This window comes from Anas acuta, chromosome 1 (assembly GCF_963932015.1).
Source record: "Anas acuta chromosome 1, bAnaAcu1.1, whole genome shotgun sequence".
NCBI lineage: Eukaryota > Metazoa > Chordata > Aves > Anseriformes > Anatidae > Anas > Anas acuta.
Window position 1 is genome coordinate 178,977,018 of NC_088979.1, and position 288,358 is coordinate 179,265,375.

At 38.1% G+C, this 288,358-nt stretch overlaps 3 protein-coding genes across 12 annotated transcripts; 1 reads left to right on the forward strand and 2 right to left on the reverse strand.

Moving 5' to 3' along the window:
• Positions 1-668: 668 nt before the first annotated feature.
• On the reverse strand, positions 669-38,663 carry ASZ1 (ankyrin repeat, SAM and basic leucine zipper domain containing 1). 3 transcript variants are annotated; one of them, XM_068669545.1, is made up of 13 exons: positions 38,307-38,661; positions 36,681-36,774; positions 31,717-31,839; positions 28,030-28,141; positions 18,854-18,965; positions 18,452-18,586; positions 15,891-16,003; positions 12,830-12,905; positions 12,423-12,479; positions 7,756-7,868; positions 4,150-4,255; positions 3,612-3,725; positions 669-1,767 (listed from the first exon to the last, which is right to left on the reverse strand). In XM_068669545.1, exons 1-13 carry the CDS (start codon positions 38,418-38,420, stop codon positions 1,621-1,623), a joined length of 1,416 nt encoding a protein of 471 aa, XP_068525646.1. In that variant the 5' UTR covers positions 38,421-38,661; the 3' UTR covers positions 669-1,620. The 3 variants fall into 3 exon arrangements, with proteins under 3 accessions (XP_068525646.1, XP_068525647.1, XP_068525648.1); XM_068669546.1 differs by lacking the exon at positions 31,717-31,839 and having other exon boundaries at positions 38,307-38,662; XM_068669547.1 differs by lacking the exons at positions 4,150-4,255; positions 7,756-7,868 and having other exon boundaries at positions 38,307-38,663.
• Positions 38,664-60,486: 21,823 nt separating this feature from the next.
• Positions 60,487-144,701, forward strand: CFTR (CF transmembrane conductance regulator). 5 transcript variants are annotated; one of them, XM_068669549.1, is made up of 27 exons: positions 60,487-60,689; positions 71,018-71,128; positions 72,433-72,544; positions 78,544-78,759; positions 79,644-79,733; positions 81,338-81,501; positions 82,001-82,126; positions 85,499-85,745; positions 88,069-88,161; positions 88,705-88,887; positions 90,874-91,065; positions 101,183-101,277; positions 103,951-104,037; positions 104,870-105,602; positions 107,206-107,334; positions 108,745-108,782; positions 109,978-110,231; positions 111,043-111,122; positions 117,251-117,401; positions 118,501-118,728; positions 120,173-120,273; positions 127,819-128,061; positions 130,128-130,283; positions 137,558-137,647; positions 140,684-140,856; positions 141,921-142,026; positions 143,501-144,701. In XM_068669549.1, the coding sequence occupies exons 1-27, from the start codon at positions 60,637-60,639 to the stop codon at positions 143,705-143,707; spliced, it is 4,458 nt and encodes a 1,485-aa protein (XP_068525650.1). In that variant the 5' UTR covers positions 60,487-60,636; the 3' UTR covers positions 143,708-144,701. The 5 variants fall into 5 exon arrangements, with proteins under 5 accessions (XP_068525650.1, XP_068525652.1, XP_068525653.1 ...); XM_068669551.1 differs by lacking the exon at positions 60,487-60,689 and adding an exon at positions 69,557-69,788; XM_068669552.1 differs by lacking the exon at positions 60,487-60,689 and adding an exon at positions 69,557-69,770.
• A 4,692-nt stretch (positions 144,702-149,393) lies between these two features.
• Positions 149,394-237,441, reverse strand: CTTNBP2 (cortactin binding protein 2). 4 transcript variants are annotated; one of them, XM_068669554.1, is made up of 23 exons: positions 237,334-237,441; positions 225,562-225,669; positions 203,443-203,667; positions 196,521-198,183; positions 190,339-190,542; positions 184,888-184,987; positions 181,207-181,357; positions 179,812-180,066; positions 176,889-177,006; positions 174,203-174,478; positions 173,119-173,214; positions 172,627-172,706; positions 171,370-171,456; positions 171,191-171,290; positions 165,974-166,126; positions 165,512-165,699; positions 162,458-162,636; positions 158,586-158,791; positions 158,230-158,415; positions 156,101-156,161; positions 155,034-155,166; positions 152,874-152,975; positions 149,394-150,976 (listed from the first exon to the last, which is right to left on the reverse strand). In XM_068669554.1, exons 1-23 carry the CDS (start codon positions 237,424-237,426, stop codon positions 150,731-150,733), a joined length of 5,010 nt encoding a protein of 1,669 aa, XP_068525655.1. In that variant the 5' UTR covers positions 237,427-237,441; the 3' UTR covers positions 149,394-150,730. The 4 variants fall into 4 exon arrangements, 3 of the variants coding, with proteins under 3 accessions (XP_068525655.1, XP_068525656.1, XP_068525657.1); XM_068669555.1 differs by lacking the exon at positions 237,334-237,441 and adding an exon at positions 236,830-237,210; XM_068669556.1 differs by lacking the exon at positions 237,334-237,441 and adding an exon at positions 229,423-234,400.
• Positions 237,442-288,358: the final 50,917 nt, after the last annotated feature.

Genomic DNA, 288,358 nt, shown 5'->3' on the forward strand with positions numbered 1-288,358 from the left:
TCCGAGTATTTCTGAACTGCATTTAGATGTAATCAGAGGAGTGCTATTCGTACAGCATTTTGTGTGACAGTTAAAACTGCACTTCATGGATTTTTGTATTTTCCATTTTCATGGATTTTTCCTTTTGTGATGTGTTTTGTTAGTTCTGAACTAATTACACGTTAATACAAAGAAACAGAACTATTTTTAAAGTATTTCCTTTTCTTTGCTGCTTCAAGTCAGGATGCTGATATGATTATGCACTTCTACACTTCCGCTGATAGATGGTGGTGGTGGGGATTATGACTTACCCTCTCTGATCCAAAGTTGGGAACAGAATGGAAAAAAAAAGTTACATTTGCTTCTAGCTTCATCACTCTGTAGGATGTTCCTTGCATTGAATGAGAAAGCTGGGAGGAAAGGAGGTAAGACAACTGCAATAACAAGCAAACATACTAACACTCAAGGTAATTTTCTAAAACAAAAAGCAGAAAACAACTGACAGCAACAGTAACAGCCCAGAGTAGCAATCAGTCTTTTTTTTATCTTCTCATTTCTAGTCTCTGGAGGGAGCATCCAAGATTAAGACTGCACACACCTCCAAAACGAGTGCTGAAGTATGACGCCCCATTGAGACTACTGGTTCTTCGGCTGATTTAGCAAAAGAATGTCCCTTTACAAACCTTCAGCACTTTTACATGTCTTTATTGAAGTCCACAAAGATGTAACTGTGATTTGGATGACTTACACCAATTCCTTTTTTTGCAACATAGATAGCGTGGTAATCAGACAAAAAACAGATACTAATATTTTGCTGCAGAACTACAAACAACTCTTTAAATGGAGAAAACCTTAAGAGAGAATCACTCAACACAAAGCTGCTGTAGTGAAAGCTCATCAGATCAAGAAGAAACATGCTGATACTCCTTCTAAGTTGCCTGCATTCTCGTAGCTAAGGATTCCTATAATCCTTTTAGCATCCTTATAATCCTTTTTGGGATGAAACTGTTAATAGAAGTAATTATGCCTGAGGAAACAGATCTCAGGCATAAATTGAATAGCACAGTTCAGCTGGAAAATACTTCCAAGACAATAAGTAAAAAGATATTTGCTGTCCTGTGGCTGTTACAAAACAAAACAACAAAACAGGTACACCTTATCAGAAAGTTTTTCATATGAATCTGTACTGCAGAAGATCTTTCTCAACATAGAAATCATGACACTTAATATTAAAAAGACAAAACACACCATCGTGATCATTTTAAATACAAGCGTGCAACATAAACAATACAGTATTATTTGCTTATGTTTACCTTTGTGAACAACAGGAAGCAGCTATGACAGCAACTGAACAGCAAGTGAAAACAAAACTAGTAATCAGTAAGTAATAGTTACAACCTTGTGGCAAAAAAGCAACTTTGAGGAGATTCTGTACAAACTGTCTATACTAGAAACAAAACCTTAATATGCTTTTAAATAAGGAGATTTTATTTTTGATTCTAGACTGAAGTATGTACTGGATGCAATTATGGATATGATGAGAAACCAGTAATTTTCATATGAATTCAGCTCAGTTACATATGCTGAATAGAAGCATAATGCGACCAAATTTTCCAAAAGTATCCAAAGCACTAAAAAAAGTCACTCTTTCTTTGCCATTAACTTAGTTATAAAGAAGAAAAAAACAGACCCAAACACTGTTAATGCTCCCATTTTTACTAATCTTTTTTCCAAGGTGGGTGCTTTTTCTGGGAATACCACTTGACTGGGGTCATTCTTCTGTTCATGCTGAAGCAGATGTTCAGTTCATGTTGAAAGTACAACAAAGAAAAAAAGTTAGTGTGAAAAAGGTACAACAAAGAAAAAGAGTTAATGTGAAAGCTTCTGAAGTCTGTGATAAAGCATAATCCTAGATTCTCAGGTTCTCAGGACTGAGATATTATTTGTGTGTCCGTGCCCTACTTCAACAGAAATCACTGTGTGCAAGCCTTTATCTTATCTCACGTGCAATGATTCTGTAAGCAATACACACTAGAAAACAAACTGTTTACAAACTGAATTCTTCTGGAGTAAAACATACTAGTAGACACTACAAAAATCAACACCAAAACATTTAAACTCCAATCATCAAATGTTTTAACCAGGACTTCTGCTATTTAATAACTAGAAAAACTGTTTATTAAAACAACAATTAAACACGTATCTGATTAATTTCAAGGAGTCTTTGAAAGCTCAAAGGGAGAGTGGAAAGTACCATACAAGTGCCTGCTCTAATGCCCACTGAAGTTGAGTGCAGCCTTGTCATGAAGTGAAACACTGGTTAATTCCTGCTGCCCTCCCTTTGTATGTAACACTTGGCAGGCTACCTCATTTACTACTATACTTTCAAAAATTGAATGCCATATACTTCATGCATACTGAAAGCCAACATCTTGTGATGACGAAGCTGAGGAAATACTACTGCAGATTTTAAGGGAATTTGTACTAACTTAGTATCTAAAGGGTTTCTCTGGTTCATTTACATTGACGCTTTTCATAATAAAATGTTTCAGTGCTCTAGAAAGCTGAAAATTTAATATTAGAATGCTTCCTATTAGTCTTCCTCAGTCACGTTCATAACACACTACGCTATTTTAGTAGAACAGGAGTTACTACATTTTTCAAAATAACCGGACGGCTAACGTTTAATGCCTGTTTAACAGTGGGTGTAGAGACACCCTGCTGCATCTTCACAGCTATAAAACCTCAAATTCAGATGACAGCAAGTGCAAGTAGCACCTAACTCAGGTCCTCCCAACCCCTCGCAACTGGCCTGCACATTCAGGAGGCAGATATATACACGCAGTTTGACTTCTGCATATGCAAACAAAGGAACATAAAGAGCTAAAAAGTTCTTTGTTAGGACCTCTTAAATGTATTTGGTGCTAAGTGATTTATTAGGAGAAAGCTGTTATATTACATTAAATTTACTTGAACTCCAGGAAATTGCATTAGTAGCATTATACTTAAGGTCCGAGTTCCACATGGCTTCATTCAGTAACAGATTCCTTTCTGACACTGATGCTCCATTTACTCTACCAGAGCAGCCATTCATTTTACTGGCCTATTACTTAACGTGACCCCACTTGACAAGAGCGTATCATTGTGTTGGTCTGAGAATGACTGATGTGGTGCTAACATCTAGCCTTGACCTCTCCCACCCTCTTCTTTTGTCACTCTGCAAAGTTATCTGGGATGCCTCCTATTCAATCCATAAAACTGCACTATCTTCCTTGGGAGTCAATAATTCCAAACAAAAGATTCCTTAATTAAGAAGTATTCAGAGTGGTTTATGCCACAGTGGCTGTCCACATACACAGGAGTACTTCCCACTCAATTCCTTACTGTGGCAGAAAGAATAGGACTGACCACTCCTTCATTTGGAGACTCCGCACACTGTTCTGTAACATCCTAGATTATTTCACGTTCTGTTATGGAGAGGTGGAAAGAAGTGTACGAGTGGTGGATGCAGTGATCAAACTACAGCTGAAGAAGCTGAGATAGACCAAGGTACAAAACATTTCACTGATGGCTGTCACGTTCAAGATACTGCAGCCAGGTTTCTGTGTGCAACGTAACGGCCTCACGCTCACCTTCTCCATGAGGTCCTTCAGTCTGGCAACTTCTTCTCCCAACCTTTCAACGTTGGAAACCATGTCTCTGCAGACTTCAATGTATCTTTCAGTTGGTGCCCACTGCAGTGCTATCTGTTGAGAGTCAGTTATTTGCCAGAATTACTGCAAATTATAACTTAATGCTAATTAGTTGATGTAGTATAAAAGGCAGCATCAGAACAAAAATGTAACTTCTTTAATGTTAGGTTTTCATTGTATGATTTATGCATGACATTGATCTACTACTCTTTCAGCCTTTGTGGGAAGCTGCTGTCACCTGAATTCCCCTATCAGGGGAAACACTGAGTAACAGCTTTACGTTCTTTAATAGGGCAGCTTAACTCTTCGAAATAAGATTTTAAAAATAATTTTACTTTAGAGAAAAAACATTGGACAGCTTTAGAAAACTAACAATGATCAAGACATTTGATTAGTATTCAAATTTTTCATTTTACGGCATAGAATAATGCTATTCCCCAAACTCTAAATCAATTATTTTTTCCCTTTAGTTGAATACCTTGTGAGAATTTTTGAGGAAATGATTATTTATGGTCTGCAGAGGAACAGTCAGCTTGCTACACTCTTTATTCAACTTCTGAAGGAACTTGAGGCATTCGTTTCCACTACCAAAACAAAACCATATTCTATTACTTGTAGAAGGGTATGTCTTTTTGCAAGCTAAAATCATCTGTGCATTTCCAGCATTGGCTAGTAAATGAATCAGACATGCAGTTTCATTATATTAAAAAAAAATAAATCTATCCTGTTTAACACGTAATACTACATTTAACATCTTGGCAAGTTTGGCAAGTTACACACTTTGATTGTCTGTTCCCCCGACCCGAAAGGGCAGCAAATCCTGAAGTTACCTGGAATATTCAGCTGCATACAAAACTGAAAAAGCATCATCCGAAAGTTTTTGTGAAACAATTCTGTTGACCTCCTATTTTCTCACTCTCACCAATCCTGTTTTTAATCAACTTAAGAAATTTTGTACCGGATTATGCCTAATAACCCCAGAACACTGCCTTCCTGTTCATGTGGGCATACAGATCAGTCTTCCAACACCAGGAGCAGAGAGTTTAGTCAACTTTATGCTGAATTATCAATATTCATTACCCAGAGATGACATTTTTGAAAAGGATTGGGGGTGTGTGTGTGGGGGAATAGTAGTATTCTCATGGAGTCATTTAGTCTCCAGCACAGTGAAAAAATGAAGAATCTGTTACTGACTTGGGACCTGGATCTGACAATACTTTCCTTCAAGACTAAAATACCTTACGTTATCTGCTTCGAAGAAAAAAGTATACTCAGTGCTCAAAAGACACGAAGATCACTGAAAATCAGTTTGATCAGTCTCCAAAGAGTGAAAGAAAGGATATAGAAATTTAACAGGCTAATTTCAATGCCAAGATTTTAGATCTCCCATGTGAGAGTGATTCAATTCTTTTTACTTTATGTGCCAGAAGGAACCCAAAGTGTCAGTTCCAAGTCATGGTGCAAGCCAGAAAGTTGCTGCCATTGACTGGGCAAAAGAAGAGGATGGGGGGGGGGATAGGTAAGATCATCCAAACTTCTCAAACTTCTCAGAAGTGCCTTTGTCACCAGTAGAACAGTTTCAGCTACCTGTAAGCTATTTAGGTGAGTAACATCAGTCCCAAAACAAAAGACAATATTAAGCTGGCATTTCCCTGTCACAGGACTTCATTACATCTGGGAGAGTGTCTGAGAAGAGGCTGCATTTAGCCCACAGATTGTTTGCATTCAGCTCTCAAGTTTTCCCTACAACACCCCTCCCAAACAAGCACTATTAAGCTGCCTACTGGCAGAACACTGCTTCCTAAGAACAGCTGGGAGCCTGGGGCCTGATCTACTGCTGCATCTACACGGGAGGACAGGCGAGTCTACAGACTCAACTCTTTGGGAACCATTCTGCACCTAGGACTTGTTCCACCAAGATGATCTGTCAGGAAGGGAGAAGGAAAAGTGTGACAATAAAAGCAGAACACAGCTCTCACTCGGTGTTACCCACAACCAGGATTATACTGCTTTATACCTGTTCTGGAATTATTTCCTCTAGTTTTCATTTCATATTTGCTTCTTTCCACCTAGAAAGGTATCTTTTAACTAGCTAGGATCAGTTGCAGCACCTTCTGTCACAAAGTAAGTTATTTTTCTTGAGAATCCCTCCAGAATTCCTACATTAAGTATTTCATGGACATGAAAAAGAGGGAAAAATACTTGCAAAACTTCTTTATTATACCAATATGGATCTTAAAAAACACTTTCATGGAATTCCTATCTGTCGCAGTGACATGTTATTTCCATTTCCAAATACTTCTAAATGGAAGTAACGTTTTCAAAATATAATTGCTTTTAAAAAGAATTAATGGCTGTCAAAACACCAGTGGCTAAACAGTGCTAGACACTCTGTGAGTTTATAATCAATCAGTTCAACATTTTCTACTATGTTAGTTTTTCTATGACTTAATGACTGATCTTCCTTCTCACAGAATGACTTTGAACAAATGGCAAGTAAAATCTTTATGTAACAGCAGGTAAACATAGCCTATGATTTTAGTCTCAAGGTCAGATGCCTAAAATACGTGTCAAGACATTTTCTATAAAACCACGCAGTGCTTGCCTTAACTCAAGTGCTGCCATATTTTGTTTTGTCTTTAATCAAACAATTATTTTCTGGTTTTGAGAATAATGTATGTTCTAAATGCATACTGTACAAATAAGTCTTTTTGATGACCATGTTACTGGTGTATGAGACTGTACCTCATGTTATAGGTATAATTCCCCCCCATAGATGGCTTTGCATGCAATTATTGGTAACTTTTTTTTTTTTTATTTCTCCACTTATTATGCTTTTTTTTTATTTTAAGCTGTACTGCTTGACTGCATATACCACACACTGCTCACTACAGGCCAATTTGAAAAAGCATTAAAAAATGCATGAAGCTTGAACTGGACAAAGTCCTTTCACACTGCAGCTAATGCTCCCTTTACGAAGAATCAAAATCCTTTTATGAAAGTGCTGAACTTGGACACTGAAACATCCAGATGCCTGGTCTACTTCCTCAGCTCAGCAGCAAAGCCTTTATTTTAATTGGAAAGGCTCCCGTGTTGTGGAGAAGAAAGAAGCAGCTAACAGAGGAGCAGTGCAGCTACTAGGCAAGAATTACCCTCTTAACTAGTAGTACACTAGCTGACAAGAAGGTATCTCCAGAAGGGTGAACCTAAATTCGAGTCTAGGTCTCCTTTAGCAAAACTATTACACAGCAAAATAGAGGATAAGAGGTTTAAGAAACGTTGACACCTTTACACTTCCTACAGCCTTCAATCTTCTTTTAGTGGCAGATATGGGAACTGTTCTACCAGCGCTTAGGGGACTGATGAAGTTTAATAAGGCTGCAGGAGGATGCTTCTCCCAGCACAGGCCTGGCTTTAATGGGACTGCACAAGACTATACCCGAATGAAGTACAACAGGTACTGTAGAGTTGGTACTAAAGCCCTATAAAGAAGTTTTCTTTCTATCTCTGTACCTCTTTTTATTGCATTTTAAACTCAAATTTAAGTACTGAAGAGTCTGTCTTGTTTACAGATACAACGGGGAATTACAGAGACCACATCAATTAGAGTCTGCAAGGGTCAAAAATGCACTTGAAGCATGGGTAAGGGAAGAAGGCAAGACTCCACTTCCTTGAAGACATATGAAAATCTGCTCACTGAAGCTGATCAGAAAAAATAAAGAATGAGTTAATGCTGGAGTCAGAGAAGCCACGTGTGATATAAACACACTTAGTGAAACCCCAGCACAGCAAGGCCACGTTACCCTACCTGGGGTACAGAGAAAGAATTTATCACTCAGAGATGACCAAAGCAATGGCGTAAGATGGCAATATAACCCATAAACAGAGTCCTAACAACAGTAATCTAGGCTTTTAACTTTCCTTGTACAAAATGCAGACTACCATCTCTCAAAATGCACTAACTCTCATGAATGCTTATACATGGGGTAAGGTGAGAAAATCTTAGCTCTGTGCTGAAGAAAACACTGCAGTTACTTGAATAGTTTGTATTTCACTTTACTTTCCTTAGATACACGTTTATTACCTGAATTCCATCTTCTCTACTTCAGGGAGATCTCCAATTCTTATTTCTTTCACTTGTAGCTCTTTAATAGCATCTAGGAGTTTCTGTTGATCTACAGCATTTGTAATGCCCATCTAAATTTAAAGAATTATTTTGTATTTATAATTTAGTTTTAATATATATTACACATAAAACAGCTCAGTACTATTTGAGTCAAAATAAGTTACCTTTAAGTTAATGCAGTCAACTACAACATTTGTAACTTCGAAAGTTTGTAACTTTGAAAGGACAACAACACAAAATTTAAACTATTTAATGATGGAAAACAAAACAGCAAGAACCCAGTGGGAGTCAAAACTGACATTGCACTTTGAAAAATCTGTTCATTACAAAAAAAGAAACTACTGTTAGCTGTTAAGTACTCCTACATTGTTAGGATGCTATGCTTAGGTATTTCAGAATCATCTAAGACATGATCCTGTTAAGGACTCGGCTACCATGTAATACTCTACAAAAGCAGACTTTTTATGTATCTGAGAGACAGCATACTTATAAAATCAGAATATGTTTCTCAGCTCAAATTGAGACCAGGTATTATAAGCCTAAGTGCTGCTCAACATAGGCTTATACAGTCCCTATGACTTCATTTCTCATTCTCCAGCTGAGTACCGAGGATCAGCAGGAACGGGCCACTCCGCAGTTTCAGACTGCAGGGTTGCCACCGGCTCCAAAGCTGGGACCTAGGGGGTTCTCGCTCATGTTCTTGCGGTCCGAAACTCATGTCGCACATGAACCATGAGCTGTCCCTAGCCTAGAGTTTCTGATGGTCAGTGTTCATCATGACTCCATAAAAGCAGTCCTTTAAGTTCTTTGCCAGGTGTTCAGAAGTGACAGATAACACGCAGAACTATGAGATCACAAGTTTTCTTTAGACATTTCAAAAGGATGTTATAGATCAATAGACAGTAACTAAAGTTTTCAGCAATTTCCATTAGGTTTTCACACGTTCCTGAACAAATTGCACTCAAGTCTCTTTGGTAAACATCACTAGCAGCCTTAAGATAGAAAAAAATGGATTTCCTAGAAATAAACTTTTTATGCTGAGCTGTAAATTTATTAGCTCTCAACTTTTTCTTGTGGAGCCCTATCTAGTACGAACTAATGTTTTCTTAATGTTTACAAAGCAAAGTGACATCTATCAGCAGTAACCTGATTTATGGGCAGCGAATTTACTTTTAGTTATGATTAACACATCAAATAAACTCCTCCAAGGACAGAGTGGCTATTATTCTTGAGTATTAAAAATATCTGGATTGAAGCAGGAAGTATTAAGATAATTGGAATTGATTTTGACGCAACCTTCTCATTCCTGGAACAAACAAGTCAGGACACTGCTTTCTGATCAGTGTATCAAGACTATGATATAATTTGTATCCCTGAAAATGAAACAGCTTTGCTCTGTGAGGGTATCAGTTGACTGAGCACCACCACACCTTGAAGATATGGCTTATTACGTAAGGAGTGTCATAAAAGTCGTTATTGATAAAGTCCTCCGTCACCACAGTCCTTTCTGAATCTACAAGTTCTAGGTGCAGAATTTAAGAAAGCGGATATACCAGTGCAATCTACTTCCCCACAGCAGGCATGTTTTCCCTTTCCAGCCCATCTAGGCTGAACACGAGGGTTTACCAAGAATCTGACCATTTGTGTGATGATGAAAGGCACAGAATGCCAAGTATACAAAGCCTCTCTTCTTCTTTATGGATAAACAAGCTTTTAAGCTGGTGTCAGTTCAATTGTACTCTGCAGTCCACCTAATGCCAAATATTATTTTGAAGTAACCATACATGTAAGAACGTAAAAGCGTTGCACCAGGACTCGCTTGTGTCTGTTGAACAGACTATGCAATCTTAGGCACATCAGCTAACAACACTTCACTCAAGTAAAAGCAAACCAGAAAACCCATGAAAACCCACGTGCCAGCATCAACACGACTTTTCTGTCAATCTTTAGGCAGAAATAAAAGAAGAGGTGAATAACATTACCTCAAGAAAAAGATGGCTTACTTCTCAGATAACACCCGTGAGGTTTTATGCTAAGTCTTGCATCTTTGCCATATTGCCCAAATGGTCACTTTTTTTTTTTTTTAAAACAACTTCAAAATATTCTGCCTTATAGAATATGCTTTTTTTGTGGGGGAAGGTGTAAGGAGAGTCCTGGTACTATGATATGGAAGTATGCAGATCAGATAACTCTCTAATGATGACGTTAAATCCTTGGCTTATATATCTTGATGTGTCAAATTTTTATTATGCTTTCTCAAATCCAGAAGAACATGCCAGTTTCTCTTATTCTAAACTAACAGACATGTGAGAACGGAGCCTTCTCAGTCCAAAATGCATCAAGAAATAAAATTATTCGTGCCACTGTCCTCTGAGATGAATACTTAAAGAAGATGCCCGCCTGCCCCCCCTCCCCAAATATCTAAGTGTCATGAGAAGCATAGAACCAAACAGCCATGTCCCAGTATGTTGAACAGACTTGTCTCAGTAGGGAACAGTTTATAACTTGGAGGAATGCAAGGATTTCAGCTTGAAAGAGTCATTGTTTAGGCTCTGTTGTAGAATACAGATAAAGATATTTACAGAGAAAATATCTTTCTGATATTGTTTGATGGAGAAAAGTGTCTCATGTTAGTGACAGGATTTTTTCTCCGCTTCTTTGGATAAAAAGCAGCATGGTTCAGAGGCATCCATCAGAGGTCATCATTAATCTTTGCAGTAATAAGATCCAGGCTCTTTAAAAGAGCTGGCTGTTAGTGGAAGATCTGCCATCACACTAAAACCTTTCAACTCTAGAGTTATGAGGAAACAGATTAGATTTTTTTCTATCAGTGGAGTGGGGGGAAACTGTTACTAGAGCTTGAAAACTAGAATCAAGAATTTAGGGTAACTTATGAAGTGGTGAGAAGCCAGGAGCATTACATGTATGTCATTTAAAAAAAAAAATCTTGAGTTGAAGACTAATTAATTTATGTCCATGCACAAAGCATGACGTGTTTTCCAGGTACTGCGTCCTGCTGTTGCTGAGGCAAGAGGCAATGAAGTTCTGCTCCTACAGATATGGTTTTCCTGTGCGAGAACAGCTGATCCAGGTATTTATTTTGGTGTGTTCCCAAAAGTTCTTTGTTATAGGAAGCCCCCAACACATTACAACACTGAAACAGACGTCATCAGTTTATATGAAAAACATTACATCTCTTCAGTAATGATAAGGCTCAGCTATTCACTGAAGTCCATAACCCTCTCCCCCTCCTTCAAAGTCCCCATGACAAAAACAAATAACAATGATCACAACGTCAAAACAGGCGATCGATTTGAACACATATTCAGGTTTGCAGTTTAATGTAATCACAAGATTGCAAACCAGCTCACAAGTCACGAGAAGAAAAACCACAAAAATGTCTTAAGAGTGGAATTCCTGTAAAGGGGGGGGCTTTACAGATTCAGATGAAGCCCACGCTGCAATGCTGCCCAGCAGACAATCCCAAAGCTTCAAGAAAAGCACAGATGCTGACATGCCTTGTAATATTTATGTCTACATGAACTCTCAGAGAAACCTCTTGATCGACAGAACTCCCCACAGGTACCCCCTCTGAGAATACAGGTATTTCTGAGCTCTGTCAAAACACTGACAACACCAAGTCTACTCAGTTACAAGATAAACCTTCATGCAAAACATCCTTATGACACCAGCACTGAAAGAACAGCAACATCTGCAGGTAACTCTCGATTCCGCCTGCTGGAACACATGCGTCCACTGGATCACGTGCGTTTTGGTACCGTCCCAGGGTAAAACAACAAACCAGAGTAGGGAAAAAAAGTTTACACTGAGGATGTATGTGGCTAATACGTGAAGCAGGCCTCAGGCGGCTTGGTTAAGAAGGCCTCTTCAGTATCCTGGCTTAGGCACAGAGTGCAGCCTGAACTAGTTACAGTATTTTAAGGAGACTGCTAAGATTGGATTTCATTATGGCATCCTCCTTTAGGTGGAGGAAGTTTTTCCCAGAGCAGTAATTCCAATAAGCCTAAGGAAAATGCAATCACCTTATTTCTACTACAAACTGAAACCTTACAATTGCTTATCAGTTTCTCCTACACAACAGCGAAATACTCAACTTCCCAAATGTAGGAAACTGTAAGAAATCCAATCTTTTTTTTTTTGGTTAAGGATTTACAAGTCTGTGGGATATGAGATGCCACAATACAAAAGATCCTACCATCTCACTAAGTGGACCACATTTAAAGCGGTTATTTAGGATTATCTGCTGATAATACTAGCACTGATTTCCATTCAGGGAAAACATGCTTACATACTAACAATGCTAACAACTAAAATTCCAAACTGAACTATTTCCTGCTCACCCCAACTCCTACATCATTACAGCAAGAATACTGGGGGCCTCCAATTCATACTCAGGCAAAGAATATCCAAGAATTCAACTCACAGTATTTGAGGCTGGTCTGTGGGATTACATACTTTAGAAAACATCTCTCTATATATAGAAATTCAAGTTGCTGTACAAGATTTTGAAAACAGACCTTTAAAGAATTCTTAGGAAGTTAGACATTTGTAAGGAAAAGATACTAAAGCCATTTAAGAAAGAGGAGGAAATTTTCAGAACTGACCTGTATTAACTCTTCTTTTTGCATGATCAGAAGTTGCCTTAAATATACATCTCTTTCCTGTATAAGGCAAAAGGTTTTCTGTCATCAAAAATAATTTTAAAAGAAAATACTGACTTGACTTAATCTTTTTCCCCACTTACGTTTTACTTCAGTTTTCAGATACAAGAACAACTGTACAACACCATTACCAACGAAACACAGGAGTCCTCCAGTTTAGAAACATCATGTGTTATGACTGACTAATAACCAAAACTAATCCACTGCAGCGTACCTTTATACTCCAAACGTAACTTGAAATTAATACACTTATTTGAATTAATATTCTAGAAACAGAACTTCTGCTGATGCTTAAGGTGCACCTGTTTTCAAGAATTCCTTTACAGATAGCAGATAAATCACAATCTTACCTTCAATAATCCTATTAGGTGTTCTAGACCAAGACCATGTAAAAATACTTCCATGTCATCCAAAGCTGAATAGAAACTGTAAATATAATAAGATTCAAGGTGAAAACAATGGAAAATTAAAGCAAAAAGATATCCTCAACAATACATTGCAGAAAAAATCCCAGACAAAGCACTGTCAGACCTAAACCTGCACCTATTTACTGATAACAGTAGTCTCTCAAAAGCATCATGGAGTACAGCTTAACCTATCAAAATTTCATAATTTTGTTTCTGGTCTATTAGGTAGAAAGTAGAGTTGAGCCTGAAGAAAACTACTTTCATAAATGAATGTCACTGTTTAGTAGCAAAACGTTCCGAATGAATTTTAAAGTTGCTCACAAAAGCCTGAAAAATTTCTAAGTGCGGTTTAAGATAAACTGTGTGTTCCTATCAGCTCATCTTCATGCAAACTGGATTCAGCCCACAGCTGTTACCCCTTTAAACCAGCTCCATTTAAACAAAAAAACATTATCAAGAAAACAGGAATGCCTGTATTAAAGATAGCAGAAATCAGTCCGGTAACAAATTTGTTGTCAGAAGGCTACTGTTCAGAAGTTAGACTGATGAAGCAGAGTCACTCATAGTAAGTTCACAGTTTAACATTTATAAACAAAGATAAATCATGAATTCCCCACATTAGTAAAAGATTTTAAACCTTTAAAAAATTTTAAAGGTTTAAACAGCTTTCAACAATCAGATGAACAGTTGTAATGAACAGAATTAAACTAAAAAGCAAATGATACAAAAATCAAAAAGGACTGCTGCAATTGCGATAGCAATCCTTCACCAACATCTTGAATTTAGAGATAGTTTGCTCTGTCTTCTTCTTGGCCCTGAAATTAAGGTTAGCCTTTGATGTGAAAAGGAGGCAAAGTCATTAAGTTCCTACCATTAAAATTCGTTAATTTTTTTTTTTCTGAATACATAAGAAAACATTTCAAGTTTGCACACTGAGAATTCTCGGTAATTCTGTGGGCATACAGAGTCAATTTCAGCAGACAAAATATAGGAAGCATTTAAAATAGTTTTAGCAGAGTTTAAAGATACTGCCCCTACCACGAAGTTGGGCAGAATTGTGTCATTATCCCTCCCCCCACTGATGCCTCCAAACTGGGGCGAGGAGGTAAACAACCTGCAGTGATCAACTTTGCTTTTTATTTAGGCACTCAAAGCATCTAGTTGGCACAGGTCTGGGGAGTCCTTTGGTAACTCAAGGCTTGTAGGACAAGGAAAGGACATTTATTCAGCATCTGTATGTTCACTTGAAAGCCTCTCAACAAGATGATGACTCTTTAGAGAAGAGTAATCTGAAGTTTGAGAGAGCAAATTCTTGACAGGTGTTTGCCTCCTTGAACAGTACAGGCACCTGGAGCCAGGACAATTCTCGTTCAGGACAGCAGAAGGCAACGACGGAAGCTACCCTCACTACCTAATGATCAGAAACGAATGACAGCAGCATCGATGCCAGGTTATGCTCACTGACCACGCACTGTGGGACACAACTGATACCCAGCACAAGATGATGCGTAAGGAGCAGATCGGAGAGGAAATGAAAATTTAGAAGCCAACTGGCAACGCCTGTGATGAAAATTATGCAGACAAATGGCAGGAAGGAGGTACTCAGCTTGAGGAAATATGATGGAGTAAACAAAAGTAGAGCATACTTCTTGACCATCATCAGATGAAAAAAAACCTCACTCTTTGTGCGTATGTGTGTAAATTAATAAACACCCATTCCCTCATACGCAGCTTAACAGCCAGACATCCATTAGACTCAGAGGGACTGCTTTCTGGAACCAGGAGTCACACTAATCACCAGAAACGATACAGACAAAACTGGTAGAGTTTAGAAGCCTACTAATGCAGTGAAATCCTACAAGTGCAAAACTGCATAATACAGAGCTAGATCTGCATGGTCGGACATCTGGCTACCAAAAACTATTTAAGTGGGCTACAGGATTTCAGTGTCTTATTTTAAAAGCTTATCAAGATTACCAAGACATTGGTACAATGCCCTCTAGCCACCATCAGGTTTCAACAGCACAGAATTTGGATAAAGGCTGCATGGTGCTAACTCACTTCCTTATTTTATTGGTAACACGCAAGAGCAAAGAGGACAGTGCAGATAACTGACTCTACAATGCCAAACCTTCACCCTGCAGCTCTATGAAGTACCTCTGAGATGACCACAGCTGAAGCCCCAGAAGATAAAAACCTTATTGAGGTAAACATTTCTCTAATGACCAAACCTGATGATGCTCTGTCTGAAACGAGGTGCCCTGACACTACCTCCAAACTGCTAGCTTGTGACCTACAGCCAGCCCCATGGTACGGAACTGTGGCATTTCAAATTCAGCATGACCTGGCTGAGCAGGAACACTGAAAACCAACCCGACCAACCAGAACAGACTGCAGAGAGACTATGGGCTCTGGAAATTGTCTTCTGAAAACTATGTCGCTCAAGGAGGAAAAGTGAATGGTTTCTTGCGGACTTCTTAGCTTTACATTCTGGAACAGAACAGTGTCAGACCATCTTCAAGGTTTCTGAAGCAGGTGCTGAGTTCACCCAAAGAACACCTGCATGCTTCAGAGTCACATGTACTTCACTTGGACTTTCTCAAGGCCACCCAAGTGTCTGAATACACGTGGAAGAAAGAATGGGGCACAGCTCGTCCTGGTGGACTAACACTGAAAACAAGCATTCAGTGAAAGCATTTGAAATTTACTATCAAATGAAGTCTATCAAATGTTCAGTACTATCAAACTGAAAAAAAGTGAAGTGGCACTGGACTCTACATCAAGTCAGAGGCAGGAAAGATCTAGAGCATGCTCACTGTTCATAATGCAAAGGAACTATGCGGTCTTGAAAAATTTAAAGTATATTAATATACTTACTGTGGCCTCTTGGTAGTGCTCCAAAATATACGCAACATGTATCAGTAAAACTTAATCACATTGATATGAACAAATACAATCTCTCAGGAATGTTTATAAACTGAAGTTATGCTATGACTTTATTTACCCAACTCTGTGGTCAGGGACAGCTGTCAGAAATTTGTAGATAGCCTCTTGCTTAATCGTTTCATGGTATTTCCCTTGTGAGTGATTTACAGCCAAAGAGAGTAAACTATAAATCTGAAAGAGCCAAAATGAATTAATTATTATTTAACTTAAAACGTGTAAAAAAAAATACACAGAAGTAAGACTACAAAGAGATCTATCAGAAGTTACTACACACAGAGAACATCAAACATCTGCCATCTCTTCTCTCTAAAAGAACTACAGTGAGGAGTTAAGACTAAGCCCAAAGAGCTTATCAAGAGCATTTCTGAATTAATCAAAATCAAAGCTCAACACTGAACTGATGTAAAGCAAAAGAATGTATGTAATGCAGTCCTAGAAGAGCTAGCATCCTGCATTTCAGAAGCAAAAGTACACCAACGTAATTATTAGTGGTTTGCAGACCAGAGCTCTACACACTCAAGGGAGTAAGTTCTCTGAAGAGCTTAAAGCATAAAGCTGTTTTAACATCTCCATTTCCAGTGCATACACGGACCCAACTTTTAGCAGTTTATAACTGATGATCTAAGTTAACTGTACCTGATGGACAAGGACTCTTTCAACTGACTAAGAAGCAAGCCTTCCGTCAAATATCATTATGCATCAGTGACTGATTCCAGAAACTGAATTGCCCCTGCGTGAGTTAAGTTACTAGAGAATCTAGCAGAACTAGTGGAACACCCAGAAGTCCAAAGGAATGGTGAGACCAAGCTTCTGAAATTCAGGTGACCAGCCAGTTTTTTTTGCACACACACACACACACATATATACATGGTAGACTGACTCTGTCTTGCAAACAAGCCTCCATGTGGCTGCTTGCTCACTCCCCATGATGTGATGAGGTAGAATTGGAAGACCAAAAGCAAGAAAAAAATTGTGGGTCAAGATAAAGTTTATTAGTGAAATAAAATAAGGAAAAAAAAAGGCAAGTGATGCAAAGGTAATCACTCACCACCTCCCAGTAGTAGGCTGACACCCAGCCAGTCTCTAAGAACCCTGCAACCCCCCCCACACACATTTTTTTTTCTGGCTGAGCATGATGTCACATGGTGTGTAACAACTCTGTGGTCAGCTCAGCTCACCCAGCTGTGTTCCCACCAGCCTACTCACTGGCAGGGGAAGAGTGACAAACAGCCAAGGTGCACGTGTGTGAAGTGACGCTGCGTAAGCACTGCTCAGCAACAGCCAAACCACTGCTGCGACACCACCACCATTCGGGTCACAAATCTGGACGGCACTGTATGAGCTGCTAGAAAGAAAAACTCCATCCCAACCAAAGCCTGTACAATATGCAAGGGAAAAAAATAAGTGTCCTCCCAGAGCTAGTTTCTGCAGCCACAGCCTATGTGACAACCCATGGGGATGCCAACAGGATAAAGAGCAGACTCCTGATCTGGAGCTCAGGACCATTAAATATCTTGTAACATCTGCAAGACTTTGCAGTAACTGTACGAAAGCTAGCACTTCACAGGTCAGGAGGCAAGACCCACCTCTGAAACGGGAGGAGCCTGTTTTCCCTTCTGTCAAAGTCACGTTATAAGATTATACGGCCACAGCCTGCTGAACAAGTCATTTATCAAAGGCAGAAAGCATTTGTAGCCTCTTTCAGTAACCTGAGTTGACAGATCACTGAGCCTCATAAGCTGATCTTGCTAGCCTACGCTGACAACTTTGTGCATAGTTAACACTTCTGCTCCTGCCTAGCCCTATAGTCTTACAAGAAATAACAATAAAAAAGAAAAAAAAAATCTAATTACAGTGAATCCCAATTCACTAAAGTGAGTAACGTTCTTAAAGAGACACTGCAAAAACCCATGTCATTGGCAAAAACAGCTCAAAGCAAAATACACAAGCCTGGTTTGTCAGATCCACCATGCATCATCCAGCAACAGCGGTAAGCAGATTTATTTTAGGGAAATATATGCTGTTTTCAGCAGCTCTCTTTACGCTGATAATGAGTTGCTGCTCTTCCAATGATCTGATGACCAACTTATATTGTTTTAGACTGTTTTCTCTCCTGGGAACAGATCTGGAAGGCAGCCAGTACATACCGCTGACTCCCCTTTTCCCCCTTTTAGCTTTAGCCTTTTACCTTCCAAATTCAACCACAAACTACACACTGCAAAATAGTTTAATATCTGCATTCTCTCACACACTTGGGCATACAGAAGGAAACGTGTTCTTTTACTACTTCTCATATCAACAGTACCAACATTAATAATCCCTTGTCAAATCTGTATTTCGAAGTCAAGGATTCTACAGAAAAAAGGGAATTATCCCCAAACTTAAAAAAAAAACAACACACAAGAACAAACCCTTAAAAGCATTCAAAGCACTGTCCTAAGTTGGGATATAACAGAAAATAGCACAGATGGAACAGGAAATGTATGCAACTAGCTGCTACAGTTTAGTTACTAAAGTAACACTTCTACAGAAAATTTCTGAGGCAATCTCAAACAAGTAAACAAATAACAAAATAAACCCAAACCCACAGAATCTGCATCTCAAAAAGAAATGAAGTACCTCTGAATGCTTATTGAGTTTTGCTAGCTCTGCTGCTGTCTTCTCATCCTTAGTCTGTAGATTTTTGTCAGCTCCAAGCTCCAGCAACTTAAAAATGACATTTTTGTGTCCATGGTGTGCTGCCCATATTAATGCCTGCATAAGAACAGTTTTGTTTTTATCAAGTTTACATATGAAGAAAAAAAACAAAAAGAATAGGAGGTTCAATCAATAATACAACCTGCGTAACTTCTTACATGGCAGAATCCGGAGACAAAGATGGTGCAGAACAATCTCAAGGTGGTGGTAAAGGAGTGTAACTGAGCATTTTTGAGGAAGGTACACTAGAAACAAACTTATGGGCTCCTGTTTGTACATTGTTTTTTAAACTTTAGTTAAAATACATGGAAGTAAATCACTTACTGAATATCCATTTTCATCTTGGGCATTTATGTGTGATCCATGAGCAACAAGAAGACCAACAACACGAGAATAGCCTTTTCTAGCTGCATACATCAATGGAGTCATTTGTCTCCTGAAAGGAATGGGGACAAGAACATCAAGATGTTAAAAGCGCACTGCATTATCAAGGAGGGCACCTCAATTCAGTGAAGACTTGAGTATGTGTAGAGCAAATCATAGGAAGAAAGCTCATGACATCACATTCACACTTTACCACAAGGTTCAATTTAGCAGAACAGAGATTCAACAACTTAGATCACTTCGCATTTTTTAAAGCGTTTTAAGAGTTGGCATTTATTCTCTAAATGAAAGGAAGTCAAGTCAAATGGTGCATTGAAACAAAAATATCCTTAACTCTTCCCAGATATGAAACACAGGAACTTGGGTGACTAAACCATTTCTGATTTGGTTCTTAACTATGTGAAACTTTTTTTTTTTCTCTTTAAAGACCATCTCTCTTGATTCTACCAGAGACCCAGTGATGGGCCTCTCATTTAGCACATGGAGCAGCTTAATCAGGGAATAAGGACAGGTGTAGATCAGTGTTTCCACCTTATTAAAAGCAGAGAATATTATCAATTTGCCCATTCCTTTCATCTACATGTACTTGGGGAGGGGGGGAAGTAGCACCGCACCTTCACTTTTTACTTCAAAAACTTTTTTTTTTTTAGAGAAACACAAAAAAAGTGATTAATTCTATACATGGTTTAATTTAAACTGAAAGTTCCAAAAAGATTTACTGCAGTTTTGTGGAAGGCAAACTGTAAATCATAATACTCTTCTCGTTAACTATTCCGTTAAAAATAACAACTATGTATGTATTTGCAAAATTATCTCTGGTGAAAACAATGTAAGCCAAGAATCACAGGTCACACAACTCCTGTGAGTGTGCACAGCTGCAGTGTGAGTACAGGGTGCACAAGCACAATTCACATTCAAAATGTTACTTGGATATACTCAGGTGAAGTCTTCAGAAAATTACAGAGAAACACCACACTAAGTTTGCTTTTTTTTTTTTTTTAAATGATATTTTTTAAAATAAGTTTTTAAATGGTAAAAACAAATGTATATCAAAAGATTTTTGTCCTTTGCCTCATTTTTGTTCTCTGTTCCCTGAAGTTTTGACACTTTCTCTCCCTATACATCCACAGGTGTATTATGTAAATATATATACATATATGTATATATACACATAAAGTTATTTCTTGCAATTGACTAAGTAGTAAGGACTTACAGACACTATCTTTCCCATTATTTCTTTTTATATCCCAAAACTGTGTTGACAACAGTCTACTGATCTTATGCTTCTACTCAGATGCTTTTTTATGGTTGTAAAATGAAACCACAGTGAGTTGGTTTGCATATTCTGAAAGAAAAAAATATTCTTCAAATGTTTCCATTTAGAAAAGTATTTTTTGAGAGTCCTGACACTTACCCTTTGACGGAATAAGACCAAAGAACTTAAAAGGGTTGGATTTTCTCATTGCTATGAATTAAGAAGTTATAAGCTGAAATATTTTACTAATGATGTCTGATTACAATTAACTGTATCTTAAAATGCATTTTTTTTTTCCTTAAAGTGTTATATATTTTAAATGTACAGCTCTACGACAAAAATTTGCTGTTAAAAGTTTATGTTGCGAGGATACAATTTGAGGGACTTTCCTAAACTTTACCAGTTTCTTAAGTACAATGTTGACCACTAGAGGGACCCCAAAAAGCATATGTATATCAAAGCAGATGCCTTAAAACACTGACTTTCTGCTTACTTCAAGGATATTGATAGAACTACGGCTTTGCTCATCTTTTTTTTTTTTTTTTTCTTATTCACAAAAGGTTCTGTTAGTATTTTGTCTTACACAAGCACAGTTAAAAGACTACTGAAAAAACAGGCATATAAATGTGAAGAAGCCATCTATTACTTGGAAATATGGAAAATGGAATGTAACTACACCTTCTCAAGATACACATTTAATAGGAGAAAAATCTGGTAATGAAATGAAGAAGAGATTTGCACTGGTCTCCAATTTATTTTAGCCCATCAACCTTTTCAAAAGTAGAAGTTCTGACTGAATGTACAGAAATACTTTTCTTATAATAAATAGGGTGCATTGGTGGATTCTGATAATAGGGTCAGCTGGTGGAACTAGTTGCTCAAAAAAGTTTCCTGGTCTCTTTCTTCAGCAGTTTTAGAGGCCAAACAGTAACCTAGCCTGATGTCATAGCTGATGTAGCTTAAAGAAAATGCTGGACTAAAGAACTCCTGATGTCCCTTCTGACCTTAATTACTCTATGATCCTATCAAGATCACTGCAAAAAATAGAGAAAAACACTCTATAGTCAGTCCCTCTAACCTAACTAAATAATGCTATATATACACACAATGTCTATATAGAGACAGAGACCTATAAACATCATCACCATTTTAAAGAATAAATAGAAGTTAATACAACCTAATAATTTGTAGCAACAGAATCAAAAGGTACTTGCCCAATGCAGACATTGCTTCCCACACTTATTTGCATTTGGTGATAGGCAGCCTGTGACAGACTTTCCATTCTACCATCTTTGAAGTATTTCTGTCTACAAGAACAGTACATTCCCATCCATTTTCATTTATTCTGCTTCTAGTATTTTTTTTTAAACTTGCACACCACTACTACGTTGCAATTATCTTCTGCTTTTTCAAAGAAAAAATACTGAACAAAAGTCCAGAGGCAACAGAACACTCTTTTCTCCAAAGTACAACATGTAGAGGCTACAACTGCACAGTACTGCAGGGATAACATCTGAAATGAAGGCAACAACTTGATGACGTGAAAGGCACTGAGAAAGTACTTCTCCCTTTCTAAGTAAAACCCAATAAATGTGATGTTTAAAAGGTCCACCAACACGAATAGGCAATTCTGACTTCACGCATTCCAGTTTCATTTACGTTTTAAATTGAAAAGCTACAGCCTGTTTCAGGGTAGAAACATTTACAGCACTGCTTAAATATGCAACTGCATTTATGCAGCAGAATCTATGAGGGGATACAATGCTATGTCTTTGACAAAACCACTTCTTTGGAAAGCAAGGGCCATTTACATGTATGTCTGAAAGTGGGAGACGAGCTTCAGAGAATAAAGCAAATAAACAACTTCGCTATCCCAACCCTGTAAAAAAACAAAAACAAAAAAAAACCTGCAAATAGAACTGCAAGGTTTAAGATCCAAAACATCCATCATTTCTTGTTGAAGACACGGTACATCTTACTACAACCTAAAAAAGCCATACACATAAAGCATAGTGATAACAATCCAAGTAAATGATCTGAAGAATCCTCTCTTCGTTCTGAGGAACCTTGCAGACACTCTAGTTTCAGCAACCTGGCTCACAGAAGTACCTGTGTACCTGTTTTGCAAGAACCTGCAAAGTCCTTTGGCGTTGCACAATTTGCCACATGGCATCTGCCCATGTTGGACACGATACTCAAGTGTTAGTCAATATAAAATAGATACAAATCTTAAAATGCACATGAGCAACTTATTAATCAAACATGATGTAAGTTGAACCTGTCGTGCAGAATTCACCACGTCTGACAAATACACATTCTTCTGGTTGGAATCACTCTCAAGCGAAACAAAGTCCACCTTTCTAGAAGATTCTCAATGAGGGAGGAAAGGAAGAGATGTCTTCCACTCACACGCAGGTTTCTTTCCATCAAAGAGATATTTGTACAAAATTTAGTAATGCAGCTTGGTAATCTTGAGAAGGATAAATTTTATTTAAAGTCGCACAACTGCAGAAAGGTTTATTTCCTAAAACGATATATCACTAACATCAAGGAAAAAAAACATAGCAGGTAGTAAACAACCTTATCAATTTAGTCTCTAATACTTTCTTCTTGAGACCCCAACGAAAGGAGAAGCTACAAGACAGCAGTATTTTAATTAGTTGATCTGCAAACTGAATATTGGTTCAGGAAACCAAGAAGCATCTTCAGAAGCTTTTGGAGCCAGTTTCTTAACTCCAATGATTTACATTATGCTTATAACTGAGAAATGAAACAGTAGCAGTGTGCCCATAGCAACAGAAGTAAAGCTGTTTGTCCCTTTTCAAGCTTACTAGGATTTTAAGGAGCAAGGTGGAAAACTCTGTACAACAAACAGGATTGGAAGATCATACTTTAGCAGGTTGTGAGCTGCAATATACTTCTTTAAAATTTTTAAAAAAGCACTGTTTTCTTAAAAGCAAGGTGGTAGAAGAACATTCTACCATCTTGAAGGAGAACTTGTTAGGAAAATTAAGCATATAGTTCTAGTCAGAAGGCTGGGGTAGAATATATGTCAGGCTTAGTTTCAGACTTCATTTTAGACCACCGTTCTTCTATGTTTCTGTTTCTCAATATTTGCATAATTCTGGTAAAACAGATAGAAGATAGCTACGTAAGTTCTACATAACACAGGAGATGAAAAAGTAGACAAAGTAATTTTCACACAGCTAGAAGTCTACAAAGGAGGTGATTATAAAAGTGATTAGCATAAAAGGTAACAGTGGGGACTGCAAATGCTATGACATGTTCAATCATCCTGCCCTGTCCTTCTACCTCCTCACACTGTCCCATTTTTACAAGCAAAGTGGTTTAGCTGGAGACGCAGCATATTCTGATGTAAAAGAGAAAAACAAGTAAGTAATCCACATTATCATGTGGAAAAACAAAAACAAAACACCACCACCAATTCTATGCAAATAACCATAAACAATGAACACTACTACCAAAAGAAGAAGCCGAACACACTTGAGACAAAACCTTGCTGGTATAATGCTAATGGATCGCAGTGCAGGTTTTGTTTTACAGAAAGGCTGCTCAGGGGACATCCCAAGACATGAGGGTATATTGTTCTTCTCAGAAAGCCTGTTGGAAACAGTGTCTAACATTGGTACTGTCCCAGAGTATCTTATATCTCTGCCTCTGATTAACAGTACCAAGCCTGGAGGTACCACTGTGCATTCAATACTAGCTGAAAATAGTAGAGTCATCCAAATCGTCCATTTCTGTGTCTAGACTTCGTTCCACTACCAAAAAGGGTGATGAACATGCTTCAACACTTAAGGTTAGAAGAATGGCTTTTAACTCACACATTTACTGCACTTTTGACTCTTTCCTAACTTCAATAAAAGGAGGGAATACACACATGGCTATAGCCCAGATGAACACAGTACTTTTGTTAAGAGTAATTTTCCGTCTGATTTTTTTTTTTAATATTTAGTCCCTTTGTACTGATGTTTGACCAACATAATAAGATGTCTTTGTGAGTTCACAGTGCTAGAATAAGACACCCTCTCGAACTAACAAGGTCTAATATGCAATATCACAAGATCCTTTTCTTCCAGAAGAAGATCAAAGATCTTTACTCAATCAGTATTAAATGCTGTGATTTTCAACCAGTATTAAATGCCCTGGCCATAAACCACATTGTAGTGCATTAGTTTTTCCCAAGCTATTTCCTTTGCTGAGATGTACTATTAGCCATTTGGCGTAGTTAACTATCACACCGCGATAACGTCAAGGTCTTTAAAATTATTATGCAGCCATGCAGACTCACTATCTTATCAGTAGCAATAAATATCTTGCTAAAACTGAGGTGTTACACAATTGCTTTATTCTGTCTACGCAACCTGAAGAGGGACTTACCTTGTGAACTGGGCAATACTGAGGTGAAGATTTTACCCTCCCACTATCATCTGTATTTACAGTTGGAGTTCATGATTTTAGAGGTCTTTTCCAAACTAAATGGTTCTATGATTTTCTCAAGAGAGCAAAGTAGTCTAAAACTTCCATTGTGAAACAGTTACTGATACTCCTTAAAACAACTCACTTCTGCTTACATTTGGAGTAAATGTAGGCAATTTAAAACCAGACCTGAATGGTGACTGTATTTTAACGTGCATGCATTGCTGTACTTTAACAGTATGCTTCCATCTCAGTTTTTAATCTTCACAACAACACAAATATAACAAGACAGAAGAAAATTCTGGTGTTATAGTACTTGCAAACAGAAAACCTTTTTTGAAGATTTTCTCCACTCACAAAATTCATAACCATTTTAAAACAAACACAGTCTTGGTCATTGACTAGGACTCAACTATACTAGAAATTTTAAGATTGAGACAAAAAACGCCACACACATCCCACAGAGAACATGCAACAAAGAGCTTATTTCAAAATAAAGGAAGTTGCAGTCATTCACCTATTTGATGTCCTTCAACAAAAATCTATTGGCATGAAACATCAACTCAAAACACTGTCCTTACCTGCAAAGTCATTAGATTTCTTTTATTGTACTTAAATAAACAAGAATTTGGAGGGTATCATCAATAAAATCCAGGTCTACTAAACAACCTATGAAATACAATCCTAGGAATTGTTCTGTAATTTAGTTGTCAGTTGGTGATACCCTTTTACTTCTGTCTAAAATGAAGTCACAGGTTAATATTAATAAAACCAGTGTACCTTTTAGAAAGCACTGCAGGTAAAAAGAAGTTTTTAAAAAACAAAACCAAACAAATAACAAAGAGTCTGCTTAAATATTTCCAGGCCTTACAAAAGGCTTAAGTATATCATTTACATTTGAGAGCAAGGGGGAGGTAAATCGTACAAGATAAAAACATTTAATTTCTTAAGCTAGCATTCACTTAGATGAAGCACTCAGAGTACAGTAGCTCTGCAAAGACTACGTAAGAGCAGGTCTTACAATGCTTTCTCATTTCACCTATCCAATACCTTGTTTGTCTTTCAAAACTCTGCAGTTGGCACTTCTACTTTCATACACTACCTTCTCAATGAAACTGGTTTTATAGCCACCAGTATTTACTTCCTGATTTTAATTCAGCAAAAATAACAGGAGTTACTCTGCTTAATACTTTCTCCTTAGTATTCTATTCTATTGCAAAGAAACCATTTACCTATCCACTCTTAAATTTGTCTTCTTTCTTAGACTGCATTTCAAATAACAGGTTATTTTTTAGTACTCTTCTGCCTCATCATGCACACTTCATGAATTAGTCAAAAAACATTCAAATTCCTGTTTATCACCTCCAAATGATGTGAAATCGAAGAACAATCCATATGGCTTCACTGCCAGATCAACAAAGAACAAGTATCAAACTCTGTCTTACACCACAGTTAGATTTTCAGCTGTGAATTCACATACATTTCAGTTGCTGGTGGATGTAAGGGAAGATTCCTAAAATCACTGTTTTTTAAGTACTGAGATAACCAAATAATGCAAAGTTTAGTTCTTAACGTGCAGTGAACTGATCACATAGTGAAGACTCATGATAATCTCAACTCACTGACAGTTCAGATGTCTTCTTACGGAACACTCTGATCTAAAAGAACAGGCGAAGCAGGACTTGAGTGCCATGCAGAGGATTTGTTTAGTTTCATGATCTTCCCAGAATCCTGATGGGTTTCATCCCAGTGTTTCTGAACACACTGGAAGAAGCCCCCACAAAGCAGCAGCTAAACTGCCTAAGCAATTCTAATAATGGAGCAGTATGCATGGAAGTCAAATACTGGGAAGGGAAAAAAAGGCAGCAGGGAGATTTTTGAAAAAAAAAAAAAAAAAAAAAAATCCAGCTCTTGTCATCTAACTTCTACTTTTGTTTGGTTGAAATGCTACATTTTGGATTGTCGGTTACCTTTTCATTTGAGAAAGCAAGAACTACCACAACTGGACACTGGATCTGGTACTACTCAAGAATTAACTTGCATGTTAGCACAAGGTCTTAGGGAACAAAGAGAGACAGTAAATAAATAAGATCAACTATGCAAAACACACACTGAGTTTATAAATAAGGTTTTGCCCTTAAAATTCCCAACTCTTGTGTCAGAAGCCAATCTTTTTTTCTTCAAAGTTCAGCCAAAGGCCTTTTTAAGTGTAAACTTTCAGCTTTAGCTTGTTTTCAAACACCCAGGGCAAAGCTGTATAATGGAAAGATTTCCCCCATTTTTTCAGGCAAGACATTTATTTTAATACCCAGCTATCCGAGGGCAACAAGTTGTAATTATTTACAGTTTTCTTTCATGAGCAATTTTTAGCCTATAAAGAATGAATGGGGCATTTAATTTTGGTGCTGTATATCAGTGCCACTTCAGCATAACTTTGTAAATAAATTATTATTATTATTGTTCCCCATCTATCAGTACTATGATTATAGTGAGGGTCAGGGCCCAGCAAATTAATTGAATTATTTTAATAAGAACCCACAGGCCTCCAATTCTGTTCTTTTTGTATCACTACACAGTCCACGTATTTTAGGTAATGTGGTAAAGAGGTGAAAAAGCTGTGGTGTAAAAAAGTAAGTTCAGTCAAGTGAAAAACAAGCAGTTTCAGTTTGAACTAAACAAAAAGCTTTTTTCTTCCAGCAGAGGGAGGATACTTCATCATGGATCAGCCCAGAATTTCCTTCTTCATGATTTAAAACACATCACTGCAGCAGACTATGGAAGTACAGACAGCTTGCAACGCGTTGCTTCAGACTGCTGAGACAGGACATGGTAATTTGAGAAACAAACTGTCATCTGTTTTTTTTTTTTTTTTTTTAAAGGAGATTAAAGCATGCTTGCATTAGAATAACTTATTTACAGAGAAGTTTATTTTTTCCACAGGAATCTCTGTAAGGAATATAGCTAGATAATAGCAAAAAGCTCAAAAGCAAAGCCTGAATTTAAATAAAGAATTAACCGATTAACTGATGGGTTAACCCACATCCTTATACAGAATAAGAAATTTGCCTTTCCCAAATCATAGGGTATATTTCCTGTGCTTACACTATTGTCAACCAAAGGGATTAAAATAATTATCTTTAAAAAAAAAAAAACACAACAAAATTAAGAACAGACAAAAACACCAAAAAACACAACACACACACACATTTAAATTTGATAAATTTGATCACACGCTTACTCAGGTGAATGACTATACTAGAAGAAAAAAACACCTGCACACTAATCTTTCTGTACATACAGAGAGCAGCAAAGTTACAAAAAGCTAATGAAGTAGACATCATCTTAAGTGGTAACAACTAAGCCTAAAAATGTCTCTACAGTAATATTACATACTACAGTGTTCACAGACTTTTTTTTGTACCTGCAAGTAAGGTTAGGGTCGACATTCCTTGTCAGCAGTAGTTCCACAGTCTTCAAGATGTTTTCCTCTGAAGCATGAGCAGCACATGCTGCCATCAGCACCGTGTACTTATCTGTTTGGAAACTTGCAGTTAGAAAATTGCATACACCAATACTATACTAACCCAAAAGTTCCTTTAAAAGCCTTTACGTTTGCTAGATTTGTTTATCAGGTGTTGATAAACTAAGATTTAAAACAAAATGTAAGAAACTTGTTTTTCTTCCCCTAAAAGTCACTAGAATTATCAGGTAAGATAAAGGCATCTAAAAAGAGGAGACAAAGACAGGAGTGAATGAGACTAGCAGAGCATCTACCACTACTGAAGGTGAGGATGTTTGCTTACGTAGTGAAAAAAAAAACCTGCAGGAGCTTAAATTTAGGTATCTGTTTCTAAAATCTTGGTCCACACCAGGAGATTCAATCCCTGTTCCTCCCTACCTCTCCCCAAAACACAGCCAAATGAAGAAACATCTTACTGAAGTTAACTGCAACAGATAAAAAAAAAAAGTGCATGCAACAATTTTTTAAAAAGCACATAGCAACATCAATTGTAGGGAGAACAGGGGTCCATACAAAGGACAGTTCAAGTAACAAGGCTTTATTAAAAGCATGAAGAAAAAGGAAGCCAGTTTACAAACCTAGACTACTATTGTGCAGTACTGGCAAGAAGAAGATGACAAAAGGAGATATGTTCCTTAAATCCACATCCACAATACGTAAAAAAGATCATCATGAGGAACCAGTGTATTTCTTTGCTCCAGCTCCAGAGGCAGCTGGATGTTACGTGCCACCTTTATTCATGGATCACAACTGCACACCACTGCTGTTTGCCCACGGAACAGGGGAGATCTTTCCTATTTTTCTCCTACAGGTATGTGGAAAACATCACACCTCAAGGACCTTAGCAAGCTCTTTTAGAAGACTAGCATTTGAACAACTGCCCACTTCGCTTATTGCACAAACTTACATGCAAGCTCAAACATGCCTTCAGCAATTTAACAAGTATAATTTTAACTGTACATACTTCAGACCAATCCTTGAAGTGTTACAACATATTTTCTACCTTTCTTATAGAAATCTTAGGACTGTGTATGCACTAGTACCTTTATTTTTCAAAAGAGATCAGATATTTTTTGCATTTAAACTTGAGAAGTTTATATACTTCACCCCAATCTGCTCCACTTTCTTTGCTTCTCCCAACTTCTTGTCTTTGACTTCTCCAACTTAAGACCTTAGGTTTGTGTTTAAATTCACCTAGGTTTTTATAGACCAACCTGCAACTTTCAACCTTCTCATACAGAAGTTGTAAAACACATAGATCAGTGTATTAAATGAAAAAGTAAGTTTCATGGAGTCACTTAAACTCCTTAACGGTAAGTGATTAGCTTTCCAGTAAATAATTTCATTCACTAACAGATTCTTGCTCTAAACATTTAAACTGGTCATCAATAATAACATGAACTGAAAGCTGGCTGGACTTTGAGCAAAAGATAGCAATAAACATCATTAATCTGGGAATTACATTTAAGAAGAAACTGTAGTTATATTTATATTCCATAGTTAAAATAGTGATAAAGGGTGGGAAGTTGATTTCTGCTGGCCTACCTACAGGTCATACATAAGCAAGAGAAGAAGAAACACCTTAGAACACTCAGGTTTCTCTTCTGCACAGAAAAAAAATAGTAAGAGAGTAGTCTGTGGTCAGGCTAGCTGAAAAAAAAACACACACAGAAGAAACAGTGAATTTATTCCTTCAAGATGCTACATTCTGATGCCACCACACAGCAAATGCTACCATTAGTTCCTCATTCTTCATGACAATTGAAGTTCATTCCACTATTAGGGTAAAATTAAGCAAGTAGCTTACAAAGGATAACTGAAACATGACAAACAGTGATTAACAGTAGAGCTGTTGTTAGGATTATAAGGTTATAACATTACTAGTATGGGATCACTCGAGTGACTGCCAGCTCATACAGAACAACCAGGACTGATGACATTTAGTGCCACTTAGGGATGGCATAGCTGTACTGAACACATTTGGCTTGACCTGAATCAATCGCTTGCAAGATTGCTCCTGGCTGGACAATGCTCAGCTGTGCCCTAGCTACTATTTTGCTATACAAACCAACAAGGAAACAAGCTGAGAAACCTGATCCCAGCAAGGTGCCACTTTGGTCAAACACAACTGGTCACAGGGTGAAAAAATGCCATGCATGTTGGTTAACTGGATGGCTGAAAATGCTGCCCACAGAAGTTTCTGTCCAATTTTACAGCTCTCTACAACCATAAACATGGAACAAGCATGAACTGTAGCAGCCACATGAAAGTCCTCTGACACTGGCTAAGGACAGTAATTTGAAGGCTTAACTGTCCTTGGTGCAGGCAATCTACTCTTATCTCAGACTGATCAGCTCCTAACAAGTTCAAGAAAATTTTAGAATCCTGATTTGTACCACCTGCACTGCAGTCTACTACTTCGATTACAAATACTGGCAGTCTACTGGAAAATAAGAGCACTGTTTTTATGTACTTCATAGTAACGTGTTTCATCCGTTTCTTCTGTATTGCAATGTCTTTTCTAGAGCTTGGCTAAGTTTTCCAACATAACAAAGCAGAAGAAAACACTACAGTTGAAGCAGGAAAGAGTTATTAATGAGCTATAAAAACTGAGAGAGGAACTAGTAGTATTGATAAGTTCCATTAAATTCTTGCCAAAAACCCAGATTTGGCAACACACTGAAGAGTAATTTTCACTTAACATAAAACTTTTGCTCTAGTTTTAGAGAAGTCTACAGTAGTTTCCCATTAACTGGACAGCTACTCCTGCAAGCACATTATTTCTTCAGTTAATGCCAGAGGAAGGAAATTACTCTTTGTCACCATCTTGCAGACCTGACATGTGACCTACTCCTCTGATTGTTAGGGTGTAGCCATTTAAAATATAAAAATCAAAACCCATCATTAACCTAAAACCTAGTGCTTATTTATTACTTTGGTCTAAAATGAGATACAGAGTGATCACATGAGCAGGTAAGCTGGCACATCTGAAGGCTAACAATGAGTGACTGGAGAGCAGAAAGCAAACAACTGCAGTAGGAGAAGCATCATCTATGGCCTTAAAGATGAATCTATTGCATATAACCAGCTGGAAAGCTGAACAAAGTAGTAACGTTTTATAGGAAAAAAGCACTTCTGTTAGATTTAGAAGGGATGAAACAACATCGTCATCATGAATTTAAAAGCAGTGTGTACCACCCAAAATTCAGGATTCTAGCTGTTTTCTGCATTCATAACAGGATCAAACAAAGGAAGTTTTAACTCTACAACTTCACCCTAGGATTCTTAAACAGGTATTTTCAAACACCACTTTAAAAAATGTACCTGGGGATCAGGAGGTGGTATGGAAGACAGAATGAGAGGGAAAGAGAGAGACAGAATAAGGATATCCATCAGCTGAATCCAGATGAGATCCAAGAATACATATATATATTACTTCAGAAATATTACTTTTGCTTTACAAATCTAGACTATATCCCAGTTCCATTGTGATCATTTGATTTTTTTCTCTCTACATAGAAAGAGAATAAAGGTAGGACAATGTCTGGCACGGAGAGGTACTGGCCACTATTTTTATTCACATCTTACCTATTTCAAAGCATGCATTGGCACCTCTGTCCAGAAGGAGACGCACCACTGCAACATCAGCCACACTGGCAGCACACATCAGGGGAGTCCATCCAAACTGAAAGCTAGATTCTATGCTTACACCTGTCAAAATTTAAGATACTAAAATCTTTAAATTACATCAATAAATCTTTTATAAAAAAGATTTTATAAATCTTATTCAAATATGTATTAGCATTAAGGTTACACAGTTTCCCCTTAGTCCTAGGGAAAGGAAAGCCTCTTATACCACTGTTGTTTTTTAAATACATCCTTCTCTGGAATACCAGAAAACAACTTTTAGAACTGACCCCAAGGAAGCCCAGTACTCAATCCAAGTAGGTAAGCACAACAGAAAAGCATTTAAATAATAATAATAATAATAAAAAATAACTGCAAATTAATTTCAGAGAAGTGAACATAATCTGTTTTCTCCACTTCAGTGCTACAGCTTTTCTCAAACTAAAACCCCAAATTTTTATTCTTACCGAGCCAAATGGGCTGCTGTGGAAGCACCCTGTCTGTCATATATTAAGACCATACTGACTAGGGTTTTCTGGCTTCATGGCTCCTTTTATTAGCTGCCTTCCAATGCAGCTAAGCTGCAGATACTAGTTTTGTGTTCAGTACTATGAAAATATTATCTCCAAAGAAATATAATTTACAGTCTCTTCCAACCCAAACCATTCTATAATTCTAAGATAAGATAATGCAAGATTCAGTCACCACCACCAGCTTTGTTAGCCTGTATAATAGTCACAGCCTCTTCTGTGGCTAATAATAAACTGGCCAGATGGCACTTCCAAATTCACCAAACATGGAGTACCAGACACAGCAACTCACGTGACAACTTTCAAATAAAAATCTTTATAGATTTTTGCAGTAAGAGAAAACATCCCTTTACTCATCCGTCGCGTATTATTTCCTCTATCTATAGCAGTTGGTTGCCATCAGCTGATTCCATGTTAGTCCAACAGTGATATGGATTACTAAATATATTTCTTTACAAGAGGAAGTTGTGGAAAACACTGTCCTAAGAAATTTGTGACAGTCAAGCTACACACAAACCTTTTCATGCAGAACGCGTATTTACCTTCCCTGCCTAGACAGTTTGTCAAAGATCTGCTCATTGTAGCAACATGAAGCCATTAAAGCTGAGAGTAGAAAGTCACCGCTCTGCAATTGATTCTTCAACTGTTCAGGATCAGGAGTTGTAATCAATAAAGAGGAAGCATTCAACGAATGCCAGGTTTTGAAGTATTCTAACACCTGCAAGCCACAGAAGCTATGATCAAATCCTTTCAGTGATGCATACATACTAGCTGCAATCCTTAATGCCACAGCATTCCTGTTTGCCGTTTACAAAATCGCTTCGCTGAGGCCCACAGCCAAGTTCCACAAGGTGAGCCAGTAACTGTGGGTGAGGACTGCCAGTCCCTCAGCAGTATCTGAACTTCCTTGTAGACAAGTCACTTCAAGTATCTAGAAAGTTTGATATCCCACAGCCCACTGAACTAACACCGCTAGGAGTGGAGTATGAGAAAGCCAGCACTCTCAGTGTTAAAAAGTCACTGTCTCTCTTTAGAAGAAAAGCAGTCCAAGTGACTAGAGCTCCCATCCAGAGCTTTTTAATACATATTTGAATAATAATAGCAAAAGACCTACTAGGCAGGCATTCAGATTTACTGGAACACTTGATAAAGTGCTTTCCTTGCTGCTTTCTTTACATATATAGTGTACAGTATCAGCCAGAATGCTGGTGCTTTTCCTAAGTTTTAAAGGTAGAATGGTCTTTTTTTGCAAGGCAACTTTGAAATGTCGAAGTTGCATTGCAGCCTGTCACACATGGCCTGTTGCTGTCTTTCTAGTGAGTGCCTTGAAGCATTTATGCACTGTGGAAGTCACAACGCAAACTGTTATCCTCAGGGGAAGATTGAGAAAGGACAATTAAAATAGTATCAACACTTACCTGGCTGTTTGGCTGCATGGTTATAGCAGCTGTTAACCAAGCATCTCCAACTAGTTACTGCTCAAACTCATTGCATGAGCTGTTTTCAAGTGCTCATTTGGTATTTAAAACACCCTTACGAAGTCTGATAAGGTAACAAAGAAGCCCAGGGAAAAAAAAAAAAAAAAACATTTAGGGAAAAATGAGGCCAGATCAGCCAGCCTGCTGCAGCTCCATGATCCCAGGTCCAACCAGTACCAAGGCTGTGTGTGTATTCCCAGCAGGCACGCACAGACCACACAGACACCACCAGCCCCACAGACACACTCAGACAGACACACAGAGCGCTCACATGAACACAGCATCGATGGCCTCACCCTGCTCCCCTCTCTGTCCGAACAGAGGGCTCCACAGCCCACACATGCATCGCCCTGCTTCCCACTTCACTCACTGGCTAGTCTGGCTTGATCTTTGCTAGTGATCACATACCCACTCGCACACCTTAGTGCAGCTTCTCTGGTACCTCGTTCAGGTGTTTTGTTGACTGTGGCTAGTAACAGCAGTGGTAGGAAGGCTATTTTTAGAGAGAAAAATGCAACCTCAAATTCAGAAAGTTTAACAAGGAAGAACTATGATCACATTCTGCATGTACCTTTTCACGATAAGTAATTCCAGGGATGATACAAAAAAATGTAAGGTGCTGAAAGACTCTTAGTTTAAGAACCGCTTCTACTTTTAGAATCCATTCACATTCAGTCTCAGTTTATTTGAGGGACAACTTCTAAAATGATTGATACTGGAAGACTTCTTTTCTAATAGAAGTATTGATTTAAGTCTGTCAACAGTTACTGCTGTGGTTCCACAACACCTTAAAGCGAAGTTAAATAGCACTGCTGCTGTCTCCAATGCTGGCCCACCTATGGTTCTCAGTTCGAAGTCCTAAATGGCTGAAAAATTACTCATTCCCCACCCTCACGTACATAGTTTACTGTTACTTTAGTTGTCTGAACCACCTGCACAAGACCAGATGAGCTCCGACAAACACACAAAGACAGGTGTGGAACAGACTGCTGAGAACAAGGAAGGAGTGCCTGTATTTGTATCTCTGATCAGCCTGAACTGTCAGAAGGCCTTAACTTTTAGTCCCATTTGAGGAAAACATACAGATTATACAGTAGTAAGTATTTTGCTTCCAGAGCAGACAAAAATGCCAGTTAGAGTCACCGCCGCACCTTCTACTTGCTTGCAATACTTTGTGACACACACTTCAGGAAACTGTTCTTAGTATGTTAGTATTTAATAGGAGAGATTAGAGAAGACTTGTCCATTTCCTAAAGGAGCTCTGTGAAACTGCCTCAGCACCACGGATTCTTGGAGCAATTGCTATGCAAGCCAGAAGACAGCATGTTCTTGTTCTACCTGAGGGAATGTCCATAACTGTTGCTAGGAAATCCACTTCCAACACAAACCTGGAGCTTGGTGGAGAGCTGATAGCACACCTTCTGCAAGCTCTACTGAACAGAAACTAAAGGCCACTTTGGAGGCAAAGATTTCATCTGACTAAGCACTAATCCTCTGAAGGACAATGTTACCTTTCGTCAGAGGCATTATGTTCCACTGCTCTGCAGAGGCTATACTCGATGTGTTAAAAATTAATCATAATCTTAGGAAATTTATAGACGCTTTCATGACACTCACTGCCTTGTGCATTTTAGAGAAGACGCCAGACTACAGGAATTTTCACCTTCCAAATGGCTAGAACAGCTCATTACGTAGCAAGCATCAACACAAAAAGGTTTGATCTGAGCTATTACTGTTTTGCTGAATAAGCAGTTTAGAGTGGCTAACTGTAACAGAACAACTAAGCAATCTAATGCACAAGTATCACTAAAAACTCTAAATGAGAACAGATTCATTCAATGCAAGACAGAAGACACATTTCGCACAGTATTCACACACTGTGTTTCAACTTGTGCATTGTTTTTGAGTTAATACTGATTTAAAATAAAATTATTCCCTGTTGGGGTGAGAAAGTCTCCTCCTTGAAGGGCAAGTAATGTCACCAATTTAAAACTCAGAAAAACCCATTGCTAGCTGAAAAAAATACTTTCTTCCAGCCACAAGACACATTTTCTCAGAGAACAAGCTCACGACTACTTATTCTGCTTGTTTGTTGAAGCAAAACTTCCTGATAATCATCACTAGGCAGGTCACATCAACTATGCAGCTTCTGATTGCTCTGGATGCTTCAGTAAGTCCAATCCTCCTAACGCTGAATAGCAGAAACACATTACAGAGAAATACTGAGTAACAGATCATGGATAAAAGCTTTTAGTGTCAGGACAAACTACTTTTTAGTGACAAATGCCACATAAACCCTATTAGACCTTTTGGAATCACAAAATCTTTCTCCAGCTGATGTTGCCATGACACTTGGCACGTACCAGATACTGAAGTATTAAACATGGCACTTGTGAAAATTAAGGTATTACAAATGGCACATGCCACAAATTTAACAGTGCTGTGGTCAAGAAAAACATGGAATTTTCAAACACACACACACAAAAAGCCGATGTCCTTCCTTCTCCCCAGCCTCCAAAGTAGAACAACAAAATAAAGAATCCCCACGCAACTCTCACTCTCAATTTAAACAACCTCAAATTCAGTATTTTTGGTAGATATTTTCAGGTTAGAGATACATCTGAAAACAAACACCTTATGTAATTGCTCCCACATGACAGCTTTCTCAGTTTCCTTGAGTTTTGAATGACAAAATAAAATAAGTATCAATTAGAAGGAGCTTGCAGAAATACATCATGCTGAGACACTGAAAAAAAGCAATTTCATCTTTATACCAAGAGTTTTTATTCCATATTGGACATATTCACGTATTCTTACATTGACCCAAGATGTTACTTTGAAACAAGAAACTTCAGAGATTTAGAATTCTTTCCAAGTTCAAGCAAATGTATTCAACTTCATAAATAACTTTAATTACCTGAGTTTAAGAGTTCTTCTATCAAGGACACATCACCATGAACCAGAGCTTTCTTGAATGCATCCTTCTTGTCTAACTCCAACATTTGATCCAACTGATAGACAGACAAAGAAAACTTAAGTTAAACACATGGTAACTATTTCAAGCTATCAACTACAGCTTGATTTCAGTATAAAAGCACTAATGATCTCTGTAAGGACAACACAGAGAAGTGAAGGAAGAGAAAGGCATTGTTAAGACTTTACTTCTTCCACCTTCCACCTCCGAGGACCTGCTTGGGCTCAACTGTAAAAAAAAAGTTTTAAGATGACCTTCTCAGAAAGGTTTCATTCTCTGAAAATGCAACTATCTTCCTTCTCAATGGATGTGCTATCCTCCTACAGTGTTTGCAGATTTTCTTAGTGGTGTGTTCTTTCAATTAAGACTCCTTTTCATATTCTGCTGCTAAAACAATATTGCAACACATTTCTTTACCTTTTTTGCACATTTCACATGCTGTGAAGTGTTAAAAAAATAAAACTAATATAATTAGAAACAAAAATTGCAACGTGGGGCAGCATAACCCAGTGACTAGCTGTGTGGCATAGCCCTGCATTTCATGGCTGGAAGGGTTAACGTTGTTATTCCCTCCTACTCCTGTGATGGCAAAAGACTTATAATTGCTGTGTCATAAATGAGTTGGCTAAAAACTGATTTGACCAAAGGACTAGTTCACGATTCAAGCCGTTGCCTGTCTCACGTTCCTTTCACAGAAACATCACAGATTTGTTCTATATTAAAGCTGCAGATGCAGATTGCTGCTGGCATCATCCCAACTAGAAGTGATTACATACACCAATGAATCAAGGAATATTCACTAGCTTCTTTGCTGACAGAAGAGGGTATAGTCAGAAGTCGTATTCTGTGGTGAATTTTGGAGTTGTATCACAAAGACTCAGAATTATACCATTTCCCCCAGGGTACTGTAGTCTTTCCCACATTTTTTGCAGAGTTCTTAGTAACTAATTAATGTATAGACAATCAATGATAAGAAACAGCCAATAAATTAATTTGGATTTATTTATACTCTACTTAACCATCAACTTCCAAATGACGCATATCTTTGGGTAGGAACCTTGATTTAAAGATCAAGGCCAGTGAAAAATTGACTGTAACCTTTAGCAGAGTACTGCTAATTTTAACCTTACTTCCATTTTCTAGCTCCAGCCACGAGAAAAAGCCATGCAGGGCCTCCCTTTGCACTATCCCCGCACTATCAAATGCCTCATGATTATCAGATGCCATAAATCTCTTACGTCTTCATATTAGGACAAAACATTCTGAGATTTAAAACATAAAGCAGCTTTCTAGGCCTCAGGTCTCTTTCAGATTCATTCTCTCAGGGGAAGAGTAACAGGTTTGCCATCAATAAGCAGAGAAATCATTTAAGAGAAACGCAAAGATTTCACATAAGAAGTCAATCCTTCAAAATCCAGGTTTTATATGCCTAGACCAAGGGTATTCCACCACAGCTTCTAAGAAGAGACCCACAACAGAGACGGGGGGTGGGTCTCAAGCCCTCTCCCCTCAGCCACCACCCAGCCCCGGCTGGACGAGGGCTCCGACAGCGGCAAGGCCTCGCCCCACCTGCGCCTCATCCCGCGGGACGCCGATATCCCAGCAGTCGTCATCGCTGTCGCAGTCCTCGTCGCAGCCCGCCGCCACGCGAGCGCCCCACGACGCGGCGGAGCCCCGCGACATGGCGGCGCCCCCTCACCACACACACACACACACACACACACGCGCGAAATGGCGGCCGCAGCACGCGCCCGGCCGGCGTCGCCTGGGGAAGGCGGGAGAGAGGGAGGGGGCCGGCGGGTCACGTGGTCCCGCCGCCTTCCCGCGCGAGGCGAGGCGGGGCGGAGGGGCCGGTGGCGGAGGGAGGGAGGGGAGGGCGCACAGGGGCCCTCGTGTGGCCCCTGAGGGGAAGGGGGGAGCTGCGGCAGCGGGAGGGGAGGGGAGGGGAGGGGAAGGGAGGGGGCTGCCCTCGCGGTTATAAGGGTGGGGGAGCGTAGCGTGTTTCTCCGTGTTTCAGCGGCTTTGTAGGGTTGTTGGGTGATGCGGTAGGGCAAGCTATGATGTCCTTCCTGGTTACGAAGTGTTTTTAGACCTGAAGGAAATAAAAAAATAATGAAAGCTTTCTCTTGTTTCTGTCATCATTTATACGCTTCTAAAAAGCCAGCTCGTGTGATGTAGCAGCAGTCAGTCCCACTGCCCGTGTGTGTGCAGGCGCTGTCACCATGCCAAAGCCGATGGCTTGGCAGTTCTGAGGGGAAGGCAGAGCGGTGGCAACATGCACCGTGATGAGCATGCACCCTGCTCCCTCCTGCCCTCGTGTACAATAATTCCCGTTTCAGATCTGCAGCTATGTTTCTTTATCATCGGTGATAATAATGTCTCCTCCATTACAAGGTTCACATGAAGCTGCTTGAAAAACAGATGAGGAACAATGTTTCGTATTTCATCCATAAGCAAAACTGCGCTTCGAGCTCAGTGCGGACCTTGCCCGAGTCTGAAATGAATTTGGTCTTTCACCTAATGAAAGAGGATAGAAAAGAAAAAGACTAGTCTTGGTAAGGAGGCAGATGCTCACGTGGAGTATTTAATACAGTCTTTGAACCTATGACAGTGTACAAGTGTAATTTTGGGGAAATTCCTTTTAACCAAAATGTCGCTCGTATTGTAGGTATTTCTTCGCTTTTACATTCTCGTAAACTGCAGTGCAATATGTAAGGTGGCTTTCACTGTATTGGGAGTTTGCAGGTTAGTTAAGGTCATGCTTAAAACACACACGGTGCCATAAAATCACAGGTATTCAAAGAGAATCATGGTGTGATTGGTAACGTTTACTGGAATAAATATTTTTGTAGCCAGTAAAATTTATGGCCTAGTCATCTAACTTCTTTGGATCTATATGGGTCCACCAGTCTTCCCAAATAGTCTCCAGACCAGGAATGAAGCTTCCATAATATTCTTCCTTTCTTTGGCTCAGCTGTGATAAAGAACATGGGCTTGCTCGTAGAATTCTTGTCCCTGCTAGCAGAATTTGGAGCTTCTGAACACTAAAGACAACTGAGGGTGCCTTTTACAGTTGTCCTGATGAGGGTTGGTTTTAACTGGTTATGTTATCTATGGATTCTTTACTTTTAATGTACTGCTGGTTATTTATTGTGTGGGTATTTCATGTGGTTTATTTGTCCTTGTTCAGGCTTCAAAGCTTGAAATCTATTGTTTTTCCCCCTTTTCTTTGTACCATCTCATGCACAATTGAAAACATCACAATTGACACTTTGAATGCAGCCTACATACTGCTTCCTTGTTCAAAGGCCACCTCTTTTAAAAGGTCTCCCTCAGTAACAGCCCTGGTAGTCTTTAGGACTGCAAAAAATAACCCCTTTCAAAATGTCACCATGCAGAAGAGCTGTGCAGCCAGTGCACCTGACAGCTGTTTCAAATGTACACAGTCTGATAATGCAGAAATTTATAGCAGGTAATCTGTCATTGTGTGTCTGCTTGGGACTGTAAAACAAACTGATGTGGATGCTCCCTCTTCTTCACACTATTCTTAATCCAATTCATTTGTGACTTTGAAGTCTGACTTAATTTTTCAGCTAAACAGACTTTTCATTTTGGTTGATCGTATGGTAAGTTCTGGCTGTCATCCGTATTTACCAAATATCAGTATGTTTTTACTTACTGCGGTGGGAACAATTCCCAGCATCTTTTCCTCATTGCTATGCTGTACTCATTTTACACACAGGAGGCAATTATAGAATGGTTCAAGCTGGGAAAATGGCTCGGAATAATTTTCTGTATCACAAGGGGCATGAGAACAGGCTCTAAAAGCTAACTGTAAAATAAATATCTAATCTAGGTGTAGTCTACCTCCATGTACTTGTATGTCAGCCTATAACTAAGTACACCTGTTAGAATTACAGTGGGTAGTTAGAATAGCAATCACTGGACTCAGTAAATACCAGCATTGTAAGAACATATTTTTCTCTGAAAAAAAAAGAAAAAAAGAAAAAGAATTTAATACACTCTATCATCCTTCACATGAACCCACCCTCTTTCCTGGCTGTACTTCAGCTTGTTTTCATTGATCAGCTGAATTTTTATCTTCTTTCGTGACTTCTACTATTAAATAGATTTCATTTGTTGACAGATTTTTTTTCTATCTTTTTGTCTATACCTCATGTTTTGTCTCACATGGGCCCTATGTATGTATATCTATTTTTTCAAATATGGTCACCAAAATATTTAAACTGGTTAAATCCCCTCTTTCAGACCAAAAGGTCTGAAATCAGCAAACATCTAAGGACTTTGATGTTGGGAAAGTAGTGTTCTTGGGAGGAGAATCAGAACTGGTAAATGTTTAAAGAGTGACTCTGTGAACCTTAACTAGTGCAATAATGTTCTACTAGCAATGCAGCAGCCAATAATTTAGAGATTTAACAGCAGTAGCATTTTACACATGTGGCATTCTATGTAATATTCTCAATCCCAGCTACTAGTTTGTCTAACAGTCTATGCCCTTGCAGTATTATTATTCTTGTAAAATTTCCATCTGCAGTAACATTAAGATACAGAATCACCGAATTTTTACAGTAAGATTAGCTAGATATAACTTTGACAAAACCTAACTGTACAGTGGGACAACTGATAAAAGGTCCATTCCTTTTGTGCTCTAATTGACTCATGCAGAGGAGGAGAGAAGTCCTTGTGCACTCCAAAAATTACAAGACTTTGTAACTAACTGTATTATTCTCATTCCCAAAGAGGATTATTAACTCTGGATCTAGTGGATTGACTAATTTTCCAGTAACTGCATGGGGTTTGTGAAGTACCAGCTATGAGAGACACCTATCCTAGTTCCACGATTCAAGGCAGGAATTTACATAATTTGCAAAAAGTTCCAAAAGTTCCATGAGGTAACACAATTGATTGTATCTTCACAGGCCACATTCACCAAATAGATGGAAAGCAAAGTACTTCATAATAGTTTAGGTTGTTCCTGCCCTTTTCAGCAGACTTGTAAATACCTGCAATATCTATTCTTTTTAAGGTATTTCAAATATAAAAAAAGGCTAATATTACAAACTTTCTCTTTTATTCCCTAAACTGGAAGGCATTTGTTCTGTAAAAAGCACTCAAGTGTCCCTCCTGTGATCTGTGAAATCACTCTTTGCATTACAAGTTGTTTTTTTTTTTTTTTTATTCTGAAATTTTGTTATGAGCTGCTGCAGTACAGCAGTTATTCATATTTTTTTTAAGTCATTGCTCTAATGGATTTATAATAGATGGAAATAGATGGAAAGCATTTAATTTCAGCTGCTTTTCTGCAGATAATTTATTTTCTTACATCTGTGTTCATCGTGTCCACTTTGCCAAATCTCTCTGGATGGTATGTGAGGTAAAATTTTCAATCTGCTGCCAAAAGCTTGATTATAAATGGCATACCAACTGTTTTCCTGTTCGTAAAACCTGTTTGTTTTCAGGTAGATGCCTTAAACCATTGTTAAAACGAGACTACATAAAGGAGTAAGCAGTGGGGAATTCATAGGTATAGTGTAAGCCTGAGTACTTTTCAGGACTGTCTTGATGCCAGTGTCATTAAAGTACCTCTTATTACCTTAGTAGTGCTCAAAAAAACTAGAACAGGGATTAGGATCTTGAAGACATATATATTTTTAATATCAGTTGGACACGTTTAGCTTCTTTCTGTGTAACATAGAAACTTTGGTCTGAATAGCAAGTCTGTGTCAGAATGATTCCTGTTGCTACTGCATGCAACCTCTCTGTTAAAAAATTCCTCATTCCTCCACTATCTCTACTCTTTTCTACACTATTTCTTCCCCTTAATCTTAACTGGCTGTACTCCCACTTCATTATCATGTTGCTGAATGGTGAGTAGCTTCTCTGTTTTTGCCTGTTCACTCTCTGCTGATCCTCAGGCAACCATTTGTAATAGTAATTTCTGTCTCTTAGAAACTCAGATGTTTGTGCATAGTAATGGCTGCTTATAGGAACAAGTGGTGTTTTAAACTTTCTACCCCCCTACTTACCTTTTCTTCTGATGTATCACTTTATCTTACCTCTTTTATTAAGATTGAAGTTTATCCAGATATTGCAGCATATTTACATATATACGATTTTTGTTAGTCACCACAATCTTACTTCACTTTGACTAATGTAGGAGTATGGCTTCTTGGAAAAGGAACTGAAAAAAAAAACTTTTTTTTTTTTTTTCTTCCCTTTTCATAGCAAAACAAGCAATCTAATAGTGATTTTTGCATATTAGACTGCCTATCATCAGTTTACCAAAACATATGAAGCCCTTATTTTCTCTGATTTTTATAAGTGCTGGGCTGCTTATCAGTAGTCTCTGAGCATAGCGACAACTCACACACATATACCACCCTTTTGGACTTGGTTTGCTTGAGCTCGTTTAGTCAGGATGGTGTTTTACATAAAGGCCTGTGATGCTGATCTCAAAAGTGATACCAGTATTTCACAGCCTTCCAGCCTCACAGCTTCTCTGCTGTGAGGAACTGTTCTGAATTTCGAGGATGTGCTAACTGGGCTTTGCTACTGATTCTTTTTTAATCTCATCACTTCCAGGAAAATTAGCATCTCTTCTACATGCACTCTTCTGTTCAAGAGTAATTATCACTATCCCCATGCCTAATGATATGAATTAAAATTATTATACACTCCAATGTTTGGAAATGAGAATGCCCAAATGCCCTGTGGGAAAATTGTCCAAAGACATTGCAATGGTTTCCAAGTGTCTTATATTTGCATTCTTATGAAGTACATAACTTTTGAAGAGGGTTTTCTGATCATTTCCATGTGCTGTCACAGCTGGCCCAGTAAGAGGAAGCCATAAGGTGGGAGCAATTATTCACTGGGGATGCCCTGGCTGTTTGGCTTTCTGAAGTAACGAGTACTGAGATTGCAGAGTGAGGTTCTTTCCCTCTAGTGAGTCCCTGATACTGACATCGCCAAAGTCAAGCTGTTTTTGTGTGCCCTTATTGAATCATGTTGTTACATGAGATCCTTTATGTACCTTTGCAGCTTTTTTCCCCAAGTCTCTAACCATTGATATTGCTCTCTCATTCAAAGTTGCTGTTGCCATAGATATAATGGCTCTTGTGTTATAAAAACCTTTTATTAGTCCCATTAGTTTCAGTACGTGAAGTCTCTGGGTTATCAACATGCACCAGTATATTAAAAAACATCTCCTTTCTAATTTGAGCATTAAAATTCTCAGCAGTTCCTATCCACTTTGGTATTGTAAAAATACTGCGAGTCCTGTCCTGTCCTATATATCGGAATTATTCAGGTTATCAAATACATGGTTTCTTCTCTCTTAATGCAGGTGTATAAGCTATCCAAACAGTTACTTTCTCCAGATTCACTTTCATAACTTTTCTACAGAACTTATCTTAAACTAAACTAAATTGGGATCCCAGTTATCTGACAAGGCTCTGCAATGAACAGCTTTACTTCTGTCACATGTAGTTCTTTCCTATGTACCTCCTTGAAATACCCATTCCTTCAAACATATCATCCAAATTATCATCGAATGTATATGAAAACCAAATGTATATGGGGAAAAATGGGGCCAAGTGGCTTGCAGTAATATCCAGGATCATAGATTTCCCTATCCTCATCAGCCACTTGTAATAACACGAGGACTAACCCTTTGTCTAACTTACTGTAAAATCTTCAGTACCCTTGGGCAGTGAGCTCGATCTTGTCATTTCAAGTAAAAAAAAATTTTTTTTTTTTTGTTAATAGGGAAAATTCGTATCAATTGTTCTTTTGTGAAATGGGCTGCTTTCAGGTAGATAGCCTAGTAGACAAGAGCACTGTCCATCCACCAAGCTGTTTCATTGTTTGTCAGTATCTCTACTCAAAAGCATATGCTAAGAAGCTTTATTTTGGTTACCACTTGGCATTGCTTCAAAATAAACATTTATATTGTACTTGCATTTTATATTGTACACTATTCCCATGAAGTTAATCAACAGATAGTACCTGTCACAAGAGGACAAGTGATCTGTCACAGGTTGGAGAAGAGGGCATTTCCTGTGGTGAGGTCCCGTTTCTCTCATGTTGTTGCTGTGCCATTTGGTCCTGTCAGCAGGATATTATTCTGCAATAACTTCACACTCATTATTTTTAACAGAAGAACAATCCTTTGCTCAGTTGGAATGGCTCTCTGTAGTAGTGTTTTTCCGGTTTTGTAATCTACTATTTTCCTAATTTTTGCAATTGCATTTGTAAGCTAAATGCTTCACTGTCCTCTCCCACAGAATGAAAAAAACAACCAAACAGACAAACCAAAACCAACAACAACAACAACAACAAAAACTTTAATAATGTTTTTGATCAACTACTTGTTCCTTCAGACAAGTTTTATATTTTGATATAATTAAATGAATTTCATGTTGGAGAGGGGAACAAAATTCCCTTCCAGTTGGAGCTATTTACTGAACACCTCATTAATATCACAACATTCAAAATCCTTCCTATTTCCCATGGCATGGCAATTCATTGGCATTTGTATTTATAATGCCAATAGACTCCTGTGCAGCCCAGTTGTAGTGGCTGTTTGGAAGAGGATTTGAGATTTTTTTCCTTGAGCCCTCTGTTGCATCAGTAACCACCAATTTTGAAGAAAGATAAATTAAATGTAAACAACTTCAAATATATTTCATTTCCTTGTTTATTTTTATTCATTTTTTTTCAGTCTCATTTCTTTTCTTATGATGAGGCTGCTGTAGAAGATAGTTTGATAGAGATTTTGGGAACAAACAGAGAGTCATGTTTACAGAATTTTTTCCCTGCATGATAACTTAAAAGACAGACATTGCTTTGGTTAAAATAAGGCCAAATCAGTACATTAAGAATGGAATTTTTATGATTTACTATGGTGTTTTTTTGTTTGTTTGTTTGTTTGTTTGTTTTACTGAATTGGGAAGGCCTTTATACACTGAGTATTTTAAGAGAACTAGGGAAAAAAAAGCACAGTATTGAAAGTATATACAAATAGTATTGCAATCTAGAATAGAAGAGAATAGGAATTGAGATCATCATATTTGACAATTATTTTGTATTTTAAATACTTTTAGTCCTGTAATTATTGGCAGAAAACCAGTTGCATTGCAGGTAAACCTTATGAAAAATGATGTTTCCATCACTCCACAATAGATTTTTCTAGAAAATATGTATATTTCGGGATGAAATTGTAGCATTGTGTATTTAGTACTGTTGTGGTTAAAGGGCACAAAGCAAAGTGAGATACGGGAGGAGAAAATGCCATGAGTTCTTTGGTACGGATTATTTGCTGAACAGCTCTGCTTAAACCTGCTTCTCTAAAGACACCTCCGAAGTTGGGCCTGCCCTGTACCTCTACGATAGCACTTTCAGATTGCCCAGCCAGCACTGAACTCCAGGAACATCAGTGTTCTGGTCTGGGATAGCTCAAAAGCAATGAGGAGGGCTTATTGTTGCATAAGGAGGTTACTGTGCTGTAAGAAACCACTGGTCAGTGGTTACTGATTTTTTTCCATTGGGATTTCTGTACCCACCTAGAAATAATGTTTGGAGTCTTTGAACGTAACCATTTTAAGCTAGGGTTTGTCATATTCTGTGTGTTTTATGCCAAGAGTACATGCTAGAAAAACACATTTTCAAAAAGGTGTTTTAGTATGGCATTCAAATCTCATACTTACATTACCTAAAGAGTAAGCAGACAGCACTTTTTGCCAAATTAGTTTTGTAAAGAATCAGCATGATCTTTTAAGCATTTTTTAGGCTTAAGGAGAATTAAATTAGAAAAACAAAACAAAACAAAACAAAACAGTTTGACTTCTCTGTTATATCTGCAAACAGGTAGTGTTAAAGATGTTCATACTTTCAAATAATTTAGAATTAATTTATCATGTTTACCTTCACACATTGCTTCTTTTTGTGGTATGTAAATACCACTTCTATTCAACATCTACTTGTTTTTCAGACCTTTTCATGCACTAACAAAATAAGATTTTGTTTTACTTGCCCCTGAGATCCACTGATCATTTGGTAACACATTCTGTATTATAGCTTTGAGGTTACAATGCCACAACTCACTGGTGTGGAAAAAAACATATCAGAGTTAACAGCAAAGAGACATTTTATGTCACGTGTCTTGCCATGGCTATTAGATATCAGTTTTACAATGGTAAAGCATTGAATAACACAGGGAACTTAATGCATAAGAGTCAGTATTGAGTATACATATATATTCATAGTATATTCCATTAAAACTCCCGCTTTTGCATGCTTGTCTGCCTAGACCTGTCAGAATCCCTTATCTTTCCTGGATTGCTACCAAGATATTTCGCTTCTAACAGTTCTCCAGACCTGTGAGACAAATGGCAGCAACATGAATACAGTGTCAGGATGAGAACGAAGAATTTCTCTTTCACAGCGCATGGTACTTCAGGGCAGCACCCCTGGGAAACTAGTTGCTAGATGGTTTCTAGTGGGAGTGCTTGCCTCTAGTATCTATACTTTCTAATTTCAGACTCTTAATTTTTATGTGAGAAGAGGCAATAAACAATTCTATTGTATCAAAGAGTTTTCTCATTTCTAGCTTTTGCAGACATAATTTAGTTTATTTAAATGTTGCCACCTAATGAGTCTTTTGCCTTGTCTTGCTCAAGAGTGAGTGAACTATTTTATGCGGAGGCACCTTGTGCCTATGTAAATTCTTTTTTCTAGATGTCTCTGAAACGTAAAGCTATTGATGAAAAAGTTTGTGACCTGAGGACTTAAAGAGAAGCTTTAGTGTATCTGAGTAGATGGTGGATAACCACCCATTCACTCATACACAGGTACCCATTTTCTTTTACCTTCTGCATCTAGGCCAGGGAGGGAACAAAAGCTTCTTGAGCTATGCAACATGTCCATATTATGCTCCATGCAGAGCATATACTAAATATGGACACAGTTCAAGTGATATGTATCTGAAAATCCCATCATCTTGTAGAATCATGTTCTGGCATTTTTGAGAAAACTCCTATTATTATGTCATTCAAACGATAAATGGGCTATATGAAAGCAGTAAATTGAGATGTGGTGTGCAAAATCTGTTTCTGTTTTCTTGGTTATGCACCAAACTTGCACATTTTAGATTTGTGCTAAGGATAAGAATGGGACCATGTATTTTCATTTACATTTCTTAACGTTTGTAACAAAACTATGTGCGAGGATGAGCTTGGGCTCATACACTTGAAACCATGTCGTAACTGAATTGGGAAAAGTTCTCAGAAGGCTGTGCTACCTTGTCCTAATAGACCTCAAGAAGTCAAGTAGCCCAACCCTTGCACTGAAACAAAATACAATATGCCTATAATTTTCTTGACAAATATTTTGTGTAACTTGTCTTGAAAAGGAGACTTACAATATTTCCCTACCTTAAGAAGGGGAAGACTTTCCCAGTGTTCTTTGTTGCAAGTTATTGTAGTTACTTTTCCTTGGTAGGTATGGGGATCAACTGTCATTTTTATACATATTTGAAGATTTAGGTCTTATAGGCTAAAAAAATTAAACACACCCACTCTTTAGGTCATTTCGCAGGACTTTTTTTTGTTGTTGTTTTGTTTTTGTTACACAGTTCTGTTTGTTGTGTGTAATTTCACACACTTTCTCCCGTTTGTCAACATCTTGACAGCATCTTTTGCTTGTATTACAATTCTGTTGGTTCTGAAATATTAGGCATAAGACTGAACATTATCACTGTATTTGTTAGTAGTAGTGAACAAATAAGCAGATATTTAATTTTCTTTTTTGTTGTCTATTTCCTTTTTAAGCCACAGTTTATTTTAATTTGTATTTTCCCACCTAGTCACAGGAAGATCTTAACTGGAAAGAATGAGAAAAAATAACACTAAGTCTTTATGATCTTGAAAATTTGAATTTGTCTCTACCAATTTAAATGGCAACTGGCGATGTAAGATCAAATGTGAGGTATTCTGTGTAACATTTTGGGGTTGTAATTGTTAGATATATAAGATTTGCTGCAATACTGGCTGTTTTGTAAATGTGGAGGATGCATATAATTCAACACCATATAAACTATTACACCTTAGTTTGTTCCTTAATAAAAGATGCAATTCCTCAATTTATTACACTGATTTTACATGCATATAGCTATACAAGTGCAAAAAAGCTATTTTGATTACAACACTACAGTAAGCTTTGAAATGCCTAACTTCCTATAAATATAAAACGCTTAGAAAAAGTTTGTTAGACATTTTAAACCTTCTACAAAATGGCAGAATGAACATCTTTAGACATGAGTGTCTGAAACATAAATGTTAATCACCTAAAGAGTTTAACATCTAATAAATTACCAACAGGTTCAAATGAAGAACTCTATTACATTGGAGTACAAGGCATTGAATACAAATCTTGATTTGGGGAGTTTTTCTATGAAACATTAGGGTTTGTCCTGTTATTCTGATGTTGGAGAGGACCTCTGTGAAGAAACTGGTTTTCATTACAGACTGGTTGTCGTGCTATGACTGAACAACATAAACATCTGATTGTTCTGCTGAATTGTTAGTCCAGAACTTTTGGGGGACTGTATTAAAACAGCAACTATCTCTTGAAATAGCATTAAAAGTTTTCAGCAGGTGGTTGTATAATTTTTTTTTTTTTTTCCCCAGAAAACCTGAGGAATAAGGAGGCATATTATACCAAGGCTCCTAGAAGCAATAAGTAATTATTAAGCCACTTCCAGTGATACAGTTAGTGATCAAAATGGCAATGAAAAAGTACAATGAGAACAGAGGATTAAGTATAAAAAATGCAGTATTTTCCATTTGGTAATGTTGTGTCAAGTTAACTGTGCTAAATTGCTGTTTCTAAATAAATTTAGTCAAAGGCATGGTGTATGACAGTAATAAATCTAATTGTTCCAAGCATCTTTAAAACTAAAAACAATTTTCTATTGAAAGCTGGGTTTAGCATTGTGCCCTTAGCTGTTACTGAATTTCAGTGGAAACTTAAGAAACATCCCATTTGTTTTGGTTACATAGACTATTGTTTACCTTTCTCTGCCTTCGTGCTTTCAGTACTTAAAAAAAAAAAAGAAAAAAGAAAAAAAGAAAAATGCAGGAAGTAAGATCTGAGTGCCCTTAATAGATAAATGATATCTGAAGCCTTCTGAGTTTTGCAAGCCTCTGACGGGTGTGGATCCTGGCTTCAGTTACATGTAGGCTGAATGATTCAGAAAAAAGTGTCAACCTCCTAGAAGAACATAAAGGATATTTTTTAATAGAAAGTCTGCCTGAGAATCACAGGTCAGACAGTGAAATGTCACTCAGTTGCTCTTCTTTTGGCACTAAGCACTTTTAAGCACTAAGACTTACCTGTTAGGTAGTTTAATTTCCTAGTGGATATCCTAAGTGGGAATATGGCTACAAAGAAAATTTCATTATTCCCTTCTCATGAGCTCTGTTATATGGTGGATATTCCTTCTTCAGTGTTTTTTAGATCAGCTTCTCTCCTAGAGTTAACGAGGCTCTTGCTGAGGATCGAGTATGGAGAATGGTAAGTTACACTTCCTGTGTTTGGTTTTAAAAGCCTGCCTCCTTTTTGCAATGGAATCTGTTTGCCGTTCTTGCCTACTGAAGCAGAGTATTTACAACAGACCACCATCTCAAGTTCATTTGGTATAGAGAACATGTTATGCTGGACTTAGGCACTTGATGTTCTAACCTCTGTTTTGGGAATTAGCTTTTCCCCAGGCGTTTGTGTGTAGAATACAGACAGTCGTAGTTAAACAAGAAGGTTCTTGAAAGGTAAGGAGATGCCTCTTTTCTTAGGAAAGCCTCCTCATACATTCAATGCTCAGAATTCCTATGACATTTGTACAGAAAGATGTATTGGTTTCAGGTTTGTAGTTGGCAGGTTGTCATGGTTGTGGTGGTGGTTGTGGTGGTTGTTTTATTGCTGGTTGCGGTTGTGGTGTTTGTTAGTTGTTCGTTGTTGTTTATAGTATTTTTCCCCTCGATACATACATGAAGTCAAGTATCTTAGCCATACAAATGGAGTTTTAGCTGTATCTTTCAGCATGGTATCTATTTAAAAATTCTTTTCATTGCCTTTGCTGACATAATCTTTGAAAATCAAAACATGAACTAAGTTAATCATTTTTGTTACTCCCTTTCTTCTAGTCTTCAGTGTTTCTACTGTCCCCTCATGATCTACATGTATGTAGGATTTAGCGAACACAACCTTCTGCTTCATTTTTCTAGTTTGTATCTTTTTACTGATTTTTCTTAATTATCTCATCTCTTCCAGTAAGAAAGAGATAAGAAATTTTGTTTTGAAATTCTGTTTAACTTCTTCTTTCTAAAAATCACAAATCCCTACTTCTCCTTCTGGTTTCTCTCTTCTTATGCATCCTCAGTATCCCCCCACCCTCCTCGTTGTGTCCTAACTGGGTGGACCTGCTCTGTCAAAAGCATGCTTGGCCTGCTTTAGTCAGGGGAGCAGAATACATCAACTGGCTGAGGCTGGCAAAAGGATGAAATGGAAAAGTGTCTTCCGATACAAATGCTACTGCCTTCTGTTACAGGTTTTCTCAGAGTCTGAAAGCTCGTCTCACTTATTTTGTCATACCTTGCCTTCAGACTGGAAGAAGTATGAAAAATGATGATGTCTTTTCCTATACGCTTGGATAGTTCAGTAGAATCCAGATTTATTTGCCTTTAGATTGTACTGCAAAATAACGAAAACTACCTACAAGGTGACAGAGAAAATAACCTGAAAAATATCTCTTATTTCTGATTTTAAAAATGAAATGATTGTATGGCCAGTGGATGCATAAGTATGCCTGTTCTTTATTTAGTTTTCTTTCTGGTACTCATATGCTGTTCTTTATTTTTAGCCTAAAGGATGGTCCTGATGTGGTTCTATGTTTCTATCAGAATAAGATTGTCTTAACAGTGTTAATACAAACTTGTTTGGTTTCATGTAGCCCAGTGCATATGACAGACCAATCCACTGTGGTTGCCAATGCTAGCCAGGATAATGTAAAGGTTACTACAGAGGAACAAGTAAAACTACCATAATATAATGTTCTGAAATAGACTGCATATACAAGATGTTGCCTCCCAAATCCATATAGATTTATTTTATTTTTTTTTAAATAAAGGTGTTTTCGGATTTTGCTGGTGTACATATATTAAATATTTCACTTTCTGAGTAAATATCTGTGTGCTGAGTCTTCTGGAACTCAGCAAAGTCTTGGGCCACAGACTTTCACAGTTTAGTTATGTGTTGAATAAAAAAAGCATTTCCTCTTACTTATGTTTACACTTTTGCACAATATATGTGTTTGATACTCGTTGCCTTTCCTATACAGTATTTCAAATACATCTTTCTTTTATTGTTATCTCACTTGTACTCTATTGATGCATTGTTTCTGAGAAAATATGGCTGAGATTGAAACAAGTTTGTTGAGAAATTGTTGCATTTCTCCATATTATTAAATATTTTAATTTTTAGTTTCTGTCTTGTAACATAGACTTGCACCTAGTATGTTATCCACTTCAGTTTCATTTTGCTGTCTACAATTCAAGCCACAGCTGGTTCCTTCCCCTCAATGGTTTTACTAATTTATAACCCATTAGAGTACATGAATAGATCATATTGTTCCTTTCATACTGGCATAGAGAAGTGTAAATTAAGTTTTTGTATGTCAGCAAGGGAAAAAGTCTATCCAAGGGAGAAGTCTATCCGAGGGTAGAACAGTAATTTTCTATTTTTAATTTCTGCAATAAATGCAGTTAGAGATAAAATTGTTATTTTTGCAAATATTTTCAATTTCTTGAATAATAAAATCAATGTGCGAGTTGTAATTATTTTCATGTGTACCTGTTTTTTGTTTTTTTCAAACTCTACATAAAAAAATGGAGGGGGGAAGTGTTGCCCTTTTTGTAATTATGAACATATTTGGGTAACATTTGGCCATTTAAACCAATATTAAGCAACAAAATAGTCCTTATTGTAGCTAGCTAATTATAGAAAAGCTTGGGAAGGAAAACAAAAATGACTCAGAAAGTCTTTGCAGATTTTAGAGTGTAATCTGAAAATGCTTTTTCCCATAAAATCTTTAGAACTACATGACTCAGTTGTTTCAGTGTTCAGGGCTGTTAAATTTATTTATTTTTATTTTATATTTTTTCCTGTTTTCTATCAAGACCCATTCTCACCAGCTCTCCTCAGTCCCATACCAAAGAAAACAGTAAGGTTACTCATTCTCCCACTCTAATGTGAAAAGAAACAGATGTCTGACAAGTTTTTTTTATTTTATTTTATTTTTTTTTTTAAATTTTCCTCTTCCCACCAAGAGAGCCTTCCCTTTTAGAAGAAAAGCATCATTTTCAATTTGAAATGTACAGCTCACATAAATGATTGGAATTTGGGTTCCACTAACTCATATTTGTGGGTGCTTGGCTGTCTTCACTGAGTGGAACAGCTTTAGGAGACCAAACTCTGGAGACTCACCCCAGAATGACCACACAGGTAGGTCTCTCCCAGGGTGGGACATCTTGATCCAGGTTCATGTTCAGAACTTAGCAGAGCATGAGTTTCATCGTTATTTTTTTAACTTCTTTGTGAAACTCCTTAATCTGTGGTTGACCGCCTTATTATTCCGTTACACATCAGCCGTGATATCCTTGGTTTCTTTAACAACTAAGTGAAAAGCCAGAGTCCTGAGTTGCTTTATATACCCTTAATATCCCTTACTCCCTTATTTTTGCAGCGTAATTGTGGTAGCCAGTATTTTACAATAAACCTTAATTTTCCTAGATCTCTGGGAGGTATTTTTTGGCATGCAGGATCTGGAGGTGTGCAGTACAGAATTGCTCTGCAGTGGTGGGAGTCTGGGCTTGGTAATCAAGTCTTAAGTACTGGTGGTTTAGGAATTTTTATTTAAAAGTACAATAAGGACTCTTAAATTTCAGGGATTCTCAAGTAGAGGAATGTTTACTTCAGCAAGTTCTGTGGACAGTTTGAAGGCTGATACTCTATTGCCATTTATATCACTGTATCTAATACAATTCTTACCTTCCTGTAATGGAAGCTTTTTGTTTGTTTGTTTGTTTGTGTGTGTTTTTGTTTTGTTTTTGTTTTCTTGTAAGGAAGTCACAAACTATTTGATAAAGAAAATGAAATGTCTGTTCCATAGGTAGGTAATGGCGGCTTTCTCTTAATGTCACTTTATTTCTAGAAGAATCCCAGCTTTACATAAGTTCATTGACACAAGTTCAAAGGTCTAGCCTTTAGCCTCAGAAACCTTAACTGTCTATTTAAAATACAGCTGCACCTGTTTGGCTTAGCACAAATGGCTGCAAGATCCCATGATGAGAAACAGTTTTCACCTCATATAAATTTTCCATTGTGTCCAATGTGAAAGGCTTTTAATTAAACTCAGTAATTCACAATATTCTGCTGTCAGCTGCCATGTTTAAAAAAAAAAAAGCCATCACTTCTCATGCTGGCGAGGAGAAAATCCTTTGTGAAAATGTCAGTCAGCAAGCCCAATCCTTGTTCTTTTGTACTTGAAAACAGAAGTTTTCTGAAGCCTGGCTAAACATGGGGCTTCAGCCTACTAACCTGAATGTCATCTATGGAGATGGGAGAGAGTCAGACCCCAAAAATCAGACCATGTGTCTAAGAGCATTGTCCAAATGCTCCTTAAACTCCAGCAGGTTCAGTGCCATGACCACTGCCCTGGGGAGCCTGTCCTGGTTCCTGACCACCCTGTGCAAGGACTGAGAATGCTGAGAGAGATGTGTGGAAAAAGGGCAATGGTGGATTGCTCAGACCTTCAGTGCTAATTTGCAGAAGCAAATTTTTTTTTCAAGACCAGAGAAAAAGATCAAGTCCTACAGTTCTGCTTGAGTAATGGCATTGTTTATGTCAAACTTCTTCCATTAAGGTCAGAAAAAGTTGGGACCCATAAGGAATTAGTTTAGGCAAAAATATCATACACCAAACTCAACTCACTTTCAAAAAGCAATGGATTAAATATACATTTCACATGTGGATTCACATGGCAGAGTCTATACTGCATCATTTTTATTGTAAGATTCTGGTATAGAAGATGCCAGTCTTAGAGCTCAGTCAGGAACTCAAGCTCTTGCTCTTTTAAACACTTGTAAATAATTAAGCACTTTTTGTTATGCGCTAGTTCAATAATCTTTGTTGCTCAACTGTTTAAGACAGCAGGCATGTGCCTTTTACTGAGTCATAGGAAGGTATCAGTCTTGGATTTTTGCCCTTTTAACCTCAATAATATCATTGTTCTAGGATTATTACATGACAGTATGAAGAGGAAGAAGATCTTTGGAAACATAAACCTTGCAAGCTTGTCAGGCTTGGATTCTCAGGCTCTTAATTCCTCTCACATTTATTCTAGACTGAAAGCAAACAAACCCTGAAGTCTTGAGAAAACCTCCAGTTCGTTTTCTACCGCAGCTTCCAAAGAACCAAATATATTTTATGAAGTGTGAAGTGCAAAAGTGTGCCCCCAACATCTGGTAACTTTTTTTGTATCATTGCACCAGCTTAATTCAAAGTTGTCCTTTTCATTAGCTTCACTTTTTTTTCAACAATTGCCACTTCTCTTTTGATTGATTGATTGATTGATTGATTGATTTTTCTTAAATGCAGGTGCTCTGTCTGCTGGGACAATTCTCATTACTGATTAAGCTCTGTCCAAACTGGCATATATTAGGAAGAACTTATTTACTGAAAGAGTTGTTAGACATTGAAATGGGCTGCCCAGGGAAGTGGTCCAGTCGCCATCCCTGGAGGTCTTTAAAAGATGTTTATATGTTGAACTTAGCGATATGGTTTAGTGGAGGACTTGTTAGTGTTAGGTCAGAGGTTGGACTCGGTAATCTTGGAGGTCTCTTCCAACCTAGATGATTCTGTGATAACTCTCCACAGATCTTAGTATTACTGAGGGTTACTGTCAGCAGGACTTCCATCATTTTAAGAAATCTTTTAGAATTCATGCTTAAAAATCAATATTGTGACTTTCTTGTGTAATCAAGTCAACAGTCTAAACTTTCTCTTCTCAGATTTTAGTTCCTTCAGGACTTCATTCAGCATAAGTTTAGTCAGCAAAACCTCAGCGAGTACTTTGGTACTGCCTTGTGGCAAGGCAGATCAAGATGACACTTCAGCAGATCTAAGCTTTTACTAGTTTTGATGTACTGGGGTTCATCCATCAGTACAAACTGAAATGAATTGTCTCAGAATCGTGTGCTAGTGAATGAAATAATCCATTTTTACTTCCCCTATTCTGCATTAACAGATTCAAAATGCTTAAAGAAACCCTCCAAATGTATTTTTTTTTTTTTTTTAAAATGATGTTCTCATGGTTGTTAATAACTTCATAGACCAAATGGCAACTTCTGAACATGTATAATTTTTGTCTGCTCGTTCTCTCTAGTGCAGTAATTTTGGTTGAGAATTGCATGCAACTTGAAATCCTTTGAAGAAAGAATCTGAAGCATCTATAGTATCAGCACCTGTAAATTCAGTACCACTGGCACTAAACTTTGGTCAGTATGCCAATTCATCTTATGAAGAAGTGTGTGTACTACACAAGAAAAATTAACTTGTATTTTTTTCTCAAAAGTTGTAAGAAGAAATTGTATTTATTCCCAGAGTTATCATTCCCTGAAGAACTTATTATGTTATCATTATTAGTAACTTGATACCCTCTAAAGAAGCCTTTGCTGCTTCAGATTTCTTGAAGATGAGAACTATTGATTCTTTTATTTATTTATTTATTTTTTCATGCAGAAATAATTGTTAACTGTACTTAGAGAACATGGGGTAAATTTTCCTTTTTCATGTGATAATGTAAACTCTTCCCCTTTAACAAATAGACTACAAAGGTACAGCATCCTAACAGACCTGCAAAAAACAAGAGGAACACCAACAGTAATTCTTCTGTTCTTATGTCGGTCGGGTCTGTGATGTGCTCATCAGGGTTTTTCCTTTCATAATTTCCTTGTAAGCTTATCAAAAATGTGACCTCCTGCCCATTTTGCCTTTCCAGAATAAGATGCCTGGTATTTGCACAGTACCTCACCTCCCAGCTCTGTACCTTGTATCAGAGACATATATGCATGGTAGAAGACCTGTTTAGTTTACCACGAATATTAAACTGTTTTCAAGGCTTAGAGAGACAATGCATTGAACTGACGTAGTCAGATACTGAGGATGCAGTGTGGGAAAGCATACATGACTCAGTTTGCCAAGAGTATCCAGTGCACTTGGATTAAGTATATTAATCTGCAAGTACAGAAAGTATTGGTTGAAGTAATTCTAGCAGCATTAAGTTTATACATTGGGATACAGGCTTTGATGATGCAAATGGAACCAGACACTGTCAGTCTGGCACCTTCTATATCTAAATATAAAATGTTCTGTCCATTTGTATTCTAAATGTATTACTAACAGCTATTTTCTTTACCTGGTAAATTCCTGTTAATATATATATATTTTTTTTTAAAAGGAATGCTGCTGTAGCTTTTATCTTGGTTATGAGTCAGTTTTCTTTATAATTTCTGGGAATGAAGGTCTCTGGAAATCATAGTAGTATAAGCTAAAACTGATAAGCAATATGAAAAGCATTATCTTGCTAATTTATCCACAAATAAACTACTCTGGGGAGTTGAGCAACTAAAAATAGAACCTTGTGAGCCATTAAGTAAAAGGCTTTTACTGAACATTACATATATACTTACAATTCTAGTTGACAAAGTTCTTTCATTGTTACTGCTTCACTGTTTTGTGCCCTTATAAAGTTATCTCTATCTCAACACATGAGCAGCTCAGAGACAGTGTAGTTATTTATTTATTTATTCTTTTTTGTAACCAAAACCTATTGGGTAAAGTAAAACCATACCTTGCAACAAGTCAGCCAGACCACAGGTCCCCAAGAGCAGGTGGATGTCAGGTGAGGCCGAGCCATCTCATGAGAGGTATTGAGAAGCTATCCCTGAGCCATGGCTTATACTATTCATCTAAGGGGTTTCGAGCCAAGGCTTCCAGCCATTATTTTAGTCACATGGAATGAGGAAGTGAATCCGGGCATGCTGGAGTCCAGCTGGGCACAGGAAAGCCTGAGGGAAAGACCATTGTCAGGTTTGTGGATCTAGTCCTCTGCTTCAACAAAAACAAATCTGGTGAACACACTCGACTGCTTTGAGTTGAATGAAATATCACAGCCAAAATATTTCCTCATTAATCAAAAGATAATGAAAAACTTGATGTTTGAGTTAGCAGGAACACATGAGGTCTGGTGGCCCGGGGTGGGAATGAGAATGTGTATCCCAGGGCAGGGGAGAGGCCGGGGCTACAGCTTGAAGTTTCTTTCAACGTGAAAGGACTGAGCAGCTGGTCTGCTTCCAACATGCGTGACTTCAGAACCACAAGGTAAAATCAGATAGATGGTGGCTGTGGATGCAATGGAAGGATGAAGTAGCTGTTGTCATAGCGGGTTGTGTTTCTGTAGAAGTGAAAGAGGATAAAGTAAATGAAATTCATAGATAATACTAAATGTGGAGGTATGTCAGTCCCTGGAGAGAACAGAAATATTACAGTTTATTCCTACTCACACTATTGCTAATGTCAAGTTTCACATTCACATCAGAGGAGTATCTTCAACATCCTTGAGAGGGTTATGAATAATCATTTTTACAAAAACACAAAATGTTAAAAATAAGGGGGGAGGGGGTGGCAGGGGGGGACAAGGAAACATACTGGTAGAAATTTTGAAGAAGCGTTCAAGAGAAAAATGTCAAGAAACAATCCTGTAAAATGCAACCTCTTAAGGTCTTGTGAGTTTGGGGGTAAAAGTAGCCAAGTTATTTGCCAGATCACAGAGCAGGGAAGCAGTCACTCCTGGGGATCTTGATGGTGCAGAATTGGTCTCTAGTTGGTACTTTAGGAAACATTCAAGGTTTCAAGAAGAAATAGCCAAATTTAGGGACCTGGAAAGTTCGTCATATGAAAGATGGTGTAATTCTTCATGTAAAAAAATGGCATCATCAGCAATGACTGAAGGTGTGTTTCTGTTAGTCCCACATTTACTACAAATGCTCAAGTCGTCTCTGGTGGTAATAGCAACAGGGGAGATACTTCTATGGAAAATACTACATTAGCCACTGACATTTTTAGCAGTTTGGACTTCATCCACAAAAGGTTTTAAATGATTAACATGCCTCACTTTCTGATGCAAATTACAAAAAAGCCTAACCCCCTGCCTTATTCACGTGCACCAGAAATCTGAAGGCTAGAAAGGGAAGAGTCCGTGGCAGGTTGTATATTGCTCAGATCACCTGTGGTCCAGGATGCCTTTAAATTCTGATTCCTCCATTTTTTATCCGAGTGAGAGGACTTCACAATCTGTTAGGGTCCGACTGAAGAGTTACTTTCCGAGGCGATAGGAGCAGGGGGCTCCCAGCCTCGCCCCGTGCCTTACAAAGGATGGATGCGTGTCCTCGCCTCCCTTCCTAGCTCAGCACCCCAGGAGGAGCTGGAAGGATGACCGGCTGTCCCCACATCACCAGGGGCCCGGGGGCCGGCTCCGCTAGGTGGCAGGATGCCGAAGGGATCCCGTCCCGAAACCCGGGTGGATTTATTCCTCCTGCCTCCGCGCCCTGCCCGAAGACACGGCGAAGTGCGGGCAGCCTCCTGGAGCCCTGCCTGCTCCGTGCCGCTGCCTGCCGGCTTTGTCACCGGGAAATCCCAGCCGGGAAGGGGCCGTGGGGGCGAAAAGAAGCCCGGGTGCTGTGCCAGGGGCTGGGGACACCTCCTGGCTGCCCGCAGCCCCCGAGGAAGGATTGCCAAGACAAAGGAATCCCCTGTGAAACCGCGGCGGGGTGCGGTGAAATGGAAACTCCTGCAAAGTTTGCCAAGAGTTTGGTTTAATTGTGGTGCAAGCTGTAGGACCACGGGGTAGCATGTTTGCCTGTTAAAGAACCAGCTTGGAGGGAAAGAGCTGCGTGCCTAGGAAAGGGTGACCTTCTTCCAGCGATATTTTTTAAGTCACAGAAGTGAAAGAAAAAAAAAAACACGAGTGTGTAAATAGCACTTTAAAGCATTAAATAAAATCAACCGGCCTGCAGCATTAAATCACGAGCTCTTGTTCCTGCTTCTTGACATCTTTGTTCTCCTTTAAGCGTGCTTTCCATCATGCTGTCCCTGAGAGCCGGGCTGTTGTTTGCACAGCGCGCACACAGCGCTGCAAAACCCCGGCTGCACCCGGGTCTTCAGGCTGAGCCCCGGCGGGATGCGCTTTTCCCATCCCCTGAGCTTCGAGTAGCTGTGCCTGCAGGAAAACCTGAAAAAAAACCATCGCAGCACGTGTGTCCCGCAGCGGGCGGCAGCGCTCCCTGCTCCCCACCTGCCCCCGGCCCGCTGCCGGCGCCCACCTTGGGATTTCGGGGGGTGGCTTTGGGGCCGGGGCTGGCTGCAGGACGCCGGGCAGGGGGTGCCGGGTGTCTGCAGGGGGGTTCCGAGGTGCCTGCGGGAAGGAGGGAGACCCCGCTCGGGTGGGGGCCGGGCGCGGCGGGGAAGAAAGAGGAGGAGGAGGAGGAGGAGGAAGGAGGAGGCAGAGAGCGGGCCGGCTCCCCAGCCCTCCCGCTTTTGAACCTGGGCACAGCAGAGGCGGGGAGAGGGGCAGGGGAAGGAGGCAGGCAATGACATCAGAGCGGCCCGAGCGGATAAGGTGGGAGAGCCCCGGGAGCGGAGCGGAGAGGGCGAGCCAGGCGTGAGCAATTGGCGGCCGCCGGTCCCGGCACGGCGCAGCCCAGCGGGCACCATGCAGAGGTCCCCCCTGGAGAAGGCGAACATCTTCTCCAAACTTTTCTTCAGGTGGGAGCCCCGGCGCCGCGGTCCCCTGGCCTCTCCTGGCCTCCCCTGACCTCTCCTCCCTCCCCTGGCCTCCCTCCCCCTGGCCTCCCCTCCCCTGCCCGACGAGGGGTCCGAGCCCGGGGGGACCCCCGGCGGTGTCGGGTCGGGGTTTTCCCCTCCTTTCCCCTCCTCTTTTTGGTGGTGTCCTCGCCGGGGTCTGGCACCGGCTTCGTCTGTCAGGTGTCATAAAGCCTCCCCGGTCCCCGAGAAATTAATTTATGACCCAATCTGAGCAACCTTTGGTAAATTGCTCAACTGGCTGATCTGTTAGCTCATTGCGCAGAGTGAGAACGCGGGGAGGGTGAGGGGATTGCTCCCCGAGCTGGGGTTCCTCCTCTGTGCCTCGTCGGGTTTTTAGTGTTGGCTCAGCAAGGCAACATTTAGTGGCAATAGTTCCTTGTAAGCCTCCAAAGCGTTCTCTTGCAAGTCAAGTCCCTTTTCTTTTCCATAAATTCAAATTAAAAAAGAGAAGGAGCCAACGCCAGCACCCGTGTGCAACACGCTTTAGAAGACAATATAGACCCAAACACCTTCTGCATCACCTTGCTAGGAGCAACACTGCCAGCTGGAAAGGGCAAGCTGGCTGGCTCCAGCCCACATGCCATCACTTTTGCCCTTTCCCCTGGGAGCTGCTTTCCCCCTGTTGTTACTCAAGGGTCTTTCAGGCAGCACGGAGGGGAGGGAGGAAATCTTGGGCAAAACATGTACATAGTGACTGAAACGGGAGCACGTGATATAAAACCATAACATTGGCACGAGGGCTTTGGCCAAGTAACTGAAGGCTTTTAACTCCCTTTCTAAACCTTTTGGGATGGCTTTCCTCTTCAGCAGCTTGGTCTGGGTCATTTTTTTCTGTTTTTTTTTTTTTTTTTTTTTTTTTTTTTTTCTTTCAAAGGATTTCTGAAGGGAAGTTGTCTTTATGAATTGCTCGTTTTGCCTGCCTCCCCCACATCTAGTCCTTTTGCTCATTTTTAGCCAGATGTGATAGTGGGGAAGGATCCCAAACTTAACTGGTTTCTGGGGTTTTGCAAACATCCAGGTAAGAGAAAGCATCCTAGGGTTGTCCTTTACAGATACTGCAGTGTGAAAGAAGCTGTACCTGCTCTCAGATGTTGTTAGATCCAAAGCCTGTGGATGATGGGAGTAAACTTGTGTAAACTCTCCATAGAAGTTTCAGTTAGCTCTCCTGTCAAGTATTAAGATACAAATCTGTAGGAAATAAGGCTGCATACTGACTTCATTGGTCATGGAGCCACTTGTTATATTTCATTTTATTTCTCTGTAAAGCTTCTGTCAACACTCTCCTAGAAGCTGGGAAGGGGTAGAGAAAAAATCCCAGTTGGTTAAAGTAAACATTTCTGATTCCTGCCTTAGTTAAAGTTCCCATGGCTGAAACTAGATGCAGTTCATGCACAGTGAGTGCATGATTAACCATCCTTTGGTCTGATCTGGAATCTTTCAAAATCCAAGCCTTAAAGTCAATTAAATGGCATTTGAATCATACACCTCACGCATGATGTGTGATATTGTACCAACTATCTTACTGTAAACGATATGGTAATAACTAATACATGAAGTAAATGAGATAATCATGGTCAATACTGACTAGACCAGATAAATCTATTTACAAAACTTTGTAGTAGCACTGTTTCAAAGAAAAATCAATCTATTAAAGTACACGGTCTGTTCATTGAGTAAGAACAGCCAAAATTGTATGGAAACTTCTATAAAGACTAATGTAATTCTAATACATTCTGAATGATATGCTTTTGTTAATTACAGTGTCTGCTTACTTGTACTTTAAAAAATACACTGTAAATACCTTTGTTTCTTGCAAACTTTACATGAAATACTTGAAAAATATCAAAGTGAAAGCCAAAGGTAAGAAAATATATTAGAGCCAAGCTGGCAGAAAGAACAGCTTTCTTTTACACATAAACATATAAACCAATATACATTTTTAAAACATGCATTATTTGTAGCTATGAGACATATTAGCTTGTTTTTAAATGCTTCAGTCCTCAAGGACTCCATCAGTTTCTGTCTCATCAGATATAGATCAGGATCAATGCTAAAGATCATTAAAAGGTAAGCTATCCCAGAGCAAAAATTCATCAAGGTGTAAGAATTGTATAGTGCTTTGAAGTATGCTTTCTGTAATGAGCTTCACAAAGACAGACGTATTTGTTACATATCAGCAAGGAGACCTGTCCACTCAACTGGAAACACCCACAAGGTAGTGATTAATGAGTTAGATTGGAACAAGGTTTTCTAAGATGTCAGAATATTTTACCAGTGTTTTAGCTGAATGTACACACATCAGTGGTTTGTGAAACTGGTGCTGTTTAGTAAAGAACTTCAGGACATGCCTACATTGTATACACTTTGGTTCCATGAAAACATGAGACAGAGCTCAAAGGCATTTTATCTGAAGTAAGGTGTGTATACGGAAAAAAGTTGCTTTTTCCACTGATAGAATAGTTGCTCTCAAGTCAAACACTGATGAAGGCTTTAGTGAAGTAACTTCTCTAGTCAGTTCCTGTGGTATCATTTGTGAATTATCAATCTGAATAAACTGCAATAAGTTGAAGGCCACTTTAGTAAAAGTGACACTAATGTATTAGTTATCATTTCAGGAAATCTTGTGGATAAATGTAATGTAATTTAATATTTATTTAATATTTTATGTGTGTTGTCAGCTTCTTGATGTTGATGTCTATAAACCTGTTGACAAGGTTTTATTGTTTGACTACATGTCCTGTTTGGGCTAGAGGGATAGGTCTGAATGTATCAAAATCAGAATGGAGGTACTTGCTCATAAGTGTATAATTTAAACATGTTTCAGTGTTGTTTGTAGTTTGTTTTTTTTTTGTGAGTGTTTGTTTGCTTTATTTTTTATTTCATTATGCTGAAAGGTGAGACACTGTCAAGCGTATACAAGGAGTAGTATCTTAAGCAAGTTTTGCCATTTTGTTTGATTTTCAAGATCACCTAGACTGATGGGGCAAAAAGGAGAATTGTTTGGAGGTGGTGGTGGTAGTACTTAGGGACTAAAACCAAATTTCATCCTAAAATTTGAACAGTTTTGGCTTCAGAAACTGAGCTTTGATGGTTCAGAAATGAGATTTGAAGACAAGAGATTTGAGATCTTCCATTAGTATGACACTTACAACCCCCTAGCTATAGTGTTTGGGGTTTCAGGGTTTCTCTGTCTTTTTTTTTTTTTTAATTTTATTTTCCTTATTACATTCAAAGAGTTAATCCCTTTCATTCCAATACACATGCAAGAGGTTTATCCGTGCACTGGCAACTTTTTGTCTTGTTTGAAGAAAATAAACTTTTATGTAGAAGCAGTCAGATAGTTATGTGCTTAGCTTCATGTTTGTTGGGAAGCTTCATTCTTTTCTATGTAACAAGATTGCATATGGTCATAGGGTTTTGCAGGGTCAAGGCCATAACGTTTGTTGCAAACAACTCAGAGTACTTTGAAGTGACTTGGTTTTATTGTAGATTAGCCGAGGTCAGGAAGTATCATCATGGTTTAATTAATGCAGATATAATTCATTTATGGCTGGGTACTAGAAACACTTATCACTGGAGTATCAGAAGTGGCTGCAACTTTGGGACAATTCTTTTATTTATTATTATTTCTTTTTTTTTTTTTGACATCCAATATTATCGGATTATAATCGGATTATCCGAATTTAAATACAAGTTCACAAAAGGCAATCTTTATGCTCCTGTCCAACTCTCTAAGCATATACTTTTGCTTTGGTATATACCAATATGACAACTGTCTCAGCAGGGCTGAGTAGTTCAATGCATGTTTATTATTAAATCCAGATGAGCAATCTGAACCAAGCCATCTTCATGCTCTGCCTTCTCATGGGCTCAGTCCAGCAGGCCTCCTCTAGTCGCTTTTTATTTCCAAACTAGACAGAAAGTAACTCAACATCTTTTTCACATGGCTACCCCTTTGTTCCAAGAACAATGTAGTGTGATGGGGATATGTGTTGGATTCCTTCTTCTGCTGTGTGTGGCCTAAGAGGGATAGGAAAGCAAATTCAATTCACTGTGTCTTTCCCTCTAATGTCTTCTGGGAGGTAGGACTAGTTACCAGTGTATGGATAGTGTCTGTCCCTCCCAAATCCTTGAATTACTGTTTTTAATACTTTAGGCATTGACACAGAAAGTAGATTTATTGCTTCTATTACAGAGGTTTCTAGAAACCCTAACAGAAATTTGAAGTCTATTGTATTAGACACCGCAGAACATTTAATAATGAAGCTTGTTTTGAAGATCTTAAAGTCAAAGTAGATAGCACAAAGAGTGAGTTAAAAAGAAGTTTGCTTATTAGTTCTGTAGAAAATAAAGAGGGGTGCAAGATTGACTTGTTCTGGGAGCATGTGATGGAGTTGGTAAGTGGAGACTGCTTGAGATCTCCTGTCCAGAACTTCAGTTGCCCAAGGGTATGGCAATGTTATCTCAGGATATTTCTATAGCAAGCAATCCTCACATTTTTCATGCAAAAGAGTCTCAGTCTCTGATTATCTACATTTTTTGAATGTACTGACTTTCAAACTGGTGAGACTAGAGCTGTTTATTGCAGGAGAGCTCTACAGGTTGGCATTATTATTATTATTAATTAAAAATATATATATATTTTCTAGCAACATATGCATGTTGCTGGAAACAGGACTTCTGGGGGCAGGTTGGTGCAAAACCTTACTCTGGATAATAATGTGTCCCAGTACATCTTCTAAAATAAGTAAGTAAATCAAAAGTCCAATTGAACTGCGGTAGCGAAGAAGACTTTGGCATTACATATTTTACAATGTAAGCTTGTAGATGTATTTCAACTGCCTTCCATGGGAGAAAGGGTAAGCCTAGCTACATGACCAAGAGCTCACATGCTGTTTATGTATTACGAAGTCTCATATAAGCAAAAGGAACTCCATGAGCATTTTAGGAGTCAGCAAGTAGCTAAACCGAGGCAATGTGTCATGAAGCTCCAAAATCAGGAGAGAATACGTAGGTGCTTAAGACATATTTTGAAAATAATTGTTTTTCATTTGAAACCAGAACCCTCCTGCCTGTCAGATACAGGTAAGCATCCTTCCTTTGGGAGAGGGTGGGCAGGAGAAGGGACTGCTCCTGGAAGGCAGTGCTTGAGTGGCCTGCTGCAGAACTGTTGCCTTGACTCCATGGGCAAGGTTGTGCCTTAGGAGAAAATCCCAAGTGACAGCTGGGAAGGGTACTTGGTTCCAGGTATATTCTCATGCTGTGTTTTAATATTGGTACTTTTATTTTTATAAACTTTTTTCAACTTTTAAAGAATGAACCTTTATTGTATTGGAGTCAAACCGACCTTTCATTTTAACTTCTTTCAGTTTAACTCAGTTTAAGGTTAGTCTTTGAAATCTAGGATGCTTTTATTTCTCTGGAGGTAACAAATACTAAAAAACAAACAAAGAAACAAAAAAAAAAAAACACGCACCAAAACCAAGAAAATAAACAAACAAAAAAATACCACCAGTATTGCTTTGCTCAGAGTCCAAGATCATTTTGAAAATTGGGAGATGTGAGATATTTTCTCATTAATTTGCAAGAGTCAGACTGAAGACTGGCAGCATCATATGATGCAGGATGCAGAGAAGATGGCAAAAAGCAAGTCATAAGAGAGGCAGCCTACAACTCTGCATTAATTGCATATCATTGTAGTGGCAATTTACTTGTTGATACTTAGTATTTATATTAAATAAGTAATTTCCTTCCCTTTTCCTTCCCTTTTCCTGTTCAAATTGCCACAAATCTATTCAATTTGAGAAGATGTTTACCTTTGATCCCATGCCAATTGCTGATGCTGGAACAAATTACAGATTTGGAAGGGGCTATTGCATGCAAGGTGCAACTGCCTGCTAATTTATTATGAAATGTATCTATAAATGCATAGCTAAGACAATGGAGTGCTAAACTGAATCAAGATAGATGGTGTTATAATTAGTGACACATCTGGGAGCTTTTCAAATTCAGCTCAGTCATGAATAGCACAGCTCGGCAATGATTTTGTTGATACAAACTGTCTTCAATGTTCTTTACCTGTTTTAAGTGTCTTTAAAAGAGTAGGAAAAAGAATGAAAATGAAGAAACATCCTAGACAGTGTCACTGGAGGTATATATTGAAACTGTTGCAAACCTCGTTTGTAGCACATCATCGCCTCTATGGTATGTGATAGCTTTATTAAAGAAATATTTGAGACATATATTACACTTGATTTTGGTATCCAAACAGTTGACAGGCTTTAATAAGCTGATTGTATGTTACGCTGCTTAAATACCTTCATACTTCTTGTGTTCTTTTTTTTTTTTTCTCTCAAAAATTTTTCAGTTCTGCAAACTGAAAGATTTTGACTGTCTTATTAACTGTAAAGAAAAATAATGCATTTCTGCTAAAATTCTGAATGTCAAAGAAACATTTAGATATTAGATAGATAGTAATCTGAATAAATACCACTTGCAATAAAAAAAAAAAAAGACAAAAAATGCAAGACTTTCTCAAGAGTTGCTGTGGAGTAATACTAATTAAGATTAGCTATTGAAATCCTGGGGTTTGAGCAGAACATCAATTATTCTTAAAACGGTGCTGTTCACAGCTAGTGGCAGAGTCAATGATATTGCAGCTAACCATTTTTCATGTCAAATAACTCCTTGTGGAAAAGAAGTGTTTATTAGTGAAGAAATTTAAACCTTAATCTTGATGGTCTGTTTAAAAAGAAAAAAAAAAAAAAACTACAAAGAAAGCAGAAATAAATAGGATCTGCTTTTACCTTCTGTTGCTGGAGCCCTACAATAAGTATGTGTTAATATTAATCTCAGAACATCACATCTGTTTCTTCCTAAAGGGGAAAATGCTGAAGGTTTACTATAGCAGGCTACATACCCTGAAAATTATTTCAGCAGGTTACCATGTGAAGCAAAATAAGATAACTAATGCCTGCTCTGCCAAGGGCAACAAACCCCAGGATTTAGGCCAGGGTGCCTGGCAGATGTGTGCTGTGAGTGTGCTGGGTTGTCCCACCTGGTAGCAAGGGCCATGCAGAGCTGGGCCCACCCTATGTGGCTGTGTTGAGGGATGCTCCGAGGAGGGGTTGGGTGCTGTAAACACATTTCAAGTGTGGTGGAGCTGCCACCTCCTGTATAACGTAAAGTACAGTTTGCAATTTGTGCTGCCGCTGGAGCGATGAACGTCCCTTGGGGCAGGACAGAAGTGAGAGCCTCTCGTAGCATCTGGTCTGGTGTGACCCTTTGGGAATGGCTGAGATCTATGCAGTTTATCAATCTTTTTCTACAGTCAGTAGGAACTAGTGGCTTTACAAACACCATCGGTTACACAGCATCATAACCTTGGCTTGATTTTTTCCCCCCCATAACTGTTCAAAGAAGGGATAAGATGAAGTCAGAGGCACTTTCCTTGCTTCATCTCCATCAGAGTTTAGACCCACTCCCTTAGAAACTGCAGGTACCATCCCCATCTGTGCTACCCACAGGTAATGATGCCTCATGGGGGGAAAGGAGCACAGCTGTGGTCAGCTTTGAGCCGCTCAGTAGACATCCCTGAGTTGTACTTCTGACATCTGCCGGGACAGCATCAGGTTGAGCAGATGCCCCTCAGGAGAGCTGCTTCCCTGTGCAGGTCTCAGCTGTGGTACCCAGCTGTCCCGGAGCAGCATAGCACCACTGCTCTGCTACTGTGCCAAGCTCTTCATGTCTGAAAGAAGGTCCCAGGTCCCTGGGGAATTCCTGTGCACTGGAGGAAGAACCATGTGGTCGACTTAGCAACACACAGGCTCCTTCTGTCTTTGGTGGCACGCAAAGCAGCCTAAAGGGAGAGTCAAATCCTATTGACAAGTCAACACTGTGTGTTAATGCTCTCTGGGAAGCCAAAGACATCTGTCCTATCCCTACAATTTGCCTGTGTGGGGTGAGACTGCTAGGGAAAGAAATAGCTATAATAGCAAATCTATTATATATTGCTAAAGTAAATGATAAAGAGATGGTCATTAGAAATCTAACCAAAGAGAACTTCAAAGAGATGTTATGTATATGATGTTTATATATCAAACTTATAAGGTATTTTCTGCTATCAGGCAATTAATATAGAGGTGGAACTTGTTTTCCATCTTTTCTTCCTTCCTACCATACACCCTTGAAACTCGTCCCCTGCTGGGTTTCATGTGTGTGTACCCATAATAACATTCCTAGTTAGTGGCAAAACTCTGACAGCACTACAGGCTTCTCTGTGAAAGAGTTCATTAAATGCCAGCCAGTAATCCGGTGGCATTTGCTAACATAATGCTGTAAAGCCAATCTGTTTCCCTTCCTTCTTGCTTTCTTCCTTTCAAAAGAAATTTGTAGTTCTCTGTAGACATGAAAAGAAAAAAAGCTTGGAACTAATGCTAGCAAATCACTTCTATTAAGCTTAAAAATAGCAGAGGCATGTTGGTTAACAAACTCTGATTCAGATGTTTTAGCTGTTAAAAAAACAAATACATTAAAATACATTAAAAATGTATACAAAGAAATACAGATGATATTGCCAGTTAAAATAAATGTATAGCTATTTTGCATTTCAAAACTTTGCAAGAAATCAAAAGCAAAATGGTAATCTGGATGGTATATGAACCTGGCAAAATCTTGTTTGTGAGAGATATTCATATATTCTCTCTCTGGTACATTCTTTTTCATTATATACAGTCTCGTGTGGTTATTGACAGCTGCTGTTGAAAGACAGTCTTGAGACAAATACCATGCAATGGGCCAACTCCTCCCACTATGACCATTGCTAGCACCTGAGGCCACTTTGCACAGTTCATGGCTGGCCACATCTAGCTAGGGTGGGACCTGCAAGGCCAGGACAGCTGGGAGGTGAACATTGATGTGTGTGCCCTGCCGTAGACTGTGGTAGAAACCTGGCTGCAGACCGGGAGGTACCTGGAAGGTGTCAGTACTACTCCTGTAGCTGGCTGGAAAAATTAATCTTCTGTAGGTGCAGTTGCTCTGGTGAGCAGATATATGAGGACAAGGAATGCACGAAGTGACTTGTTGACTTGGGAGAGGGGTGTGATTTAGGGGCACATAATTTAGGCTGCATTGATGAGTACAGTTAAATATATACAAGGTTGAAAACTGTAAAGAATTTCTCTTTTGTCAAGACAATTTGGTAATTGCTTATTGTGGTCTCAAAGCATTATTAAGGAGATCAGCAAGGAGATTAACTACGATATTGAGAATTAAAGAGGTTGCTTAGGAAGTACTATTGCTCACTTGTATTAGCTGCAGTACTGGTTTAGTGTCCCATAACTTATTTTATCATTGCCAAAATATATCTCCGTATACAGAACTTCTGATGAAGACAGTCAAGGAGAGCTGCTGTTCCTGAAGGACATGGATTAGTCATTTCTACATGTGGTGTGCACAAAGTCAATACCAACTGGTCCTTTTTGCCATCTTGTACCTGGTTTATCATGTGCAATGGCTGACAATGACTTTCACATAGGAGTATTATTTTAAATTTAGAAGTTTTCTGCTAATCCATTTTATTATATCCCTGAAAACTCTAGTCCCTATTTCCAGTACTGGTGAAGTTGATGGATGTTTTACCAATAATTCTCCAAAGTGGATTCTCATAGCTGGCTTTGCTATGAGAAAAAGCCATAGCTGGCTTTCCTATAGCATAATGTGAATTGTGTGTTATTTCTCAGCTAAAGTGGTGTCAAAGACTAAGCTAAGCCCATATGGTTTGACTGAAACTATAGTATGATTGCAGAAAGGAAGGATAATTTTCCAATTTCTTAAAGCATACTCTCTTACAGCGGGTGTGATATAATTGTTCACTTGGGAAATATCTTTGTATTCTGCTGAATTATGGGGATTATAGACTTGTGTCTCACACAACCTATAACTTTGAAATGGACATTAAAATGGACGTGGTATGTTTTTGCAAATACATTGAAAAGAACTCAGTGCCCTGCTCATTACCTCGTACTGATTAAATAGGCATTTTGGGGCACAACTGAAATCCAAAACTGATTAAATGAAATGATTTTACATTTATTCTTTTAACATTAAGTTTGTATATGTAGTTTAGTAAATATGATACAGAGCTGTACTGTATTATGCCATCACGCATAGGTGCTGTGGACAAAATGTTCAGGCAAGACAATGCAGCTTCAGAATTAACCCCAGAAACAGTCATCTTTTTTTTTCTTTTTCTTCCTTTTTCTGCTTAGATGGACAAAGCCAATTCTGAAAAAAGGTTACAGACAACGACTGGAACTGTCGGATATTTATCAAATTCCTTCTGCGGACTCTGCTGATAATCTTTCTGAAAAATTAGAAAGGTATGAAATGTTCATGGATTTACTTTGTTTCAAGAATCACATTGGAAATTTCATCAAGAAGTTTTTGGATAAATTGTCTAAATAACATTGGGCGCAAGGTGGTGTCTATTAACTGGCTTAGAAGCGTCCTCATTCAGCAAACAAAGGCATTCAGTTGTCCTTTGGAGCTGACGGGGATCCCTGATGCGGATGTATCACCTCAATGCTCTGAACTATAATGTACAGGTACCTGTGACATCTATCTGTTGACTAGTGGGGCTAGAAACACAGTTTCAATGTTAACTTCGTGTTCGGCTATTCTTTCTTCCAAAATACCTTTGTCAAATCCTTTTTTTTTTTTTTTTAACCTTAATTAATTAATTATTTTTTAATGCCGTTTCTAAAAGGCTTTATATAATTGCTTCTACAGAAGTCATGCCCTGACTTTCCTCACGTAGGCTTCCTCCCTACCCTTTCCCAGTGGGTTGTAATTCAGAAACTGCTGCACCTAGAAATAATTCATACAAATACCTGGGCTTCAGTTCAGTCCCTCTCCTGCATCCTCTGGCACAGCTTTTCCTGATGTTCTGGGTCAGTTCACATCTCCATGATTGTGCCAATCCAATTAAACTTAAGTGCAGTGTGACATACATATTCAAAACTGGTGAAAAGTATTGAGAGTATTGGTATGCTTAATGCATTTTGACACAGAGAAGAATGTATAAATGGAATATTCTTGTTATTTAATATTCTGTTGTAAAATGAAGAAAAGTGTTGACTGATTTAATTCTTAGGAGTGCTTTAATGTGTGAGCTGAATTTTGACTAAACATATGCCTATTATATATAGCATTGCTTCTGATTAGTTAGCAATTATTGAATGCATAGTTATTGCCCTAGCAGCATAGATTAAAATAAGGCTATGCAGTAGGAAAGTCACATTTTTGATGCTTTGTTGGTGTTTTCTTTCTGCAGACTGGAAGAGCTCCAAAGCATTTATTTGCCTATTATTTGTGTGTTGGTCTTAAGTACAGCAGGTTTCTTTAAAACATACAATGTGACCTTTTCATGAATTAATTCCCTGCAGGGTGATGTATGGCTGAGTATTTAAAACTGCCAAATATGTGGCTGAACTACTTTTGAACTTTTATTGATCTATCAAGTCAATGAGGACCAGGTCTTCAGGGTCTCTGCAAAGCTTTGTTTCATTATTCACCTTAGCTAAATCTCCTTGGATATACTTGAGTGAATTGAAGTATGTCGGAGCCATAGACCCATGTATTTGCTCACACAACTTAATGGTCTTGTTTTTCGGTTTCTTTTCAGAGAGTGGGACAGAGAGCTGGCAACTTCAAAGAAAAAGCCCAAGCTTATTAATGCTCTTCGACGATGCTTTTTCTGGAAATTTATGTTCTATGGAATATTATTATATTTAGGGGTAAGATTTGTTCTTGTTTCTTGTAAACTTTCAGTGTTCCAGAAGTGGATGCAAGTCTTAGGGATTCCTAAATTGATACAGAATTACGTGAATAACTACAGGTTTTGCTCTGTATATTGTTCAGAAAGACGGTGAGTACAGAGAGATACTCAGGGGCCTTCTTAAATGAAGTATTTTCTTATCACGTGTTCATATCTTTAAAACGTATTAGTCACTTTGAAATGTACATGTACATATTGCTAGGTGCTAGCATATGTTCTTGCAAGCATGTGTTTTTTTTTTACATCACTGCTGAATTTAAGTAATTATTTTCTCATGTGACATTTTAAAAGAAGTTTAAAAAAATTCATGAATTTGCAAGAGAAAATTTCGTGTACATTAGAAAAAAAGACTGAAATATCACATGATTTGGTCAATCTTGCTGAAGTGACTATCACAGCTCTATAGCTAAATGGTTTATTCAGGCTTACATATGCAAAAAAGTTTTTTTCAGTAGTGGTAACAATTCTGCATAAGTAACTGTGTAAAACATATATGATATATACATATTATATATACATATACATATACATATACATATATATATAGATAGATAGATATAGATATAGATATATATACATGTATAAAAGATATAATGACCCAAAGTGGTCAGATGTACTCATATAGTTAGTGTTTTTTTTTGTTTGTTTGGATATGAGACAGATCTCTAGGTCAGATTTTTATTTTGGTTGGCTTGATACAGAAAAGAATTAATTCTATCACCATTAGAGTTGAATGTGCCAGAGTTTAGCTGTCCTTTCAAGTAAGATTGTGAACTGCGCAGAAGGGAAATTTGTGTGAAACAACTCATAAATTTCTCAGAAGTTCATGCTGCTTCCGATGAAACAGAACTTAATTTTCCAGTTTTCTACTGGGTATCCCAAGGAACTATTATAAGAGAATAACAAAGTTATATAAATACAAACTTTCATTTCCATTAGAATGATCTTTCTCCCAAGCAGGAAGGGAAGAGTAGTATGGAGAGTTGTCATCATTCCTATGAACTTGCTTATCATTCCTCTTATGATACAAGTGGATACACTGTTAATTTGATTTGGATAATTAATAACTGACTACAATTGCACTTCAGATGGACTTTTCCCCTAAGAATTATGGAAAAACTATCTGCTTTTTTTTTCTCTTGTAATACTGTGCCAATGGGTAAATGTAGCATTTTAAGTTTCTATAGTACTGAAGTTTCAGTGTCGAGTATCAGTAACAGAATCAGAACGTCACAGAATAAAATAGCCTAAAGAAAGGGAAGAAATCCTCTGAAGGAAAAAGAAATTGTTTCCCTTAAGATGCAGCATTCACATTCTTTCTTGACTGTAGAAAACATATGATATACCTCAGTATGTCATGCTTCTTCATAGATTAAAAAAATATGTAGGCCTTATTTATTTATTTATTTATTTATTTATTTTTTGCAATCACATTATGACTATCCCTCAGAAGTAGCTCATCAATACTGAAATTTCTCATCATCAAGGCTGAATTTCAAAAATAAAACCTAGCATGAAAAAGTTCTCTACATTTTAACTTTATGCTTCTTTCTTTTGGGTGGATACACTCACACTTTTATATACACAATTTCTGATTAAAAGTAGGGTAATCAAGATGGTTGCTTAGTTGAGAAGAGTTATCAAAGAAATTAGCTCCAGGCCAACTTCGTTTAAAGCTTAAATAAAGCTTTAAACAGCTTAAAGCTCTCTAACTTATTGGGCTCTTGTCACTGATGAAGAGCTGTAGGTCTCCTCTGACTGACATTCACCTCTCTGAATGTGCTGCTGCTGAAGATCTGGTTCAACGAGATGTGCTGTGTTTACCTTCTCCATCTACAGTGATTACACAAAGAGAAAGGAGAGGAGAGGTGGCTATGGTGCATTCTGTGCTCACTCTGTAGGATTTCGGTGACAAATTTTGGGCTATCCTCTGGCTGTTCAACTATCATATGGGCCTGGTGGGAGGCGACGTGGCTAGAACTGAATTTGACAAGTCAGTTAATCATTTTTCTTATCTGTCTTTTCCAGGTATGGCAGTTAATTATCTAGGGCAGAGCCTCTCAGTGTGTGCAGAGCTGTCATAACACTTATCTCTGTAATCTTTTACCTTGTTTGTCAACAGTTCTCTGGGACAAGACCATTTCTTTGTAGACTCCAACACAATTCTGTCTAATTTGCTCCTGTTGTCTCATTCCTCTTGCTAATTTTTTAACATATTTCCTCTTGTGTGTAATAGATGCCAAGCCAGTGAGTCCTGATTCATGTCAGGATTGTGTTTGAAAACAACAGCAGTTCTACAGATATAGCCTGCCATGTAAAGCAGAGTCCATCAGCCTAAACTACTGCAGTAATGTATTCTTGGTAGAAGTTAAGCAGTGTCTGAAGGCTCATGCAGACAGTTTTGAGTATAACAGCCTTTCCCAGAACATGCGCAAATAAAGTACCTGGGGGCATGCATGTGATGTGCAGAGTTGATTTCTCTGTGTGGACTTTTTCTAACCAAGTACAATTTTAGACCAGTTGCAGACAGAACAACGGGACTACAAAATTTTTGAGTCATGTTTGTTGTCTTTTTCCATTTCTTTAAGAAATTGCAGATGTGAAATTCAGCACATAGAAATCAAAATCTGTACCTTTCACAATAAGCATGGCAAGATCAAATCTTAGTTTAAATTCTTGATTTCATTATGAGCTGATAAAGCTCTTCATTTTATTGGAAGCTGTAAGAGGAAAACTGTCTGCTAAAGCTGCTGATGTTCTTTTCAGGCCCTGCTCACGGAAATTAACGGGAGCCTTGCCATTAATTTAAATGGGGACAGGATGTTGTGCCGTATTGGCATAAGTGCAATCAAGTTGTGCATTCTTTTGAACTTCACTTTCCTTTCAACTCTTCCCTTGTCTAATCCCTGAGCCATTTCCATAGCACCTTCCTCAAAGTGTGTTTTAAACTCTGCTTACATCCCTGCTGTTTGTGCAGTTGTTGTTGCAACTAGAATCACAGCTTTGCTCTCATCAGGTCTAGTGGTTTTTCTGGCTCTCTTTTTTCCCCTCATGCACTGTAGGTAATGATGTTATTAAAGGGTGGACACTTGCACTCTGGCCCCCTAGAGTACTATGTTTCTCCCTCATAAGTGGTGTTGTGTTAGTTCACTTAATGTATCTGCTCCCCTGCTGGCCTAAACAGCTTCCACATTTCACCTCATCAGCAGATGTGTTTTGCAATGTAAAGAAAAGATAGTGCGGTGGTGAAACAAAAATCTTTCTTTTTAACAAGATGCTGGCTAGCAAATTGGGTACTTTACTGTGAGGATCAGTTTGATTCTACTTACATTTTTGTCTTATAGTTATCCCCATGAAATTTATATTTTCACTCAGGAGAAGTTGCTGCTAGCATTAACTTTGAAATGGTTTTAGTATCATGTCCCAAAGGATTCTAATGAGGATTTCCTGAAGTTCTCACATATAGGTCATGTGTATGAGTGAATGGGGGAAGGAGGGATATGAAAGTCCCAAGGCATTTCTTGGGCCAAAAGCAGAGATGTGCATTATTGTCTTCAAATTCAGAGTGATCAAGCATATGGGGTGCATATTTAATTATTTAATTTAAAGTTCTCATTGCAAAAGAGTAGTCATGCCAGACCAGGATACCATCTAGCATGGTATGTTGTGTCATACTCTCATATCTCATCAGAATTTTGGTCTTTTAATTATGATTTCTGTGAGGGGAATTTTTATGAATTTTTCAATGGTCTATGATGAATGCAGAGGGAAGAGCAAGAAAAGGAGAAGCAAAAACAACTCCTGAAAAGTGGATTTTCTGTTTGATGCACAATTCCTTTTTTAGATGGGTTATTCAGATTACACACCCATACTTATATCCATAGGTAATTTTGTGGTTGCAAGAGGGAAAATAAAAAGCATCTAGTTCTGCTTTCACTTGTATGTTGACTGGATAATAGTACCTTCAGAAAACAAGCTGATAAAATTCCACAGTAAAAGAGTGGATTTTTTTTTTTTTTTTTTCTGCAGAAGATAGAAAAAAAATTGGCTTATTGCCAGCCATTTTTCTAACCTTAGTCTGTAAATCACCTTTTCTTTGGAGCAAGCTAGGTATGTATGCAATGCCATTATAGTCACAACAAACACAGTAGCAGAGCATGGCATTTTCACTGGAATAAATGTAAATACAAAAAAAAAAAACAAAAACCAACAACCAACAAACCTTGCTATTTTAAGCATATATATATAAGCTTATCTTGGAATCTCTGAGAGTACAAAAGCACTGCATTGTCCTTGAAAGGTGACTGTTTTGTGTTTTCTGACTTTTGTGGAGTTTTGGTTTGCCACTTCTGGATGCATATGGTCTAAGCACAGCTGCCTTGGGTCATGTGTGTTTCAATAAACACCCCTCCCTTTGCCTACTGATAACACTGAAGTCTTTGTCAAAGCAGGCTCCAGGTTTACAACATTTGTTGAGGCAGAATTGCAGTTAATCAAGTAAAAGTAGTGCATAGCACAGGTATTTTGTTTAAGATGTAAAATTTCATCTTTTCTGTTGAAAAAGTGAGTGTTGAATATCTACTTCATCAACAGTGATATTCAGAAGAGATTACAGTACAGGTTGCATGAGTACCTGAGACTGATCTTGTGTGAGAGACCAAAAGGAGAAGGGAAAAACAAAGGGGATTTTCCCTATCTATTTATCTTTGTAAAAAGTAATTATAGCTCAATTGTGCCAGATCACTCCTGTCTGTGTCTCTGTGCAGTGGGCTGTGTGTTTTTGAGCTCAAAGACATAATAATTTTTTATAGAATTTAACACACCTGTACAAAAGAGAATTTGATGGTTTCTTGCTATTTTTGAAGTACCACTCTGCTGAGAGTGAACTGACACAACAGAAAGATGAGGAGGCACATGTAAAAATTCTTAAGAATATATTTTTACATTACATGTGCTCTTTTGTTTCATTTTTAAATTCATACTTCATACGCTTCAGAAGCTCATGCAGAAGAAGTAAGTTGTTAGAACATATAGCACACTGATGACTTTTGCAGTTTTTGTGGAAGAACTGGGGAAGGAAAGAGAGGAAAGAGGAAGGTATAAGAACGATCACGGCATGAAGAAAGGGAAATGTAACATGAGTGTAGATAAAACTAGTGGGGTTTAATTAGAATAGCAGAGGAATCTGAGGACATATGTAACAGCAGGCTATGGTGGCAGATCATTTGGATGCCTTGTAGTTTAGCAGTGTGATTACCCCTCATTTTTCTCTCCTGCTCTGATACTCTGCCATGTTACTCATCCTGGGATGGGAAGTGTTGGAGCAGGAGGTACTGATTTCTTCTGGGGCTTTTATCAAACTTACCTCTCTTACCTTTTACATCTCTCATCTTGCTTTTATTACAGCCATGGATATAATGGTCTAGAACTGTTGGGTAGAATGATCCCAATTGTTTACCATTCTATTCTGGTATTATTCCTATTTACCTTAAGTTTTATCTGTGTTACCTCAGTATTCATTTCAGAACTTGTGAGTCTTCTTGTGTCCTATAAGCTCAGTAAAGTGTAGTGAGATTTGTTCCCTGGTGGCTAAAATGGAGATCCAACCTGCAAAACTGGATTCTGTCATATTATGCAAATTCATTACACCTTTGTAAAGTAAATCTGGAAGCTAATATCTCAGTTGTCATTTTTGCAGAAAACAACCAGCAAAATTTAAAAGCTAGATTTGCTTTGGTGGAGTTGCAGGAGCATCACAGACAGAGTTATCGCTTCCTGTGTGATTGCTAGATATTTCTGTGGTTTGCATAGAGAACAGAGCCTCGTTCCTCATTTAAGTGTAAATCTCAGTTGGTAGGTCTTGAAATTACAATGCGTCACTTTGGGGGAAAAAATAAAAATAATAATAATAAAAAAAAATCACTGACCAAAATTATTTTCTCTTGTTTCCATCTTCAGGAAGTCACCAAATCTGTGCAGCCCCTTCTGCTGGGAAGAATAATAGCTTCCTATGATCCGGACAACTCCTCTGAGAGATCCATAGCCTATTACCTGGGCATTGGCTTGTGCCTTCTCTTCCTTGTGAGAACGCTGCTCACACACCCTTCTATATTTGGTCTTCATCATATAGGGATGCAAATAAGGATAGCATTGTTTAGCTTGATTTATAAGAAGGTAATTTTTTTTCATTTGCACTTAAAGCCAAGCTTCTGTCTATACCCTGCATAGCTTTTAGGGCAGCTTTTTAAAATGTTTGTAGTTTTGTTACAAAAAGCACACAAAAGAGTAATACAGTTAACATCCGTTTCTGACAGCTGTCCATTTCCTATGTCCAAATAATTAAATACATGTCTACAGCTGCTTTGACTGAAGTCAGACTCTGTGTGAGCTCAGACTCACTAGATATGTAGTGAAATGCTTTAATTGTTGTACCACTGCGCTCCTGTTATGCACATGTATAGCAAAGGAAAAATAACATGCTAGTGGCTAAGGAGTGTTTTCAGAAGTATAACACAGAAAGGACTGAGTTGGAATGATACCATGTGAGTTCTCTATAGCGTGAAGAATCAACAGAAGTTGAGGCATTTCATGTTCATAAATCCAAAGGTTTTAAAAGGTGTTTGCTTTTACCAATAACAAATCCAGCTAATTTAAACAAACCTGTTAGTTACTCTATTTTAAAGCTCACTGTGAAAACATATTTCAAAAAACATTTGTCTAGATAGGCACAGTAGGAGATTTTTGAGGAAGCACAGCAACACACAGCATGCATGCTTAATTAAAGCTTGTATTTCCATACATATCTATATACATAAAATATGCAACAGAAAACAGGGGCTAAGTCAATAAATCAATAGTTGTAAAGCAATTTAATGACTATGTTAAATTCAAGTGACATAAATAACAAGTTTAATGAGACTTTCCTTATAGCATGAAGCTGATAAGTGAGTTGTAATTTATGCTACCGTACAACTGCCTATTATTTTAATTTGTATTTATTCTGTTTTAAAGGAGTGAGTTACATGGCCATTTTCCTATTGTTTTGTTTTCTTTTACAGACCTTAAAACTGTCAAGCAAAGTCCTAGATAAAATAAGTACTGGACAATTGGTCAGTCTTCTTTCCAATAATCTGAACAAATTTGACGAGGTACGTTATCGGTTGATTAATGAACTTAAAGATCCATCAAATACCAAAGCAAAACCTCAAACAACTCATGGCAATCATTAAGGGGGGAAGGAGAATAAATGTCAGACTGCACTCACTGTTCATTGTAGACATAAAATGAAGCCCATCCTAAGAGTATGTTTTGACATCTGGTCACAGAAATGCTCATTCTAATAAGTACATCTTCCTTTTTCTCCTATGCTGATAAGTAAAGCAAACTTACACACTAGATATACCATAAAATCATTATTGTTTTACAGTGCAGTGAGAATCCACCAGGAAACCTCCAGTTTACGGAGTTGGTTTCACAGCAGTCAGAACCTGCTCATCCAATCCTTGTTTTTTTTTTTTTTTTTTTTTTTCCTGACCACTATATCTCTTTCTAATAAGGTGAACCAGTATGGTGCTCCTGCTATTGAACAAGCGATGATGTTCAGCATCCTGTTGTTACTATTACCCACGCTCCTTAAAAACCTAATTACGTGTTGATGTAAGACTGTTAGAAATCATTTCCAACACATCCATTTTAGACAATACAGAATCACATAGTAGTTGAGGTTTGAAGAGACCTCTGGAAGTCACCTGGTCCAACCTCCCTGCTCAGTCAGAGCCATCAAAGCAGGTGGCGCATGACCACATCCGGGTGGCTTTTGAACATCTCCAAGGAGGGAGACTGCAACCTCTCTGGACAACCTGTGACAGTGCTCAGCCAATACATTCAAAGTCTCCCGTAAAACTTTTCATTAAAGATATGGAGGTAGTTTTGTAGTAATGGCTTGGAGGCTGGAAAGTCTGTGAGCTTTTGTTCTGCGTGTATAACTGCCCTGTTGATGGTATGAGGTTTGCTTCCTACGGGAGAAACAAGAAACCTGACATTAGAGAGACCCTACAGTTCCAGCTTTGTGTCTTTTGTCTATGTACTTTTTGCACTTTATTATATGTAGAACAACTTGAGCTAGCACTGACAAGCTAGGCCAAGTGCCCTAGTAGTGCAGTAGTGTAGCTGCAGCAACACAGAGCTCTGTGCAAGCTCTGTTTCTCAGCCTGACTACAGGATTCTGTCCAAAATCTATCTAACGATAGACAAATGTGGAGAAGAAAGCAGCAGTCTTCTTTGAATTTGCTGCATTTTTACAAGAGACGTCTCTTCACCAGAGTAATGTTGGCCTCCTATATCAGATGAAATTACTCTCAGAAGAATTGTTTCCATATTTTTCCCATCTTGCAGTGATTGAAAACACCAGTGTTGATAGCAAATCCTGTTTACTTTTCCAAAGCTGGATTTTTTCCTCGTGTGCACACATAGTGAAGAGACAATTGTGTACTGAACTTTGCCTTACAAAAATCGAAGTTCAGGTGTGGAATGCATATGTACTGCTGCGCTGTCATCATTATTAACACCCAGAATGCTATGTGCTCAGAATCACAAATTCTCCTTTATAAACTTGTTTTACTACTGGAAGTATTTGTACCATCCTTCATTACATTTTTCAAAGTGTCACTTTAATGACTTCTTCCTTTTCTTGTAGTTTCAGAGAAGTCTGTAACTTTCATTATTATTGTTATTCTGCTGTGGGCTTCTGCAGGGTCTTGCTCTGGCTCATTTTGTGTGGATTGCACCTTTACAAGTGGCACTGCTGATGGGACTCCTCTGGGATATGTTACAAGCTTCTGCATTTTCTGGACTTGCTTTTCTAATAGTCATGGTCTTTTTCCAAGCCTGGCTGGGACAAAGGATGATGAAATACAGGTGATGAGACTATTTTAAAATATTTTTTAGTATATTTTCCTGAAACATGTTGTTTTATGAAGTTTATACTACTTAATTAAGGGTATCTCATTATTGCATTGTTACAAAAGAGATGTCCAAAGAATGCTGGATGAGTCAGAAATGTAGGGACAAGCCTTTACTTATTTAGCAGCACCTGTCTAAACTTAAAAAAAAAAAAGGTCTAACATGTTTGGTGATGCATTGATAGTGATAATGCTTTGTAGTATTAAATCTCCTTGTTAGTGAAGTGATTAATGCTTTTAGAGCTTCTGTTTTCTCCTTAGTAAAGCAATTATTCCATTTCTAATAATTCCTATCACATTCTTCATAATAATTTTGCCAAAATAAGTATATTAAGAATAGGCATGTAGGGAAAGAATTTTCTTAAGACACAATGATACAAAGATATAATGTGATACAAAATAACTATGCACGGTGAAATAGATGAGGATTAACCTACTGTCTTTTTACTTTATAGGGATAAGAGGGCAGGAAAGATCAATGAGAGACTTGTCATCACCTCAGAAATAATTGAAAATATACAGTCAGTTAAAGCCTATTGTTGGGAAGATGCAATGGAAAAAATGATTGAAAGCCTCCGTGAGTAAGTGTTTTCATTTGTTGGTCAAATTTCTTACGTGTTCAGAAAAAAAAATATTAAGTGACTATGAACACTTTCTGTGGTCATGTTAGTTAAGAAGTAAAGCACACAAATATTAATCCTCCATAAACTAACCATGCATTCCCACACTGAAGTTATTTTTTTTTCCCAATTTGTCAAGTAGAGATTTTTTTTTTTATTTGCTTCCTCATTTGTTATAATGGTATTTCAGTGGTTAGCTTGTGCAGGTAAAACAATTGTGGCATCTGTGTTTGTTTCTGGCCAACCCTGTCCTCATCTTACAATAAAAAGCCCTTTTGTGATAGTTACTTAAGGCTTTACAGGCTTTCCTATTCTGCAGTGGAGGAAACAGTGTGAGTCCTCTTCAGCCATTTTCTGAGAAATGCAATAAAGCTGGTTTTAAATGTTGCACACGATCTGTGTAAGGATCACAGCTTCATGTATTCATTCTGTACAATTACATTTACATTTATTGTCTGTGGAAGGTCTTTTATAAAGTTTATATTCTCAATTAACATTGAGACTGCACTGGAACTACCAGACACGATGCATAAAGCAGGTAAAAGAGCTAAGCTGGTTAGCTGAGTCCTGGGGGAAGGGAGGAGAAGTGGCACATTGATTGATAGGTGAAGCTGCACAAAGCACTGTGTTTGTTTAGTCCTTTAGAGAGAATTGGAATTCGGTGCCAGGTGTGTGATTGGTAAAATAGAAGAAAATAGAAGAAATATAAGTGCCATATTATCATGTAAATAAAAGAGATGAAGTGATATTATTACACAAACACCTTCTTGTTCAGCTGTTTTCTGAAAGACAATGAAGGAAAAGTCAAGTGCTCTTTACCTTCAGAATAAGAAAGTTCTTAAAATCTGTAATGTAAACCATCTGAGAAAGCTCAGTTTTAGTCTAGGTATGGAGGTCCAGTTGTAAGATGGAACCTGGCACCACTAGTCATATGCATTGCTTTTAGGAAATTTTAGAGTATGCCTTGTAAGTAAATTGTGTAGAAATGAAGTCACAGAAAACAGAAAAAGAACAGTAATTTTACATTTTATATTTTCTACAATAGGTAATTTGGTAATGCTGAAGTTCAATTGTTATCATATTAAGCATGGATTTTTTGAAAAACAATAACATGGAAGAATGACAGAAATGTTATAAGATCATGGTATCTCTCTTCTGCTCCTTTTGCTCCAAAATACCACATTTTTTAAGTGATCCAAAAGGTCACTTGGTGAATACATCACCAGAACAGATCAATCTGGGAATGTAAGAGTTTCATGTGAATTTTGCTTGCTGAGACCTCCTATAAGTTGGCTCGTTAGGGTGGTGGGAGAAAAGACACGGTCATTTAACTCGTGCCCGTGTTTTAGCAGCCCTACGTTATTACTCATTTGTTACCAAACTCTGTATCCTGTCAGTTTCTGATGCAACCTGGTTTAATCTGCTCTAATTTAATGAGCTAGATATAACTGCACCCTTACTGGTAGACTTGAGGTGCCAGGGTTGCCCATCCTGCTGCAGGCAAACTCCCCCTTTATAGCTGTGACACTTCAGAGGGAGCAATATGGGCTGTCACCTGCATACCCTCTGAAATCTGTGCTAATTACTGTTCATAATAGGTGTCTGAATAATTTCTATCAGTATACAATGCATTTAGGAAGTAAAAAACACAATGCCGACCCGTGTCCCTGAACTGCAGCACAGCACTGCAGAAGATTAAGTCCAAGGCTGGAAGTGCCTTTATTTTGTCAGCAGAAGATCCATCTTTCTATAAAGCAGAGAAGCTCAGGCTCATTTGTTTGTACTGATTGTGGTAGCATCACTTCAAAACCAGACATGCATAGTGTAGACCAACATATATAAGATGCACATAGTGTCCTTTATGTTCTCAATGCAAGTGCCTATGTTACCTCAGTGAGACATGTTCCAAATGAGTGGTTAATTTACAGAACTGTTGAGCCTGGATCACAGACAGATCCACCCCTGGAAAGCCACTCACTTGTGGCTGGTACTTGGGAGTATACTGAAAATGGTTAGTGCATTTTTCTGTCCCTTGTTGGAGCAATGTCTGTGTGCTTCAGCACTAGGGGTGGTTTAGGTAGTTTCCACCCAGATGTCTGCATGGGACTGGCTAAGCATCGCATCCCCTAGTCGTTATCCCTATTTAGTCCCTATGTGCTGCCACTCACAGCCTCATACAAATTCTGGAGGGACTTTGGTGGCACTTTTTCAAGGTCCATGATTCCAGCTGTGGTGGTTACCTGCATGCCTGGCTACTCTCTTCAGGCCTCTTTTTGTGAAATGCAGACATAAGAAGAGGTGCTAGGCATCCTGCTTCAAAACTGGCTGGGCTCAGGCTTTCTCTGAGGGACTTTCAGCAACACTTTTTCCAATGACAGTGGTAGGATGCTGATATACATGCAACTCTCGTGCACATGCAGGGTGGGGCTGAAAAGTGTTCCCACTCAGCCCCCAAATACTGGACTTAGTTTGCATGCAGACTGTGGATCAATACCAGAAGACATGTAAAGGTTATGATGCTCAGCCTTGAAATGCCATGAATTGCCATCACTGACGTGACTGTGAACTTCAGTGCAACAGCCTAGTGGTGAGTGTACTCACCCAGCTAATGGGCAGGTTGGGATCTAGCTCCATCTCTACCCCTAGTTAATTTGAAAATCTGGTCCCTTCCATTGAAGCAGAGGTGCCTGTGTTCAGACAAAGCTGAGCTGCTGTGTTCCTAGGATTATGGAGTGAAGGGGTTCAAAAGGAGAGCAGTGAATAGAAAGCTTAACCAGTGAGTTATGGTATTGGCTTAGAAAATAACTTCTACTGCCTGGATTATTTCTCTTTTTATTTAATATTTTGATGTAAGATGCATAAACATTGTGGAGGCAGATAGGAGCAATCACCAGTTGTGTTCCTGACTGCACAATAGTCAGTAGGCTGCTCCATGAACTTAAGAATATCTCATTTCCAGAGGGGTTGTGTATCTAGGTGACCATATGAGAAGGGGATGGCACTTGTGTGAGCAGTAGATGCTTCAGGATGCTTGAGCCAGGAATTGTAGAGGCTTGTGGATTATGAGATATCTAAATCATGACATAGATCATTTTGATTTTGACAAACATCTCTGAAGATTGGTGTCCATATTTGGCTGCAATTTTTTTTTTTTTTTTTAGATTCAAAATTGTTGAATTGTTGAATCTTGTTTTTTAACTGCTCTCCTAAAAATAACGAAGATGGATGAGTGTCTAAGTTAATTGTTTTACTGACAGTTCCATCCAAAATTTTATGAAATGAAAACCGTGGAACCATATACTAATCATCTGTATTTGTTTTTGTTTTTAACAGAACCGAACTGAAGCTAACCCGAAAAGCTGCTTATGTGAGATATTTCAACAGCTCAGCCTTCTTCTTTTCAGGCTTTTTTGTGGTGTTTTTAGCCGTGGTTCCATATGCTGTGACTAAAGGAATTATTCTCCGAAAAATATTTACCACCATTTCATTTTGCATTGTTCTTCGAATGACAGTGACCAGGCAGTTTCCTGGGTCTGTACAGACCTGGTACGATTCTATTGGAGCAATAAACAAAATACAGGTAGGGTACATACACTTCAATCTTCCCAAATACGTAAGCTAATTCTTTATAGCATGTTATCTTGTCAGTTGATCAACAAAAGCGCACAGCATTTGTGCAGACTTTCCGAATATACTATATATTGCTTTGATTATACACCATGAAATGTCATTATAAATCTTGATATTGTTATATGGTTCCCCAGGCAGCATAACCATGGGAGTCTTATGCTACCTGCAGGCTACTTACTTTGAAACAGAAGAGTTTTTTTTTTGTTTTTTTTTTTTTCATTGCAGAATAGCAAACTTAATAAAAATATACCAACATTTGTGGTGCTTAAGAGATGTATTTCCTTCAGAAAAGGAAGTACAAAATTAGTATGTGTTTTATATAGCACAGCTTCCAGTAGCTGCAATCACAAACCTTACTTTTTGTAGCTATTAGTGGCAAGAACAGCAGGAGATTGTACATCTTATGCAAATGTGCATCTCATTCATTATGAGTGCTAAACATAATTAAGGTACCGGTCTTCTAATTATTACCTACCTTACCTACCAAGATCAATTGCTCATAAACCAGCATGAGAGGCAGAGTCATCTCAGAGCAAATACTCATGAACTCTGTCTTTTTTACCTGCTGTTTTCAAATCAATCCTAAGAGGAAGAATTCTTGTTCTATTTTCCCTTAAAATATTAGGGTTTTAAAAAATATGTGTAGATGTTTTTCAGTAAAATATAATTTTATTATTTTTAGCACGATAAAGAATACCAAATACATTACTTAAAGACCTTAATCAGAAATCTGAACCTTAACATAGAATAAGGAGTATATATTAGATTCTTCTGGTATTTCTGATTTTTAACTGAGCAGAAATTTCAAAAGTTTAACCATAAGCCTGTCTATCTGACATTCAGAAGGAAGCCTTGCTGGATCCCAATTTACACAGCCCTTGTCTTGATAGATTCCCTAGGTGTTTGTGGAGGCATCCTGTCTCTCTTATTTCCTGGAAGAGTATATCCTATGCCCTTTCAGAGAATTGGCAAGCCCAGTTATCATACCACTTTGCTGGCCACTTGCCTCTGGGGATACTAGCTATGAGGCTGCTCTAGAATTTGTAAATAATAATCTCTTTGTGATAGGTTGAATATAGACCCAATATACTTCACAGAATCCCAAAACACAGATGTTCTTCACTTGTCACAGGAAATATGCAGATATAAACAGAAATAATAAACCACACATACATTTCTCTGAATTAATTTCCTCATCAGGTTAGAGAGGTTGGACCAGTCCCCAGGGTTATTGTATTTGCCATGTGGCTGCATCATATATTTTAGACCTTGAAGTCCTTATGGATCAACATGTTTTCTCACACTATCACTGCTCCAGCAACTCCACTGGATGACCCCACAGCCTTTGTTATAAAAACCTATCTAACCATTTCTTTCTTTTGCACTGTGTGTGTTTTGCCTTTCTTTTTATTTATTTATTTATTTATTTATTTTTTGGTACCTGTCCTTTCAATCATTTGCTTTTTCACTTCTGCTTGTGCTCATTGGGAAACTTTCAGGTTTATTGTAGAGAACTGTTTTTTCCCCCTTACCATTTTCCCTTAGTTTGCCCACTGTTGCCCCAGTAGACCTTCTTGGTCTCAGCTAACTTTAAAAGGCAATTTAGAGGAGATGGTACTTACAGACTGCATAACCTTAAGAAAATCATGGAATAGAAAAGTTAGTTTTCCTTCATTATCATGGATTTACACTTCCTTCTTCTTATATAATCCCAGAATATAAACAAGTATAGTGTTGCCGACTTCTGTCCTTTGAAATGACACTACTTCAGTGCTGCCCTAGCCAGGATTACTATCTGCCTTTTGTGCTGATTGAGACATAATTCTAATTCATTTAAACTCTTTCTGTTTTGGAATAGTGAGTTAGCAGCATGTAGCTGCTTTGTTTCGCTGCCTACCAGAGTGTAACCTTCCATGTCCTACTCCAGAAACAAAGAAGTTATTTGAAAAAGATTAAGGTTGGAGGGCTAAGGCTGCCCAATGCAAGTCCTGAAATCAAATGAAATGCCAAGTTTTTATATTCTTTCCAAACCAGAACCAAATACATTCATCGTTGTATTTTCACTAACAATGTAAGAAATGGAAGCTTCAGAAACCATTTTCTTCTGCATCTGAAAGACACTGTATGAGATGCATTTATGCCTCACTTGAAAACACTAGAATGCAATAACTCTTTCAGAAATATTAACTAGCACAGGCAAGTCTGTGCTGCTTTGCGTGATACACCTGTCATCCCTTTCCATTTCCTGTAATCTGCTTTTGTTGTCTTTCTAGGATTTCTTGCTAAAAGAAGAATATAAAGCCCTCGAGTATAATCTAACAACGACTGGGGTTGAAGTAGACAAAGTAACAGCTTTTTGGGATGAGGTCAGTACTTTCACCTAAAATAAATTCACATGTAGAGTACAGTTTAATTTTTGTTTTGTTTTGTTTTTACTGATATTTGCCTTAGCATTCTCTAAAAACAGCAGACTGCACACCTTCAGTTTAACTGCCTTCAGCTAACAGCAGGCAAGGAATATGTGGCAAGTAATGAATGCATAATATCAAATTATCCACATCTGAGAGACTTTGAAAGAGGCTTTTTAGTAAATGTTAAGGCGTGTAAGTTATTTTAGATTTAAACCAGCCTGGAAACAAAATCAAGCTCCAACAAGTTATAAACATTAGAAAGCAGTTCAATTATAGGAGTATTTTGTTTATGTCTACAAATTTAGGAGCAAATACAATACATACATTAAAATAGATATTATTTTAAGAATTTAATAGATGGGTTATGGATAGGAAAAGTAATGTCAACAAAGTAAGTTCGCAAGTCTTTGTAAGTCTATAGTAGGATATAAATTTCTGCATATGCATGTCCTATTCATTTTTTATGTACATACAAACACACAAATATATATGTTGCAGGGAATTGGAGAGCTCTTTGTAAAAGCAAAACAGGAAAACAACAACAGCAAAGGTCCTAGCAATGACAACAATCTCTTCTTCAGCAATTTTCCCCTTCATGCATCTCCTGTTCTTCAGGATATAAATTTCAAGATTGAGAAGGGAGAGCTATTAGCTGTTTCTGGATCTACTGGAGCAGGCAAGGTATTTCTATTTCTGTTTTTTCAACAAAAGTCATATCAATTTTAAGGAATAATATAATGGTATTGGTAGCTGCAAGAAAAAGTATGAATAAAACATGTTTCAATAAAATGTCCCATACTCATTTAAATTTATCTCTATGGCCAACACGAGAAAGAGTTTGCTGGATTTTTTTTTTTTTTTTTAACGTACAAGGATACAGACTTAGTAAGGAAATAACAATTTAACTTACAAAACTAAAAAAATGTATAAAGCTTAACACTGATTAGTCTGGTAACTACAATGCATACCCCAGATATGGGGCACACCTGGTCATATGGGCTCCACTTCCTACAATGTATAGCTTGGATACACCCTCTCAGACCTACATGAAAGCCTGTGGTATAAGTCTGTGGAGGTGCTGTTCAGTGTTGGTCTTCTGAGAAAAGTTGTGGTTTAGATAATCATCATTTTAGAACTGGAAAATGTTATCAGTGCATTTAGTTTGCAGATAACACATCCAATTAACCTTTTTACTATGAAATTGGTTGAATTTTGATATTCATATTCACTTTGAACTGCAAGGAATTAGACAGGTATTTCAGTTTCAGTGAGTCTTCTGAGAAGAAGTGAAAGTCAAAACAAACATTCATTATGCATTTGGCAACTTTTCATTTCCTACTTAACAAATTATCAGTGAACGTATTCTGATTCCCTTTACTTTCATTGATTTGGACTCTTTTGGGTGTGGAATCTCAAACCATGGAGATCCTGGGTAACCTGTTCTAGGCATCCCTACTTGAGCAGGGGGATTTGGACAAGATGACCTCGAGAGATCCTTTCTGACCTTAATCATTGTGTGATTCTGTAATTCCACATGTAATCTTTGGTCTGTTGAACTCAATGGCAAAGGACCCATCAAATTAAATATGGTCAATGCTTTAATATTTGTCAGAAAGGACACCAATACAAAAGAACAACAGACTGAGAACGAGAGGCTGTCCATTTTAAACATCCAGTGTGCAAAACATACTAAGCAATTAGCCTTTGCAAGACCAAAATTTCTTACTCAGCTTTTTGGAAAATTTAGATTCTGGTATGACGGAAAGACATCTTGTGAGACACCCCTGCATATTGTACAACCTGTCAGGTTAAAGGATCTCTGGGGTTGAGAAGATAAAGTTGTGACTTGGATAGATTTTTAGATCTTTGGCTGTTACGTCCCGGCTTTGTTGACTGTTTACTAGTGATAAGAACACCATTGGAATGCCTTTGTAACATATTTTTTCCTTGTATTTCTCAACTCTGTTCTTTGATCTAGTAGCTAGTGATGTGTGACAAGGTTACTAGAAGCTACTGATTAACTTTGAAATTATAACATGTCAGTACTGAAATTGCAATCAATTCTTTTATGAAGGGAAATAGTAAATATGCTTAGGTCATGTATTCACGTAAATGAGTTAACAGTCACAGAGGAAACTTCAGATCACACTGAGCAGTTTGTGAGCAATTAAATCCACAGACAGAGAAATTGCACTTTTCAGGGCAATTCAGATAAAAGGCTTATAAACACCAGAAAGATTGTAAACATGAATAGTGTTGTACAAAGAACAAGCGAATACCTACTGATGTTAAAAATTTTCACCAGAATACTTGTAATACCTGATGTCTGTATGTCTCTTACAGATACTCACATTTTTACCTTGCAAAAATGATACAATTTTAATTAAAAATACATGCTTTTGTGGCAGCATGCCTTGTTTACAGGGCATCAGTTTTTCTTGTTCAGTGAATGAAGTTTCTCTCACTTCAGGGACCTTTCAGACATACATGTCATAAAAATCTCCACTAATTGCTGCTTATACTAAATTAATGGTTGTAGGGACACTCTTTACAGAACAAAAGTACCATCCTATTATTTTAGTTTAGTAGAGTGACTCCCCTTTTGTTTAGCATTTATTATGGTTGTACAGATCTCTGCTGTATTAACCATTAATATATTTTTTTCAGACTTCTCTTCTGATGTTGATAATGGGAGAATTGGAGCCTTCTCAGGGTAAAATTAAACACAGTGGAAGGATATCCTTTTCACCTCAAGTCTCCTGGATCATGCCTGGAACAATAAAAGACAACATAATTTTTGGTGTATCCTATGATGAATACCGATACAAGAGTGTCATCAGAGCCTGCCAACTGGAAGAGGTCAGTCATCTAGGAATCTTAAGACTAAAGTGAAAAAATAAATAAATCAGGGAGTGCAATTTTAAGTAAGCAAGACATTTCTAAGGTTTAAGGAACTCATCCTAGCATTCAGAGGTTGTAGAACTCCAAGTCAGCCCATTGCCAGCTCCTTCAGAGATACACTGACAGTGTTAATTCTGGGAGTTAAATAAACTGGCTCAGCAATTATAAGGTGACTGCATTCTTAGTCTTCCTTGGCTAAAAACCTAAGTAAACCTGATAATATTGAATAAATGAGCTAAAAAGTATTGTTTCTACATTTTTCTCATATATTTATATATGTGTGTGTGTGTGTACATTACTTCCCATAGGTAATGCTAATTTCTTTACAAGTTTGAGAAATTAACCTGTATTCCTCTTTTCTTTCATGTCTTAAAAATGTTCTGACGGTATTTAGAATGCTGTGCCACAAACCTGAATTATTTAGAGGAAAATTTTAACTGAACTAGTAGCTTTTTTTGTGTGTGCATGCTGAACATTTTCACTCTGGAAATTATTGCAGGACCAATTTTTACATACCATGCAGTCCATAATGCAATGACGTTGGAATGTCCTTGTGTTTGTCTGATGTTGCCATAGAGTAGTGTAGGAAAGGACACCTTTTCACATTGAAAGATATAAAAGGATCCAGCATTTTATACCTTTCCACACTTGGTGCTGTGTCATAAGATCAGACATTCTGTCAGTAACATGTAGATGAAAACAATAAATATTTAACTGTGCTGAATAGGATCTTTCTTTAGACCACACAGTGAAACATTTTCCTTAGTGCCAGTCAAGCAAGAAAACAATAGCCAGCCTGTTTAAAAGTAAGATGAAGTTACTGCATTTTATCTCAGAGCAGGTTTATAGTTAAGTGATAAAGCAATCTGTTCTTATATGCTTGTGGCCATTTCAGCCTGTGTTTGGATTGTGGTTTGCTGGAAATCTTCTTTGAAAGCTTCTGAAGACAGGAGAATTAGCAACTTCTGTTTCAGGCTTTCTAGAGTGAGAAGTCCTTAACTCCAGTGTTAAGAGCTGTAGTTAATGCCAAAGCTCCAAGAACCAACTGCAGCAATTAGAAACTGTCCTTGCTCAAGGAGGTTTTCCAACCCAGGCCCTTGCTAGAGCAGAATGTGGTTGCTTTGGTGTTGGTGGGATGGCTTGGTGTCTCGGTGTTGGTGGGACAGCTCAGTGTGTTGGTCTTGGTAAGCTGGAGCTCCTTTGTTCTCCAAACAGGCTCGATCAAGCCAGCTTTGATCTGTGTTGGTGCAGCTCTGTGCTGAGTAATATGCTTCACCTCCTAGCAGGGCTCATTATTTGAGACCAAGTTTGATATTTATGAGGATACTTTCTTCTGTACTGAACCTGAATAAATTGGGTTGGACTGAAGAGAAGGCAGAATGGTTTGGAATCAATCCAAATGCATTACCTTGTTGCTATTATTGTGCTTGTTAGTCTCACTAAATTTCACATTCAAGTTACCAAATAGGACTGAGTATAGCAGATTTAAGGATGGATTTCAAATATTAATTCATTGTTTCTCCTGAGGGTGCATTTTTTTGGGTTTTATTATTACATGAAGGATTAATTCTTTGTTGGTTTGGGGCTGTATGTATTTTCTTCATGATGGAGAGATACCTGACGATTTTTGCCTAAAGGAGTACACTTCTCCTTCTTCTCTGCAACTTTACTAGATAGTTTATACCATTCACCTGAATGCAAGACTGTTGCTGAGTCTAGCTTTTACACGGGCTTTTAAAGGTGGACCAGGGTTTAGTGATAAAAGAGAGTTTATTTCCTTATTGGACATATGTTGAAAGTCAGTTAAAATAAAGCTCTTAACAGTGACTGACTGAGATTTTCTTTCAAGCTCCATGCTCACAAAAACTATTTTTTTTGGGGAAGACAAAGACATCTCCTTTGACCCTGTAAGTGAATGGACATGTATCATGTAGTAACACACCTATGAAACGTCCCTTTTGTTTTTCAATCTCCACCTTCACCCTATAGAGGAAGTGTGCTGAAGAATTGACCCAGAGAAAGCAGTAAGCACTATTCCTAAATTCAGTGTGTTTTTCCCTTTGTCTTCACTTGTGCCAATAAAATACCAGAGGTATTACCATTAATTCCACACTTTACCACCACTCTATGGTGGTCATGCCATAGCATGTACATAGGTTTCAGACTTCCTGGCACACAGTGTTCTTACCCATCAGCAGAATGGGACACTTAAGCTTCATCCGAGGTGCTCTGCACTTTGTTTTAGGTCTATGCAGATATGCAAATAATATTAAGTAAGTGTAATTTAAGTAGTTTGGGGATGCATGAGAATTTTCAGAATGGTTAGTGCTAGATTTTTTTTTTTTTTTTTTTTTTTTTGGATTGGTACATAGCTGACTTGCTAAGGAGTTATCATTTGCAAAACCAGGCTCCCCAGGGGTGTAGTCACGGCACCAAGCCTGTCGGAGTTTAAGAAGCATTTGGACTGTGCACTTAGTCATATGGTCTGGAGCAGCTTGCTCCTCCTCCACTGCTAGCCTTTTGTGAAGACTTTCAACTTCTAGATCAAACTAGTCCAGCACAGATCACTAGTCCCCATTATTTATTCTTTACTCATTAGCTTTTTTAAATAACCTGTTTGAATGGGTTGAATTCTGAGTGTACAGATATTATTACAAATGTATTACCTTTAACATCACAGGTTGACATGCTATAACAGAGAAGCCAGAATCTGAATTCACTCTTTTTCAAAAGACAGTCCCCATAGACAAGCTTAAAGGTACTTGAAAAGTAAGATAAGATGAACTGGTGATGTCTTAGCTTATGCTACCTTTCTCTTTTTGACAAGGTGTTTTACCCTTTTTATCAAGTACTTTTCATCACACATGATAAAAATCAATTAGAAAGAGAAAATGAACTAGCACTAGCACTTCAAATTAAGGTCCAATTAAGTATGAACAAATTTAATACTGAGAACATCATGCATAATTCACTGCTTTTTATTCACTTTGCTGAATGGCAAAAAACACATGGGAGATGTGAACTGGATGAGTTTATATGTCTATGGAAACTTGCTACTAAATTTGTAGTAATTCCACAAGTGCAACTTCTATTGAGGCTCAAGGGTCATATTAATGTCATGGCAGGGATAGCATGAATATAAACTAGAATTTTGTAATAGCAGTTAATGTGTTTGCAAAATCTTCATTACGGATGGAAGGATAAATGTGGAAGGAACATGGCTTGATTTTCAGATTTTTAGCATGAAAAATCATTATTGATTGCTTACTATACAAAGGGTGTGGATTTTTCTTTTGTTTTTGTAATTTGTTGAGTTAAGAAGGTAAAGCCTTTGAATGGTTATTACAGGAATTTTCAAGGATGCATGCTGCTAGCATGGAACAAAATAATCTCAAGAGAATGTGTTCTTCTAGTCAAGACTGCAGAAGTAGGCCCATTATAATCATCATAGTTAAAAATAAACAAGCACTGTATCACATTTGAAGAGATGCAATAATTCATTTGTTTTAAAATTATACTTTTATGACTTCTGGTTTTGCCTTTTTTGAAAGGTAAGAGATGTTTTTCCACCTAGTTAGTTCATTCGATCCCTCAATGGTTACTGAAGAGGCCATAAACACATAATGGCAAACTGCCTCTAAGAGGCTACCACTCTTAAAGTAAACACATGTTCTGATTTGACAGGCACCAGCTGCTGGTGGATGTAATGTTTAACATGGCATGCAAACAGAGGAAGTGTTTCTATGCACAATCAAATCATATAACAGTACAGAAGACGTCTGCGGTCTTTTTTGAGTTGTTTTTACAGGGAGTGTGGTGAATACTTTTTCAGTGAAGATCATAAGAGAATAGGTAAAGAAAGAGACTGTTAATATGCCAAGCCCTGGTTTCTATTCCTGTATGTTTGGCACAAAGGATGGCATCCATCCCCGTGTGACCAGTTCTCTGCAATGACAAGGATGCTCTGAAATGGAAGCACATATCCTTACTTGCATCTCACTGTACTTCTTCAGACTCTTTTATCCATGCTGATGGCTTGTTTTTTTGGCAGGTGTCCTACTAGTCTGCACAGAATATCAAATCTGGAGCTGAATGCATGTGCACAATTGAACTAATCCGCAGGGGTTGTGAGGCAGTTTGACAGCTTTAGTCAGACAGTGAGTGAAGTGCTTGGTGCTCTGTTTTTGTGCCCATTGTTCACAAGGGCTATTGACACATTAGAAAGCGGAAGAGAGGAACAATAAGGACTCAAATCTGGAACTGAGTGCTTCATAGTAAGCAACTCTCTACAAGCGGATATTAAGAGGTAGCTTGGTTACCTAATCATGTAGATGCCTGCAGTGTGGACAGCCATGAAGAAGCAGGTTACCAGGACTGTCTTCAGAGTTGGTGACAGACACGGGCATGCCAAAGTGAAGTTCATCTCATCCTAATGTAATCAACTAAAACAGCATAAATTAATTTCCTGCATCTTTTCACTGATTTTTTAGAGAGAACATGTAGCTTAGGTGTCTTCAATACAGGTAGTAGATGAGCTGAGTCCATACACGAAAAAGATGTCTGAAAGCTGCCAACCTCTTGGCTCACAGGAAAAGACAGTAATTGTCAGATAGTTAAATAAAACAAAACAAAAACAAAAGGAAAAAAAAAAGGCAGAAAAATGCTAGAGTAAAAAGAAGACATTTGTTTATAAAAATTATAAAAGCTCATTGGAAGTGGGTAAACTTCCAGAAATGTGGTCAGTTACTTGGAAGAAAATGCCAAGAATTTTCTTTAATTTAAAGACAGTTGATATCTTTAAATTAAGATTGTGCTGTAAAATATCAGTTCTTGGTGAAACAGAAGTTGTGGACTTGATATAAAGTGTAATTTAGGAGTTTTTTTCATATATTCTAAATCTAAAAAAAAAAAAGCTGTTCATCCAACATTTGCTTCACTGTTAGGTGAGTTTATTTTAGCTGCTTTAAGGTGCACTAGAAATTATTCCTTGTTCATTTTGCAGCAAGTGTAACTTTCTGTTTGTCCTGATTTTCAAAATAGCTATGATCTTGCAAGTAAGACAGGTCTCAACAAAACTTTAGATTTTGAGGTTATAGAGCTTTGATGTCAAGTTCTGTGTTTCAGACTCACTAGGGAACATTAAGTCTAAAAAGATAAGAATTTTCAGTATATTTGCCTATCTTGGCTCTTGGGTAACCAGCTTGAACATACCAGAGACCTCATTTTCCTGGGCCAGAAGCCAGAAAAACAGATCTCTTTAAAGGATTTCAAATTAGAAATTATTTTTAAAATTTGTGTTTTATTTAGGTATGTCACTTTTCTTTAACCACCTATGTTCTCTGAAGCTCAGGCTTTTGTTAGATTTCAGCTGAACCATTTATGAGGGGTCCAAGATCCAATATCATAAGTTTTGTTTTCACAAAAGTTTGTGACCTTCAGCAGAATGTCAGACTCACTCAAAACTCATACAAATGCTGGCAAAACTTGCTTTCTGTATGGTGAAATATTCCTGAGAAGCAGAATTTTGAAACATGTGGGTAGGTTAAGCACAGGGTAAGTGAATTAAATATGATTCCAGAAGTTACACAGAAGATAGGACAGCATCCAAGATAATCTTCTCTGTGCCTAATACAGGGAAAGGGGCAGGGAGAGCTCTCTTGACTGAAACAGGTTTTTAACCAAATGATATCAACTTAGAACTTAACACAGTAGCTCCATTAAACATATTTTTATGATTACTGATAAACTGCTTGAACTTGGTCCATTTACTTCTTCAAGTCAGTATTGATTTGTCCTAAGTGAGATGCTCCCTTGCTGAAAGGAAACTGTGCCAGCCTATCTACTTCGAGCCCCCAGGGAACCAGCTGCACTAGCAGCTGACCTGCCCATGCTTTTGGGCCACAGACAAGAATTTCAGTTAGAGGAGTCTGCCAGTGCCAGCGGACCATATCAGTGCAAGATGAAAAAAGTATAAAGGTAGCCAGCTTTTGGGTTGTCCTGTCTGAGGTGCAATAGTTGTACTGGGAGATTTGACATAGCTTGTGGACTTTCTGCCTGAAAGAGACATTGTCATTTCAAGTTTACTTTCTGAAAAATTTCACTGAACTCAGATCTAGAAGTTTGTTCCAATTCCATTTTTGTTTCTATGGAATATTCAAGTTGAATACAATTGTTTAGAAGCATAGAAATAATTGTGAGTGAGAAAATGTTATATTTTCATCTTATAAGAAAAGAGAAAAAAATCGGGTGGAGCAGCACTGCAGCTCCTGTGTGAAGCCCTTGGCACTGCTTCTGCTTAACTTGTAGTTGGCTTTATTTGTCCTTATATGCAATAAAACCTTTGGTAGTTCTCTACTAATTTATTGCAAATGGTCTGTAGTACAGAAAGGGAATTGCAAGGTGTGTTCAGATGCAACTTCTCCCCAACAAAGGGAGGAAGAAGAAGGAGAAAAATTGAATATTTTGATAGGGGAGAATGAGGTAGCAGAATGACCAGGGAAACTGCAAAAATAAGCTTGGGAAATATTAATGGCAATGAAGAAAAGGACAGGGTTAGAGATGTTAAAGACATTGGCATTGTTGAAAAAAATGGTAAAATAGAAGGAATGGTTAGTGAGGATCAAATGGAGACAGTCAAAAACACTGCTCTGTTCCATCAGTTTCACAAATGCTCTTTTTCTTTTTTGGGGGAGCAGAAGACAGAAGATGTTAAGAGACATCTTTAAGAAACAAGGGCTCCATAAGTAGCATACATATATTCTATCGTTACACCATTACAACTCCTGACATAGCCTTGAATATATACAAATCATATAAATATAAAGCCCGTAAGTCAATAGTCACTGATTATTGAAAGGTCTGCTTCTCAGAAACTATTTTCTGGCACGCTCTATTATGATAATAGTTGCTAAAATGTGTTATTATCATGAAGATGTAAATTTATCAAATGCTTTTGATAACAGAGAATTTCTAAGCACAAGAAGTCCATTTTTTTTTTTTTTAACAAGACCATATTCATTGTTTACTGTGAAAAGATATATTACTTTTAACTATCTACACTATATTCTTCTCTACTAAGTCCACAGGTGTTATTGCCATTTGCTGCTGACGTAGGTGAATATGACATTTACACCATTAAAAATGCAAACACATTAAAAAGAGTACCTTCTCCTTGAGTGTGAGATTTGTTAGCTGATATTAGAAGCCCTCACAAAAGAAATTAATATCTATGGGATCTGTGTGAGTGTTCTTCTCTAAATGTTTAACTACAATTTTCTCAATTTCAGCATTTAGAAATTGATATGATGAAATAATCTAGTAGATGCTTCATTAGTATGCTGGATTTTGTGCTGTTCAGCATCATTACATTAGGTTTGTCCCTGGCTTAATTTCACTTCCTGCATGAAATGACAGCAAGGATGTATTTGGACAAGCCCTATGTACTTTTTTACAATAGGTAACGCACGTTCCAACAAATAGCATTGTGCGTCTATTGGAATTCTTCACTCTGTTTACTGCATTGAAAGAAATTGCTAAACATTTTTTAATTATTGCAATTACAGCCTGAAAAGTTCTTTGTCTGTTCCATGCCATATATTATCCGGAGGTGAAGGGTAGAAGAAAACAGAAGGGGAACTCATTAAAAGTTTGATTAAAATTCCATGCTGACACACCTGCAAAGAAATATATCTGACAAAATTTAACCACCATATTAAACAGTTCTGGAGTTCTGAAATTAATTTCAGTAGGACTAGGATTTTACCTTGTTTGCAGGGGGATATATACTGGGTTTAGTACTTCCCTTTTATATTTTTATTTTTAAATTTTGTATTTTTGATTTTATTTTTTGAAGAAATAGTAGAATCAGGAACCAGCAACAGCACCAGCACGTTTACAGGCTGTAGTATTAGTAGAAATGGGAAACTGTTGAAATCAGCTTAGATATCTCAACACATAACCAGAGAAATCCTAATGTCCAGGTGAAGACATTGGGTAAATGTCAAATGTACAGATGCATAATGATTTCTGTGTGCATAGTGAAATCAGAAGGGATCTGAGCAGGTTGTCTCAAATAAATGCCTTAAAACCTTTATGCCAGAATTTCATATGTTCTCTCTAAATGCTTCATGATGATGATTTTTTCATGTTCAGACAATCTTGCTTCCAAAATGTTGCCGTGATTCTTTGCATCCTTCTGTCTGCAAATACCTTAACTGTCATGTTAATAACAAAGATGTTTTGTGGCTCTCCTTTTACAAGAGGGAAGTAACTAGTTAACATTAGAATAATTTGAAAATCACCTGCAATAGCTTTTCCATACATAAGAGCTTCTTGATTTTAAGGTCAGACTCCTCTGAGCCAGGAAGTAAATGCTATTATCAAATAAGAGAACTGGGAGAATCTCCCATTTCCTGGCAGATCAGGCAGTCAATTTCTAGTCTTTGAGCTGCTGGACTTTAATCTGTCACTGATCCAGGGCTGAGCAGCATTGTTCACTCTGTTCCTGAGGTCAGGGCAATTTACAGGGGAGGAAGAAGGAAACATTTATCTGGCAAGATTTTTATTTATTTATTTGCTCTGGAAAACCACAGGGGCCTGCAATGCCCGACAGAGAATGGTAAGCAGTCCAAATCTGAGTAGAGGTGATCAGAATTGTATTATATCTGAGTTCATATGAAATGTTAACTTCTAGAGAGCTGCTCAGCTTAGATCACATTGCCCTGGATGTCTGGTGAGCCTGGCATTCGAGCCCTGGTGAGTCTTGGTGTCCCAGCATTTCTCTGTACACACTGTGAATGATGCAAATTGCATATGTAGAGCTGGAACTGATTTTCTTATGCAGATACCACTGCCGAAAATGGGAGTCCTGGGTTAGCTCGCTGCAGACATGATGACAGATTTTCTGACTTTGCCATGGGGAAACTTTATCTCTTTCCTCTACTTTTTTCTATTTTATTCCACATCCTCTTCACCACTGTTTTAATAGCAAAAGTCAATTTAGTTCTCTGACTGGGCAAAGATTTTGATAACCTCCAGAGCAACCTAAGCTTGTTTCTCCCACCAAGTGGTAGGCAACGGCTTTCTGATTTCATACATAGTAATGCCTACCAAAAAAAAGCTTCATGCAAGTCTTCCAACATTTTACTCAAGGAAAGGTAGCAAACCCTCCTTTGCCTGAGTCACAGTTATAACTTCACACTGGAGAAGAACTTTTCTAGTTGGGCAAGGCACAACTTCCTCCAGCAGCAGTGGGAGGCCATCTCTGCTATGCCCGTGCCCTTCGTACGTGCCATCCCCTCTGGTATCCTGGGTCAGCTTCCCTGGCTTTGGGGCAATTCTATGAGTTACTGTGGTTTGCATGGATCTGTGCTAACTACTTCTACTCAAAAAACCTCCTGGCCACCTCTGCCAGTGAGGCACAGGGAACTCTGCTGGCTTCCCTTTCTGTCTCACCTAAGAGCGAAATGGTATTCTCTGTTTTCATCACTGGCAAAAGATTCACTCCTAGCATAATCATAAATCGTAAGTAACTTATAGCCTAAAAGGTAGAACTTGGCTCCTAAACTGTTTGCAAACCTTGAGCATTCCTGGCATACTCTTCTGGGAATTTTGTGCAAGTTTTTTTAATGAAACTGTCTGAACTATAAATTTATTTGAGGTTAGATGAATTCACATCTAGACTTTGCTTCTTGCTTTCTCTAGTTTTAACAGCAAGTGCATTTATCATTGTTGTTTGAGAGGAAACTCTAATGGTTACCATTGATATTGTATGAAGGTACATTCTTTACTTTTAGAGATTTAGCAATTATGACAAAAGTTTGTTTTTGAGATCTTGTGCCTTGAGATTGCTCTTTGAGGTAGAATGATATGCTTTGTTTAATCACCATTTCTGATTACATAAACAGGTGAAAGAAATAAAGAAACAATCCTGTGTATTTATTTTTCTTATAAAACTTCTTTCTAAGCTGTCTGTTCAGTACCGTATACTATGCCTCCATTGAGTTTGTAGTTTAAGATTCTTGAATATGGAAAATACGTCTGATTGTTAAAAAAAATAAATAAAAATTGTTAACAGGATATTTCGAAGTTCCCAGACAAAGATAATACAGTGCTGGGGGAAGGTGGAATCACTCTGAGTGGAGGCCAGCGAGCACGAATCACACTAGCAAGGTGAGTATTTTGTTATCTATTTGAATATTTCATATGTTCAATGTTGCATATATGGGGGAAATGATAGGACTAAGCACTTAAAAACGTGTGGATTAAGTCCTACTATATAAATATGCCCCAAGTGTATCAGGAACTTTATTTTACTATCAGAAATCTGAGTTGTACTCTGCAATTTCATTTATTATACATCTGTATTTTTATTCATTGAATTTTAAAAGTTTGCTGTTAGACACGTGCTATGGCTTAGCTGAAGATGAATCTTTCCTTCCTGATGCAAGACACTGTTGGGAGATTCAGAACTTCAAGTGTAGCTTTCTAAGTACCAAAGAAAAACTTGCCATGCAGATGTACAAAATCAAGTAGTATTCCAGGAACTTTTCCTGCTAAGTCACTTATGCAATGCAGTCTTTATATCAATTAATTACATATTTTCTGTCTGTAATTAACAAAAATGTAAACAATGCCACGTTTCAAAATGTGTTTCTACTAGTTGGGGACTTTTTTTCCATATAAAGGAGTGGAAGACAATCATTAGTTGGTACCTCTGAGTAATTGTTTAGCCTTGTCCTTGTCTGTTGGGCTTTTCAAAGTTAGTAAATAATTTTGAAGGCATACAGAAGAATAGCATAGGTGTTTTTCTTATAAATTAGCTGTGTTTCTACTGATTCACATAGCTGTTGTCAAAAATCCACTAATGATAGCTCTAATTTGTAAACGGTCCCATTTATTTCTGTGCCAAATGCAAGTTGGGCTGGTTCCCATGCTCAGAAATGCTTGGTAGAGGTAAAATCAATTATGGTTATCCATGCTGGCATCCCATGAAAGATGTGCATGCCTGTGTAAGGCTAAAAATGAATTCATTAAAATAAGGAGGCTCTCAGTGTGCATCTTAATAGTGGATTTGTGAGAGAGGAAAAGGGATATGCCTGTTTCTGTTTTATGTGGTAAGACAAGAGAGAAAGGGGAGGAGCAGGCAAAGATTTCAGAGAACACCAAAACAACAATAACAACCACAAAAAAACAATCAAAATCCATTCAGATTTTCATCCAAAATTTACACGAAATAAATCCCAGATTCTATGAGTAATCCTGTCTGTTTCTTTTCAGATGATCACAGCTCATTTACTGGAGTGTTATACAATTGATACTATGTATACATTGTCAGCTATTAAATAATTATGAACAATTGAATGTATCAGAGGCAGTAGTTGTATCTGCTTTGAATTTTGTTTGTGCTCTAGTCTAAACTCACCATACATCAAGGTGTGCAGGTCAGTGAGCTGCAGATGAAGGCCTATGAAAGCTAGAGGAGAAAATTTAGGATTACAACCCTGGGTTGTACCCATCTGCACTGGAAATAAGCTGGACAATATTTGCTTGAAGAGCCTGCATCTGTATGTCTGGTGTATTCTATACAAAGTCATATTAAATCAGAATGTCTTCTAGAAGTGCCATCAACCATCTTTCATGAGAAGCAGATGCAGCTTGCCTGAGGGCAGCCTTCTAGTGAAGCACTGTCGGTGCATGCAGCTGCAACAGGGAGAAAGAAAGGCCCATGAAAAAACATACTGTGTGTGCCCTAGGTTTGAGTTATCTCACTGGCCCAGGACCCTAAAGTCAGTCATATGTGGCTAATAAGTCCTCCATACAAATTATAGCTGTAATCGGGGTGCTACTATTATTCCAGGAAACAAACTGCAAACTTTTTACTGGTGAAAAAGTGCCAAGAACAGTACGAACTTTTTGTTGTTGTGCAGCCACTTCATCATAATGTATGGTTACTGAAATCAACCGCAACAGAGGCTTTTTTGATAAAGTTGCTTGGTTTATTAATATAATTACTGTTATTGAGGGCTGTTTATCCTGGTGGTTACATATTTTCACATTGTTTAACATAATGTTTTTAAAACTCATTTATAAGGTACTTTAAAAAGTACCGAAATGCAGTTGTCCAAATTTTCTTTACTAATTACGCCCTGATTCATATCACAACACAATTTTCATGCAGATGGAGGAAGACAAGGGGCCTTTTTTGAATTGCTGTTGGAATTGATCTATAAAAAACCCTCTTATCCACAGGTTTAGATCTCCCTGAGCCATGTCCAGGCACATGCAACTTAAGGGACTAAGGCTACAAATAATTTTTCATGTTCTGAACTCGAAATATTGTACAGTCCCATTTAAGATAACACTTGCAAGGTTGTGGCTTGCTAATACACTTGTCTTGGCTCACCAGTTTTTTCAAAGTACTTTTAAAACTAAGTCCCAGCACCTAAATCCTTTCAAGCATTTATTTACATATGTGTAGTATCACTCAGGCCTCAGAAGACATTAGAGTACATATTAAATTCATAATACATTCATTGTATGCCTAGACAGACTGTCAGATTCAGGTGTTAAACAGATCTTTAGAGTAGCCTGTGTAGAAATAGCTATATTGCTTCTTTTGCACAGAAATTAACTAAAAATTTAGTTTGTAACATAGTCTGCAACAAAGAAATGTTTTATTGAAAACTGTCTTATAAGCACATGAAATGTTGAACTCTGAATCCATATTGATATTATAGAACAATCTTTTTGAGACAAAGTTATAAAGGTACTCATTTTAAATTATATTGATGTAAATTTATAAGATTTGTGAAATTTAATTTCATTTCCATTTCTTTTTTTCAGAGCAGTGTACAAAGATGCTGATTTATATCTCATGGATTCTCCTTTTGGATATTTAGACATTTTTACAGAAAAAGAAATATTTGAAAGGTACTGTATGTTTTGAAAACTGTACTTCAGAATTTCATCAAGTGGCACAATGTAAAACCAAGAACAAAAATCTGCATCTAATTGGTACAGAATTTAATAACTATACAAAAATCCTGCAGTGATCAAAATGATAGCTTTTGGGATTTTTTTTTTTTTTTTTCAAGAATTCTTGTGGGTGACTATTTAGTGTACAAAAACATTAAGACAGTGTACTGCACATAACAGGCCCGGGCCAGGTGCAAACACTATTGCTCAGTCACTATGGATTGAACCTGCTATAATTTATTAATTCCAGAGCATGCGGTTTTATGTCTGCTATGCCTGTGTACCAGAAAATCTCTCTTTTAAAAATACTTATCTCAGTATACATTTTTACAAAAAATCTGTATTTTGTCTATTTTTTTTTTCTATTGCTGAAAGCCTGGTCACCTGAAAGTGCCCACTGAAAGTGGATGACAGCAGGTTATCCTTCTGGCTTGTCCTGTTGGTGTAGTTAAAAACAGTAAGGACATGTACCCTGCCATCCATAAAGTTTTCTGCCACCAAAAATTTGAAGTTTTGAAATTGAGCTAACAGATCTAAGTTACCCTAAGATGAAAAAAAAAAAAAATAATTTTCATATTGAACTGTGCTTTTTCCCCCTTTTTTTGGATTCTGCATTAAAGTGCTCACCTTTCGCACATCTCACACTTACCACCTCCTCTGTAATTTGAGGAAGCACCAAAGACCATTCATACTGGGAGGGAGGAATGGATTGAAAATGGAAGGGATAAAAGCAATGTCTAATCATGAAGAGAAAAATATAATTTTTAACACTTTCCCTTTTTTATAGCTGTGTGTGCAAATTGATGGCAAATAAAACTAGGATCTTGGTTACTTCAAAACTGGAACATTTGAAGACTGCTGACAAAATATTGATCTTACATGAGGGAAGCTGCTATTTCTATGGAACATTTTCTGAACTTCAGGGTCAACGGCCAGACTTTAGCTCAGAGCTGATGGGATTTGATTCTTTTGATCAATTCAGTGCAGAGAGAAGAAATTCAATTATAACTGAGACTCTCCGACGATTTTCCATTGAAGGAGAAGGCATGGGACCACGAAATGAAGTAAAAAAGCAATCTTTTAAACAAACATCAGATTTTAATGACAAAAGGAAGAACTCCATAATTATTAACCCACTTAATGCAGGCAGGAAGTTCTCGATAATGCAGAAGAATGGGACACAGGTCAATGGAATGGAAGATGGCTACAACGACCCACTAGAAAGGAGGATCTCACTGGTCCCCGATTTGGAACAGGGAGACCTGTGTCTGCCTCGGAGTAACATGTTAAACACTGACCATATGCTGCAAGCTCGGAGGAGGCAATCTGTGTTAAACCTGATGACAGCTACCTCTGTGAACCAGGGGCCACGCTTTTCCAAAAAGGGGAGTACAGCATTTCGGAAAATGTCCATGGTGCCTCAGACAAACCTGTCTTCTGACATGGACATGTACACCAGACGCTTGTCTCGAGACAGCATCTTGGACATAACTGATGAAATTAATGAAGAGGATTTGAAGGTGAGTGTTGATTCACATGTATCCTTTTTTTTTTTTTTTTTTGATATAGTGATAATTTTGTGCAATATATTCCTCATATCTTTTTCTGCCTGACTGTATTATCATTCCTAATGCAGTATTTCTCTGTGGAATACCTTTTTGCAGTATCTGTGATTTTTTTTTTTTTTTTTTAAATCTCAAATACCATATTGTAATCCTTGAAATGCTTTTTTTTTTTTTTTTTTTTTTTTTTTTTTTTAGTAATTCTTGAATACTGTCTGTAGAGGCTTTAAGTAAAGAATATTTGATTCTCATAGACTTAAAACTCAGCTTAGGGTCATTTACACTACAATTTGAAACTGCAACATGGCAGAATGTTATTTTAAAAACATTTATGTACAATTGACATTTTAAATGTCAAAAGCCATGAAAAAAAAAAATGTTTGAAGTAGTAGCCCAGTTTTTAAAACTAGAATTTGATCCAATTTGACAAGTTTGTCACACTGCTTAGCTCGTGTTCTGATACGAATAATGAATAGAGGAGTAAACTGTTTTTTACTCTGTTCTTATGAATGTTCTATGCAATTAAGTTTGCATTTTATGACAGTAACTGGATGAATATTCCTGTTTCTTATAGTTATCAATTTTACATGATGAGCTACTTTCCTTTCTAAAATTACACCCACTGCCCCCCAGTTTATTTAGAATAAACAACAGTTGATTTTCACAGGATAGGAAATTTTTCTGAAGTAGTTTCCTGTATGGAAAAGAGTCTAGAAAAATCCTATAAATTCATCATTTGCTGAAGCACTGCCCATCTTTTCTTTTGCTTTATTGGTCTTCACAGGATGAAGTACCTGAAATTATTTATGAATGTATTCTAACAGCACATTAACAATCTATGTTTCAAAATACATTGAAAGAAAATAGCTATTGATTAACTATTACTTGACTTCTAGAAATGCTGGACAAATCTTGGTTGTTTCTTTCAGTGCTGTCTGAAAATTTCAAATTATCTGCAAACTGTGTTGTTATAGCAAAGATGATTCAACCAGTCAGTACCTTCCTCTCTAGTCATTATCATCCAATTTGAATCATAAAATCACAAAATGGTTTAGGTTGGAAGGGACCTTAAAGACCACCCAGTTCCAACCCCCTGCCATGGGCAGGGACACCTCCCACTAGACCAGGTTGCCCAAAGGCCCATCCAGCCTGGCCTTGAACACCTCCAGGGCAAGGGCATCCACAGCTTCTCTAAGCAGGTGTTTCAGTGCCTCGGCACCTTCATAGTAAAAAAGTTCTTCCTTATATCTAACCTAAACCTACGCCGTTCTACTGTCACTGCACTCACTGAGAAAGAATCCTTCCCCATCTTTCCTGTAGGGCTCCCTCTAGGTACTGGAAGGATAAGATATCCCCAGAGCCTCCTCTTCTCTAGGCTAAGTAATCTCAACTCTCTCTACCTGTAGCCTGAATGCTACAACTCAATTATTTGGAGTCAGTCAGCATAGGGAATGACAGCAGTCGTGAGTTAGCAGAACGAATGATGGCATTCATGTGTCAGTATTTCTCATATGTGAATACTATTATCATTCTAACTGCAATCTTATCAATTCTTTGACAGGAATGCTTTAGTGATGATGCTGAAAGTATGGGTACTGTTACCACATGGAATACTTATTTCAGATACATTACCACCCACAAAAGCTTCATTTTTGTACTAATTTTGTGTGTGGCTATCTTCTTACTTGAGGTAAGAAAATCTTCTCCAGCTGTCATTTTACTATGTTTGTTCAAATTATGTTGTTTGTGATAGAAATATAAAGGGATAAACCATCAAGACATTAGCTCATGTATGCATTACTTTGTGGCAACTTCTGTTAAAATGATATTTTTTTATATAATTTTTCTGCTGTTTAGTTGAGCATTGCTCACCAGAGATAGCGATTAGTACATGGTAACAGCAGACCCACCAACTCAAATAACTTGCTGATTGGTACCATAAATAAGACTTGTCCTGAGCAGGTCTCTTGTCCACATGTGAGTAATCTAATCTTCCATTTTCCATTAAAATATATCTTTGCAGAGCCCTGGGAGGTTAACAACAATAAGCACTAGAAAACTGTTAAAGAACGCATACATAAATCCTGGAGAATTGCTTTCCAAAATGAATTACTAGGTTGAGTTTAGTTTGAGATCCCAGATGTTTAAACCATCTCCAAAAACAAGGTTGAACATTTTAAGGTGTAGCTGTTCTTATCACATCAGCTTTATTTTAATAGTAGTGGAAAATGGCAGTATAAAGCTACAACAGCAAAGCTAAATGTGAGTTGCAGGGGTAAAGGAAGTTTTAACTTTAAGATACATCAGGTTTGCGTCTCTATATTTGGTGCAAATTTCCAGTATCAATTACAGATTTTTGCTTTGAAACTAGACCAAAACCTTTTAAAATTATCATAACATATTCCTGTACCAGCACCATAAAATATATGGTAAGGGGATCCTAGAAATTACATTTAGACTCTTAGAAAAGAAATCATAGGGAGGAAAAGATCCAGACTGAAATGTGGTGGCCTAAATTAAGATCTCCACTGGCTTGGTAGACAAGCCAACATTAAAAGAGTTTATGCGTAGAATTATGTAAAACTAGCAATCAAACAAGATCAGACAAACAGATTTATCAAACTTAGGTATCAGCTGGCAAGAACAGCAATGCAAGAGTAGAAATGCTAAAGGTTTGACATTCATATTTGAATAGCTGCCTTTGAAGATATTGGGAAAGAGACATGCTCTTTTGGGGCTATCAGGAAACATCAGTCTTTAAAACTTAAGATATGTTAAAGCTTACGCTGAATGTTCCTTGTCATTAGGAATGCATTAGCAAGCCTTTGTTAATAGTATGGTAAAAAACAATAGGGGAATATTTAGGCACTTGAGAGCCAGATTGTAATAAAAGCCTAACGTAACTTTGCTGGTGGGATGCACTAAGTGGTTTCTGTGGAGGGAGGAGCAGATCTGACAAGGTTTTTGCTTCAGGGAAGTTTGATTTCCATCCATTTCTAATCCTCTCTCTACAAACAATTGTAATGTTAGTGAAAAAAGGTAAGTGAGGAGAGCATAATGTGACAAGACAAAAAATTGAACCTGTTTTCTCTTGTTACAGGTGGTTGCTTCTCTTGTTATGTTATATTATTTTAAAACGTGAGTAGTTATGATCATTTAATGAGGGGATGGGGACTCCTTTATGTTGCTTTTTACTGTAAATAATTAATAAATTCTGCCAGAGGTCTATGTGTATAGGCACTAGCTTATATTTAATAAAGTGGTTCATAAATGGGTGATCAAAATACCTTATGTAGATGGTATCTTTGTTAAATTTGTTAACTGCTAACAATTAAATGGTTTGTGCCTTCTTACTGGATGCATGACAATGCACACAAAACAATTGCTGAGTCAGCTCACTCTAGAGATTTCTGGACTTGACATTCCTGAGTATGTTGTGGTTCATCACTGTCTTTCAGCGGTGCAGTATGAGATATTTGCTTAGGAATATTTGAAGTGAACGGTTTCTACAAGACCCTCTTCATATAATTTCATCAATTATGAAAATTGCCAGAATCTGCAGGGTCAAGCAGATGAAGGTTAAAACATGTTGAGCAACAGCATGGATTTTCCTGGGTTAATGATTTTAATCCATATTTTAGTCTGCATCACTAAGTCTGTATGTTTGAGCATAGGAAGCATATGGTGATTGAGGTCTGATTTTGAGCGTGAATTTTTACCCCTTAGAGTAAGTCACTAAGACATCTGATTTTACAGAACACCTGAAACTTTATAATTTCATAGCAATTCACCTGTTTCAGCACCTAAGCTTTTTTTTTTTTCTTTCTTTTTTTTTTTTTTTCTTTCTTTTTTTTTTTTTCTTTCTTTTTTTTTTTTTCTGGTTAACAGAAGTTCTGTGAATGATTAAATACATTTAGAGTCAGTATATTTTCACAGTGGTTTGGAGAAAACTCTTGGAGGATTCATAGTTACAGACATATGGCTTAATGTTTATCATTGTAAAAACACTTGATTGCATAACAACAACCAATTTTAGAAATTACTACAAATCCATCAGCATCACCAAGGATGTCTGAGGAGAAGAATATGGCATATATTACCTTGGCACCTGAACACACACACAGTAACTTTGCCTTATTGGCACATGAGGTAGATCAGGATTTATATTTTATACAGGAAATTATTAAAAATTATGGGAAAAGCATAAAGCTAATCATTAAAATAATTTAAAAACTTTTTAAACAAATGTTTAAAAACATTGCTGTTTATTAGAGAAAATAAAAGAAACTTGCAATTTCTGGTAATACATTTATTTCTTATTTCCATCGCACAGCACAGCTCCAAAAGTAAATACAACACAACTAGAAAACACTACCAGTGACAATGTTGCTGTGATCATCACTAATACTAGCAGCTACTACATGATTTATATTTACGCGGGAGTTGCAGACAGCTTTCTGGCCATGGGAGTCATCAGAGGCTTGCCCCTTGTGCATACGCTTATAACAGTGTCTAAAACTCTTCATCAGAAGATGGTGCATGCAGTTCTCCATGCACCTATGTCAGCATTCAACTCTTTGAAAGCAGGTAACTAGGATGGGAACTGATTGACTCATATATGGGTTTTATTTTAATTAAACAGTTTTTATGCTGTTAAAGGATACTGTTGCTTTCCATTTATATTGCCAGTCAAGCTGAATGGTAAATGTTTGCTACATAAAGTAATTTCTGAATCTTCTAATGAGCCTTGGTTGCACTTTATGTATGGCATATTCCAGTTGTCAGTCCTCATTCTGAAATATCACCACCTAAGTTGGCATATAAGGAGAAAATGCACTGTTAAAACTCTTATACAATAAAACCAGAAGAGGTTCTAATGAATAGCCTTTGTCTAAAACTGTGATAGAACAGATATAGTCAGCTATGTGACAAGGAGTCAGATGTGGATGATAAATAGTGCTGTATTTCGTGAGTAGTCCTACTAAAATGGCATGAAACATCAGTTAGTGTGAATAATGGTATTCATATTCAAATTTGGCTCTGGAGTTGATACAGAGTTCATTATATAACTGGTGCAACAAGTTCCGTCTGCTGCTGTATGTGAAATTCCTTTCCCATACTAGTATGCACTTACTGGTGCATACTAGATTACAGGGAGCATTGGTAAAGGCAGTGTAACATAGGGTTTCTTCTTCATTTTCCCATTTTATTCTTAATTCTGTTATTTGGTGATTAACACAATAATTCCACTCAGAAGCTAATGGTGTACAAATTCATAAAATAAAATTTCGTTTTTTTTTTTTTTTTTTTTTTTGGTTAAAGTAGTAAATGTTGGATTATTAAGTAGTGTTAAAACATTTTATCTATTTCTTTGCTTTTATTTTTTCTTAATTCATAGGTAGCATACTTAACAGATTCTCAAAAGATACGGCGATACTGGATGATTTACTTCCACTTACAGTATTTGACCTCATTCAGGTTTGTAGAACAAAAGTTACAGATTTTGCTCTTATAGTACTGTAAAGTTTCAGTTATAAATCATGGAAAAGAAAAATTATTATTTTAATAATGATGTGATATATCATTTAATCATGTTAATAAGAACTGACAACCAGAATCAAATCCCACCATTCTCTTTCTTTCAGTCTGCATTTCTGTTTACATAGCTGCTTACCTTGTTAGTCAACTTCATTGCTTCTTGTTTTTTGAGTTCTTGCCCATTGTCTACCTCTACTGTTTGTGCAAACCATTTATAAGTACTCAGGCTCAGAAACATTTTTGCCTTGCAGTTCTATTCAGTACAAGTACTCCTGCTGCTGTCCACATTCAGCTCCAAAGATGTAAAGGGCATTCTTTGGTTTCTTTCAGTTATCTTTATTCAAGATTAATATTTTTAGTGCAATTTCTTTGATTGCATCCAGTCATTTTCATGATATTACCCTTCTAGTCTCTTCTGTTCCCAGTTAGGTAGCATCAAAATTAATTTACTTGTTGTTTTGTTTTACTGTATTTTCATTTTTTCTGTTCTCTTATCTTCTGTGAAACTCTTTCTGGCCTGCTTTATTTGGAAGTTTCACCCATGGTAATATGTTTTCAACTCTTAGTTGGGCAGTTCTGATTTTCCTTTTCCCTTTCTTTGTTTCATTGTTCTTTTCTCTCTCTCTCTTTTTTTTTTCTTTTCCTTTTTTCCCTCTTTTCTTTCCTTTTTCCTTTATTTTTTCCTTTTTTACCATGTTCATTTTTTTTCCTTTTTCACTATTTTCCTTTTTTTTTTTTTTTTTCCCCTTTTTCCTTCTTCCTTTTTCTCTGTGATTTAAGCCAAGTCTGCGAGGCTAGCTGTGTGTGATGAAAGAGAGCTTTAGGAGAAGGAATTCTTTGGAAAAATTTTATGTCTTAAGAGTTGTAGAACTGCAGACTCTCAGAGTGGTGTTTTTTTTTTTTTTTTGTTTGTTTGTTTGTTTGTTTGTTTGTTTTTGTTGGAAACACTTGTTTCCAGCATAACTCCTGGGAACCTCCATGCATTATAGAATCTCAATGAGTTTTGAATGACCTTTCAAATCATTCACTCTGAAGAGAATACTGATGAAATACAGAGAGAGACAATTCCTATGCTTTCCAAGGAGGCCACCTTTGTTTGCTCCCAATACTGCCTGTTCTAAGACTCTGTGGCCCTATATGGATCCTCAGCAGCCCTGCTGAAGATCCCCCTCAGTAGCGCTAATGCTACAACACCATTTTTTTCTCAAATAGAACATGTTCCTGGAACATTTAAAAAATAAAAGGAAATGCATCCATGGTACTCCTGTTCTTCTCTCCATTTATGTAGGAAACATGCAAGTCAGATTCATTTATCACAAACACTGTGCTGCAAAGTCTGCTTGTCTCCATCTATGAGTTTGCTCTGATTTACAGTCCTTACCAACATGATGATCAGTTCAAAACCAAGTCCCTTTTCTCTATATCTTCGTTAGTAATTGATAAATTTGTCTTGTGACTTTAGAGACGACAGTGCAGCTCCACTTTAAGAGGTTCAAGAAAATTACAGCACTACTTTGTGCCCTCCTGAAGTCATGGAGCTTTGCTGAATCAGTATACATGGACATTGAGCCACTCTCTGAGTCATTGATGCCATGTTCAGTGTGATCAGGATTCACTGCTGTCTTTTCTGCTGTGGCTTTTTTGTTTCTGATGTTTTGGATGTGCCATGGAGGAGATATTTGAAGCTTATTTTTGTTAGTCTGTGTCTGTGTCAAACCCTGACTAGTTTGTCAGGTTTCAATGATAAGGAAACCCACTAGATTTGGCTTTTCCTTTCAAATGCCTTTCAGAAGCTAACCTATAGTCTTAAGGTCTCACCTCTGTCTCCTAAGTCTCAGCTGCAGAGGTTCTTGGATATGCACCATAAGCCACCTTGTTTTCCCACGTTCTTCTAGAGAAGATCATTGAAGCTACCCACTGTCTTGAGCACTTTTTATTTGTCATCCCCTCGTAAAATATTTCTGTTAGAATTCAGACTTGTAGATTCAGACTTGTTTGGCAGCTTCTGACTTCCAGGGACACTGCAATAAACAATGTCAGATTAATCTGAAATTTACAGAGAAGTTACATGTACGACTTTCTCTTGATATGATGATTATCACTGAGTCACAGAATGGTTGATGTTGGAGGGAACCTATGGACCTAGGACCTGGGACCTCTCCAATCTTTCTGCTCAAAGCAGGGCCAACTGCAGCCATACTGAATTTTGGATATTTCCAAGGGTGGAGACTCCTCAGCTTATCTGAGTGACTTGTTCCAGTGTTTTACCATCCCACAGTAAAAAAAGTTTTTCTTATGTTTAAGTCGAATTTTGTAAATTTTAACTTGTGCCCATTGCCTCTTGTCATTTCAATGGGTGGCACTGAGGAAAGTGTGGCTCTGTCTTCTCTGCTCTACTCCAAATACCTGACGACATTTAAATAAATATAAATTCTAAATATATTTATAAGATATTTTCTATAATTAGAGATTAAATACCATTAGGTATTTATACAAACTAATAAAATCCCTCTGAGACTTTCCTACATAAAATTAAACAATCCCAGGTCTCTCAGTCTGTTCTCATATGTGAGATGTTCCAGTCCTCTGTCATCTTCATGATCTTTCACTGGACTCAATCCAGTATGTCTATATGTCTCATACTGGAGAGCCTACTCCAGTGCTGAGGAGAAGGGGGAGATCACTTTCCTTGATTTTCAGGCAACGTGGCCTTCTCTGCTGCAGGGATGTGTTTACTGGCTCATGGCCAGCAGGACCCACATAACCTTCCATGAAAAGTCAGTCTCTGACCTGTACTGTGGCTTGTGGTTATTCCTTCCTAGGTGCAGAGATCTACAGAAAAAAATTGATTTCTAAGTCTATTGGGATGACCAAATCCAAGTCTGAAGAAGATGGAAATTTGCACTGGCCTTCAGTTTATGGTTGCTTATGTTTGTCATTAGGATATGCAAATGACTTCAGAGCTTTTCCCAAGAATTTGGCACAAAAGTTTAGAGTTGATTCTCATTCCCTCTTCTATGAGAATGAGATGACTCACATGACTCATGTTTAGGGACACTGCCTCCTTCTTTGTTACAGCAATGGATGTCATGATGCATTTTTTTCTTAGGACTTCTGTGAGCATTAGACATATCCTCCTTTAACAGAGCATGGTTCTTCATCCAGGATAAATGAGGCTGCAGGATTTCTCTTCAGTCACTGAGATACACCCAGTTATGCAAAAAGGAAGAAAACCTAGTAAATTTTACATCAACTGCAAGAAAGAGCATGTGTGATGTTTTCTCTGACAGCTACCTGGCCTGCTTCCATACATTTTGAGTATGAATTATAGCCAGCTAATGACTGCAGTAGCATTGCAACCAGCTTAAACATCTATCTGTCTTCTACCAGTGTACGTAGAAGACAGGAGGGGTCTTACAAGGGGGTGATAATTTTTTGGAAATCCTTCATATGAGATTCTGCTAGTATACATTGGTTTTCCCTAGGGTTTAAATATATACATATATATATATATCATATAATATATATCTATTTCATATATATATAATATATAAAATAAGTTTTGAGACTTACACAGAAAATTATAGTGAACTCACTGGGCATTTATAGCTATGGTCTTGACTGTGTTTCCCCTAAATTAATAAACCACCTTTGGTTAACCAGTTTGACTGCTGCAGTCTTTGCCACTCTGAATGCTGGCTGAATTGTTGTCTCTACCACCAGCTGTGTTTTCCAAAATGATGACACAGAGGAAGCACTGGAACGTGTCTCCTGGTCTGGCCTCCATCCCAGTCCTGAAAGCTCAACCTCCAGGGTTGCTGTAGCACAGCACTGTGGTTCTTAATTGGTCCACATTAACTCTCTGCTGGCGTTCCCTGGGTGTATACTAATGCAGCCAGCTTATTTTATTTTATTTTATTTTATTTTATTTTATTTTATTTTATTTTATTTTATTTTATTTTATTTTATTTTATTTTATTTTATTTTATTTATTTGTTACTGCTGTGTTTTACAGCAAATAGCAACTTTTGTTTGACTTCATACTTATCTATAAAAGCACTAATTTTCATATTCAAATTTTCATATTCATTTTTCATAAAATAACTGTTGGGCTGGTAGTGATAACTATATGGCATCATGGTGGTCTTTGCAAAACTTGAGTAAATGATGGAAAGGGGAACTAAAAGAGCCACTGTGTGACTGTCAGATCTCAAGTAACCTGAGAGCTGTATGATTTGGCTGATATCATTTGAATAAGTCATTCTCTTCTTAATAATTTAGGATACAAGAGGTACTAAATTCTGCGGTTTGAAATAGTAAGTAACATAAATCCATTCTTGTGTTGCTACAGACCAGAGCTATACAGCCTGTGCATGTGCTACTCATGTGTGCCAGCATTCTTCTAAGAGACATGGGGAAAGTAAAGAAAGAAATCTGTAACTGCTTCATCTGTTAAAGTTTTTTATTTTATTTTATTTTATTTTATTTTATTTTATTTTATTTTATTTTATTTTATTTTATTTTATTTTATTTTATTTTATTTTATTTTATTTTATTTTATTTTATTTATTTTATTTTATTTTATTTTTCATGAATGATCAGTGCTATGATTGTATTGATTATATTTCTGATGAAAAGAGAGGGTAGGAACCATTCATAACAGTGAACAGTAGCTTGTCTGTGAAAGGCATCAAACTTGGAATACTAAAAATATTGCCTTGAAATCATGTAGATGTAACAGCAAAACCAAAAACTGCAATTTTCTTCTTAATGTGAAATTAGCTTTCCTCTCCATCTTTTTCTTTGCTGAGGCAATGGGCACAAACTTGCACACCAGGGGTTCCCTCTGAACATCAGGAAGCACTGCTGTGCTGTGGGAGTGACTGAGCTGCCAGCACAGGCTGCCATTCTTGAACATCTTCAAAACCCCCCTGACATGGTCCTGGGCAGCCAGCTCTGGGTGTCTCTGCTTGAGCAGGGGTTGGAGCAGGTGGCCTCCAGGGGTCCCTGCCAACCTCAGCCTTGCTGTGGTTCTGTGAGCTGGTCAGTTGGAGTGATGTTTCAATGTGATATTCATCTTTGTCAAAATTGTCCATTTGCAGCTGTTTTCAGATGATAAGCTTGCAGACAGAAGTAGTTGTTTAGTGTGAGAGGTCATGCTCCTATATAAAGCAGACCTTTGCTATTCTGCATACATGGATGTATCTGTTTTTCACCAATTCAAGTACAAGACAGAAACAGTCCTAGTGCTTAAGGTGCTTCCAGAGTAAAGATCAAGACCTGATTTAGCTAAATCTCTCTAGAGCTACTGAGGATGAGGTCTTAGGAGAATGGTAGTACTTTCTGGTGGGTTAAATAGATTAACTCTGGAATGATTTGTATTTTTTTTTTCTGTTTGTCTTCTATCTCCTTAAAACATGTTTGTTTGTTTGTTTTCCCTCCTATGTAATTTTTCATACCACAAGTTCTCTTATGACTTATCTCCTGTCTTCTGATCAGAATGACTATAATCACTAGTTTCATATGTAGGTTACAGTCCCTGGGACAGGTGCCGATGTACTATTTTCCATTTTTCCTGACCCTTGGAAAAACTGATTGCCCCAGAATCTGCAGGAGACTGGGTCTCAGTTTCTGACAATGTAGCACACCTAGCCTAGGAAAGACAGCTTCAGTAGGCTTGGGAGGTGGCTGCAGATACAGCAAATATCATTCTTAGAATTTTAACTGGAGAGTGAGTACAGAGTTGTTGTTATTGTTGTTGTTTGTTTTGTTTTGTGTGTAAGAGTGGCTTCATAATTTAGAATTTTGCATTACTTGCTGTACTACAGAAAACATTTCTTCTGTGTATTAGAAAAGATGACAGCCATTCCTCAATGTCATAGATCTGGTCTCAGTTATTCATGATCTTTTCACAGAGGCTTGTTCTCAGCTGCAAGTCGTATGTAGGTTAGCATTTTATGGTTCTCAAAACAATACATAGTTGCCATGGGAAGGAGATTCATCATCAATCTCTAGTCTATCAAATGACAAGTTTACTATATCAATAGTATTTTTCTTTCATTCTACAGTTAATACTGATTGTGATTGGCGCTATAACAGTAGTCTCAATATTACAACCCTACACCTTCCTGGCATCAGTGCCTGTGATAGCAACCTTTATTGTGTTAAGGGCATACTTCATCCACACTTCTCAGCAGCTGAAACAACTGGAATCTGAAGGTATGAGCAGAAAAATTGGTAGACTCCTAAATCTGCAACAAATCAATTGAGAAGTGATTCACCCTTTCACCTCTTCTTTGCCTTTTCTCTTGTAAGATGCTATTGTCCCTGCAAGCAGAACACAAATCTCCTTAGGAGCACTGCTGCTACTGATCCAGCCAATACTGAGTGCTCTGCTGCCAGAGCAATGGAGAAGACCTATTTAAAGCTGGGCTTTATCACCACTGCAGCTGAAAACAAATAAAGTCCTGACATACAGATTTTTGATAGTAAACTTAACGTGAAAAAATGTGGTCAGGCTTTTTATGTGCCCCAAGAGTTTCTTTCTTTATAAGAAAAAATTACAATGTCTGTATATTTCTTTCATGACTGCAAATAATTCTTACTTCTGAATAAGTTATTTGACTAAATTTATTTTTCTCCCCCTACTATGAAGTCTCATATACCCCATAAAATGGAAGAAATGATTCTGAAGTGTGGGTTTGCAGATCAGGACTATGGTCTGGCTTTACAGCAAACTGGCAGACCCTCGGTTAGTAATTTGTGAATCTTAAACACTGATGATCATCTTCACTTTTACTCATGCATAACTCTGAACGTCCTCAGATATAAATTTAAATTAGTTTCATGTTCACAGAGATCCAGTATCATCTCACCACTTTAAACAGATCGTGCAAAATCTGCTTAAAGTTACCACCAAGTCAGTAGAGTGGAATCCAGGGCATTACAGTACTCTAGCTGTGCTAAGTAAACAACAAAAAAACCCACAACCTTTACCTGATGGACTTTGCAGAACTGTAGGAATTCATTTTGGCTGGGGAGGAGCCTCCTTTCCCTTGTGACATCTTACAGCAGACCAGGAGTTACCCCAAGTAGCATGCCAAATATGAGGAATTAAAAGACACTGAATGGAACTTCAACCCATTCCCACAAATGCTGTTGTTGTATAGGATGTTGTTGCTGGGATTACTTAACATAAATTAAACCAATGACAGTAGTTACACTGCTGAGAGTTAGAGCACAGGGCTGTGTATTTTTGTTATATCAAAGGTATTTTCTTATGAGTCTTTATGATGTTTCTTATTTAAACACTTTATAGCTCGGAGTCCAATATTCACACATCTTGTTACAAGCTTAAAAGGACTATGGACGCTGAGAGCTTTTGGGAGGCAGCCGTATTTTGAAACCTTATTTCACAAAGCTCTGAACCTACACACAGCAAACTGGTTCCTCTACCTGTCAACGCTGCGTTGGTTCCAGATGAGGATAGAAATGATTTTTGTTGTCTTTTTCAGTGCTGTGGCTTTCATCTCTATCATAACTACAGGTACAGTAACTTTACTGGAATACTGAAATGCAAAACTTGCTTCTGCTCAACAGCTCAGCTGTAGACTCTTCTGATGGAAATAAATCATTGTACAGTCCAGCATACATTGGACTCACTGATTTATGTCAAAAAATTGAAAATATGATTTACTTAAAATAGAAATTATACAATCTTGTCTGCAATCTGCTGTTGTAGAAGACTCATAGAAAGGATTAGTTTGCAAATAATATCTGAGGGGACAGAACTTTCTTTTCTTGACTCTGATGGTTATAAAAGTAATCCTGTGGTTTCTAAACCACATTAATGTAACCAAATGAGTGTACCAAAAAGTTTGGATGGTGATTATCATCTGTATTGCTTGATGTTGTTCAGTAAATCAAGGTTAATATTCCTCCCATTTTGCAAATGCCTGGGTAAGACATGGAAAGTTTTAATGATCTCTTAAAACCACATCAATAGCAGAAGTACTCATTCAGTTTTCTAATTCCCACCCACTGACCTTTTTCCTGATGTGAAGTATTGCAAATTCCATTCAAAATATCCATCAAAATGAGATAAGACAAAAGAGAATGGCTGTATACCTTATTGTCTTACTTGTATTTGAAATGTTGTCTGTGGCTGGGCCAGGTGTAACTAGTCATGGCAAGCAGTGTAGGAGCTGAAAATTCCCAACATGTTGGAACAATTCAATTTTGTGGAAAAACTCAAAACTCAGCAGGTTTAGCTACAAATAAATTTTAATACAATTTTTAATTCAGTATACTTTTATTTTATTTATTTATTTATTTATTTTTAATCTTCATTCTCAGGCAGTATACTCCTTCTTCCCAGTTTTACATGGAAATTTCTGTTCAGGATCTGGATATAGTTTAACTACTATGAAAACTGATGAACAAGGAGTTGCTGATTTTGTGAATGAGGTTACTTTTTCTAACAACATCCAAATGTAATTTGATCATATTTCAGTGTTGAGAAAGAATTATATAAAAGTGCACATTTCATCCAATACTGTATTGTGTATGAAATATTATCCTCTGTTTACTGTACTGGGAGCTCTCATGACTCTTGGAAGGGAAAAGAAAAAAACACATACTTTCTATATGAAAATGTGCATCTACAGTACTTTTGTTACCTAGGAGACTTTTAATTCCTCTAAGATTCATAGGGAAACAATATTTCATCTCCCCTTTTCATTTTTTTATTTTGTAGACCTAGTAGTTTTTTTCTCCATTTTTTTTTTCAGGAGTTTGATGACTAAAGTGTGAGTCTTTTCGTATTATCAAAAACCCCATGTTTTCTCCATAAAATAAAAGAGAGAATTTGAATATGTATTTTAAGATGTTATATGTATCTTATATATTGTATATAGTATATACATATTATTTTCCTGATCTCTGTTAGCTTTTTATTTGCATATAAATTGAATGTATTTTTCTCTCTGCAGGTGAGGGACCAGGCACAGTTGGCATTAGTCTTACTTTAGCCATGAACATCATGGGAACCTTGCAGTGGGCAGTAAACTCAAGCATAGATGTGGATAGCTTGGTAAGCATAAATTGTGCTGTGCTGTTTGTGTTGAGGAATTGCCTTATTTTGTTGATTGTGGATGTTCACTGAGTTATTATCAGACTTGTATGCCAATCAAACCTGTCAGGGAAGTTCTCCTTATACCATTCGCAGAAACCTACTGGCTTTGGCAAAGCACCAGCCAAGTTTTTCTATGATCAGAAATGTTCCTGGACTAGAAGAGAGAACAGCAAATACTTGCATTTGAGGATTCAGATTGCACATGTAGCAGTGATGGGAGAACTTCGGAAAGACTTGGTGTTGTTTTGTTACGGTTATATATCTAACCAAACCTTACTTGGTTGACTTAAGGACTTTGCACAGCAGATCATAATGAATGTGTTTGAGCTCCTTTCATGCAAAATTAATAGTGATAGGCATTTTTCCTAGACTTACTTTATGGTCTTTTTCTGGTTTCATTTAAAATAACCTATAAAATAAGGCTTTGGAGTTGTTCTTGATTATCTCTTTAATTTGTGTAGTTAGTTCATTAGTTAGGACTGACTTTAGGCTTTAAGGCAGAATATTTCACATAGTCAACTCATCAGCATTTATTTGTTGAGATGTGAGAGGCAGACAGGAAACTCATAAAAGAATACATTTGTTCCTACAGTTTTCATCATACATGAGCGTAAATATATGAAAGTTTCATATTTTATTTTTAAATTTAATAATTACACTTCAGGCATTCTAGGGTTCAATTTGGACAGAAGAATTCTTCCAACAAAATTCAGAAGTCACGTAAACTGTAATTACATCTGTTAAAAAATTCTGAGAAAAAAAAATATCTCCCACATCCAGTCATACCCCCTCTGAATCCTAAATTAGCTTCTCAAGTCAACTATTTTGGCACTGGGAAACAAACAACTTTTACAGGAGATCATGGAGTCCATTAGATCCTGATTAGCTGAAATGAGTTGTTTAAAAAAGAAATGGGGCAGACGGTGACAGTGAGGGAATATTTGCCAGTTCAGCATTTTTTTTTTAAATAAGTGATTCAACTACCCTCATCCTGAAGGAAATCCGGAGGAGCCCTAAAACTGGGAATTAACCACTTACAACATCTAATCTCTTGTTTATGTGTATGATTAGTGATAGTCCAGAAAGCTGACTTCCATTCAGGGACACATTTTTTCCCTATCCACCAATTGTTTTATGATGATTCTTCCTTGGGTTGTTAGAATAGCCTGTCTTGAAGGGCAAGCAATTCGTGCAAGAGCTTTCTTGACATAACTGCAAGAGCAGCTGAATTGCAGCTCTGTGACCAATACAAAGCAAAACATGCCATTGGTAAGGCATGATGGTGACAGCAACATTCAGACAGCTCTCTTGTATAGTATTTTAGCCCTATAAGGCATAATGTTATCATTTGAAATACAACAATCTGTATAAGAATCACATTTAGCTATTATACTGCTTAATGCAAACTGATGACATTTCACAAAAGAGCAACTGAAAATCTTACTGTGGGATTCAGAGGGTGCTGGACACATTAGTGTCCCTTTTAAAGTCTTTTACAGTCATTTGGTTAAAGATGGCCTACATGTGTGCCTGGCATAGTGCTCTGTTTTGGTTATAGTTCTCCCAGGGGGTACTCCAAAGCTCCCCACAGTACCAGACTGGTGAGAATTGACGCATCTCCATGTCTCCAGTAACACATATGCACACACTGTTCTCGATGACATTACTCCTGCCCTTCCTTGAGCTGTGACATCCACGCTTACCAGCCGGCACACAAGTGTGCCTGAGTACTCACAGTTGTAGGTGGTGTCTTTGGTTGTCAGATAAGCTGGTATTTTCTGCAAGTGATTGAAGCCCATTGCTGATGACACAGCTGCTGCAATTAGTACATAACATTAACCTCATGCTGATTTTTTTTACAAAATATGCAAGGTATGGGACACTAGAGAAATAAGTGCAGACAAAAGGGCAGGAAGGTAGGAGAATAGGTAAACAGGATCAAGTGAAGAAGGAAAAAAATGTACTAGAAGAAATACTGGCCAAAGAGATTGGTATGTGGCAAATTTGACTTAATTCCATGCAGTCTCCTTCTACAGCTTTCTGTGATGCTGGCATACATTTTCAAGCAATCTGAGTTTCTAGTTTCTGGATTTTTGTTTTACATGCACAGATATACTCTTCTTTGAAGTGATTTCTGTTAAATCTTATTTGGCTCTAGCTGAAAAATCCCCATTGTCTTTTAATACCCCTTAATGGTTTTGGCATTTTGTTCTCTCAACTCCTGATACTTTATCTACTCATTTTCTCCTTTTTTTTTTTTTTTTAAACATATGTTGGTCACTCTGACAACTATCCATTGTTTCATTTAAAGCTACCAGTTAGGCTAGATTTATCTCCTCACTTTGATCATTTCTACTAAAACCTCTTTAGCTGGTCTTCTTTCTTTTTTTTTTTTTTTTTTTAAATCCCACCAGGCAGTCTCATTACATATATTATATATATATATATATATATATTTTTTTTTTTTCTCCGTAAGGAAATAAAAAACAACTTTTTCATTAACAGATGCCTTCACAGATAAGCATTGGCTAGTCCCAGTGGAATGTTAATGCTTTATAGCCTCCTCCTTCACTGATGTGTATCCTGCAGGAGCAGCACTAAAACTGGGAAGGACAATTCCTTTTATCAGGGAACAAGAAGTTGCCATACTTTCACTGTTGCCAAGATTACTCATGTAAGGAGATATAAAAAGAATCCCCAAAATAGATATTAAAAACACTCTTGCTAAACTTCATAGTGCCCCATTCTGTACATCACTGATGCTGAAGAATTATAGTGCATGGTAGAGAAGGGAACCAAAGAAAAAATTAGGAAAAATAATGTTGCTTTTACAGATGGTTTTCATGCTTTTGTTTTTCCATGCTACTTCTCTTTGAACCTGTTTAACTGGTAATTTTTAACTAGGAAATGATCTCTATATACATTTTACTATGGTCATCAGAAAACCTGAGAACACTGTTAGTCTAGTACAACTTTAGAAATTGAATACTTGACTGTATAATCTGCATCATAGTGACAGCTCTCAAAATGAAGGGTTGGTTATCTCGAAGGGCACAGAATCAACAAGAATCTGTGAGAACGTTTTTTTTTCTGTCTGAAAAGCAATACGAGAAAGAATAAAAATATCATTAGAAGTTTGTACTAAGTATTTCAATTTTGCAGTGTGGAAGAGGATTATATGACCTGTAAGTGCAGCCAAAACATAACAGCAAAATATAAGAAACCTTAGTAATAACATATGGTCTGCCTGCATTGACCCTGTTTTCACAGTGACTAACTGCACATTTTTTGTTTGTTTGTTTGTTTGTTTTTCACAACTTGAGCCATTGGACCAATCCCTCATAGCGTTTCTCAGATGCACGCTGCATGTTGTGGGTGGCCTGTTTTTGAGGGGCTGGTGTGTGCAGCACTGCTGTTAAACATGGTGCCTATCCAGTTTGGAGAAAGTAACTGCTCTTTCTAGCAGAAGAATATAGGGCCTTATGAAATGAATAGTATTAGGTTACTTGTAAAAGAATTACTTCTTCCACATTCTGGAAACACAGGTTACATAATTATATTATGAATTCTCATCCAACGTTAAGAGTTTAAGTGATATTCATGAGAAAGTAAATTAAAGAATTTGTAATGTTATTAAAATTTCAGTAAAATACAATTAGGCAAGGCTTAAAATAGTGTATTGTGCTCTAGACATTTTTAGCTGAAAGTAGTAAATATACTCCTTTATTCTAACGCATTAGTTGGAGAATGTGAATATAGCAGGTAAATTGATGATGGGAATAATGGATAAGAAATTTGCTGTCACCTACACTATACCTGTCATTATGAATGACAGAAGATATCTACCAGTGAAAGGAAGAATGGATATCATTGTAAAATGTTGCTGACATTTATGCTGAATTCTGCCCAGATCTAAATCATAATGCAAATTACAGAATCGGGAAAGCATCTTTTTGAATTGATTTAAAGTATTAAGTTGTCTAAAATATCCTCACGTGTGAAGTGATTGATAAATCTGTCAGGGGAGCTTGGAAACAGAGATTAAATTTTCTGTTATAAGGTAAGGCTCGTCGGCCAGATGTCTTCCTAGCAGATTTTAGTTATTTAGTAGTAGGATATTTGGGGCAGTTACAGAAGTTCATTGATCTTGACAAAACCAGGAAAGACACAGTATTTGTGAAGCTGTGATATTTCTAAAAATAAAAGATTTCAGGTTAAAAACAAACAAACAAACAAACAAAACAAAAACAGCAACTAAAATAAATGCATAGTGTTCATTGTGGGGGTTTACTAAATACAGTCAGACAGGAAAACAATTGTCAGTCTTGTCCAAGGTCCTTCTGTTTTCATTACCAACATGAGATGCCATTCATATGTCAACATGATGAGTACCATGCCTTTCCATCTTGCACACTAGTTGAGATGGAAATTGTGATCGATAGGCTTGCGTGTTAGCATGCCTTTCAAAACTTTTGTCACAGTTTTGTTTCAAGGTGATGAGAGATGAAAGCAATTTTCCTAATAGTTCCTGGTATTATTTATATTTGCTTCCAAATTGAAAATCCACCTAACAATATTTCAATCTGGATCGAAGAGCAGGAAGGAATGATAATACATCAAGTAGAATGAGTTTACAGAGGGAATACAAAAACATTTAAATAAGGTCAAAGACGTAAAAATAGATTTCCATAATGTCTTTAAAGAGAGAGATCTGGGAGTACAGATTAGAGAACAAATGCTAATAATAAGGCCCAAATAGTCCTGGATGCAGTAGCAATGTGTGTATATATTTACTTACTTATTTTGTTAAAGACTTAATGACCAATAAGAATTGATACTGTCTTATAGCTTACTCTTACTTTCAAAAGTAAAATGTTGGCAAAATAAAGACTGTAGTTAATTCAATTAGGTGGACTAAAGTGCATAGGAACCTGGTTGTAGAAGAAACTCATGTCATCTTGAAGTGAGGGGTTGGAATTTGTTTCCTGTGTAGCATGGGAATAGCAGTAGGAAATTATGGAGACTCTAAAACCACTGGGATTAACAACATTCTCTAGAAGCATGTTAGTAATGAGAGTCTCCACAGAACGAAAACAAGCTATGCGTTGGAGATCAACAAGCATAAAGAGAAGCACAACTTGACAAAATCAGAGTTAGATTTGCAAATGGCCCAAGCTTTAGATATATACTTGGTCTCAGTTTTCAGTAATGACAGTGTTTAATATTGGGAGTCGGAAGTGGAGTGGAAGGTAGGAATGGGATTTATAATCTCTGAATGGGAAATTACATGAAAAACAAACAAACAAACAAACAAACAAAAGTCTAGTTGTAGGTACATAATGCAAATAAACACCTAAGGTATAATCCTGGTCTCCCTAAATTTCCTGTACAGTCAGTGGAGAGTTACATACACCACCACTGAGTTGGTCCATCTAAAAATGAAGTCTTTAACTGAATGTGATTGGGTTCTGCAGTTGGGCATTTCAGTTTAACCTGTAAAACTGGGCTGGAATAATGCAGACCAATGCACTCATACTGGGTGGGACTGGACCCAGTTCAGAGTTCACGGCAGAGTTCAGATAGAACTGTCTGAGAAGCTGGAGATCCAGTAACTGCTGCTGCTTTAGATGAACTCACCAGTCTGGCAGTGGTGGCACATGATAACACACGTTACTTTCAGTTAAAAAGGAGAGATTAGAAGTCACTGATGCCACCATCATATTGTTAGTCTGATGGCAGAATCTTCAGAAACTAGTTTGAAGAAGTAAGCAAAGATGCAGTGCTTACAGAGGGAATAAACTCAAGTTTGCTGAAATTAGGTTGTGTCAGACTAACCTGATAAACGTGTTTGATGATTTATTTTCCAGACAAAAGTAATGCAGTAGATCTGATCTGATCTGTCTTCTGGAAAGCACTGGCTCTAGCTGTGTTTCAGAAATTATATAAATGAAGGGAGATCAGGATTATTACAAAACTATAGACTAGTTAATGAATTGGATAGAAAGGAAATGGCATTAAGCTGTAAGTATTAAGCTGTAGACAGGCTACTCAACAAAGATTAGGTTTGTGATTGAGCTAGTTTTAATCTTTTTTTTTTTCTAATGCTCTCAATAAAGGAAAAAAAAAATGTGTTGAAGAAATCTGCCAAAGGCAGAAAGCTGAAGGGCAGCGTCAGCACAAAGAACACTCAGAGTTAAAAGGTATTAGGTGACCTCAGATGACAAATATGAAACAGATTTCAGTAAACAAAGTGCAAAGGCTTAACTTAGAGACTGCTAAGAATAACCTCTCTTGTAAGTAAGGATCTCTTCAGTTAGAAATGCCTGAGGTGGAGGAAAGCTTGGCCGACCACTGCTTGATCAAAGGATGACTATAAAATGTGATTGTGAAGTAAAGAATATGTGTGAATTGAGTTAATATGGTAAATATAGGTAGGAAAGTACCAATGCATTTGTACCACATCCCTGTAAACATCATCCAAAATGTTGTATATGTTCTGATCAGTCAGGAAAGATTAATTTGAACTGGGATGTCTGGAGAAAGAGAACATATGCTAAGAAAGAGGCTTAAACCTGGATTTTCTTTAGTCCTGGAGAATAAAGGGTGACTCGATCTAAGATGGTCCTCCACAAATAGGTGGGGAAAGCAGCTAGGAAAAAAGAACTGCTTAGAATTTAAAATTTTAAAATGCCCAAGAACAAACCTGCCCCGAAAGTATGTTTTATTTATTATGTTTTATTTATTTTTATTTATTATGTTTTATTACCTGAGCAGTGAAGTTCTAGTGAAGGAGGTGAACTAACTATCTATTTACTCGACCCGTTTATAAAAGGTTATGTATGAGATATGGAGGATTACTTCTAGTCCTGCGCTTTGAAAATTCACCAAGACAGCTATAAGCAGATAGCAATTTCTGTCTGAAGTCCATGACTTGATAACTTCACATAATATGCACAATTACATATGTAAAAATAATTACGGTGGAACTTCCTTCTATTTTTTTTTCTAAAAATCTGTAAATAATCTCTCAAAAATATTCAGATGATAATGTCTGATGACCATACTCTTTACTTGATCATAAAGCTTTGCAGCTTTCAAATTCCATGCATTCTGCTGATCTTTGAAGACTAATCATTATTCAAAGAAATTCAGTTTTCAGGTAGGGCAACGCCCTACAGGATTTCTTTCATGTTAATAGTTTGCTTTCATATATACAGTTCATCTGCATTTTTCACAATACATTATAAAGAAAAATAACAACAACAACTATTGTGCCCATTTTAAAATAAAGAAAGCAGAATCACATGCTTGGCCAGTGTTGTGAGTACAAGAGAAAGAGTATCTAGAGCTCTATAATAGAAGTAGCCTACCTTTTAAAATTATATCACAGTATATCTTACACAGAAAAGAGACTCACTGTTCTGGCTAGGAATTAGGAATAATTTTATTTTGTTTTGCTTGATAACTAAATATAATTAGAATACTGTTTGTTTTGATTCCTAGATGCGGTCTGTCAGCCGGATATTTAAATTTATTGACATGCCAACAGAAGAGATGAAAAACATTAAGCCACAGAAGAATAATCAGTTTTCAGATGCCCTTATAATTGAAAACAGGCATGCAAAGGATGAGAAGAGCTGGCCATCCGGGGGCCAAATGACTGTGACGGACCTTACGGCCAGATACATTGAAGGAGGAGCTGCTGTCCTGGAAAACATTTCCTTTACAATAAGTTCAGGGCAGACGGTGAGGCACTGTTTTGTTGTCTTTGATCTGACTTCTATTAACTATGGAGGTGTCATTATAAACCTATTTATTGACTCAATAAGTTTTTGTAAATGGAAACATGAAATTATTGAAGAACAAGGTAATCATCAAAATCACCTGAATGGCAGAAATGTCTGAAAAAAGAGCTCATCTGTAGGATTATTAGCTATGGACAAAAATCGCAAGGATAATCATTAATGGCTTAAGTATCCTAGAAGTCTTAAAGCTATTTACACCTCAGTGAAGCATGGTGAGGGTGTCTGAGCAGAATAAAAAGGTAAAATATATATGCAGCAGTTCTCCGAGTCCTCTTGCAGTGCCTGAAGCTTGTCTCCTTCTCCTGTGGACAAGGAAGTGTGCAAATGAGCACAGATGCTGGGGGCACACTGACCCAGGTGGAACAGGGCACGAAAGAATACCGGCTGGTGTGCCAAGGGTATCAACGCACCAGCGGCTCAGCGGTCAGAGGGGTGTTCCACGGGTGCTGTAGGCTATGCCAAATTATTATATAGCAAACAATAAACAGTTCTATTCTTTAAAAGGTTTACAACCCCCTAACTAATCTTAGTGCATGTGTGGAGTTACATTCCAGAAAGAGCTCTCTTTTTAGGGCAGCACTTAGGCAGGTGTTGAACACTCTGCTTGAAGTTCACGCTGAGGTATCATCCCCAGTAGGGTGGAAAGAAAGACTTGCAAGATCTCCTGTGCTTAAGCTGTATGGATGAAGAGCCAATTTTAACTCTGTCACCTAGATGGGAAAACAGGTTCAGCGACAATGCTCTTGCCTCGCCATGAGGCAGCTCTCAGCTCCTTGTTTGAATAGCATCAGACTCTGCCAGATTTCATAGATCTGTATTAGTTTACATGAACTGAATGTTTCATCTGCTAAGTTTGAGAGCATCAACACTTTGATTCTGGGGGTCTGACTTCCAGCAGCACCATCCTGAAACCACTCTGCCTATGGAGAAGAGGCAACCTGTGATTCCTGGAGTGTGGAGGTGTTGGTGCTGCTGCAGTCTGGTTGATTTACTTCCTGGAAAATCCATTGAAGCAGAGGAGTAATGGGAATGAAAGATACTTTTGTACTGTACAGAGGAGGGGCAAAGCAATTAAAACAAAGATCCTTTTACAATGACTATGATTTAGACATTTTATCCAATTCCACTGATGAACCCTGCACTCACAGGTAATGTGTCCAGAATTGGAGCATGCTCCTTAAACTGAAGAAGATTTGTAGGGAAGCAAGGGAAAAGCAAACATGAACAGGGAGAGCTCTTATCTGCTGAAATTGCTGGTGACACACAGCATAGACATTTGCTTGTCTTGTTTGGTCTGAGGCACTGCTATGGAAAGGATGCCAGGTAGCAGGAAGAGTCCTCACATCACGGAATCACACAGAATCACAGAATTTCTAGGTTGGAAGAGACCTCAAGATCATCGAGTCCAACCTCTAACCTAACACTAACAGTCCCCACTAAACCATATCCCTAAGCTCTACATCTAAACGTCTTTTAAAGACTTCCAGGGATGGTGACTCAACCACCTCCCTGGGCAGCCTGTTCCAGTGCCTAACAACCCTTTCAGTAAAGAAGTTCTTCCTAACATCTAACCTAAAACTCCCCTGGCGCAACTCCTCCACATTTATATTGTCATCTGACAAACACAGCCCACACTTGGGGACCACAATTCAGGTTAGCTGTATAAAATCCAGTTATTGAAAAAATCAGTATTGCGGCTCTGGCTGGTGGTTACAGAATAAAAAATAATATATAAGCAAATTTATGTCCTTTGGCTAAGCATAGACTAGTGGATTGTCTTTCCTAGTTAATTCTGAAGGTTTACACCAGCAAAACAGAGCCTGGTGCAGTGTCTCATTCAGCCCTTGCTGTAGGCTTTTATCATTCCCAAATGAATGGCATACACCATCCCACTGAGAGCCATTTGGATTGCTCTCCACTGCTAAGATCTCTTAAGTGTTGCTGCCTTAGTCTGTGGTTAATGTGTGAGCAATATTAAGTGTTCGCTTTTATGAATTTGCATTGCAGGTGGGCCTTTTAGGAAGAACTGGTTCAGGAAAAAGCACTTTACTGTTTGCATTTTTAAGACTGCTGAATACAGAAGGGGATATCCAGATTGATGGCATCTCCTGGAACACAGTCAGCTTGCAGCAATGGAGAAAGGCCTTTGGAGTGATCCCTCAGGTAATGAAAATATTTTATAGGCAGCAAAAGAGCAATTGTGTACCTTTATTTTTATTGATTGTATATCCATACACATGAAGTTACCTTTAGGGTGAAAGGTAGCTTTCTTTTTTAGGATAGGAAGCAGGAAAAAAAAAAAAAAAAAAAAAAAAAAAGATTTTGTGAAAGGGGAATTTGGAGGGATGGAAGTGATAATTTGCAGAAAATGCTACATTTTGAGAATTTCTGTTACCCTTACAAGAACTGTTCTAAAAATGAGAAGTTACACTCAAAAGTTTAGAGCCTGCTTATCTCTCTGCCTCTGAAATGGTTCACATGTTGATACGAAATAAGACGTGCCACCTAAAGAAAAAAATACAGTCAGTGGTGTTCTTAACACCTGTTTTATAACCATCATGTTTTATGTTTAATGTGTCAATACTATACATTAGTTATTTTATTTGATAGGCTAGTAGCAGTTTTAGAGTCATGCCCTGAAATTCATAGAACTCTATAATGGTTTGGGTTGGAAGGGACCTTAAAGACCGTGTAGTTCAATCCCCTTGCCATGGGCAGGGACACCTCCCAGCAGACCAGGCTGCCCAAAGCCCCATCCAGCCCGGCCTTCAGCACCTTCAGGGATGGGGCATCCACAGCTGCTCTGGGCCTCACCACCCTCTGACTGAAGAATTTCTTTGCAACATTATCGCTTCTCCTATCATTACATTCCTTTACACAGCATCCCTCCCCAGCTTTCCTGCAGGCCCCCATTAGGCATCAGAAGGCCACTGTAAGGTCTTCTTTTCTGTAAGAGCCTTCTTTTCTCCAGGCTCAACAACCCCAACTGCCTCAGCCTGTCTTCATAAGAGAGGTGCTCCTGTCTCTGATCATCTGTGGACTTGTTCCATGTCCTTCTTGTGCTAGGGGCCCCAGAGCTGCACACAGTGCTCCAGGTGAGGACTCACAAGAGCAGAGCAGAGGGGGAGAATCCCCTTCCTCACCCTGCTGGCCATGATGCTTTTGATGCAGTCTGGTATATGGTTGGCTTTCTGCACTGCAAGTGCACACTGCTGGCTCATGGTTTTTCATTTACCAGTACCCCCAAGTGCTTTTCCACAGGGCTGTTCTCAATCCACTCATTGCCCAGCCTGTATCTGTGCTCAGGATTGCCCCAACCCAGGTGCAGGACCTTGCCCTTGACGTTGTTGAACCTCCTGTTGTTTGCACAGGTCCACCTCTCAAGCCTGTCAAGGTCCCTCTGTGTGGAATCCCTTCCCTCCAGCACATCATCAGTGTCGTTCCTCTTTGTGTCATTCACAGAGCTGCTGAGGGTGCAGCAATTCCCCAGAGGCAGCAATTTTTAAGCACTTTGACCTTGCCAGAGCAGCCTCTTCCTTCATTGCCAGCTACGCCAGGCAGTCACCGCTCAGGTTTTCCTCCTGGCCCAGCTCTGCCCACCAGGCCGAGCCTGGCTGGCCAGGCCTTGCTTGGCTGGCTGCCCCGTGGCAGCTGATCTGTCACCCTTTCTTCTCTGCTCTGCAACTCCTTCATTTCTGTCTAGTCCTGTAAACTTTTATTTGTTTATTACCGCTGGTTCAGTGCTGTCAGCATGACTTTTGGTTGCAAGCAAGAAAAAAAAGTCACCCTTTCAGGTCAAGGTAGCTGTGCGGTGGATTGTAAATACAGCTGTGTCTAGATTGGCAAAGATTGCCTGGATGGTTTAGTATGTAGAACAGGTATGTTATATGACTTGTTGAAGGGTGTTTTTGTGAGAGTAAGTTGTCTCCAGTGGGATCTTTTTGTGATAAAGTATAACTTTCTGTGTGAGAAGGGGCTTCCCTGTCTCTCCCATAATAATCCTATGTTTTCACCCTTTACCTCCCTTTGGGATGTGGGTGCCCAGCAGGGTTTTTGTTTTCCATCTACAGATAGCCTTGAGAATGCATGAGCTGGAGAGAAAACTGAATGCGTTGTAACTAGTAGCCTTGCTGGCACAGTGAAAACTATGATTAGTAACTCCCATAGCTGAGAACTCTCTATAGAATCACTGATGGTACAGGAAACATCACTCTGCAGCCATCAGCCAAATGTGAGAAATGTTAATTACGTGAGCAATGTAACTTGCTCTTCTGCTAGTGAGACACATTGTTTGTTGTTCAAGTCACACATTTAATTCGGTTTGGAAGTCCATGATACGTGGATCAATGCCAAAAAGTCTCAGCCCTGCGTTCTCTGGAAATCACAAGTTGCCAGTCTGTTTCTGTGCTTCATTTTGCAGCTTCTGTCCAAATCTCTTTCTGAGAAACCTCACATTATACCTCCAAAGCTCCCACATTCAGAGTGAAATAATGTTTTCACCAGTATTTTCCCATCAGGGAAGAGAAATAACTTATGCCACTCCGCCTTTCCCAGCAGAACAAAGAGTGCCTTTTGTTCTCTGCCATTCACCTGCAGCTTCAGAATGAAAAAAAAAAAAAATCACCTTTCCTTTCCTGGGAGGGTGGCCTATAACAACACATGGATGTTCACAGCCTCAGGACTCAGGAGAGAGGCTGCACTAACAACAAGAGAACAGAGCTAGTTTGACCTGAGGCATGCTTCCTCATGAAAATTTCCCAGCATTGTTCTTCTCCTCCTAAATTTTGTAATTTGAAGGAAAAAAAGCTACTTTTCCTCCATGGGAACGTCATCAGTAGATGTCTGCGTAGCACCTACGGAGTCCTAATGGCAGCACGTACTGCACTCTGCTCCAGGCAGGAGGTGCTGAAAGAGCCTATGAGGCAGTCAGGGCTCACACTGAGCCAGAGCAAAGGCAAAGATCCATCTGCTCCTCTCAGTATATCAAATGCAGCTGTCAGTGCATGAACTGGTAAATCACATAAAACAAGTTTCCTGGAGCACCCACAAGGAAGTTCCTTCCTGCACTTCATCAGAGGCTGGCGCTGGTTAAGCACAGCCTAAACCACAGCTCAGCTCCTACAGGATGTTTGTAATTCTCATGTAAAACAGTAACGCAGTGATAACAGGCTGCTGGAAGCACAATCACAGCCCATCATCCCTTTTTACGGGCAGTCCTTTCTGATGCTTCTTCCACAAGACTTTTCCCACCACATTTCCAACGTGTTTGGTGAGGAAAGCCAGCTGCATCCGATTTCATCACACTGAAGCTCTTCTGCATACTGGTCCTCAAGCAGATTATGTTCTGAACTATTTGATAGAGCTAGATTGGTGAAACAAACAAACAAACCCAGAAATTTAGCTTTGAAGGGAGAACGGGAGATCTAGAGCCAATTTCCCATTAAAACAAAAGAGGAGAAACCTGAGATCCGTAAGGTGTCACAGTGGATACTTCCTTGAGCCTTGAGTGTTCTGTTCATATTTAGACATTTAATCATCCTGGTAGATCTCACAGCATTTTCTACATTAAATACTTGGTGTAGAGTTATAATCAAGCTTATTATGGAGAACAAGATTACTACTGTTAGTGGGATTGCCAGCTGACTCCCTTTTTCTCCTTCTTTTCACCGAAGAAGTGACATTTTACAACTTTCACCTATGTACTTCCAGTTTTTCAGACACCATCTCACTTTTTTATATCTGCCTGTCTGCCTATCTCCAGCATCATCTTGGAGGTCGCAGGAGTGGCTGTTTTGTACCATCCCCGGTCACTCCTGTGCCAGGAAGCTCAGCGCCCTGGAGGCGCTAATGTGAAGGTCTTGAGGAGTCTGGATTCCTGCAGGGCATCAAGGCATGTCAGCACCACCACACCTGGGAGCATCTGCTGCCCCAAGACCATGCACAGAAGGCTGGTGGAGATCAATAAGAACCCCATGGGCTCATTTGGGACGTTGTACCAGTTATCCTTTGTGCATGGGTTCAGTGCTTCCAGGAGCACAGCACCTGTGGGAGGCAGGGCTTTTAGTACCTTTGGGAGAGCTTTGAACCTTACAGAACTGGTTCCAAAAATGTTGCCAAAGATCTTCATTGCTCACGTGCTCTTATGGTTGACTGTAAATATTTTAATGTCAATGCAGTCAGTAAAGGACACTTACAAAAACAAAACCTCCATACCTAATACTAAGGCATTCAGATAAAAATTTCATTTTTCTTTTGTGTTAATATTGTCACCATGATATTTACAAATTGGAGGAGGCAACATGGAGGTGATATGGCCGTTACTTTAACTTCTCTGTGTGTGCAGCTGGTGTCATGGTCTTGCTAAGGTTGCACTTGCTCTCCAGCCCTGGGCACAGGGGAACAAGCAAGGGTTCCCAAGAAGAGCAGAGCGATGGGTGCTGGCCTATGGGTCTGGCTCAGGGCTTGCATGGGTCTTTGTGACAGCAGCTGTTCACAGCCAGGGTATTTTCACTCCTTATCAGCCTCTTGTAAACTGATCCTCGACTCTTCTGTATGCATTTCCATAGGTACGTCAGGGTCTTGGTTCTCTACACAACACTTAAATCACTTAGGGAGCTTATCTGCACAAACTGTGTACCCAACACCATAACCAATACGCAGAGGCTCTAGCCACTGAGGGGGATTAGTGCCCTTTAGAGGGGTTGATTAACAATATTTGGGGTGGGCAGAACATAAACATGACTCTATTTATATTCCTAAGCCCTTTTGCTTGTGGATGGGTGTCAGCTCTGAGAAACTATTTCTTGTGTGATCACACCCATTATCATCCTGGGCAAATATGAACAAATGACCAAGAAGAAAATGGTTCCAGACTTACTGCCAGTCTCCCCAGCCATCCAGCTCCCCTTTCACCACTTTCCTTATTCCAACTTCTTCAATATTTATAAACGACACATAAACCCATGGAGTCACTTTCCTCCTCCTCCTTCTTCTTCTTTTTTTTTTTTTTTTTTCGTTTTAATCTTGTAGCATTCAAGATTTTTTTTATTTTTATTTTTCTGCTTCTTTTTAAATGGACTGTAAATGGCCCATGTGACTAACACCATATTTACTCAAGTGAAGCCTATGTGGTTTCTAATGAGCTGGGAAGAAGGAGGTGTTGAAATGAATAGAGAAAATACCAGAATTCAGGACAATTAAATATTTACCTTGAAAAAAAAAAGTGTATTTTGGGGAATAGCTTGCTTTTCATGCCCTACTTCTTGAAAGCACACTTATTAGGAATAACAGCAGTTTCTGTATAAAGTGGTTCCCTTTATTTCTCTCCCTGCTGCACTTCAGCAGGAATGTTATTCAGACCTATCTTCTTCAAAACTGGTTTGTTCAGTTAGCTATTCTTCACCAGTGAGAACTGAAAATACCTATTCCCTTAGTTAAGTGGATGGCGCTCAACGTGCGAACAAAACCATGCCTGACCCTGCGTCCACGGCGCTCTTATTTCCATTGCACTGACAGAAAGTGCTGCTTGCAAGGCCCTTGTCTTGCTGCACACACGTAGCTCCACGCACACTGACTCACCAGCACAGGGCAGGGGGCAGGACGGTGCTGGTGCTGCACACATTGAGCATTCGGTGTTAGGGGAACGATGATTATAAAAGAAAGGCGCTGCTCTTTCCCTGGTATCTGCCAAAGGTACCTCAAAGCCTGTTAGCTGAACACTCTGCTGCCTTCCCTGAGGCTCAGTTGGGTTCTTGCTTGTGGAGCAGTGAAGGGGTCTCAGGTAAGCACCTCCAGTGGCTTGCAGGGCAGCAACATGGGTTTGGTTTTCTCTGCTCACTTGAACGAGATACTTCCTTCCCTCTTACACCACAGAAGTTACTGCCAATGGTTTGAGTCTCTTAATTAAGTAAATTAATTACAATGATTTATTTTAGCTGCTACCTTTAAACTCCTAATTAATCTTAACAAAATGATTAATGCAAACGTGTGTATAAATCACTTTAAAATCTGATGAAGGAATGCCAAGTTCCCAGGTTAGGCCAGACGGAAATTGTAGCTGACAGGCCGCACTCTGGGAAAGTATCTCCTAACTGTATTGCTCAGCCCTTTTCTGCTAGAGCAGCTGGTCCTTTGCTGCTTTCAGTATCATTGGACTACCAAGACTTGTTTTAATTTCATCCAGAAATTATTTGGCTGTGAATTACTTGCATTTCAACTTATCATCTCTAAATAAATATCTTATTGTAGGAGGACAAAAGGAGAGGAAAATAATTGTCTCAAATCCTTCCTCTTGATATTTGTTCCGTACGCACAAGGAAAGAGCATGCAAATGGTAGTATTTCCCAACACGGTACTTTACATTCTTTGAGAGCAAGTTCTCCCTGCTGTGAGCAGCAGGTGTACCGAGCAAGCAGCACAGAAAGCAGCAGTTATCTCATAAGAAATGTTGTGCAATCTCAGTGTCACTTGAAGAACCTCATTTCCACTGATGTGACACGCCCACCCCATGTAAAAAGAGATTAAACAAATATTTTATTTCATCTGAGTCATTGCTTTTCAAGCCACAAAACATGTATCTAAGGGATGTTTGTTTAAATCTCTTTGTCTAAACTGATGAAAGAAATCAGAATTCAGTAGTAAACTTTAGAGCAAGAAGGATGCACTCTCAGTGCTGAGAAACGTGCGTCCTCATCATCCTCCATGGCATCAGGAAGGCAGAGGACAGAGGAGGAAGAGCACAGTGGATATAGCATCCATCAGAGCTGCCTCTTGTGTGAGCAGCCTGCTGGGGCTGCGCTCATGAATCAGTTGTGCTGCATCACATCCCAGGGACGTGACACCGGGAGCGAGACTGAAAACATCTTTGCAGATAGGACTGGGACATGGTGAAGTGTCAGGTAACAGGATGATGCTAAAATGTGTTGGACTACAAGTGACTGGAGAAAGACAAATTCATTGATGAGGAACGACTTAAGAGAGTGTCCCTGAACACGGCCAAATGTCCACGAGGCTTTTTGCCTCAAAGTGAAATTGTGGAAGCGCACACTTTGGGTTAGTGATCTTTTCTGACTATGTTTCAAACAATAAAGAGTCAAAATGATTTTAGAAAGACTTATTCCAAACTTAAAATACAGAAAAACTTTTATTCTGAAAACTGCTGAAATGGGATTTTTAACGTTTTGCAGTCAAGTTTGGGTAAGTTTTTACAAAGAAAATTGCCAAAAACTAAATGTAAGTTTTTTTTTAAAAAAAAACAAAAAACAAAAAACAAAAAAAAACCTTTTTTTTTCCTAAACAATGTTTTCTAAATTTTTTAAAAATCTACAATAAACTTTATCTGGTAACTGTAGAAGGTGACTTTTTTCTCTGTATACTTTACAATTTATAATGTCTTACATGATGTTTCATATCTATCTATACATCTTTTTTTCTCATAGAAAGTGTTCATATTTTCCGGAACTTTTCGGAAGAATTTGGATCCTTATGGGCAATGGAACGATGAAGAAATATGGAAAGTCGCAGAGGAGGTAAAACCATTCAGTGTTGTTTGTGTCCCTCTGGTGAGGTGCTTACAACAGAGTACAGTGTAGGTCAAATCACTGGCGTATCTCAACAAAGTGCTGAGAAAAGATAATGCCAGGCTATAAACCGTGTTTCCTTATTGCTTAATAAAAAAAAAGTTGCCTTTGTCAGAGTTAAAGAAAAATAAAATAAACTTCCGCACAGCACAGCCTGAGTTATTCGTGCAGTGATTTAGCATAGGTGAGGTTTTATGTATGACTCCGCTGGCTGACCCTGAGAGAAAAAGCATGGAGAAAAATGAGACAGTGAAAAATCCTGTAATTTTTTTTTGTCATTTTAATGCTTTGCCAAACATATGACATTTCTATAAAGTATGTTTCAACTGAAAAGTGTAAAGATGACTAGCAAACATCTTGGAGGCCAGAAAAAAGTGGGGAATTTCTGTGGCCCATCCTAGATGTAAGACCAGTATTATTGCAATGGGAAATATTTATACTCAGCTTAGAAAAAACCTTTCATCAAAAGATTTTCCAGTTATTGCAATTCTTGGGCCAACTTAGAGCTGACTGAGACAGAGCTCTCTCTGACATTGCATTCGGGCTTACGTACAATCTGTGTCACAGGCAGCTGCCTCCTTCACGGAGAATAAGAATCAGAGACTATTAGATTTTCTGAACCTGAAGGGTTTCTTTCTTCTAATTTAATTTTGTGTTGAGGTTTTAACAATGTTTTTGTTTTCAAATTGCTCACGGTTAGGAACCTGATTAGGAAATTTTTACAGTTCTGTTTCCATCCAGAGATAAAACACCACACATTATGGTTGTAAGATGCCACCTATTGGCTCTGATAGGGTTTAATAAATGGCATGGGTGTATACCGTGCCCAAAGAAAAGGCTGCTGAGAGTTAAGGGAGGGGAAGTGCTGCAACCTAGAAAGCAGGTGTCTCCTTCCAAGTTACAGATGACCTATTTAATACAGACTCAGCAATGAACTGGTGCCATTTTCCTTGTTCATAGCAAGTCTCAAGTATCATTAAATGATTACAAGTGTGGGAGTTAACCTGAAAGCTTCCTCGTTTCCCATCCAGGAGGTTAACTCTGTCTCTGCTCTCAGTCCGAGGCTTATATAATTTCTTTCCTGTCTTTGGAAAAGGGGAAAATGGACACTGTCTATGCATATTTTACTGTTAAATAAAAACATCACTACATTTTTGGTTAAATGAAGTGACAGGAGCTTTTCAGACAGTCCTAGCAGAGACAAGGGAGCACTCAGCATTGTGCTCCTCTGATTCCTGAGACTGGGGGGGGGGGGGAAGCTGACCGTCGATTAACATTCCCTCTCTTGAAAAAGACGAGTTCTGCTGCTTTTTAGGGTGGCTTTCAGTGTGTGTGTGTTTTTAAAGAGCGAAACTGTATTTGTAACAGTGTGAAAAAAATTGTTTTCAAGTGTTTATCACTAGGGAGTTTGGCAAATCTGTATGTGATACGGAGTTTTTCAGTTAATAGGCAAGAGAGTGCAAAGCAAATAGAAGAGAAAAAGAGCTGTAATACTTTTTAGTAGGAGTGATTTGATTGTTTACAAAGTTCATGCTCTTGAAATTTGGCTCGCTAGAGGCAATGAGTCAGTGTAACTTCGGGAGTGTGGCACAGAAAGAAAGCTGACTTCCAGCTTAGTCCGGATCCACAGTGGCTGCTGAGGATTTAGACAGCGCTGCTGAGGTCAGCAGCAGCTTTTGATGGTCCCTGCAATCAGCTGCAGAGAACAAGGTGTAGTCTGGACAAATGTCAGATGTTTCATTTATCGTTGCCCCAATATTTCAACACCTGAATCTGTCAGACTTTGGGGGCTAAATTGTGCTCTTGCAGGCAGCAGGCCAGACCCGAGAGGTACAGAGAGAGACCTCATGCAGTTTTAAACGAAAGCAACTTTTCCAGCTGAAAACCTGTTGCAGAATTTCATTAAAGGGCAGCATTTATGTTAGGAGGAGGGAAGGACAATGCAGCAGCCTTGATTTACTTATAAATAAAACCATGAACTCTTCAAAAATACAACATACATACCCACGCACCACAGTTTTGTATGTTTTTCACATAAAAAGGAAACACAAAGGATTTTTTTTTTCCCCTGGAATGAAAATGAATTGCAGATCAGTAATATTTCAAAAATTCAAGGCGGGGCTCTTCATAATCCACTAGGGTTGCATTGCAGTTCTATAATGTATTCTGGAGCAATGCAACTCACATATGTTTTCTGGTTCCCATATTTTACAACCATTTCTCTGTAAATGCCGAGGAGCATGGCCAGTTTGGACACATGGAAGATGCAAAGCTTTAGGGTGAGCACAACGCACTTCCCAACGTGAGCTCTGGCAGAAACAACCAGAAAACACCTCCTGTGCCAGGTTTCAGTTTCTGGTACAAGTGAAGCAGCTTCCCATCCTATGCACCCCTCTAAAGATTTTGCCATCAGTATCTTCAGGCTGAGCAAAATGCACAGGACCTTTGAGAGATCAAAAGGAGCAGATGGAAATGGTCTCAGAGCCATAGAGACAACCGCCATGGTGACCTGGGTTATTTTCTCTGTTGATGTAATGTAGCATGTGAATTTTGCTTGTTTCTTTTTGCCCTCCTAGTAACCAAAGAGGCCTGGTTTGCTTTCAAAAATCTCTCTCCTTAACATTACCAATGACGCACATCACTTCTGGATAAAAAGTTTAAAATACATCGCTTTCCCTCGCCTTTTAACTCAGAGGGTTTTGGTCAAAATGCCAAAAGTCATTGTATGTGACAAACAAACAGGGCATTAACTCTCAGCTTCCCAACATAAGTCCTAGCATGTTGCATGTCTCAAATATTTCAGTGCTTTTCACACCATCCAGTTACTAGCTTGTAGTCTTTGTAGGACAGATACCTGTTTTTCATCAATTTATATCTTCTGTTTACTGTCAGAAGTGAAGGGCAAGGGAATTAAAGGCACTGGTCATCATACCCACGGCGAGCAGTAACTGTACCTCACTGACTTTTCCTTTTTCTCTCCGGCAGGTTGGGCTGAAGTCTGTAATTGAGCAATTTCCAGGCCAGTTGGATTTTGTTCTTGTGGATGGTGGCTGTGTCCTCAGCCACGGGCACAAACAGTTAATGTGCCTTGCCCGGTCAGTCCTCAGTAAAGCTAAAATCTTGCTGCTTGATGAACCGAGTGCTCACCTAGATCCTGTGTATGTATCATTTCTTCTCTTACGAAATAAGAAAACCAGTCAGGCAGCACCCCCTAAAGAGACCTTTTGTAACTTCTCTAGTCTGGTACTAAATCTGATTTCAGTTTCAGGAACAGACCCTGATGAAAAGGGAGGTGTAAAATGTGTGACCTCAGAGGGTGCCTATGGGGAAGAACACAGTCCAAGGCTGTTTCCATCAGGGCAGCAATTCATTCCCAGTCTGCTGGCAGTAGTTCAGCTGTGCTAGCTGCCCTGCTTTGACCTGAGGATGTGAAGTAGGGGGTGGGATGTGCAGCCACATACACCGTACCCATCTGCGTCATGATGAATTGTCTGTAGGGAAAGGCTGAACAGGTCACTGGCCACGCTCAGTGCCGCTGCACCCTTGCATGCCTGCGGGGGTGCATGCTTTGTGCTGCAAGCCAGCCTGCACAAACAGTGCACTAACAGACAGCCCAACATCCTGCTGCCTAATGTAAGCTGGTGGGACCCAAAGTGGCCTCAGGGGAGCTCTGCAAGGCCATAAAGCCAGACAGCAACAAAAACAGGATTTGAAAACCTTGGGTGTTCCTCCACCTCTGCTCAGTGCATGCTATTCCTTGCTGTTCTCTACTACCATCACAATGCAAGGCAAGTGCTGAAACTGCAGGATGCTGCAAACATTAACAGAGGGGAAGAGACTCCGTCCCCCAGAGCTTACATCAGACTGGGATTTCATAGGGAGTGAATTCAGCACTCCAAGCTGATTTATCTCCAGCTCAGACAGCAAGAATGTAAATTAGGCTGGAAGAATGCATGTTGTGTAGCGTATTTAGAGATACATTTTAGTAATTCTGCATGGAGGCTCAGAGAAGTTTAGTTACAGCCTTGATGTTACAGCTGATGGGTGCTTTCACAGCAGGAGTGCAGTGTGCCGAGACACTGCAGAGCTGTACTTACGTGCTGGTGTACACGCACGTTGGCTTTACACCATGCAGCTAGATGACTAAATAGCGTGAATAAAGTTACAGATGGTGCGGGCATGTGCACTGCAGTCTGAACACCAATGATTATTTGCCTTTCAGAACTTCCCAAGTGATTAGAAAAACTCTGAAGCATGCATTTGCAGACTGCACTGTGATACTCTCTGAGCACAGGCTGGAAGCGATACTGGAGTGCCAGCGGTTTCTGGTGAGCATTTCTCGTAACCTGGGGACAGTTATTTCATTATGTTTGACAAATGCGCAACATGTGCTGAGCGGAATTGATGGCAGTGGCTGTAGTGATGAAGTCTGCTGCTCCAAGCTCGCAGTGGGCATCATCCATCAGCTGAGCAACCTTGTCACCTGTGTGAGAGCAACATGCTCCTGTCTGCTCTTCCCCAGGGGCTGTCATAGCCATCTATGTCCAGAGGAGCTGGGTCACAGCCTGGAAGGGTTGGATTCTCCCTTTCAACCACTACAGGCTAGCTGTTTGCTGATCCTGGTGCTCTGCACTGGCAAATGGCTCAGGGAGTCAACAGTAGAAGCACAACCGGCTGCACTTGTTTTTGGGTGACAGGAGGGTACAGAGGAAAGAGGGCTTTCTTGAGAAAATAGCTGATGGTCAGAGTCTTCGATTTCTTTCATAAAGCCACTCGAATATTCCTTTCTTGTTTAACCATGGTGGCAAAGCATTAAGGTCTTAGGGTATTTCCTTTGTTATATAAAAATGCTTAGCAAAGGAAATAAAATGCAACTTACATAATTGTTCTTAAAAACGACATTCCTTTCTCTGTAGTTTGTTTACTCCTCCACGTGAGAGGATCTTCATTCCGTTAGCAGAGTGAAACACCTTTTTCCAAGTAGTATTTCATTGGGTGCACTTGCACAGTGGGAAGCACGCGGCCTGGAGCTGCAGCGGGCTGGTTACTGAGCAGGTTGCACGCGCTTTTGGGCACCCTGCTCTGTCTGGGCACTCAGCCTCAGCCTTTGCCAATACCCAGAGCCCCTGCCAGGCATGGCTGTGCTGCAGCTGGTGTCGGGAGGTTTCCCACCTTCCAAACAGCCTAAGCAGAGCTGCTAACAAACACCTGCCAACAAGGAGCTCCTTCTCATCCCACCTGTGCTGGCAGTGCCATGCCAGCAAGGGAAGCTGACTTTTCTCCTGTCATTTACCTTCTGGCAGCGCAGGCTGGCACAGCCTTGCAGGGCAAACCTGTTGTCCCTCCAAGCAGAGGAGAGCTGTCTTTTCCTTGTTGCTTGGGAAGAAAGCAAAGCAGGCTTTCTGGCACCTCGCTGGCAGACATCTCCCTCTCCTTGTGAGATAACTCTGTTGTAATAGTCCTGCAGTTAACGCTTCCATAACTGCATCACCTCAACAGTGCTAGGGAAATACCACAGTACCTGGGGACTCTGCAGAATTATTTTTGCATTAAAAATTGAGTCTTCAGGAGAAAGCAACAAGCCCAATGGCATACTGTAACTTGAGCAGTTGGCACCTTTTCCACATGTTGAGTTTTTAATGGCCGTTCCTACGGCTGTAATCAGAAATTTCTAACCATAAACTAGACTTATCCTCGTATAAGAAGCTCTCTGTCATGTCTCTCCCCTGCTCTGTTAGCTGTGTTAGCTGGACTCTGTGAGCACTGGCATTATCCACCTAATAGAGGGAAATGTTTCTTCAGGTAATCGAGGACAACAAAATGAAGCAATATGAATCGATTCAGAAGCTGCTGAATGAAAAGAGCTCCCTCAGGCAAGCCATCAGCCACGCTGATCGCCTTAAGCTGCTCCCAATACACCGCAGGAACTCCAGCAAGCACAAGCCTAGACCCAAAATCACCGCCTTGCAGGAGGAGACAGAGGAAGAAGTGCAGGAGACAAGGCTGTGAGATGTGGGGCAGGCACCCCTCTTTCTGGAGCAAGCTCTCAGCAGTGCCCCGCCGCAACAGGATTGGCACCTCTGAACTTGTAGGACTGCACACAAATGTACCCTTGCAGGAGGCATTCACTGCAGTGACTGCATGTGCATTTGGGAATGGCTTCCCTTCCGTGTGCAAGTTCTCATGTTCCTTGAAGACATGCCACTTTTAATGGTAAAACCAGACTTCCTTTCACAAGCTGCTCTAATTCGGTACAAACTGGGTGGCACGCAGAAGTAACCTGCTTAGCCCAACGTAATTGCTTCAGAAAACTTTTAGAAATGTTCTTGCTGGGGTGAGAGGTCCAGGCAGTGGGCAGAATGTTAGAAAAATAATCAAACCTGGGTGGAAAATGTGAAAATCAAAATGTAAAAGGTTTCTTTGGATTCACTTCCTGCGAACAAATTAATAGACGCTATCAGCCACACGCACAGCATACTTCCTCCTCTTTGTTCTTCACGCGGCAGCGGCAGTTCCTACCTAGCAGAAAAGGCCAAATGCCCTTTCATAGCAGCGCACTGCTCCGTGATAACGAAGGAAGAGAGGATATTGACTGGCAAGCCTGTCACCATCTGCCATGTCTCCACAGTTACAGGAGAACTGCGATTTCCTCGGACAACCTGGGAGGCTCGGCCCGAGCCTGCACACACCCGCAGGCTGACAGCAGCGCACGCCAAAGGACAGGACTCCTAGCAAAGGAACTCTTAACAGTCTGCACATGTAGGTCTGGCACCTTTATTTCTTACTGTGGCCTAAAAAAAATAAAGAGAAACCTCTCTGAAGTAGACTTTAATAATGAAATCAGTTTTTATACTCTTCTGGTTTGCAGTTTTGTGATGAAACTGAACTTTCTCTAGGATATTTTATTTATTTTAATATTGTTGGAAACATTTATTAAGAAAATGATGTATTTTCAAAGTGATTATGTACTATAAAGAAAAATATATTTGTACAAAAAGTTTTATATTTGGTTTGCATTCTTTTACTTTTTGCAACCGGTCTTTGATGTCACATTACACTGTCAAGAACAAGGGTTACAAGAACTCCGAGTTAGGCCGGGCCCTGCCCCATGCTGTCTTTGTGCACTAGTGGTACAGAACTACCTCTGTTTTTATTTTTATTTTCTTTAACTGGAAAAAATAAACACAATCGGAGCCACCCCCAGGGCCTTTCCCTGTGGGAGCCCACCCAGAGCTGTTGGGGTCGGCCGGGTGCCAGGGGCTGCAGCTGGGCCCTGGCCCCACTCCTCAGCGGCCCTGCCCGGCCTGTGTGGTGCTCTGGGGCCCTGGAAGGAAATGGTGTCCCCTGAGCTTCTGGAGAGGGTCACGGTGGAAGGAAATGGTGTCCCCTGAGCACTTGGAGAGGGTCACAGCACTGCCAGCCCCACGTGTTGCGTTTCCTCTTCACCATTAAGACCCAACACAGAGCTACTGTGGGTGTTGACAAAACTCCAGCCCCAGGGCTGGAAATCAGGGCTGAACTCTGATTTAACCAGATCTACCATGATTTGCTCCCTTTATGAACCACTCAGCTCCTATGGAACTATTCTTTTCTTGATAATTTTTTTTCCATGCCCTTGTCCCACTGCCACTTTAGCTTTCATGGCCAAACAAAGCCAACAGCGTGCTGAGGCAGCATGGCTTTTGCCACCCAGGCTCCGTCCCTGCTCCCCACTTTCCATTTACCCTCTCGCTGGGCATCACCAGCTCCCAGCAGCAGCCCCCAGGGTCACACAGGTCTCTTCTAGGGTTAGGGAGAAAGGCAAATACAGCAGAGGGGGCACACGTGGATGCTGCTGATACATTTCAGAGACGATGCTTTGAGTGAGTGAAATAAACCACCAGCTGCCTGCCCCCAGCCCCTTAGGGTGCTGCAACACATCCCAGACACCCAGCTGCCGGCCCCTCTGCCATCAGGTCCTGGCTACCACCACCGCACCCCACTTCCCAAAGCTCCCTGGCAAGATGCTGCAGAAGTTGTTCTCTCCCTGCCCTCCAAAGGAGGTCCAAAAATTCTGCTCCAGCCACCATGCTCAGGCTGGGGCAGGAGGTAGCTTAGTGCCAGCCTCCCTAGGTGCTGCACGCACTGTTCATGGTGTAAAATAGAGCACAGTAGAAGGACAGAAAGGAGAATATAACCCAACATAGTGGAAGGAAAGAATGAACAACAATGACCTTCATAAGCACAGGCTGAATGTTATTTAAGAGGATTTTTCTTCTAGTATGTGCTTTACTCCATATACATTTAATAAAACAAACACCCCTCCCAAAGCACTTTGTAACCGACAGCACACACCTACACTATCAAAGGGGTGTGTGTCTGCGCACATGTGTAATAAATGCCAAGGAGCGTGCTGACTCTAGTACTACAGAACTTCTTTTACAGCCTGCTATGAAGAAGCCAAAAAAGATTAAAAGAGTGAAATTACCCCGCAAAAGATCTGTAGCCCTCCTTACGCACAGAGGGGAAGGGAAAAGGGCAGCCAAACTGCTCGCTCAGCACCAAGAACCTCTTAGGACAGCAAGGGCCACCCAGTTAGCCTAAACAAACTCAGATGTACCCATCGACGCGTCTTCATAAATCTTACATACAAAATAACTACACAAAGCAGCTTGATCATCGTCATGAGAAGAAATTGCTCGCTGCGCTCAAAGTAGTCTGCTGCTCCAAAAACCAAGTTCTGCTTTCACAGTTGCTTAAGTGGTGTCTTACCAGGTTTATCATTTTATGCATGAAATATCCTACTTCCAGAATCTCTCTGTAAGCTCCACCTCTCCTATTCACACAAACCTTGAATCCCTCTGCCTGTCCGACCAGCATCAGAACTGCCCAACGCCCCATTCCCACCTTCCTGGGCTTTGTGGGACCACACCGCACTCCTTCGGCTCCCTGAAATGCGGCAGTTCTGGGAACCTTGGGAACCACTTCTGATTAATTCTGAATTGGTGCTTAATGCTAGAGGTCAGTTCAGTACTTTAAAATTTGTTGCATTTTATTTACTTACTACGTCTAGAAAATAATCTTGAAATATTTTTCTCCTTTTTCTGTTACAAGCTTGGAGTTTTAGCTCTACCACAACTCGGCTATGATTTAGCATTGTTTGGCACTAGGGAGAAAAAAAAAGCCATGTAGGACTGTGGGTACAGTTATTCATTAATGGACAGTTAACTGCTGCCTAAAAATCTTGCAAAGCTAGCAGCATGCAATACATTAACACATTTCCTTTATAAACCATCATATTCCTCATCAAACAATTTCCTGTTCTTAGGATAAACAATACGACTTCTGATTTTATTCACTAGGATTCACTTAAATCTTGAAACACAATCCTTGTAAACGCAACTTGAGGTCTTCAAGAGATGCCTTAACTTTTTTGCCTCACTTTCTCTTCTTTCACAACACATTCTTTCTCATTGTGATTGGTTTTATTTATTTATTTATTTATATTTATTTATTTACTCTCCCAAAACCTTTCTAACACATTCTATAAAAATAAATGCCAGTTTACCTCTGATACATTCAGGGCCCTGCAATCACCACCGCTGTCTCTGTGACCAACTTGTGGGCTGGGGGCAACACATCCCTGCGCAGCAGGGCTGCTTGTGCTCAGCTTTCTTCTAAACCTGATGAGCAGCACATGGAACTGGGGACCACAACCCTTTTCCTTTTGAGCTGGTATTAGCTACACCTGGACTGCTGCTGTGCTGAGAAAGCAATCCCTTTATGCCAGGCTTTCTTATGTCTCTCCTAGCTATAATTTGAACATCACCTACATCACTTTAGCCCATTTTTAACCCAAAAAGTGGCCACTCATCCCTTCTCCCGATTGGCTCCATCCACAGGCATCTTCCACCAGCTATTCTGCTTCTCCTGTTTTACTGGAAAGCTGCAGAGTCTTGATGTTTTTGCAAATCACTTGGCCTATGTTATCAGAAGAAACAAGCCTCAGAAATTTAGGCCCTTTAATTTTTCTCTTTTTGATGAATGCGGATGCCTTTGTTGAATGATGGGACAGGTTCTTCCATTTTGGAGCTCATGCTCAGTAAATAATCAGATAATATTTGCATCAGTTAGCTCATGCTCAGTAAATAACTGATGCAAATATTATCTGATTATCTTCTAAGCAACATATTCCATATTCTTTGTTAAGAAATAAAGTCACAGGAGATATACTGAAAGCTTTTGTTTTCAGGGCTGATGAAGTGGAGAGTTGGAAAGTCCAGGACTCACCATGGTCATTGGTGGATGAGAACAGAGCCACGTAGGAGTGTAGTGTGGTCAGGGGCTAGAGAAGCCCACCCAGTGGCCTGTAGAGCAGATGGAACCTTAGAAACTTCCCCGAGTTCTGTTCTCCATCTAGGGGGTATCCCCACCTACCTCACCTCATTTAAAGATGGGGAAAAGGGTAACAGATGGAAGTGGAGTGTAGCATGGAGTAGTGTGGTTCACCACAGGTAGCATGCTTAGAAGGACCTCTATGCCTAAGCCACAAGAAGGCATGGAGATGAAAGATTTTGCCTTTTATGAACCCCAAATAAGAGTTGTTATTACAAGCGACGTATGAGATGTGCTGTTTGCAGCATGACAGGAAGAAACTGAAGAGACACTGAAGCCTGCAACTCATGAACAGAGCCTTGCCTTGCGTCTGCACCACCTATCCCAATAATAAAGCACTGGAGAGGCCAGACTCACCTCCAGACTATTTCATGGTTATGTGAGGGCAGGAACTGATACGGCCTAATGAGAGCTTAGCAGTTTGGAGAGAAGACTGAATTAGCAGATCTGCAAAATACCATGTGATTAAAGACGTATGAAAATCACAGACTGCAGTGAACTGACAGACAAACAGAATGATAGCAGGGAGAAGTCAACCAGGTAAAAGATGCAGATGGAGAGGGATTAGGACAGCAGGCTGGAAAGAAAGGATCATGAGCGGATTTATAGGCAATGCTAAATTTAGCAACAGAGACTTCCAAACAATGAGCAGATGATCAAAGCTACCGAGTCTTCCACAGATTTTCATTCAAAGTACAGCACAGAAGACTTTTGACTCTCACAGACAATGGACAGTCTGAAAACATATTTAAAACCAGGCTTTAGGACACTGTGGTCTCACGCAGTGACACTCATGGTCTCACGCAGAAACACACTGCTAACTTTTCATCTAAATGGGGCTTGCCATTTTAACGTGTATCTTTAAGGTAGAACAAATCTAGCTCTGTTTTTTTTTTTTTTTTTTTTTTCCTTATAGATCTTAAAAATATATACATATACCACTATTAGAAATCTTGATATTGCACCTTGTGTGGTAACTACAGCACATAAAGGATGCTAACTTCTGAGAGCAGCTTCTCTGACCTACAGCCCTTCACAGCTGACTCATTCTACTCTAAAATCAACTGTAGAAGCAGCATCCCATTTTTCAGTACCAAAATTAATACCAAAAAACAGCCTCTACAGCAATTACCCTTATTCAGTTGTATATAACTAGTACTATTGCACAAAGTATTGAAGTGCTAATAAAACAGTGGTTACTGAAAATCATAATGCTTTCTAGCCATACCATAAGGGAAACGATTACAGAAATAAACTTCTAATATAGTGTATCTATAGAGGTAACACAAACATACAAACTAAGAGACAAAGATAGACACTATGCAGTACAAAAATTTTATTGACATGAGTTTGGGATGACTGTTTTACATATAAAGGTGAACTGGTAGGAAACAGTTTTGTCATTTTTTCCTCTTTCAGATTTATCTTGAGAAAAAAGCTACTGTGTAAATTATAGGCGTGACCATGTCCATAGCTCTCAAGACCATCTCCTAGTAACTCAACAGAAGGCAACTAAGTCTGACCTCAAGATAACTCTACACGTTCCTCTACATATCTAATGAGGTATCTAGACAGCGAGTGTTGCCACGTTATAACAATGCACAAGTAAATAACTGTACTACCATAAGGAGAGACTGGGGAAATATTCCCTTCATCGAGACTCTGTCCTGGGAAAATGTTCTGCCTCTGTAGTGGGGAAAAATGAAAAAGACTTCATTTTAACTGCAACTCAAGTATCATTTCACAGCAATTACATCTTAAATCCACAATAGAAATTGATAATTACATAATAACTCATGTTATCGCTACTCCATTCTCTCTTGTAATACTGTAGTTAAGCTTGTGCTCAAATTCCTTTTCAGTAAAATTTGTTTCCATAAAACACTATTATTTCTTGTGTACTTTAAAAAACACTAATGAAGCATATAATTTTTTGTTTTTACAGTATACAAGAAAAACTAAGTTAATAAATGACCACATTTTCTTCAATTTATCAAAGAATAAGAGTCTGAGAAAAATAACTTTTATTGCATTTTAATTTCTCAATCTCTTTCCTTTTTTGAAAGATAAAAGTTGTAACACAAATTCATAACATTTAAGATGAAGAGAAGCTTGGGAGAAACAGAATTGCAATTCAGCAGGCAGATGATGGGGAAATCAAAGTATTTAATATGGCTTGTAGCTGAAAGTAACTGATATGCACTTCTGATCATTTTAGTTATTGCCACATTCCATTAATTTTTCATTAACTGAAGATAAAAACATGTCTTTAAAATGCATGTACAATAGCTTTAAGCCAGTACTGTACATATTGTGCAACTCATCTGAATGTAATTTAACACGTGAACTTAATAGAATATATTTATGTACAGTATATACACAAACAGAATCTTGTGGTAATACCCCTGAATATTATCATTTAAACAAGAGTCATTTTCATAACAGGAAAAGAAATCTATGAAGGTGGCAAAACTGCCAGTTTTTGACATTTAAAACAATATAATTTCCAGCTGATTTACATACAAACAAAACTGTGGTCCTGTACAAACTTTACATTACAGGGAAACAGTTTATTTTAAAAAAGTATTTACAAATTTGAGTACTTGGTTCTTTGCAATAGAGATTATGTGAACACAGAAAATTGTATGGTAGGCAGGTTTATTTATTAGATTTTTCTATTTGTTCTTTTTTGTGCAAATTCCAAATCTCTCTTTTTGTGTTGTTATCTGCCTCTATTTGCCTTGTATTACTGCTGCTGCTTTTTTTAGTATTCTGAGAAGGCTGGGTGATTTTACTTCTAGGTACAGGAAGAAAAGATTTAACTCTTGAACCACCCAGCTCTGTCTTTGCTTTACTGTTGCTGCTTTCTACAGTTCGACTGCTGCTGAGAGGACGGGTTCCATCCTGTGAATAAAAGAAAGCATTTTTTGTATAAATAATTATTATACTTGACCTGAAAAACAGCCATTCAACCCTGTGCCCTTACAAAACCTTTGCTATTTGCAATCCTTTGCAGTTTAATATGACGGTGTGTTATTACTTGGTGAACTATGGCTTTTTTTTCCTTCTGTGATTGAAAGGAAATCTCATGAGCATATTAAAATACCAAAAGAAGAAAAGTCAATGAGGTTTTTGCATTGGCATTCAAAAATCTTAAATTTAATTCTCAAATATCTCAATTTTCAAAGTAACATTTTTTTTTTTCTTTCCTCATAGAAGAGAAATGGCAGCTGCAGCCACAGCTAAAAGGGAAAAACGGACATTTAGTTATGCCTTACATTGTTAGAAGGATTTTTAAAAGTAAACCGAATTCACTATGAAAAAATTATAGTGGGAATGATCAGGTCAGCTGACTTGCCAAATTATCTAAGCATTGTTACTACATAAAGGTCCGATTTAGACTGTCTGAAATTAACGTGTTTAGAGAAACAGTCAAAAGCAGTATACCTAAACATGGATCTGCAATGTTAAAATTGTTTCCATTCAGTGAAGTCTGTTCTCTGGATTTCAAGTAAAATTACAAACAATATTTTTAACATTTTGAATATTTGAATATGAAAAAAGATGATGGTCAGGGTGGTAAGTCATCTCATCTAACTTCATTTTTTTTTAATGCTTAGGTGCACAAGTTAAACTATTTTCAGGGGTACTTCACTGTACTGACAGAGAATAGGCAGTGTACCTCCAAAATACAATTCACCACAGTCAGACAGTGTCTGGGTTGATCTCCAGAGGAACCCAAGTCTCTGAATGCCTATTAAGAGAACACGGACAACAGACTCTGTGCTGGCTAAGGTTAATTGAGCTGTATGGTCACAAATACTCTCAATGTTCAAAAACAATAAAGAAAAGGAAATTATCATCCAAAGAATGAAAACTAAGGTGGGAATAGTATATCTTTACACTTAGTAGGGTTGTTTAACCCTTAAACAATTATTTTTAATTTCAGTAAAAAAAAAAAAAAAAAAAAGAACAGATAGTGGATCTGATATATATTCCAGTAGTATTGAATGTACCTTCCCACTCTGAAGCTACTCTTAAGGTAGTGAAGTTTGTTCACATTTAGACTCTCTTTTCACAGAGCCACCAACCTTATAACAACGTGTTGCTTTTGCATCTCATAAATAATATGCCAAGACAACTGTAGAGTAATAGATAGCTAGGCAGAGAAATAAAACTTTTAAACAAGAAAATCATACTTTTCAAAAACTCTGATTATATACCTTCTCAAAATCTCACCCACTGAGAGCTCTGACACCAGAGTGACTCAATTCTACTGAGATAAAAACACTTAGGAAAATATTGGTTTGAAATCTTACATATTTTGGTAATCACTGCAAAAGTGGGTACAAAAATAAACCATGAGCCAGTAATTTTACATCAAGAATTTAAAGAAGTTTTCAGCTTTTGCAAACTTATTAAATAGATTTACTTAGTTAACAAAAAAAAAAAAAAGAAAGAAAAAAGAAACCAGAGCTTTTATTTCTCTCAAAATCTGATACAAATAACTTACAATGTTGAAGGAATGTTAACAATACTTGGCCTAGGGAGAGGGCTTCATGTAAACATGAAAAACGTGTAGCAAATACATTCATTGTTTAATAAATCTTCGTTTCCATTAAGACACATGGAAGAAATTTGGCATGGTGTGTCCAGCGAGTTTCCTAAGAATCATGACAGTTTATTCTCATAATAAACAGGGCACTGGAACACTCATTCTTTGTATCCAATCAGGAACTCAGATTTTAGAGACACCTAAACTTTAGACACTTTCAGTACTACTACAAAACTCTTCACCTACCTTTTGTTTCGTTGTTTTACTTGGGTTAGTACCACTTCCTGAAAATACAGGATTGTTCTGAGAGTTGTTGAACATCAGTAGTGCATCCTTAGAATCTGCAATCTAAAAATGATAAGAAATTATGAATTCATTATTATTCTCACAAGAAATTATGTTTCTGTTTGCCAAATTTTGGAATCTTGACTTGATTTTCATGTAGTTGCATAATGAGAGTGTATAGTAGCAACGCATAAATATGCAATGAACAAATAAAATAACTTTCCTTTTACTCTTGACAGAATTTAAAGGGGAGGGAGGGAAGGAGAAAGAGAGGGGGAGAAAAAGAGAAAGAGAGAGAGAGAGAGTTAACATTGACCATTGTCAGAGAACACTGAGCATCTTTTTCAGAGCAATACTAGATAGTGAAGCTTAAGGGTAGTTTCCTGTTACATTTTATCAAGCTTCAGGGATGTCACAGAAAGAAATGATCCTGTTCTCTTCCTCCTGCCATATTTCTTTCCTGCTATATTCCATCAAAATTTGTGACCATGAAGTAACAGATACAATCTGATCAACCTTCTGACCTTGCTGAGAACTAGGTATTTTATCCTGGGGCATGGTGACCCAATTCACCCTGCAACTGCAAAAGTACTCAGTCCCATCATAACAGAGGCAGCAGGAACACGTAGTGAAAAGGCAAATTAGAAAGTTGATGTGCTTATTTTGATGGCAGCCTGAAATTACATCACACAAAGCAAGCACACAACAGCACCCTTACTTCCGTAAGCCTCTACCAGGCAGTTAGGGAATTAACAGAAATTGCTACCATGGATGGTTCCACCCATGATGAGGAAACCGAACAAAAGACAGTGACATCTATCTCCTTCCTCATCTAGCCCACATTTCCTTGAATTGTCAACAACCAATTACATTTTAAATGTTATTAAACACAACTTTAAGTTGGTTACCATTTCTTTAAGCACATCCCATTCTTTCAAGGGCAGATACCGTAAATCCCTGTTAGCTGACTTAGTGATTAACTGACCAGCTTGGAGAATGTGACTCATCCAAGTATTGCGAATACTTTTTTTTTATTAAAAAAAAAAAAAAAAATCAATCAAAACAAGCCACAGCCTACCAACTCCCGCCCAAAACCAACCAACCAAACCAAAACAAAAATCACATAATGAAGAATTTAATTAAATGCATTGAAAAATCTTCCCAAACATAGCATTTCTTAATAAAAATGTGTTTGTCTTCTAAGGATAAACAGAATACTTAATAAAGCAAAACTAATGAGACTATTGTTCAAGGCGATCCTAGAGGATATAATGGATGGCCTAACTAGACAACAGCCTAGGACTGCAGAAGCTTGCTTGCTCTCTGTGTTTCCAAAGACACGGATCAGCTACTCCAGTCTGAACATAGCCTGCTGTTGCAGACATCTACCTCAGCTCTGCCAGGAAGAAAACAAAGAAAATAGAAAAATAGCCATAGCTACAGGGAGATCTGGATGCTTTTGCTATGGAAGGAAAAGTGAGAAAGATCCACATCTCTACCTTCTGCTCAACAGACCTCCCATAACCCCCCAAAATCCATTCCAGCATAAGTCTTAGTCATAGACTTAGGAGTCTTGCAAGGTCCTTTCACTCTCTTCTGCCAGAAAAAAGAATTGTGCTAATCTATGCCCCATTTGCTGCATGAGGCAGCAAAACGTAATTTTGCCTACACAGCAGATGAGCTTTGAGCCAGTTCTACGATGGCTAATGAGATTACATTATACAAACAAAATGTGCAATGCATACCGAGAAAAACTTTCTCTGTCTTTAGGACTGCAAAAAAGTTTCCCAGAGGAAGCAATAATAACATGAAAGATAATATGGGGAACAGTAACGCAGAGAAGGCTATTGTCTGCAGCACTTATGAACTAATAAATTTCAGCCTCTACTGCAAAAAGCTCTGTAATACAAGATAGTGAAGGTGTAATTTAAAATAATGTGTATTAAACCAGAACACTCTCCTTCAAATGTATTATTTATTAGTTGACTTTGGTTTATTGCCAGCTAACTTTACAATTTTTTTCAGTTCAAGCAGTGCTTATAAATTAAAAATTTATTTTAAGCATGTAGCAAACAGCTGCATATGGTAATTATGTAAATTATTTAAAAGCCTTATGTTTACCTTGCTTATATCAGGCTCAGATTTGCTGGAACACATACTTTGAAGTTCCTGCACAAGATCTACTTCATCATCAGAACCAAGGGACAGCCTTTGCTCTAGATTTAATGTTCTCAATTGATCATTCTCTGAAGACCTAGTAAAAAAAATAAATATAAATCCAAACCCAAAACAAACCACAAACAAAACAAGATATAGAATTTTATAAAATAAATACTATATACACCTGGAAAACAGTAATTTATTTCCAAACGTTTTTACTACTACAAACAGGAAAAATATCTAATTCATTGGCAGTAGCAGTTGTAAATATTTGCTATTATCATAACAGATCTCCTGTCTATTCAAATCATTCTCTCTAACCTGAAATTCTAAGAAGGGATTCTTCTGCCCACTGTATTATTATTATTATTATTATTATCTTTTAATGGTGCAACCAATTTTATTCTCATCTCTTCATTGGACTTAATTCCAAACACTTTGATTTTAAAAAGCCAGCATACTGGAAGCATAAAGTATTCTATGTTCTCTGTTCCTGTGAATATGATGGCATAAAGGTTTCAGACTAAAGTCAAATCTCAAACGCAGTTCTATGTGACTAATTCATACCCTTTCTTAGAGAAACTCGGTGTTATTTAGAATAAAGTGCAGGTATGGTACAACTTCAAATTGCTATTCAGTAAGCCAAAACACCCAGAGGAGGGTTTTTATTTGTTCGTTTGTTTGTTTTTTAAATACAATGCCAAGTGAAAAAAGCATAAGGTTGGCTTTTTATGGTTGAATAAATGTTACATAATACTCTTAAGACATACTTTATTCTGTTACGTAAAAAGAGCACAAGGAGCTGCAAGCTTTGAATTATAGAAACTGATTCTAAAATAATACCAAGTGTACAAATTTTATTTTCTCTCAGACATGAAAATTAAATAGCATTCTTTTATTCAGATGTAAAGACAAAACATTATCAAGTGTAAACTCTTCATCTATTCATTGTTAGGTGCTGCGTTACCACACCATTTCAAGATCTTTATTGTTCCTACGTGTTACAAATATCAAAGATTAAAACTTACTTTGTGGCAAGAGAAGCTCTTTTCTTACAGTTTGGTTGCAACATAGTCTTAGATTTTACACCTGCAGAAAAGAGAGTTTGAGTTATTAGTGTATTATTATGTCTGCTGAATTCTTCAAAAAAAACAAAAACAACCTGTGATAAATGGGGAAAATATGCTCTCATTTACTGGCTAAATAACTAAAGTCTTCCAAAGTTCAGAATACATCCCTTCAAACTGTTCAGAGTAGCATCAGGTCCATATGGGACTGCTAAAATAGCAAGAGTGATGCCTTTTTGTGGAAGTCAGAACATCAGATTTCTGTGCAAAGCACTGTTACTGGTTCTCTCAAACAGAAATCACTTATGAATGGGTAAAGATTTAACTTCATTTAAGAAAAATCAAATAATCTGCCCGTACTTTTATGTTGCAGGAAGCACGGCTGAAAGCACGACAGACACCAGTAGAGTCAGATCATGCTCCATTTTATTGCCCGAATAGCCTAACTTTTATAGTGAACTTAACAGGGGCGGACAGTGTTTCACACAAGATTATTGGTCAAAAGCACTCAGACAAACAACTACAAGAAAACAACCCCACTCGCAAGAAAACAACCCCCTTGTGATTAGCAGTCGCATAGACCTTGTCCTTGAAGCCAGCTACTGGTAACAATATTTTTCTGAATTCCTCAATTGGGCAATGTGGGAATACTGTCATGGGAACTTCTCATAGTTGCCCTGGTAGGTTGGTTTGCTCAGCTACAGCAAGCCATGGGATTTTTGCTGTTTCAAAAAAATCCCTCAACACTTTTAATATGAACAACATAGCAGAAACGAAATTAAATTCACCATTAAAAAAAAACAACACACACACACACACACAAACAAAAAAAAACAACCAACCAACCAAAAAACTTATTTACGGATATTAACTCGACTCCCAAAGCATCTCTGCATACAAAGTACAGTGCTAACCATCCTACTTCAGTTTATGTTCATCTGAGTTCTCCAAATCATAGTGGGATCTTAGTAGAATTAGATTAATCTTAGTGGGGTTAGATTTGTTCACAATTCAACCAGAGAACTAGAAAGCAGAACTGGGACATTAGAATTGCAGTTCAGCAAAAGCAGATTTCTTTCTGAACAAGAGCTGAAGAAATGAATCGTTCAATTCAACATTAAAAAGTACCAGGCATCAGGTATTTCAGTCTTTCATATATAAGGCAATTGAGACTAAAATCTTCCTGTATTTAAAATGAAGGAAAAAAAAATCCTCTCTAAATTCCTCCCTAACTCTCCTGTCTAAAGGAGAGTTACCTTCATTTTCAGATAGCAAAAACAAGTTATTTGGTTTTCTCCTCTAGAAATTTCCCTGTTCGACATGGCATTTGGTTACGGCATTCCAAGGTTTCACTTCTAGACAGATATAAAAAAGAATACAATAAAAAATAAAATGAAGTTCTCTAAAAAAGAATGCAAGAATGACAGATTGCAAAAGAATGAATGTTGCTTCTACATATATCCAGATGATATCCCTTTGTAGTAAACTGCTTGTTAGATGGCTTATGATCTTGAGGTGAAAACACAATTCAGAAGTGTCAGCTACTAGTAGAGCTTCCACATTTATACACACCCATAAACCTGGTGACACAAAGCCTTACATGATATAAAGATTTAAAAACCAGAACAACCCTCCAAAACATTGTGTGTGTACTCTAAATCAGGTGCAGATTTAAGGGACGAAGGAGGGAAGCAATCAAGTAACGAAGCTTCCTCACAGCCAGTACTGAGGAAGGGAATGACAAAGCATCACTCTCATCAGTGTGACATGTAACTATTGCTCTATCTCCCACCATCAGAGCCAAAGTCTACCTCATTATCACACAACAGGAAGGGCATTATAAAAAAAAATAAAAATAATAAGGAATTGATTAGGTTACCTCATAGTGACAAAGAAATATTTTTTTTTTTTTTGAAAAAAAAGTCATTTTTAAAAAATGAGTAAACATAAACACAAGTGCCATTTTGTAGCAAAGTTTAAATTCATGATGTGGAAAAAAGTTACATTCCTACCTACTCAGTTTAAACCCCCACTTTTTTTTTTTTTTTTTTGTTTGTTTGTTTCCCCACAATTTAAATAGAAAACTTTACCTTCAGTATTTGTCTCTTGTTTATTCCATGACTGGGAGGATAAGTGGCCTGACTTTTTGCGAGGACTTGTACTCACTTTTCTCCAAGAAGCATTTTCTCCTCTTTTCTTACCACAATTTTTGTAGCTTGAGACCATGGATAAAGGAAAGTTTCCACCCTTAAAATCTGCTATGTAATTATCTAACTCTGAAACAAAAATAGAACAATGTTAGAAAGAATTGTTGCAAATGGTGCTTCTTTGACAAATTTGTACAACTCTGTTAAGTTTTGTGGAAGTTTTGCAAAAGGAACCAAATGGTCAAAAGCCTTGCTTTGGCAATATACAACTACTTGCCTTTTTGATTGCTCACTCTTACCTGTTCTGGGTAGAGGACAGCCATGTAACACAGCTTTATTTAGCAAGATACTGAGAGCAGCTTTAACAACAGCCTGTTGACCTTGACTGGGATTTTTTTTGGCTATTGTTTGTCCTGGTACAGATGGTCTCTTCACAGAGGCTCTGGAGAGTATTGCTTCTTGGACTCTGGGAGCTATCACAGCATTCCATAACTTGGACATCCACCTGTAGGTGCACAAACAATTCTTTAGCCTCAGAGAAAATTATCAACCCCCCAGATTTGTGGGTAATACTTTGGGTAGCACATCAGATTTTGTGCTTTCGGGATGCACATATATTTTGGACATCTCATTGTACCCAATATCAGCAAAGAACTGATTTCATCAAGGAACTGTTTTATTTGTTTGCTTTATATTCAATTATTTGACTTTTTTTTTTTTTTTTTTCTCAGATGGCTTTGGCAAACTGTTTACCATCTGATGCTTTTCCTCTTTCAAATGAGGACATAAACCATCATTTTCTTTCTAAAGCTTAAAGAAAGAATGTCCCAGAAAAAATGTGTATCCATGTATATTAAAAAGAAAAAAAAAACAAAAAACGAGCAACCAACCAAAACCAAACCAAACCAAACTGAAAAAAACTCTCTTTCACCTTTGCCAGCACATGGAAAAGTTTCCATGCTTGCAGGTGTTCATTCATAGCATATTTGCTGCCAGGGTGGGAAAAAAGGGCTATTCAGTCCTGATCTCACCCTTTCTAGTATTCTTCCATTTCCAAACTCGTCTAGCTTGCATGACCTTTCTTTTTATACAGCTGCCTTGCTCTCTCTCTCTCCTTTTGTTTATTTGGTCTATTCTGAACTGTGTTTCCAGGATGCTGTGGATTTTCCAGATTGTCTGGTTTAGAGACCAGGTCTGATTACAAAAAAATTGATTCAATGGGATGTGGTTCTTGTGGGATTTTTGCTTAAGAGAGAAATATTACACCTTTTTAGCACATGAGTGAAAAAAAAGTGTATTAACAAATAAATTACTGGTATTTGTCACAGCTTACAGTTCTCAGGGGAGAAAGGCTAGCAGTTTCAGGACTACGGCTTGTTTCACATTATATCAATCTTTTTAAAATCAAATACAACTTTTTTTTTTTTTCTCCCTCCTTACTACCGTCTTGTGGGATGTAGATGAGTAAAATTTAGAGCTACATAAATTATATCAAAGGTCCATATGAAATTACAGGCTATAATGATGCTTCAGCTTCTCAGAAATCCATTCAGAAAAAAATAAAGCGAAAAAGTCTGTTTCACTGAGGTGAACCATATTCCTCATATGTTGATACACAGAAGCCATCTTATTACCCCAAATGATGGCTTTTGGCTGGCTAGAAATAAAACTTTTTTTTTTTTAAATTTAGAATGCATGAGTCATTTAATATATATTTTTCATTAGTTATGAAGCATAGATTGAATTTTTATGACATATAATTATACTGTAAAGTGCTTGTATAAGCTTGGTAAAAGTTATATTAATTCACAAAAGAATTAGTACAGCTAATAAGCTGTAAAATGCATATTTAAGATGTTCCTTGAAGCTTCTTAGCGCGATGTTGTAGATACATTCCATGTAGACACAATTTGCTTCTGCTAGCTGACTTAAGCTATGAAAGTAAACACTGGTTTACTATAAATTGCCAAACTGTAACTTTATCTCTCACTTTCTGCTCATGTAAGCTTCTGACTATCTGCAATATTGCTAGTAGGAATAGTCAGAAATGAATTCTGCAGAGATAAAAATTAATTTAGCACATTTAATCTAACAGTTAATGGCTGATGGGCTTTACAGTGCCATCCTCTCTTAATAAAATTCCAGCCTGGTGTTTAAATTTAGTCCCATGTTTGGTTTTCATTTGTGCACATTTTGATTAAATCCCCGGTTCTTTGATGTACCTGGTATTTTGGAAAGATGTAGTATCGCTCATCCCTGAAAAAGACCTGTAAAAAGGAACTCTTCCCTATCAGAACATCATTGTTAATTTTCTAGATCATAAACAAAAAAATGCAGCTAAAATTTCCTCATTTATTCAGCCTACTCTCCAAAACATGTGAAGCTACATGAAAGAGCTCACAGCATGACACAATTTCCTGTTGTGCTTTCTCTCTCCCTCTCTCTTTCCAGTTGCCTGCTTTTACCACTTACCTTGCGCTAACACCCAGTCCAGACCTAACTCAGTTTCCAGATAGCTGGCTACTACGTTAATGAATTGAACTGACTCAGAGAGGCTTTGACAAATGCAAAAAGCAGCAGAATAGCAGTGGAGAAGAGGGGCAAGAGGACAGGAGTGGCTAATTAGATTGAAATAACACCAACCAGTGAGCAGTTAATTAAACCTATTTACTGCTAGTTATATGACTACACTGTTAGGCGTCACGCTGCTAAACCTGAAGTGTCTACTAAGTGCTCACTGCAGCTGTGCTTTCTAATTGTTTATTAGTAGACAAAAACTGCATTCAAATGAAGAGTCAGGTGGCATATCACTACTGTGAAAGATATTATGGAGATGTGGTAATTACCTCAAAATACTGCATTGTGAATCTAGTCAAGGTTACTCAGGACAAATCCAAACCAAGAAATGCATAGTTAAGGTATCTAAGCAACACTTTTTCTGCCTTCTACTGATACCATTACAATAAATAACTGATTAAGACGTTTCAGTGGACACGGACCAAGAGGAAGACAGGAGATAAATGCATGGTGTGCTTTATTCATTTTTTATTTCATAGCAACCATAACATTTTCAGCCAATGCTAAATCCACATTTAGAATTCGATAATTACTCTGGATATTAGAAAACCTTGCCCTTCAGAGAGAGATGAGAAAATAAACAAGCAAAATTTATCAAGATCTGGACAGAGAAAAAGGTGAGAAGGCTAGTGCATACACTAAGAAACGGACCTTGGACTAATGGTGAGCAGAAACTGATAGGGGAGAAAAGTCAGAGAGGGAACAGAAGGGGCAATCAAGGAGAATGCTGATCATACGTGAGAAAATATGATCACATGGTGAGAAAAGTAAGGTCACACACTCCAGAAAAGCACATTATTTGAGTTCTGAGTAAGTTGGAATCTTCGTTAGGGCTCGTTACCTTTCTAATATAGCCAAACAACATCCTATCATGAAATCAATATAGCTTAAATTTCTGTAAGTATTTCTTGTTTCACTTGCTAATGTTTGCAGAGGTTGGAATGTGAGCAGATGTTCAAGCGATACGTACCAGGCAGGAAAAGACAAATTTTCATCATTCTTCTTTGATTTCACTGGACATCTAACCATGTGCATAGCTAAAAAGAATGTATCTGCCTTATTTTCTAAGCTAATCCTTCCGTGAAACTGTATGTGTTTAGAAATGATACCAGACATTAGAAAGGGTGAGAAAGCATTCTGCTTCCCCATACTTCTCTCATATGCAACTTCAAAAGGAAACTTTACCAACTTTTCAAGCTCAGAATTCTTGATTCTTATTTTGATCTGTTCCCCAGTGAAAAGTTTTCTTTATAGTACTGTCTTGGAATGAAGAACAGAACCCTTAAAGGGCTGAGCAAAATTAGTCGTTCCCGTACACACACTATTTTAGAAACTCTGTGTTGGAAAATAACTAAAAGGTCACAACAAAAGACTGATTTTTAACCAGTGTTAGACACCCAGTTCCCACTTCTGTCCTTCAAAATTGCCCTTCTGGTAATTAAATACCAAACAAAAGTCTTAAAGCTTTCAGTAACTTCCACTAAAATACTTCCAAGGATGCTGAGTCAGATGAGTTTGGGGATAAACATAATAGCTATATTGGTAGGAAATATTTGATTGGCACTGAACAGGGTCAAACAAACAGAAATCTTACTTCACTGTTGCTTGGCCGTGCCCTGGCACCACTGGACAAGAGAAGAAATGTTTTGGCCCCATTAGAGCTTCAGGTGCTCCAAGACGAGATAAGCAAGAGTTCAGCTGGTGCCAAACAGCAAGAATCCAGTCTATGATCTTGCACACAGGATCACATGGAGGAGGTACTTTGCCTCTGAACTGCAGAGAGAGAAAAGATGACTGACACAATGCAAGACCTCTGCTGTAAACACTTATCCTGAAGCCCTGAGAAGGCCTGTTTTTTTTTTTTATTATTATTTTTTATTTTTAATTTAATTTTTTTTTCCTCCTTCTATCATGAAAACCAAGAACAGACAAAAGCTGATCAAACTTTTCTATGACATATACTGAAGTCTTCTGGTATTAAACCTTATTTCCCCAACTATGACTCCTTATCAGTGAACTGACATGCCCCTACTTTGTTTTTGGAAACTGAGACACAAATTTGACCACATTGCTTTTTATATGGTGTTCAAGATTAGAATTACAAGAGGCATTTAACATATCCTATGCAATATATATAATAAAAATAGGGCACATAAAAGAATATACCATCACACTGAACAGGAATGTCTGATCCAGGCATATAGTCAGTGGGTTTCTAACTTAGTTTTATATTTAGTAGCAGTGAAGGAAAAATGCCTTCCTGTAAGACTTACATTTTTAGTATGCCTTGTTAAAGGAAAATTATTTGGTGCCAAAAAGATCTTCTATCTCATCTGAGTCCAAATTACAGTCTTCATCATCCTAATCCTAGGATTATCCTCTGGAGCAGTTTGAATTAAAGGAAGCTTTAAAAGATGCACTAGGGATAGTATTTGCCAGCATTGAAGCCAGAGCTCCTGGAATAACTAACAGAGTCTACAGGTGAACAATTTAATATTAATGTAGAAAAACATTTAAACTGTTCCCAATACATCTCCAGAACAAGGAGAAAAAGAACTTTTAATCTGAAAACATGAACATTAATGCACAAGCAAGTTATTAGAATAAAGAACAAGTATCTATGAAATAATCTACTGTCGTACTGTTGAAACAATGAAGGTGCTTTTATTTTCCCTTAGATTTTTAAAACAGATTAATTTTTCTTTTACTTTTAACATTGGTCTCCCCTATTTTAAAACCCAAATCATGTGGCACACACACACGTTAAAAAACAAAAACAAAACCCAGGCTAATGCACTGGGCATTCATAGTCATTATTTAAGATGAAGATACAAGAAGACATGCTTTTTTTTTTCTTTTTTTTTTTTTTTTCCTCCAAATAGCCACCATCAGCATACATGTTTTAGCGAAAAAGAATTTAATGAGCCAACTACCCAAATTCTGCTCAAGTTCAGTCAGAGGTAGGAACCTATTACACTGTTAGGCTCTTACCTATGAGACTAAGGACTGCTGTTAGTCTAAACAAAATAGCCTGAAAATGACATGTTACACGATGCTGCAAGTTCTGGTAGTCAAAGCAGTTTGATACAGCCCATGCCTACGGCCAAGTCAAAATACAGCAGCTTCTGCAGCTGCCTGCTTTGCTGTATTTCTTGGCCTGGCACTTAAATGAAGAAAAGTCCTTCTCTCTGATCTTTAATGACCTAGGATTGTGTTCCTGTCCTTTCATAAAGGGACTTAGATCACACTTTAGATATTCTCCATTGTAGGCTTGAGAATGCAACCTCTATCCTTAAAGGATGAAGGAGAATTCTGATACATACTTTTGCACTGTCCTCTGGTCTGTATTTCATTCCAGCACTACAGCATATTTGCAAGACAGCAGTTTCAACCATCCTACTGTCTTGCCTACACACAGTTGCTACTCTCCTCCATCCTTTGCAAGGATTCTGGAAATCATTCAGACTCTCAGCCAGAAAACGACTCATAACGATTACAAAGATTTAAAACTTACAGGGAAAAAAGTAAACATGAGAAAAAAAAGAAACTGTAAAAAGTAATCTAAGGGGAGTAATCTGGTAAGAGTTCAACCGATACATTCCCCTTTATTCTTTATATTCTGTACTTCTGTTCTTGCTATTAAAGTATATACATAGTATATACATAGTAATGTTTTAAAATTTCCTCACTACCATGACTGAAATTTCATCTTTACAATCTCTTCAAATTAGTAAGCTTTTATAAATGAGACTGTGATAGATGGCACAGGGTACAAAAGATGACATCCTCAAGGATAACCAAGATATGCACAGCTGTACACTCCGAACTAACACTAGGTCTGCTGTCCCAGATCAGGACTCTCTACTACCGAGTTCTTCCTATTCCTAGAACAATTTCTCTTTTTAAGCCTGTCCAAAACTCTGCGGCCAAGATTATCTTCCTTTGCAGCTGTTCTGATTAAACTCCCCTCCCCCTCTCTAACACTGCCTGTCTACAACAGCTACTATTACACAGGAATGCTTTTTTTCCAAATAACATTCAAAATTCCAGTTCTGCTTTTGCCCCCCTCCACCCTTTTTTTTTTTTCCCCCTCCCATTTCCTATCAATTTATTTACTCATTTTAAAATAGGCTTCCATCTTTATTCTCTTTTGGTGTTTTGTTCCAACTTCAGCAGGCCTATTGGCTCAAAACAACCTCCTTACTAATGCTTCTCACCTCTCTTTCCTGTATGAGTTCCTTACAAAAACTTTTTGCTGCATAAAGCTTAGACAATATGCACGGGGCATATAACTATCTTATTTTAGATGCACAGACAATTAATATTTATCGAACAGATTCTTCCTTATCATGCTCACACAGAAGATGAAAAAAAAACACTGAAGGAGATTTCATGTGGTGGATAAGCAACTACATGCAGTATTATTCTTGTAGCCTACTTGTGTGTTTATGCCACAAGTACATACCTTCCTATATTAAGTCAAGCATGATGTTTACAGATAGACACCCCAAATATTCTTGGAAATATATTTTTTCCTGAAACAATTCTGTTACGTGATCAGCTTTTGACATTACCACTGTATATATTTCATAGAATCGGTGATAAACAAAATCACCGTGAAGGTGAAGCTGATTCAAGTTGTGCTTACCTTGTTTATAACTTTTCTTCTCAAAAACCTTTGAAGCAAACCACGCATTGGTTCCCCATCCCACCTAAGCTGAACCCAACGGAAATGCTGCTGGACTAGCAGGTCAGAGCCATGAAGATGACACTTTGCTATCGTTCCCAGTAAAAAGCAGTTTTCATGAAAGTAAAAGGCACCAGAAGCTCCATTTGCTAAAAATGAAACAAAAAAACATTTTACTAAAATACCCAGATGCCTCTACCTGACTTTATATTAAGTAACCGTGTCTTGCTTTTATTTGAAAGGTAAAAACAAACCACAAGCTATCCTTAAAATTTAACATGCTGATTTTAGCTAATTGTATTTTGCAATAAAGCACAAAAACTGAACAAATTATGTTTTTCTCCTCCAAGTTCCCCTCCAAGTGTTGTGTATTATAATAAAACCATAGTAAAAACATATCTCCATACAAAATTCTTTAAATACCTCTTTGAATAGTGCAAGGGTTTTCCGAACTACGATTCTCAAGAGGTGCCAGGAAATCTCCTAGTAATTCAGATAAAGAAGCTCTCTCTAGATTTTCTAAAATCACGATGGTTGTCTTGCTTACAGGAGGCTGTTTAACTGGGACAAGACATGCTGAAATATAAAAATCCCATTAATGTCTACTTACAAAAATTGATTTTCATTTATGTATACAGTTTTAATGCTACTCGTGCAACAAAGGCTTTTTTATATTTTATTTTTCCTTTTAGCATGTTCTACTATATGTACAAAACAAAAAGCATAAAAACAGTGGAAAGAATCTCACACTGTGCAGTAAGGAAAAAAATAAAAAGCTAAAAATAATCCTGAAATGACTATAATGAAATCTTCACATATAGAAAGGATTTTAGGACACTGAAAATAAATAGCAAGACGATAGCAGAGATCTCTGTAAACTTTTCTTTCTTTTGCTGCTAATACATCTTAAGCTTTTAACATGTACTCTTTATTCCATGCAGTGATAAATGGATAAAGAATATTCCATGTTCATATGAAACTTCATCACTTGGTGAGATTAACTATTTGTTTGCTACTATCCTCTCTTCAAAAGGTCATTCCATATCTCTAAGAATCTTCTAAATAATCAAAACTAGGTTGAGGCTAGTTTGATGAGAAATAGTAGCACCTGAATCTAACAGGCATTAAAATTAAATATTTAATTTTTTCACATTTCTTTTTTTTCTTTTTTTTTTTTTTTTTCCTCCTGATTTCAGCACCTTATGGCCTAAATAGATATTGTTATAGAATCATAGAATGGTTTGGGTTGACAGGGACCTTAAAGATCATCTAATCCCAACTCCCTTGCCATGACACCTCCCACTAGCTAGACCATGTTGCTCCAACCTGGCCTTAAACACTTCCAGGGACAGGACATCCACAACTTCTCTGGGTGAACACTTGTCTTTGCAAGTATTCCCATAACACAAAATCCCAGAACAATACTTCTCTAATACAAATATTAAACAAAACACTTGTCCTGAGCATCCTTTGGTTTATTTCAGAACTTGTTGAAGGTGACACTAAAGATGGTCATGAAGGAAAATGATGAGTAACAGTGCAAAACCAGAATGGCTAGCAGTTATAACAATAATGTAAATCACAAAAGCTATAAGGGACATTAAAAACAAAACAAAACATACACACACACACACAAAAATAACAAACCAAACCAAACCAACCAACCAAACAAAAAAAAAAACAACAAAGAAATCAAAGAACTGAATGGGTGAAAATCAGAGAGTACCATGATCTTCAACACAATACTGAGAGCACAAGGACATAGGAAGTCTGGAAAATAACAGGCCCATCAAATTATGCAGTCTCAGCTTGTTTTGTTTAGGAAAAATAAACTTTGATAGAGAACAAGAATGGTCTCCAAATACATGGTACATATACATGGGATGTAAATGTTATGAGGGGGAAAGAGCTAGCTAAAATAAACAAACACAAAAGAAATCATCAAGAGAGCAAACATTTAAACCATACATTAAAAACTCAGGCTGGAAAACAGATCTTAAACATGGGAATGTAGTCTGGAACAGGCTTCAAGAAGGACTCACTGAAAACAAGAAGAAAAAAACACAAGCGAGCAGGGAGATCTAGCCACTTTTCAAAAACGTCTAATATGTTGTTAAGAAACTGTAAGATAATTGCTTGCAGTGCCTAGGCATCGGACTCAGTGATGCACTCACTGTTCATCACTTTCTTTACTTTTGCCTAAAGTAATCACCTGCACTTAGGGGCAAAACTGACACCTCTCTTGAGTTTCTGTTAAGAATTATATTAGAAACAGATCAGTTCTAATCACTGGCATCACTTAGGCTTGAACTTGCTCAGTATTTACAATGCTAAGGGTAACAGTCCTTCCAAATATGAAATTTGTCAGGAGAAAGCAATTGACTGAGTTCCAGCAGACAAATATACACTTCTTTATATACACTTCTTTACATGTGAAAGCCGGGCAGCAACACATTGTTTGTGCTAGGTGAGAAGGAGATTGAGATCAGTCTTTGAATATATTTAAGTTATGACTGAACTGAAGACACTGATGTCAGACCTGTTGGTGATCATAAGGAAATCTTCAGATATTTCAATGCCACTGAAGGAGAAGCCAAGACCAAGAGGGCTTTTCTGGAACCTATAATGCTCTTTTATTTTTAAGAGACCGCATTCTTATGTGTCTGGAAAGCTTTTGAGGTTCTCTGAGGAGAACACGAGGTTGCATGCAAAGTCCCAGAAGTCAAATAGAAAATAAATAAAAATAAAAATAAAAATAAAATAAAATAAAATAAAATAAAATAAAACAAAACAAAACAAAACAAAACAAAACAAAACAATGGCCAAACAAAAAACACCCAAGAAGTTTTGACAAGAAGATTCTTCCAACTGGCAATTCCCTAAAGTTTTGGCTCACTGAATACTTTGGTTTCCCATTCTACGTGACCTTCACTGAACCACACTCATTTCTGCAGTGACTGACTGTAGCTGATGATTCCTGACTATTACTGCCCTGTTTTACTAAGATATGTAGCCATACTAGGATATGGCTAGGCAGCAGGGAGGACAGGTTTACCAAGTCCTAAATACAATCCTTTGGGTCTGATTTAACCATTTGGAGGGAGGAAGAGAGAGCTCTCCTAGGGGAGAAGATGTGACAAAACAATGGGGAAAGAAACAGGCATCAAAACAGACACAGATGCACAATGCTGAAATGCAAGTACAGGCTATTAAGAAAAGTGTGTTACTGACTTGGAGTAAAGCACTGAAAAAGAAACTTTCCTACAGACGCAGAGGCTAGTAAATAAACCAGACCATGAATGAGTTTCTGGCCTGCAGGGTAAATGCCAAAGCCTAGCTGAATTCTGACTAAGTGTTCTCTCCCAGCAATGTGGTGGCACTCAAAATTATATGTGGGAATAATCACTGGCACATGTTACCTCCCAGCTGTGATTGGGATTTCCTGGGAGAGAAAAAAAAAAAAAAACCAACAAAAAAACCTGACATAGAAATTACACTGGGAATCACAGAATCATGGAATAATCTGAGTTTGAAGGGACCCACAAGGGTCATCAAGTCCAACTCCTGATTTTGTACAGGACCACACAAAAAATCAGACCGTGTCTGAGAGAACTATCCAAACACTGCCTGAGCTCCAACTGGCTTGGTGCTGTGCCCACTGCCCTGGGCAGCCTGTCCCAGTGCCCGACCACCCTCTGGGTGCAGAACCTTTCCCTAACCCCCAGCCTGACCCTCCCCTGTCCCAGCTCCATGCCGTCCCCTCGGGTCCTGTCGCTGTCCCCAGAGAGCAGAGCTCAGCACCTGCCCCTCCGCTCCCCTCGTGAGGGAGCTGCAGGCCGCCATGAGGCCTCCCCTCAGCCTGCTCTGCTCTGGGCTGAGCAAACCCAGGGACCTCAGCTGCTCCTCATACATCTTCCCCTCTGGACCCTTCACCATCTTTGTAGCTCTCCTTTGGACACCCAATTGTTTCATGTCCTTCTTATACTGTGGCACCCAAAACTGCACACAGGTCTGCCAATACCAAGAAGGAAAAGTTAGGGGTTGATCCTCTCAAAGCTCTGTTTCAAAGTTTCACCATGATAGAACAGGAGACTGTATCCATAGACATACCAATCTCAAATGCCTAAAACTCAGGCTCTTTCAGTAGAGAAAGTGAAACATAAAATTCACAGCTCGTGAAATACAAGGCTATCTCAAAAAGTAATGACATGTCACATTTATTATTAACGTGAATGAATATATTGGATGAAAGGTAAAATTTAAATCCTAGCACTCTAGAATAAGCCAGAGTAATAAAAGAAAGGTCCAGCATTTTTGGATGAAAATTAAGTCTTGCTACCAAGGTTAGATTCAAACTATGTTGCTGTTTTTTCTTAATGAAAAGTATAACTAAAAACTTATAAAACAGAAATGGAAAAAAAAAAAAAAGGAAAAGACTTCAAAGGCGTGAAACCAGCTGCATAGCTGAGAACAGCTTTCACACAGCAAAACTGTATTTGAGCCAAAATTAATTTGGACAGTACCAAAGAAGAAAAAGTGTCCTATCACCCTTCAGGCTCTTATATTAATACCTTATGTGTAATATGTTATATATATTACATATTATTTTATATTTCATATACATTGCTATATATTATTATTTTTATATACTATTATTATTACTGTATGATTAATACCGTGGTGAAATAAAAGAAATCCCAGCTTAAATGTATGAGTATGCAGACTGCAGTAAAACCTACTTATGAACAAATCCTCCAGAAAAAAAATTTACCTGGTCCTTTACTTCTAGCATTATTCTATTCCTTTTTTTTTATGTCCTCCTTGCTACATCTGACTGATCCATGTGTCTCTATTCTTCTGGTTCCATACTTATTTTGAACATTCACACTGTCATCCTACTTTGGCTACTATTACCTTTTTTTCCACTCTTATCAATCATTCATCATGAACGTGCACAGGTACAACCTATGGAGCACTCTGAGAATACTTCATTATGGAGCACCCAAGTAAAGGGACTTTAGCCTACAAGTAATTATTGCCATCTTTTAAAAGAAAACTATTAATTTTAACAGAAATTCAACTTTATCCTGGAGTAATGGGATACAGAACACAAGCACACTAACATTTGCCTGCCCCGATGACAAAACTTGGGCACAGAACCTCACTTAAGTATCTAGTAAACAAGCATATATCAAAAGCAAATGATCTGGCTTTTTAAGAACTAGTAATTATAACTTCTCTTCCCATACATATTTAAACATTTGAACAGCTACAATAAGGCACTAATACTTTCATTTTTCATTCAGTAGGTTTGAACCACAGCTATCAACTTAAAGGCTCACAAGCAAAGGGAAAAAGGAACAAGACAGAAAAAAAGCCAAATAAAGAACTATTAATTTTACTTAAATGTCATGAACTTTTATAGAGCTCCCTGCTGGATTGTCATACTTATTTCTACCTCAGTTTAGACACTTACCATTAAAAGTAAATCATGTAAATCCCAAGTAAAATTATGGAAAACCATGAGTTCTGTTAAAACGCGTCACCCACTATGCAAAATGTTTTAATGTATTTACTTTCTTTGTACGATTAAAAACTTTCCTACAAATTACCAAAGTCAATCTGCTGAAATAAGCTTACCGCTACTGATGAACAGTTCTGCAAGCTGCTCCTTGGAGAAACCAGCATCCACTTCCACTTTAATGATATCACATGTAGATCCTGCAGCCACTTGTTTTTGCTGTGTCGAAAATGTATGGATTTGGTGAAACGGTACATACTCCAATTTGCAAAATGATTTACTATATATGTGTTAATACCTTCATGCAGGCCGCTATCTGATATGCTATGTAGTCTTGCAAACTTCCTTCTGGACCATGGAAGATGACGTTACGGTATTGTTCAACCTACATACAGACAATACATTATTCTTGAAAGTTCATAGACTTGGATTGTTTTTTTCTTTTACACGAATGAGAATCAGAACCTAATAAATTATTAAATTATTTGTTTTGTACTACTGGAGTTGATAATTCTTACTATATAAAATACAAAATAGACAGTGCTTGCATACCACAATATTTTCAAAGGGGAAGTTCCTGTTTATATCTTTATTTGTAAAACCATAGGACAAAAGTATTCTTTTCGTTAACTTGAATGTTTGTGTAGGAAGGATATGCCTAGGAATCACAGCTAAGTATTTCTTCATTCACATTAGAATAGTTGTATCAGAATGATGTTACAATCATTAAAGAGTAGTTTAAGTCACTGCAAAGGACTTATGGACCTAGCATAAGGACTTTATTTCCAGTTGAAATGGGTTAATTTTATTGATGCAGCAGAATAAAAAATATTTTGTCTATCTTAACTTTAAAATTACTTCATCTATAAAAAATAATTAAGAGAGTACACGCACATCATTGTGCAATATTGTTGAACACAGCAGAAATCTGTGACATACAACTGCTCTTCTAAGCAACACAAAATGTTATCGTAGGACACAGCAAAATTTATGTATTTTTTTAAACTAATTCCGAATCGATGATCAATGTTAAAGCAAATGACCTAAGAAAGTTAACTCACATTACCCAATTATTCCTACATTTTCAGATATTAAATAACTTACAGGAGTTACAGGATATATATGTATATATACACACATACACATATATACAAAGATAGATAACTTTTATACATATAAGCTGATAATAAAATTAGTCTCAAATAATTGCTTACATGATTTCTAAGTTACTTTTCCCTCAAAAAGTGGAATGAAATCACTTTGGAAAGAAATAAGATATCAAAGATTTTTAAATATATTTTCTTAAACAGTAAAGTTAATCAGATGACAGTTATTTAAAGAATGAAGGGAATGCCCTCATGTGGCTTAAATTATTGGGAGAATGTTTACTGGGAATTTTATTTTAAAGTAGCAGCTTTCATCCTACTTATTTTTTTAGAAATCTTGACATTTCTAGAGTAGAAGGCTTTTTTTTTTTTTTTTTTTTAGTCACCTCTATTAATGTAATAATTTCACATATGAATAGCATGTGGAGAGAAGTTAGCTTGGTACTCACCAGGCGGAGGTAATTCTGAAGAGTCTGAAGATGGATCATAGATGCATAGGTCACACTATTTAGGCAGCCTTCTTGAGGTCCTTTAAAAAAGAGATAAGCAAATAACTTTTCTAAATCTCTCATGTTGATATGCATGTATAATGAACGCATGCTTTTTGTACTGTTTCTACAGCAATCTCCTAAAATTATAGGCTATACAAATTAAATAACAAAGAAATTAAAGACATCTAGCTACACAGATTCAGAGTTATCCATGACATATGTAAAATGGATACACCCATACAATCAAAAAAGACAGTACGGCTTTTGTGTGCCACCATATTTTCTAAATGTTGTAAGCCCTTTCAAATCAAGCTAAACAATTGACCGGATATGGTATTTCTAAGGACTGAGTAATGTTGAAGAACAAAACCAGCAGTAAATGATTCTCAAAGTATATATTTCATGTAGTGTTTGAACAGTCAAAACTGAAAATTATGAATTGAAAATTACCAAACAAAAACACTGTGATATGTTCAGCTCTGTTCTTCTTCAGGAAGTCCCATGGTGGTTGGGAAAAATTCTGACCTGTTGACCATGAAATGTTTCCTATTAAAAAGAGAAAAATGAGAGATTCTTTGCATCAATGTAAAGTATCCTATACTTATGCATATACAATTACTTACAGATTGTGTGTATACACTGACCAATTTGAGAAATAGACCAGTCTCATGTAATAATTATACTATTATTTGATATATGACTGATGATTCTGATGTTTTCTGCCAATTAATAGACAAGTTAATAGCTAGATTGTCTTTACATCTTTACATGTAATACACTATCCTATAAGTAAAAGAACATAATTTGCACAGTCAAATAGGAATAGATTTATTTTGTTGTTGGTGGTAACTTTTTTTTCTTTGGGTAGAGGTGGAGATGATATACATGAATTTTCAAGTGTCTTATGCAATTGTTAGTACTACCACATTCTGGTCAATTTTCTCATTATTTTGATTCTTTCAAAATATTTTTATATTATACATTGATAAGTGAAACTACATAAAACAGGGGTAGCTCTGTTCTACTTAGGCTGATGATCTACATTCTGGATTTACTGTACAGTCTAGCTGTACTGTACAGATGATAGTGTGGGCTTTGGTTTAACTCATTTTGTTTCACATGTAATACAGATACCTCCTCTAGAGTACTAAACCGAGTAAGGGACTAAATGTCATAGGACCTTATGGTTGGTCCCCAAGACGATGTTAAAGTACCATACACGGTTAAAACAAAAGTATACTTTCATGTCAGCAATGTTCAAAATTTTATACTTATTGGCCTTTCTTAGTCTGATATCTAAAAGATCAAGAAACCGAAGATATTTTTATCTTACTCTACTTCTTTATAGTAAGTAATACTTAAACAGTGAGTATAAAAATGTTTTATTAAATGTATGTATAGTCATGAAAGCACTGATAACATTCAGCAACTGTCAAAAGTAGCTTTTAGTATACTTTAAACTATGGAATAAATTAAGATTTCACTAATTCAGGAAAACCGTTCATTTTTGCTTTTATTACACCAATAATCATACCTAGTTTGACAGATAATATACTGCTTGCACTGAGGCCAATGCTGGATTCTGCAGCACTATTATATGACAGGTCTTCTAGGCTCCTCCATCCATCAGAAGTGATTGCTTGGAAATGATTTGTCACTGCCTGATTTACTGCTTTTGAAAAATCATCCCATGATGTCTGTTTGCGGATATTTAAAGCACATATTGTGTTTTCTGTATCGAATTCCTCTGTACCACAATGGGCTGGTTCAATGCCACTGACTGAAATCCTTACAGGTACATTAAGAGCATCTGTTGAAAAACAGAAAAACTATAATGAGAAAAACTGTAAAACCTAATACAAATTATGTTATTAAAGACCAGTAACACCTCATATTTAAAAGGAAAGCCACAACATAACTCCTGCTACAGAAGAGCAAATGTAAAAGGTGCACAGGTCACCACCACAAAATCAGAGCAATAATGAAAAGTAGATATCAAGGTATCTATTAAAAAAAAAAAACAAAAAAAAAACAGTATTATCATGCTCAAATAATAACGGGAAAGACAAAATTTACTTAATCTTTGTTTTCCTCTTCATAGACTAATTCATTATGAATTAAGATTGTAGCAAGCTTATTAATGTTTCAATTTATTGTGGTTGTGTCCATTTTATTATCAATACAGAAAGGAACTTATTGGCTCTAGTGCATAAGTGGAAAACACAGTTAGGTGAGCCAAATGTCTTTAAATAAAATCTAAGAAAATTCACTTAGAACTGTGTATTTTATTTTCTATTGAACACTAAGAAAATTTTAAAAGAAGAAAGTAGAAAATTTACATCCATATGCAAGAAACATACAATAAAATCAATTTAGCTATTTTGAAGCTTACTCTTTGAAAACATTGAAAAAAAAATCAAGAGAAGCAGCAGTCTGTATAGATTAATCAGATGACTAAAAATGAAAATGAAACTATTTTCAATCTTACTGCAAAACCAGAACCTTTCAGAAATTATTCATGTAATCTAAAATAAGTGCAATGCAAAAAAATTATGTCAGCTTATCCTGGAATCTTGCAATATTATCTTAGTTTTGGTTTTTAGCTCAGAAGCCAAATCTTCAGCTGATACAAACCAGCGAGGATTTTCTGACTTCACAAAAGCCCTGATTTAAATACATTAGCCAAGCATAGGGAAAAGATTACTCAGGCATCCTTCTGATATAGGATTATGAGAAATGTATCAAAGACTTGCCCTTCTGATGTCTGGACCTCATGGAAATGAGTAATGACCGTAAGAAACAGAGGGGGTTCTCTACAAGGAAACAGCCCCCTAGGATGGAGTTACAGTGTATGCCTAAACCTCAGTGCAGCTTACCTCTACAGAGTAGCTGGCAATCCTGGCCCCCAGTCATTCACATAGGTTGGTGCACATTTTAACTGTCCTACGTGCAAGTAACTCCTTACAATGAAAACCTTGCTGGATTGTGAGGAAGGCAGAGGATGGCACCTACCCGGTTTACCCAAAATGCAGTCTTGGCTTGGTGAGGTGTACATCCATATCCAACAGCAATATTTCCAAGTTTCTACAGATCAGATACTGCGTGTGCGTCTGTGTGGGAGCTAATTATGATTGCAGTGATGTGAACTACAGGCTTAACAAGTGAACCATATGGGAAATGCAGCCCAAAGGTTCTGACCTGATAAAAGCAGTTGGATTCATGATAAGCCTGACCAGACTGACAGGAGATTAGGACTGATGAAAATAATACAAGCATCTACTTAGCAGGCTAGAGATTCAGCCATTGGAAACTAGCTTAAGTTTGATACAGAAGTAGACCACAGAGGCGGAGTTTCTATCATAAAGTGAGTTGTGCACCTATGGTAAAATGGTAGGAATCCAGATGTTATAATAGCTGAAGATGAAAATCAGAAACAGCTCAGAGAAAGCTTCTTTAGTTTGTTGATAATCAATGAACTTTACTAATCACATAGCTACATCCCACAATGCAAACACAAGAGAAAGTGAATAAATCAAAGCATGCAAATCTACAAAGCTCATACTTCCGACAATACAGAAGAATAGGGAAAACAGAACTTGTGAGTGGATGGACCGAGTTGGAACTCAAGAAATACAGGGGTAAGCCAGCTCTACCAGATTTTAAGAAAACTTACAGACAAGGAATAAGACAGTTTCCAAGAAAAGAATGATCTTCTGGCAGAAGTTATTCATGTGGGTAAAAAGAAATTGTTTGAAGTTTTCTCTAAGACTTGCTCTGAATAATAAACAATCCCTAACACTATAAACAAGTGACAATTGAAACTGTGCTTTTAAAGACTAGATGATTGTCTTAGCCTGAGGAAATATGACAGCTATCCAACACTCAGTGATCTTTCTGCAAGAATTTGGTTAAAAGACGAGAATGAAGGTCGAAGAAGATAATAGCTTTGGAAAAATTAGCTATAATATTAAATTCAGAAATTTTACAAGGATATATGCTTACATGTGTACTATATATACCATCTTTTCAAATGGATTAAAAACATGAGATATAAATCATGTGACACTCTCCAGCAAAATTTTATCATACGCTTTTGCAAAATTTGGACAATAGTAACTTGCTAAAGTAAGAACATTTTTTGGTGACAACTGTTTTTTTTTTTAATCTCACAAGTTCTTTACTAAATCAATTTTTATACATTACTAATAGCAATTACTTACTTAAGTTTTCTAGGAGGTGTTTACAGTCATCAGTAGCAACATCATGCAATGTTCGGTTACACTTATCTTTTCTTTCAGCCTCTAGTCCACCATGGCTACAAAGGATTTCTAGACAGTTCTGCAAAGGTAAGAGTTGTGTTAATTAATTGTCCATTTGCTTCATTGCAAAGCTCTACCATTACACAAGACTCCTAACTGAAATTCTTATACATGTATTTCCAAAGATCAGCTACAGAATTTCTATATATGGTCGTCCAAGCAATATTCCTCACTGAGTTGAAAACCAGGTGTAAAAATATTTTATACACCAGTCTTGAAAGTCTCAAATGAAGATTTTGAAAAAGCAGAACATAACACAACCAGGCTTCTACAGCCTTTAAGCATCAAGAGCTGATCCATTGAAATGAGCAGTTCTTAACATCTAGCCACTAGTTTAGACATTCACATTAGGAAACAGAAGCCCTATGTCACAATACGATACAACAGAGCCATTTCAATGCATCCTGTTTTGAAAATCTGTTCCTCGATATTCAAGCAATATGAAAAAGGCAATTCTAAAGCTTAATAAAGACTAAATCAGGAAGCTATTCAAATGAATCCATAGAATCAGTTTTCACTCTCCGTTTCAGCAAGTGTAAGATTCCATCACGCCTGACATCTTAGTGGTACAGAGCAAAAGAAAAACAATCTTTTAAAATCACCTTGCAAGCCTCTCGTTTGGCAGAAAAACACAAATTTCTCCAGGCATAGTAGCGATACAGTGAAATAATAACAATGCATTTATACTAAACTCAGAGCACAAACATTTTGTAGATCATACAGTGTAGATACCAACAGCATGATTGCCTTTTAAACTTTGAAGACTGAATAAATATATACATATATATATTAAAAATATATTTATGTTTATATATATTTATAGATATAAAAATATATAGAGAGAGGGGGGGAGCATGGTTGAAAAAAGCAAAAAATCATTACATTTCATTAGAAACAAGCTACAAACAGATACATTTGAATTGGTACAATCATACTATAACCAAAAAAAATGAATTATATGGGCATTTCAAAACTAGGAAAAAAAAGGCCTCACGAAACTACATTTCAAATTTTGATTTGAAATCAGTGGTCAGAATACCCATTAATTCCTGATTTTTAATGACATTTAACAACAATACAGGTGGCCTGTATGAAAGCATTGTCATCCTTAGACATGCCTTCAAGGACAGATATCCATTTCAAAAAATTTGTCATCACTAATGACACTAATTATTATTGTATTGTTAACCTCTGGATCTAACTGTAGCAGAGAAACAAATCTCGAAAATACAGAGAAGCAGCTTATAAATGTTCCAATCGTTCCACGTTTGGCTTTTGTTACCTGTTTTGTAGCTGCTGTTACAGAAAGAAATCTGTCAGTACATATGATACTCTGACACATTTCAGTCATTTAAGCCCTAGCTTCCCATGAGATTTACTATACAGCAGTTCCAGCACTTGCCAAACATTTCAAAAATTTATTAGCTCACTAAATTCTCCATAAAAAAATAACCATGAGGAAGAAAAACAAAACAAAATTCCTGTATATTCTCATCAGGTTTGTAAGTTAAGTGTTTCTCAAATGAATGTAATGAGTGGCAGAGAGCAGAATGGAGAGGATTGAACCGTGAGGCTGAAAGTAGGAAGTAAGGAGGGAAAAAAAAAGGTGTGAAAGAACAAAAAATGAGGGTTATTTCCTCAGTAGAATAAGAAGTTTAGTTGGCCTGCAGAGCAGCAACAATTAGCGGCTAAGATGCCCTACAATAATTCACCTGTGAATGCCTTATGCCTAACAATCTTGAACTACTGTGCAAGTGCCAGAACTGTTTACAGGCAACTATCATGTAGTGTCATGAAAGACACAGCACTGGCAGTACAGATAAAGGATTAGAGAATGGAGATGAATTGTTAATAGTACTTAAAGATGTATTAAGCATTCTTTAGCTTCCTAATAGCCCAAACATTTTTCTTGAGTCAAAAAATGCATTTAATAAAATAAATAAACATAAGTTAATATACTAACTCTCAAATCTGTAGCTATTATAAATTTTTCATATCAAATGTATAAGGAAAAAAGCAAATATAATGGCAGATATTGAATCAGGCATGCAGCCACAAGATACTTTTTAAAATCTTGCACTGCATTATCCTAATTCAATCTGTTCTGTGTTTAGTAATTATTCTTTATTTTCTCCTTGGGTAAAAGTGTCACAGTAAGATCTGACTGACAGCTGTCATATAAATAAATCACCTTCTCAATAGTCAAGAACACTATTCCACATCCAGAAATGCTCTTGTGTGTAATCAGTTAAGCTTGTCAACGTTTGTCTCTATATTATCAGTTTTCCTGCCCCCAAGCTTATTAACTGCCTGCTAAAAAGGCTGCCCAAAATAAGTAACTAAATAATGTATTATTGCACAGATGTGATTAATATTTATTTTCCTGCAGGGAAATTGTTTGTAGTTAAATTGTCCCTAACCACAACTGTAAACTATATCTATTTAACATCTTTGTTAAATACATGTCACCCGATGACCTGGCATTAAGGGTGGGATTCAATTCAGCTTAACTTTGAAAGTCTGAATCTCAGGTAATCATGTTCTCTCTCTCTCTCTTTTTTAATTTTTATTTTATTTTAATTTCTCCAGAATAAATATGAATTTAAAAGAATGATTCATCCCATTTAAGTTGGATATGTAGCTCCTGGGGTAAATGATCCAATGGAAGTATCCAATGGAAGTATCTATCTTGTTAAATCAAGTGTGACAACAAACTAAATAAGAAAATTAGACTTGACATCTAAGTTTTAGTGGTTCAAAGTGAAAAAGGATTTATCTTGCCTAAATTCTAGCACACTACTGTAGCTTGTTCACATAGACTGACCTTAAAGCCTTTTGATGCTGCTATGTGAGCAGCAGTCCAACCCTCTTTGTCAGCATGGTTGATGAGATCTGCAGAAATAACAGGTTTTCCTCTACTGCCACAGCCATCTTCTCTCTTCTCCAAATCAAAGTAGTCTGAATTAGGCTCTATATCAGGTAAAGAGTTCCCATTGTTTGGCTCTCCATAGTACATCAGGAGCTTGAGACTGTCAACATTACCAGAATCCACTGCTGCGTGAATGGGTGACCAGCCATCCTGAAGAAACAAAAACAAAAAGCACACTCCCACCAAACACATAGGAAAATGACTGCAGAACTCATATCAGCAATGAATCTGAATGAAATGCTCTGCTTGGAAACTGAAAAGATAGGCAAGAGTGACAACATAATCCTTCAGGAATATGGAGTTACTTGTATGTATTTGGGGTGCAGGAATGAGAGGGAAGGAAATGTAGCACACTAATTTTACAGTTTTCTGCAAGGATGGGGGAATAGATTGAGACTTCAAAGCATTTAAGAGGAGTGTAAGTAATAAAGTACTTGCTGTTAGAAGACTGCTTCCTTACTACATATCAAATTAACATGACTAATGATCAATAATCTGTATCATATTGCATTAATCAATTAACCAGACATTTTCATGTGTTTGACATCATAACTTTCCCTCATGTGAAAAAAATATTTTCATTTGAAACCCATCATAAATGAATCCAAAAAATCCCCTATATGCTTAGCAAAATGTACTGTGAGGCTAACACTCTTTTCTGTTTCTGGACAGCCTACACCCCACATTTATTGTCATGCTTACTTCAAAATCTTCAGGAAAAAAACAATCAGGAAACTACCTGAAAAGAGCAGTACTTAGATGTTAATTTTGAGACAGTCCTCCTCCTTTTCTGCTGCACACTTGATTTCTTTTTTTGCCATATTCTGTCATTTGTGATATGAGACTTTATAATACTGGCTAGCAAATCTGGATGGTGGGGTGTGTGTGTGTGTGTGCGTTGCTCAAAGACAACAATAGTAACTCATAACATAAAAGGTGGAAACAAAATCTATATCTCCACCTTTCCACCTTAAAATAATTCAAACCAGAAGAGTCCTGTTTTGCATGTCTGGTGCTGAAGAATAGTCTGTAGAACAAATTGCAGACAGAATCTGAAGTATGTAAAATAATATGGAAGTCACGTACCTCAGGAGATTTTAGTCAAAATACACAGTTTAACAAAAAAGGAAAGTAGGATGAAAAGAAAATAATACTAATTTCAAATGACATGACATATTCCAGCTTTAAAGAAAACTTTAAATAAATACTTCAATGTAAACATTGTCTAGGTGTTTGCAATTATTCAGGATTATACAATGTATTTTAACTTTACAAACTACTTTCACTTACACTGGTTTTTACTGTTCGATCTGCTCCTCTTTTCAACAAGAGCTTAATACAATCATTATTTCCATTTTTACAAGCCAGGTACAAAGGTGTCTGTCCTCTTTCAGCAGCATGGTTAATATCAGCCTGATACATAATTAATAATTCTGCACACCTACAGCAAACAATAAGTTAGTATAATTATCCCGTATTTGACATTCAAAAACTTTAAAATTTACAATATTTAAATATCAATTTCTTTTGGGGGGGGGGAGGAGGGGGTAAAATACTGATTGTATAGATACAGATCAACCCATGATTTTATTCATCACACATACATAGGTATATAATTTTATACTTATGTACAATAAAGATGTAAAATCAAGTTACTTTAAACCCATAAATCTGAAAATAAATATTTATGTCTCTAATGTTATGATTTAACATTTAATTTTACAAGGCTAATAAAAAACTTTATGACAGCTGAGCAATGAAGTAGCATTTCTTTTTTGACCACTGATCTTTAAAATAGTTTCAAGAAGAAAACAAACAAAACACAGCAACTCCCATTCCTCTTATCAAACTACTGGTCTCTTTGTTTGTTGGTTGGACTAGCTTTAGACACCAGCAAAAGAGAAGAAAACTGGAAGGGACAGCAAAAGGGGCAGGATGGTTTGGGGTGTGTTGGCAGCAGCTACTGGAGCAGGGAGGAGAGAAGACAAGGTGCAGTGCTGAGGAGCACTTGAGACTCATTAGGGGCCTGAGTATGGATCCAAGATCCTGTACTTCCTCATGACCTTGTAGCATTAAGTCCAGTTCTCTTCCTGATTCTTACAACAGGGTTGTCCCCTTTTCCCCTTCCAAACCCAGCTTTTCAGCAACTCTGAAGGCTTTACAAAAATCTTAATTCTTTCCTATTCCCTCTGCAGTTAAAAACGGTTTGAACGTAAAATAACTCCTCATCTCCCTTGCTCAGTATTTATCAGTCTATAAAGATAAAAGGATAGCAACATTGAAGCCTGAAAGCAACTAACACCATGCCATATAACTAAATGTAAGGACACCATACTAGAGCAAACAGTATGACAAAATATTTTAAACAATATTTTATATATATATATATGTATGTATATATATATAATATTACATATATATGAGAATGTAAGAAATTACAGAGGAAAAAACAAAAGCACTTAAAAAAAACCCTACTCTTAGTAAGGGTTTTATTTAGTCAGAAAATCAATTGTTCAAGACTTTTTTTTTTTTTTTTTACTTCAGTGTGAATGACCAAGCTGCACTTTCTGAAAACATTCAAATAAACTGAAAGAAAACAAAATTAATGTTCTACTTTATTATATGTTGAACATGCACTCTAACCATATCATCACAAACCAAAAAGTTGTCTTAAGCTGGGCTCATTGCAAGACACCTCCATAAAGCAACTGCAGATTGAGTTTTGAGTCTGCTGTATCAAAAATACCTATTCTGTCATTGTATTCAAGCTGTTGTACTGCACGATGATAGCAGGTTCTTAAAAATCTAGCAGTTCTGATTCTTTGACACTTCAAGGAAGACTGTCTAATTGCAGGTTCATAAATAACAGCTTCAAGAAGACTTTGCTGAATATCCTAGAGTGTTCCCTGGGGGACTGGATGACTCTGGAAATGCTACGCTCGTTTTTATATCAAGAGCAATTAAGATCAGCTTGGTTTGGACCATATGGGAAATGACTTTCAAAGTTTTACTTAAGAGCATTTTCTGAATTACCAAACAACCCCAAAGAGCTGTCATTTTTTTTTTTTTTTCTGAGTCCTTAACTCTGGCTGGAACAACAACATTGTCCCAGTTCACAAGTAATGTTAATTGACATGTCTGTTACAGGGGACTGGCTAGCAAATCTACCACAGACAAATAGTGTGTAATTGATAGCAGTTTATTGTCAATAACTCCAGATTCTTACTGCTGCAGAAACACAAGTACCACCAACTATGCAACAGAACACTTCAACGACAACAGACTACAACACTGCCCCAGATTTTGCCTATTACAGACTTTTGCTGAGCCAGAAATTTCAAGTGATCAACAAATAAAAACAGCTAGAAGCATTTGAAGTCTCTCTGATATTTTCATCTGGCCCTGTTATTATTCCACACTCAGTTTTACAATTTGGTTCATGTTTAATATCTAAGAAAGTGAAAGGAAAAAAAGCGTTTAGGGATTTCATACTACGTAATAACTCTAAGAGAAAAAGAATATGAAGTCTGAAATACCGTAACAGCAGACAATACAAAGCAAAGTGTGAGGGTAAGTCATGAATAAATAGCTAAATATTGAAACAAATGCAAAAATCAAAGATATTTATTTTAGTGAGAGAAAATAAAGTGTAACTTTGGTTCATCTTATCGAATCATATACGTGTTTTACAGATTCTTTGTAAAACACTGAAACATTTTATTAGACCTGTATTTTTTGTGCTCAAAACACCTACTGGGGTGTTTCTGGTTTAAAGACTTCCAGTAAAAGGTATTCCTTAGTTGATAAGCTTGAAGTTCTCTAAGAAGTGGCAACAATCTCTAATGTTCCTTATACATCTGTGGAAGATCATGAAAAAGGATAGGGACGACCTAGTTGGCTCAGGGCCTATCACAGTGTAACAACGCTCAAAGACTGACTCCTATATGCTACTGTAGCTCAGAAAAACCTTTACAAATATTAAAATGTGAGACTAAAAAAAATAATCAATAACTGAAGATAAATAAAACCAAACATACATAAAACAAATGTAAAGTCTATAATAAAGACCCCTAGTCACACTGTTTGATACAGTTACATCTTTGCATCTGTAAAATAGCTTTATTCTGGATAAGGGTGCTCTGGAAGAGGTTATCTAATAGCTGCTTCCAACTTTCAGTTCTATTTCCTATGATTCCATGATACACAGTTAAGCTGCAAACACGGGGTTAGCTTTCAGCTCCTCCACTTAAAGAAAAGGGAGGAAAAAAAATCATCTGGATGAATTGTTGTGTACTGGTTCTCTTATAAAGAGATGACAGAATTCTCAAACCATGCTGTCATAAAATACCAATCTTTCTAAAACAGGCACTTCAAAGATAAAAGCAAATTACTGTAAGTATGTTCTTAGAAATATTCTTTGACTCATACATAATTTTCTGTTTTTCAAACTTACTGATACAAAAACTTATACATTAAAAAAACTCTTTTGGATGTTTAAAGTATTTGATTCCATCACTTATAAGAAAACTTAGATAAATGTTCTTTTGTCTCTGTATATGATAAATCACACTTCTCTATGCTTCAAAAATTTAATACAAAAATCATTTTTTTCCTTATTCCTCTGTTAAGCCTGTATTTTGGCTGAGAACATGAAGAAAATTAAGAAATTCAAAGGTATGACTACCACGTAGACCAGCATCACGTTGTGGTTACTAACAGTACACATGTTCAACAACCATAAGAGCTGCAACTGGAAAAAAAAAAAAAAAGGAAAATAGGAAAATATTGAAAATAGAACGTCATATGAATATGAATTTGAGTGGTTGTTTTCAGTAAAGTATATTTAAATGCCCTTACAGCTAAGAATGCAATAGTAGTGTAAAGGGTAATGTAAGGAAAGTATGTAAAGTAATGTAAATAGAATACAAGGAGAGCAATAGCTGATGAGAAAAATATTAAGACTTCACTTACTTGACATGTCCCTGAGCAACTGCTGAACACAAGGGTGTAAAGCCATTTTTATCAGCAGCATCAACTTGTGCTTCTGCAGTCAGCAGCAATCTCACACAATCTATAAATTGAGAATAAACATAGACTGATGCAACAAAACCAAATGGTTAAAACTACCAGAAGATAAAACCTGCTCAAGGAGCATCACCTTGGAGCAACAGCTGCCAGCCTTTATGACTATACGCCACACATCTTAGCAAACCGAAGTAGAAGCTCAGGAAGAAATTTGCAGGAGAGAGATAAGAGATGAGAATTGCTCCCTCGGGGCACCACCGCTCTACTGCAAAAAAGGCCTGGGTTGGACTCTACTGGGATCCCAAAACATGCCCATTAAGGGCAACTCCCATTGTTAGTGTTAGCTAGTTTAGCTATTTCCAAAGCTGGAAATATAAATTAACCAGCAGCCCCCAATGGCAGCACATTCCCACCGGCAGCCACGTGACAAGTCCCCAAAACGACAGCCACAGTGGAAATGCTCACAAACTGCACAGAACTCAAACAGCAGGCTGGCCAACCTTCTACTAGGACACTTTGACATGGGATTGCAATGACTAATAAGATCACAAAAGCAAAAAACCCCCAAACTTTTCCTATTCAGAATGTTTCCTGAATAACATGGTTCAAATAATAGCAGCCTGATTCCACCAAGCAAAATTAAATTAAAAAAGTAATTACACAGTAATTATACTGACTTTCATCCATATATTGGAATATAATTTAATTCAATAAAGCTTGAAGAAAATACTAAATCTCCACTATATTCTTAAAATTGTTTCTATATCAAAATAAAACAAGTCTTTTGTAGCTAAAACTACTACCTTGAAAATAAGCTCAGCTTGAACACCAGTTATAAACTCCTGGCCCAGTTTCTGAGCACGCTTAATGCATCCTGTTACAGCACTGAGTAAGATCCTGGAGCCAAGTTGTAATAGTAAAGTTCATCTCTAGACACCAGAAAAATACCTTTAGAATTATTTCGAAATCTGACTGAAACATTTCTGAATATACTCACTGCTGTTACAATTCTTTCAAATATTAACGGCAGATGTGGAATTGATTAAATAAATAATTTAAGATTAAGAAGTAAGATTCTAAACCATTGAAAATCATTATATTGCAAATTAAGATTCTTAAATGCATAATCTGATTTGAAATAGCACTTCTTTTTTAAAGTTGTTTGTCAAGATAAACTACCTAATTTAACCTGTAGTATTTTTAAGTCATGAAGAAACTCTCTGTCAACTAAACTTAACTAGTATTTCCACATGTAATACAATGCTAATTAAAGGCAAATTTTCAATCACTTTGCAGCAGGAAAAAATACTTTAACATTGACATAATTTGTACCTCTTTCCATTGTCAATCCCAGTCTTACATTAAAAAGGATTCCTGCTTGTTATCCTAAAATTCTTCTAAAGTTTTTGAAGGATATTGAATTACTTTTTTTTCTAGTAGTTTCAGGTATTTGGCAATACTCTTTGGCTTCTTCACAAAGCATACGTTAGCCATGCAAAAGCAACGAAGAACGCACAGAACAAGACCACCTTTCCAGAAAGGTACAGTTAACTCACAATTATTGATTGGCAGATCATTCAGGTAGTATCTTATCTATGTGAAAATACTGTTTCTGATGAAGATCACTGAAAAGAGCTCTTTATTCTCCAGGCCGGGTGCAAGCATGAGGAAGCATAGCTACTTTCATAAGGCATACCATGTGAGCTAGCAAGGTCTATACAACCTATTCTGGTAGTACATCACGTAAAAGAGCAATAATCTCCAAGAAGCCTGCATCCTCTAGATGGATTTTAATTGGCATTTGGATGAGAATAATTGAGGTCAATCCAGACTCATTAACTCCAGTTCACTGCCATAGAAGTAATCAGCAGTGGAGAGTACTGGGCAGAAGGGCAGGTACAAGACAGATACTGATGTCATTTATTAAAGGTGTTGGTCAAAACAAAATGTGGAAGTTCATTAGCAAACACCTGGAGACTTTGCTGCTCTCCATCAAAGTGGGACAGTCAGTTCTCCTTCAGAGTGCTGGCAAACACCATGCAGATATATCCAGTGGCTTGGCAGAGCTAACTTCACGTAGCCCTCTCTCTTTGCACCTCACCCATTCTGCTTCCCAAAGCATTCCATTTTTTTTCTATCAATGATGGTGCCACAGCCTCCAAATACTCATGGTAGAGGAGAATTGACTATACAAAAAAAGCATGTGATTAGCACATAGCTGAGTCCAAAGGATATTATTATTGGATATTATTCTCTTTACATCTCTGTTTCAGAGACTCTTACTGCTTAATTCTCTCTTTCTGAGCCACTTTGTGAGTGGCAGAGAATGGTCAGGATTGCCAGCACTAGTCAAGATGCAGATGTATGGGGCTTTGGGTGACCAGATCTATGACAAGGGAGTTGGGACTGGTTGATCTTAAGTCCTCTCCAGTACAAACCATTCTATGCATCAGTCATGTGAACTGGTGTGCATGTTATCAAACACGTAGTAGATTCAAGTGGCTCCTACTTTGTTAATGGCTTAAACCAAGATAGTCTGACAAACAATCTGTTCAGCTCTCCCAGTTTAGTGGTTAAATCATAACAACAACAGTTTCCTAGTGTCCATTCAAACAGAAAGAAAGTACTTAGTGTATATTTTTAGGGTGAAGTTTTTTCTCTCAGACCCACGGAACTGAGGACAGTGTGTGCAAAGAAACAAAGAAGCTGCTATGAGCTTCATGTGCTGGGACAAAAAAACAAAAAAAAAAACAAGCTGCAGCTCTCAAAGGCCAACTGTTTCTGAACAGGAAGGCTATCCTTTTTGCAAATAGATTAGAAAGAATATTTGAGTGTTCTCTTATCTTGTATAGTTGTCAATTTTCTCTATAGACTGGGCTGCAAGCACACAACAGCTGCTGCCGCAGTCTTGGTTACAGTGTGCTCTACCTTTCTTTATGTATCTACAGATCTTAAATACTATATTTCTTCACTGAAAGCATGTGGAGACCATTTGCATTCCACTCCTCCCAGGCTCTGCAATATGGTGGTTGTTTCTGAAGGGAGGTACTCACTAAACTGGCCCCTACCAAGTCTAGAGCTACTCTTTATTTCTGGTCAAGTATATCCCAGGAGAAAGAAAAAAAATCTGATTAGTTGACTTAGAGGAAAAAAGACGTCCCAAAAATCGCTGAACCTATTTAGTCACTAACTCCAGGTTGAATGTATTCCCAATCATATTATGGTGTTCTCACCCTCCAGGGTAAGCATATGTGTTAAGTCTTCCACAGAAAGAAAGAAAGAAAGAAAGAAGTCAGTCAAAAGACAGTAACTTACCATTGACAATCCTACTTAACACAATGAAAAAATTTGTAAAATTTAAATGGTTTTATCCTTTTAAAAAATACATCAGTGTCATTTCTTTCCATCTTTTTAGTTAAGAAAGCTATTAACAAAGACTTTTTAAAGTATGAGATTTATCCCTATAATTCCTTTGTTACATCTGTATGTTTTAACATAACATTATTCTTAAAAGACTGCATTTTGAAGAGCTGCATCTATCCATGCACTTGGGAACAAACTGCAAGTAACAAACAGAGGATTACATATTAAAGATAATCACAAAAACCTTTCTCCAAAAATACTATAAATCTAATTATTTGCATCACTCTTAATTTTCATATAATATATTAAGAAAACACCAGTGTTGCTGCTGTGTGATTCTCTCATTCAAGAACTCATACAGTCCACTTAGTCACTAAATGCCATTTGTAAAACAAAGTATTATTCACATCCTGTCAACTATAAATAGCAGTGCAACACTAAAACTATGGTTACATATATACATACGTTTTTTATCTTAAAAAGTAAAAGGTACCAAACAGCTACAGGATGCATATGTGTATGCTTGTTTGTATTCTTTTGTTTTCATGCTTCTCCAAGTGCCTATTATTTGAAAATTTGCTAAGAAAACAAGAAATCAAGTTGCCTTTGCTGTCAGTAAGAGCTGCTTAGTAACTGTAACTGCAGATCAGGGCATTTGCTTGAAAACATACTAGGAATACAAGATGAGAGGAGAATTGGGGCAAGCAGTCATCCACAAACACCACCAATGGACATAAATCTAGAAAAATCTACAGAACATCCATTCAGTAAGGGGAAAAATAAATCCACGCTGTATAATAAATGTGGACCCTTAATACTGTAGACAAAAAGTTGCAAGAAATACTAAGTGCCAAAGGAAGAAAAAAAAAATAAAGGACTTTTGCAATAGTATAAGTGTCATTGCAACAGCAAAGAATCTGTCAGATGAAAAGGCCCAGATGTTACTAGGAGGTAAACCATAGCACCTAGCAAAGAAAGACAAAATACATTCTGAACAAAGGGAAAATTCCTCTTATCCTCATGCCTGGTAGCAAAATTAACCCTGAATGTGTCAGAAGAACGTATACCATTTGCCTAGCTATGGATTTTGGAACCTAGCTTTACACTCTGATTTTAAAAATACTTTAGGAAAAAAAGGAATATTTTTCTCCAAATACTATTTTAATTAGTGAATCAGGGATTATGTCACTAACAAATACGTTGTTAGATAAAATAACAAAGTAGTCTTGAATGCAGTGACTTTTAAGGCACCACATTCCACCTTCTCTTGTGAAAAACTAATCCTGATTTCACTAAAAGTTAAGTGTACTCTGATTTAGAGAAAGCTGCTGTTCAAAAGCCTTTGATAATGCTGTGAAAACTGTTACTTGAACTTTGTATCTATATAATTTTAAATCATTTTATTAAAGTATCTATAAAATATGAAGACTGACAGTGTGAAGGTTCAGAGATCCTACCTCCTCAAGACTAAGGGCTGGAAAAGTGGAGAAAAGAAAAAGAAAATTGTTAACTACCTCAGAAGAATGTAGGGAATGAACTGAGGCTATTTCATCTAGTTCAAATATAAAGACAGTTCATTTTAATGATTCCCCAAGTAACACACTACTCTGAAAACATCTTCCATCATTTTCAATGCTGCTACAGAAACACTGGTGATGACATATTCTTCTTTGCTTACTGTAAGGCAAAGTTTGTTCTTTCAAGTTTTTGCCTTTGCTACAAAAAAGAAAAAATCAAAATTGTCAAAGAACTTGGGGTGAAGATACTTGATCGCTTTTTATAGCAAGGGAGTGGAGAATTAGAATGGATGTTCATGCAGAACACAAGCAAGAATGCCTTTCTGTGTTCCCATTTTTTTCTCTGGAAGTATTGCTTATATATATATATGCTATACTATGACTTTTGTCATGTAAACCATTATCTCAGTTTCAGTTTCATATTTTAAAAAGTGCATTTGATTAATTTAATATTAAAAGCTAATGAAGTAAGACTTTACTTCACATGAATGCTGTAACAAAACTTGGAATCACTTACCTGTATGTCCATTCGTAGCAGCAGAATACAAGGCAGAATAGCCATCTTCACAAGAGTAATTAATGTCCAGTCCTTCTTCATTAAGCAGCATTGATAATAAAGTGACATTTCCCTGGGCAGCAGCTTGGTGAAGAAGGGTGGGCCTGCCACCCAGGGGGACAGGACCACCACTTGTTAACAAAGGGGTTAGGGAGGAAGACCAGCCTGTGAGTTAAAGCAACAGAAGTTAGAAGGAAGACAAATAAATAAAGCTTTGCATTTTCTGTGCTCTTTCAAAAATTAAGAAGGATTTTCAAAATGACAGAATTCGTTAGTTTAGCACAAGTTATGTGATAATGCTTTGTCTGCAAGAACATAATCTGAAGAATAAAAACTTTGTACAGGGATGACTAGTTGTTAAAGCAAACGATTTCAACAGGTTAACGTAAAACTCGTTACAAATTGTAGTAGTGGCTGGATGTCTGCCAAAATTAAAAATTTATATTAATAAAATTCAGAAAGTACTGAAAGTTTTCTATAAGTTTTAATTGGATATATTGGGAAGGCTTTTTTTTTTTTTTTTTTTTTAAGTATCTAAGGAAAGGTTTCCAAAACAAAATGTGTTTATGTGAAAATTTATTATCCCTTACAGTCTTAGCCCAAACCTCATTATATCTCATCCATAGTTATATAAACAAATAATGCAGACAACTCTTAATAACTTCAACTGACTTTCAATAACTTTGTGGGAAAAAATAATTTGCAGAAATAATGCAGAAATAAATACTGAGCAACATCTTAAGGTAATGACCATTTTACTCAGCAATACTTAAATGAAATATTATAAATGTTCCAGTGTGAATAAATAAAGGTTATATAAAATTCACTAGTGAAAGCTTTCCAGTTATGCAGCTCAGAGGCATTATTCAACCCAAAGCTTTGAAAGCTCTGGAGTTATCTTGGTTAAATGTTGCATTCATTACTTTTCAGCTTTAGTAGGGAGTTTGTTAAGAATATGAAGTTTGCTGCATAAGGCATAAAAAATTTTGTGCATTCTTCCTTGATCAAGGACTGCAAGAGAAAATAGGAGAAAGATCTTTTTGTATATTACCTTTGGAAATTCCACATTCTCTGTTTCCTTTTTGAGTAAGTAAGTTTATTCGTATTGTGTAGCCACATACAAGATATTATATCAGACTGAAATCTGACAATATGAGGAAAGTTTGACTAGATTTTAATGTAGCTCTGTGACACTCAACACTGAAGAGGAGCTGCAGGGCACTACCTCCAGCTCCATCAAGCTGGTTAAGTGCTAACCAACCTTCAACACCTAGAACCAGAACAGTACTGTGCTAGGATAAGCTCTACATTTTAGAAAAAGAAAATTAAATATGGAAACTCCCCCCAAAGAATTCTATGGATGTAACAGATTTGGGAACCTTGCAAGATCCAGGCAAATTTTAATTAAGTTCCAGACTTACATCAGAAACCATCAGCTGAGCAGCACTTATAAAGAGAGCATAGCTTGATCTCAGTTCAAAACAACAAAGAAATATGTGCTGAGTATTGTTATACTTGTTTCAAAAGCAAGCTGAATTTATCATTTCAAATTAAGTTTACTAACTTAGTACGTAAAAGAAAATATATTTGCAGTATTTTCACAATGTTGGGGAGACTGACTCTAAGCTGTAAGCATGAAGTCTACTCTGCAAAGCTGTTTCGTAAAATGAACAGTATTGCTGGGAATCCTTCCTTATTGAAAATAGTGCAAGGTAGGTTTTTTTATTGTTGTTGTTTTAAAGTATTAAGAGAAATAGAAAGAAAAAATAATAAGGAATGTTTATTGTGCCGTATGTGCTATCTTAATTTTTGTTCCAACACCTTGAAATTACATTGTGGAAATTCAGTGATGAAATTCATTATACGTAGCTATCATTGGATGAAATCTTTCTACACAGAAAGATACAGAAACTGAACAATAAGATATATGCATGTTTGGCTTCCACAAAGATCAATGTAAATGAATACAATCAGGCTGCATTTAAATAGAAAATAAATACATCAATATTAGGAAATACCAATAAATAAGGTACATCATTATCATTACAGATGCAAAAAGTTAGGAAATGTGAAGCATCTGTGAAAGCTTGTAGGACATGCAGTGATGAAGGGCAGAGGGATAGACAAAAACAGCTTCTGGCATCAGCTTCAGAATGTGGAGATGGTTAATTTCAGAGCCCAGATCAGTGCCTTACCCCCCCCCCCCCCCCTTTTATATTCTAAGCCAATTGAATAGAGAGAATAATTAAAGAAATCACTATATAAATGAGCAAAACAAAAAACATACTTCACTGAAAAGTGACATAAAAAGCGCAAAACCAAGAAGAAAGTGAAAGCAGAGATCCCAGGGGTATGAAAATCCAACTGCCTAGATTCATTTCCATTTTGAAGTCTTAGAGCCATTGAAATGTAGGAATCTAAACAGAGCAGAAGCACTTTGGCACCAGTTCAAAGGCTGCTGAAGTTAATGAAAACACTGTCGCAGATTTTGAATCAGGCCATAAATGTTCATTGTAATTTCTTTATGTGCAGTCTGTTCAACATTGATGACAAAAGCTGGTGTCTTTTCTTACCAGGACTGAAAAGAGCAACACAGTACAGTGCCCCACATTTAAAGGAAGGTATCACTGCATTCATTTAACCGAACATGTGACTGAAACTATCTGAACTCATATTTTAAGATTTCTTTTAATACTTGTTCTTTCTAGAACCAAGACATTCCCCCAGTGAAAATCACACTATTGATATGTTCTTACAGCAATCCAACCTAACTAGGACACTTGTTTTCAAAATAAGAAAAGGAATGCCTTAGTGACTAGGCTACTGTCAATTCTTCTGACTCCACAGTAAGAAGAAAGAAATGTGAAATTATCAAGAAACCAAAAAATATGAAAGTTGAGGATTCTTTCCATTTCTTTCAATTTTAAATCTGTTTTTCACATTTTTGTAAAATATTACAAAATTCAGATTGAAGCTCACTACTTACTATACAATAAAATATGAATAAGATTTCACTATGTTCTGCCTTAACTGAAAGAAAAATTGAAATTCCAAACATTTTCTGGAAAAAAAAAAAAAAGTAAATAAAGTACTTACTTTAAAGCCAACCAGAAAATTAGCAAAACTACCTGAATCTGTGGCTAGAGGGCATGGTAAAATGCAGATATGGGAAAGAGGTTTCAGTAAGATCATACTCAAAAAAAGAAACTGAAAAAAGAAACTGAAAAAAGAAAGCAAATGAGCGATATTAATTCAGGCATTACTGGCCAAATCATCTTACTTAAAACAGTGTTATTGAGTTTGGTCTAGCTTTTTTCTAAGGCAAAGTCAATTTGTTTATTAAATCTGTTTGTTTTTTTTTTTTTTCAGCATAAAATTTCAATGGAAATGTCTTTCCATAATTGCATAATGTCTACTGCTCAAAGTTTATTTAGTTCTAGTGCAGATCACAGGAACACTTGGCCCAAATAGATAAAGTTTCCTTAAAAACAAATAAAAAATAAGAAACAGGGTTGGATTGGAGAAAAATGCAATCAAGTGTTACTTTAGGTTAAAGTCAAAGGAGCTCCTGAATATTCACCTGAATATTGCAAATTTACTAACATTCTTTCTGCCTTATTTTGGAGGTCAGTAGAGGAGGGATATTAAAATAATAGCTTTAATAAAAATTAACAGTAGACCACCAACTATAGTTTAAGCAATCTTTTTTTGCATACTTCTGGTTATGGGATATGTTTCCCATTTTCAGTTGTGAAAATTCACAAAAAGCAGTGCCACTTACTGAACACTAAGTGTCAAATACTCAGAACAAGGATTATGAGATTAAACGGTCTCAATTGTTTCTATCCCTTCCAATAGCAAGTGAAGAGTGAGTAAAGCCTAAATTACGAAAGGCAATCTGAACACATAAAACAGTACAATTGAAAAAACAACAGTTTTTGACAAAAATCTCATGTTTGAGAATTGCCTTTAAGAACTGTCATGAATTTCACAAGCAAAAAAATCACTATTTGGTGAGAGTCCTATTTAAAGAATGATTGTTCTCCTAAAAACGTTCATACTTAGCACAAACTAGTACATGCAGTTATGAAGTCAAGTAAGAAAGATATAAATCTTCTATCTTAAATATAAGTTTACTTTATTTTTTTTTTTTAGAGAATAATCAAAAACTGTTTTAATTGATCATCAAAGATCATCTAGTTAACGTAAAAGTAATTGAAATATACAGTCTATTTCACACTGGCAGGGTTTGTGCAAGACAGCCTCTAGCCCACAGAAACTATTAACTTTGAAGCTGATTTTCCCAATAATTAATTTTTTGTACATTAATAGAATCTTAAATTCTTTACAAAGTTATAATTTCATTATGGAGTCTAACAGCTCCTGAAGGCAAATGAGATTCAGATAATATCTGGAACACTGGAAGACTAATGAACTATCTGACACGGTAATTGGGCTATCAAAAAATAAAGCTGAAAATTCAGGGCATCTATATGAAAAACAATAAACTAAGAGGCAGCCATCAAATCCCACAGCTGATGACTTCAAGATGTAGTAGACAAATGCAGGATAAGATTTTTGAGGTCATATTTCTGTGTCATACTCCAGAAAGGAGAGAAGATTCTGACAGTGTGGTGTACTAGGCAAATGTTAAAAGCATAACTGTATGAATAAGATTTCACTATGGTCTGATTTAACTGAAAGTAAATTTGAAATTCCAAACATTTTCTGGAAAAAAAAAAAGAAAAAAAAAAGAAAAAAAAAAGTAAATTAAAGATATTAGAACTTGAGAAACGTGCTGAAAGTCTTCATTGAAATGGAATGGGAATAAAAATTCCTAAATAATGCAAACATTGGAATCTCCTGTATATACAGATACAGGTTGTCCCATGGTGCTATCAGAACAATTTCCCCAAGACTAGAGAGTTAGTCCAACTGCCTTACCAACTTGCCAACTGCGTGGAGCAACCACCACCAAAAAGTGGTCAGCTGTGTGATGGAAGCACACCAACTGTGGGGGGCAGTTCGTACCCTATAGATGAGATAAAGATACTCAAGTTAAAAGGGACTAAAGGACCATAACTGAACTGAAAGTAACTGTATGAAGTTTCAGATCATTCAAACATTCTTCAGCGTTAACAAAGATTTTTTGTGTCCAAAGTGCTCAACTCTGCAACCATCTTCTCACCGCAGTGCAAGTGAGGGTAAAGAAAGGCTTCTACCTGATCTTTCAGTGCTATTGATCCCAGCAAGGACATACACTGAAAAGAATTTATAGGAGATCTGCAATTAACTCAAAAGGAGATCAGGGCCTTCTTTGTTCATTTAGCTGTCATCAAGAAGATATCCTGAAGCTGGCAACAAATGAGGCTTGAAAGTCTTCACCACAATGCAAAATGAATAGCAGGTACCTGCACTGACTGCAGACTTGGACTGTTCACATAACGTTTAGATTTTAATGTTCTCCAACATCAAGCCTTTGCTGATATTAGTTGAAGTGAACCAATGAGATGTCATGTATAGCTATTAATAAAGCCTACAACTATAAATACCTACAAAAAAAAAATACAGAAAAAGGAAATAAAACCTCAGTATATTTCTGTAGGTATGAAGTACTATATTTCAAACTGTGCTGTTATCCAGGCAATAATGTACCTTGAACTGCAAGTATTTAGTGCCATAGGAGAAGAATACAGCTATGCCCTATTTACTAAAAGATTCAAAAAAGCACTGAAAGTTACTGAAGCACATATTACATGGAAGATCATCAGCAGAGATAAAGTTCAAAACATTATTTCAGGCTAAGAAAGCATTTTGTAGTCCAAAATAACAATATTAATAAAAGGTAATTTGCTTAATATTTCATAATCCACTGCCCATTTGCTCTAAATGTTAGAACTATTTACCTTTAAAAAAATAGCTTCAATTTTGAGACCTCCTTGAGGAAGCAAACTAATTGAGGACATTACTAATTCATGCAAAAGAATTTCCATACCCCTGGAATGTGGAAAAAATATAAATGGAAATTTCAGTGCTTAGAAAGGAAACAAAATAAAAAGGTAAATAAAGCAAATGAGAAATTTAGAGTAAAAACAAAACATTACTTCAGAGGGAGACAGTTTGTAGCATATCAATCCCTTTACCTGATGCTGTTACCAGGAGGCTGTCTGAATCACATGGTCTACAGGATGAAGCACTAACAGGGTTTATGGAGGAGCTACAGGCAATGGTGGTGGGAATGACAAAGGAATTTTCTGAACATGCAGATTGGTTCAGTCCAGGGAAGTGGGAAGGCCAGGCACCCACCTGAGATGTGGCTATGGCTGGTATGGCACAGCCTGCAGGTGCCACAGATAAATCTATAGCAGGTTTTGGTGGCAGCTGAGGTGAGGACTTAGAAATAATTTCCTCATTTATTACCCTGATTCCTTGTGGTGAACTTGAAAGAGGTGAGGTCACGGTTTTGCTGTCAGTTTTTACACTTGCATTTGGGGATCGACTACTATCCATTAAAACCTTAAGCTGTGGGTGTGGTGGAGAAGGAGTTTGCGAAAGCCCTGGTTTTTTAGGAGGAATGGGTGGAGGATTTCCTCTGTCAATTCTTGAGACACTAGGTGTCTTTAAATTCATTCTACCGACTGGGGGGTAAGTGCCAACTTCCATTGAATGTGATGTCCCAGGCCGTGACGGAGGGCCGCTTTGAGGGCTGGTAAATCTTGAAAGGACTTGGGTGACAGTATTCCGAGCTACCTGCTTGGCAACTAGGTTGTCACGACTAGTAGGAGATACGTCCCTTGAGGGAGGGCTTTGGGTTGTGTTTCCATTTTGGTCTTGATCGTTAGCATTTGCTTGAAATCTAAACCTAGCTGCTTGGACTCGTGGATTTAGGCCTGGATGGCCAGTAGCATTGGCAGACGGTGAATGCAAACTGTGCATAGATGAAGTTACTGAGTGATTCTGAGTTGTGACAGTTGGTGTGGAAGGAGTGCAAAGGGAAGTACTATTTGGAAAGGGGGAAGTGCTACTTGGTAAATCAGGTGATGAGCCTGTACTTGGTCCATTTTCCTCAGTTCTGTTTTGACTCTGTGTAGGAACAGGAGTTGCAGGAGGGACAAGTTCATTATGTGAAGACTGCCTATCAATGACAGGTTTCACAAGTGCTGCATTGGCACACACATTCGTTTTTGTATTGCCAGACACTAGCGGGTTCACTGTGGAAGGCTTCACAGATACAGTCAAAGGCAACTTCTTAGTATTCTCAGTGCTACTGTCCGTCACTACAGGATCTGTTTGGCAGGCAATAGTTCTTGAACTCAGCTCTTCTGTTTCAACGGAAACAGAAACAAGGCTTCTATCTTTATTTTTATCTTTGTTTTTAAGAGAAAGATTAGCTTTACTGTCATTCTCCTTCTTTAATTGCTCAATCATTTTTATCATTCTATCTCTTTCTTCTCTGAGGTCACTGGTGTGTGCTTCCTCTCTATGAAGTTTGGCACGCAACTGCTCTCTCTCTGTGTCAAACTCAGACAGCTGCTTTTCCATCTGAGCCTCCATTTGTGTACTCCTTTGTTTCTCAGCTGCAAGAGACTCCTCCAATTCACTAGCCTTTTTCTTTTCCTCTTCAAATTTTGACATCACTTCTTCCAGTTTCTGGGCTTCTTCTACTATTCGTCCAGACAACTGCTTACACTCTTTCACTAGCATCAATACTACATGCTTGTTCTTGCCACGTTCTTCTTCAAGACGAGCAGATAGCTTTTTGTGCTCCAGCTCAAGATTCTGTAACTGAGATTTTTCCATTTCCAGCTGTAAGAAAACATATAGAAAAATTCTCATTAGCAAGATGTAGACTTTCAACGTCACCTAGTATTAATGTGACATTAATATTTTAACTTTTAAGAGTATGCCTAAAATGAACCTGTCTGCCCAGGAAAGTGATTTGTGGTATCTAGTGCAAGTGCCTATAAGCAAGAGAAAGAGACAGGCATCTCTGAAGAGCAATGCAGAGACTAAGTAAAACTATCTACTTTGCTCTATCAATAACACAAAGACTACACAAATTGATTAAATCCTCATGATTTCTGAGTGAGGAGCTGCCTGTTCTTCAGAAATCAGGCAAGCAATGAAATTAGATACCTGATTCAACATGCATGTAAGACATGACAGAGTCCTCTTCTCAGTAAAGGAATTGGACACAATTAAGAAATGAGCTTTGCAGAAAAACTTCAAGCCTAGAAATGAAAGTTTAAGTTCCAGGCCTTCCTCAGACTAAAGAAAATTAATGTTGAAAAACACAGTCCATGCCCATAGCAGTTGTCTTATTTACTAACATTTATAAAAAATACATTAATTTCTGAGAGCAATTTTTTGGTATAGTCACAGACATTTTCCTGTACTTACTAACAGTAGAATGTCTTGCTGACATCAGTGATGTATAATCTATGCTGTAGGCTAGGATCTACTATTATGTGCAGAAAACAGATGAGAATAAGTTTTCCACTCATTCATACAGTCAACGCCTCTAACTCATTTTGCCCACTAACTGTTTCTTTATTCAAAGACTGTCTCATAGAAAAGCACTGGAAAAATACAAGTTAACACACTGTTTTATAAAATAATTACTAATAGTAAGGCATCCTAAATTACTTTGTATTTTCCCAGGTAAACTTTTACACATGTCAAACTACAACAGAAGAAAAATTGGCTTCTTTCTTCCTACTCTGTTTACACACTGATGCAGTCATTTCCTGTATGACTCATCTGGATAATAAAACCAGACAGTGACCATCCCTTCTCCTGTGCTCTTTTTGTCAGTTATCTATTCTGCTTAATACTTATGTAGAGATTTATACAGGAAGAACAATTCAGAACTGTACTGATAAAGTGCTTTTTTTTTTTTTTTTTGGGTGGGAATTTTTACTAATCTGGAAAAATAGTCTCAGGTACCTAGAAAAAAATCAAATGCTCATGCAAGTTTTATTTTGACTGCAACGGGAAACTGCTTCATGCTTCTACGATGTGATATAAGAACATTTCACAGATTTAAAAAAAAAAATCTGGTGAAAGCTGAGGCAAATATTTTAGATCCTACTTGGAATAAATGTTTCACTTCAGCAGCTGCAGAAATATAGTAAAGGTTCAGATTTTAGTATCCTGGTCAAATTGATACTGATTTCAGAGCTTAAAACGCTATAGTGTATATACATTATTGTATATAGTATAGCATATATTTACTGTAAACAGGAATGTGGGAAATGAAATGGCCTAAGAGATTGGTAATAGGAGTGGAATATCTTCTCTCTCATTCATTGCTTAAAATTCGTCTTGGTTGCTACAAGAAAAAAACACCATCAAAAAACAAACAAACAAAAAAAACAAACAACAGCCACACGCTTTACCAAGAGCTTTCCAGAAACCTGCTGCTACAGCACACTGTTCCCTCTCCATTACAACAGTAGATGAAATTTCTTAGCTCTTGAAATGTTTTCCACACCACTGTAGATATGCCTGAAATTAATTTTAAATTAAACTGCATTTAAATTACAACTAATATAAATGACATCTTAAAATAAGAGCTTTGTTACTCTCTGGTTGTACCATATAGAATTGACTCTCATGCTATCAAGAGAGAAGTTCAAGAGAGACAGACTGCAGTTGGAACAGAAATAAATCCCACTCACTGTAGCTCATTGTCCCCAAAATAAATTTTCCCCAGATGTTAAGTACAATTTAAACACAAGAAAATGATGAAAAAGGAAAGCAGGAGAAATGACAAAGAGGACATAGACAACAAATCCTGCAGGAATTAGCTCTAATGGAATGTATGCCTCCATCTACCAATACTTCTAATCATGTTACCTGAATGTATATTTCTCTTCCATTTTCTTATGACTAATGGCAAAAAGCATAAACAGGTGGTAGCAATATTTATGTGAAATATTTTAGTAATAGTAAAATTTCTTCCTGAAATCATGCCATTATAATAAACACCCATGAACTACGAGAAAGAAATCACTACGGGAAATTATATCTGCACCATAAACATCAAATTCAAATACATCAAAAACTGTTTAGCAGTGGAAGAGCTCCACTGTGGTTTTACAGCTTCATCCCAGGTTAACCAACCCAATCTGTGTAATTCAATTCACACAACCAAGTACACCTGTCTTTAAAAGCAGTAACATATATATATATAATATAAAATGAAACATATAAGGTATGACTTTATCAGTCGTTGTTAAATAAATGATATCAGCAACAGTACCTATTCAGTTATGTTAATGACAGCATGGCTGCAAACTAATTTAAGAAGCTATTATGATGATACTGTATTTAGGAGTGGTCCCATTCCCAGTTCTTAAACTGAAGAAAAATCATGATTTTTTCTCAAGCATTTCATTGTTTTAAATTTCACAAGACTGTCCCTCATGGACAAACACAACTAGTTAGTAACAATGGAGCATCCGATAATTATTATTATTTTTTTTTTGCTAAAACAGGTACAAAAATCATTGTAAATGTAAGACAATTTATCTTACTTTCAAAAAATTACAAGTAGATCTTAACATACAGCTGGGATGAAATTGGCTTTCCAAATTATTATCTTACTTGTAAGCATTGCATATAAAACAAGAATTCCCTAACATACATACATACATATATATGTTCCTGTATTCGATCTCAAATTGACAAGAGCAGCATTAGTTTCTTATTTTACTTTATCTCCTATATCTCCCCTCATCGCTTTCCTTTGTTTGTATCTGCTTGAATTAAAAAACAAGCAAACAAAATAACACATCTATGAATATTTACACTACTTTTTTCCTTTAGATGACAGATTTGGAACTAGTTGCAATTATTTATGAGTTTGTGAACTAACTACAAGGTGAGTTTTTGTGAAGTGTACTATACGCATACACTAAGTCATATCAGTAACATAAACATCTGGAAATGTGCCCAAGAAGGCTCTGAAAAGGAATGCAGCAGGATACTGAGAACATTGGTAGGGACCAGTAAAGAACTGACCAGGAAAGGCCCTTTAAAAGTGAGAGACAGAGGGCACGTGGTGTGAGAAATGGTCAAGGGACCTTGCTTAGACTAGTGAAAAAAAGACTGACGGATGATCTAATAGCGGGATACTACTACTTCTTGAAGGGCTCTTACAGCAATAACAAAGCCAAATTCTTCTTGGCAATGGAAGGTAGGACCCCATAACAAAAGGGTAATGAGAAATCGCCCCTTAAGACATTCTTCACAATTATAGTAGTGCAGGAGGGCTGCGGTATTGCCACTCCTGGGTATTTTCAAGCCTCAGCTAGACAAATTCACAGATGACCAAACGTACTGCTGGTAATAATCTGTGTTAAGCACAAAGTTATACAAAATCCCATCAAGAGGCCTCTTCCAACCATCATGTCTATCTATGAGTATGCATCCTAATACTAACTAATCTGCAAACACTTGACAGACCAAAAACTGTCATTTTGATGATCTGGCTTTGAGTTTCCAGGAGACTTCAAAATAAATTTTGTCAGCAACTCCAGGAAAGGCATTCAAAGAGATGGAAAGGGCTGGAAACTTAACACAAAGCAGATGACATCTGGTGATTAGGTTTTTGGTATAAAGTAAGCCTGTAACTGACAGTCATTTGTGCACATTTTTCTACATTCCTGCGCATTGTTATGACTTACTTTTTAGGATCAAATAATTATTTTATTTAAAGAATACCTTCAGGGTCACTGTATTCATAGGCAATAAGTCTTCAGTAAAAAGAGCTCCCTCAGAGCCTGTTTGAGTCCAGTGATATCTGGAGACAACAGTACCCAGAGCTGTACACAGACCTCACCACTTAGTGCAAGAGTGAGATAGTGATGCAGTTCAAAACATGAAGATAGAGGCATCACACATCTAGAGAAAGAGGAACCACTCCTAGAGGAAGTACAGCTGGCTCTGTATTTAGATCACATTTGTCTGGGCTTAACTTTTTTTTCTTACACAGGGTCACCATATTTTGTTGAACCTTTCAAGAAATCCCTCAAAATACTTTCATTAATCTCTTCTGCTGAAGGATTTCAGAGATGGAGAACAGACAGGAAAATGTGGAACTAAGGGAAGGGAAAACACTGAAAGAATAATTTACGTGGAGGTTAATGGAGATGGTTGAGAGGAAAGTCATCTGTTTCTACAAACCAAGAAGTTTAAGAGGGAGCCCTGTTGAAACAGCCTTTCAAACTGACTTAAAAAAAAATAAAAAATGCAAGTTCTGTAGAGAGTCATGTACATGAGTTTCACTCAAAATCCTTATTCGTTATAAGGAGCAAAAAAGTTAGCATATGAGTGACACACTTCCAAAACAATACTTTTATTTATTTTTTTAAATGTAGTTCTTTAAAGCTTAGCTTAAAACTTGGACCTTCTGAAGGTCCAGCCCTCTGCTCAAGAAGACACATCCTGGGCAACTTGTTGTAGGTATGTCCAGAGTCGCCCAGGAATTCACTTTCAAAATGACATTGTTTTGTTTTAAATATGAGACTTTCTCTCTTTCTCTTTTTCTTTCTTTCTTTATTTTTATTTTTTGGCATCATACTTGTACCGAAATAATTTTCTCTTTACACCAAATGTTCTAAATATTCAAAAAATATTTTTTAGTTCTGATTTACTTTATTACTGTTTTATGAAATAGAGACAACTAATTAGAAAAACAAATAAATAATTTATTTTATGCAGTTTAGGTTATGCAAAATAACAGTAGCTCCTCTAGGTGTCAATGAAGTTAGTTTAAAAATATATAGTGACAATGCTTTCCTTTAGCTCATGTAAACCTGTCTATTTATATAGTGCATTGACTCATAATAGTTCTACTTCATTTATTCCATAAGTAGAGCTAAATTCATGGAACTAATGATGTGTACCACAAAATATCACCAGACAACTAGCACCTCACTATATATGACAACTAAGCGGAAAAAAAAGTAACACTCGTGACGATAATCAAGTTAGACAAAGGAGCAAACTGAAAAACAAATCAGGAGAGGGAAAGGAAAAAGAAAGTTGGTAGCAGGGTACCTTCTTTTGTCTGTTTTCAGCAGCAGCCAACTGAGCTGACATTCTTTCTTGCATTTTCCTGCAGTGAGCCATAACGGCCTCTAAAATGGAGAGAGGGTTCATGCAGATTGGCTTCTTTTCTTTATCACCAGCACCTGCCTCAAAGTCTCTCTGCAGAGCCAGAAATGGGTCACTCAGATTAAACCTTCCGTATCGTTCCTGGATAAAAACCTCTTTACGCCGGGCCTAACAAAATAAAACATAAAACAATAGATAAAGAATTAAAACTAAATGCATTCTTTGGAGTACATCTACACACAGAACAAACTTAATCCACTGGGAAAGTTATACTTACATGTGTTTTTAAAATGTTTTCTTTAAGTATTTCCAATTTCTAATAGAATTGGACAGATACATTGCATGCAGATTTCATCATAGTCAATACAATTTGCTACATAAAATCCTTCCCCGTCTCACTTTAACAGAGAAATTTCAGTTTGGAACAGTTTCAGAAATATCATAAAATAACATCTTGTAAACTGGCTGATACACAGAGTAGAAAGGGAAGAAAAACATTCTAAAACAGTTTTCTATTTCAGTGTATTAACATTATGTTAGCGAAAGCCATGAAAACACATTTCATGTGTTTACTGCAGTACCAAAATAAGAATATTTAAAATAAAAAAGTAACAGCATCTTTACACATACAGAGACTCGCTTAAGCAACGATCACAGACAAGCAGAGAGAAAAAATACCTCCAAGGCTCTTTGAAATTAAGAACCTTCTCAAATTTCTGCTCAAGAAGAGCTTCATTATCATGCATTTCTACAAGCTGTTGTTTAAAAACACAATTATATTTCCAAAATACAATACAACACTTTATTAGCAAAACAAAACTATTACACAATAAAGATCAGATGCAATTTTGCTTGATCATTTTTTGGTTCTTCAGCCCAAGATGTAAACAAGATCAGTTTCAGGGAAGGTTTTTTATATATTTAGTACACAGTACACGAAAAGGCCACATATTAGTACTGACTTCTACAGCTTTTATAGAAAATATTGTTCCAAAATCTCAGGCTTAAGTCTCATCTGATTTGTGAAACAAACAAACAAACAACAGAACTATTGAAAGATTTCTGAAGATTTTGTTGTGGTGTTTTTGTGCCTGCATATATCACAGGAAGTATAAGGAAGCGAGCCAAACCACTGAAGTGCAAACTTTGGAGGAAAGTGAAGTTTTTTTACCTTAAAACTAAGCCAACCACCAGAGCAACTCCTTTAAGTATGCCTCAAAAATCAGAACAAAAACCACAGTGCAGAGAAATACTATCAGAAAAAGGAATCCCTCAGAAATAAGGGCTGAGTTATTTATGTGTGCTTTGTTTCAACTCAGGAAGCTCAGTTTTCAGGAACAAGCAAAACCAGATGAAGAATAAGCAAATTTTGAGGTGTAAAAGCAGAGGAACAGGTTAACCAAATGGGTTAGCAGACCATCCCAAAAGCTTGATGTTAAAATTGTAACATATGAAAAGGTCATAAAAGGTGACACATATTCAGGGCATGGGAAACCAAAGAAGAATGTAAGAACCATGTGAGAAAAATTCTCCAGAGACAAACTACAAATAACATACCTTAGCGAATGCCCAACTTTTGCCTATATATAGAGCAAAAAACTGAGATGTTGCAGGAAATTAAAAGGTAAAAGAGAATTTAACTGCAGCAGATGCAAGTGAGCATTCTGATACTTATTCTGATGCTTGAAATATTTTAAGTCTATTTTCTAATTTGATAGCATAAATTGAAGCTGAAAATATTAAAAAAGAAACAAACAAACAAAAAAGCACAACTCAGAAAAGCTCGCAGAGCTCATTCAGACAGAAAGTCTAGCTAGGATTGCAAAGCCAGGTACAGATTGGTTGAAAAAAAACAAAAATAAGCCCACAAAACCAAGGTTTTGTTTTTTGTTTTTAATATATATATTTATAAATTGCTTTGCAAATAACCCCTAATTAGCCTAAGATTTCAAAGCTCTAATTTGTATCTTATATTTTAAAATAGTTAGTTGGGAGGGGCTATATTTGCAGCTCCTGGCTTTATACCCGGGATTGTATGGGATTACGTAGCCTAGGAATTCAACCTTCACGTAAAGGAAACAATCAAAACCAAAAACCTGACTCTAAATGGATTCAAGTGCTAAGTAGGCAAACAAGATGACGAACCCAAGCAGGTTAAGAATTTAAATGGAGATGAAGACACCATCCATACATAAATCATCGGCAGTGTAAAAGCCATTCTGCTTATATAGAGAGAGACATCAAAGTAAAGGAAGTGACAGTGAGGTAGCAGCTCAGCTGTAAATAAAAAAAGGCCACCAGAGCTTCCAGCCTAAAACCCAGAGATGGATGTTCAGGCTCCAATAGCCGAAGGGGAGCCTGAATAAAATCCTGCTGGGCCCACCACAGGGCCATCTCCACAGCTCAGAGGAGCACTGGGGCACACAGTGGCAGGGGAGAACCTGAACCGAGGACCTGGGCCTGGGCTGTCCCAGCAAAGCCATGAGCCTGGAATTGTCCAGGTGTGAAACTCATTGCTTTGAGTCTGTAGGAGCTCCTCTGCGGGTTGCTGCCTACGGTTGGGACATACTACGGGATGTAAGGAATAGCAGTTTGGGATCACACAGGACTTAGAGTGAAATGCTTAGAGAAGAAACCAGGGCAAGGGAGAGGTTTGGGTGACCTTGGGATGTAAAAGAGTAGGAAGACAGAGTAGTAAATGGACAAAAAAGGGCAGTCACATCTAACTAGTTTGCTGGTCAGTACCTGGCCATGCCCTGTGCCTGATCGCCACAGTCCAGCTCATCAGCTGCCTTCCTAACCCTGTCCTGGGTGAGGGCTCCCTATTCTGTGTGCGCACGCGCATGGGGTGTGAGTGCAGCAGCTGGGGTCTGACCATGGGGCTGAGGACCCATGTCTCCATGGTGCCAGTGACTGAAGCTCAGCTGGGTGTGTGAGTGAGCGTGTGATCAGCAGCAGAAGTGAAGCCAGCCCAGCCCACGTGTGGGTGAAGCAGCCTGGGAGCAAGGGTGTGAGTGAGGCTCCAAGGGCTGAGTGGGGATTCAAGGGCCAGCTCTGGTGTGAGAGCACCTGCGTATCAGGGGTGAGCACGAGAGGTTGGCTATGGGGCCAGGGACATTGTTTCCAGCTGTGTGTGCGTCTGTGCAAAGCTCTGTGTCAGCAGCTAGCATGGGGAGGTCCTGCTGATACCAGTGTCTGGGAGACTGGGAAGCATGGGCAGCTACTGGGCACACTGAGCAGGGGTACCCACCTTGTATGTGTATAGGTGGGTATATATGATTACAGGTATATTCACACACCTATGCATACACACGTGAACACACACACAGATTTCTCACTAGTGGATTCCAGCTTGTCCAGACAGAGACAGGAGCAGGATGAGGCCATGAGTGCTCCCTCTGTTTATGTGTTTGTCTGTGATCACATACAAATTTCACATATTTAAGTGTGTGTGCTGGGTATACCCATCTTCTGCCTTGCTAGTGGTTGGACCTGGGGATACAGAACCGTAGAGCAGTAGTGGCCTTGCCCCTCTTAGGCTGTTGGATCCAGCATGATTTATTTTTCTCCCTTACTGTCACACAAGTTTCAGTACAGTGCTTAGTAGAAATCATATAATAAACAAAACAAATCCTGAGAATCATTAAGAGAAAATTAAAGAACAAAAGAGCAGCCATCTTGTTGCCAATGTATAATTAATGTTTTGTCTGTATCTTGAATATTGCATGCAATTGTCCCACTCAACACACAGGGGGTGTTGTGGCAGGACCAAAGAAGGACAAGAAAGACAATCAAAAGTTTGGAACAGCTGCCATCATCCTGGCTAGAGCAGTTCTGCTTAGAAAATGGTGGAGAAGATCTCAGTATCTACCTTAACCATACAGTTATGAATGCAACAGTTAAGTAAGGGGTTACAGTTTAATTACCTAATTTAAGGATTGGGGGGCATCCAGTAACTCCATAGCATATTTGGCTAGATGGAGCTTAGATCTGAAGCTGTTTGGCTGTTATGGTATTGTACATAGCTCATGTAAAAACAAGTAACTGGAACAGAAAGGTGGGAACACCATTTTGACTATAGCGAATGCTTGGTAGATACAGCAACATCAATTAACATTTGTCTGTATTCTCAGTTTTTATCATTCTATCTTAGAAGCCACAGCATTGGTCCTAAAGGAAGACCCAGGTAGTAAAAGACACTAGTGGCCTCTGGCTACTTGCTCGTTACCCAGGATGACTTTGATGAGAGCTGAATGTTAGTATCAATGCTCGTGTTCCCAACTAGTCTCAAACACATCATCAGAGTGAATAGAGCTGAAATAGTCTCCATCATCTCCTCCTCTTGTCTGAACAGGTGGCAACAGCCATCAGGCACGTCTAAAGCCCTTCGTTACACATGAGGTTCAGTTCTCTGTTCAGCTGAAACTGACTACTTATTGGGTATTTCTGGAATTCGTCGTGCCACAGAAAAATAAAAATAGAAAGTAGTTTAAATATAGACACTTTGAATAAAAGAACATACTAAAAAAAAAACACTGAAAAGAAAAACACTGAATGAAGAATGTCAAAACAGTAATTGAGGCTGCCAAGACACTATAACAAGTGTACGAAAGCACCAGAGGCTTTCGCAGGCATTTTACCATTTCCACAACGGGAACTGCAAAACAGTCAATGAGTATTCTGCACTGAGGAGAGCTGCAAAAATATTCTTAGTGCGTTTTCTGCTTTTCAGAAAATGTATATTCAATTACCTTTAGGTCCTAAGAGAAGAGGTTAAGAAATTAAGCATAGTCTGATAGGAAAATGAAAAGGTCTGTTAACCTTAACATGACCATTTTTCTCGGATCATCCACTTTCCTTTCCTGCTAACTGCCCTGTTAATTGAAACAATTTTAACAGTTGCAAAAACATATCTTTTTGTATAACACATCATAATATTGATGAAGCTTCTAGTTGTTGTTGTTTTGTTTTTGACAGTAGTTAATACAAAATCTTGTAATTCATGCTGTTTTCACTTCTGAGTCGTGCTAACCCTCGCTTTCAATACATTCTACTGACAGTGCAAATAGCAAGGAACAGCAGAAGGTCACGTTGAGTGATTATCATGGTTAGATTTAAGCAGATGAATATTAAGTGTTTAATATAATAAATCACTTCCTCATCAAAATATTGTATATAAACCTAGAAGAATAAACATAAATAATGCATACCTATCAAGACTGAAAGCATCACAGCTCTTCCCACATACAAACACCTATTATAATCCCCACATTATGATTTATGACAAGTTTGTAAATTGACAAATACCTACTTCACATTAAAACCCTAATATTTTAAAGGAAAAGATAATCTGGATATTTTGAAATAAACTACAGATCTTCATGGAACATTGCTGAGTCATTGGGTATTCAATTGAAGTTAGTTTTCCAGAAATTATACCATTAGTACACACAGAAAACCACTGACATTTTAACATACATATAACACTATTATTAGAAATCTGCAGAGTTTGTTCCCCAAAATAAGTTTCTGGGCTCCTGCAGTAGTTACTATATGTAGATACTTGCTAGGGCATTACATTAAAAAAACAGAAAAGAAAAAAAAAACAGAATTAGGAACAGAACCAGGTGTACTGTTTCCCGGACATAACCTCTTTCTCCTCTGTCAAATGGCTTTTAGGCTTTGAAAATCATAACCATGGCCTGACTTCGGCAAATACCACTTCCATGCTTGTCTACCAAAAGGAGAGCTATCAAGTGAAAAGGGAGCAGCGAGCTGGAACACAATCACCTTGACAACATCTAAAACACAAGTCTGAATTTATATCAATTATGTTTTTATGCAGAAGGAAGAATCACATTCAGTTCTTTCTCAGTGAAATGCAAATTTGAGTGCAAATCATCAATTTTCTGTGGAAATAAGAACTTTTCAGTGTAACACTGTCTGAGGTATACTTGGGGCACCTTGCCAAGAGATCTCAGAGGTAAAAACATCTAATTTGTGAATGCTGGAGCCAGGTGCTTGATTATACATTCGCCTTAGCCAGTGTGGCAGAACCTTTGGGCATGATAAAGAGCAGAACTTCTGGTATATGAATGAAATAGGTCATAAAAATGTAGGTGTCTTTTGACTCCATGAGGCCCTGGTTCCACAAGGCAAAATATTCCACAGTAACAGCAGATAAAAGTACTGATGTCCTGCTCATTCACCCATCACCATGTAGGACTCCCTCATTGAGGCTGGGAAAGCTCCCATGGGACAGCTCTGTCACCAGGGTGAGGAAAATGCACAGATGACAAAACCCCAGGCTTCTTTTCCTGGGTAATTTTTCCACAGGATCCACCCCAGTTTTTCTCACAGAGCAGCTGACGAACAGATGTGCCAATACACCTAAGGGCAACGCAGTAGCAAATTGGGAAAAAAGGTAAAAAGGAGATAAATCAGAATACCTTAAGCTAGCATTGTTATCAAATACCATCTCATGAAGCTAATAATAGATATGTATAATCATTTTTTTCTTTGTACATTGGTCCTTTAGCCCTTAAATAATAGCTCTGTTCCTTTGCACTTCACCAATACCTTAGATGTGAGAAGCAGAAATGCTAGAATTGGAACATTTTCTCTCTTACATCATCTTTCAGTACTGAGTTTCAAGTCACAGGAGCTAGTCAAAATATCAAGATACCTACTTTTGATGGCACTTGTTATCTGAGGAATGTACAATCTAATGTCACGAGGGTAATTAATTCTTTAAAAGAGTCTGCATAATTTGGTGGCTGTGCTGAAACAGCATTAGCAGTGTCTCAAATTAACTTAAATTGCACAGAAACATATAGAGAAAATAACATTTTAAATGTCTGCTTGTGAATAATTAACTGAATGTATTTTCAAACAGCAAATTTTCAAAACCAGAAAAAAATACGCACCCACTACAGGAACTAATCATGTCTGCTGCATTGTGAAAGGTGCTGTATGAATTTATGAACTGTCAACTTTACGCTCCTGTACATACCCATTTGCACATTAACTAATATTTTAATTAGAGGACTAAGATTAAAGTATTTAAAGGTATAGAAAGGTGTCCATGGGAAATACTATTATTTGCGGCATATACCACTGTTATGCAAAATGATATCTTAAGATAAATCCTCCAATCTCCAACTGGAGAATTGCTCTTGATACTGATAAGCACATACAAATCAAGAAAATATCTAAAAACAGAGAAAAAAAACTTTAAATAGTTAATTCAAGAAATTCACTACTGCAAAAGGGCAAAAGCTTAGACAGATTTACAATAGCTTTTCAATCCAATAAGAACATCACATTTATACACAACTTTTAAATCCTTACACAGGGTTTGAAGCAAAAGACTAAAATAAGACTGCAGCTACCACTTATAGAACAAAAGTCTGAAGTTTATTTATGGGCAGGCTGGCCTATAGCTTTTTGTTAGATCAAGGATGGACTATGAGTTTACATGCAAAAAAAAAAAAAAGCAGAATTGAAAAACGTCTTCAGAGAGGAAAAAAAAAGAGTCAAGGTGTCTTCTTTAAGAGGAAGAGCTAAGTAAAAATAGGACTGTTCAGTGTAAAACAATCATGGAGACAAAACACATTAGGGGTCTGCACGCTGAAAGGACAAGCAGCAGTCCTTCCATGATGAAAAGAGAATACCAGTTGAACTCATATTATTTTCAGTGAGAACAGAAAAGCACTGAAACATGTTGCCCAGGGAAAAAGTATAACCCCTGTCACTGGAAGATTTCAAGGGCTTGATTGGATAAGGCCCTCAGCAACTTGATCCATCCTTGACATCAGTCTGGCTGTAAGCAGCAGACGGGGCTGAATGTTCTCTCTAGATGCCTTCCAACCTAAATTATTCCATAATTATTGATTTATTCTACAACTATCTGTTGTTGTTTTTTCCTCTTGTAGATACGTTAGCAAACTCAAGTAACAAAGCACAGAAATAAGCTCTTGGAGGTTAACAACTGAAAAACAACTGAATGCTTATTGGTAGAAGAGTTCTTATTTCTTGCCTTGAATCATGAAAATACTCGTCAAAAATTAGCAGAATTTTTAGTCTGTCACGCTCTCAAAAATAATAAAATCAGCACTGTCAGCTGTGCAACACAAGGGGAAGGTTTTCTCTCAAGTCTTCTCTCCTAGGTCTGCAGCCAACAAAAATCTGAAAGACAAGGCTGTAAAATAAAATACTACTTCATTGCTTGGTAGGAGCCTCACTCCTACCGCATACAGCAAGACACCTCACTCCCCCCTATACCCTCTATACCACCTATTTTCACATTATTCAAGTCACTCATGTGCACCTATCTGCCAGTTCCCTCCTGGACACTTCCATCTCTCAAGCTGACCCTTTGCAGTCACTGATCCCATCTATCTACTGGGGGACGAAGACTGGCAGCAGGATGTGTAGAGTGAGGAGCAAAAGGCATGGAGGTACCTGGGTGATGGGCTGCAGGGTGAGCTGAAAATCCAGCACAGGCACTGGTCTGTAGGTACTTATTTGTTTCTGTGGCACTTCAGGGAACAAAATATCTGTTTTCAGTGACTAGACTTAGAATTACAAAATCTAATTAGATTTCTTTTTGTCCCGTTATTTAAACATGAATGCAAGGGAGCAAGGAGAAACTTCAAGCAATACCTATCTTACTGTGAACCTAAAGGTAAAAGCAGAGCAAAATAATAAAAAAAATATGACCAATTAACACATAACTAAGAAATAAGTCCAATGAGAAAAAAAAATGAGAAAAATAATCACACAATATAAAGTATATTGTTAATTTTCTCTTGATAACAGTCTAAGTTGATATTAATTGCACACAATCACTGAATTAAGTTTTCATGCTCAGTTTATATAACTAGTAGCAGAATATACAAGCAGTAACATTTTTAAGGTTGGTACTGCACTTTTTTCCCCCAACGTATTTCCGAGTTTTCTCTTCACTTACCTGCCAAGTTAAAAGTTCAACAAGTCTTCCATGCAGCAACTGAAGATAAACATCAGAAATAGGACTGCATGTCCTATACTGATGTGGAACAATGGAGCTGAATTAAAGCTGCTCCAGAACCCTTAAACAAAATTTCCTTCCTTTCAAAAGCATTTGTTCCTCTGATTAATTTCCTTTTCCACATCTACTAAAATTGTTTCAGCAGATGTTGATAGGTTCATATTAATATTTTCTCTTGCCATATGTACTGGGGAGTGGCAAGAAGTTTTCTGACACTAACCAGCACAGAATAGGAGGCAGTAAAAAGCTTATTCTACATGTTACATTAGGGAGGGTGTGTGTGTGTGTGACATCTTGATTCTGAACAAAACTGAAAAGATAACAGTCTACTTAGAAGAGGAAGTTGGCTGAGAGAGAACATGTTTGTTTGAGCCAAAAAAGAAGTTATCAATGAATGCATAATCATAATAAAAGCAGTACTTTCAGAGGTACCTGCTAAATAAAAATGTCTCACTATGATCTTACTATGATTAATTAAGAATGACGGAGGGTTTGGGGGCACTTTTTTTTAATGCATGTGTAAGTGAATTTTTTCCAAATACCACATGAGAAGTTATTTATGCATAAAACATTTTACAGAGCAAATGAAAAGTGTAAATGTCAATGACTGCTGAAGAAAGAATCCTGCAGCGTGATTTTGTCAATGAACATGTGATGCTCAATTATTCCTTAGAAACTTAACTACAGTTTACCTTCCTTTCTTGGCACTCTGATAATGCATACCTATGCAAATTCGACAAGTGAGTAAGATTTTAATGAACTCAATGTTATGCCAAAAATATTTGTTCAATAAATTTAAACTGTTTCCATAGTAAATGCCAAATACTCTAAGACAAAAGCTTTCATGTACACTTTTTGGATGTTACAGGAGCTGAAAAAAAATTGAGACTCTCTGAAGAGCAATGAAGAGCTAGTTCAGAAGGGGTGAAAACAGTTGAAGAAATTGAGCAATAAGATGACACAATTGGCAAATTAAATAAAACTAACATATAGGTTGATTACACTAACAGAACTATAGAATTGCTTCTTACTATAAAAAGAGCTCTTCACAGATCACTGATCAGGATCATAAAAGTCTTTTTGTAGAGGTACTGGTAAGGAAAATATAACTTCTCCGTAATTTTTAATGTAAGGTACACATACTCACAAAAAGCATTCAAAACTGTCTTGGGGCAGTGTCCCATGACAGCCAAAGTCTGCCTAATCACAGCTATCCAGATAAATCAATGAAATTAGACTGTAAAGTAGGCTGCATGTGCACTTGCAAAGTGTCGCTTCTCTCAGAATTGCATAGCTCTAAATCCAAGTTTTAAAAAAATATTTTTTCAGGGTAAGAACAAAGCTCTGGATACATGAGGACTGTATGTTGTTTTACAAGGCTGTCCTTCGTAACCTCCATTCAAGAAGATGCACTAAGATCATAATTTTAAGGCACAAAAGGTCAGATCTTCACTAGCAGCTGATGAGAACAGCGGCAAACTAAACTTTCTCCATTTCATGCCAAGTATGCAAATATTAAAGTGGTTCACATAAAGCTGTACAATTCATTCTTCTCCACACAAAAACAGACTTAACAAAAGTACAACATGCCTAGCAGTAATGTCACTCTTAATCAAGTCTCAGGACTTGAAAGTACAGGAAGACAGACGCTTAATTAACACTTAAACCTGATTTACACTCTAACAGAAAGCACTGAAGAAGCAGCTTACAGTCAAGGTAATGATCAAGCCTGAATCTCCTTTGGGGTCTGATTCCATAAGAAGACAATATCCCGGTATCACCAATTTCCTATTACCCCAGTATTGCTAAGTCTACTTCCATTTCTCGCTGTTACCTGACAAAAACATCCATGAAAGAAAGAGGCACACACAGAACTGACAGACATATGTTTCCAATTCTTCTTTACTAGTTTTCTCCCTTAGAGTAATGAAAATCCCCTGTTTTGAGGCTGGACGAAGAAAAGGATATAAAAATGTACAGACCCTATTACAAAGCTAAGATCAGTTACTAACACATCAGTACTAAAAGAAAACAAAACAAAGAAATAAACCAAGACAGTCAACATTACATATATATATATATATATATATATATATATATGTATGTGTGTATGTATGTATTTAAACACAAATGTAGAAGGTGAAACTCAGGCCTCGTACTGAGTTTCTACATGCAGAAAAAGAAAAAGCTCAGATCATGGAACAACATGTGTTTTTAATTGAGAATAATCACCCAGATGTTCTCTATAAAGATGATATTAGGCCTATTTTATGACAGCTTTGTTGTCTGATGCTTATACATTTGAAAGTTATAGGCCAATATTTTGTAAGGAAGTATCACTGTTCTATGCTCTGATTATCTAACCACCCAGACATTTATTATTTATGAAAATAATACACATTTTCATCCTGATATTCAGTCTCAATGGACGGAATGGAATTAAACTTTCTGATTACTTTACACAGCCACATCATCTACACTTTGCACATTCAAATTTGTAGTTCAGATTGGTGCAAATCAGTACAGAATGCTTTGTCTGGAAATCTGACAGTCATTTTTCTGAATTATAGAAGGAATTCTGATTTCTCCTCTACCAAAGAAAAGAGGACTTCAACCTCCATATTTAGCAGGTAGAAGTTTCCTCAGCACAGCAACAGACAAAGCATACATATAACAAAAAGCTGTAACTAAATGTCTGTTTCTTTTCCTATTTAGATTTTCATATTTTCAGATTATCAAAATCTCATTTAAAATGTAACTCGTGTTACTGCATAGCAATTAATAAAAATATCATCCTATATTACTGCATGACAATTACTTGATTACAAGACTAAATAATTTAAAAGGGCAGCAAACTGTGTGTTTACAATGCTTAACAGTATGGATTTACTTGAGGTAAAGTATAAGTCTTCAAAGTTTTGAAATGATTTCCAGTATCCATTTTGGAAAACAAATTTTGGAGAGTAATGTGTATTACATCCAAGGACAATTTTATTTTTGCCACTATCCCTGGAGAAGAGTTTGAATGAATAAATACATTTAACTAAATACATTTGATTTCTTGAATGGAACATTTTAAAGAAAACAGAATCCTTATCTGCATTCTGGATTTGACACCCTTTATTAAAAATTTAAGGCACCTTCCCAGCTAGTACTCTCTTCATAGATACTTAAATTATCAATTTTAAATTAGTCACATAACAGCTTATATTTCCACAGAACCTAGCTAAAATTTTACTCTGCTATTTCATAGAGAACTCTATAATCACTGTTGCTCTGTTTTCTCAATTTTTCCATTTATTTAAACAAATGGAATGCTGGCCTTTATAACAGACCTAGAGCTAAGCATTTTCAGCACTCTGCCAGAGCTGCTAAGACAGATGTCTCTCTGGGAGAACTGCAGGTGGAAAGACCTACCCACCAGGCAGAACAGCATCAGAGCGAAAGGGAAAAAAGCACAGGGACACACAGACCCAAACGTAACAGAAGTAGTTGATGTTTTGTGAGTATTTCTGCATATTTGAAAGTCACCCCACTCAAATCTCTTACCGTATTCACAGTAATGGAAATACTTTTATAACCAAGTATCAGAATTTAATTTGAAAGATCCAAGAACAAACGCTATAAATTTTTCTTCAGCAACAGTAACAGAAAGAAGCACTAAAATAAATTGCACACATGAGAGAGACACACAGAAAGGAAAGAAGCATTATATATCAGTTGCACTTCAGTATTGCTATCAACAAAATTAACTGCACCGTTTATTGGCATAGAGGAAACATCCTGTGTATGTCTCCGTAACTAAAAATGGAAAATTACAGTTAATATAACAATACAGATAGGCTGTCCCCGTTACATTTCTCATTGTCAGCAATGAGAGTAATGATGGCAGCCAGAGAAAACACAGTTAAATAAGTCACTGTAACAATGAAGTCTCAGCTGTATTATTTATAAAGATCACAGAAACCAACAGTTACTTCAACACAATGATAGATATTTTTATTACTATTTTACAAAATATGTGTGCATCTCTACTTGCTAGAGTCAGTTGGATTACACATGCACACAAATGGCAAATGGGAATAGGGCAAATCAAGTAGGAAAGGTAAAGCAATTACCCAGATAAGCAACTAGCAGAATATGTTCAGCTAAATCAGTAGTTACATGCCTGGCAACAATCAAGTTATTCAGATCTTATGTCAAAAACAGAAAGAGAACATTATCAGTTTAACAGTCACTGCTGGAAAAGGACAGTTTCCAGCAATTTTATGCTAGTTTCATACTACTAGTCTCTAATTTTAGGAGAGCTTGGAATAAGGGTGTCTACCTGAGTAGTGAAGTTCAAGGTTAGTAAACAACGCACTGAAAGTAGCGTTTTTGTATCATTTAACAACTGTTTTTCTTTGTTCAGTGCTTACTATCTCCCTTTGGCTAAGAGCAAAGAACTGAAGAAGTAATGTAACACTACTAAAAACTTATTTTGTCAGTGGCTTCTAGAAGAGGCCTTTGTAGATGTCAAAAACCAAACAAACCAGGATCCCTCAGATCAAAGTTAATGAATCCATTAATTTCTGCTATTGCATCCCCAACATCTATTGGAAAAGGCAAGACTTGGCTCCATTTGTAATGAAGTGCCAAAAATAAGGCTGACACTTGAAGGAAAAATCCACTTGATATCCTTCATGATGAAAAGAAAAGCATTTACTCTTAGCTATCCACACTTAGAGAGCCAGTGCTACAAAAAAAAAACAAACAACACTGAATATAAGAAAACCAAATACTTTGATAGGCAACCAAATTTTTATTTTTCAACATCTCATCTTTTATATAGGATATTAATATTTAAAGCCAACCCACCAATACCAGAAACAGTATTTCCAAACTATTGAAACACAGACTCTGGCAATATCAAGAATAAGGTATAAGGCTGTCCTTTGATTTAAAAACAAACAAACAAACACACACATTTTATAAAAATATAATATCTCTAACATTTTACACATTTCCTGAACTACAGTGTTAGGATTCACTGTCTCAAGGTGTATTGATGATTTTCTTTAAATGAGACAAACAAAAGCTATTTTCTAGCACTGTACCCAGGGATGCAATTCTTAAAAAAATGAGGCTCACATTGATATTCAATAGACTACTAGTTTTTACTACTATTAACTACTATTTAATAGGTAAATACTTAATAGATAGCTGCTTTCTTGAGATGTTTAGCAATAAAGCAGTGTATCAAAACTTCACTTTATATGAAAAGTTTATCTTGAATAGTATAAATTACAAATAGTGTAAATTACAAAAGATACAAGACATAACCCATGATTTGAAAGGTTTGAACATCTTCTAGGTTGTGTATAACAACACTTTTTAAAAAAACAGGACACAGATGAACAAAGAACACACTCCATTGTTTCACAGAAGCCCAGAATGGTTTGAGTTGGAAGGAAACTTAAACACCACCCAGTTCCATCCCCCTGCCATGGGGGACACCTCCCACCAGACCATGGTGCCCATAACCCCATCCAACCCCAACAGTAAAGAATTCCTTCCTTGTATCTAATCTAAATCTTCTCTCTTTTATTTTAAAGCCACTACCGCTTGTCCTATCACTACACCCCCTGACACATAGTCCCTCCACAGCTTTCCTGCAGGCCCCCATTTACGTACTGGAAGGCCACTGTAAGGTCTCCCCAGAGCCTTCTCTTCTCCAGGCTGAACAACCCCAACTCCCTCTGCCTGTCTTCGTAGGAGAGGTGCTCCAGCACCTTGATTATCCCTATGGGAAGAGGGCACTTCCTCTGGCCTGTTTAAATAAGTAACAGACAAAGAAACCATTCAAAACTAAGCACTGAAAATCATGTCATCTATTAACCTGAGGTTTATTCATACTTCATAGTTTTCTTACAATCACTTTGAAATATCTTGAAATACTGAAATTTTAGTTATGCTTGCTTATTAAGAGTAATGATCAGATGGGTAAGGACACAAACTACAGATCACTACATCCTAAATATTCAGTAAAAAATAAATTTTTGAAAAGAAATTCAAACACACAAAAGTGACAATACAAATAAGGTATTACCTAATTATTCTACAGTTCACTTTTGCCACCAGTGCCAACAATTACCATCATACTGTCTACAACAATAACCTTCTGTTACACACAATTTAAAATCATCTGCTCCTCCTTCTAGCTAATCACCATTTTTCAAAGACACCTGCTACAAAACAGTCTGTCTTGCTGGCTGCCAGAAACCTCTGAAGCTGCCTCCTGTGCGCTCCCAGCTCCATTCTTTGGTACAGGAGAAGAGTGGGATTCATGTGGAAGTTCACCTTTGAATTTTAAATTCACAACAACTTATCATAATTGCTGCAAGTAAGATTCTTCAAAATTTATAGGTGGCAGAGTTTCCTTTGGCAGATCACACTTAATATTAAGTGCAATTCTTCTTCCCTGTCAGTCTATTTGTGAGCAACCAAACTCTGTATGGTTTCACTCCCCCTTTTCTTAGAGCTCCCAGATTTCCTTCTCCTCTAAACTCAAAGTTCATTCTAGAAGTATTGTCTTATAGCATGACTTTTTGATTCTGCACAGTAGTTCATGATTAAAACTTTACCTAAATTCAAGTGAAAACTCTATTTTAACATTTAATTTACAGAGCATAGACAAAAAAGCAGTATCACCCCATCACAACACACAGAAGGCAATTAACATAAAAAGGATGCAAGAGCTGTAGCTAAAAACAAATTTTCTTGATTAAAACCTCAACCTGTAGTAGTCAAAAGTCTGCCTTGGCCCAGTGAAGGAAGTTCTTATACTGGATAGAATTTACCAGGAAGCAGACAGATCAAATTATGTAAACACAGTTTGCAGGTTTTTGCAGCTCCCTTACCAAAGCTTTTGCTTATTACTTACCTGAGGTGCATCCCCCACCCCTCCAAGAAATAGCTCATTCATTACTGAATTGCAAAACCATGCATGAAAGGCTCCATACTAAGCATACTTAGAAGTATCAAGTTTTTCCACTATCAGTGTAGGTTACCTACCAAACCCAAACATTGTTAGTATACCATCATCATAAACTATACATGATACACTAAGGTTTTTTGGTATTGCCTGAACTTTAAACACGAAAGAAAAGAAGAAAACACAGCAAAGCTTTATAATACTGATGAAACGCCTACAACCAAATTCACCTTGCTATTCTCATGCTGCCCTCCTGGTCCTGCCATCACATACACAACACCTGTTCATTCGGTGCTCACTTAAGCTCAGAGAAAAGACACCGCCCCAAAGCAATGTCACTGATACTTTAGTCACCTTTGATTAAAAAAAAAATATATGTTGTTGGTATTGACCTTATAGTCATTTTTTTGGGAATTTCATTGGGAATTTTTCCCCCAGAGTACCTAGTATTTGCATTTTTTGTCACACTAATTAACACACACCTTAGAAGTGAGATAAGCATTTTTCATTTTACCATGCACTACCTACTGAATTTTACACATCCAAACAAAACAATTAAAATAATAACATTAAATAAAAATCTCAACTATGATGGGTTTTAAAATTCTTAAAGAAAAATAAACTACTTCTGATTTAACTTCATAAGAGTCACCATCAAAAGGAGCATCTGAACTTTCTAAGTCCCTTTCGACAGCTAACATTAGTACTTCATCATTTGAAGGTCAGTGCACGTTAAAATACTCCTCTGGAAAGCAGGAAGATGCAGTAACCACATCATGGCTGGAGGAAAAAAAAACAAAAAACACAATCACAAAACCAACCACACAAATTAATGCTGTATTTGAGGTCACAGCTGTGTGTGGCCTGTGCCATTTCACGAGTATGTGGCCACCTTACCACCTCCACATTAGGAATACATTATCCCTATTATCCCCTTGTTAAAGCAGACCATTTATTGGGATAATTGACAAAGGTGGAGGAAGCAGCTACAGTCAAGTTTTCCTCCTTTTTTAACTATACGCATTTACAATGGCAATTAGGCTATATTATTTCTTATTGACAAAATAACTTTAATGATTTAAAAGTTAATTTGATCTTATGTTTAATCGGGGTGCAATCCTCACCATGGACCTATTAAAATAAAGAAATTCCAGATTCGAAAAGAACCATCAGTGTAGTAGTTACTACAAAGCCAGAGAGCTAATTAGAAAGATTTATAGAAAGATCACCTCCCCTGAGGTGAATCCTGATGTTGCCCTGCACAGCAAATTAACTGTTCACTTGGAGAATAAATCTGGAAATTTGACCTGAGTGTCACAAAGGTCTGTTGTTCCAAGGATGCTGCTCCTCACAGCACTGACCTTCTGCAGCAACCTAAATTGTGCTAGATGATAGTAACTATAACTTTTTTTCCAAGTCAGAATTTTTGACTTCCAGTTTCCAGAGTTCCCCAAAAAAGAAATAGGGTTCAAACAGCGATTGATTCAGCAAAATACCAAGGCCTGTGTATTGAAAAAATCAGAATATACTATAACAAGATACTATACTATTATCACAACTATACTATACATGCTAAGGGCAAAAACAACAAAGAAATCCCACAGCTTTTATTTATATCAAAACACCAATCTACTTTATTAGAGCAATAATAGGAGATATTGACCCACTTAGATAATGCTTCCTGCTTCACCAACTGAAACAACAGCCTTTTTTTTTTTTTTTTTTTCAGAAATAGGAATACTATGTGTCATTATGTATCTGCATATTATAGAAGACAACCAAACAATGTATTGTAAAAGCAGACATATATGGATGTCATTTGCCTATTTCTTATGAATGCAGTTTGGATTTGAAGTTTGATTTTCATTTCAAAACAGATTTCAAAATACTTTATATAAAACACAATGGAAGCTCAACATTAAACAAGACATTATGCACAAAGATGCCATAAAAGGAGTTAATTATTATATATGACACCTTGGGTTTGGTTCTCTCTAATTAATCATGTGGCACAAATTCAAGTGCCTTAATAAAATCTATTACATCAATAATATTAACTTTACTAACTGAATTTCCTTTTTTTTTTCCTTCCCCAGTGGGATGAGTAGTTAATTTAATAAGATTTCTACCCATGATCCCAAACTATTGCCCTTTCTCACTTTTAATTTTTATTTTCCACTGATTAGACCTTTTTGAAAATTTCTGGAAAAAAAAAGTCTATGCAACATCCTAAACATAAGTGTGAAATGAGGAATAAGTAGCCATCTTCTCTGATGCCTACTAATACCAATAGGAAATTAAACTGAAGCTCATAAAATATGAATTTCTTTTGTGATATAATGAACATGTGTAAATGAACAGTCAAAGAAGAAGCATTTGAAGACAGCACAATCCTGAAATCTAAGGGCACTTCCTCCCTTTCAGAAAGCAATATTACAGCAGAACTAATGGATACAGGGTATCATTTTGGAGTTTAATTTATTTCACTGACTCCTCAATCCATGCATAATTTTATTGCTATTTTTGTTTAAACAAGAGAAACCAAGAAAAATCAGAAGTTACGAAAACAGAACACGTTCAAAAAAATTATTATTTTAGATTTCTATGAGCTATTCAGTAGAGTTTGCTGCATATATGACTGTGGCTCAGTCCACAAAAAAACAAAGTCAGTAATGTTTTCTGCTTAATCCAGCAGAACCCACACAAGCAAATTACTCTTCACAACATAATATGAGTTCAACTGCAATCATGAAAAGGACATTTCCAAAATAAGCCAAAAAAAAAAAAATCATTTAAAGCAAGTTTTTAAGTGGTTTAAGCGATAGCTCCCTAACATGTATAAACTATAAACATGTCAATTAGAAAAAACAGCAAGGCACAAATTCCAATCCATATCTTATCCAATAAGATTTTTTCTGCTCCTTAGTTCTTACCCCTTAACTCTGAAAGAAATCTCTGTTCCATTCCACCAGGGAATACAGTGAATAAGGTGTTGATTGTGATGAAATGAGAAACCATTTGGCACTGTGCTCCTGTAAGAGTCATCTTGACAAGAAATTCCACCTATGGATGTTGAAGGTGTTTTTTGAAACTTATTTATTTTAAACATACTTGGCCTTGTAGACAGAGAAGGTACATTAGATCTGTCTCAGATTTTCAGTAAAGCACATGGCATGGCTTCACACAAAATTAGTGAAGCAGGAAACAAGAGGTTGGTGTAAGAACACATACAATGTGGAAAGGACAGACTAACAGATGCCTCAAACAGGTCCTGTTAGAATGGATTCATCTTAATGCTGGAGGCAGGTTACGAGTAGTACCACATGAGTCAGTCTTTAACCATATTCAGTGTTACCCAGTTCTTTTGTGATCAGCCAAGACCAGTTCTTTCCAGTGTCTGAATCTTCCAGGAGAGACATTTCCAATAGATGTATAAACACTATTTATTGCACAAATTTTACAAATGCTCAGTGAAACGCTGCAAAATGAGTATGGGTAAGGCACATACATTTAAGAATGATGTATTTAAACTTTAGTGATTATAGAGAAGAAATCTGATACAACAACCACAAAGATGAAGTTACTTTCTAAGAGGAGATTAAGAGACCCGGTTCTTTAGTCTTACAAAAAGCTCAATAACATATAAAATAGCTTAATAAATGTATACATCACAGAAACTAAAATCTGACAGGAAAATCACTTAAGAGTAAAAGCCAATTTACACTATTTAGTACATGGCTTGAAATTAACCAGTTCCAACCTATCCAAGAAATTAGGCTTTCAAACAAAAGCCTTGCATTACTACTAGAATAAAATCAAAAAGAAAACAAACAACAAAACACACACACAAAAACAATACCCATCCCAAACTTTACTCATTTTAAAATAGAGCTTTAGCAGCTTCTGAAATTATGGAAAAAAAGTCATTTGCCTTTCCTTATGGCTTTAAAGATACACAATGTACGTCCATTTGTAAAAATGAATCAAAGTCAGTACTAAATTCAACGCAATTCCAATGGAATTATCTTGTTATTCTTTTTTAAAAATATGAAAAGAAAAAAAAGGGAACTATATCTGACTATCTAGCAGCTTTTTTTTTTTTTTTTTTTTTTACGGTTCCTAAGAGACTGTATCCGCTAGTATTGCTGACTTGTGGTAACTGATTCTCAAGAAGCCAGAAGATCCCTAAGTATCATATTCCAAGATATCAGGCTACAGATCTTCAGCAGGTACAACTTCCAAGTTTCCCAGTACTGGTACAGCTAACCAGGCACATCGCCTGGAAGATTGAGTTCCATCTAGATTTTGTTTAGAGGATTTTGCTACGACACACAGGAAGTGGAAATTGAGATGCAGGAGAATAAATGAAAAAAAAAAAAACCACCACAATTTTTCAACATTTCTATACCATATGTATAATGGAACAATTTTTATATCGATCTGTATTAGTTATCAAAAACTACTATGTACAGACTAATATACTGCCTATTTCAGCAGGTACATGGGAATCCAATGTAGACTCTTTCTCTCCTGAGACTGCGCTCCACATTTTTAGCATTTACTCTCATTAATTTATTTTTTTTTCATTGAATCTCAATGCATCCATTATTTGGTGTGCAGTATAGTAGCTTGGCCATGAACATATAGTAAAGAAAACTGTCTGAATATTTGCATTCCTACAGCCAAAACTAACCAACCAAAGAAAAAAAAATAGTCATACAGATTCTGAATGGAGGTGTACACGTTCCCCCTTTTACAAAATCTTAACTGGCAGTCACAGAAAGGAAAAGGTTCTCGTCTGGACAACTGAGATGTGAAATTGTAAAGCAGCTTGATGAAAAGGCAATACATTTCAATGTATGCGCACACATGAAGGCCCAACACCAAATGAATTCAAAGTGCAGTAATCCCCCAGAATCATATTGCTTCCAGCACCTTATTGTCACTACAAAATGAAAATTGTATCTTATAATAGAGTTTTATACTTATAAAGTCTTTAGTTATTAATGCAGGTGCATCAGTGACAGCTACTTTAAAGTTCCATTTGCATCACGATGTGAAGCCACCACAAAACAAATTAAAATTGAATAAAAATGCATTTGCAATTGTTACTGTGACATTACAAATGGAAAACGTTCCCACATTACCTGATTGTCATTGCATCTACTACTAATATTTAGTATTAATATATTTTATTGCATTCAGTTTTTGCTTTAAGAGACCTTAAAGGGCATAATTTGCCTCTATCCAACTGTGAAGCTATAAATATTTTCAATCCATGTAAGACTGTTTTCCCCCTAAACCTGCACTGTTTGGCAGCTCTGTTTAAATTGATTGGTAATGGAATAAAATTTAAATTTGTTACCATCATAAACATGTATCATCTTATTATTAAAATACAGTTTTGTTTGTACATTTCCAGTCAGCTTTCTAAGTTGACTTTCAGACTGCAACCTCTTGAAGCAGAAACCAACCTTCACATGTGCCTAGCACAGGAAAAAAAAAAACAAAAAAACAACACCTAATCAAGCACCTGGGAGTGCTGCTAGAATACATATCCTGTAGTTTCCCCCCCCCCCTTTTTTTTTGTTAAAAAAAAAAAAAAACAACTTTTTCTTAATTGGATATAACCATCCAACTTTGTTGCTCCTCGTGTCTCACAGAATGATTGGATGTACAAATATATAGAATATCAGAACAAATGAAGAATGGACTGAATTCTCCTTTGAAGTCATTCCTTCATTTCACAAATAACAGATTCTGCAGCATAAAAGAATTTAAAGAGGAAGTCATTTTCACATTTTTGCACTTCTTTCCCTGAAACATTATAGGTATTTTACACCAAAATTACACAGAATTACTGAATGACAACAATTAAACAAGAACATGTTTTGTGATTACTGAGATTTAGTCAACCTAAAGCTTAAAAATCATAATTTATTCTTCCACTAATAACATTCTATGCTCAGTACAAAAGAATTGGCAAAAGAGAATGTAATATATATATATATATATATATATATATATATATATAAACCACAACAACCCTGTAACTTACCCGCAAAGCTTCAATTACAAGGTCTCGTGCTTCTAGTTCTCCTTCCATTATACTCAAAAGCATCCGCAATTCTGGCTTGCTCAAGTTATCCACATCAAACTCTCTTTTCTGTAAGAAACAAAACACTAATGAACACACTAATTAAATGTTTGCAATGGTTACTGTAGATATGAAATGAAGACATATCAGCATCCTAATTATGGGTTACTCAAACATCCGTGACTGTCAAAGTTGAAATGACTTTCTTTGTAGCACACAACGTCAAAATAAATAGTCTGTTTCTTTTCATTTAAGGTGAAGAACTTAAAAGCCCACCAGCATGACATTGCTTCAAATCCTATACTGTTGCAAGAAACTGACCCTTGAAAGTCTCATAATTGATAAAGGTGAAATGATAAAAAAAAAAAAAATAACTTTGTTCCTATATACAGCCTTACAGTGACAGAAATGTTTCAGCAGACCTGAAATAACACATCAAGAACGAAGCCAATAGATGATGACAGAAGCAAATTACAGGACTAAATGTGAAGTTTTGAAGCACAGCTTGAGAAAAGATGTGAAATCTTATCTGTACGCTTAATTCACAGTCACATTTTTTTGACTGGAGGATATAGTTCAGGTTTAAGAGGCACTGACAAACAACAGTTCATAGCAACAATTATCTCCTCACTCTGCAGTTATCGAGCTTCACATAAGTCCACTTCTGAAAAGGCAGTAGAATGAGTTTATAAGATCACTGAGCACATGCATAAACACTGTCTGCTTGGAAAGTCAGCATGGCTCCTGTAAAATGAAGTTCCTGCCTCATACTGCTAGGGTCCTGAAAGGCTGTCAACAGACAGGCGGGTAGAGGGGGTCTTTGCTGCATGAAGTTCTCACCCACAGCAAAGGAATTGGACAGCTAAAAGGATTAAGAGAGAAGGAGTAACTGCTGTATGAGGAAAGACCACAAGGGTGAAAATCTTCTCTCCGAGGTTGTGTGTAGGGATGCTATTGATACAAATCACAAAGGTAGGGGGTAAGAGGAATACGAATTGGTTTTGTTCACCAAACTCCACAATGGTAACAGAAGGAAACAGTGAAATTAGAAAGAGATCATTTTAAGGGAGAAAAAACAGCACCTAGTCCATGTGCCAGATTCAGCTGCCATTGTGATCTCCCATACGCTGTTCACCGCAAGGGAAATACTACAGTCCTTGCTATGACACAGATGTGCCTTCTAGTGAAGCCCTGAGATGAGGACACTCATCTATCTTCAGTCTGATGTAATGAGCTGCCAAATTAGCTAACTGCCTACCTGGGTATAGAGTCTGCTCTCCCTGGAGGAAGAAGTCAAGTGTAAGAGTTCAGCTACCCAGGAGCTACTCTTCCTCTCAGGAAAATCCAATAAAAATTAACGTGCCATTTTCTCTTTCTCAAGGCAAGAGGAGAGCAAACAACTGTCCTTCCCTCTGGTCAGAGGGATGGATCAAAAGCACCCCAAAGCTCTAACTATATTAGATTTACTCCGGGTTCCCTTTTTACTTTGCAGTTAAAAGGCAGGTGCACAAATGGCTAGTGAGAACTGTGTGCCAGAACATTAGCTGTTCATATTCGATGCACAGTGGGCTGAGCTTCTTCATCTACTTGAACCACGTGGATCAAAAGAACACCAATGACTTCTACCAAATGTAACTGTTTCTGGGACAGGACCATCCACTCCAACTGATATTTCTAGACTGACCAACAATGACCAACAATTATCCTCCACCAACAATTATCCTCCAATTTTGCTGCCTGGCTCAGCTATTCTGCTGATACAAAAGAGCCTTCATGCCCATGTTTAAGAAAAACAACCAGTTTCTTTCTCTGAAGGCTTTTTCCCAACATATGCTGCAGCAGCCTCTCACAGTGCTCCACATGGCTCAGCAATCAATGGATGTGCATGACGTGCAGTTACCGAAAGCATGCAGCTCCTCATGAAATTTTAGATTTTGCCTCACAGGCTGCAGCAGATTTCACTCTCAGCACTTCTAACCACTGAATTTAATTGCAGTATAGCAAGACCCACTTATTCACCCTCCTTTTTGTATGAACTCCTTCATAATATCTAAAGGCTGAAGGACAACAATGGATCCATTCATATAAACTTCCTTTAATACATGAAAAACTGTCTCCATTTTTCAGATGGAAAGCTGATGCAGAGACATCAAGTACTTTTTCCAAACCACACAGAAAGCAATGTAAAAAAGCCTTAAGTCTCCATTTCATTTTGAAGGTTTTGCCTTCAAAAATATACCTGCCTCCTTTGACGAAAAATAAAAAATAAAAGGCACCCAAGACTTCTGATAGGCACTGCCAAAGTTAAGAGGGGCATCTGCAAAAGCACAGTGCAAGAAGTGTGACCCTACTCTTTTCTCTGAGTCAGTAAATTCAGCTTGTCGGGAGGCAAGGCCCAGGGCAGCCCTTTGTCAGAAGACCGAGTGTACATCACAGGTGAAACATTTCATTCCTACAGTCTTCCACAAGACATAAACAAAAAGACCTTTACATTCTTTACAAACCAGAGGCATAATTCAACATATGTGGTGCAAGATGAGCTTTTTTAACTAACCATCTGATCAAGCAATTAAAGTAAATCTTACTCAAGTACATACCACAAACTAGAGCATATGAAAAGACAGCAACAATGAGCAATTCATAAAATCGTAGAACCATAGAATATCCTGAGTTGGAAGGAATCCATAATGATCACCGAGTCCAACTCCCAGCTCCTCACAGGACCACCCAAAAATCAGACGCTATGTCTAAGAGCACTGTACAAACGCTTCTTCAACTCCAGCAGCTCGGTGCTGTGCCCACTGCCCTGGGGAGCCTGTCCCAGTGCCCGACCACCCTCTGGGTGCAGAACCTTTCCCTCACACACAGGCTGACCCTCCCCTGTCCCAGCTCCATGCCGTCCCCTCGGGTCCTGTCGCTGTCCCCAGAGAGCAGAGCTCAGCACCTGCCCCTCCGCTCCCCTCGTGAGGGAGCTGCAGGCCGCCATGAGGCCTCCCCTCAGCCTGCTCTGCTCTGGGCTGAACAAACCCAGGGACCTCAGCCGATCCTCATATGTCTTCCCCTCTAGGCCCTTCACCATCTTGGTAGTCCTCCTTTGGACACTGATAGTTTTATGTCCTTCTTATATTGAGGTGCCCAGAACTGCACACAGTGCTGGAGGTGAGGCCACACAACGCAGAGCAGAGCAGGACAATCCCTTCCCTCGCCCAGCTGGCAGCGCTGGGCCTGATGCACCCCAGGGTACGTTTGCCTCTCCTGGCTGCAGGGGCACACTGCTGGCTCACGCTCAGCCTGCTGGCAACCAGAACCTCCAGATCCCTTTCCATGGGGGTGCTCTCCAGCCTCTCGTCCCTCAGTCTATCCAGGGCTGCCCCAATCAAACGTGCTCTCCAGTAATTTAAAGTTAGATGTAAATAGACACAAGGAATTTTAAAAGAAAAACATACCAACTACATACACAGCTCAATTTTTATATATTTTTTTTTTTGTTTTGAAAACTTGACTTGAAAAATATGAACTAGCAAAGCTACTTCATACATGAACAGAACATACATCAGACTAAAAGCCCACTTAGCCTGGTGCCCTGTCTCCAGAAGCAGCCAATAGTGGATGACTTGAAATCAGCACCAGAGCAGGACAAGCACATAATGATACTTCCCAGAAATACTCTTCCAGCCTCCAGCAGTTTTCACCTTCTGAGCCATAAATTATTTTGCACATAGCAGTCCCTTGAAGGACATAGACTTTGTGAATCTGCCCCTTTGCTTTCTGAATCTTTATGTAATTTAAGAACCCACAGCCTTCCTGCAGCTCATTGCATACCTTGTGGGAAGAACCGCCACCTTTGCTGTGAGTCTGCCATCAGCTACTTCTCTTTGATGCTTTCTGATTTATTAAATGTAGTTTTGGCATATGATGAAATAAAACTAATCTTCCTCTTAAACACTTCCCTGCCATCTTCTGGGGACCAAGATGTCAGTCATGGCAGGCTTGCGTGAAGTTCTCATCCAGATGGAGCATTTTTGGCTCGTATTACAGAGAAAACGGTTGTTTAGGTCTAGGAAAGTAATCTTCCTAACATCTTCCAGCGGAGCAGTAACACTTACATCTCCAGAAAAGAAAGACTCCATTAGTAGCTCATGGCTTATGTGTCATCTGGGGCTTAGCTACAATACCTCTGGTAGAGTGCCAAGCTGTAACAATTTAACCAACAATTTAACAACTATATAACCAAGCCATCCACTATATTTGTTTTACAACAGAGATACATGAATATGGTGCCCCAGGGTGAAATTTGGCATACACAACCAGAACATAGCCTTTTTTTTTTTTTTTTTTCCTTCTTCCAGATTTTAAAATGTCTGGTTTATTTGATTTATAAGGATAAAATATCTGAAAAACACTGTGTCCTTTTCAGTTCTCTATGTCTCTAAAGCATCGTGTTATTTTTTCAGACCAACTTTGTAAGGGGTTTGTGTTGCCTGGCAGCAAGCACACTGACAACAGAGAAAACTGCTAATTAGCTAAAACTCAAATACCCGCGTCTTCATCACAAAAGAGTATAGGCAAAATGCTAACCTGCACCATCTAAAGATAAACTAAGCTCTACCATGAGCCAAGATGACAAAAGCACAACTTCCAAACAAGAGAAGGCTGAGTTAGGACACAGGGATTGAACCAGAGAGGACAGAGAGGAAAACTCAGGAAGGGATGGAATGGGAAGAGCACCAAGAGACATGGGAACAGAAGGGACTCCTTCCCACATACAGAGCTATTTAAACCAGATTAAAAAAAAAAAAAAAGTCTTTAGCGTTAGATTTATCCCCACCGTGCCCCAGGAACAACAACATGTCTTGTGAGGGATGGGCAGTACCAATAGCTTGGTTTTACTGACCTAGCCCTGCTGATGCTGCTGGCAATTTCAGGAGCTAAAGGCATCGTTCCTTGTGCCTTCAGCACAAGTGTGAATAGGGGCAGCAGGAAAGCCACAGCTTTGTACCATCCCTAAGCAGAAACAGGGCAAAAAGCACAGTAGCTGTGGATTAATCACGGATGACCAGAGAAAACAATCTCCTTCCTGCTCAGAAAGCAGCTGGGTGGCCTTTTTAGAGATGGAGCTGGGTAACAGCCCAGGACTTGGGAAAGAAAACTGTGAAGCATGATTATGGGCTGAGGTGGAAAGACAGGAGGAGAAGAGAAGTTAAAAAGACAAAAAGAAAAAATGGGGTATAGGAAAACACATCGGGAGTCCTTTCAGAAGGGAGGGAAAAGGTACATATCCACATTTGTTACATATTTTATGTGGTGTTCCATTAAATACACACAAGAATCCTCCTGAGGATTCACAAAGCAGACTTCCAAGATGAGCTTCTAAAAATAAAAGAATTTGCTATTACTTATTAGGTCGTACAAAGCAAACTTTTAATATCATGATGGCCTCACAGCTGTCAGACCCAGGAAATACACGTACCAGGGAAACACAACCCTGATTCACACATTTGACGACAAATTTGCCACCAACCCTAATGTCCACCAGGTAGAACTCACCTGACCAAGTATAAGCATGTTTCAACTGATTCTACTTTGTTGCTTACATGCAAGTATCTGGAGCAATTTTAGGTATCTTGGGGATTAAACAGATTGGGGGGGGGGGGGGGGGGCAGGTAGATATGATACAGAACTTAGGAGAATCACCCACACTGTTTGGGCTGCTAGAAGGTCAGCCGGGATACCCAGAGCATGCACGTGGATCACTAAAGGGAGCCCTCAAGACAGGATTGAGACACCAAAAGGCAGGTGTCAGTATGTGAGCGAGGTGATGAATTTCCCGTTATTGCCAAGAGAAAACTGATCAGCCCAGTCAAAACAGCCAAGAAAGCTGTTCAGCTTACCAGCCACCAGAACTATTTGCTCAAGGCTCCACTGGCAGTATCGGTTGGATTTCCACTCGCTGTAATAGGATAATTAACACTGTGCATACATGTAAACATTTAAATTTAAGTGCCTTGAATCCCACCAATACCTCCAAGAGTCCTCTGTCAAGCCACTTCACTTAAAGCCAGAGAAATTTCACAAATATGTTTTCAAAACAGATCATTCCTTGTAACCACTTAAGTCTTTCCACCAACTATAAATGGAAGTTTCAAGACCTAGCTCAATGCAAACATGGGGATGTGCTCAAATTAATCCTAACCTTCTTGTAGCAAAGAAAACTCTGCAAACAGAAAATGTGAAAGAAGTAGTTACAAAATCCATATAGCATTCACAGATACTTAAGAGAAAGCACGGTTTATTGATTTGGCTGTGGAAGGCCTGTTCTTCAGGCTGAAACCAGAAGAAGAGTGACGCCGTGCTTCTCCAGAAATTATCTGATACAAGAATACACGTCCGCTTCCCATCCCATCCAAAATGAACCGAAGAAGATGAGACCTACAGGAATGATCTTGGCAACAACAACAAAAATAATAATAATATGAAGGCAGAGAAATATCTTCCAAGGAAAAGCAATACTGTGGAACTTGCTCCTAAGCTCAGACTGAGTTTCTTCCTGAAAAGAATATCTCCCAACTTTAACATCCAGGACTTAGAAAAAATGTCATACAGCCACACCTCAGGGACCTTGAGGGTACTTTAAATGCAGTTAATTATGCCCATCCATTAGTTCATTGACTTATTGGACTGTTCAGCACACAACGTTACCAGCTTACACTGCTCCTCTCTTCTCCAAGCACAGCTCCCTTGCTTTCTGTTTTTTTTCAAAGGCTTTCTCTAAAAGGCATGGGGGAGGTTTTGTTTAGCTGCTGTGGATTTTTTTTGGCTTGGGCTAACTGCAAAACTTTTAACAGCTCCAGCATTAACCATAAATATACCTCAGAACTGAGAACTGTATTTTAGAAACAAATAAAACAAACAACAGAAAAAAAAAACACACAGCCCACAGCCCCTCCAAAATGAGTAATACACTGACCTTTACACATACCCAGATATTCTCATAGCTGTTAAAACATGTTTGCAATCTACAAACAGCCACAAAGGTACTTAGATACCTAACTTGCAGTGAAATCAGAGATGCCAAAGTATTTTTTGTTGAACCTAGGCTTACACCTTTCCTTCGATGACCTCGCTTAAACTGCTACTAAATTTAACAGGAAATTCCTGTTCAGAAAGTCACTTACTTGAAGGCCATTTCTAAGGCAAATAGTATGATTTGAAGAATGTGAACCCATACCTGGATCAAGTTATCTTTAGAGCTATTTTTAAATCTTTCAGAATTTCACACCTTTCCTCGTGCTATGTTGGAACCAAACCCCAATGCCCAGGAAACCTTGAATTCCCACACCCCACAGGCAGCGCCTCTTCCCTAAGCCTATTTGACTCCTTCCTGTTTACATATTCAAGGATCACACCGGGCTTGTAAATCTACTGCTCCCTTTCTGGGGAGGAGTGGGTGAAGGGGCAGACCTCCAGCTGTTGTCTTCCGAAACTGAGCTCTTTCTTTACTTTTTCTGCTTCTTCATTTCCATCTCATCCTGTCTTGCTATACCACCTCTGAGACCAAAGCAACGCCTCCCTTCCCTACACTTGCACAAACATCCAAGCAGCTGGGAAAAGAGCAGGATGTATTGAATCCCACAGATCTGCCCCTCCACACCACTACCTGTCTCACAGTACTGCCCCTCTGCACTTCTCCTTTAGCACGGGACAGAGTGACAGGACCATGGTTGGAAAAGAAAGGAGCATTTACAAAGTGGATGACATTCACTGGCTTTCTTTTTCCATTCCCCCAGACCCTTGGCAGCAAGGGAGGAGAGGCCGTGCTGCCAGCCGTAGAGCTGAGCAGCACAGAAAAGGCAGGATGTAGGCTGGGCTAGCGGGAGGCAGCAGAAGAGAGGTTGTGGAGAAAGGCTTGAACTTTACCACTGCACGATGGGTGGATTGTTACCAGCCATTCGTTACAGGGGAGAAGCAGAGCAGTAGCAGAACTGAAACAGATTGTGCAGTGTCTGCATCTCACCTACCTGTTGGAATACCCCAACAGCACTGTGCCTCTGACCAGAGGAAAATAACTTCTCTGAACATTGCCATTGCAGTGTATTCTGATGAGGATCATGGTAGTCAAACAAAAATCCTTTTGGAAGCAATAATTTTCCAGGGTGCAGCCCCTACTAAGAGACCCAGTCTTTGCTTTTCAAGGGTTATGGTCTCATTTTCTGCTACATGCAGTATTTTTCAGCTAAGAATCTTTCCAACTTATCTACATCAGCCAGTAGAGCCGACCTGATCAAACCATCGTTTAGCATGTCACTACACTGCCCACAATGGCAATTCTACTACAAACATTCCTGCGGATCGATAGATATTGAATACACCAAGCTAAGTAAAAAATCTTCCCAACATGTCACCATAAAGCGTCATGGAACTTCTCTCCATTTATTTCGTTTAGTCATCAATTTTTAATCCACTTAATATTGACAATTTTTTTTCTGTAGTGTAACTTCTTATGCTGTTACTTGATCCACAGCAACCCAGACTGACCCCGAGTGATCTTTTCAAGTATGTAAACATCATTCCCAATGAACTTTTGACTGATGAAGGCAGCAGAAAGGTCCCTACTCATTTTAGAGAAGTCAAGGCATCATTCCACCAATATGCTCCATACGTACAGTCTTGCAGCCAGCAGACACTACTGCCTTCTGGAGAAAAATACCATTTGTGCTTTTGATCACTAGTCAAGCAAAATCAACACCAGAGATTTTACTGAATAACTTTAACAAACTCTCTGATTTATAAGAGGATTTTCATGCCGTTTGTTAAACCTACACTGAAACAATGTGTGACAAGACAGCCCTCCATGCACAGCAGGCTGGTGTTCAATGTTTCAACAAACAGACGGTCAAATTGAATTATTTCTTGCTATTATATAATTATTACTGGTAGATATTATGCAGATGGAAGTTATTCAAAGATGTTTTAAAACACATGCATATTTTCTCCTGAATTTTAGTCCTAATTGTACCACCACAATTTCACTGGCTCAGACAATCAAGCTGTACAGGTATGAAAAAGGACCAAACCACTTCCATTCCATTTTTGTCATCCTTACCACAATAAAAATACCAATATTTTGCGAGAAGGAAAGCCCACTTGGTTACCAAGAGCTATACTCCATCCAAGGGAACTTGGAAGGACAAGGCTCTCAGCTTTACTCCTAAATGTAACACTATAGAACAGCCTAGGCTTTTCTATCACTTTCTCTTGGGTGGGTTGGGGAAAAAAAAAAAAAAGGAAGAAACCTGGGTACCACATTCTGTCCTTTTCTACAGTGCTTCTAAAAACAGTAAAAACCAAGTCTTTCTTTCCCTCCCCAATTATGTTACTGATGATGTACTGATGTACCTGATATTGTACCAAGATGCAAGAGTTACAGCATGAAGATACCCTACTGTATTGTCCTGTGGTATCCATTTCCTGATTATACCATAAAAATTGCACATTAGTGCATTACCATTACAATGCTGTTCCTACAGTTTTCCATTGCACCATTTGTGCAATCAGGATTCTGAGAATTAAATCTAAAACTGTACAGAAAACAGTATTTCACTATAACTTGAGTTTAGCATGACTTACAAGACAGCCACCTAGATGTTTATTGCCATCCTAAATGTAAGCAAGATGACTCAATTCATAATTTTATATCTTGAATTTGAATACATAAAATAAGCTACTCACAGTAACCCTTCAAAAGGAACATTGGAGTACCGTATAAATATTTTTTAGAAATCTTTTCATTGCCCATAAGTGTTCTTTCTACTTTCCTATACCAAGAATAAAATGAAATCGACAATTTAACATTTATAATAGTGAGGGGAAAAAGCGTGCAGCGTAGAGCTGTCACTCCTTCATGACAATGAGAACATCAAATTGCATGAGCAGCTCGTACTGCATTGCCTAACAGGACAATATTAAAGCAGCACTTGATTAAGGTACTTTTTGAATTCTTAAAGCCGAAACTGAAGGTAGTAAGAACATGAAACACTAAACAATTTAGTATAATTTTTACTCAGAACTAGGACTTGAAAGTATTTAATATTTTGCTTTTATGAATCATCACCTCAGTATTCTTTTATATCACAGCCATGTCACTGCTTTAAAAGACAGTGGTGTGATTCACTTCATAAGGTTTACCTTTTTATTATTTTTTTTAAAGTAAAACTCAATGTCTGTGACAGCGCAGGAGTTAAAACGTGCAAGGAAAATTAACTGGAGAGCTGGAACATGGCTTCAGATAGGGATTTGTGCCTACTTGGAATAAAAGAATATGTATCTATATAGAGGTATATAGAGGTATATAGAGGTTTACACGCACACACACAGTAGTGGCACCCCCAATTCCCCCAAAACTAGCTCCATCCTGCCTTCTGGGGCCGTTGCTTTCAGCACAGACCCAGCCGAAACCTCGCAGCTCCTCGGTTGTGTTGCCCCCGACCCGGCGCTTGGTTGCAGGGCTGGGCGCTGCCGGGGGCTCTCCTCGGGCTCTGCAGGACCTGAGCCCCCCGGCAGCCCCCCCACCGCCCAAGGGGGGTCCCGCAGGGGGGCGAGGAGCCCCAGGGAGCCGGGGGCACCGCGTGGGGCTCAGCCCTGCGATGAAAGGAGCGGAGGGGGCGGCCCCCAAGCCCCGCCAGCGGCTGGCCCCGGGGCACCCCGCACCCCCGGGGGGCTCTGCTCGGCTGCCTTGGGGTGTGTGTGTGGGGGGGGGGGGGGGTGGCTAGAAGGGAAGGGAAGGGATAGGAGAAAAAAAGGCTCCTGCGGGCTCGGCAGCCCGGGGAGGGCTGTAGGATCGATGGTTCTCCCGGCCCCGGGCGCTGTCACCGCCTCAGCCCGCCCGGGGAGCTGCGGGAAAGCAGCGGGGGGACCCCGGGGGCACCCCCCCAGCCCTGCCCTGCCCAGCCCCGCTCTGAGGCAGCGGGGAAGGAACAATGGGGGCAGCCCCCCGGGTGCGGAAAGGAGGACGGGGGGACCCCCAGCGCCTCTCCCTCCTTCTCCCCCCCGGGGCGGGACGGGGCTCGGGGAGCCGCAGCCGAGCCCCGTCCCGCCCCGGGGGGGAGAAGGAGGGCGGAGGGACGGAGCGGGGGAGGCAGGTCTCGGAGCGCCGCTTCGTCCCATCCCCGCAGCACCCCCGCGGCCGGCCGAGCCGGCTCCGACCCCCCGCGGCCCAGCCGAGCCCGTTACCGCCGCCGCAGCCGCCGAGTCGTCCCGGGCGCCGGAGCCCGGCTCGCCGCCCGCTCCCTCCGTCGCCATCTTCCCGCTGGAACGGCTCCGGCGCGGAGCGCGGCGCGGAGCCTTGTGGCAGCCGCCGCCGCCGCCGCCAAGGCGCTGTAACCCCCTCCCCGCCGGCACCGAGCCCACCGGCAGCGGGGAGCTTAACCCCTCCGCCGCCGCTCCGAGCCGCCCCGGGCGAGCGAATCCCGGAGCCGGGCCCGCGGCAGCTCCGCTTTCCCCTCCTCCCCTCCGCCCCCCGCCATCGGGCGGAGGAGGGGGGAGCGGGACCCCGCGGCGGGCTGCCCGCCCGCGATGGTGGCTGAGGGGAGTGCCCCTGGCACGGCGCGGCGCCGGGCCCCGCGCAGGCACCGCTCGTCTCCTTCCTTCCCTTCCCTGCCTTGGGAGGAGGAGAGAGGAGAGAGATGGTGGAGGGGGGAAAGAAAGAGAGGAGCCGGTGTGGTGGGCTTGGCTCACCTGGCCGGTTAGATCCAGCTGAAGTCTTTCAGGGGGGGCTGACAGGAACGAGCACCTCTCCCGCCGCCTCCCCGGTGGAGGGGGGACACGCATGGCTGTCACCAGCCCTTGTTTACAGACATGTTTTCGAGCCTGAGTGGCTTCAGAGCCTGTGTGAGGTGGACCTTCGTGCAGGCCTAGTGCTTTGAGGCCAGGTTAAAGAAAGCATCCCTGCGCCAGCCCTAGAGCTCATCCTGGTTTGGGGCTGCCTTTTGCCTTTCCAGACCAGTACCTAAGTCAAAGCCTGCTTTAACCCCTCCAGAGGAAGGTTCAGACCGTCATGTTAAGCCCACTACCCTATAGGCTATCTGCATGTCTGCCCCCCAAGAGCATACATCTTCCTCCATGAGATGTTCCTCAAAGCCATGCCTCAACTTTTCCCCCTCAGTAAGAACCCACCTGCCTAGCTACAGACCAAATCTAAATGAACCCTTCTCTAGAAGAAACAAATCCGTGACAAGCCAAACCTGGGATCTGTTTATTCTACAGCCTCATGTTAACTACCACATATAACACAAGTAACCCCAAGGAGCCTTGCTGGTCTCCTTGTCTAATAGGGACACCTCACTTTCAGGTTTATTTCCAATTCCTTTGGCACCATGACCAGGAGAAAGAGACTGATGACTTCCCTTGATCAAAATCAGCAAATGTTCTTCTAAGAATGCTGCACTTGAGGATATATGTAAAAACATACATGAACTTTCCCCTATACATAGCTGGAAGGGGAACCAATGAGCAACAAGAGGCATAAACAACTGTGATACAAATGTAGGCTGAACAGTGCAGAATTCATTGTACAGGATCCATTACAGTGCACAGAAACCCTCCAGTCAAATAGATGCACCCCTGGTTTAGGAGTTTTTTTTTTTTTTCCTTAAAAGTCATACAGCTTTCCTCCTACTCAAGTTTTTCACTTTCTATAGCTGTGGTGAGTGCTCACATCCCTTTCACTGCTGAAGCAGAGAAACTCCATTGATGACAGAGCCTAAACCTATTTATTTTATTCAGTTCCCAGAACTCTAATACCATTTAATTGGTTTCATAATATATTGCCACTGCTTACTTTATTGAGAGCGAAGTACCATATATTGCTAATTAATTATTTAAAGTTCTAAGAGTATCTGGTGCTTTGCCATTGAGAATCTCATTGAAAAGTCACTTGTTTCATATGGATATCATCGTATTTACTTTTCTTCAAAATTGTTTTAAACACCGAAGCTTTTTAACTGGTTTGAGAGTATTTTTTATTGAATCTGTCCACCATTATCATGACCAATATTTCCCTGTTGTTTAACTTATGTTGTAATCATCTGCTCGCCATCACAGTTACCTAAGTGTTTTTCTGTCTGAGCTGGTACAAAGCACTCACACGACATACCATGTAAGTTTTATATTCTTTAACTCCATCTGCATCACAGCAGTAAAGGCTGCACCATTTATCTCTTGCTCTGCCGAGATCATAAACTCGGGTTTAACTGATATTTTATCAATTACTGAGTGTACATTTATCAAAATAACAATGCATATTAGATTAGTCACAGCTTACCATCTCAGACTTGAAAACTGATCTCTCTTTCCTCATCTGAAGATAAATTTAGAAATGATTTCTGAGAGAGAAGGGGGTGGAAGACTCAGATCTCATCCAACAAAAATTAATAGGATAGATGGACCAGCAACACTTCAACTAAAAGTCCGCCCCCAGACAACTAATATCCAGCACATCATCGAAGCGTTGGAAGTAGTTTGACCTACTGTTGTGGTCAGAAAGATGACAGGCATGCTTCTGAAAGAGGGATGATCTAGATTTCTTCTTTATGCCACTAAATTAATCATCACAACATTTTGAAAATATTATTGATTTTTGCAGTTGTATGAGCCTCTACTGAATGTTTGTATTTCTTAACTCTTTCTCCTAATGACAGCAACAAGACTTACTGGTGGCATGAGAGTGCTAAAATCCATGTTGAATATTACTAGTCACTACTGAGAGTAGATTCTCATGCAGTGTATCAATCATTCATGCATCAGTGATGGCAGTGGGGCCCAAAAGCCTTTGAGATTTTGCTGCATGAAGAATGGCTTTGGACTTGGGACCAACTCTCTATTAGGAAGTGTTTTTTTTTTTTTTTCTTTATTGTTAGTGCTGCATCACTGGACAAGGTGTCACTTATTCGCTGGTTTCTGTTTGTGCTACTGACATCTTTTCTCTCAGAACTGGCTTTACACCTTCAGTAATATAGGATCTGCACACATAACACATGAATTCAGAGAAGGACAACATGACCTCGTGACTGTTCCCACAGTGCACTGTCATTGCTATGCCTGTACTATGTGAAATAGAACATCTTAATGCATGGCCAAGCCAGAGCCTTGCTAGCAGGAGAAATTGCCAGTGGTTTTTACAGATAATTTTATCACTACAGTAGGGCAAAGGAGTTGCTTTTCTCTGGCAAACTAGAGGTAACTTAGTCTTTTTCTGCTGCTCCAGTTTTCTTGTGTCGAGTGGCAGAAAGAAAGGCCAAGCCTAGGAGCAGGCCTTACAGCTGAGCTTTAAATGTGTTCCTCTCCTATGATTAGAGACCTGGCACACAAAGGTGGGATGTCCACAGCTCACAGGATGCAGCTGCTATGCTGAACACTGCTCATTCCCTCCATTAGCACGCAACTGCTGTGATAGAAAATGTATGCCTTGGCTGTGTGTTGGCAGGGAAGCAAACTGCTATGTACCTAAATCATACAGTGTATTGAGGCGTTACTTACTTGCTACTAACCATTTTTGTGCAACAACAACAATAAAAATGCAAAATGATATTTTTGTTCATTCTTCTCAAAAAGGAAAAATATACCTGTGTCTGAATTTAAAGCAAGAAGGAAACGTTGAACCCCCAGATACCTCAGAAATTATTGTCTTCTCACAATCTTTTAAAATGTCACCCCAGGGCTAACTTAAGGCATTTCTGCCATCACCTTCATTTAGGACTCATCAAGCCATAATTCACACGAATTCAACATAATTCAAATGTTGCACTGATTACCACTTCAGGGACCTTTGGTTTTGAAGACCTGCAAGCAACACAGAACACCCTGACTGTTCAACCTTAACTAGGATTTTGTGAAGAAAGGGTTATTTTCTCTAGAAGATGGCACTCCGCTGTCCAAGCGAAATTCAATAGAAAGAGAATTGATATTCTAGAAGCCATGTTGGCTGTTTCTGAGGATGTTAAACTGACATCCAAAGGGAAGGTGAAAAAGAGATAAAAATCAAACTGTTGAGAACAAAATGGAATCTCCAGTGAACAACAGAAGAGAAGCTCTAATTGGCTATGCACAAGGAGCATATCTAATAAATAAAAAAGTACTGGAATTGTTGATTTGTGAGCATAAATTCAACAGTGCTGCATATTACTATAAGCTAGTGATGTGATTCACATGACTGGAATGTTGAAAACTGGCTGTAATCTGCTTAGAAAGGCACAAGTGGACAAAAAGGGAAAAACTATCAAAATATCAAAATGGTGTTGTATGTGTTAACATTACTGACATCTCAGAAAATGTTATTTGAATGTTTGTGAGTAACGTTTTAATATTTATACATAAACTGAAATATGAGTGTCTACTGCAAACCTCACATCATACTAAAGGACAAAATGACAAGATTTTAATGTATCTTTTACATATAAAGAGAAAACTGCTATCGTTGAGGTTCTACCTTGAGTGACATCATTCTGACAGTAGCATAACATTTTGGGAATGTCTAAAACTTACAGGTGACAAATCAAGAAATTTACCTTGAGCAGGGGAATTCTGAATGAGACTTCATTTGAACACAGGTGGAAAGAAAGCTAGATCCAGCTGGAACCTAAAATTTTAAGAGTTTGGTATGCCTAGCTTTTAGAAATCTGAGCCCAGAATGGAATTTGAAACTAAAAATGGGTACAGTCTATGAATTTGAAACAACATTTATTTTAGAGTAAGTTTTTCAGTCTGTGTTATAATATATATATATATATATATATATATATATATATAAATCACATGCTGATCTCCCTGGAGCTGAAATCTATACATTTCTATTAGGCTATCAATATATGTTTCAAATCTATGCTGCAATGTCTGAAATAGTTGGGTATTTTTTAGCTTTACATCTGTTTCTCTGTGGAAAATGATTTATTCATATTTGCTATTAAGACTAAAAAGAGGGTGCAGCATTTTAAGTATTGGAAAGGTATGGGAGAGTTAAAATTATCAGATGGAAAATGCATAAAAATGTTCAGAAAAACTAAAACCCCTACAGTATTTCTCATTTTCACTCATCTTCTCATGAAGACTGTGTACCAGTAAAGAACACAAAGCAGATCTGCAAGAGATTGCTAACTGAAGAAATAAAGGTGCAGGAATCAAGACTTCTCAGAACCAGTTTTCCTGTGCAGACCTGATGACTAATGCACTTTTACAGGCATCAGCACTTCCAGGCAAAAAAAACCACATTTTTTTCTGGACATAGGAAAAATGCATGCTGCTGTGATCACGTTGGCTGTAGTGGCAAAAGGCAGGGGAATTCATGCTGCAACTGCCAGACTTGGAAGAGTTTGTTCCTTCACTGGCAGGAGTTATGCAGTGATCTGCAGTGCTGGGAAGTACACTACCTCATTTTGGAATTTAACTCTTAGCCCACAAATCACCATACTGTGAAATTATTTTTTTTTTTTTCAGTGATTGTTAAATCACTTTTTTTTTTTTTTTCAGAATCTCTTTTTTCAGCAAGAACCCATTGATGTCTTTCCCTACTGTTTTGGCATTTCTCCCTTTTCATTATGCAAAAGGTTAATTTTGAAATTTTCTAATGCTGCTGACATCCTAGGAACAAAATTGAATGACTAAATGCTCCCCTGTAGGGATGAAGCTGTACCACTGCCAAGATGGACCACTGTATCTAAGAAAAAACTCGGCTGGAATTGAAATGATATCGCACACAGTGGAGGCTGCCCTTTCTGCCAAAGCTCAGCTAGAGCTCTGAGATCTCACTGTGCAAGTGCAGTATTGTATGTGGGCACTCAGTGCATGAAACAGCTTCAAGAGGAGCTTTACTCTGTAATTGTGGAAATCAAATCTCGAGGGAGGTTAATCAATTGCCAAGAAGGATCAGTTCCAGTAAGGTGGTAGCTACCTTAGCACTTGAATTAAACTTCAATATGGGGACTTGGTAATGAAATGTTGTTTGTATTGAAATGCTCCACTAGGGAGAAATTCCCTTGCTAATGAAACAAAACTGCTTCAATAGGTTGTTAGCTCCACCACATATGTTGTAGAACTACAACCCAGGAGAATTAGTTCCTGTGCTGCTGACACAGAACAGAAATCATTGTGCTGAGGAGTTAACACTCTCCTGGAAAACAAGCATTTGCTAGAATAAAGGAACAAAATTTCTTGCCTGTAGGAAAGTAATGCACTTACTTATGGATGCAATCCAACTTTGCAATGTAACTCCTTATTTATACTCTCAAAGATGAAAAATAATTCTGTCAAAAGACAGAGATCTGAGAGTGTGAGAGTGCCATAAACTGAACTAACATCCTCTTATTGCCAAGATGCACAGTGACCTGAAATAAAGATAGGCAGCTCATATGTAAGTCAGTGGTTCAAATTTATGGCTAGCACAAGAGCTGATGAATGTTTTAATCAGGGGAAAAAAAAAAAAAGAAAAAAAAAAAACTTTAATCATGAAATCACAAGTAAAAAAGGTGAAATTAAAATTCATGTTGCTTTTAGTATGTGTGTAAAATTCACTTATTTACATATAAGTGAGACAAAAAGAGGACAAGCAACAAGCAGAAGAGAGAGAATCCTTTCTAGTCTTTCCTGGTAAACCCAAGTATTTTTCAACGTACAACTTCACCAAACTCTTTAAGTAAGATGGATCATGGATTCTGCCCCAGCTGTACTGTTTAAATTCTGGATTAAGGTTATCTTTTATGAGGATTTTGCCCATCATTCAAGACCGAGATATTTTACGTCACTTAGGTTGTACAGAACTTTGGTCCTCTAAGTGTCAGTTGGCTACTTTATAGGGAATTAGGCAGAAATTAAATTCTAAAAGTGTGAATGAACTAATATGTTGAACCAACAAAAAATGAACCGACTAAGCAAACAAACCAAAATAACAATAACAATAATTAAAAAAAAATAAAATAAAAAAAAAGAGTGTTTAGGCTCCAAAGTTTCATCAGCTTTCCATGGATGCTAGGAACTCTCCTACTTCCTGTGCCTTGACAATTTTCTCTGAGATGTCAAGACTGAGCATGAATACAAAAGCAAGGCTCCACAGAAGATCTGCTGCAGCCAGAAATCTGTATGAATATAATGACTTTACAAAATATTCAAAGCACTGAATAATCTTGCTGAAGGACAAAGGTAAAAAAAAAAAAAAAAAAAAAAAAAAAAAGGAAAGTTGGTGGATTTGCAATGAGGAATATTTACATAATATTTGAACTTTATTACTTTAGAGCAATTGCAACTATGATTCATAGAAACACAGGACAGGATTGCTCACAGTCCTGTTAATAAAATGATTATTTTAAAATAAGATTTTTTTTTGCTGTATCTTTTCTAACCAACTGGTGCTGTATGTGTTAGCTTAAAACTAGATAAATTGTGCATTATTTATAACAAAATGAAATACATTCCTACGCTAGTATTTTTTCCTTAAGGGCTATCAAAATATATAGTAGCTGCTATTAAAGCATTACAGTATCTTTCTGAGTCAGAAGTTATCTGAGCAGTTATTCTGATGGAAAAACAAAGATGAAGAAAAGCTGATTGACTTGCTAAGGACCACAAAACAGTTTGGAGACTGTAACTGAGAAAGGAAAACCTGGAGTACTGGTTTGCTCTTACTGAAGTGGCCATCTGAATAAATACATACATTAAATTAAATGGGATTTAGATGTCCCTGTGCCAAGGTAAAGAGATTGCATTGGAAGAGAAGTGGTACTTAAAAAAAAAAAAAAAAAAAAAAAAAAAAAGGCAATATCAAAAAGGAATGCTTTCACAGCTGGGAAGGACTGCATTATTTCAGGGAAATATGCTCTGCTCTGTCCTGCATATACCACTGAGATACGGCGGTATTTGTATAAAAACCCCTCTCAGCTCAATTCCTTTTTAAAATTCAATTTATGGTTTCTCAAAAAATATATATATAGATTGTAAAAATAAATAAATAAATACATAAATAAATCAGCCCTGTTGGAGGAGGCAAACTGTTGTAGTTAGAAGTAGAAATGAACCCACAGAAACACTACCATTGGAAACAAGGCTTTGTTACTGAAGATAACAGGAGGACACCCGATGCATTTTTGATCCTAACAGGTGTTTCAAGGTATGAAAAAATTACCACGTGTGACATTTGGCATCTGTTTAGCCATTGAAAAGGCTTTTCAGGCGTGTAACCTCTTAAGAGAGATTTGTTTTATGGAGACCACTCCAGAAACAGACAGAACGGAGCAGCCAGCATAGCCCAAAGCTGCTCTGGCCCTGGCAGTATGAAATGCTCCCTCTCTTGCCTTTATGTGAAGCCCCTGCGGAAGCCTACGGGATGCTGGTTGCCAAGCAACACCCAAAGCAATGGTTTTTACAGCATTAGGTATTAATTATTGCCATGGGCCTCTTCCGTGGAGGATCCTGAAAATATGCAATTAGGCACGTCACAGGGTAAGGCGTTTTGCGTTCTGATGGACAAGCTTTATTAATCCACAGAAAATTCAGAATTTGACGAATTGTTCAAAGGTGTCTGACTGTGCCAACCCTAATATTTGCTTTTTATCGTGCTAGCTTTCTTGTAATTGCAGCTAGGGAATTTCAGCAATGATATGGTTACAGTGAGGTGTTTAAAGGTTCTGAGCTAGAATATAATATTGCTTCATTTGTTGCCCTGATTAAAGTGCCTAGACCTGAACTGATCCTTACCGGTACCTTATTTTGAGTAGCTCAGGTCTGTAGCCAAGCACAAAAGGGAAAGCTTCAGAGTATGAATATGAAAGCTCTGCAGTGAAAATATTCAATAACAACCCATTGCAACACAGAATCGTAGAATCACAGAATCATTAAGGTTGGAAAAAACCTTCAAGATCACCTGGTCCAACCATCACCCTACCACCAATGTCACCCACTAAATCATGTCCCTAAGCTCCACATCCAACCTCTCCTTGAACACCCCCAGGGACGGTGACTCCACCACCTCCCCAGGCAACCCATTCCAATGCCTGACTGCTTTTTCTGAGAAGAAATGTCTCCTAATTTCCAACCTGAACCTCCTCTGGTGCAACTTGAGGACTATCACTAGTATGTCATTCACTCACAATGCTCAGCTGGTAAGGCATCAATAGCATAATGGGATGGATACAAAAACCATTTCAGTCTTATCGAGATATTTACTCATTATATGAGACAGGTTATACCCACTGAATTGTAACGGGCAGCCAAGATAAGACTCCAGTCATCGCAAAGAAAACCAGCATTCACAGTAAAGCAAGTTACTATTGGAGGTGAAAACCTAACTATCAGCAGCATATTGGAAACTCCTGCAAAGTGACAATGACTAAATGTAACCAACAGCAAAGCAAATAAATAAGTTTCTCAGCACATGAACTGAGTAATAAGAAAATCAGAGAAAAAAAAATATTAAATGTTTATCAATTACAGAAAGCGAATGTGATAATTATTTTCTGGTTGAAGAAAGAAGTTGAGACTCTGGATGGGAGAGTCTTTGTACACACAAGTCTTTGTACACACAAGGATGCCTTCTCCCACGTCTTGAATACATTAACATTTGTGCAGAGGGAGCATGCAATGCAACAAAGGTCAATGGGAAGCACTTTGGCTTGGCCTGCCCGCAAGCAAGGCACGTGTTAAAGAGTAAATCTCCCCCTCTGTTCTCTGAGTCACCTCACATTGGATAGATACATGGCAGAAAAATGTCATGAGTATTGATGTCTGATAAACTGCCTTGGGATGCTTCAAGAACTGAAACATTAGTCAGACTGATACTGTACAGCTTTGAATGCCCAGAGAACATGCTAGCAAGCAAAATTATCAGGTAGACAACAAGCACAATAAAATCAGACAAAGTATGAACCTGTCTTCTTCCAGTAGGTGGTGAAGAGTCTGGAGAGGACATTCCATTTCAATCAAATGTGGGCAGGAGGCGTGAATTTTTCACAGCTCTTTGTCTCCATAGCAGTTCTCAGCTCAAAAATACAACCACACAGTGGTTGATTCCACTGGTTCTTGGTTGGTTTTGTTTGTTTGTTTTTATTTTGTTCTTTTTTTTTTATTTTTTCCCTACTACTTCTAACTAGAAAGGTATGACGGACAGCCATTTCATTCACCATTTTGATGGACACACAAATGGCAAAGTTGCCATCCTTTGCTATTCATAGGAACAAGTGTTCTTCCATGCAAGCTACAAAGGCATTATGGACTGTGTTTTATCAAGGCTAGCACCTAACCAATAATATATACACCTCCTAATGAACTGGTTATTAGGGAAAAGATTTATTAAAAATAAATAAATAAGTAAAAAGATTGTTCCACAAAGATGTGTTACAGGCAAGGAAAGTTAGAAATTTAATTAGTTTTCTTGAAAAAAAAAATCAATTTTGCAGTGAATGAGAGTGCACATGTCAATAACATCATATTGCTCAAACATTTGTCATATGTAATACATTTCTACTAGCTAGCAGAGATTTTCCTTTGGTACCACTTCCAAAGCAGGTGCATCTGTTGTCTAGTTCCAAGGAGCCAGGATGTACTGCATGCTGGCAACCATAAATTTCAGGCTGGTTCAGTGTGTGTTTCTGTAGTAGAGCCCGACCAATATAACTTGTTTACATGACAGAACTCACACAATATCCTACAAATAAGTTTGACTCACATCCTGTTTTACTTGCAACACTGATTTTTGACTACCTGATGCAATCTTATGAATCTTCATTAAAACCTTATTTTTCCTTATACTTGTTTGATGAACATTTGTATTTTTTCTCACTTGTCTGTTTTGAAAGCATTAGATAAAAATTTAAATGAACTGTGTATCAATGTTCTCTATTTTTCTTACATTTTGGGGTGTAGCTATATTACTTTGAATCATCCTGTAGAACTCCTACTTATCTGATGCTGTGAATCCTGGGCCTCAGGTCAAGATTAATTTATTGACTATAGTACATTTTCTTCTTTCATTTTTCTTATTAGAAATAGCTAAGACTTGTTTTATGGTTCTTTGATCAGAAAATTTACTGAATCAGTTATTGTTACAGACTAACCAAAACCTTCATTTCATTTCTATTTCAGTGTCTCTCTGTGATATTGTTACTTTTAACCCAGTTGTCTTCAGCAGTGATTTCACTCAGGCCCAGATCCTCAATGAGACCTAGGTACCACCTTGCCTAACAAGCTCGTTAGTTTTGGAGGTGCCTGAATCTGACAAGAAAGTGGTCTTGGGTTAGAAATTTACACTTAGAAAACTGATTGTTTTGGAGAAGAGGCAGCAGCAGAGCTTTTTTCAGGACTTTTTAAAGTTCTGAAGACTCAGGCCTACTTTGTGGATCTAGAGTTTAGAGAATACAAACACAAGTAGTAGTTCCAAGTGTAGAGTGATTTACCTTCTTTTGCATCCTTGAACTTTGTCAGAGCTAACAGTATATTTTGTATTTATTGGAGAAAACATTCTTGGCTGTTGTAGAAAATGAACAGCCAAAAGAACAAAATGGTGACAATGCATATCAGTTGCAGAGCTGACTCCAACTTGCAATTAAGCCCAGTACATTTTTTAATGACATTAAAATATATATATATATATTTATATATATATAAAAAAATTACAAGTTAGTGTTCTACAGTGCTGTATAGTAAGAGCTTAACCCACTTGTCCCCTCTTGCTCATTTTTTTTAATAGCTTTGCTGAAGGTTATCCTACTATTTAGCAAAAATAACCATTCTTGCAGAGAGTTTAATCAGCAAGATTACAACTGGAGAGACATCACTTGTTCCAAGAACTTAGAGAAGCACAAATGTAAAGGATAACTGGTCTCTCGCCTTAAAAAGGTTAAAAGAAGAGGCTTTGTAAAGTCCTTAAGTGTAGTGGATATACATTTAATAAAATGGCAGCATTTGTGGCTGGGCTAGACATGAACTTAAGTTCAAAGTCAAATAACCTTCTTTGGGCTTTCAGGTTGATTTCACAGATTTGTATTAACTGGAATGATATAAATGTTATATTCAGTGCCTGTACCGCAATATCTATTTCTGCAAACTCATTTTCATAAGCCTTTTTTTTTTCTTTCCCCAGCCATGCATGTTACTGAATCACAGCACATAGTGATCAACAAAGAATACTTGCATTCAACTCTACCCATCCTCTCTACAAAACCTCATATTTTTGTAGTTTTCTTCCATTTAAATGGAAACATTTACTGTTTGCTTCAATCTCTGTTACATAGCTTTACCTCAAGATAGAATTCTGATACTTTTATGGAAAATGTGATTTAAGAACAGAGAAATTCAAACATATTTAAATAAACTGTCTGAACAACATCCCTGTTTTCATCAGTCATAGCTAAGCTACATCAGTATATTTTAGATTACTTGTACTAGAAGAACGATAGATCATTTATAGGGAGAGTTTTGTCTTTATCTGTTAGGTGTCCCATTCAGTGACAAATTCTGCTTGAATTCTGTCCTTGTTTGGAAACAGAGGCCTCCTTCATCATACACACTCATAATCCAAAAGAACAAAAAATCATTATAGTAGTTACTGAAAGCTAAAAAGACAGATTGGTGTAGACAATTGTGAATTGTTTACAGGACCCAGAATTAGAAAAGCTCATTTATCTGATTTACAGCTGCCTTCTCAAAAGATAGATCAGTACAAGAGATCTGCCCTGTGCTATAAGCATGTTATGATGCATAATAGCCAGAACCTCAACTAAACAGGAAAAACAGGAATGGATTTTTCTGTAGACTGTCACAGATTTCTGTTTTGTTCTTACTAAGGCAGTGTAAGTCCGTGTAGGACTCAACATTTCTGACTCTGAAGAACCATCACGCTCTGACTTTTTAACTTGTATATCTTTACATTTTTTTGTTTCTGAGTGATGTACTGCAATCGTTGTTGTTATTTACCTATTTTCCTAATTAATTTTTACTTATGCTATGTTTTCCCAACATAATGGCACATTAATAGGCAAGAACATAGTACAGTTTGTCAGACTGTTCTAAATATTCTGACAATTTTGGAAACTTGGTCTCATTGGCTGCATATAAATATAATGACCTACATGATGCAGGAATGAAAGAAACGCAATTGAAAATAATGTGTTCATTGACGTAAGTAAACCATGACTGATAGGAAATGAGCCTATACTATTAGTGCCAAGATCGCTATAGAAACAGAATGATCTTGTGTGGCAAAATTCAAAATGCTAATCAACTGAAAAGAGGCACAAAGTCTGTGAGTGCAAAAGAGGAGAAGGAAAATAGCTACCAGTGCCTCTACTGATAGGACAGTAAGGAATCTTGCCACTTAAAATGCCATACCAATGTTCATGGCTCCCATTACTCCGTGCTGGGTGAAGCTGAAGGAGATAAAACTTTTCATGCTGGAATTGCAGCCACTCGCTTTTCTATATTTGTTTTAGCTCTGTTGTCACAAACCAGATATTGTAAACTACATGTGATCATTTGGAGAGCTTTCTGCAGTTCCCCTGTGTTTATCTGTGTTAAACTACAGGCTCCACTTTGAGCATGGAACTTCGCATCCTCTTGTGCTTCCTTGTCACATGAGTCAGTGGGCAAGGTCCTGTATTTCATATGAAGATGAAAATACGAAGCCTTTGGAGTTCTGTGATTACCACAGAATAGATATGGATATTACCAACAAGGAGGGCTTGGCAGGGAATGTGAAGCTCAAGGGCAGCCTTGGCTGCAGTGACCATGACACAGAGGAGATATCCTTGGGGCAGCAAGGAGGGCACACAGCAAGCTCACTATTCTGGACTTTAGGAAAGTAAATTTGCTCTCTTCAGGGATCTTCTTGGTAGAGTACCATGGAATAGAGCTCTGGAGAGAAGAGGGGCCCAAGAAAGCTGGTTAATATTGAAGGATCACCTCCTCTAAACTCAGGAGCAATGCATCACAACAAAGAGGAAGTCAGGCAAAAATGCCAGGAGGCCTGCCTGGAAGAACAAGGAGCTCCTGGCCAAACTCAAACACAAAAAGGAAGCCTGCAGAGGGTGGAAAAATGGACTGGTAGCCTGAGGGGAATAAAGATAAATCATCGAAGCAGCCAGAGATCAAGTCAGGAAAGCTAAAGCCCTGATAGCATTAAATCTGCCCAGGGATGTCTATGGCAACAAAAAGGCTTCTGTAGGTACATCAGTGATAAAAGAAAGACTAGAGAAATTGTGAGCCCTGTCTGGAAGGAAACGGGAGACCTGGTCACCTTGGATATAGAGAAGACTGAGGTGCTCAAAGATTTTTTTTGCCTCAGGCTACACTGGCAAATGCTTTAGCCACACTGTCGAAGTCACAGAAGACAAATTCTAGTGAAGTTCCCACTGGCTGGAAGAGAGAAAACATAATCCTCATTTTCCTCAAGGGAGAAAGGAAGATCCAGGGAACTGCAGGCCAATCATTCTCACCTCTGTGCCTGGCAAGATCCTGGAGCAGATCTTCCTGGAAAATATGCTAAGACACCTGGAAAATAATGAGGTGATTGGTGACAGCTACCATGGCTTAACTGAGGGCAAATTGTGCCTGACAAATCTAGTGGCCTTCTATGGTGGGATTACAGCATTGTGGATAAGAGAAGAGCAACTGATATCATCTACATGGACTTTTGCAAAGCATTTGACACTGTACTTCACAACATCTTGGTCTCTAAATTTGAGAGACATGGATTTGACAAATGGACCTCTCACTGGATAAGGAATTGGGTGGATAATCACACTTAAAGAGCTGCAGTGAACAGCTCAATGTCCAAGTGGAGACCAGTGCCAAGTGGGGTTCCTCAGGGGTCAGTACTGGGACTGGAGCTGTTAACACCTTTGTCTGTGACATGGACAGTGAGACTGAGTGCACCCTCAACAGATTTGCTGATGACAGCAAGATGTATGGTGCTGTCAACATGCTGGAGGGAAAGGATGCCATCCAGAGGGCCTTGGACAGGCTTGAGAGGTAGGCAAGTGCAAACCGTATGAGGTTCAGCAAGGCCAAGTGCAAGGTCCTGCATCTGGATTGGGGCAATCCCAAGCACAAATACAGGCTGGACAGAGAATGGATTGAGAGCAGCCTTGAGAAGGGGATATTTGTTGACAAGAGGCTCAACATGACTCAGCAATGTGTGCTCGAAGCCTGGAAAGTCAACCATATCCTTGGCTGCATCAAAAGAAGCATATCTAGCAGGCTGGGGGAGATGACTCTCCCTCTCTGCTCTGCTCTCATGAGACCCCACCATGAGCACTGCATTTGGATCTGGGGGCCCCAGCACAAGAAGGACACTGAAATTTTAGAACGAGTCCAGAGGAAGGCCACAGAGGTAATCAGAGGCTGGAGCACCTCTCCTATGAAGACAGGCTGAGAGAGTTGGGGTTCAACCTGGAGAGGAGAAGGCTCTGGGGAGACTTTATAGCTGCCTTCCAGTACCCAAAGGGAGCCTACAGGAAAGCTGGGGGAGGGACTCTGTCAGGGAGCATAGGGATAGGACAAGGAGCAATGGCTTTAAACTGAAAGAGGTTAGGTTTAGATTAGATATTCAGAGGAAATTCTTTACTGTGAGGGTTGGTTAGATACATCAGAGTCAGTGAAGACACCGTCACCACTTACTGTGCAAACTGCCTCATTAATACATAGACTGGTATATAAGATAGAACCATAGCTCTGCTTTTGTCTATATCTACTCTCCCCTCTGCCATTTTGCTCATCTGTTTCTAGTGTAATAAGAGCGAGGCCTTTTCAAGGGAGAATGCATCAGTTCACAGGCAGCATTCATATATGGTGGAGCTTTCTAGGTGGTCAACAGTAATCAGAGGATCACAGAAGTTTTGAGCAAATTGTTGGAGGTTCAACTGCACTGGTCATCACACAACCATCTTGAAATAAAGGTGGATCTCAGCCAAGCTCTGGCAAGGCATGAAGTGAATACTGATAAAGAAAAAAAAAAGAAAAAAGAAAAAAGAAAAGAAAAAAGAAAAGAAAAAAAAGCTTTATAACATCTAATTTGATGCAACAATATTACGCAATTGCTAAGACATTGCATATAATATTTTCATTTTGGAGATAAAATGTGATTATTTCATTATAACCCGGGTTCTCTTCCAAGGCAAACAGGGTAATCTCTAATAGAGGCAGTCTGTACATGCAGCTTTCTTTTTATTCCTTATGGATAAGTCTTACCTGCATATTTGACTGATGACTGTTGCTAAATAATGGGAAGTCAGTAAGAGACACTCCTCTGATCAACTGCTTTGTCATTTTATGGTTCTATTTACTTGTCAAGTTAACTGTTGGTCAATAAGGGGGTTCTTGCTGAAGGACAGATAACACGGACACTTCCCAGCACTAACATGCCACGTATACACAGTGCTGAGAGCGGAATATTTCAACATTGAAAAAAAAAAAAAACACACGATGGCAAGTAGTAATATGACTTTACTTCAAATTACACAGCATGAAGCCCATTTCTGGAAAGATGCTGACTGCCCACATCATCCTGTGGTATTATTAAGTCTAATAAGAATAATTGCATGAGTCTAGGAATGCTTCCACATAAATTTTCTTAATGATCTTAAACTCTAAGGAAGACACGTCCACCTATTGTTTAATTATTTAATCTATTAGACATGTGCATAATGCAGCAGCTTATCTGCCCATCACTACAACCCAGCAGGAATATAATTCTAACTGTTCTATGCCGTTTGCCCTTTTGGCTGAAGAATCCAACAAGGGCCTGTCACAGTCTTCTAGGACACTGGACCTGCTCAGAGAGGAAATCACCCTCTCATCCTGTATTCCAGCTACCCTGACAGATTACCTCTATTGGAAGATAAAATAGTCCACAAACAGTAAAACTTCTTAACTGTGTGTGCCTAGACTTGTCCCAGTCCCGTGGCTTTGCTGATGGCTTAGTGAACAGGCATTCAACCTCACTGCACTGACAGCTGTACAAAAAAGCACTCATTTTGACTTAGATATCCAATAATCAAGTTTGCAAACACAGCAACGTTTTCAGATTTTTGTATAATTGCATGTCTATATTTATGCATATACACACACATGCATACGTGTAATAATAATAGAAAAAATTCTGAAAAATTAAAAAAGTTTCCTTTCACCATCAGGGTTGGGAGGACACTTTTTGCAGAATTTTCAGTATCACACATCATACAGAAAAATAATCCATAGATATATCCTTGGGTTTGTGCATGTTTGTTTGTTTACAGGCACACACAATACATTAAAGATGAAGAATCTATAGACTGTCAGCCGGTATGTGAATCCAACTAAACTAACTCCTCTGCAGGTGATGCAGATGCTGTGTGAATGCCTTTATCATGGGACTGTTCCAGAATGAAGGAATAGGTTTTGTCTTGTTTCCTCTGATGTTTTTTAAAAACTTTAATTTCAGTCTGATATTCAGTATACATGTAGGAGAATGCTGAGAATCCTGCTAGACTGGGAAATCATTTCCTGTTCTGTTGTTCTATGTTCTCAATTCAGATCCATGGAAATTAGGAAGCAATGCAATTACACATATTAAGATAGTAGAGAATCAAACCATGAAATTGAAATGGAAAAGCAATGAGCCAGGTAAAATTTAGTCACCCAGACTTAAAGGGTACACAGTTTAGTCCCAGACTGACTAGTCTGAACATGGAAAACGAAAAGTGTTTGTTTGTTTATTTATTTATTTATTTATTTATTTATTTATTTTGAGGTTTCCGGGCCCCCTTTGAACAACAGGGGCCTGGAGAAGAGGAGGCTCAAGGGGGATCTTATCAATGTCTATAAATACCTGAAGGGAGGGTGGAAAAAGGACAAAGATATGCTCTTTTCAGTGGTGCCCAGTGCCAGGAGATGACGCAATGGGCACAAACTGGAAAACAAGAGGTTCCCTCTGAACACCAAAAAGCTCTGCTGTGTGGGTGACTGAGCACTGGCACAGCTTGTCCAGAGATGTCATGGTGTCTTTCTCCTAGATCTTCGAAAGCCACCTGGACATGGTCCTGAGCAACTGGCTCTGGGTGCCCCTGCTTGAGCAGGGGATTGGACCATCTGGCCTTCAGAGGTCCCTGCCAACCTTGATCATGCTGTGGGTTTGTGAAGAGTGCTTGGGTCTGCTCCTGAAGCTGTTAGTGTCTGGCTTTCTTGGTCTAGCCTGGTTACCCGCAGAAAACCTCCCACAGCAAACCCAATTGCCTAAGTTCTGTCAGGATCTCCTATCCAGGGTCTCTTTTTCACACCTGAAGTCCTGGTGAGGAAGCTATGCAAAAGCAGTCAACCCATGGTCAGTGGAACTGGTGAAGATGCACTGGGTAAGTGCATTTTATCCTTTACAATACCCTCACCACAGTACACTCTTGTGTTCCTTTGCCACTGTCATAGTATCTGCAGTCCTACTAGCTTCCCCTGCAGTATGCACAACCTCTATACCTTCTCTTCACACCACAGGACTCCTACAGTTTGCTGGTATTAACCTAGCTCTCGCTCAAGTGATGCTTTTTTTTTTTTTTTAGCTGCATAACCTGTAAGTACATGCCTGCTGATTGACCAGCTAGATGCAGCTGAAAACACAACATTGAATTCTCTCTTTAGAGGAAGCAACGGTAAGATCTCTCTTTAATCAACCTCTAGCTTTCAGTCTAGACACTTGTTATAGTTGAGATCTCTAACCATCTGCCATATAGGGCTGAAATTGGTCAAGGAATACCAAAGATAATAAGACAGGGAGCTGGCTGCCAGCCAGCTAAAAGAAGAAACAAAGGATTTAATTTTGTAAGCTTCATGTCACAGGCTAGAAAATAAAGTGAAGATGTCTAAAAACAGACAAAACTAAGTCTACTGTATGTTCAAGTTGCTTGGGAATGATTCTTTGGCTTTTCTCCAAGATCCCTGCAGTAGAAAACACAAATCCAGGGAGCCGGTAGCTTATTCCTGAATGAAAGTGAGGGCTGAGAGCAGACCCCCTTCATATTTTTTGTATTGATGGAAGAACGATGACGTGGTAGCCTGCTGCCAAGAGAACTATTCACCAGCATGTGATATTATTTGAAGTGTCTCATCAAAGCATCTGATTCTTTTGTAAGTTTGAAAAGAAAAAGCCTAAGTGCCAGGGGGGTGCCAAGGAGCCAAGGTGAGGCTGTGCCTTCAGCTATAGCTGTGAGCAATGTATGCTGGGCAACCTGCTCACTCCAGGAGCGGCCCTTGGGTGTGTTGGGTCTCTGACGCACAAAGCTCTCCTTCTTCACCTTGAAAAGGGGACAGAGAAAATTATCTCCAACATCTGTACCTAGGGGCTGCTGTGGTCTCTCCCATGCTGCTCCCACTGAACACACTGCCTCGTGGGATGGAGTGAGGTGAGGAGATCCTCTTATGCAGCATCCAGAGCCCAAATTGAGAAGCACATCAAGATCAGAAAGAATACTTCTAAAGAATACTTCTCCCAGCAGTGTGGACAATAACAAGGACAAGTTGGGTCAAACCAGTATAATGTGTGTTGGCAGCAATGTCTCCAGTTATTCATATACGCATCTGAAGCTAAAGAATTTTCCTTTATATCTGACCTACAAGAATCATTTCACTATTTTTACCACTGAATGACCGCATCTTCTTTTTCTTTTCTTTTCTTTTTAAAATATATTTTTCTACTGTCAATTTGTAAAGAGAAGGCTGCCATGTGTATTTAAGCTATGATTTTTCTGTTCCTTGTTCTTATACATTCTTCTAGAGCTGAGAGACTATTTTAAATGGTTTGCATTTAGAAACCCAAGTTTGCCTTTGACTGTGAATGCATAGCATAAATCCAGCACTGCTGACAATAATTGCTTTCATTTTAGCTTTGACCAAAGAAAATTTTTGCACTTACTGTGAACTGTGTCTCATGGGTGCTAAGGCAACTCTTTAGTGCTCCAATTTTAAATGTCTTCTGTAACAAGTGGAAATAGTCAACTGGTCAGCAAAATATTATTCAATTTATTTATTGCAATATATGAAAAAGAAGAACACGTTTCAAAAATAAAAATGATTGCTTGACTCACAGAGAAACAGATGGGCATGAATTACTCAACTAGCTAGAATGAAAAATAGACCCAAAGTGAATTAAATACTGGTGGGATGAAAATTAAGCTTTTTTTTTTTTTTTTCCTTCCTGCTGAAAGTGAGAATACAGTCCTACTTGTAATGGAAAATTATTCACTCTGCACTGTAGTGTAAGACAAAATCTATCACACTGGAAGACAGTATTACTAGACTGTAGAAATACAAGCTCTCACCAGTAGAATGGATTGTCTCACTGAAGAGAAAACTACAGATATAATTTACAATTTGGCAGTTCTGGACAAAAAAAGAATGCTTTCAATACTTACATATTTAAAACTTTTGCTGAGCCTGTAGAACAAACAAAACAAATGCTTTTTAAATGTGCTAATGTTGCAAATCCTTTTCTTTGTGTAAACTATGCTATGAGATTTCATCACATTTTCTCTCAGTAGATCTTGCTGTTATCATTAATTACAGTTGTGTTTCCACAAGCATCTCATGTTCCTATAGAACCTATCACCTCATCTTCGGTTTTCAAAGGGCAAGTGCTGTAATAAAACTGAAATTGCTAAATATCAGTTAATTCCCACAGTAATTATTTAAGTATTATTTATATCACTGTAACCCAGAGAGATCTCAGCTAAGATCTCAGCTAAGACTGAGGGCCTTTGTACTAGATATTATCTAAGAGTAAGTTTAATATTCTTAACCACATTAATCCAGCTCAATTGAGAATGACCACTTTACAAAATATCAGCTGTGCTGCAGTGATCATCCTTTTGTGAGAGTGGTTTCAGAGAATGATCTAATTGTCCTACACACTTGGAGCAGCTGAGCTGCTCTAAGTTCCCAGTGAAATGCAGGAAAACATCTTTATTCTTTCTGGGCACACAGTGTAGTGCCAACCATGAAGCTGTGGGAAAGGCATTGAAGAGCTGACCATAAGACAGGGCCACTTGCATGCCACACCATGATCATGTAAGCCTCAGACAAAAGTTCAGTTGTATTTTTCCACACATTGGTGAACATGTTTGATATTTAGAGAGCTGTGTTACCAATCTTTGGGCTGTTGTGTGCTGATGGTATTGACTTGTGGATGACACGGGCTAGTATTGATGTTAATTTTACAGAAGAGCCAAAGTTAGAGTCTTTGTCCACAGAGATTACAGTTTAAATAAAGAAACAATAGACAGATGTACTAGGAGAAGAGAAATATCTTCTTTATTTACTAAATGAGGAACATGCAGATTAAGTATTAAAATCTTCCTCTGTGCAGGTCAGTGGGAATTTTGCCAGTGACAGCAATTGGATTAGGCCTTTACCCACAGAGATAATACTGCAGTGTACAGGCAGAATATGGTGGAGGTGCAGATTTTATGAATTCCAGACCAGAAAACAGACTGTAGGAGCTCTTGTATTGGTTAGGGTTTGGTGGCATTGTACTGGACACTATAGACATAATTGCATGTATTCAGCAGCATAGTTGACTACAATCATTTCCATTCCAATATCGATGTCCAAAACTTTGCCTGAACCAGAAAGGGCCTTCAGGAATGTGCATATCCTTCAGGAAGAACACTCTACCATTTTAATAATCACTCCAAATAGCTCATTGGGGTGCCAGTTGCAATGCATTTTTTACCATCTGTTTCTAATCAATCTTTGTGTGGCACCATGCCTACCACACAAAGGTTTCCTGCTGTAAAATGACATGTTACTGCATAGTGGCTACTCGTTATTGCAGTCACTATGTCCTCACAATGTCAGGCAGTGCCTAGGGGGTCTAATAAATGTATGTGCTGCAGTGAGCAGTGTGGTGTAAGGAAAATGTTCGTAATGGACTGCACTTCATTACAGCTGGCTGCAGTGGTTTTAGATGCTTCCCACATTTTAACATCTGAGCATTACAGAGGACATTTATTAGCAGAAGAATGACCACCACCCTGCAGCATGCAGTTAAGGATGAAGAATAAATAGCAAGATGTGGTACTGACCAAGTGAGGTTACACAATTCATTTTTTCTTGTGCAGACTCCTTGTTTTAACAGGGTACAATGTTTCTAATGCAAAAAGTTCAAGGAAGAGAAGTCCCCTTGTAAAGATGCATAGTTTACACTGTGTTTGTCAATGCATGCTACAAACTAAACATGACAGAGTTTAAAATTTCTGCTTGGGGCCCCTTAATTAAGATTCTGATAAAATCATAACACACGGTGAAATATGCAAAAGCTAATCTTGGTAGAATATCAAACAGTGTGGATTGGGAAATTAAAAGAGAAAATGTCAAAACCATGGGTTACTGACCTACACACTAGATGAAAGACTAGATGTAATGCATGCTTTGTGAAGGGGATATGCTTAAATAGGAAAAACAGATAAGTAATCCTTTGCAGAGAACAATTCTTTTTGCTAGTGGAATTGTACATCTAATTAATCTGAGCGGTGAAAATAGCAAATATTTGAAATGTTCAGCATAATTATTTCAGACTTCCATACTTCCGTTTCCACAAAGGCTGTTTATAGTCCCTTATGCACAACACTTGAAATGCATACAAAAGCTATGATCTGAGTTTTCCCAGGAAAATTAAAAATAAATAAATAAATAAATTTACCCCACAGGATGAAAGATCTCCCCAAGATCTTAAAATCAGTTGCATGGGACCCACTCCGACCTCAGATATTGCAATGTAAAAATGTCTTCTGAAATAAGCAGGATTATGACAGTATAAAACAGATTTAAGTGAAATAACATGTAAAGAAATACTGAAGGTTTTGTTCATGCAAGTGGATTGCAGATGCAGTAAAAGTTCATGTATTTTCCACTCTCCCCAAATAAAATTATTTTAATCAGATAAAATAATCAAGCACTAATTATACATGGCACTTGAAGGACCATACACAAAGCTGTTCGTTGTGTTCAGAGGAGGACAGGGCATTTTGGTACACCAGATGCCCCAGATGCCTGTGCTTTATTCCTCTATTGCTCTTTTCTCTGGATATCCCTCTCCCCCTGTCTCGCTGCCCTCTGTGGCCTCTCATCTGCCAGATGCTTTTTCCAGAGTCTGCCCTGGACCTGCGAAGCACCCTGAGGTGGTGGCCCTCACATCTGTCACCATCTGCTGCCACTCTTGTCCCACTGTTGTCATGACTCTGATTGTAGTACAAATCATGTGCACTTGTAGCTGACAATTCATGCAGATATGGACAGAAAATATCCCGTCTCCAAATAATGTTTGTATTAACCTTTTAGGATTCTTTGCTTTGTCAAGATAAGTTCACAGTGAAAACACACAGGATTATCAGGTCTAATCCTGGCTAAATGCATAGAAAAGATTTTACAAAATCAGTTTTTGCTTACGCCCCTGCAGAGGAGATGATTTCACAGTGATTACTCCTGTGTCTAAGATTAGTACCAGACCCTGCATGCCAGTAAGACATCACTACGGGATGCATTTTTCTATTTTATTCTCAGCAAAGTGGTGAGCTGCAAGGGGGATGTTACTCATTGTCCTCTGGCTTACTTTTCCAGAAAGGAGAGAACCTCACTCAGAAGAAGGAGAAACATCTTGTTTCAGTATTCAAAGTACATTCTGTAACAGCTACAATCATAATTTACAAAGCCTGCAGAAAACTTTAGGTTGTGCTTCAAATGTAGTGTTGTCCTCAGATGTAAATCAAGGCCTCTGAGGGTAAGCATTGAACTTCAGCAACAACCGCCCTCATCCTGGAGTATTTAGGTTATTTGCACTACAAGATTTTGATGCTGTTACTATGCTGGGTAGCATTTTATTCTGAAAGCAAACAAAAAAAAAAAACAAAAAAACACAACAACAACAACAACAACAACAACAAAACCCTTTGATTTATACAGGACTTCTTGTGGAAGAAAGTGCCTAGAAATATACGGTTGTCTGAATATATTTCTTAAGATTATGGAAGTAGTTTGGAGATGTCAAACACTATGTAAATATTACGACAAAATACATGAATCTTCAAAAAGATTTTTTACGCAAAGAGGTAGTCAGTGACAGTTCATGGTGGGAGCAGTAAAATCCTTCCCGTTTTGAAAGCGGAGCCACGGGGAACATCTGAGCAGGGAATCTGTGCAGTCACTGAAACCCAGCCCATCTGGTCTGTCATTCAAAATACACTGTTCTAGAGTTGTGTGAAATGAAAATCCAGGGAAACTAAACATAGGGTACCCACTGTGCAGGATGCCTAAGCATTATTTTACATTATACAACAAAGCAACTCTGGTTTATCTGAGCTCCTGGTTTACTGCAGGTTTTCTCTGGCCATACAGGTGTGATCTGAAGTGCTGATGCAGAAAGAGCGGAACATGGACAGAGAATGTCTTAGCTGAAGGAAGTGAGGGGGGAGAAAGGTGTTGTTATGGGGCTGCCTCTCAGCATTCAGTATGTGTGTACAAGGCCCTGAAATTCAAATCTCTGATGAGTATTCCAGCAGAATTTGAATATGAAAGATAGCTATACGTCATCTGAGAAAATTACATTTCCATCCTTACTGTTTTCTAATGTTAAACCTCAAGTAGCCATGTTATTTTAAATAAATCTATTATTTAATAAATCAGCAGTTCAATAATTCTTGTAGAAAATGCAATTAAATTTGCTGTTCACATTATATATGTGTTCACAAATGTATTTCCCACACTTATACGTTCAGTTCATTGATAAAATTTTCCTTTTCATTATATCATTATATCACAAAATACTCCAAAAAGGTGAGTTTTTAAATGCACATGTAAAGAAAAGGTGCGACTATTGCATTTCCAGTTCATATAGAAAGTTAAATTTCTAAGCACTAGCATTGAGAAAAACCCTTACCACCCACTGGTAACCACAGGAGTTGTGCAAATGCATGAAGGCTAAATTTTAAATGTAGAAAGCTTTCTCTTCCTTCACAAGATGTGGTAGGTGCAACCCAGAGTCCACATGGGAGGGCACCCAAAAGCTACGTGGGTGAAGCGCTGGAGAACTTCAGAGGTGTTGCTTCTGGTGAACACCCTCAGGGCAGCGTCGAAGGGGCCAGCGCTGTCAGCAGGCTGGACCTCCTGCACGCCAAGGGGCCAGTGCAGAAATGGTTCAGGTCAGTGTTCAGGAGTAACAGGGGTCGAGGCAAAAATACCCAGGATTCCTGCCCTGCTTTCCCTGTTTCAGGGAGGTTAAGGAAAAAAAAAAAAAAAAAGAAAAAAGAAAGAAGTAAAAAATGGAAACAACAGCAGCTTTTTAAATCAGACTGCCATGTATGTTGCTTCAGAATTTTGTTCAGAAACTGCACTAATTAGGTACACATATCCTGACTCCTTATTTTCTCCTCTAAACACAGAGCAGACAGCCCTATATATACTCTACTGACAGTTATGAATGGGTAAGAAGACTTCCACTGTATCCTCTCCTGCATTATAGAAACTAGTACAGAAATATGGGATTAATTAAAAACCACGAAGTACAACACGATGCCATTCTCTCCCACTTGTCCCAGCAGTCAGCAGGTGGTGGGCATGTACTCATCACTGTGGTGCAAGGGTGGACAAACCAAAAACGGGTCCCCACATCACAGATTGCCTCAGCAGTGTTCCTCAGATGTGCCCATGCAATTCAAGAGTTAGACAAGGAAGACCCCTGACTTCTGGGGATCTGAGTCCAGACCAAATGTAAGCGTTATAGCCTTTTTAAGGGTCCTTCAGATCATCTTCTATGAATTCAAGAATTCCAAGTGTTCACAGGGTTTGGGACCCCTTCCTTGCTGACACCACCCAGCATAGCTCATGCTCGACTTTCTGCAGCAGGACATGAGCTACCTACATCACCCTTACATGTTTCCAGCCCATGGCAGCCGCATGCCTACCCGTGTGGGTTCTTCAGTTGTCTCTTGTTGGCACCAATTCATGGTGAATGTTGTACATACATGTATTTTATTCCGGTTCCTGTAACTTGTCCATCACATTGCTTTCTGAGCCCCTTACAGCAAAGCTTATTTTAGTCTGTATCAGATGCTGAGGTTTTTGCACGTTATGGAAATGTGTGTTGTTTTTTTTTGTTGTTGTTGTTGTTTGCTCTGTATGTGTGTGAATGATCCCATGTGCAATATAAGGTTCCCATTGCATGCTCTACTTGTAACCACATTAAAGAGCCACATGTGTCTGCAGCAGTCAGGATGCAGTGTGCTGTGGTTATTCTCTCTTCTGAGGTTTCTGTGGTTTGGGTTTCAGCAAATTTCTCAAGGTTTTGCTCTGTATCTTGTTGTTGTTTCTGCCCATTTTGCATATGAAGGAATTTTTGATTATTGAAAATTTTTGTCCATACAATCCTTCTGTGGAGTAAAATTGTATTGCACTGACAAAAAATTTCCTTGCTCAGTGCAAGAAGATGGATTGGATGGTTTCTTGAGACCCTTGCAGCATTTCATTTCTGTATCTCTGTGCTTTTACTGCTGTTGGGGTGTGGGAGCCATACGGGAGGTGTTGATCTGTGCTGAATGCTCGCCTGTGAATTATAGTCTGTATTTTGCCATCTGGCTGCCTGATAATTAGCCCATCTTTTTGTCAAATGAATGGCACATGTCTTCCTTTCCTCAATACATATGCAAAACTATATGTTTTGGAAAGGATTGTTTTCAGCTTCAAAAAATAGCCAGAAAGCAGCATCTTTCTACAGTCACGTGTATGTCCTCAGACAAACCTTACCCACGTTTGGAGCTAGATTAGCCCCTGCATCATGCTGTGGTATTATGCGCTCAAAGTATTGGATTACTGACTATGAGATGTTTTGAACTTGCTGCATATCCATCCATCCATATATAAGTTGAGGTTTGGATGATATATTATTGTAATATATAGCTGCAATATGTAGCTATATTTTCCAACATTCAATAAATAAAAGAAATATTGAATTTGACAGTGTGTTCAGTCTGCTATATCCTCGTCATGGCTCCAAGGATATTTCCATGAGATCTATTCCTGATGCCACTCCATGGGTGGGGGCTCTCAGGAGAAGCAGGCTGAGCAACAAAATAGCCTGAAGATGACAAGGGGAGCATGAAGTACCCAAAACTCAGCTCCTGTGGTACTACCGGAGAGGTAAGGGGTTCATTATGGCATGTCCAATTCAATGATATTGAATGAAATTCTACATCCAGCTCCTGTGAAGGAAAAAAAAAACAACACATTTTCTGAAAGATTTTTCTTCTAATGTATCAGGAAGCCCTTGGGAAAGGGTGTCCAGAAGGAGATGAAAGGCATTTTCTCACTCTGTGTGGCTTGCCTCTCTATTTTGGGATGTTGGCTATCCATTTCTGTACTTAAGAGCTACAATTCATGAGTCACTAGCAATGTATTAAACACACAGGAAAAAACTCTCTTATTTCTATATATTTGGAGAAAGATACTTTTGATTTAATAAAAATTGAAGGTGTCTATTTTTGAGAAGTGAAATGTTTATTTTTCCACACTTCAATAATAAAACAAATTCAAAATTAAAGGTGTATATTAGACTGTGAATTAGGAGAATTAATGTTCCCTGTCTAGATTTTTTTTTAAACCACAAAATATATTCATTTATGCAACTTACAACAGTTTGGTAATTGCCAAACTGCCTGAAAAGACAACCTATGGGACCACTTCTGCTCTGTCATTGTGAATTTGGTTGTGTGAAAACCATCTGCTAGAAATTGGTTTGAGGCAATGATATCTGCCATCAAAAGGAAGTGAATAAAAATGTACCATTTCTCACACATCTTATACACTGAATGAGACTTTTAGCTATAACGAATCTAAGCTGTATTCCAGCTGACAGTATTAAATATGTATAAAGAAATTACCATTTTCCTGAACTATCTAGTCTTATCTAGTGGAAATGAACATGTATTAATTTTCTAACAAATCTGCCAGTACACCCTGCTTCCTTTGGAATACCTTTGCTTTTCTAATTCAGTTCGAGTAACCATCTTTTGAAATATAAAATATTATTCATACAGGAAGACTCCATTAAAAAAATATATATATATATATACACATGTATATCATAATAGTAAGGGTTGGGGTAAACCTTTCTTTGTTATAAGTGCTAAAGCAGAAATATTTCTTCCTTTTATTGTTGACATCACTGTAAATATGGCCAGAAAAGAGAATGACATTTCTGAAGGATTTTTTTTCCCCACAGTGTTAGAACAGGGGTATATGAAGATAACAGCACCCTTTGTCTTGAATAAGCAATGCAAGACCAGTCTTTGGCTCATTTTAGGTTGGTGCTTATTACACCGCTTTCATTGTGCCTCCATTTCTTCAATCTGCTCTGGCCTATTGTATCTACTGTTATCTCCCATTAAATGTGCAGATGGTAAGGTTTTGAGATAGGGCATGCTTTTTGTTGGAGATGTGTACAGTGCATGCCAAGTAGGGGCTTTTATCTCCAATTAGAACAGTAGGCACTACTACAACAGAAACAATATCCTTTGAAGTGAATATTAACTCCAATAAAAATAATGGATGTTTTCTTCCCAAGTTAGAAAAAATAAAAACTTTTTTTTTTTCCTTTTTCTTTTTTCCTGCCCACAAGTGCACACACACAGATACACACAGATGTACAATTACATTAGTTCAGCTAGGGGTAATACCTTCAACTTCTATAGTTACTATATTTCATTAACCTATGTAATCAGATAGGAAAGTATAACCTTAATAATAAACCATGAAAGTAAAGTAAACATGTCAGAAAAAAAAAAAAAAAAAGTGCTTAGGATTCTAAGAAATAAAATAATATTTTCATGTCCCCAAATAGATATACATCACTTTTTGCTATGATCACCACCACCACCACAATTTTATCTCTTTCTGCTGATGTAAAATGTCTCATCTCAGAAATTAAATGCAATGCCTAGAAATTGAAATGCAATGCCTAGAACATGAAAATGAGACTTCCTAGAAATCCAGCCAAGTTCCCCATCCTCTTTGTTCACTTCCTTGTGTTCTGGCTTTATGAGGAACAGGAAGCAATTGTGATGAATTTTAAAATGCTATATTGAGATGGAAAGGCATGGAGCCTCATTGGGAAGAATTTCCAGAGCACTGTGCTAGAAAGTCTTCACTCCCAACAACTCTGCTTGCAGCTCTGCCCCCAGGTCCCACATCCCAGATGACCAGCTACCCAGGGTAAGTATTTCGCTGACTTCATGTTTTGAAATGCCTCGTTAGATCAGTGTTTAGTTCTGCAGAGATAAAAGATTTATTTTATTTTATTTTATTTTATTTTATTTTATTTTATTTTATTTTATTTTATTTTATTTTATTTTATTTTATTTTATTTATTTTATTTTATTTTATTTTATTTTATTTTATTTTATTTTATTTTATTTTATTTTATTTTATTTTATTTTTATTTTATTTTATTTTATTCTCAGAAAGAGAAGTTATACTTGCAGACAACTGTTTTGAAAACTATTCTTTTCAATACCCAACGCAGCCTTGGACAGACATGAATCTTTGGGTCCAAGTCTCCAGGCAGTTTTGAAAGGAAATTGGATCAGTGCTTGCTTGTGACATATATCATATTGTATTAATCCTTGTGCTTTAGGGCATTCTCTGGCTGCCTTCGGGCCAAGAAGGATTTTTTTCCTCTTCTCTCTTGATGTATAAATTGGCTCCTAGATTTTTTTTTGGTCTGATTTTTTTTTTCTGTTTCTCTAATGACCAGCCAACTGGACATAGGCCACGTGTCTAGACAGGATGTAAAAGCACAGTGCTGCACTGCTCCTGGTGCCACTTTAACTGAGTTTATAATTAAACTGGTAGCCAGATTTAGGATCAGGAAGATTTTTTTTCCTTAAGCTAAGTGGAATAGCTAGGGCATTTTGTTTGTTTGTTTTGTTGTCCCTCTACATGGAGGTACACAGTCTTTGCCCTAGATCCTCTGTGAATAAGTTAAATTCCTGCTGTGCAGAAACCTACAATATTAACAATATCTTTGCTTTTTTTTTTTTTTCTGTAACCATTATAGATCTATTTTCTTACTGTAGATACTGTTTGTTCCCAATTTAAAAAATTGGCATTATTATAGAAGGAAGCAGATTTTTTAGACCATTCAAGGGCTTAGCATCCCTTGTGCAGCTGCCGGGAAAATGAGAAAGGGAAATGGATTTGTTGACCTAGGTTGTCATTTCAGACTGGTGTTCCTACAGAAGTTGAATCCCTTTTGCAGCTCCATCATCACAACTCACTTTAGATCCCTTTATTACAAAAGTGTGCAGCAGAGCAGAATTCAGGTTTTCTGTACATAGATGCAAAATGACACTTTTATTTTTTTCAGCGTAACTCCAATAGCAAAGCTGATCACCTTTCTGTCAGCTTATTTCTTACAGTGACTGAGACATTTTCTCTAAACCAGTGATCAATAGTGCTATGTCAAAGACATCCAAGCAATTAATAAAGAAACCATGTTCAGGTTTGATGAGACCTTACATTTAATACAGGCAATTTTTCTAGAGAGTGTTTTCTGAATTGTATAAGATAGATGCAACAAATAGAATGGGCTTCTATAATTTGCTAAGGAGAAAAAACAAACAATCAAACACAACAAAACAGTACATGAAATGTGAGAACCTTGAACTGTTCAAAACAAGCTTATCTGCTTTCTAATGCTCGTGTGTATACTTACAGCTCTGTACTATGTTTTTTTGTTGTTGTTGTTTGTTTGTTTTTTTCTAAAGGTTAGGGAAGATTTTCCCCTTGGAAATTCAGTACATCAGAAATGGAAGCATAGCTGATCAAAAGATATATAGTACATGTAGATTTTTTATGTGTGAAAAAACCAGTTTAAATATACAGGGTAACAGCTAGAATCAGTCTGAAAATAAGATTCTTTTGCTTCTTAAACATCTATTTTTGACTCATAATTTTATTTTATATTTCTGTCAAGTCTAGAAATATTTCAAGTAAATTCAGCTAAACAAAGAAATAACTTTTATATGAGATAAATGGTTTTCTGCTAATATTGATCCCATGTGCTCTATGACTGGGACACCTCTCACTGCATCTGTTTTCTGCAGCTCATGCCCATATGAACTCCTGGCAATTAGGCAAAGGTGGTGCCTTTTAAAAAGTCTTCTGATAGAGTATTAAAATGATAAAGATCAGGCACTTTGAAATTCATGTTTCCTGTTATATCATTGGAGTTGCAGATGTTCTCAAACAGTAAATACACAGATATTAATAAAAGCAAGAAGACCATAGCACTTCTGAATGTTGTTGGGGTGGGAATTTTGTGCCATTCAGATTTTGACTGCTTTTATTCTCTCTGTCTCTCTTTAAATGAATTCTATAAAAATACAAGGCTTCTTTTTTCTCATGAAGAAATGTGCAGGTATCTTCCAGTGACTAAATTGAAACTTTATGCATGCTACCAACTATATGACTCTAGTTTTTCTTTAGCCATTATACTGGGTATAAAAGCAACCTCAGTTAGTCATTTAATATTACCATGCAGAAAGTTATATTAGGACAGTGGTCCAAACCTTTGACACTGCTGCCAAACTTGACATCAATAGAAAGGTGACTGTAACAGCAAATGCTTCTAAAAAGATGTTTTTGATTAGAGCCTCCAAAAGATTCTCCTTGGAGTCCATCATCTACTGCATCGACCCCCAGGCTGTTCTGTCCAGGAACAGGAACCTCTAGCCACTTTCTCAAGAGGTAAGTGCAGCATGAACCTGGAGACCTTTTTTGCTCCTTTAGGTGCTGGACATCCCCATCCCCAGACTTGCTGGCAGCAGAGGTCTGCCTTTCAGAACACTGTTTGGCACAAGCTGTCATCTTTTAGCAGACCATCCTTACCTGCAATGTATCACATGCTTGTTTCCTGAGTTTTCTAAAATGGATGGCAGGCCTGGATCTGTCTCTTCCTCAGTGTGTCAGAGCATGTGGCACATGTGGTGCCAGCACAGGGCTGTAAGTCTGCATTTGCCCAGTAAATCCATGCCTGGCTGATGGTAGATATTATCAGTGATATTTCAGGATGCCTATTATCATCACTGGTTGCTGGCTTCATAATGGCTGCTGGGAATGTTATTTATGGAAATATGTCATTAGCCCTAAATGTGTTTATCATAAGTGATTAATAGGAATAATTGCTTGTTAGGTAAACAAGAAGTTACAGCAGCTTATGAACTGATTTCTAATGATTCACAACACTACACATTCAGACACAAAGCCAGAGATAAGACTAATCTGGTGACAATGATGGTCTTTAAATATTTTATGAGGTACTACTTTAATTTAAAAATATGCTCTAAGTGCATTGCTCCTAACATCCCTGCTCCTCCCCAAATCAGGCCACAGATCCCCAGCAGCAACACAATGAGACTGAGCAGAGCATATGACTGTCAGTACCCTGCTTCCAGGTGTTGAGCTGAAGTAGTGTTTTCAGCAAATGCAGTCTGAGGATCACCTACTTTGTCTCCAGGACAGGATCTTTCAGGAACTGGAGATCTATGAGTGTAATTAGCCCAGATAGGAACTCAGGCCCGATGCCCCACCACCACTAGCCCTGTTGCTGAATCTCTTTGCAGTTCCTTTCCAAAATTTCACTGCATCCAGCCACTCTTTGTTTGAAGGCCATCCTGGTGACCTTCAGCCTTCAAATGGCCAAAGCACAGGTGACTAGCCCTGGCCCTCCCTTATGAGCATTGTCTAGTACACAGCTGATCTGTATTCAGTGTCAAAAGGCATTCAGAATCCATATATATAAGATACTCCATTTCTTTACCTCAAAAAACACTTAATATCCAGAGTTATGACAAAGATGAATGTGTCAACATAATGTCCCGCTTTTGATCATGTCTTTGCCTTTTGCATAAAACGAAAACACCTGAAGTTGGACCTTCAGCCTACAACATTTTGGTCCCATAAAATTCTGAAATCTTGCTTAAAGAAAGCTTGAATATGTGATTATAAATTATTTAATTCTCTCTGTATTCTGTAAGATGTCATTTCATGACAGGGAACTATCTTTAGGGAACTTTTAACCTAGAGAAAAGCACAGGGGAGACTTTATTACTCTCTTCTACTGCCTCAAAGGAGGCTTTAGTGATGTGCATCTCTTCTCCCAAGCAAGAAGTGATAGAACAAGAAGAAATGGCCTCAAGTTGCACCAGGGGAAGTTTAAGTTGGATATCAGTAAAAATTTCTTCACTGAAAGGGTTGTGAGGCATTGGAGAAGGCTGCCCAGGGAAGTAGTTGAGTCACCATCCCTGGAGGTATCCAAAGATGTGTAGATGTAGTGCTTAGGGACACAGTTTAGTGGTAGACTTCGCAGTGCTAGGTGAATAGTTGGACTTGATGATCTTGGAAGTCTTTTCCAGCCTAAATGATCCTATGATTCTGTGATTCTATTCTATTTTCTTGGGCAAAGCCCTTAGAAAATTAGATTGACAAATGGGTATCTTTCTGTTCTGATTGAAGTCAATTTGGAAAGAAGAGTGAGAGGTAGGCTTTTGGGTATGTATTCACCAGGAACATCTATCTGTCTTAATTGCTGCCCAGTCACTTCAAAGGACATTTATTCTAATCTCTAAAATGCAGTACTTTGATTTTCCTGATAAACTGTGTTTATGATGACCACATTATTCATCACAGTGAAAATAAAGAGTCAGATTTTGATATCCCTTACAGTGACATAAATCCATGAAGGCTAATGGAAATATTATAGATTTATGGTCTGGTGAGTGCAGGATTTGGCCCAGCAGCTCTATAAATTCTCTATTTTTCAGCATAGTAGGACAGCTACACACACCACGTAAGCCTTGAACCATCTGGTTTCTCTGAGAGTTCAGGAGCTTTTATGGAGTTCGTTCTGTCTCTAATTGAATATGGTTTGTTATTTCTTTCCTCTTTCCTGCTATTGACTATAATGATCCCTTTGTAGCATATTTTAATTCCTTCATAAGCTGTACGGAACTTGACATTGTGTTATTTCATTAAATTGAAGAGACTGTGTAAAAGCTTGAGCTGACTGCAGCTCAAGTGAAGAGAAGAAAGCAAAGGCACAAGGTCTTCATTTGAAAGAATGGGAGAAAATCTTGTGGCAGCCAGGGACTGCTAGCAAGTGGAGTTCTTTGGAAGTAAAGAAGAAACACTAGCTGAGATCGAAGTTCGTGTTTGTAAACCATCAGGGGAGCAATAGAGTACAGCAATAATGATTGCTGATAACAGATAGGCACTTCTGTTTTGGAAAAATACATAGCTGAATAAATTACATATAACCTAAATTGCAAGTGCTATTCTCTTTTGTGCAAACATATTACCAAGACTTCACAACTGGAAGGATTAAGAAAGAGAAAAAAAAAAAAAAAAAAAAAAAAAAAAAAACAGAGGATTTTTTAGAACAGATGTTATTTCACAGGCATGTCAAAAACACGTGACTTTCCAGAGATTCTTTGGGAAAGCAAAGAGATTTTTTTTTCAAGTGGTTTCCTAGTCCTATTTTTTTTTTTTTTTTTTTTTTCTGTCAGCTTGCAGAAGTGTGAAGGCTTAAAAGATACAAAGTATTACAGAAACATTTGCCTTGCTTGCAGTTAGAACTGTAGCAAAGGTTGGGACGTATGCTGATCTTTCATGGTGACATGAATGCATGTGCAGTTGGACGGATTGACGTGTTCTGGAAAGTCAATAGGGTGCTACAGTGTGTTAGCCAGTGCTCAGTCACCCGGGCTGTTCGATTAGCTCAGCCTGCTGGTATTCTTTTTTCCAGGACAGATTATTTGATGGCTCTGAACAGCTTTGACCTTACTTTACCTCTAGTGTAACACTATCCTACCATTATTTATCTTCTAAAAAAGAAATGCTCTTTTAATAAATTAGACTTGCTATTTAGGAAGATAATAGACATGGAATACCAGGTGTGAACTCTCTCAGCACATTCAGAAAGGTACATAAGATTTTACAACTGACCAGTTTGGGTGACAGCTCACCAAATATGTAATCTTTTATTTAGGAAAATTCTTTGTGTCAAAGGCAATATTTATCACTGTGATATTTGTAATAAATGAAATAAACCGTTAACTTTCTATAACAAGGATTTCACTCTGCATGAAGCAAAGAAAGTATATATTGATCTTGGTTACCTTTATGAAACATCAGAGATTTTAGGCATATAATATAAAAGTGGGAGTAGTGATTAGCCAAACATCTTTGGCATGCCTTGTATAACAGCATATAAAATTAGCAGTTTTCATTTATATAACATTTAATCAGTCCTTCAGAGCACCCATAACATAGTTATTTATCTATATATTAGAGATAGAGAAATAGGTAGATAAAGAGATAAAGTATGGCAAAACAAATTCACAGCATTCGTGAGAGCTCACGTATCAGAGAGGAACTGTGGTATAAAGCAGAACTCAGAGCTTTTGTTATTTCTCTTGATCTTTTGTCACTGCAACATCATTCTGAATCTCACAAATACTAGTCTTAATTTGAAAGCACACTTCAGTAAACTCCAGCACTGCTACATGTCCTAGCTGGAGCCAGACATTCTCTTCAGATCAGCCACACCTTTAGAGACCTCTGGAAGTCAGCAGCCTATGCTTAAGCTTCCCTCACTGTCTCCCTGTGGTGTGTCCTTTCAACAGCTCACAGGTCTGTCCCCTGTCAGCTCACAGGGCTGACGTAATCCAGCCATTTTGGCTTTGTCCCAACATTTTGCTCTGTAACACAACAGCATCAGTAGCAACTCACTGCTGATTTTGTACATTTTGTTAACTGAATGTGTGTAAGAAGGTTTGAAAGAAATGATATGCCAAACAGGCTGATCAGACTTTCTCATTGAAACTAAACATGCAGCCCTATCTTTTTATAAACATCATGCTGCAACTATGCATATACACAGTTCTCAATAGCTTGTGGGCAGGTGACACTGTTTGGTAATTAAATGCACTGTGCCACTTCTCAGTCACCCTTCTCTCCTCCAGATGAAGGACAGTGCCATACCTTCCTCTTTCTGACAAAACTGGAGGGTACATGCTGTCCTCGCAAAGCCACAGACTGCCCACCATTGATAAAGTTTCATCTCTTCAGAAGATGAAATGAAAACCTATATGCACATTTTTCAAAAGTAAATACCGCACGCATGTGTAATGTGTACTTCAAACCTTAAAGCATACTTCTAGATTATCCGTGCCTTTGCTGTATGCAGGCCTTCTCCTCTGCTGCTCCTTTACCCTGGGTGATCAAGATGTAACCCCTTGCAATGTGTGCTGGCAGCTCAGTGAGCAGCAGGCTCCTGAGGGGCACGTGGGACTGCAGGGAATCACAACAGGGACAGAAGCCTCAAGGATCTGGAGTTACTCAGCTCCAGTTCGCCTGAGCTTGCCTGGTGCTCTGAGGTTGGGAACCACAACAGGGCCACACAGCTCATTGTGGTGCTCTCCTGTCTCCTTTGCAAAATTATCCTGACCATGCTTGTCCACGTTTCCTTTTGTCTCTCACCTCTGGAAGTGGTAGTACAGGTTAGTCGCAATACACAGATCTCAGCCCCTAAGTTCACGGTGGTATATTTTTATTTGTGTAAATGTTAGGGATTGACCAGTGTTAGAGTGTTTGAAAGCACTCTAAAAAGATGTTGGCAAAGAATGAGCTATGCTCTTTTTTTCTTATCTGTTTCCAAAAGTTTCAGAGCTTTTTTGTTTCTCATTTTGGAAATGTACTGTTGCTTTGTGTTTGTTATCTTGGCTCTGCCAAAACACTTTCCTTCCTCTTCTCGCTTTTGCAAGGATTTAAAATTTTATAGTTTTATTTATACATTATATCACAGAATCACAGAATTTTCTAGGTTGGAAGAGACCTCAAGATCATCGAGTCCAACCTCTGACCTAAAACTAACAGTCCCCACTAAACCATATCCCTAAGCTCTACATCTAAACGTCTTTTGAAGACTTCCAGGGATGGTGACTCCACCACCTCCCTGGGCAGCCCGTTCCAATGCCTCACAACCCTTTCAGTAAAGAAATTCTTCCTAACATCTAACCTAAAACTCCCCTGGCGTAACTTTAGCCCATTCCCCCTCGTCCTGTCACCAGGCACATGGGAGAACAGGCCAACCCCCACCTCGCTACAGCCTCCTTTAATGTACTTATACAGAGCAATAAGGTCACCCCTGAGCCTCCTCTTCTCTAGGCTGAACAAGCCCAGCTCCTTCAGCCGCTCCTCGTAGGACTTGCTCTCCAGGCCCCTCACCAGCTTCGTCGCCCTTCTTTGGACCCGCTCAAGCACCTCGATGTCCTTCTTGTAGCGAGGGGCCCAAAACTGAACACAGTACTCGAGGTGCGGCCTCACCAGAGCCGAGTACAGGGGGACGATCACCTCCCTAGCCCTGCTGGTCACAGTGTTTCTGATACAAGCCAGGATGCCGTTGGCCTTCTTGGCCACCAGAGCACACTGCTGGCTCATATTCAGCCGACTGTCCACCATCACTCCCAGGTCCTTCTCTGCCTGGCAGCTCTCCAACCATTCCTCTCCCAGCCTGTAGTTCTGCTTGGGGTTATTGCGCCCCAGGTGCAGGACCCGGCACTTGGCCTTGTTGAACTTCATACAGTTGACCTCAGCCCATCGGTGCAGCCTATCCAGATCCTCCTGCAGAGCCTTCCTACCCTCGAGCAGATCGACACACGCACCAAGCTTGGTGTCATCTGCAAACTTACTGAGGGTGCACTCAATGCCGTCATCCAGATCATTGATGAAGATGTTAAAGAGGACCGGCCCCAGCACCGAGCCCTGGGGGACGCCACTAGTGACTGGCCTCCAACTGGACTTGGCTCCATTCACCACAACTCTTTGGGCCCGGCTATCCAGCCAGTTTCTAACCCAACGAAGCGTGCGCCAGTCCAAGCCAAGAGCAAAATATTTCTGCCATTGAATTCAAATCTTATTCTGTCTCTCCCAAGACGCTTTCAGACCACATTTTATAGAAAACAGTTTTTATCATCTGATTTACTTTGCAGATACGATGAGCCCAGAGAAGTTAGAAATATTTTTAAAACCAGAGAACAGAATCCTTTTCTTTCTTTAGGACATTTGCTTTGGTAAGGTTTTCTTTGGGCTGACTGCAGTTGCTCAGGGTGTCCCTTCTCCCCTTATACACTCACAGATGCTTCTCTCTGCTTTGCTGGCATAACTTCACAGACAATTGCACCCTGAGCTGGTTCAGTCAGTACAACTTAGGTTAGGGGAAACACTGTATTTAAGCTTTTTTTTTTTTTTTTTTTTTTTTTTTTTTTTAACCTGGATCATCCAGATGGACTGCATCAGAGATCAAGGGAGCAAGCAAGTACTTGCATAACCGTATCAGGGATTATTAACTCTTTCATCCAATCATGTTATGGAAAGAATCGTTCAAGCAACTGGGTTTATTGAGATAACATGAGTCGCTCTAGCCCCTGGAATAGGAATTTTGTTGGGGGAAAGAAGATGAAAAAGCTGAGAAAGCTGAATTGCTCAGCTCTGATCTGGACTAGGTTAGAAATAGTTTTGTTCAATAAGGAAGTAGCTGAAGAACTTCTGATCTTCTACTGCTAAGACTGCTTTTTGCAGTGCTTTTTTTGTTTGTTTGTTTGTTTTTCAAATTTCCATATGAGTAAATAATGGAGCTACCCTCACAGAAACTGATGCAGGGAAATCTGAAGAGGGAGTTATGCCTCCCCCCTCAATATTCCAGTACTGTAAGGGAATTTAGTGATGGCTTTGAATATGGAATAATTGCTCCTTCTTCTTAAGAGGCAGAGCTTGAAATACTGTTATCTGCATCAACACATTTATTGAAATCACAAGAAGATTTTTGTGTCAGTGTTTTCTACATAAGACTGAGATTTTTTGTATTATGCCAATGTGTTTTCCACCTGGACAAAGTAGGCTCAGATAACAAAAGAGCAAACTAATAAAAAGCACGTTTTGATGATACTAGTGCCCTGAAAGTTATTGTTCTGCTAATTAAATGTTTAGTCTGTGCTTGGTGTTTTTGTTAAATCTCTCATTGTTTAATCTCTCTCTGCATAAATTCTCATCATATTAAGTAATCATAAATAGTGCAATTGGCTAGTCTTAATTAGGGGAGGAAAACGCTCAGTGATGCGTGAACTACAGGTTAATGTAGAACAGTCTGTAAATCACTCTGCCCAGGGCTCAGCAGCTTGCATTATACTCCTTAGGCAACAGCTTTAGAAAGCCTGTGTAACATAATGAAATCAAACCTGTGTGTCATTACATGCATATTTGTAATTAATAAGAACAAAACAAACATTCACTGAGCAAATCAGTGAAGTGATGTGCTGTTAAAACACCACTTGCTTGAGGTTTAGGAGAACTTTTTTTATAATACTGAACACTTGGTGTGTAAAACGACCATTTGGTATAAAATATGAATGTGCAAAAGAGCTGGAACAGCAAAGAAACAAAAGGCTGCTAACTTTAATATCTCTCATTGTATTAAGTGAAGATAATGTAAGTTACATAATAATTCCTGGGGAATAACTGCTTCATCATCTCACCAATTAATTGAATCTTATCAAGGAAGAAATAATTGTATGTTAAAAGACACCAGGAAAGGCTGCACATTAATGCTACATCTTAAATGAGGGAAATGCTTCATTTCACTTCTGCTCTCTACAGGGCTAAAACCAGAACCCTAGGGTGTGGACATAATTATTATATACATATATATATATATATTGGGTGGAGGGTGAAGTGGAGAGGGGAGATGAACAAAACCTTTGTGTTTTGTTACTGGGCTCCAGCTCCCAGCAATGCATGAGATGAATTCATGTTGGAGTGGATTTTGCACACTGATCTGGCAGCAGTTGAACCAGATAGTGATCTAAAGGCTTTGGTTCTTCTTTCATGATTACGATTTTATTTTGCTTTTGTTTAGTTCTAAACTATTTCACTGGCATCATGCCCTCCATATGCCTTTATACTAAGAATCCTCCCCCTTACAAAGCAAGGAATTACTTCAGTACCTCAGTTTCCCTTTTTGTAATAATTTGCTTTGAGTATTTTGAGATTTACACCCAGAGCTGGTTATTGCAACCAAGGAGTCAGTTCCTGTACCTGGTTTGCCAAGATGGGCCTTGCCTAGCCAGATGATGGGGCATCCAGAGAGCTAAAAGCAGCTGGGGCAAATTACATATGACCTTTGAAAAGAACGCTTGTTGGCCATGGTAATTTCTTACTTGGTTTTCCCCTGCAAAGCTCTGACAGAGTTATGATAGTGCTTTGTTTCTGTAAGTGTTGATGTTTTCATCATTCACTTGCTATAAGATTAATCTTGATTTTAATTGTGACTCATGGTGGTGAGTTCCTTTAGTGATTGTGGTGTGAGTGACCCAGTTTTGAACTCTTCTTCTTCCTGTTTATATATCTGTTGAGACAAGAGGAGCAGAACTGAACACAGCATTCCAGGAAAGATTGATTTGCACAATATTAGATTACTTCCAGTTGGATTTTCTACACTGGTCTTTCAATATTCTGATTTTTTCTGCTTTTAAGACCTCATGTTGGATAGCAATGTCTTCACATTGCTGTCCTCCATGGTGCCAATTGTTTTTTTCAGAGCAGAAATTATTAATTAAATATTCAGTGGAGTTGTATGATTAGTTAAGCACCTTTGATAAATGTTTATTGCATTTCTCTTATTAACCTTTTCAGGAGTATTATGGTTTCACACTGTTTTTCCTAGTAGTAATTAATTTTATAATACATGTTTTGCTATCTCATTTTGCTGTCTGAATAAGGTAATTCATTAACTCTCTTGTTTTATGCCTGCTATCTGATTTTTGATTCATAATAACGCTTTTTCCTCTTGCTACCAGCCATAGTATAATGACCATATGGCTTCTTTAACAGGGATTTCATTTGAGAACGTGTGAATCCCCATACTGATTATAAACAATGGGGTTTTCAGCCATTACTTCAGAGTCTGCATACAGGGAATTCTACTCTGTTAAGAAGGTATGGTTTCCTTCTGTGCATCAGCTTTGCCCCTATAGGGCATTTATAGTGCCAATACTGAAACACATTACAGGCACTGAATGTTTTGCAGCTTGATATAATGTATTCTATTCACCTGGCACTGAAGCAAAGCTTATCCTGAGATAATTTATTATGCTTTTTTCAAATGTTTGCTACACTCCAGCCCTCTGTACTGTTGAAGTACCACAGTAGCCAATTCTACCGTAAGAAGTTCAACATTTGTTTTAAATTCCTGGCATTACTCCCAGTGGAGCTATGTTAATTCACAGAAGCTAAAAATATGGCCCAATAGTGCTGCTTTGCTGCATATCCCCTCCTCCCCCACAAACAAAACAAAGCATTTCAGTGCTTAGAGAACACATTTGTCATATATAAAATGCTATTTAATAACACATTGACAGAGAAGAGTACAATATCTAGAATGCATTGACGAGTGTCTTTAATCTGTTTCAGTAAGTGCTTACAGTGTGATGAAATACTTGTTTGATTTTATATAAAGCAAAATAATACCTCTGAATAATTTTCCGTCTTTCCCTCTTTCCCTCTTTCAATAAAAAGAATAACAAATCTAGTTATTTGTAGTAACTTCTTCCCACAATGGTCCATTCCTATCTGATTCATTAAAGCTTTGTACATTCTTTCCATTAATGGTCTTGTGATTGACAGATGCCTGACTTCCCTCCTGAACAGGACTGTCTTTTTGTTCTGGGGATGAGGAGATTTCATATTGATAAGAAACGAGATTTTTTTTCATGGACAAGGTAGAGCGATATTTTGCTTAAACATTAAATTCTGAAGTTGAATGACTGCTACATGTGAGAAAGTACATGATTTCTTAAGGAAACATAACACAACTATAAAAAATATACCCTGTGTGCATTGCTTACAACTGATTCAAAATCACCCTGACATTCATTCTACCAAGGCCTTGGTGGCAAGCATAGGAAATTCCCAAAGCTGAATTAAAAGTGGAAAGCCTGAATGCCATTATATAGCAGTCTTTCAGCTGGAAACAGCTTCAGAGAACAAAATGAATCATTCATCCCACATGAAGAGGGGGAAAAAAAAAAAAAGAAAAAAAAAAGGTAAATTCAGGTTTTCGGGCTAAGAACTTCAGGCATTTGTGTCATTAGAGGTAGAGGGGGAAAATTACTTCACAGCCTTCTGTATTGGTAGTAAATGTCTTATTTTAAAGGAGAGGAGAATCTCCCTCCTGCATTTATGGCTACAAAATCACTGTCTCAAGGACAATGACACATCTAAACCTTTTGGTCAATCTCTGTAGCATTAGAAAGAGAGGGAGGTTTTACCCCATGTGGCTGGCGTACATGAAGATTAGCTTAAAATAAATTAATGAAAGAGGCAGCAGAGGTATTCCAGCAGACATTCAGATGGTATTAAATCCTTGCTCACATTCTCTTTCTCAGCACTTGCCATGTACCTGTTTTGGCTGTTTGTTAAGTCAGTGCACTCTTTCACATCAATAGTCTGTAGTCCTCACCTCATGAGAGATTTTGCCTGATTTCTGCCTGTAAGACCCACAGCTTGGAGAACGGCCATGCTACAGATGGAATGTCTTTATTCTAAATCAATCATTGCAGGACAATGCACTGCCTCTGTCTGTGAAATATGCATCTTGACTTAGAAAAGGTCTGAATTTCATTACTAGTATATAAAAAAATAGCACTTCTGGTATTTCATGAACTTTTGCACTCTGAAGTTTAGCCACTGTTGTTTTTAGAAGGTGCTTCTTTTATTATTCTTCCTTCTGCATTTCACTTTTTTTTTTTTTCCTTTTCCTTTTGTTCTTCTGTTTTGAACTCATTTCTTTAAATCATCCTGGTGCACTGCCCTTCCCCCAGGGTCTCCTTACAGGTTTCATCTTAATTCTGCTGTTGTTCTCATGGTATATAAGGTGCCAGCAGATTTAAAAAGCATCATTGTAAATACAGTGTGAAAATGTTTGGCTGTGTCTAATAAAGAGAGATCTTCTCTGATATGGAGAATATTATTCTGGGAGATATCAAAAAACACCTTAAAGACTATGCAGTCATTGGTCACAGCCATCGTGGATTCACAAGTGGAAAGTCCTGTTTAACAAACCTTATTTTCTTTTATACCAAAGTCATCCACCTAGTTGACCAAGGGATGTCAGCTGATATAAGCTTTTCGGATTTCAGCAAAGCTTTTGATACTGTTTCTCATGGTATCCTTCTGGACAAAATGTCCGTCATATGGTTAGATAAATGCCTAATAAGACAGGTGAAAAACTGGCTGGTGGGTCAGGCTCAAAATCTTGTAATAAATGGGGTTACATCAGGCTGGTGGCCAGTTTCCCCGGGATTCCATTTTAGGGCCAGTTCTCTTTAATGTTTTCATAAATGACTTGGATGCAGGACTTGAAGGTATACTACATGTGCAGACGACGATAAACTGGGAGAAGCTGCTGACTCCCTCAAGGACAGGAAGCCCTTGCAGAGAGATCCTGACAAATTAGAGGGCTGGGCAAACACCAAATGAATGAAGTTCAAAAATAGCAAGTTTCAGATTCTGCAACCTGGACAGGGCAACCCTGGATGTATGCACATACTGGGTGATGAGAGACTGGAGAGCAGCCCTGAGGAAAGGGTCTGTTTGCCAGCAAGTTGAATATGAGCCAGCAGTGTGCCCTGGAAGCCAAAAAAGCCAACTGGGATGCATCAAGCATGTCACTGCCAGGTGGTTGAAGGAAGGGATTATCCTGCCCTGTTCCATGCTAGTGTGGCCTCACCTCAAGTACGATGTGCGCTTCTGGGTGCTACAGTATGAGAAGGACATGAAACAATTGGTTGTCCAAAGGAGGGCCACAATGATGGTGAAGGGTCAGGAGGGAAAGGCATATGAGGAGCAGCTGAGGTCCCTTGGTTTGTTCAGCCCAGAGCAGAGCAGGCTGAGGGGAGGCCTCATGGCGGCCTGCAGCTCCCTCACGAGGGGAACAGGGGAGCGGAGGGGCAGGCGCTGAGCTCTGCTCTCTGGGGACAGCGACAGGACCCGAGGGAACGGCATGGAGCTGGGACAGGGGAGGATCAGGCTGGGGGTTAGGATAAGGTTCTTCACCCAGAGGGTGGTTGGGCACTGGGACAGGCTGCCCAGAGCAGTCTTCACAGTACCGAGCTTGCTGGAGTTCACAAAGCGCTTAACACTCTCAGACATGATTTAGTTTTCAGGTGGTACTGTGCAGACCCAGTAGTTGGACTCAATGATCCTTGTGGGTCTCTTACAACTCAGATTATTCTATGATTCTATGATAATATTGGGAGATCACTTGAATGATATAAAGGCAATTGGATTATGATACCTTTCCCTGGATTTTGCACACTTTTTCATCCATGAGCAAAAATTATATTGCTGAACTCACATTCATCTAAGGATTTAAACAATTAAGCCTGTCATTGCCTGAAAATATCTAAACAATTTTTATGTTAGAGTCAAAGACTCAACCTATATGACTCCATTATGAAGATAAACCCACAGGAAGCTAAAATTTGTTTCAAAAAATTCTGCAAATTTGAACAGGAACAAAGACCCCTGAAACTGCAGTGGGAGTTGATGGAGAGGCTAAAAAACTTATCTCCATTCAGTATTGTGTATTAAATTAGTAATGTAATAGTTTCATCTCATAATTAGTCCTGGATCCAGCACTCACAGTGTTTTCTGAAACCTCCTAGGAGTTTTTGTTCTGAAGTTATTTAATACTTTCCTCACATAAACATAGATCAAAGTTTATTATCATAACCACAGAATAAAGTTGTCACCGAGATGAGTGACTTCTAATGAGATTAGGGACAAGTTACTGCTACAGATGAATAGAATTGCTAGGGTGACTGATCACAGTCCAGCAAAAAGTATTCTAATAGGGGCAAGCGGTATGTGCTGTGTTTGGGAGCAAAGAACACCAGCTGTGCTTACAGTGTGAGAGACTCATCAAAGCAGTCACTAGAAAAAAAAAGGAGTGGTTCTTCATTGACCTGCTCCAATTTTGTGGCCAAGCCACTGAATACAGCACTCAGATAGGCACATAGGGTAATACTGTAATAAGCTGTGAAGGCGCTTTGAACTAGTATTTCCAGGACCAGCAACACTGCTAGAAGGTTGTTGTTGACTCTGGCCGTGTGACCGGCATACTGACATGCATCCAAAGAGGCGTGTGAATAATTCAGATCATGAAAAATACAATTCACAATGTGGAGACTAAATGTTTTAAAGATCTGATCCATAAACAAAGTGTTTGCTCACATAGAGGTGGGTTTTTCAATCTTGCAGGCAAAAACACTGGAATATCTAACAACTGGAAACTGAAGATAAAAGGTGGAAAAAAAGCAACAGCTTTGTTTTTTAAAATAGCATATAATTTCCTAGCTGTGAAGGTAATTAAACATTGTATCAGTTTATCAGATGCTGTAAGTTCATAACAACCTCCAGTCTTTAAGAAGTGGTTTTCTATAAAATGTGCTTTAATCCATCTTTTCAGGTAAAGTCTGCGGACAGGAGAAGGTCACATCAGTTGATTATACTGGTCCCTACTGGACATCACCTCCATGAAAGAAATCTGTGAAAAGCAGAGCTGAGATTTAATTAATCACGTATTTAAACTAAAAGCTTCTTATTCACATTGAGTTTTGCTTCTTTCTTTTGTTTGTGGAAGTGATTACCAATTCCATAGAGAAGAGTTTACAGTAAATACGAATAAGAGCTCAGCAATAATAGTTTAAAGCTGAAGTATCATTTTACCATAAATACTTAGTGCGGAGCCTGTGGTGGAATTATGTCATTTGGAACAAGTAACGCCTATAATCCACTTACTCCCTTCATTTTTTTCCTTTTAGTATTAATTCAATTTTTAATAGTATTGGAAAAACACAGCTGTTTCTAGTTGGAAAGATAGTTATTTTCTCTATATTTAAAGGAATAATTGATTCAATGAGATGTAATCTATAAATCTGGCTTTTAAAATTGAAATTATATAGTGAACCATGTTTGTCCAAGCTTTTTTTTTTTTTTTTTTTTTTTTGGGGGAAAATGTGTCATTAACCCTTTTTCTCTTCCTTTAGATGATTTTGTTCCAGACATGATTAAAAGGCTACTGTCAAGATTTAGACACAGGTATTAATCTTCATACAAATTGCTCAATTCCATTGCAGAAGTTTCCCATGTCGTGTTCTATGTGATCTGGAGCAAAAGTTTTACTGATAGATGTTTATACAATGACTGTCAAAGTACATGCATGAACAAAATTAAAGCCTTAAACAGAGAATAAACATGCACATGTATGACAGTGTTTCTTTTTTTTTTTTTTAAATAATTTGTTAACAGCATTGTAGTTCAATATAAATCTATCTGAAATAATAAATAATAAAAATAAATTATTATGTAAATAACATCAACAGAATTTGGGATAGTTATTTACATGTAGGCAGCAAGCCACAAATAAGTGAAGTAATTCATTCAAAACGTATGTCTGAAAAGTTCTCATGCCCCTCCAGAATTTATGATGTTAGGGTTTGGGCTAGATGATCCTTAGGGTCCCATCCAACACAAACCATTCTGTTTCTATGTATGCTTCTATGTTGGGAGATGTCACATATGCTACAGGGGGAGAAAAATAAAACTATTTTAGGCAACTTTTATTGGAGCTACTTTTAATATCCTTCTCCTTATAAATTGAGATTATTTATCTATGAAAGCTCTGCAGGAGATGCTGAAGCTGCATTCAAGATTACCTGAATCTAGATTATCTGAACCTTATGTGTTCCAAATACTTTATTTTGAAACCTAGGCAGATAACTAGCTATGAGTTCCATTCATAGCCTACAAATAGGCTACAAAAGGATAAATCTCCTATTTCTGGGTTTAGAATGATGTATCCTATTCTTTTCATGGAGAACGTCGTATAATTTTATGTATAGAAAATCTGTCACTAAGATCATTGTTTGCTCCATATCTTTTTATGTGAATTTGTAGGGAAAAATGTATGTTCTGGAAAGAGTACTTATTAAATAATGCCAGAAATAAACTAAAGTATCTGTGCCTATATGCATGAATCTCATATTTACTAAGGTTGCAATATAACCAGATACATGTATGATTTACATTTAGAGGTATGCATCTTTGGAATGACATGGTGAAAGAGCCTTGAAATGATTCCCATGGGTAGGCCCAGCTACACTGACTCTAAACAGAACCAACTCAAAGATAAATCTGTTTTGTGGCATTTCCTGAGGTTTTGTGGCTTTGTTCCACTACACAGTAGAATGAAACTGAAGCCTTTCAAAGGTATTCATTAAAACATAAGTGAGCTAAAATATTGACTTAATACCAGTAAGAAGTTGCATGTTTAAATTGTTAGGATGTAGCTATGGGACAAAGATTCAAAATTAGATCTGCAAGTAGTGAGTAAAAGTTCTTTAACTCAGATAATCTTGAAATAAATAAAAGGCCTTGGCTAGGCACTTCCTGTCTTCTAGAGCCACTGCTTTGCTGATGGTATTCCTAAAATCTTTCTTATCTCTCTCTTTTTCTATTAAATTTGTGTTGATACATCTTCACAAAACGTTTGCATTTGAGAAAATCTCACTTACTCAGAAATATCGCAGCCAGTTCTAATACAAATTTGCTTCATAGATTCTACCAAAAGAGAGAAAGAAATTCCTTTACACTGCACTAAACAACTCCCAGATATGCTTAACTTGCATGCCCTGTTGCAGGACATGCACTAACATCAGTGATACTTGCCCAGAAGCATGAAGATTTTGCAGTGCCTGTCCTCTTGCAAGACTGAACAGTTATTTCACCTCATTGCAAAATGCAGGGAACTGAACTAATTGATGACTGTCAGAGAAAAAAAGGAAGGGTTTAGAGAAGGAAAACAAAACTTCTAATTTCCATGATATTTTTTTTTTTTTTTTTATGACATCAAAGCAGTTTTGTAAAAGTAACTCATATGTAAGATATCCAAATAATAATTGAAAACTATTTCTATCCTGGCTTCCCCATCAAAATAGAATGCAATATGAAAACACAATGATCAATAACAATTACTGCAACCTCACTGCATACTAAAACATGATAGTGTTACAAAAAAATCATATAAAGAGCCTTCAAAAGGCACTCCAAAGGCAACATGAAACACCTATAAAATCTAAGTGACTCCTACCAGTCAAATTGAATAGGTGATTTTGCTACTTAGCACTGGTCTTGGAGTATTGCTTCAGAATGTGGACTCTTCTGGTGAAGGCACCTTCATCTCGTAGCTCCCACGTGTCTCCCTTTGCTCTGGGCAATCACAGCAGCAATACTATGGATTTAGAAATCTGGTGCAAGGAAGAACAACCCTGAGGCTACTGTGTTGAAACTGGAAGGTAGATCATCACACAGATGGTCTAAGACCAAGAGGCACTGACATGACTTACAGCCACCAATGCAGACTGGTCCTGAAGTATACTTTTTCCTTTCAGGTACCCAAAGAGGATTTGGGCTATTAGCTCCTATTCTGAGATAATCAATCTGGTTAACAGATACTTTCGTGTATCCTTTAAAGCTATGAAAAATATCCATTAATTGTATTAAACACTATCTGCAGAGCTATACTGCAGTTAATACAACTGTTCCTGATATTGTAAGATCCCTCCATTTTCAGCAGCCTCCTTTGCATCTTTATGGTACTGTAACTCTCATTGTTTGTCTAACAGCAAGCGTATTAGGTCTGGTTAAATGCCACAAGCAAGGCTTCAGTGGAAAAGACAGTATAATCTTATGGTGCCTAAGGGATGAACAGCTTATGCAAGTGGGATATCATTTTGCCCTTGAGTAAATCATTACATTCTCTCAGTGCCCTACATATGTATAGACACATAGTTATATCTGGAAAGTGTTGTAAAATACCCTCTTTTAAACTTCAAACACTGCAGAAGCTACAACCACGTCATTCCTCCTTCAGGAGAGCCTGCCTGTTGTGCTGTGTGTGCTAATGTGTAGATCTCAGGCCACTATTTTTTTTAGTTTCCTGTCAACTCTCATCTGATTTGAATACAAACATGCTGGCAGGGCTCAGTACTTTATTGTCCAATATGTATATGGGATTGATGTTGGTGAATTTTTAACTGAAAACTCCTCTAAAATGATTATCAGCTGTTTTGTGTACGTGTTCTGCCTACATCACCAATCTGGTAGGCGGTAGACATTGAAAATTGTCCACTGTGGATCACATACACACTACAATGGACCATATTGTGAAGGAGCACTATAGATACGAATGATATCTCACCTACCACAACCCACCTAAAAGTGGAGATCCAGTGTGAATTAATGATGCAATTCAGACTGTATCTAAAATCTTACAAAGAGAACCAGTCTATTCCAGAGGAAGACTGAGATCACACTAAAGTAGCTATCTGAGATAGATAAGAACTGATCCCTAGAGGCACCTACACCCTATCACTGCACACAGAGAGAGCTGAAAAGATTAGTCAGGACCAAACATCCATCTTCCAGATGGCTTAACGTGGGTGAGAGGAAGCCAACACTCGCCTTCTAATTCAGATGTTGAAATGATTAAAAGACAAGCACTTTAGTGCAACAAACAGAGAGGTACCTCAGATGGCATCTTTAGCTTTTTTTCCTAACTCTAGGATGCTGAGGAACTTGCAAAATTGAGTGATCTTAAATGTTGTAGAAGAAGATGCCAAGGACCTATAGGGAACCCCGGGCACAGGCTGTGACTGAACAGGCTCTTCTCTGATCTCTTGTGAGAATGCATGCCAAAATAGGAATAAATTAGAGGATAGGAGGCCACAATCATTCAGCCTGGTAGGATAAATATTTGGTCTGGAGAGAGCTCTATTCTTAGTGTTCCTCAACCTGAATAATTTCCAATCCACCTCCTGATTGTGGGTGGTGGCTCTAATGTTGTGATTGTTGGTGGGGTAATTTTCCAGCTTCATTTTTAAGCTGGGCCATGGTGCAGCTTGGAACACAAGATGAGAAGTGGTAAAAAGAGTCTAACTAAGAAGAGTACGGACTTAACCATGCTGAAGTCTCAATCCCATTGGCTAAGACCCAAACACATTGCTGCTCCTAGGAGTCTTCATGCATTTTTCTACTTGAGAGTCACTGCAGGAAATGCTGACACAGAACTAGGGGCTGGATCAGAACAGGTAGACATGGTGTCTGAGATCATAAACAAAAGCTTTCTCAAATCCCCTTTACGTAGCTGGTAGGTATCAAAAAGAACAAATCTATGACATTTATTACAGACTTTGTAAAAATAATATAGAATTGATATACATATTTTCTCTTGCTATTCTTTTACATTAAGGACTCACTTTTTGTCCAGCAGCTGGTCTGAAAATAGCTCTAATAATAACAAGTTTGTGAAACACGGATGTCAGGTGCTTCCTGACCCTATTAGTCAAGTATGTTTTTGGCATATAAACCAAATCAGTAATCTGGGAAGCACCCACTCTGCTACTGTGTGGTAAATCTTTCTCAGCTGAATTTCCCTGAGTCATCTCCCACTCCACCCTGCATCTTTTCTTCCCCTCTTTCCTTCAGGCCTGGCCCTGGCAGCACACAGGCACTGCAACATCTCCTTATGAAGAGAGGCGGTAGCACTGCTGATGTGACAGCCCTGATTTTCTCGTCATCCCATGCCATGGCCTGGTGTATGTGGCAAAGCAGGAATTTTTGAAAAGATTATTTGGGATAACAGAGGAACTGGGAAAGGGTTTTGCTTAAAGCAAGGTCCTGGAGCCTTTCAGAAAAGAAATAACACAACCCAGATGCACACTATGATACATGGTTGCCTGTGAGGTAACCTGAAATGGTCTAACACCTGAAATCATCTAAAAGGTACTAATATAACATACGGCAATGGGATGAAAACAAAGTCCTAAGGAAATCAACAGCTGGAGCTTTGGGCTTAGCTCTTCTGGTGCCTTTGAACATCTCCCATAGCCCATATGTAGCAGTGCGAGGAGATGGCTGATCAAAGAGCAGCACTAAGTCCACCAGCTTCCCCAGGGGAGCACTCTGGAGCTCTAATGACAGTAAGATGTTGCTTTCAGTGATGTACAGTGAAGCTAGTGCTTAATGGTGTTTATCTTACACCCTTAACTTTAAATTAAAGGACTTTAAACAGACATGTTCTTCATGGCAAGACAGTATCTGCATGTATGTTTTACCATGCCCACTGCTCTAACGCCTTGGAGATGATATAGGTCTCTAAAAACTATTACATCATAAATCATCTTTACCATTTTGTTCCCACTGTGACCCTCACCTCCCCCTTTTGACAGATCAAAGTCTGTTATAAAATAGCTGACCTTCTTGAGCATTCATCTTCCTCAGCTGATGTATTGCAGAGCTTATACACAGAACAGGGCCCCATTGTGAACCAGCTCACCCAAGGTAATGTGACCCATTTGAACCCATCTTACTAAACATTACAGATCCGGCTGAAGAACCAGCTCAGAAGGAATTATATTCTCAAGACCTAAATAGTACTCTTTTTACTCCTTGCCAGCGGAACCAACAGAGACTTGCTCTGATTCTGTAGCCCTTTGAAAATCTAATTTGTAGAGTAAGCTTAGGTAACAACAATATTTCTTTCAGACTTCAT

Coding starts and splice junctions, on each gene's coding strand:
- CFTR (XM_068669549.1), top strand. CDS start 60,637: ATGCAGAGGTCCCCCCTGGAGAAGGCGAACATCTTCTCCAAACTTTTC. Junction 60,690..71,017: donor TTCTCCAAACTTTTCTTCAG/GTGGGAGCCCCG, acceptor TTTTCTGCTTAG/ATGGACAAAGCCAATTCTGA. Junction 111,123..117,250: donor CAGTATTTGACCTCATTCAG/GTTTGTAGAACA, acceptor TTCATTCTACAG/TTAATACTGATTGTGATTGG.
- CTTNBP2 (XM_068669554.1), bottom strand. CDS start 237,426: ATGCGTGTCCCCCCTCCACCGGGGAGGCGGCGGGAGAGGTGCTCGTTC. Junction 181,358..184,887: donor GTTGCTCAGGGACATGTCAA/GTAAGTGAAGTC, acceptor TGTTTGCTGTAG/GTGTGCAGAATTATTAATTA. Junction 165,700..165,973: donor CCCTTGCACTATTCAAAGAG/GTATTTAAAGAA, acceptor TTTCATTTTTAG/CAAATGGAGCTTCTGGTGCC.
- ASZ1 (XM_068669545.1), bottom strand. CDS start 38,420: ATGTCGCGGGGCTCCGCCGCGTCGTGGGGCGCTCGCGTGGCGGCGGGC. Junction 18,966..28,029: donor GACCCTAACCTTACTTGCAG/GTACAAAAAAAA, acceptor CATTCCTTTCAG/GAGACAAATGACTCCATTGA. Junction 16,004..18,451: donor AACTCAATAAGCATTCAGAG/GTACTTCATTTC, acceptor TGGCTCTTTCAG/ATTTATAGTTTACTCTCTTT.